We start from the raw sequence: 274,934 nt of genomic DNA on the forward strand, positions 1-274,934 counted from the left end.
ATGATCTTCCTGCCTCAGCCTCTGGAGACATTGGGATTAAAGGTGTGTGCTACTGTGCCTGGCTCTAAACCAATTTTGGAATTCCTGAAATAAACTCCATTTGTCTTGGTGGATAATCCTTATTATATGTTGCTGAATTTTGTTCTGGAGATCTTTGTTCATTCCTGTAGATTTGAGTGAATTCTGGTGTCATTTCCTTTTACCTTGAAGAACTTTCTTCAGAATTTCTACTGGGGTGGCTTTGCTATAGTATTTGTTGTATCTGGGAATGTCTTTATCTTACCTTCATCTTTTTTCACCTTCAATTTTTTATATTTTGCTGAGTATAGAATTTGTTCATTTCCATGGCTATTTATTTATGTATTTATTGATACTGGGGATCTAATCCAGGGGCACTTTACCACTGGGCTACATCCACATTCCTTTTTTTATACTTTATTTTGAGACAGGGTCTCACTAAGTTGCTGAGGCTGGCCTATACTTGTTATCGTCCTGTGTCTGTCTGCCAAGTTGCTGGGATTATAATAAGTACGTGCCACCATGCCCAGCTTGCCAGGGCTTTCAAATTATTTATTTATTTATTTTATTTTACTTTATTTTATTTTAAAATATTTCTTAGTTGTCAATGGATGTTTATTTTATTTATTTAAATGTGGTGCTGAGAATTGAACCCAGTGCCTCACACATGCCAGGCAAGCACTCTACCACTGAGCCACAACCTCAACCCTATTTATTTATTTATTTATTTATTTTGGGTGCTGGGGATTGAACCCAGGGCTTTGTGCTTGCAAGGCAAGCACTCTACCAACTGAGCTATATCCCCAGCCCCACTATTTATTTTTAATGTAGGACACTGGGACAAAAAATCACCAACTGCCCAAAATTATTAAAAAAAAAAAAAGAAAGAAAGAAAGAAAGAAAGAAAGAAAAGAAAGAAAGAGAAAACAGGACTAGTCCTGTTCTGATGGTGCTCTAGAGGCAGCATGGATTTTACATTGCAGCTTTGCTTTTTCCAATTATTGGTAAATAATTTGATATTTGACATTCTTAGTGATAGAGTTCATTTTCTTTGATCCTTTGGTGTCTGAAATATCTGGCTTTGTTCTAGCCATTCTCTGTATGCTGTAAGGTGGTTCAAGAACTATACATACCAACTATTCTTGTGACCAATTATAGAAATGAATAATGTATCAGGTTTGCACATGTTCCCATTCCTTGTTATATTATGTATCTACACATACTAATCACTTTTTCTCCTTTTCATTTAAAAAAAGTATGTATTAATCTAACTTCACTATTTAAGTGTTAACATAAGAGACTTTTCAGTGGGATAGCAACAGTACTTTAGGAATGATCAGAATAGCCAGTGCTAGATATGATGCCTGTTGTGAGTATGCAATCCCTCATATCGCGGAAAGAATGAGGGTTTTCTGCACTTGCAATAAAGACAAGCATCTTGTCAGATGAAGATACAGAGTTGCTTTGTTGCATGGAAGTACAATTGTGTATGAAAAGGTGCATATGGAGCTGACTAACCAGTTTTCCCTCTGCTGGCTCCAGCTCCATGAAGTGTTGCCAACAGAGGTCTGGAGAATCCCTGCGGCAGGAGCAGACTCTGTGGTGCCCGTGTGCATTCTTCCTGTCCAGGATCCTGTCGTGTGACTGCCAGAAGCACGTGGGCATATGCACTTGCACTTACCTGAATCGTCTTGGTGCCACCCTGTGGGTAACTTCTCACGAAGGTTCAGTGGCACCCCTGAATGGATTCCTAGTGAGTTGCAGGCATCTCAGTGGTAGGTTTTCAGCCTTGGTCCACCGTGCCTTGGAGGGTGTTTTCCTCCACCAAGCTCTGCATATAACTCTACCCCAGGGCAACGCAGGGAATGTAAGCTGGGCTACAGCCAAACTTCTCTAATAAGGACTGACCTCCCATTTGGGGGAGAGATCCTCTTCCAAGTTTTCTCCTTTCTTTAATATAGTTACCTTTATTCACTTACAATTAACCTCATTATTGATAATAATATTTATATCAAGCTTTATCTGTTGAAATTATTGTGTGGTTTATGTCCCCTTATGGATTCTGATACTGATAGCATTTGCAAAGAAGGAAAAAACAAGCAGGAAAGGGGGATTTGAAGAGTGTGTGTGGTGTAGACTTGAGGTCTGAAATAGGGTAGCCAGGGAAGTGAGGGGCAATGGATGTAAGTCAGGAAACATAGCATAGCAATAACCAGGGGAAGAGCATGCAAGGACACAGGGACAGTGAGAGCAGATGACCTGTGCAGGAGGTTATCATGATGAGCCAAATGAAAAGGGAACATGTAGGGGAGATCAGATCACACGAGGGCAACAGCGAGGGCTCTGGCTTTCATCTAGAGTGAGGCAGGAGCCCCTGGGGGGCAGAGGTGTGATCTGACCTATTTTAACTGGATCCCTTTGGGTGCCATGCTGTGCTGACTTGACTACAGCAAATGCTCCAGGATACAAGTAGGGGGCCTGTGGGAAGGCTGTTGTGAGTCAGGTGAGGAAAACTGGTCTTGTCCCAGTCCGTTGTTAGAAGATCGCTGGCTACATATTGTAGCCGAGGGAACAGGTTTGCTGATTAATCTAGTGTGGGTGTGAACGGACCAGAGGACTCCTGCCCACCCAGGGAGGCTGAGCACACGAAGAGTATCAAGGGCAGGCAGAGGGTTGCACGTGTTTATGGCTGCGAAAGGACCGGAGGGGACATCTGTCGCCCTGCCCAAAGATCGCATTCGGCAGCGGAGGGGCGGCGAGCGAGGGCAACTCACAGCAAGACAGCGCCAGACAACCGGGACGTCCTCTTCCAGGTCCACAGGCTGACACGTTTTAACCTCCATTTCTTGGAAGCTAACTCCAGGGAACTCCGCTGCTCGCTCCCGATCAGGCTGTGTCCAATCTCCCGTCCAAGGAGTTGCGGCCAAAGTGCCCCCAGGCCACTTGTGGGTTAGAGTGTTGTAGTGTTGCTCCTGTTGCATTAGAAAGTGCAGGGTCCCAAGCAAAAATTAATTAAGCTTGAATAAAAATACAGCCAACAAGTCGGGCGCGGTGGCGCACGCCTGTAATCCCAGTGGCTCGGGAGGCCGAGATAGGAGGATTGCGAGTTCAAAGTCAGCCTCAGCAATGGTGAGGTGCTAAGCAACTCGGTGAGACCCTGTCTCTAAATAAAATACTGAATAGGACTGGGGACGTGGCTCAGTGGTAAGTGCCCCTGAGTTCAATCCCCAGTACTAAAAAGAAAAAAAAAAAAAAAAATACAACCAACACCTTCAGAGAGAAAGGGAGAGACACGCCCTCAGCCGGCCCGCGACCACGCCCCGTCCCTCATCCGCCGCCAGGAACCACGCCCCGTTCGTAGAAACCACGCCCGACGTCTCCGCCCCGGGCCCCGCCCCCCGGCGCGGCCCCGCCCCAGTAGCGCGCGCGCCCGAGCGAGGCCCCGCCCCGGAGCGCGCTCGCCGCCGCCATCTTGGAGCGACCGCAGCGGCGCCCGCGGCCCGGAGGCGGTCCTGAGCCGCGGCGGCCGCGCCCGTGTCCGAAGGCGCCGCGCTCCGGGCCGGGCTCATGTGCGTGCGGCCCGCCCCAGGCCGCCCGGGCTTCGCCTCCGCCCGCGCCCCGCCCGGGCCTCCGAGGAGCCGCCGCCACCCCGGGCCCGCGGGGCAGGTGAGTGCGGCCGCGCGCGCTCAGGCCCGGCGCGGAGCGACCCGCCGGCAGCCCGCCCTCCCGCGTCACACCCTCGGCGCGGCCCGCAGGACCGCGTCCGCCCCTCCCCGCCGCTGGCGAGGCCCGGAGCCCCAGCCCCCGGTCGCCCGCCACCGCGCCGTGCCCTCCGCGGGCCCAGCTGGCAGGACCCTGCCGTCCGCGGGCCGCACCTGCCACGCCGCCGGGCCGCGGCGCCTCGGCGTCCCCTTCCTGCCCGCCCCGGTCCTTCCCTGTGCACTGTCCGGCCGGTCAGCGCCTGGAAGGCCTCCTCCCCGGCGTCGAGGCGGGGTGGACGCCGAGGTCAGAACGCCGCCCGGCCCCGGGCCCTGCCTGCGGCGACACGGCCCCCCGTCGGCGCCCCGCTGCTGCTCGCCTGCCCGGGTCCTTCGTCACTCCTCCTTCCCAGCATGCCTCCTAGGAGGCCCCAGATGTCACCAGTCGCCGTCCCCTCATCTTCCCTGGCCCGTCTCCCTGCCCGCGACTGCCCCGTTCCTTCTCCCATCCCTTCCGCTCTTCCTTCATACCTGTCACCTTCCTCTGTTCCCTTCTGCGCTTCCCCCGCCTTTTTTTAAGGCACTGGGGGTTGAACCCAGGTGTGCGCTACCGCTGAACCACATCCCAGTCCTTTTTATTTTGAGACAGGGTCTTGCTAAGTTGCCGAGGCTGGCCTCAAACTTGTAATCCTGCCTCAGCCCTCCAAGTGACTCAGATTACAGGCATGCACCATTGTGCCAGAGCTGGGCTCCCTTTGTGGTCCTCCGCCTGCTACTTTGTGTCTTTGCGATTTACCAGTCACTTGTTACTGACTGCTCCCAGTTGCCCCTGATTCCTTGCCCTGTCACCACCAGCTCCCCAAATCCATCATTTTCACTTGGTCCCCACCTCTCATTGCAATCCCCATTTTGTCGCTGTACCCTTCTCCTCTCTTGACTTGCTTCCGATCACCATCCCTGGTAGCTGCTTCTTGACACGGCCTTTCAGTACATCGCCAATGACTGACATTCAACCATCACCTTTTCTTGATACCCCTTCCTTTCTGTCTTCCCTTTTGACTTCCTAGTTCTCAGGTCAGGTAAGCCCTGGAGGTGAGAAGAGTCTAGCTATGACAGAAATGGAGGGACAGAGCCTTCCAGGATGAGAGGACAGCAGATGTGAGGTGGGAAAGGGCTGAATCTCCTCCAGGAATCTTGATGAGATCGATGTAGGTAGGGTAGGGGTGAGACAGGAGCCTGGGTTGAAGAGTTGGTCTTCCACTCAAGTTATTTTCAGGCATTAGTAAGGAGTTGGACTGAGTCTGAGTGTGGCGAAACCTAGGTTTAGAGTTTAGAGTTGAGTGCCATGATCATATGGATATGTCACATGGATAGGAGGGTGTAGTTGTGGTGTGGTGGTGACTTAGACCTCAGTAGTTATCTTGGGGAGATATTTTGGAGATTGAGTTGTTGGAACTTGATAAATTAGAAGAGAGGTGTAAGGCCAAATGCTGTGGCATATACCTGTATTGCCTGGCACAGTGATGCACACCTGTAATCCCAGTGATTCCAGAGGCTGAGATGATCATAAGTTCAAGGCCAGCCTTGGCAACCCTGTCTTGAAATAAAGAATAAAATGGTCTGGAGTTGTAGCCCAGTGGTACATTGCCCCTGGTCCAATCCTTAGTACAGAAAGGAAAAAAGAAAGAAAAATGTGAGGGAATGAGAACTCAGTATGATTTCTAGGGTTCCTGATGTAGCAGATGGGTAGATAGTGTAACTGTTTACTGAAAGGAGGAAGTTGGATTGGGTAGTGATAGGCGTGGGGGAGCTAATACATGTCTGAGTAGTGAGAGAAGTCTGAGTAGTCCAAGGACCACTAGGGAGAACGCATCTTGCAGAAGAATGTGGAACCCAAAGGAAGGGCCAGGCTGCGAGTATGCAGCTTGCAACAGGACGCTAATATTTAAAGCATTGAAAATGACTAGTTACTTAAAACCACACACACACACACACACACTGCAGAATTATTGAGCATTTGTTATGTGCCATTACATTAAATGCTATGTGTGAATTATTTATTCCTCATAGTGACCCTAGGACATAGGAAGTATAATTTCCCTCTTTCACAGATGAAGAGACTGAAATATACAACAAATTTTTTAGAGCTGGAATTTGTACCTCAAGCAGTTTGACTGTAAATCTCTGCTGCCTTTTTTTTTTTTTTTTAAGGTTAAAGAAAGGGCTTTTAGAATATTTAATTTTTAAGATGTTTGAATAAAAATAATGATGACTGATTATGTAGCAGGCACTCTGTGTGTTTGTATGTGAATATGTGTGGATGCCCTAGTAAACTTTATGTATTTTTTTTTTTTTTTTTTTTTTTTTTTTTTGGTACCGGGGATTGAACTCAGGGACACTCAACCATTGAACCACATCCCAAGCTGTATTTTGTATTTTATTTAGAGACAGGGTCTCACTGAGTTGTTCAGTACCTTGCTTTTGCTGAGGCTGGCTTTGAACTTGTGATGCTCATGCCTCAGCCTCCCAAGCCGCTGGGATTACAGGCATGGGCCACCATACCCAGTGGCCCAGGCACATTTTAAAGTGCATTATCCATAACGTCTCATTTATTTTTTTTTTAAATATATTTTTTAGTTGTAGATGGACACAATTTTATTTTTATAGAGTACTGAAGGTCCAACCTAATGCCTAACAGGCACAAGGCAAGTGCTCTGAGCTTTAACCCCAACCTCTCATTTACTCTTTAAAACAATTTAGCAATGTAGTGGCTCTTGATATTCATATTAATATTCACACAAGAACACTGAAGCGCAAATAAAATCTGTAACATACCTGAGGTCAAAATAAACCAGAGAGCCTTGGCTCAACTCAGGTGGTTGACTTCACAGCCTGAGCCCTTTCACTGTTGCCTCTGGGTACCTCAAGTACGTCTCATCTGAACTCATAATTTAAAAGGTACCAGAGTGTACACCTGACGGTGGGTCTCTCACCTGGACCCTCAGCTACACTCTTCTTTTTTCCAGGCATCTGATGTCAGTGTTTTCCTTTATATACTTCTAAAGATAGTTTATTAATAGGCAATCCTGTGTGAGAAAGAGGTACACATTTTATAGAAATGAGTAGCATGTCTTTCACCCACTACCAGCATGCCACTGTTGTCTCAGTAGTCAGTATCTTGGCTCATCTTGCTCTCTCCTGCCTGACATATGTTGACATCCACTCATGCTCCTGATCTGGCCTGGATGCCACCTGAAGCCTCTACTTCACCTCCAGGGCACAGGGTTTTTTATTTCTTCCATTGCTTTTGCTTAGTTCTCCCTTGTAGGCTTGTGAATTGTATCTATTTCTGTGTCCCATGATGCATTGTATGCCCATGAGAATTAGGCATTATGCCCCCTGAATATTCAAGACCAAATATTTTATACAGTAATCCATGCTCTCTTTATATGTGATACTTCTTACCCAGTTTTGTGTACATGCTGTGTTTGTGGTAGCTGCATGGACCTGTGATTACCAGTCTGAGGCCAACAAATCTGTTCGTGTAAGTTAAACAAAACTTTAAAATTATTTTTACACACATTATAAGGGTTTAACCAGGTCATCTCATGCTTGTTAGAAGCCTAGTTGGCAGCTTTATGTATTTTTTTTTAATTAAAAATCTAAATAAACTAAATATGGTTAGTCTTTTAATAATAAAGTTGTTTTTGATGAGAAGATTAAAAAGTGTTCTACTTGGTGCTTAGTGAAAATATTTTGCAGTAATGTATATATGTTATTGTCATTTATATTAATTTAGAAGTTATCTATTAACAATTTTTCAATATTGTCAAAAAATAATGAGTAGCATATTCTTTAGCTTCAGACGTTTTTGTGTGTATGGTTCTGGAGACCAAATTCAGGGTCTTACAAATGCTAGGAAAATGCTCTGCCACTGAGCTGTATTCCCAGTCCAGTAGCTTACCTTTTAAAAATTGTGTTGGAAATCCTGTTGTGTCCACACACAGCAAGCAACCCTCATTTGCTTGTTTGCTTTGCAGTCCTGGGAACTGAACCTAGGGCCTTGCACATGCTAGGCAAGTGCTTTACCACTGAGCTACATCCCCAGCCAGCTCTCATCTTTTTAACACAGAATATACGATATTTTTTGCAGGAATTGAACCCAAGGGTGCTTACCACTGAGCTACATTCCCAGCCCTGTGTGTGTCTGTGTCTGTGTGTTTTGGTATTGAGGATTGAACCTAGGGGTGCTTAACCACTGAACCACATCCTCAGCTCTTTTTTATATTTTTATTTAGACACAGGGTCTCACTAAGTTGCTGAAGCTGGTTTTGAACTAATGATCTTGCCTTAGTCTCCCTAGCCACTGGGATTACAGGTGTGCATAACCACAACCTGCTATTTTTTTATTTTGAGCAGTCTCACTCAGTTGCTTAGGGCCTTACTCTAAATTGCTAAAACTGGCTGTGAACCTGTGATCCTCCTGTCTCAGCCTTTTATTTTGTTTAAAATATTATTTGGCAGGCAATAAAAGAGCAGATCTTAAATGTATAAATTTGATGGGTTTTAATAAGCGTACACACACTTATGTGTCTATCCCTCATGTTGAGATATAGAATGTTTCCATCAACCCTGAAAGTTTCCTTGTGTCTCCATTAAAACCATCCCCCAATTCTGAAGGTAACCATTGTTATAATTTCTGTCACTATAGATTGATTTTGCTTGTTTTTGAACTTCAAGTAAATAAAATATGTCATAAAGTATTTCCTCTTTGGTGTCTGTCTTTTACTCAATTTAATGTTTTTGAGATTTCTTGATTTTGCGGCTGTCTTTAGTTTGTTTCTTTTTATTTGGGTAGCATATGAAATAGCATGAGTTGTTTATCTGTTTTTCCATTGATAGACATTTGTGTTATTTTTATTTTTTGCTATTATTATTAAAGTCACTATGAAGATTCTTATACAAGTCTTTTTTGTGGACATGTTATTTCTTTTGTGGGAATAGCTAGGAATAGAATTGTTATACCTGTTGATATAGTTATAACATATAGATGTATGTTTTAGTTTTTAGAAAACTGCCAAACAGACAGGTGTGGTGGCACACACCTATAATCCCAGCAGCTTGGGAGTCTGGGGCAGGAGGATGAGTTTAAACCCAGCCTCAGCAATGGCCAGGAGTTAAATAACTCAGTGAGACCCTGTCTCTAAATAAAATACAAAATAGAGGTGGAGATGTGGCTCAGTGGTTGGGTACCCTTGAGTTCAATCCCTGGTACCAAAAAGAACTTGCCAAACAATTTTCCAGCCTGATGCCATTTTACACTCCTACCGGTAATGAATGAGAGTTTGTTTTTCCACATCTGTTCTAGCACTTGGTATTTTCAGTTTTTTTTTTCCCCTGCTCCTGCAGATTAAACACATTCTCAAGCATGCTAGTAAGAACTGCACTACTGAGCTACACCTTCTCAACCTCAGTCCTGTCAGTTTTAGCCTCACAGGTGGTAGTTGTTTCTTACTGTGGTTTTAATTTGCATTTCTCTGATGAATGAGAGTGGTGAACAACTTTTCATGTGCTTAGTGGACGTCTGTGTATCTTTTGTGGAGTATCTATCCAATCTTTTACCCATCTCTATTGGTTTGTCTGTCTTTATTGTTCATTTTAAGGAGTTAAAATGTGTTGTGGTTACAAGTCCCTTGTTATGTGTACACATGTATGTATGGATGTACAAACATGGCAAGGGCATCACATTTTTTTAGATGTTGATAGACCTTTATTGTATTCATTTGTTTATATGTGGTGTCGAGAATCAAACTCAGTGCCTCTGAGTGTATGCCACGCAAGTGCTTTACCACTGGGCCACAATCCCAGGCCTCTCTCTTTGTTTTGTACTGAGGATTGAACCCAGGAGTACTTTCTACTGAGCTACATCCCCTGACCCCCCTCCCCCCGCCCCCCAGATAGGGTTTCGCTGATTTGCCTAGGGCCTCGCTAAAGTTGCTGAGGCAGACTTTAAATTTGTGATCCCTTCTGCCTCAGCCTCCGGAGCTGCTGATATTACAGGTGTGGGCCACTGTGCTAGCTCCTTTCTCTCAGGGGCACTTTATCACTGAGCTATGTCCCCAGGGCTTTTTATTTTATTCATTTGATCTATATTCAAAATATATTTATTGGAATGGGTTCTATCTTGATTCAGGTTACTTTTCACACTGCTTCCTCCCGAAGGAATATTCTGTAAGCCTTACTTTTCCTCCTGAAGGCTACAGAAGACAGTGGAGCAGCCAATACACAAAACCACTGTTAGTATATGGCTAAAGGTTGTGGTGATTTTATAGCATCTTGGGCACTTCATATCTTTGAAGTGCTGCTTCTTAAACATTCCTCTTCTCTTCTGGAGAAGGATGAAGGAGATCCTTTGAAAGAGGGGAGAACTTAACCACTGCTGCCCCTGGTCTGTGCAGCTGGGCTGCCATTTACCTTCTCTCTGCCCTTGTCTATGAGAGCAGTTATTGTCCTAAGCAGTGTGGAGGGTGAATGAGGACCCTCTATGACCCAAAATCAGTGTGAGAGAAGCAGGTAGAGAGAAGAGTGAGAGCTCTGCAGAAACCTGAATCAAAGCACTCCAAGGTATATTTTCATGGGGAGGTCATCACTGCTGGAAAACTTTATTTTTATTTAGAGACAGGGTCCCTTTTGTTAAGTTGCCAAGACTGACCTGGAACTTAGGATCCTCCTGCCTTAACCGCCTAAGTTACTGTGGTAATAGGTGTGTGCCACCATGCCCAGCACATGTCTAGTTCTTGGGTTTTTTTTTTTTTTTTTTTCCTAATACTGAGGATTGAACTCAGGGCCTCACACAAGCTAGGCAAGCAGTCTACCACTGAGCTATATCTTTAGCCCTGTCTAGTAATTTGTGTGTGTGTGTGTGTGTGTGTGCACGCGCACGCGCATATGTGCGTGCACACTGGGGATTGAACCCAGGGCCTTGTGCATGCAAGGCAAACACTCTACCAGCTGAACTATATTCCCAGCCCATGTCTAGTAATTTTTAATTGTATAATGGACATTGTGAATGGTACCTTCTATAGACTCAGGTTTATGTTATTTCCTCTTATAGAGTGTTGAGGTTTGCTGGGTGCAGTGGAATATTCCTGTAATACCAGATACTTGGGAGGTTGAGGTAGGAGGATCACAAGTTCCAGGCAGTCTGGGCAACTTAGTAAGACCCTGTCTCAAAATAAAAGTAATAAAAAAGGCAAGTAGGTATATAGCTCAGTGGTGGAGCGCATATGTGAGGCCCTCTAGTACTAAACGAAAAAATAAAAGTTGAGTTTTGCTGGACCGGTGGCACGTGCTCCCTAGGAGGCCTTGAGTCCAGGAGTCAAGACTAGCTTGGGTAACATAGCAAGACCCTGTCTCAACATGCATGAGCACACACACAAAAAAAGAGCTTTGAGTTTGTTGATTATCCATGGTGGGGGTTGAACCCAGGGCCTGTGTGTGTACTCTACCACTAAGCCACACCCCAGCAAGAGTGTTGAGTTTTGTTAGGGCGGGCTGTTAAATTGCTGGGTCATCTTGTGATTGTGCAGCCATTATTCCAGGGTTTGCTAGGGTAGGTGTGTTTTGGTTTTGCCCTAAGTTTTAGTTTTAGTTTTAGGTTCTTCTTCCTAAGATGTGGTCCTTCTGGGTTATAATGGAAAGCCTTTCTAATTTGGCAGAACTTGAACTCCAAATGTTGTCTTCCTATTTCGGGACAGCTGCTGAAATGTTTGTCAGCTCTTTTACCTCCTAATGGTTGCTTTCTGCTTCCTCCTTGGAGTCTCATCTACCACATGCAGTTTCTGCGTCAGCAAAGGATCAGAGAAGTTTAATGTAGATTTGGGGGCTCCCTTTTTTGTTGTAATTTTTCTCTCAATTTTCAGTCATTCTCCAGCCCTGAATTGAACATTTTCCTCATTTTAGTAAGGCTGCTGATTTTACTTAAGCACAATTCTCTTGTGTTCTGTGAGAACAGAGATGTCCCCACAGATCAAAGCTGTTCAGTACAGAGCCCTTCTGCTTCATTTTCCTTTCAGTAATTGTGCTTTTCTGGTTTCTACATGTTCCTTGCCTTCAGATAGCTGTGTTTTATATTTTGTGCAGTGTCCACACACACACATTTATAGTATTATTTTTTTAAGAGACGGGATCTTGCCATGTTTCTCAGGCTGACCCTGAACTCCTGGGCTCAAGTGATTCTGCTGCCTCAGCTCCTAAATTGCTGGAACTAGACGCTTGCCTTCTTAAACCCATTATACACATCAACATAGAAGAGAAGAGAGATTGGGATTGAGCAGAGTTAGAGCAGAAGATTAGAGACTGACAAAACTGGCTGTGGGGCTGGAGGAATATAGGGTATGGTGTCAAAGAAGGCACTGCTGGATGTGGTTGGCCACACTTGTGATCCCGGTGACTCAGGAGGTCGATGCAAGTTCAAGGCCACCCTGGGCACCTTAGTGAGACAATGTCTCAAAATAAAACTCAAAAGGGCTGGGGATGTAGCTCAGTGCTGGAAGAAAGAAGAAATAAAATAGCTGTGTTACATAACAAACCACCCTGACGATTAATGGCTTTAAACAAATCCTCTTTTGGTCATGAATCTGGATTGGCAGTTTGGGCTGGACACAGCAGGGGATACGCCTCTCTGTTCCCCAGGTTGTCCCTTGGTTTACATATAGGAAGGAGCTGGATGGTTAGGCCTCTCTCCGGGACTTTGCCACCCTCAGGGAGGTTAGACTAAGCTTGTTCACACATGGGTCATGGGATTCCAAGAGTGGAAGTCTTGAGGCCTCTTGAAGCTGAGACTCACTACTGGCGCCTTTTGTGGGTTATAGCAGGTCACAAGGCCGGCCTAGAGTCAAGAGACAAATAACTTCTTTTTTTCTCTTTTGCTCTCTTTTTCTCCATTTTTAGTGATGCATTGTAATTATATTATACATTCTTTGACTTCCTTCCTGAGATGAGGAGCTGTGTTAAATGTGTGTCCATTTTAAATTTGTCACAGTTGTCTTAGGAGAGGGAAACCAGCTTCCTAGTGAGATAAAGCAGGATTGCTAAGCTACATTAATGTTTCCTTGAGGTTTGTGGTCATTAATGCAAAATGAGTAAAACCCAAGCTAGGTTTACTTGTAGATGCCTTCTCTGACTAACACTCCCCACCTCCCTCCCATCCCCGGCACCTGACAGATGACAATAGTTGCTAACATTTACTAGGTACTTACTATTTGCCAGACATGAGTTGACTACTTAGATTATCTCGCTTAGTATTTGGACTACCCTCTGAGGCGTACACTGTCACCATCTATGTTGTGCAGTAGAGGAAACAGGCACAGAGAGTTGAGGACTTGAACTCAGGTGTGACTGATGGCACAATCCATATTCTCATTCTCCACATGATAACCAGCATCTGACTGCGTTAATACATGGGAAAAAGTTATCAAAGGAGTTATAAAGGAAATAACAAAGATTGAGGGTGACCTTGCTCTGGTTGTGTGATTATTTATTAAGGCCTCTGCTTTTTTTTTTTTTTTTTTTTTTTTTTTTGGTGGTACAGGGGTGTTTTACTACTGACCTACACCCCCAGCTCTTTTCATTTCTATTTTGAGACAGCATCTTGTCAAGTTGCTAAGGCTGGCCTTGAACTTACCTCCTTCCTTAGCTGGGATTACAGATGAGCACCACAATGTCTGGCTCAGCCTCCCTCTACTTTCTGCGAATTGTTGTTATAGTAGACAACCTGTGGCACTGAGTCATGCTGAGCTGTAGGAAGGTTTCTACAAAAACCAGTTGTGGTGATCACTTCTTTTTCTTGTGACTGATGTGCTCCTAAAACCGGAGCTCCTGGCTCTTTTGTTTCTCTTGTATAGACTTGAAATTTGCCTGTTGCCCATTTCCTCCCTGGTGTTTGCTGTTGTTGATGGACCTTTATTTTATTCATTTATTTGTATGTGGTGCTGAGAATTGAACCCAGTGCCTCACACATGCTAGATATGTGCTCTGCCACTAGGCCACAACCCCAGTCCACTCCCTGGTGCTTTTTTATGCTGCTTTCAGTCTGATTGGTAAGACTTTTTATCCAACTTGTCTCCAGCTGTTTTTTCTTAGAGTCTTAGCCCGGAGTCCGTCTTGCTCCTGCCATCCCTTGACAAAGGACTCCCACTCTGGTTCTGATGTTTTCAGGAGTGAAGTATTGAGAATGTGTGCAGTGTGAGCCCTCTGTTACATATGGGGTGGTATGATTTGTCTTTGATTCGTCATAGTTGATTTCTTTCTGGAGTTGTCTGTTGTTGGCCACTGTGCTAGGCCACTAGTGGCAGTCATGATAGCTATTTGTCATGGAATTGCACACTTACCTACATGACATGTACAGCAGGCACTTGCCCAAGTTTGCTTGGCAGTGATGGAACTGGCCTTTATGTTTGGGCCTTTGTGATGAGGGAACGCTGTACCATGGACAGGCCTGTCTGCCTCCAGGGCTTCTCTGGCAGCTTGACTCCATGACAAAAGAATAGGAGCGAGGACCTTAGCACCAGTGATGAGAGTGTGTCGTCACCATGCTTACCAACTCTGTTCTGAGAGCTGACATGGTTCTTAGGGATGAGCAGACGGTGGGTTTTCACTTTTCACTTGCATCTTCATTGAATGTAACAGCCAGGGGCATACTCTTATGAAAAACTAGGAGGTATGGAAGGCCTAACTCAGGCCTGACAGAGCCCTTGCTCAGATATCTAGTGGGGCTGTGTAGAAGTCACCTTTCTGAGAATTTGCTGGGGTGAAAATTGATACTGCAGGAGTTTGAAGATCCAGCAGTGTGTGGTCATGAAAGCAAGTGTGCTCAGCATAGCACTCAGGCCAGCTGCCAGTGCTGTGTCCTCACTGTATATCCATTGCAGGGCAGATGCTCTATGTACAGTCTTATAGCACCCTCACGGATCTTGATGGGGTGAGATGGGACCATGAAGCAGGCAGGTGCTATGGACTAAATTGTGTTCCCTCACGAAGTCATATGTTGGAATCCTAACTCCCAATCTAGTCACATTTGGAGGTGGGACTTGAGGTGATTAGGTCAGATAAAGTCACAAGGGTGGGGCTGTCAAGATGTGATTAGTGTGCTTTATGTGAAAAGTCACCAGAGAGCTTGTGTGCTCCCTCCCTGCCTTGAGGACACAGCGAGAAGGCAGCTGCCTGTCAGCTGTCTGCAAGCCAGGAAGACAGGCCCTGTCAGCAACAGCACTGGCCAGTACCTTGAACTTGGACTTCCAGGCTCCAAAACTATGAGAAATAAATGTCTGTTGTTTACACAACCTAGCCTATGGTATTTTGTTGTGGCATCCTGAGCTAAGACACCTTATGAAGGTTGCCTGGGAATGACGGGTGAGCAGGAAGGCAGGCTGGCTCCCAGCAGAGCAGTCATGCAGACTGGCCCCTGGCCACTGCTGGTCTGAGGGTGCATTTTTACTTATGTTGCATAGTGCTGGCCCACATAGTGTTAAAAAAATAAAAGTTATTGTCATCATTTGAAGATTTGGGGATTTAAAAAACCATGTCTGCATTTCTGGCAGACATATCTCCCTAGCCTGTGTTCTTGCATGCCTGCAGTGGCTGGGGAGGGCCTGTTCCTGCTCCTTAGGTGAGCATGTGATCTCTTGTGTTCAGTTTTTACATTGTGTGTGTCTTCTCCTTCCCTCCACTAGTGCCCTACCCTGTACTGGCCTTTAGATTTCATCGCGGAGAATCAGCAATCTGGTGGCTGGGCATGTCTCCATTGCCATCGTAGGAAAAGTTTTTATTGCCGAGTGTAGTGCTTTAGGGTGTTCACTTTTGAATGGAGCCAGAGTCCCCCTTTCCCCATCTTATCTTTCTGGTGTCTGGAGTTAGGCTAGTTTATGTTCTTCTGGCCCCTGACCCCAGCACACACACACAAGACTTGTTCACCAGACAGATTATCTCCTCCTCTACTGTGCTGCTTGTCCCTTCTTATGGGAATATGCCAGAGTCAGGAACTGACAATCTGTAGGAGGAGAAGCAGAACCAGCTGCCAGCCCCCACTGCTCATCAGCCTGCTCCCTGCTTTTGCCATGGGCCCTGGCTAGGGGAAGGAATCTAGCCTCACAGCATTCACCACCAGCACCTGTTCTGGGACCAGTCTTTACTGTTACTTCAGTTCCCTGTATTTGTTTTATTAGAAAATGTTATCGTCCAGAATTGCAGCTGTGATTTCATGTATTTATGTATATATTATTCTCTTACAGAGATTTTTAAAAGATGAATCTTTAACAAAGTAATAAATATAAGGCTTCCAATTTTAAAATCTGCCTTTACATGTAGCTGTCCCCTTCCCCTAGTCCTATTCCATACAAGCAACTACTTTTAAACTCTTCTAGCTACTTGATTCTGTTTATTTATTGGTACTAGGGATTGAACCAAGGGGTGCTCTACCACTGAGCCACATCCCTAGCCCTTTTTATTTCTTATTTTGAGACAGGGTCTCACTAAGTTGCTTAGGGCCTCAACCTCCTGAGTCGCTTGGATTATAGGCATGCGCCATAGTGTCTGGCCTGTGTATTCATTTATTAATTTATCAATATTGGGGATTGAAATCAGGGCCTCATGCATTCTAGGCAAGTGTTCTACTGCTGAGCTATATCTCCAGCTAAAATTTACCACTTTAAACCATTCACCGTGCTTTTGAACCTTCATTTCTATCACATCCATCACCATGATCTACCACCTCTCTCCTCCTGTGTATTCTGCTACTGAGCTTCAGCCCCAGTTCATCTTCTTAATGAAACCTACCCATTACATTATAGACTGCCTGTTCTCCCCCTCCCCCTAGCTCCTGGTGACTGCCATTCTACTTTCTGTCTGAGTTTGAGTACTCTAGTTTCCTAATATAGGTGGAAGTGTATAATCAGTGGCTTATTTCATTTAGTGTAATGTTCTCAAGGTTCATCCATATTGTATCATGTGTGGGAATTTCCTTCCTTTTTAAGCTTGAATATTCCATTGCACGTCCATACTATTCTGTCTGTACCCTTGTGCTGGGGATGGAACCCAGGGCCTTGAACATGCTAAGCATGTTGTGTATCACTTAGTCATACCCTGAACCCCTGTACGACATTTTGTGTATCCACTCATCTGTCATTGGACACATGAGTTGTTCCTGCTTTTTGGCTGTTGTCCCCACTGCTATGGTCTAAAGAAGACACTCTTGACCAGGCATAGAAGCACATGCCTGTAATCCCAGCAGCTTGGGAGGCTGACACAGGAGTATTGCAAGTTCATCGCCAGCTTCAGCAAGTTAGCAAGCCCCTAAGCAACTCAGCGAGACACTGTCTATAAATAAAATATTAAAAAGGACTGAGATGTGACTCAGTGGTTAAGTGCCCCTGGGTTCAATCCCTGGTACAAAAAATAAAATAAAATAAAATAAAAATAAAGAAGACACTCTTGGAGCCAGGCTCAGTGGCACATGCCTGTAATCCTAGTGGTTTGGGGGACTGAGGCAGGAGGATTGCAAGTTCGGAGCCAGCCTCAGCAACTTAGTAAGGCATTTAGCAACTTGGCGTCTAAATAAAATATTCAAAAAGGGCTGGGGATGTGGCTTAGTGGTTAAATGCCCCAAGGTTCAATCCCTGGTACAAAAAAAGACACTTTTGGAGACTGTTAAGTAAGAATCAAGGAAGAACTGCCAGGTGGCAAGGACTGAGACAACCCTGAGTAGATTTATATGAGTAATACTGTAAAACACCCTTGAAAGTCAAACTTTAATAGACATACAAAATTCTTAGGTAGAAAGACAATTATATAAAAATGTCAATTCTTCTAACATTACTTTTTTACATATATCTATATATATCTAAATTTGTATATATACACATAAATGTATAAAAATATATATATATATATATTTTTTTTTTTTTTTTTTTGAGATAAGGTCTTACTAATATGCTTGGTCTTGAACGCCTGAGCTTGGGTGATCCTCCTACCTTAGCCTCCTGCAGGCACACTGCACTGACTTTGAATAAGGCCTGCCTTTTCTCTTTTCTCTTCCTTCCTTCCTTTTCCATGTTGAGGATGAACCCAAGGTGCTAAGCAAGGCTCCCCCATTAAACCACACTGTCAAATCCTTTTTCCACGGCATTGATTTGTTGGGCAGTTGGGTTATTTGTCTTGTAAACTTTCCCACACTGTGGATTTGTCTAATTGCCTCCTTCTGTATCGTTTAACTTGTTTTTCTCCCGTATTTTCTGAAAAAGACATATTACATCTGACAGTGTGATTAGATTTAAGCACTTTTCTTTCTTTTTTTCTTTTGGTACAGGGAATTGAACCTAGGGGTGCTTTGCCACTAAGCCCCATCCCCAGCCATTTTAACTTTTTATTTTGAGACAGAGTCTCAAAATTGCTCAGACTGACCTTGAACTTGGAATCCTCCTGTCTCAACCTCCTGAGCTGCTGGAAGTACAGGTGTGTGCCACTGTGCCTGACTTTTCTTTTCTTCCCTTTTTTAAGGTAGGACAACTGAATAGATGGGGATCTGATGGATTTTGATTTCATATTCATAGGGATCTAGATTTTTTTTTTTTTAACATTCTCTCTCCATTTGATATAACTTTCATATCTTATGACTTTGTCTCTCAAGAAGTAGGTGTGAGGGCTGGAGAGATAGCTCAGCTGGTAGAGTGCTTGTCTCACATGCACAAGGTTGTGGGTTCAATCCCTAGCACCACACACACACACACACACACACACACACACAGAGGGCTGGGGTTGTGGCTCAGTGGCAGAGTGCTTGCCTAGCATGCTTGAGGCCCTGGGTTCGATCCTCAGTACCACATAAAAAAATAAATAAAGACATCATGCATCTACAACTAAAAATATTAAAAAAGAAAGAAAGAAAATAAACTCTGACCTACAGTGGGTTGGCCATCCTTATCTTATTAACCCCTGGGGATGTCTGTGTGGTAATGCTTTCTCCTTTCAGATTTTGGATTGGGTCTTTGTTTGTCTTATTAGTTTTTGGTATTTATTTGGACAGTAAAGCATTTTATTCTACCTATCCTGTGAAGGAGTTCATTTTCCTTATTGGGCTTCCAGTTGGGAGAACAGAAAAATCACTTTCCCATGGCTTCTTACCCCACAGATAGATATATTAAACAGAATAGGAAATGTTTAAGGAAAACAAAAACAATCTAGTAGCACTGAGTAGTAGCACCTGGGACAAATTTTTTGGGAAACATCATCTGTATTTTCTGGAGCTATGTGTTGTATATCTTGGCCATTTCTGTTTATCACAGACCTTAAGGTAGGTGCTTGAAATCATTCTTATTTTATCTCTTGTGTGGTGTTATCGAAGTCTGTTTTCACTCATTTGTGGAAATCCTTATTGCGGGGGAAGGGAGTAGAAGTGGGGGAGTGAAGGAAGTAGCTAGTTCTGCCAACTATTAAAATATATTTAAAGTCTTCATAATTAAAATTTAGTGTTGTTAGTACTTATCTAGTATAATGTTAAGCGTTACATTTGTGTTCTGCTGGATTTGGCACATCCAATCTGATAGACAATAAAGACACTCTCTTTATGCAAGATAGTGTTTATTTTAGAAATAATGCGAAAGCAAATGTGAAAGGAGAGAAAGAAAAGAAAGTACATCACCAGATGGGTGAAACACCAAACTCGAAGTTATATAGCTGGGGTGTCCCGAAGCAGCTTTTCAGGGTCCTGACTGGGAAGTCCTGGGCAGAGGGTTCTCTCTATGGGTAGGACCCCAGCTACATGACTTCAGATGTTGGTGTTTCCCCTGTCTGGTGATGTATTTCTTTTCTTTTTCTCTGTCCTTTCATGTGTGCTTTTGATTTTGCTTTCATCTTGTTACTAAAATAAACACTATCTTGCATAAAGAGTGTCTTTGTTGTCCATTGGATCTGACCTGCCAAATCCAGCAGCTGCACACAAATGTAATGCTTACACAGTACATCTAGGCAAACTGATGGGACAGATTGGAAAGGTCATTAGTATCCCTAAAATACATATGGAAATTTAGTATATGATAAAGATAAAATTTCAAATAGTGGAGGAAAGACAACTGTGGAGCTCTATGGTAGGAGATCACACTATGTGTCAGGATAAATTCCAAGTTAATCATGTTATTGTGAAGATAATGAAGTACTAAAGACAAGGGCAAATTTCTTTATAACTAATAGAGAAAACTTTTCTAACTATGACTTAGAATCCAGAAGCAGTGAGAGAAAACTGAGAAAATTGATTACAAAACAATAACAAAAAAACTGCATTGCGAAAATTACTATAAGCAAAGTCAAAAGACCATGACAAACAGAAAAATATGTGGAACTTATAGTAAAAGGGCTTTTATCTTTAACATAGGACATAGCTCCTTAAAAAGTAGCTGTTTTTAAAGAAAGAAACAAAATAAACTGAGGGCAAAAGAAAGGAATTGTTTATGGAAAAAAAAATGGAAATGACTCTTAGTTTATATGCTTGCATTTCTTGTAATAAAAAAACTAATTAAAACTATATTGAACTATTGTTTTTTACTTACTATGTTGGTGGGGTGACCAACTGCCCTGATTTTTCCAGGACTTTGCTAATTTTAGCACTGAAGTTCTTGTGTTTCAGGAAACCCCTCAGTGTTTGGCAAACTGGGATGGCTATCTGTTGGCCAAAATCCAAAAGTTTAACCATATTCTCTCTTCACAGGCTGTGGGGAAAGAGTAACTATCTTCTTGCCAGTAGGAATGCAAAATGGTGCAACTCCTATAGTGAAGGATTTGTTTGTCTTGCAAATATAGACATGCACCTGTCGTTTTTCTCAGAACCCTACATCTAAGTATCTGTCTCAAAGATTTGCTGGCAAAAATAGGAAACAGCTTTTATAAAAGGCTATTCACTACAGAATTATTAACCAGCAAAATACTTGTAAAAATCCATGCTTTATGTCTTCACAAGGGAAGTGGGTAAATAAAACCAAGGTGAATGCACACACTGGGTAATAGCAGTGCAAAAGTAATGTGAGCCTTTTTGATAGGGGACAGGAAATTGTTACCACATTAAAGGGAGAAGCACTTCTGGGTCCTAGTGAAATTCCCTGGGTTACTTTGTGGGTACTTTGTTTTATGTTTTTTTTTTGTTGTTTTTTTTTTTTTGTTTGTTTATGTTTTGTTTTTTTGCATGCTGGGGATTGAACCCAGGGCCTTGTGCTTGCAAGGCAAGCACTCTACCAACTGAGCTATCTCCCCAGCCCTAGTATATTTTTTAAAGTTATTTTTTAAAGTTATTTTTTAAAGTTAGTGAAAATGTTACTTCAAGAAGAGAAAAGGGGGATCTCTGAAAAACGCAAGGTACAGAATGCTGTTTGTGATATGCTGTCTTGTGAAACAAAGGTTGGAAACAATATGAAAATGCATGTTTACTTTGATTTTTTAAAAATTCCAGGCACTGTGGGGCCTGCCTGTAATCCCAGCTACTCAGGAGGCAGAATCACAAATATGAGGTCAGCCTTAGCAACTTAGCAAGACCCTCTCTCAAATAAAAAACAAAAAGAGCTGGGGATGTAACTCCATGGTAAAGCACCCTCTGAGTTCAATCCCCAGTGTGGTACGGGGAATGTAGTTACAGGAAGGCTCTGAAATGTGAAATTGCGTTTACACGTGCAAAACTATTGTATTTACAAAAATGGCATAAAAGTGAACTCAATTGATGCAGATGCATACCCCACTCACATCTTCAGCAATGGAAGATATTCTGCACTACAGAACTAAATAAGAATACTAGCTTCAACAGTCACTGTTAAGCACTGAGGACACCCAGGTTACACCAAAACTGGCAAATGTTGCCCAAGCAAAATCCTGTTGTTAAAGCTGAAGCAGGTTTAAGGCCATTCGAGTTCAAGAGCAATTATACAAGTCTTTTAGAGCTCCATCTATTGTGTTTGAATTATGTGACATTTTTTCCAGCTTATGATCTTAAACTTTTGGTTTACAAAATCCAAAAGGAAATTACAGAATAAATCAATACAACAGAGGTTTCATTAAATAAGAGTAATGTACAATTAAGATGAAGTGAGGAAGGCCAATACATTAAAGTTGTAAAATTGGATTGTTACCTATAGGAACCAGTCCCATACCAGGAGTTAGGGGGTATATGCAAATATTTTCAAATAGATTCCTTATGTGGCTCTGACATGTCCTTTTCATTAGTGCACTGCTAAATCAATCAGAACCTCTAGGTATATTCCCTTACAGTAGTAGTACACACTGTCACTTCCTGCAAAGCCATCAGCCTGAAATGACTTAGTGAATGAAAGGAAACAAAAAGTGGATAAGTGACATTAAGGAGAAATAATGGAAAATTCACGTGGGTCAGCTTGTTAGCAGCAAGGGATGGTTTCCTGTTGAGAAAGTTCCTGTGCCATGGGAACGTGGTCTCCAGTATCCTCTGTCTTACCTGGGGCTATAGTAGGAAGTTGCTTGTTCTTCATCTTTGCTTTAGCCATGTTGTGGCCCCCCAAGTCAAAATAGTTTTGCCCTTTATGCAATAATTTCCTTTGAAAATCTGAACTTTCAGACTTTTTTGTCCCACTGAGGATACCTTCCTTTTAATTTTTCCTCTTCAGCTTCTCTGGACTGGTCACTTTATCTTCCATTTCTTCTTGCTCTTCCCCCTGGGGGACTTCTCTGCAGACCTAAATAGCGTTTCCTCTAATCCCACTTCTCTGGCTTTGAGACCCTGAAACCTTTTTGAGTGCTGACATGAGGCTCAAAAAATTTCAGAATTTGGAGCATTTTGGATTTCAGATTTTCAGATTAGGGGTGTTTAACCAGTGAAGTCTATGCAGATGTTAAAAATCTGAAAAATTCTGGTACCAAGCCTATTTTGGATAAAGAGTACTTAATCTGAATCTGTGCTAAGAGGAAGAGGGAGCAGAGTCTACTGGGAGGGACAGCATAAGATTTTGGTGGTCAAGTTTCTTTTACAAAATGTGGCTGTGGTTTCTTTATGTTATAATCCATGTTCTCTTATGTCCTCCTGGTATTTCAGTCAGAGGTTTGGAAACTACTTCATATTGTCCCACAGGCACTGAGACTCTGCTAATTAATTTTTTTTTTTTTTTTAATTGGGTCTTGAGCCCAGGGACCCTTAACCACTGAGCCACATCCCCATCCCTTTTTAGTTTTCATTTTGAGGCAGGGTCTCACTAAGTGACTGAGGCTAGACTTGAATTTATGATACCCCTGCCTCAGCCTTCCAAGTGGCTGGGATTACAGGGGTGTACCACCTTGCCTGACTGCTCATTTTTTAAAAACCTCTGCCACTTAGACATACCCCTGGCCCTTTTTATTTCAAACCCTTTTTATATCTCAGCTCACTAAATTGCCTAGACCGATGTTGAGTTTGCAGTCTTCCTGCCTCAGCCTCCCAAGGCAACCATCATGTCTGGCTTAATATCCATATTTTGATTGAGTATATATAGTATATATATTTTTATTTCAGCTATTATACTTTTCAGTTCTAGCATAACCTTTTTTTTTCTTCAGTAGTTTCTATTTCTCTGATGAGATTATCTTTTCACTCATCCTGGCCATCTTTTTCTTTAAGTTCTTGATTTTATAGCTGCTTTAAAATCCATTTCTAAGTCGCATGGGGTGGCACAAATCTGTCATTCCAGTGAATTGGGAGGCTGAAGCAGGAGGATCACAAGACTAAAGCCAGCCTCAGCAATTTAGTGAGACCCTGCCTCAAAATTTAAAAAATAAAAATATAAAAAGGCTTGGAGTGGGCTGGGGATATAACTCAGTTGGTAGAGTGCTTGCCTTGCATGCACAAGGCCCTGGGTTCAATCCCCAGCACCACAAAAAAAAAAAAAAAAAAAAAGTCTTGGAGATGTAGCTCAGCAGTAAAGTGACCTTCCTGGTTCAATCCCCAGTACCCTGGGGTGCAGGGGGAGAATCCATTTCTAGGACTCGGGATATAACTTAGTGGTAGAGTACTTGCATAGCATGTGCAAGGCTCTGGGTTCGATCCCAGCACTGAAAAAACAAAACAAACAAAAAACCAAACCAACCAAAATACAAGGTCCATTTCTGTTAATTCTACCATCCTGAGACATCTTGAGCTCTGTTTCTTAGAGGCACTTTTTGCTGTTGTATTGGGGATAGAACCCGGGGGTGTTCTTCCACTTTATAACACCCCAGCCCTTTGTTTGTTTCTGTTTTTTATTTTGAATCCAAAACTTGCTAAGTTGCCGAGCCTTGACCTTTCAGTCTTCTGTCTCAGCCTCCCTTGTAACTGGAATTATAGTTTTGCAGCACTGCCCCAAGCAGTATCTGGATTTTTGTCTTGAGTTTTGTTCTGGTGAATAGATAAATTATTGGAAGATCTTTTTGGTCCTTTCAGCCTTGGTTTTATTTCTTGTTATGGTGAATCTGTGTTGGCCAACCATGTTTGTGTTTTTCCACAGTGTCAGAATTTATTGAATAACAACTCCCCAGGCTACACCACTTTTATCAGTAGCAATTAACTGAATACTTGTGGGTCACCTGGCAATCACAGCTTTTTTTATTCCAATCTTAATTTCCGTTATTTATAGCACTTAAGTCACATATCACCCTTCACACAATTATATATACAGGTTGAAAGTCTAGGAAAGGGTTAAGGTGGCCACAGGGGTTCAGAAGGCTGAACTGAGAGCAAGGGCAGAGAGCAGATATGGACACAGTCACCATAGGTGGTCAGATGAACTTAAGAACCAGCCAGAGGACAGCAGTTTTAATGTTTGTGGTCTCATGGTCAGGAGAAGCTGCATTCTGCTAAAACCTGAGGACAGAGATTTAGAAGTTTGTCCTTGTGATAATTTTCCTGGACAAGGCTTGTGATGAGTGACCAGGTGATGGGTTCAGGGTGCCACCATGACCAGTCTCAGGGTGCTCCTTCTTTTATACATCTTAGTGAAGGGAATGCATCATTTGGTGGTCTTTTGTGTTGAGTGGTGGTCTTCTGTGTTGAGTGACCTCGTGGGCTTGGTTTTCCTGTATTAGTTTGATATGCCCATGCATCCATGTGCTTCTGATTAGTTCAGTAAATTTATAGGTAATTGTTCTTATTAGCATGATTAACTTATCACTTTGTGCCTTATGCTTGTGCCCAACAGGTGGTGGTGGTTACTTGCACAAACAAGGCGTGGAGTCATTCCACCTCAGCCCTTAAACTCAAATGGAGTAACTTATGGCAAACTACTGCTTTACAAAATGAGGTAACAGCCTGAGAACTGCTGTCCTATACATCATGGAGAAATTTAGAGCAGAACATGGCCCAGGGGTCTCTACTGAATGCCTGAGAGTGTTCAGTTAGGTTAAAACCCTGTCATCTCCTAGAACTGCAGGATCTCTGGCATCATTTTTTTTTTTAATATTTTTTGTCAATGGACCTTTATTTTATTTATTTACTTACATATGGTGCTGAGAATCAAGCCCAGAGCCTCACACATGCCAAGCAAGCGTTCCACCATTGAGCCCCAGCCCAGCCCTCGCTGGCATCTTTGTTCCCCCTTAGCCCCACACTTCATACAGTGAAGGGTCTGCAGTGCTGGGATGCCTTTTTGTAATTTTGACTTTGAAACTGTGTAAATATTTTACATAAGTAAAAAATAAATAAATAAGAATGAAAAAAGCCAGGCACAGTGGCACATGCTTCCAGCTACTGGGGAGGCTGAGGCAGAAGCATCACAAGTTCAAGGCCAACTTGGGCAATTTAGCAAGATCCTGTCTCAAAATAAAATTTAAAAGGGCTGGGGAGCTGGGCACAGTGGCTCATGCCTATTATCTCAGCAACTCAGGAGGCTGAGAGAGGAGGGGAGGATCACAAGTTCAAGGCAAGCAAGATTTATACAAAGTTGTCTCCCTGCCCCAACCCTAGATTGCTACACAGAAAACCTAGAAGGCTTTATACTAAAGGGAGTTCAGCCAAGTGCTGATCACAAAAATGTGATTTAAAAAAGATCTAGTTTGTGCTGGGCACAGTGACACATGCCTATAATCTCAGCTACTCCTAGCTACCTGGAGGCTGTCAGAGGGATCACAAATTCAAGGCCAGCCTGGGCAGTTTAGTGACACTGTCTCAAACATAAAAGGTCTGATGATGTAGCTCAGTGTTGGAGGGCCCTTGGGTTCAGTGCCCAGTACTATCAGGTCGGGTGGGAGGAGGCCCAGTTTGTTATAGGAATATGTGTAACAAAGAAGGTGCAAGACCTTTATGGAGAAGGTTACAAAAGACACAAAGTAACACATGAGCAAAGAGCAGGAAAGGGGAGATAGAGCCAGGCAAACTGCTGGAAGACTTAACTCATTTCCCCAAGTTGAATCTCCAACTTCACCGCAGTTCCAATCATGATCCTAACAGTTCCTCCATGGAATTGGTGGGACAGAACCTAAAATTCACTTGTAAGAGTAAGGTATGAAGAATAACCAGGATAGTGTGAGAAAGAAAAACAATAAAGGAGGGCTGCCTCAACGGATGTTCAGTTTATTGTAAGGCCAGCCGAGTAGATAGCTAAGGAAAGGACCCACATGGATGAGATGCTGTGTGATCAGCATGTAGTATGGATCAGTGAGGAGCAAAATGGACTGCAGTGTTGACCTTCCTTTGGGGGAGAAAGTCAGATCTTCATCTCATTCACTAAAACAAGTTTCATTGAATTTAAGATGGAAATGGGTACTAAGCCAAACTCAGAAATGGTTGAATGTTTTCTCTCATATGTGGAAGCTAGAGTAAAATAAAGGAAAAGGGGAGGGAGGATAGGATAACATAAAGAACTCATAGCCCAACAAAAAGAAGTCTAGTAGAGTAGAGGAAGGAGAAGGGGAGAGGGGAGGGAAAGGGGGATCAGGAACCAAAATGGATTTCCATGCATGTCTGTGTTGTTGGAATGCACCCAACTACTATGTATAAATATAAAGCTGTATAAAAAAGAAAAATTAATGAAAATTAATTTTTAAATAGAAGTACAGAATACCTTTGTCATCTCAAAATAGGAGGAAGAATTTTGTGAAAATATGGCAATCTATAAAGGAAAAAGAAATGATAAGTGTATTACATTAAACACTTGTACATTAAAAGATGGATTAAAAGACAAGCCATAGCTAGAATGTAACTTAGTGGGCCCCCCAAAACAACCACCACCACCAGTGGTCTAGGGGTATGGGTCAGTGGTAGAGTCCACGCTTAGCATGCCCAGGGCACTGGGTTCATCTCCAACACAAACATGAGTGAAAAAAAAAAAACAAAAACAAAAACAAAAAACCAAAACAAAACGCATGAGCCACAGTGTGGGAGAAGATAATTACCATGCATGAAATCAACAGAGAACTGATAACTAGACTACATAAAGAACTATCAGGCAGGGAGAGTTTGCCCAGTAGAAAAATGGGCAAAGATACAAGGAATAATTCATAGAAGAAGCCAGAATGACTAGTAAAATCCTGGAAAATGCTTAGCCTCAATAATAAGGCAGATGCAAATTAAAACAAGAGTTCCACTTCATACTCATCAAAAGAACACAAATGAAAAAGGCTGACAACACCCAGGATAGGCAGGTTGGAGGAAGGTGAATACTTTATAAGCAGATGGGAGTATAAATTGATTTTATAAATCACTTAGAGAACAATTGAGTATTATAGATTGAGCATTCCTAATATGAAAACCTGAAGTACAAGATGCTCTAAAATCCAAAACTTTATTTTTAGATGGTGATAGAACTTTATTTTATTCATTTATTTATATGTGCTGAGAATCGAACCCATTGCCTCACATATGCTAGGCAAGCGCTTGACCACTGAGCCACAACCCCAGCCCCAGCTTTGCAAAATAAATAAATAAAAAAATAAGGGCTGGAGAGATAACTTAGTTGGTAGAGTGCTTGCCTTGCAAGCACACGGCCCTGGGTTCAATCCCCAGCACCGCAAAAAAAAAAAAAAAAAAAAAATGAAGTGGAGCTTTAAAAAATGGGAAAGCACAGGTATGTATGCTAAAAAGCACTTCAATGTATATTTAGAACAATATCATTTATAGATTCATAGAGTAAAAATAAAATTATGCAGATTAGTAATCAACTCTGAGGAAGAAGGTGGTAAAATGAATTGCTGGGTTCCTTGATATGTTAGAAATGTTTCATTTTTATGTCGGACACATATCACCAAATGTTAATATTAAATCTCAGTACAAGGATTTTTTTTTTTTCTTTTTGGTACATGGGTATTTGTTATACTTTTCTCAGGAACTTTATATACATTTTTTAAGCTTTCACAACTAAAATAAAAATATAAAAACTAGATTATTGCTGTGTGGTAATTCTCTAAAAGAAGCATGAACAGAATTTCATGAGAACTCAGAGGAATGACTAGCCACTGTAATCGCTGTTAAAATCTCTGTCTAAACCGGGCGCGGTGGCACACCCCTGTAATCCCAGCAATTTGGGAGGCCAAGACAGGGGGATCTTGAGTTCCCAGGTAAGCCCCAGCAATTTAGTGAAGCCCTAAGCAACTCAGTGAAACCCTGCCTCTAAATAAAATATTTTAAAAAGGGCTGAGGATGTGGCTCACTGGTTAAGTGCCCCTGGGTTCAATCCCCAGTCCAAAAAAATAAGTAAGTAAATCCCTGTCTACTCATGCATCTGTGTCATTGCTGAGTTGATTTTGTTTGACTTTCTCTTCACTATGCTTTGTGTTTTCCTGCTCCTGTGTACACCTGGTACATTTTGATTGGATGCCCAAACATCGTGAATTTTATCTTGGATGTTGGGCATTTTCATATTCCTATAAATGTGCTTGACCTTTGTTCTGAGATGAAGCTAAGTTACTTGAAACAATTTCATTCTGCTGGGTCTTACTATTAAACTTTGTTCATTGGAACAAAAGCAAGTGTTTTGTCTAGGGTCGGTTTTGCTCTACCACCAAGGCAAAAGTCTTCTGAGAACTATGTCCAACGTCCTTTGAGTTAGGAGACTGGCAGGAAGGGGAACTGTCCTTGACCTGTAATGGGCTTTGAGGATTTCTCCCTATAGGCTTTGAGTGATGCTTCCCTGCCTGGGAACCCTCTTTACCATGTGCACTGGTCAGTTCTCAGCGGAAGCTTGTGGGGTTGCTGCCTCTGCAGAGCTTCCGCTTCTCTGCATCTCTGCCCCTCCAGTGCTCTGCATGTGGACTCTAGTCACCTTGGGCCTCCTCTGCCCAGATCTGTTTTTCAACTCAGGTGACACAGGGCTGCTTCTCTAGGTATGGCTGAGACTCTTTCTGGCACAGAGCTGGGCAACGACAGGACTTTTCTTAATTGTTTACTTTCTTTGAGGGATCACTGTCCTTCATTGTCTGATGTCCAGTATCTTGAAAACCCTTTCTTCATTTATTCTATCCTTTTTCTGTTTTTCGGTTGTTGCAGATAGGAAGATGAATCTGTTTCCTGTTATTCCATTTTGACCAGAAGCAAAAACCAGAGGTTTTGAATGAAGTTACAGGTCTAGAAATATCCACTGGTGGTGGTAGGGAGCTGAGAGTATAGCTCAGTGGTAGAGCCCTTGCCTACCAGGCATAGGGTTGAGATTCCTTTCCTAGCACTACAAAACAAAAACAAATAAACAAACAAAAAAGAAAAAGAAAAATACTTGGGACCTAGGAAAGTGCTGACCCCCTTTCCAGGTGGCATGCCTCTGTGGGAGATCAGGGGTGACTGTCCCGAGTAGGCATCAAAGAAATAGTCATGTTGAGGGAAGGAGAGAGGGATAGGGCTTGGGGGAAAAGCTCCCTAGAATAATCCAGGGCTGCAGAATGAGATCTGGAGGTCATGACCAGAAGAAAGGGATGGTAGAGCTCCCAGTGAGGACAGTCTGGGTGGGGAGGAGGCTGCAGTGGGAGTCTGGAGAGGGCTGTGTGACCAGGGCACCACCAGTAGCCGCCAGCTGCTCTTCCCCAGGGCTGCTCATCTCTCAAGTTGTGCTGTTCAGGGACACAGGTACCCATTCTTCCTCCAGCTTGCACTGAGCAGAATTTATCAAGATGTATCTTATGTTCCTAGATGCTGAGGACATAAAAAATACCCCCAAAATTATATATATATGTTTGATATTTGAACCATTGGTTCAAAATCAAAATAAACAGACCTGAAGTCAATATTATAGAAACATTTCCTTGTTTTAAAAACTGTATATAGTGCTGAAAAGTTAACTGAGTTATTTAGCTTAGTAATTTCAATTATAAATGCTAGGTATAAAATATACCTGTTTCAGAAGGTGATAATACTAACACACCTGGGTTATTGGCACAACTTTGAGTATCTCTTGTTTGATTTTTTATATGAAATTTTAAAATACACAAAAATAGGGAAGCACTGTAATTAGTGCCCATGTACTCTTCCTCCAGTTTTAACAGTGCTTTTTCTTACTTTCTGCCCTCTTTCATATTTTTTTAGTTCTTGTTTTTAAAAACAAATTCCAGAAATAATGTTGTCTTACCATGAATACTTCTCTCTAGTAGATAAGGAAAATTTTATCTTTGAAAATAAAGCTACCATGTTTTTTATTTTTAAATTAGAGAACATAATAATTCCTTAATTTCATCTAGTATCTGTCCATATTCATATTTTCCCAATAACTTAAATAATTTTTCCAGATGACTTTTTTTTTTTTTTTATACCAGGGATTGAACCCAGTGGCATTTAATCACTGAGTCACAACCCCAGCCCTTTTCAAATTTCATTTAGAGACAGGATCTCTTTAAGTTGCTTAGGGCCTCACTAAGTTGCTGAGACTGGCTTTGAATTTGTGATCCTCAGCTTCAGCCTCAGCCTCAGCCTCCCGAACTACTGGGATTATAGGTGTGCCACCACCCCTGGCCCATCATGACATTTTCTGATAATTTGAATACTAACTAAAATATTGATTTTTGTTTTCCTTGTCTTTTTGCTTACTATTTTGGTAAGTTACTTTACAAAGGAAGAACTTAAAATAAGCATTTTTTCCTTCTTATGTTTCACATAAAGAGATTAAAAATCTTTCATTGAATGGAAAAAATTTTCTTAAAGTTGTATATACTCCAAGAAAAAAACCAAATGTTTTTCTGTTTTGCCTGAATACAAGATTTAAACAAAGAAGTTTTCATAGAAGGTAAAGCAATTTTACTTTTCAGTTGGACTCAGCTTTATTGTTTAATTTACACAAATATATTGCAGAGATGGAAGTTCAAAAAATGTGTGACAGCAGAACATTTAGTTTTGAAGGTGTGCTGTGGTCCTTGGGGTTTTTGTTTTGTTTTGTTTTGTTTTTCTCCTTTATCCTCTCGTGACTTTTTTGAGATGTTCTCTTTCTCTCTGGGCAAGTTACTGGGTTTCTCCAAGCCAAAACATAATCTGTAAAAAAAAAAAAAAAAAAAATGGGAACGGGGTTGGGCGCAGTGGCACATGCTTGTAGTCCCAGCTATTTGGGAGGCTAAGGCAGGAAGATCATGAGTTCAAAGCCAGACTCAGTAATTCAGTGATGCACTAAGCAACTTAGTCAGACCCTGGCTCCAAAGAAAATATGAAAAAGGAGTAGGGCTGGGGATGTGGCTCAGTGGTTAAGCTCCCCTGGGCTCAGTCCCCAGTTCCTAAATAAAACAAAACAAAACAAAACAGGGGCTGTCCAGTGTAGTAAGGTATATGCTCTGTCATTGTGGAGGACATGCTGGATAGGGAAGTACCCCGTCACCATTCCTTTTAGAGTGTATTCTCCACGAAGGGTGAAAGGCGTAAAGAGAGGGCAGGACTTCCGCTCCCAGCAGTGTTAGGTGCTCTTTTTCTTTGTCTCTTTGACTTTTCTCTGTGGTGCTGGGAATGGAGTCCAGGCCTCAAGTATGCTAATCAAGTGTTCTGCTACCAAGATGCATACCCTTATTAGATGCTCTTAAAAGGTTCTCCCATTACAACCCAATTAGATGCTGAATAGATTACAATATAACTTTTTGTGAGCATTTCAGTGCATTAAAAATTAAAATGAGACGACATGGTGGCTCATGCCCACAATCCCTGCAATTTGTGAGGCTGAGGCAGGAGGGTTTCAAGTTTGAGGCCAACCTCAGTAACTAAGCAAGGCCCTAAGCAACTCAGCCAGACCTCACCTCAGAATAAAAAGGGCTGGGGGAGCTGGAGAGATAGCTTAGTCAGTAGAGTGCTTGCCTTGTAAGCACAAGGCCCTGAGTTCGATCCCCAGCACCCAAAAAAAAAAAAAAAAGGGATGGGGATGTTGCTTAGTGGTTAAGCATTCCTAGGTTCAGTCCCCAGTACTAAATGAATGAATGAATGAATGAATGAATATTAAGACAAATCTTTAAAGGGCAAAAGAGAAGCAGAAACCATAAGCATTATGATAGTTTTCTTTTGTTCCTTGCTGAAGGAAGAAAGTATTCTCAGTGTAGTTCCTCAAAATTAGTACAGATTAAATTTAAGCAAACTTGAACTTACAGTCAACATACATGCACATTCTTTCTCTTTCTTTTTCCCTCTCTCTCTCTCTCTGCCTCCACTCACATCTTTATGAGGAAGAGAGCATAATTAGATGTTCCAAGGCCTACAGATATTGAATAATCAGATGCAGTATAAATAATAAATATGTATGAAATGTTTGAAGAGATACAAACTGGAATAAAAATCAGTAACAAAAAGCAAAGTATTGGGCTGAGGTTGTGGCTCTGTGGTAGAGCACTTATCTAGCATGTGTGAGGCACTGGGTTCAATCCTCAGCACCACATAAAAATAAATAAATAAAATAAAGGCATTGTCCATCTACAGCTAAAAATATGTATAGTTTTTTTTTTTAAAGCAAAGTATGGAATGACCCAACCAGAACTTCCAGAAGAGTAAAAATTAAAGACAAGATTGTAAATTAAACAGATTAAACACGGATGAAGATTGAATTAGTAAACGGAACATATACAGAAAAAATTATCCAGAGGGCAGCACTGAGAAATGGGAGGTGAAAAGTGATACTGAAAGGAAGTAGAAATTAGAATAAAAAGATGTAGCTGGTACACATCTGCAGTCCCAGTGACTTGAGAGGCTGAGGCAAGAGGATCATGAGTTCGAGGCCAGTCTTAGCAATTTAGCAAGCAACTTAGACCCTGTCTCAAAATAAAAAATAAAAAGGGCTGGGAATGTAGTTCAATCCCCAGTACAAAAAAAAAAAAAAAAAAAAAAAAGAAGAAGAAGAAGAAAGATAGATGTTGTAAAGTGAAGTTGGAATTCCAGAGTAAAAACATGGGGAAAATGGAGGAGAGGCATATTTAAGTGTTAATAACTTCAAACTTAAAAAAAAAAATGAATAGGGGCTGGTATTGTGGCTTAGTGGTAGAGTGCTTGCCCAGCATGTGTGAGGCACTGGATTCGATTCTCAGTACCACAAATAAATCAATAAATAAAATAAAGGTCTATCAACAACTAATAAAAATATTCTTTAAAAAAACTAATAAAAGATACACATTCATAGATTTAGGAAGCATGTGTTTCAAGTTATACAAAAAACCAAAACAGCAAACCTCATACCCATACATTGAAATTATATGACACCAAAGACAAAAAAGATTAAGCTAGAGGTAAAAGTTAGATGACCTAAAAAGGAACACCAACTAGGTTGACAACAATACCAGTATGAATGGAGGCTATGAGAGAGTAGTATAACTTCTGAAACTGATGAGGGAAGATCAGTTTCAATATAGAATTACATTATCAGGTAAATTTTGTAAGAAAAACATTTTTTTAATTAGGCTGCCTTCTGCTCACCTACCTCCCAGCCTATGGAAAACAATTTAAAATATTGGATTAAAAAATTCTAAGAATTGAAAATAGCAAGGAACTTCTAAATCACAGTCTATCAGAAAGTAGGACTGAGAAAGAATCTTTAGGTAGCATAGGATGGAATCTGCCTATGCTCTGAGGGCACTGGCTCATCTGGACAAAGTGGAACTTTTGATTTTTAGAGGGTTTGCGGGGCAAGAAGAATAGTTAGACTCTGTGGCCTCTTAAGGTGGAGCAGGCCTCCCCACACTGACTGGATTCTGGGCCATGTCCTCAGGGTTAGGTGCACAGAGACCTGTGCCCTCATTCCTGTCTCTGTCCCCAGGTGGCTACCTTTTATTGCATGTAGAAGGGAAAAAAAAAAAAAAAAAGGAATAAATCTGTCTATTATGGCTATGCATAGGGATTGGCTTTTGTTAGGATTTTGAGCCTTGATTTATTCTTTGTGGTAGCTCAGGAAAATCAAGCATGAATTTATGGTGTTTTTTGGTTTGGTAATGCCTTCAGGCATCCTGCAGGAGATGGAGAAAGTAATCTTCATCCTAAGGTATAAAAAAACCAACTGATAATTTTTTTCAGGACCATGATTAGTAGTACACAGCCCAAAACCACTAGGCACATGAGGAAATAAGGCATCATGGGTCAGAACCATGGGTAGAAACAGCCCCTTTGGGCGTCAGGTAGCAGAAGAGGTGGGCACAGCAGTGGCAGATGAAGGCAGGCGGCTTGTTTGAGGCCAGGAGCTTGAAGCCGTCCTGGGCAATATTAGAAACCATGTCGAAAAAAGGATTCAGTGTGTAGGGTTAGCAACAAATTACATGCAGTGAAGAGAAAAACAGTGAAATAGGAAACAGGTCAGAGGAACCGCACTAAATGAAGCACACTGAACACATCAGAAAATGAACAGAAGACTGTGGCTGTGGCTCAGTGGTAGAGCACTTGCCTGGCATGTGTGGGGCACTGGGTTCGATCCTCAGCATAAAAATAGATAAATAAAAGTATTGTGACCTTCTACACCTAAAAATAATTTTAAAAAATACAGAATAGAGGTTCAGCAGTATGAAGCATGGAGGGAGAATATCTAATGTACATTTTTTGGTGTTCTTTAAGGAGAAGAGAGAATAGTCAGATTTATTATTTGAAAAGATTTTCCAGAATTGGTGAAAAGAACATCTACAGATTTAAGAAAAAAAAAAAAAAAAAGAACCATGAATCATAAGGAGAATGAGAAAAAAGAAAATTGAAAGCTAGTCAAAAGGGAATAAAACAAAAATAAATAAATAAATAAAAGAATAAAACAGAAGAAAGGGATGGTAAACAAGAGAAATAAAACAAAGTAACTTCATTTGAACAATAGTTAGACTAATGGTTTGTGTTAGTCAGTTTTTATTTCTGTGATAAAATATCTGAGATAAAACAGCTTTAAAGGAGTAAAGGTTATTTTGGCTCATGGTTTCTGAGGTTTCAGTTCCTGGACGGTTGTCCCTATGGTTTTGGGGCCTTTTGGGGGACAGAATATTATGCCAGTGAGCATGTGGTGACTGATGCAAGCAGAGAGAGATGGGAAGGGGCTGGGGTCCCAGTGTCCCCTCCAAGGGCACCACTTCAGTGACCTGACTTCCTTCCATTGGGCATCACCTCCTAAAGATTCTGCCTCCTCCAAGTAGTGCAATAGGCTGGTGGCAGAGCCTTTGGGCTACACTTCAGACCCAAACCGTAGCATGGTCAGTGCCGCAGTGGAAAAGCCAGTGGGACGGCACCTCCATCATGCTGGGAGCAGCGGGTGTTGGCTTCTCACTTCATACCAGGCAGAACTGTCTCTCAGGAATAAGGGATTCCCCTGGCTCCTCGTGACCCTTCCCTGCAGCCTCAATAGCAGAAAAGTGAAGAGGACAGTGAAACTGAGCTTGTTACTAACAGCCTGCTGCAGTTACCTGTGTGTCCCTCCAAAGTCAGGTAGGCACTTCATCCCTGGTGCAGCTGTGTGCAGAGGCGGGTCCCGCGGAGGTGATGAAGTCATGAGGGCTTTACCCTCGTGGACAGAGCTGCAGCCCGATGGAAGGACTGCAGGGAGTCCGCTCATCCCTTCTGCCCTGTGGCCGGGGAGAGCCAGAGGAGGCAATGTCTGTGAGGAGTAGGCCTTACCAGACACCCTGCTGTGACACCTGGATCCCAGACTTCCAGCCTCCAGACGATGAGAAATAGATGTGTTGCTTATGAATTTCCCAGCCTGTGACATTTATCAGGAAAGGACTGAAACACAACACTTTACTAAATATAATTCCAAAGAATGGGTTTTAGGCAGAAAACAGGTGCCAGTGATAAGAATCAGGGCCGAGTTCCACTTCCCCAGATGTTCAGGATTGAACACTTGAGAAACACCTACAAGTGTAGGAAGCAAGTTTTATTTAAAGGATAGGACAGAGGTAGACTTCTGAAGAGAAGGGGTCCAGAGCTGGGCGTCAGAGGAAGTGGGGGTGTCCTGCCCCTTGCGCAGGTTTTAGATTTCCTTGTCTCACGCCCTCCTCCCCTCACTTGCCCAGTGACTAGTGACCAGAAGGTAGAGAAGAAGCCAAGGAGCCACTCAGGAGGGGCTTCCTGAGCAACTGCACTCCCGCAGGGGAGCAATTCTGTGGCAAGGCGGAGGAGGAGGGGAAGGACGGGATACTCGGTTTACTTTGCCTTCCTCTTGAGTAAGCCCCCATCTTTCTGTTTGGACCCAGTTCTTTATTACCCACACTGACTGTCCTTTTGCCCCCTCCCCCATCTCAAAACAATGACCCAGTTGAAGAACTGGTTCAAAGAAGATTAAAAGAAGAATGAACATGTACGTAAGTAAATAAAAATGAACATTAGGACTGGGGACATCACTCAGTGGACAAGTGCTTGCCTGCCTTCACTACGGAAGGCCTGGGTCTGGGCCCCTGCTGGATTGGAGAGAGGTCTTTACATTGGTAGGTTGTGCCCGGTGTCATGATGACTAGCATGCCCTTCCATCATGAGTCCCTTTGGAAGTCTCATTCTGCTGTTAATTATTGACTATATTTTAAATTTCATTTAATCAGTTCACTTTGTGAGTTGCCTACATTTCCCAAACATAAGAACTGAAGACCAAAGAATCACGTCCAGCCCTAGAAAAGGAGATGGCTTCTCTTCTGGTAACTAAGTTGTAGTCAAGAAGGACTGCCCGGGCCCCCAGGTGTGCTTTGTTTCCTAGCTTCTTGCTGTCTCTCAGTTCCTTGAGCCTCCCTCTTTGTGAAGGAGAATAAATAGTACACAACCTTCTAAGGCTTATCCTTTCTTACTGTGCTTAAGATAAGCAGCCCATACAAGGGTCTTGTTTCTTTGCCACTGGGAAGTGAGGGGTAAGTATTAATTTTGAAAGGGCAGGGAATTGAACACTGTTGAACTTACAGTAGGTGTTAGCGACATCATCTCTCTCCCCTTCATTCAGTAAGCTGAGTCATAGTTTGCTTGGAGACATGGATGTATTCTGATAAATGCATCACCTGGTGCAAACATTGTAGACTGTCTTTACACGATTAAGATGGCTGCAACACCATTAGGTGATATGATCTTATGGGACCAGTATCGTGTGTGCAGTCTGTCATTGAGATGCCATTATGTGGCACCTGACTGTATTTGTTGAGCACTTATGTGCCAGGTGCATTCCATAATTCTTAGGACTTTCTGAAAAATATCACCTCACAGGTAAAAAAGTTAGGAATGTTGTTCAAATTATATTAAGGTATAGACTGTGCTGCTGTAACAAAGAGGTCCTGAAGACCAGTGGCTTGGGTGAGGCAAGGCTGGTCTGGTAGTCGCCCTGCCTCAACCTGTGGATCTAGAGGGGCTGCTCTGCTTCTTGTCTCCTGGGGGCAGAAGGGTCACAAGAACCACAGGAGCTCACATGCCAAGTGAGCACTTGGGTTCTAGTCACTTCTCACATTTCATTGACTAGAGTTTGGTCGCATGACTACAGCTGGCTGCAGGAAGGGTGGAAAATATCAGCTCAAGGAGGATGTTGCTGTTGAAGGCAGGGAGAGTAGATTCTGGGGACTGTGGAGTTCCCACCCTACGGAAATCACCCATGATGGAGTGTGGACCCACTGTCTACTGCTTGCTCTTGCACTGCCGTCTTTAAGGAATAGTTGATTCATTTGTCAATTCAGCAGATCTATAAAGGATGCTGTGTGTCAGGCCTGGAGTTTTGACCCAGAGGAGGAAAAACTGTCTTAAAGGAACTGCCTGTTCTGGAGACAGGCACACACAATGCTTACCCAAGCAGACCCCTCTGAGCCGTGCAGCCTGAGGCAAGAGAGACCAGAACTGCGTGTGCGCAGGGCTCAGGTAGGAACACTTTTCACAGCCAAGATGACTCAGGGTTTCCTTGAATGCATTAACATAGACCTGGGTAAGTTAGGCTTTCATGATTGTTTTAATTTACCTGTGTATTTGTGGCTATTCTTTTTACTTCTGTCTTTAGGTTTTTGTTCACCTGTTCATCCCCTTTTAAAGTAAGGTTCTTTGTTTTCCCCAGTAGTCTGTGCCCAGAGTAGACATGTTGTTTGTCCTTTGAGCACAGATACTCCTGGTCCCCACAGCTCATACCACCTCTGCTTTTGGACCAGGTGGAATCCGCACGTTTGACCGTGTAGCATGTCAGTGTGTGCCTGGCTCTCTGGGGCAGAAAGCAGCTCTTGGGTTCTGTGGTGTTGGGGCTCTGGTTGATGCCCTGCGGGTGGGCCTGAGAGATGAGATGAGCCGTCAGCACTGAGGTGCCACCAAGCCTGACCTTGGTGTGTGCAGTGGCCTCTTTGCCCTCTCTTCTCCTTTGCACTGAGGGTCTTTGAGAGTAAAGCATGCAGGGAACTGTTCCAAACCCTTTGTATGAAGTTTTGTTCAGTCAGACCTCACCACAGCTCTGTGGTGGGGACTCTGAGCAAGCAGACAGGAGGGATTGTGAAACTGGTCTCGGGTCACATACAGAACCAGGACTTTGACCATAAGTCTTTTTTTTTTTTTGGGTGCTGGGGATCGAACCCAGGGCCTTGTGCTTACAAGGCAAGCACTCTACCGACTGAGCTATCACCCCAGCCCCCGACCATAAGTCTTTAAAAGAAAAAATAAGAGTCAGTTGGTGGCCTGACAGGTAAGAGGGTACAGTTTAGATTCCAATTTCCTCTTAGCAACTGTTTCCACCACAGAATGTTCTGTGTTGAGGGGCTCTTTCTTGGAACTAGAGGGTCATATGAGCAACATTTCTCTTTGAAACCTACCTTCTGTCTAATGGTTCTGCCACCCTGACAGAATAAATAAAGAAGTGGAACCTCAAGTTCCTTTCATTTGGCATAGGTAAGAGTGCAGAAGGTGCCTGCAGCCTGAGGGACTGTTGGGACAGATATGGGGAGGGGAGGGACCCCTCAGTCAGTAGTGCAGGAGCCAACTGCTGTTCCCAGGATGCATCCATGGCCTTTGGGTCATCCAGGGAGGGAGGGGCGATTTGCCTCCTGTGAGCCTCTCTGTGGAGGCAGGGTGCGACGGCTGGGTGTGAAGGCATTGGTGAGGTGGTGCTGTCTGAGAGAATGCTCCCGAGTCGTTCCTCAGTGCCCCTGACACAGTCCGCAGCTGCTGAATGCCTGCTGTCACAGGGAGCTCCGGAGGGTGCTCCCGCTGCTTCCATCGTTGGGTATTGCGTCTGAAAGTGCCTGGATGACAGACATCCATGCAAGGAGTTTTATTTAATGTGTAGCTATTTTAGTCAACCTTTTTGCAGCTGTGACTGAAGAACCCGACCAGCACAACTGTAGAGGAGGAAGAGTTTATTTGGGGCTCACGGTTTCAGAGGTCTCCATCCATAGACATCCATAGACAGCAGGCTCCATTCCTCGGGGCTCCAGGTGAGGCAGAGCATCATGGGGGAAGAGCAGGGTGGAGGGAAGCAGCTCACTGTGACCAGGAAGCAGAGAGAGACTCGACGCTCCAGATACCACGCCCTCCTCCTCCAGCCTCACCCCTCCTGCCTCCAGTCTCCACTCAGTTGATCACTCCCCGTTAGGTGAAGACGCCCACAGCCAGTTTCTCCTCCGAACCTTCCTGCACTGTCTCACACGGGAGCTTCTGGGGACACCTCACCTCCAAACCACAACAGTAGCAAAGGGCATTGATAAAGCTAGTGAGGCAAGTGGCCAATCTAGAATGACCCAGTCTCATTTCAAGGTCAGCGCTAGTGTAAGGAGCTCAAATGCTGGTCAGTATAATGGATGAGATGAGCAATGAGTATAATAAGGGTAGTGTTTCTTAAAAATCATATTTTTTCAAAGTAGAACATTACCCTCACCTAAGATTATGACCTGCCTTTTTTGATATTTAAAAAGTCATTCTTTTCTGACATCAAGATAACCATTGACAGTAGTTTATCTTGTTTCTTCCTTTTCTCCTGTGTCTCCTTTTCTTTTTCCTTGTCCTTCCTTTGCTTGGTAAAGTTAAAAAGTTGGTAGCCCTGTTAGGTTTCTGAGTTAAAAGAAGAAAGCTATGGTATGCCTTGACTCCATGTACAAATAGAGAAACAACATGTATCCCACTTGTTTACATTAAAAAAAAAACAAACACAAAAACAAAATACAGTTCAGTACATTGTTTAAAAAAAAAAAGAAGAAGAAGAAAGCTAATAGACCTGTAGACCTCGGTGTCTTACACCACTGAGCCCAGCTGACCCTGGACAGGCCCTGGCCCTGTAATTCTTCTTGTCACTAGATCTGGCTTGTCTTGTTCTTGTTTGGAGGTGGACTTCCTTACTGAACTTTGTTTTGTAATTTAGGATGCACAAGTAATGTCAGCTTCCTTATCGTCTCAAAATTTCAGAAGTTAGGATTGAGTGAGCAATAGGACGACTGTTTTCCTGCAGTTCTGGGGACTGGAGCAAGACCTCACGTGTGCTAGGGAAGCACTATACCTCTGAGCTGTACCTCTAGCACCTGGGTTTAATTTTGGTTTTCTTCGTTATATAAGATTTGTTCTGTCCAGGTACAATGGCACACACCTATAATCTCAGCTGCTTGGGAGCCCACATCAGGAGAATCTCACATTTGGGTCCAGCCTGGACAACTTAGGGAGACCTTTTCTTAAAATAAAAATTTTAAAAGGGTTGGGGATAAAACTCAGTGGTAGAGTGCCCCTGTGTTCAGTCCTCAATACCCAAAAACAAACAAACAAACAAACAAAACCCAAACAAATAAACTTTTTTTGTTCTGTATTTAAGTCCTTAGGAATCTTTGATTGAATACATAAAAAGTATTGACCTAAGCCTACCCTTGTCAGGGTCTCTCAACCATGTCCCGCGTAGATGAGAAAAGGGTTAACTGCCGGAGGATGATATTGGCTGTTTATCAGTCAGTTACCCATAAACTTATCTACTCAGTAAACACAGAAGAGCCAATACTCTTTTTGTCTGTTTGTTTGTTCATGTTTTTATTAACTCACACATTACTTGTCTTCTGGTTTGTTGAAGCAGTAAGTCAGACAACACTTGCCACAACATTGTCTGTCAAAGTGACTGGCCACAAAAACTCCAGCACCACATTCATCTGAAGGCGACTAATTCTGCCCCTTTCATCCACCTTATATTTCAGGACAGCCAACTTAACCTTCTTTCTCTTATGCTTGTTCTTTTTGGGAGTGGTGTAAAACTTGGTCCTTTTCTTAGCACCACCATGAAGCCTCAGCACAAGATGAAGAGTGGACTCCTTCTGAATATTGTAGTCAGACAAAGTACATTCATCTTCCAGTTGTTTACCAGCAAAGATCAGTCTGCTGATCAGGAGAATTCCTTCCTTATCCTGGATCTTGTCCTTTACATTTTCTGTAGTGTCTGAGGGTTCAACCTCGATCGTGATAGTCTTCCCCATAAGGGTCTTTACAAAAATCTGCATCTCGGTGGTGGTCCCACCGCAGATGGTGGATTGAAAAAAGGCCAATACTCTTTTTAAATGAGAGGGGATGAGATGAGTCTGGCCATACCAGCTCTGACATCTAACAACATGGAATAGCCCAACTCTATTTTATTTATAACATACAGGTAAAGGGGCAAGACCTGGAGGAGCTTCTTCTGTGATGGACAGGATAGGGTGGAGTTAGGGGAGCCATTCTCTTAGGGGAATATTTCAGAAGGAGACAGGGAACCACTCCCACGTAGTGGCACATGCTTCCCGGCAGCCTGATATCTGCGTCCCATGGCTCAACCTAGTCTGATTCTGCTAAATAAGGATGGTTTTCCACATATCCTGAAGGGAATTTTTTAAAAAAATTTTTTAGTTGTTGATAGACCTTTATTTTACTCGAACCCAGTGTCTCACACACATGCTAGGCAAGCACTCTACACTGAGCCACAGCCCAGCCCCACTGAAGGGAATTTGGGTCCAGAGATGGCACATGTTCCCAGGGCCTGTGCTTCTGTGTCAGCACTCCACAGCATCCAGTCCTTGGCTCGTGGAACAGCACGAAGGTGGACATGTCAGTGAGTCTGCAGCTGGCGATGCCAGTGAGACAGCCCCCTGCCAATGGGAAAAGCAAGCTGACCACTCACACGGTCGAAGCCTGACAGGTATTGGGACAACCTGGTGCACCAGTTCCTGGTCCTGGACAAGAGATTTCAAGATAAGTGTGGGCAGCAGGAAGGGCTGGTGTCTCAGCAACTGGGGAGGCCAGAGCCGTGAACATGGGCTCAGCACAGGCACTATTCTTGCTGGCTTGGGTTTGTGTGAAATTTCCCAAAGTAAGTTAGAAATGACAGAATATGTAAAGATCAAGAGAAAACCCCAGGCCACCGATGAGCATCGTCTCCTGTCAGTAGGGTAGGTCAGCTGGGGGGCACGGAGGCATGGCAGGTGGGGCCCGCATCACTGCCTCCCACCTGCCCTTTCTGAACCTCGGAGCAGGCAGTGTGGGGTGCTTGCAGGTGAGTCAGGGCAGCCTCTCTTGTGTGGCCAGGAGGGCCTCATGACATGACCTCTGCCCTGTCCCTCTGCAGCAGTGGTGTGGTGTGTGTTCCTCTCAGGGCACGTGTGCCCGTGTGCTCGACCACATGGAGGTGCTGTGTGGGCCTGAGGCTGTCCTCTGTGAGTCGTCCCTGCCTCTGTGATCTCTGAGCCTGTGTGGTTTTCACACATGTGCCGCTCGCTCTAGCCACCTCCCACTGCCTGTGTCCTCCAGCAGGCGTGGGCCAGAGCAGCCCTTCTGCTGCCTGCATGCGAGGGCCTCCCACACTTACCTGCCAACCCAGCAGGTGTGGAGTGAGAATGCATCGTTATTTACCCAGATAATTACCTTTTCATTTAGATTATTTTACTTTTTAAAATTTCATACTGATTCATGTTATTATGTTTATTCTTTTTCTTTTGGCTTGTTTTGGTGGTAGCTTCCAACTTAAGTGAATTGCTTGTTTTGTTTAGTTTAAACTTTATTTCCTGGTAAGTGTATTTGAAACATGGAATACCTTTTTTTTTTTTTTTTTTTTTAATAAAGTGCTACTTATAGCTATGTCTCACAAAATTTTTTTACACAAATTTTAACATGTAATATTTTTGTTATTTAATTGTAAATATTTCTTAATGAACTTTTTCCTGTTTTATTTACTATTTATTATTATTATTAATTTTGTTGTTGTTGTTGTACTGGAATTGAACCCAGGTGCACTCTTATCACTGAGCTATATCCCAGCCCTTTTTAGATTTTTAATTTTGAGACAGAGTTTCCCTAAGTTGCCCAAACTGGCCTCAAACTTAGGATCCTCCTGCCTCAACATCCCAGGTAGCTGGGCCTACAGGTGTGCACCACCTTACTTACTGGTTTTGTCTTTCATGGTTTTGCTTTCTGAGGTTTCAGCTACCTCAGCCACCCTGGTCAGCTGAACTCTAAAATACTAAATGGAAAATTCTAGAAATAAACAATCATTCGTTTTAAATTGCTTGCCATTTCAAGTAGCATGATAAAGTCTTGAACAGTTTGACTCCATTCTGCCCAGGACATGACTTTCCCCTTAGTCCAGTGTATCCACATTGTGTATATTACCTGCCAGTTTGTCATTTAGAGCCATCCCAGTTATCAGATTGACTGTTGTGATATCAGAGAGTGCTTGTGTTCAAGTAACACTTACTGTATTTACTAATGGCCTCAAAGTTCAATAACAGTGATGCTGGTGATTTGAATATTCCAAAGAGAGCCGTAAAATGCTTCCTTTAAGTACCATCTCACAGCACAAGAAACACCAGCATAAATACAGTAAGATATGTAAGTACAATAAGATATTTGGAGAGAGAGACCATATTCACATAACTTTTATGGCATATTATTATAGTTCTATTTTATTATTAGTTATTATTCATCTTTTACTCTAATTTTATAAATAAAGCTTTATCAAAAGTATGTATATATATATATATATATATATATATATAGGAAAGAACATAGTACATATAGTGCTTGGTGCATTTGCTGGGGATCTTAGGCCATATCCTCTACAAATAAGGGGGGATTACTGTCTTTAGTTTCAGGCACATAGAATTTTTAAAAGTATACATGAATGGGCATGGTGGTATGTGCCTGTAGTCCCAGCTACTTGGGAGGCTGAGGTGGGAGGATCATTTGAGTCCAGGAGTTTTGAGTCCAGCCTGGGTTTTTAAAAATAAGAATACAATTCCTTGGATTTTACTATATTCACAAAATTGTCCAACCATCACCACAGTCAATTTTAGAACAGTTTCCTTATCTCCAAAGAAGCCTCTTTCTCTTGTCAGTGATTTCCATTTCTCCCAGTTTTTTTTTTTTTTCCTTTACTGCTGGACAACCATTAGCCTACATGTTTGTCTCTAGGTGTGCCTGTATTAGACCTTTTGTGTAAAGAGCATCATACAACATATGGTCTCTTGTGTCTAACTTCTTAGTGTAATGCTTTCTAGCCCATCCAGCTGGGGTATGTATATGAACTTCATTTCTTTTTGTTACCAAATAATACCCCATTGAATGGATATACCAGATGTTATTTAGCCACTCATTCCTTAATGGACTTTTGGCTTGATTCTACTTTCTGGCTCTTATGAACAGTGCTACTGTGAACATTTGTGTACACATCACTGCGTGGACACGTTTTGTTTTCCCTTGAGTACAAAGTGAAACTGCGGGGTACTGTCCCACTTAGGTTGATCGTCCAAGGAACTGCAGACTTTTCCACACAGTTGTCCTGTTTTGCATTCCCACCAGCAGTGTGTACAGGTGTTTTGGTCAGCTTTTTCAATGCTGTGACTCAAAAGACCCAGAACAACTGTAGGGGAGGAAAAGTTTACTTGAGGGCTCTTAGTCCATAGAAGTCAGCTCCCCGAGGTGAGGCTGAACATCATGGCGGAGAGTGTGGCAGAGGGAAGCAGAGGCTCCGATCTCCAGTCACAAGTGTATATACCCACAGCCCCGCCCCAGTGAGCCACCTCCTCCAGCCACACCCCCCTGCCTCCAGTCACCAGCCAGTTAATCCCTTCAGGGAGTAGTCCACTGATTAGAGTAAGACTCTCACAACTCAGTCATTTCTCCTCTGAACCTTTATATATATATATAATTTGTAGATGGATACAATACCTTTATTTATTTAATTTTTTATGTGATGCTAGGTATTGAATCCAGTGCCGGACATGTACTAGGCAGTACTAGTATACTAGGTGAGCATTCTACCACTGAGCCCCAGCCCCAGCCCTCTCCTCCCTGCACTGTCTCACGTCTCACATGTGAGCTTTGGGGGACACCTCACATCCAAACCACAACAACAGGCTTCTGATTTCTCTACATCTTCAGCAATACTTGTTACTGTCTCTCTGTTTTAATCCTTAAATGTCGGCCTTGGATCTGCTGAGTAAATTTTTATACGTGGTGTAAAGTAAAGGTTCGCCTTCTTTCTTCTGCTTATGGATATCAAGTTTTCCCAGTACCATTTGTTGAAGACTCTATTTTTCCAACTGACCAGTCCTAGCACCCTTGCAAACCATCAGTTGACTATGTGTGTCTGGCTGTCTTTTTAACTCTCAGTTCTAGGCCTGTTGTCCCTGTGACTACCCTTATGCTAGTGCCACCTCGTCTTGATGACCACAGCTTTGGAGTAAGTTCTGAAATGGGGACGTGTGAGTCCTCCAGTTTTGCTCTTCATCTTCAAGACTGTTTTGTCTACTCTGGGTCCCTTGCATTTCCATCTGAATTTTAGGATTTTAAAATATATGAATTTCTATAGTTCATTATGTGTGGAGAAAACAGTCTGTAGGATAATAGACTTTTGGAGTGATTGAGGTATGTCTCTTAGATAGCTTGAGCTCACTAATAATATTCACATTTTTAACTCTGTAACTGTAAGAAATAATGCAGGGGAAGCCAGTGGAAACATTTTGCAGAATTAGAGTAGAGTATCCCAACCAGAAATTAGCCCTCAGACAGTCCACTGACTCTATTCGGACTTCCCCAGTTTTGTCTGTGTGCGTGTATGTAAGGTGTGTGTGGGGTGTGGGGGTGTGGTATGCGTGTGTTATGTGTGTGGTGTGTGCATGTTTGTATGTGGTATGTAGGTGCATGTGTGGTGTGTGGGGGGGGTGTGCACGGGTGTGCATATGGTGTGTGTGCGTGCGTGTGTTCAGTGCAGCATGCTCTGTCAGCTCTGTGGCCTAGGCCTCTGCCATCGTGGTCAGGACACAGACACAGGGTATCTGATGGCACCTTTTAGAGCCACGCGAGCCTCCCTTTTGCCACTCACCCTCCTCCTCTTCCACAGTCACTGACCTGTCTTCTGCTTCTGAACTTTTATTATTTCAAAAATGTATGAGTGGTCTGGGCATGGTGGTACATGCCTATAGTCCCAGGCACTCAGGAGGCTGAGGCAGGAGGATTGCTTGAACCCAGGAGTTTGAGATCAGCCTCAGCAACATAGTGAGTAAATGAATGCAGAGTTATGAATGCAGTCACGCAGTGTGCGACCTTGGGGGCTGGTGTATGCTGCTCCCTGGCAGTCCCCCGGGGCCTCACCAGGTTGTGCCATGGCGGCCATTCCTTTGTATTGCTGAGTAGTGTTCCATGGTATGAACATTTGTGTTTTGAAGGACTTCTAGACTGATTCCAGCTTTTTTTTTTTTTTTTTTTTTTTTTTTGGGTGCTGGGGATTGAACCCAGGGCCTTGTGTTTGCTGATTCCAGCTTTTGACTGTTACAAATAAAGCTGCTGTGAACATTCCTGTGCAGGTTTTTTGTGTGAACTTAAGCTTTTCTCTCTCTAGGACCAATGCCCAGGGCCAAGGCAGCTCTTCTTTATGGACTTCTGTCAGTCGCTGCTTCATAGAGGTTGAAGAGTACTGCAAGGTATGCACATGTCATGATGGTTACAGCTGGTCTTCCGTCCTGCCTGGGTGCAACATTCGCCGCCGCCTGTCATGTTTTGCTTTAAGTTGGATTTGTCAGGTATTAAGATTATCCTCAGTTTTCTTTTGGTTCATAATTTACAGGTATGTTTCTTCACTTGTTATATTTCTACAACTCTCAGTTTTTTAAAAATGTATCTTTTGACCAGAGTAATTAGGCAAGAGAAAGAAATAAAAAAGAGAAGAATATGGGGCTGGGGTTGTGGCTCAGTGGTAGAGCGCTCATGAGGCCCTGGGTTCGATCCTCAGCACCACATAAAAATAAAATAAAGGTATTGTGTCCACCTACAACTAAAATTGTGTGTGTGTGTGTGTGTGTGTGTGTGTGTGTAGGAAATATACATAGAAGAATAGGAAAAGAAGAAGTGAAATTATTACTGTTAGCAGATGATATGATCCTATACTTAGAAGATAAAAAAAGCTTTACCAGAAGACTGCCAGAAGGATACAGAATCAACATCCAAAGTCAGTTGTCTTCTGGGAGCCATAGAACACCCTGGTAATCCCAGCAACTCTGGAGATGGAAGCAGGAGGGTTGTAAGTTCAAGGCCACCCTCAGCAATATAGTGAGACCCTACCTCAAGATAGAAAAAGGAGGGAAGGCTGGCTGGGATGTAAAACTCAGCCATAGAATGCCCCTGTTCAATCCCCAGCACAAACAAAGTTCTAATTTAAATAAATAAATTTTAAAATAAAATTTGGGGCGAAAAAAAAAAAAGGCCAGTCGTAGTGGCGCACACCTGTAATCCCAGCAGCTTGGTGGAGCTGAGGCAGGAGGGTCATGAGTTCAGAGCCAGCCTCAGCAACTTGATGAAGCCCCGTGCAACTTAGCAAGACCCTGTTTCAAGAAATGAAAAGGGCTGATTCCAATACCTGGTACCGAAAACAAATAATCAGTAGTTTTCCTATACGCCAATTATGCTGCCAAAAAAAAATCAGGAAAGCAATTCCATTTCTAAAAAATAACATTAAAAAAACCCACCTTGGAACAAACCTAACCAGGGAAACGAACAATCGTTATAGTTAAAACATGAGTGGACGAATTTAATGAGAATTAAAATGAGTGGACGATGGAGAGCCATTCCACATTCATGGATCAACAGAATTGATATTGTTAAAATGGTCACACCACCAAAAGTGAGGTACAAATTCAGCGCAGTCCATCAAAATACCAGGGCTGGGGTTGTGGCTCAGTGGCAGAGCACTTGCCTGGCATGTGTGAAGCACTGGGTTTGATCCTCAGCACCACATATTAATAAATAAAATAAAGGCCTGTCAGTCAAAAACTCATTAAGAAAATATCAGTTGTATCCTGTGTGTGCGCACACACGCCCTGGGGATTGAATCCAGGCGCATTTACCAATACTACATCCCCAGCACTTTTTTTTTTACTTTGAGACAGAGTCTCACTGAGTTGCTTAGGGCCTCGTTAGGTTGATGAGGCTGACCTTGATGAGGCTGGTCATCCTCCCTCAACCTCCCAAGTGGCCAAGATTGCAAGGCATGTACACCATGCCTGGCACCAGTGACATTCTTTACAGAAATAGAAAACACTGTCCTAAAGTTAATGTAGAAGAATAAAAGAGCCAGAATAGCCAAAGCAATATAAGAAAAAGAAAAAAAAAAAGTAATACTGGAAGCATCATAATGTCTGACTTCAAATTATACTATAGAGCTGGGGCTGGAGGGGTCAGAGGTCGAGCGTGTGCCTGGCATGTGTGAGGCAGTGGATTCGATCCTCAGCGCCACATAAATAAAATAAAAGCTTGGTGTCCACTTATAACTAAAAATATTTATTTTTTAATTATGCTACAAAGCTATAGTAACAGAGATAGTGTGGTACTAGCATAAAAAATGACACACAGATCAACCCACACTGCAACAGTCATCTGATCCTTGGCAAAGGCACCAAAAGCATGTCAGGGAAAAGAGCCTTTTTAACAAATGGTGCTGAGGAAGCTGGTTATCCACATGTGGAAAAATGAGACCAGATCCCTCTCTCTGGCCCTGCACAACAGTTGAATCAGAGACCTTGGAATTCAATCAGAACCTTTGCAAGTTCTAGAGGAAATTAGGGTTAACACTCCAGCATATGGGCACAGGCAGTGACTTCCTCAGTAGAATCCCTGAAGCTCAAGAAATAATGCCAAGAATTAATAAGTGAGGTGGCATCAAATCAAAAAGCTTCTGCACAACACAAAAAGCAAGTGTGTAAAGAGAGATCCTAGAGAACATGAGAAGTTCTCTGCAGGCTGCTCTTCTGACAGGATCAATATCCAGAATATACAAAGAATTCAAAAAACACCAACGAAAACCCCCCACCAAATAACCTGATCAATAAATGAGCTAACCAGACCCTTCTCAAAAGAAGAAATACAAACAACCAACAAATACATGAAAAAATATTTAACATTTTTAGCAATTGGGAAATGCAAATCAAAACTGCAGTATTTTGCTGAACAGTCCTGTAATCCCAGTGACTCAGGAGGCTGAGGTAGGAGGATCACAAGTTCATGGCCAACCTCTGCAACTAAGCAAGGCTCTGAGCAACTTAGTGAGACTCTGTCTCAAAATAAAAAATAACGAGCTGGGGATGTGATTCAGTGGTGCAGCAACCGTGGGTTCAGTTCCTGTACAAAAGCAAGCAAAGCAACTCCACTACTCCATCTCGACCCAGGTAGAATGGCCACCATGAGAGTCCAAACAGTACGTGCTGGAGAGGTGGTGGGAGAGGAGCACTCCACACTGCTGGTGCAGTTGTGCGTCAGCGGAACTGCCATGGAAATCAGTACAGAGGTCCCCAAGACCCAGCCCTGCCACTCCTCGGTGATCCTAAAGAGTCAGAGTCAGCTTAGGCATGGGACATATGCACATCATTATTTATAGTGGCACATTTCACAGTAGCCAAACTATGGAACCAGTCCAGGTGCCCATCAGCAAACAGATAAAGATAGTATGGCATGTACACACAGTGGAGTTTTATTTAGCCAGAAAGAAAAATGAAATTATGTCATTTGCAAGAAAATGGATGGAACTTGAGAGCATTATGCTAAGCCAAATGCAAAGTCAGGAGTTGTATGTTTTCTCTCATGTGGAAGCTGGAAAAAAGAAAAAAAAAAAAAAAAAGTGAAGTGGGAATCTTCTGAAAACAGAAGGGAGACTAGAGGAGTAGAGGGAAAGGACCAGGGAGGAAAGGGGAAGTGCTGAAGAGCCTGTTGACCAAATGTCTCTGTAGGAGCGTGTAACAATGGTTCCTGCTGGTATGTATGATCATAATGCACTAATGAAAATATGGGAAAACCTATAAGATAACATTAAAAAATAAAATAAAATATAGAGTAAACATTGTTGGAATTTCCTCTTTTTGGAGTTGGGAGGTGTTGGGGATTGGACCCAGAGGCACTTTACCACTGAGCCACATCCCAGCCCCTTTTCTATTTTTTATCTGAAGACAGGGTCTTGCTAAGTTGCTAAGCTGGCTTTGGACTTGTGATCCTCCTGCCTAAGCCTCGAATGTTGCTGGAATCACAGGTGTGCATCACTATGCTGGCTGTTGAATTTTCTTACCCAATCTGAGAAACTTTTCTCACTGACTCTCCTGTGTGCAGTTGTTGGTACTATTCCATTAGTACCAATTCCTACCATTTTATTTTATATCTTCCATTTACTAGTGCTTCACTTTTGTTTGTATGTCTCTTTTTCTATTTTGCAGTGACTAGATTGGAGTAGGTTTCTTGCCCTTGCTTTGTTGCTCTTTCCCTGATTCTGTGTCACGCAGGCATCTGAGTCATCCTGTTGGGCATTAAGAGAAGGGACCACCTCTCTCTCTGCTTCCTGGCTGCCATGAGCTGGCAGTGTCCTCCCCCACACTCTGCCACACTCTGCTCCCCTCACTTCAGGCCCAGGGTATGGGGGCCTGCCCACCACAGGCTGAACCTCTGAACTTGCAGAGCCTCCAAATCCGTTCAGAGAATGGTTAGAAACTGCCTTTCAGAAATGGACTTGCTCAGAAGAAGCCAGCTAATCCTTTGGATGATGACCTTTGATGTCACAAGCTCAAAATCCCCATGTGGACGATGACAACTCATAGGGAAAAGAAGCACCAGCCTGTGAAGAGGCTCTCTATGCCCTGAAAGCTGCTCATCCGGTCCCAGCTCTCCCCACGGCCTTCCTATGAGTCTTCCTGCCACCAGCCGCGTTGAGAAGGCAGATTTGAGCTTTTGCCCCTGTTCTCTTTGCCAGTGACCTAGCAGTGAAGTGCCTCCTTTTTGGAAAAATGAAAATGAAAAGAGGGGGCATGCAGCCCATGCGTGTGCAGACAGCCATCTGCCCCTGGAGTCTGCTACATCCACTCTCCTCACAAGAGGTGTGAGAGAGGCCTTAGGACCCAGAAGGAAACCTAATGCCTGTCTTACGGAATCCCTTGTCCTGCAAGTCCAAGCAGCTCTGCTTTGGATTCTTTTTTTTTTTTTTTTTTTTTTTTTTTGATACCTGGGATTGAACCCGGGGGCACTGTACCATTGAACCACATCCCCAGCCCTTTTTATATTTTATTTAGAGACAGGGTCTCACTAAGTTGCTTAGGGCCTTGCTAAGTTGCTGAGGCTGGCTTTGAACTCAGGATCCTCAGCCTCCAACGCTGCTGAGATTATAGGGGTATGCCACGGTGCCTGGCTCCACTTTGGACTCCTGATGTCTGAGTGCAAGAGCAGCACCCACCTCAGCAGCATGCACGGGCACAGGACTGCAGGGGCCAGAGCCAAAGTGCAGTCTGCGTGTGAGAGAAGATGCTGCTGCAGCAGACCTGGGAAGTGCCTGAGGACCAGGAGCAGTGGGTGAGGGGCCACTGGGGTCAGTGCTGGTTTTGAAGCTGATATGAGAGGACATGAAGGCATTGGTGACAGAGACTCCGGTGTTGGGGTTCCTAGGGTAGCACCGGCTTCACACACAGATAGACCTTTATATCCTGCAATCAGTCCTCTAGTTTTGTGAGTAAAAATGTTAGATAAATAAATCCTGTCTGCTATTACCATAACTTTGTAAATAACTTGTAACATTGAAAAGATTCATAGTTTCCAAAATAAACTTTTAACTTTGTTAAAAGATGCAGGCTTCTGTTTCTTTTTGTATCAGAAGAGCGAAGCTGTCTTGCTAACCTGCCCAAGGCTACAGACTAGCAGTGAGACCCACTGGAGGATGGGCAGGATGACGGGAGCCAGGAGAAGTGCCGGGAGGCAGAGGAGGGCCAGGCCGTGGTGATCCTGAGGTCGCTGTGGCAGGCTCCCATGTCACCTCACCCCCTGTCGCTGTGCATGAGAGGCATGTGGCAGCTTCACAGGTGGCCCTGTGTGTTACTCAGCAAGATGGAGACAGTGTGGAGGGACAGGTGGTGGGTAGCAGCAGATGCAAGGTCAAGCAACACGAGCTGCTTGGACTGGCCAAGGTTGAGCTCCGTGAGGCTTGCAGGGCAAGTTCACTCTTCCCTCAGGAGGGGCCGAGTCCTTAGATTTCTCAGGATGGAGAGGAATCCCTGGCGCTGCCACACAGGAGGCTTCAGGAGGTGTTGGCCTCAAGGAGCTAAGGAGCCAGCAAGGGACATGTGGAGTGCCGTGGTGGGCCTGGTGGTGATGGGGGTGTGTGGAACAGGGACGGTGAATCGGTCTGCGGAGAGGTGGGTCCCGGAGCTGGGGGATGCCTGTGGTGACTGAGTGCAGCCTGCAGAGGTCCGATAAGAGCAGTGACTGCAGATTCCTGTCCCTTACCCTGAGTCCCAGGATTAGTGAGCTTATGTTGGGGATGGACTTACTGGACTTTTGCTTTCCAGCACTGGTAAATACCTGACAGAGATCAACTTAATGAAAGAAAAATATTATTTTGACTCATGGATTTGGAGGTTTCTGTTTGTGGTTGGCTGGCTCTGTTGATTTTAGGCCTGTGGTGAGGAAGAGCTTTGTTGGGGGGAATGTGTGGTGGAGCAAAGCTTCTCACCTCACGGCAGCCAGGAAGCAGAGAGGGAGAGAGAGAGAGGAAGGGGCCAGGGATAAGACACACCACCCTTCAAAGGTGCCTGCCCAGTGGTCTGCTTCCTTGTAGGCACCACTTCCTGGTAGCCCTGCAGGCTGGCCACCAAACCTTTAGCACAGGATCTTTGGGGGACTTTTCTGATCCAAACTGTGACAATGGCTCAGGGAAGATTCACAGAGTGGGGAGGAGTGAGTGACCCTCTTGTGCTTGCCTGCAGCTCTGTGGCCATCACAATGTTCTGGAAATTTGACTTGAATACTACGTCCCATGTTGACAAGCTGCTGGACAAGGAGCAGGTGACACTGCAGGAACTAATGGATGAAGACGACATCCTGCAGGAGTGTAAGGCTCAGAACAGGAAGCTGCTGGACTTCCTGTGCAGGCAGCAGTGTATGGAAGAGCTGGTGAGCCTCATCACGCAGGACCCACCTCTGGACATGGAAGAGAAGGTCCGCTTCAAGTATGTACTGAGGCTGTGATGGGCCTCCCACTGGGCAGCACTCAGGGAGGCCACGGGCAGTGTCTGAGGACAGTCAGAGCCAGGGTTTTTTTAATAGAGATGGAGACTGTAAACACTTAACCCCATCTGAGAAGTGAGGAGGCCTCTGCCAAGTTTGAGTTTGGAATCTCTAGTGTGTTCTCTCCTTCTCAATTTAAGTTGGTGTGTATTAAGTACGTTTATATTAAGTTGGTACCTGCTGGAACTCTTTGAGTGACAGCATGCTGCGGGGAGGGTAGACTGATTCTGTCGTAGAGAGGCAGTTGGGATTGCAGCCTAAGCCCATGCCATCAGCGGTGGGCCAAAGACCAGGCTGGAGCCATGTGCAATATCTGACTTCTGAACCCCAGGAAGTGCTCACTTTGGGATCTTCACGTGAAGGAAATACATTATTATCATTAGTGGTACTAACCATTCTCAAAGTTGGTTTTGTTTTATTTTGCTTTTTTAGTATGCCATTCAGGATGTTAGGAGATGACAGACAGGACAGAGGCTGTGTGGCAGGATGGTTAGGCTTTGAGTAGAGACATAGTGTGCACTGGGGGATGCTTCTGGCAGCAGGGGGCTTCCTCACACATGCGCAGACTGCAGGCTCTAAGCATGCAGCTCCAGGAAGCGCCCTGCAGGGTCCCCAGCACCTCCCAAGGGATGAGTGGCCACAGGCACCAGGTTGAGGCTTATGAGGAAGGGTAAAGTGCATGAGTGGTAGAACTTTAGAGCAGGACCAGCAAAACAGCCCTGCCTTTGTGTGGCCTGTGAACCAGCAAGGGTTTTACATTATTAAATGAGTGAAAAAATAACTAAAGGCGAATGCATAGTGGTCTTGTTGGCTGGCCATGCTCGTCCACGCACAACCAGAGTCCAGGTGCAACAGAGACTCAAACATGTTTGCTGTCTGGCCTTCACAAAAACTGGTGGCTGGTCTTTGGTCTCAGGAGGAGAGCAGGGTGGCTGGATGTCAGCACCATTCACCAGAGTGGGGGCTTGCTTGTGCAGGGCCGAGGCTCGGGGATGCGGTGACCATAGCCAGAGGCCACTGTGGCCGCAGCATCCTACTCACAGCTCTCTTGGCCCTCTCACCCCCACCTGTCACATGTCACATGAGTTTGTGACACATAGAGCAAAGTGACAGGTTCAGGAGACAGATGACGGGATCATGTGGGCAAGGGTGGGACCCAGGGTGGTGTCCATGAGGCAGGAGAGTTGCAGTCAGTTTGAGAGAAACCAGTAATGAATGCTAAACAGCAAAGAGAGAGCGCGAGGCTCTGGGGGCCTCAGGTAAGGCTCAGATAGAACCGGTGGAGAAGTCAGCTCAGCGGCCAGCAGCGTTCTGGATTCCTATGAAGTCTATGCCAGAGTTGTTTTCGTGTATTGTGTTAGGCACTCCATGGACCCTTTCAGTCTGTAAATTCATGAATCTCAGCTCAGAAAAAAATGTTCATATTCTTTCTTTTTCTTTCTTTCCTTCCTTTTTCTCTCTCTCTTTCTTTCTTTCTTTCTTTCTTCCTTTCTTTCATTTGTTCTTTCTTTTCTTTCTTCTTTCTTTCTTCTTTCTCCAGGGATTGAACCCCCAGGGGCTCTTAACCACTGAGCCACATCCTCAGCCCTTATTGTATTTTATTTAGACACAGGGTCTCACTGAATTGCTTAGGGCCTCGCTAAGTTGCTGAGGCTGACTTTGCACGTGTACTCTTCCTACCATCCTCCTGCCTCGACCGCCCAAGTCGCTAGGATTGTAGGTGTGCACCACTGCACCCAGCCATATTTTTAATTTCTAAGAACTTTTTCTTATTTTCAGATTTTTATGGAACAGTATCTCACTACATTGCGCATTCTGGTCTTGAACTCTTGGGGTACAGTGGTCCTCCTACCTCAGCCTGTGTCTCAGATATCTTATTGAAAACTCCCAGTGTACCCAGTCACTGACTGGTGTGTCTTATTATCATAGAATACTGTGATTTTTAAAGTTTTCTCTGGACTGGGACTCTCTCCTCTATGCCTTGTCTCCTGTCTGTCAGCAGTGTACCTTTTCAGACATGAGGCCCTAATGCTTGTGCAGAGTTTGGGCTCTGAGTGGGGCTTGCTCACTGTGAGCTTCACCACAGGTGAAGTGGGCCAGCTGTTTGGTTAGATGACAGCTAGTTGATTTTGTCTTTTTCTCTAGAAAAGAATCCTTCCAGCTCTTCCTGCTGGGATATAGATTTGTCAGCATCCTGGGTGTTGACCCAGAAGGAGGGCCTAGGGGCACTCATGCAGTTTTTACAAACCCCCTATTCCTGGACCGCATCTTGTCCCTGCTCTCAGCTGTGCCTGGATCTCTGAATCAGGAGCTAAGTGGTTGACTTTTCCCAGGAATGAATTTCCCCAAGTTTGTAGAGGGGCGTGTGTCTGCTCTGCGACAGTTCCCAGCCCACTGCCCTCACCAGCCACTCCTTCACGGTGAGGCCACAGGAGCCGAGTGGCTTGGGCCCTCACTCCGTTGGTGCCTCTCCTGGGCATTGAGATTCTGTTTTCCCTGGGCTTGGCTGGCTACTCTCTGTCCTCTAAGCTTAGTCCAGTGTTATTTCCACTTCTCTTTTCTTGTCTTTTTAATTATTGGCATTATTTGAGTAGGAGTTGAGGGGGAATATCAGCTAGCCTGTGTGATCCATCTGCCATGCTTATTTGGAGTTCCTATTCCTTATATAAATTTTTTCTTATTAGAGCTTTATGGTTACATAGTAGTAGGTTCATCCTGACAAACACAGATGTGCATGGAAATCTATTTCAGTTCCTGATCCCCCTTTCCCTCTCGTCCTCTGTCCTCTTCTCCCCTTCTCCCGCTACTCTACTAGACTTCCTTTTGTTCATCTACGAATTTGTATTTGATTGGTTCTTTATGTTATCCTATCCTCCCTCCATCTTTCCTTTATTTTTCTCTAACTTCCTCATAAGAGAGAAAACATTCGACCTTTGAGTTTCTGAGTTTGGCTTATTTCATTAGCATGATGTTCCCATTTCCATCCATTCACTGGCAAATGTGATGATTTCATTCTTCTTTATGACTGAGTAGAACTCCATTGTGTGTGTGTATCACAATTTCTTAATCCATTCATCCATTGATGGGCACTGAGCTGGTTCCATAATTTTGCTATTGTGAATTGTGGTGCTGTAAACACTGAGGTGACTGTGTCACTATAGTGTGCTGAGTCTAGATGTTTTGGATAAATACCCAGGAGTGGGAGAGCTGGGTCATGTGGTGGCTCCACACCGAGCTTCTTCAGGAGCCTCCACACTGCCTTCCAGAGTGGGTGACTCATCTGCAGCACCCCCAGTACACCCACAGCCCCCCACCTGCTTGCATTCGTGTGCTCGATCACTGCCTTTCTGCCTGGAGTGCGAGGAGACCTTAGTGTGGTGTTGATTCGCATCTTCCTGATTACTAGAGATGTTGAACATTTTTTTCATGTATTTATTGGCCTTTTGTGTTTCTTCTTTTAAAAATATTTTTAGCTTAGACAGACACAATACCTTTATTTATTTATTTATTTATTTATTTATTTATTTATTTATGTTAATGTGGTGCTGAGGATCGAACCCAGTGCCTCACACGTACAAAACAAGCACTCTACCACTGAGCTACAACCCCAGACCTTGTATTTCTTCTATTGAGAAGTTTCTGTTTAATTCTTTTGCCCATTTATTGATTGGGTTGTTTTCTTAGAGTTAAGTTTTTTGAGTTCTTTGTATATTCTGAATTTAATCCCCTTTCAGAGGAGTAGCTGACCAAGTAGTAGGCTCTCTTTTCATGCTCTTAATCATTTCCTTTGCTGTGAGGAAGCTTTTTAATTTAATGGCATCCCATTTATTGATTGTTGGTTTTATTTCTTGTGCTTTGGGGGTCTTGTTAAGGAAGTCTGTGCCAGCACCTATATGATGGAGTGTTGACACTGTGTTTTCTTCTAGCAATTATAAGGTTTCTGGTCTAATTCCTAAGTCTTTGATCCATTTTGATTTGAGTTTTATACACGGTGAAAGATAGGGGTCTAATTTCATTTTTCTACATAATTATCCAGTTTCCACAATACCTTTTGTCAAAAAGGCTGTCTTTTTTCTAAGATACATTTTTTTGCACCTTTGTCAAATATCAGATGGCTATAGCTCTGTCTTTGTGTCTTAAATTCTATTGGTCTTTGTCTATTTTGGTGCCAATGCCATGCTGTTTTTGCTGCTATAGCTCTGTAGTATAATTGGAAATTGGGTATTGTGATGCCTCCTGCCTCTCTCTTCTCGCTTAGGATTGCTTTGGCTATTCTGGGTCTGTTATTTATTCAAATGAATTTTAGGACTTTTTTCTAATTCTGTGAAGAATGTCATTGATATTTTGATGGGAATTGCATTGAATCTGTATATTGCTTTTGATAGTGTGACCATCTTGACAATATTCTACCTATCCAAGAACATGAATATCTTTCCATCTTCTAAGGTCTTCAATTTCTTTCTTCACGTTCTACAATTTTCAATGTAGAGTTCTTTTACCACCTTGGTTAGATTAATTCCCAAGGAGTTTCCCTGCCTTTAGGTTATTGTGAATGGGATGGTTTTCCTGATTTCTTCCTTGACTGAATAACTGTTGGATTGTAGGAAACCTATTGATTTATGAGTGTTGGTCTTGTATCCTGCAACTGTGCTAAATTCATTTATATGCTCTTGAAGTCTTCTAGTGGAGTTTTTTAGATCTTATAGATATAGGATCATATTGTCAGCAAACAGAGATAGTTTGATTTCTTCTTTTCCTATGTGTATCCCTTTGATTTCCTTTTCTTGCCTGATTGTTCTGGCTAATGTTTTAAGGACTGTATTGAATAAGAGTGGTGAGAGTGGACAGCCTTGTCTTATTTCTGAATTTGGTGAACATGCTTTTAGTTTTTCTCCAGTAGTACCATGGGTTTGTCATAAATGGCCTTTATGATGTTGAGGTGTGTTTTTTCAATTCCCAGCTTATGCAGTGTTTTTAATATAAATGGGTGTTGGATTTTATCAAATGGCTTTTCTGCCTCTATTGGGATGATCATGTGGATTTTTGTTCATAATTCTGTTTAAGTGATGAATCACATTTTTGATTTGCATGTGTTGAAACAACCTTGCATTCCTGAAATGAAACCTACTTGATCATGGTGTATTATCTTCTTGATACGTTTTTGAATGCAGTTTGCTAATATTTTAGATAGGATTTTTACATCTATGTTCATCAGGGATATTGGTCTGTAGTTTTCTTTCCTTGATGCATTTTTGTCTGGTTTTGGTATCAGGGTTATCCTGGCTTCATAAAAAGTATATGGGAGTGTTCCTTTTCTTCAGTTTCATGGAACAATATGAAAAAGACTGGTGTTGATTCTTCTGTAAAAGTCTGGTAGAACTCAGCTGAGAATCCATCAGGTCCAGGGCTTTTCTTTTTTGGAACACTTTTAATTGCTATTTTAGTTTTACTACTTGATATTGGTCTGTATAGGATTTCTGTATCTTCCTGGTTCAATTTAGGTAGGTCATATGTGTCTAGAAATTTGTCTGTATCTTCCAGATTTTCCAGTTTATTGCAGTATAAATTTTCAAAATAGGATCTGATGGTCCTTTGGATTTCAGAGGGGTCTGTGGTGTTATCTCCTTTTCCATCTCTGATCTTGTTGATTTGTTTCTTCTCACTTTTTCTTTTGGTTAGTGTGACTAAGGGTTTGTCAGTTTTATATCATTTCAGAGAATCAATTCTTCATTACATTGATCCTGTGTATTTCTTATTCTCAATTTCACTGATTTTTGTCTCTGATCTTAATTACTTCCTGTCTTCTACTGGTTTGGAGGTTAGTTTGTTCCTCTTTTTCTAAGGCCTTGAGGTAGAGCATAAGCTTATTTATTTGCGATCTAATTTTTTTAATGTAGGCACTCAGTGCTATAAATTTGTCTCTTAGAACTGCTTTCCTACTGTCTCAGAGATTTTGATATGTCGTGTCTTTGTTCTTGTTCATATCTAAGAATCTCTTAATTTCTGTTCTCATTTCTTCTTTGATCCATTCTTTATTTAAGAGTATTGTTCAACCTCCATGTGTTTATGTGGTTTCTATTATTTTTTGTTGCTCTGATAAGATATATGGGATCCTATCAGTTTTTTATATTTGCTAAGATTTGCTTTGTGGACTAGAATATGATCTGTTTTGCAAAAAGTTCCATGAACTGCTGAGAAGAAGGTAAATTCAGCTGTTTGGGGATGGAATGTTCTGTAGATGTCTGTTAGGCCCATGATTTATACTGTTATTTAGGTTGGTGATATCTTTCTTAGTTTTTTGTTTTGATGACCTATTGGTGTAAGGGTGTGTTTAAATCCTCCTGCACTGTTGTGTTGGGGTCTAAGTGGAATTTAATGTCATGCAGTATTTTTTCCATGTAATTATGATTGGGTATGTTGACATTTTATTGATGGATTGTTCTCTTTACTTGGATATAGTGACCTTTTTTATCTCTTTTGATTAATTTTTGCTTGAAATCTACTTTGTCAGATATGAGAATACCTACTCCTGCCTGTTTTCTTGACCATGTGCCTGGAATATTTTTCGCCATCCTTTTATATTCAGTCTGTGGGTGTCTTTGCTTATAAGATGGGTCTCTTATAAATAGCATACAGTTGGATTTTTTTTTTAATCACTCTGCTAATGTGTCTTTTCACTGGGGAGTTGAGACCATTAACATTTAGTGTTAGTGTGGCTATATGTTTGTGGTTTCCTGCCATTTTGTTTTTTTTGCTATGTTTCATCCTGTTTAGTGGATTATTCTGTTGACCTTCTTCTGTTCGTGAACTTTCTAAATTATTTTTTGTTCCTCTGTGTAAAGTTTATCTTTTTTTTTAATTTGTTCTAATTAGTTATACATGTCAATGGAATGCACTTTGAAGTTTATCTTTGATTATTGTTTGTAGTGCAGGTTTAGTACTCATGAATTCTTTTAGTTTATTCTTGCTGTGAAATGTTTTTATTTTCCCCTTGAATTTGAAACTGAGTTTTGCTGAGCATAGTAACCTTGACTGATAGTTGTTTCCTTTTAAGGCTTGGAATATCTCATTCCAGGCCCTCCTTGATTTTAGGGTCTGGGCAGAGAAATCAGAAGTGAGCTTTATTGGTTTGCCTCTAAATGTGACCTAATGTTTCTTCCTTGTAGCTTTTAATATTCTTTCCTCATTTTCTATGTTAGGCATTTTGATTATGATATGTCTTGGTGAACTTCTCATTTGGCTTGGTCTATTTGGGGTCCTGTACACCTCCTGTATGTGGATGTCTATCACATTTCTGATATGGAAGAAGTTTTCTCTAACTATCTCATTAAAAATCTTCTTTATACCTTTAGTTGTATTTCCATGTTCTCTTCTATCCCATGATTCTCAGATTTGGTCTTTTAAAGTTGTCCCAGAGCTCGTGCATCTTCTGGTCATGTTCTATGATTTCTTCCCTTTATTGCCTTCTTTGCACTTAAGATCATGTAGCCTGTCTTCAGTGCCTGAAGTTTTGTGTTCAAAGGTGAGATTCCATTTTCTACACGATCTGGTCTTTTAGTGATGCTTTCAAGTGAGTTTGTAATTTGATTGATTTTGTCTTTCATTTCTGGAGTTCAGCTTGATTTCTTTTCATTATTTCTATTTCTTTATCAAAATGGTCTTTCATGGCCTCTAATGGCTGTCTTAATTCCTTCTTTGGATATTCTTTTAGTTCATTGAACATTTTTTCATTCATAAGTTTTTTATCATCTTTCTCTGGATTTTCATCCACCTCCCTCTCAGTGGGTTCCTTTGTTGAGAGATTGTGTGTTTGCCTATTTTCTCATGTTTCCAGAGGTCTTGGTCTTGAGCATCATTTAGAGTAGATTCTCTGCCTCTTTTGTGTGTAGTTGTCTCTTTTGTTCTGGGACTTCCCTCTGTGTTAGACCTGTGAACAGATGCCAGGGAGTAGGGCCTGAGTTCCCTCTCTGGTTATCCTCTTTGGGTTCTCATTGATGGTTTGGGCCTTTGGTCTCCTGCCTTCTTTGATTTGGAGTGACATGAGGGAATGTTTAGTTCTGCAGCCAAAACTCTTGACCTGTGAACTTTCAGTGTCCCTGTAGGTTCCCAGTTCCTCGTAGAATGGGGGCAAAATAAACAATAGTCAACTGTCGAAAACAGCAGACAGTAAACAGTGTTAGAGCGTAATACCCAGGTCCTACTATGATGTCTTCAACATTAATTGCCACCAATAAACAAGAATGGTGGGTTCAGCAATTGTCAGCAGTGAAAACAGTAGCCATGAAGTAGCTCTGGCTCTGAAGCAAAGAGCAGGTGCCGACCTTATCGCCACAGTGGCAGGATTGTGTCAGCACCATGGTGGAGGCAGTGGGTATTTGGAAAGCAGCCTCCTCTACTCCATCTCCTCAGTCCCCTGGTCAATTTCAAAAAAACTAACAAAACTAACAGAAGCAGTACCTGTTCACTGATGATGAATTAGAAAACAAAGATAAAGGGAAAAAAGAGACAATCTTAAGTCTCTCCACCCAGATATGACCTTAGGGGGGCAACTTCTAGCTGCCTCTGCTGTGTGCAGATAAGATCAGATCATTCCCTGGGCTCTAGGACCGCTTCAGGGTGCTGCCTCTGCTCTTCTGATTCCTCAACCATGGAATCTGATTTGTCCCCACTGCCTGGGGTAAGTCATCATGCTTAGTTGTTCAAAGACCTGCAGACACAGTCTTCCCCGCTGTCCACCTTGCTTTCTAGTCCCCCTGCCCTCAGTGGCCCTGTGTTGTCCCCTGTCCAGTCTTACAACAATCCATGAGGTGGGCACTGGCTACTCTATTTCACAGACAAGAATGCCAAAGGCCATAGAGGTCAGTCAGTGAGGGGGAGGCCTCATCCTGACCTAGCCCTCAGGGTCCCTCTCCACCCACCCAGCCTGTGGTCTGAAGCACTGATCCCACCTCTGTGGTCCCTGGCAACTCGTCGAGCTCCCTGCTGCTGGGCCCCTCTGACTAGCAGGCCCCTCAAAGCTCTGAAGGCTGCTCACTCTTATGGGGGCCGAGGAGGAGCACCCACCTCATGGCCAGCCAAGACCCCCATATTTTTCCTCTTCTGCATGTGGACAGTTACCACACTTGCCAGCTATTTCCTCAAGATTCTCTCAAGCCCAGGTCTCCCTCCACTTGACCTGTGTAAGCTCCCCAACTTGGGCACTGACCACATTTGGCAAGGGAAGGTCATAGCAGCTGATCTCAACCAAGTGCTTCCTGGGCACGCGGTGTGGCTAGCTCCATTCACTTCAGCCCCTGTCATCTTTGCAGAAACCTTGTGGGACAGGTACCCTCACCTGCACATGCAGATGAGAAAACCCAGATGAGAGGATCAAGTAATAGCCCAGGATAGGAACCATCCTGTCAGCCCTAAGGGACACTCCCCTGGTCTCCGAGGGTAGGAACCATCCTGTCAGCCCTAAGGGACACTCCCCTGGTCTCCGAGGGTAGGGACAATCCTGTCAGCCCTAAGGGATACTCCCCTGGTCTCCGAGGGTAGGAACCATCCTGTCAGCCCTAAGGGACACTCCCCTGGTCTCCGAGGGTAGGGACAATCCTATCAGCCCTAAGGGACACTCCCCTGTCTCTGGCCTGCTGAACCCTTTTCCCACTCCCCAGTTTTCCCAGATGCATCAGAGGAGAGGCAAAGCCTCAGGCCTTGTTAGCAGTGCTGCTCCTGAGGCTCTGTTGGGCAGGTATGTGCATCCTGAGGTGACCCAGTGCTTGCCAGATGCAAACAAGGTAACATAGTGACGTCACTGTGAGATTACACATAACAGGCTAAGAATTATTTTTTATGTGGTCATTTTTATCAAATGAAAAGTACACTATTGGGGCTGGGCTGGGGCTCCATCGTAGAGCACTTGCCTAGCACATGTGAGGCACTGGGTTTGAGTCTCAGCACCACATAAAAATAAATAAAATAAAGGTATTGTGTCCACCTACAATTAAAACAAAATTTTTTTAAGTATAATATTCAGGCCGGGGATGTAAGTCAGTTGGTAGAGTGCTTGCCTCGCATGCACAAGGCCCTGGGTTCAGTCCTCAGCACCACACACACAAAGTACGTTATTTTCCAGGCACAGTGGTGCACACCTATAATTTCAGTGACTTGGGAGGCTGAAGCCGGGGGATCACAAGTTCAAAGTCAGTCTCAGCAATAGCAAGGTGCTAAGCAACTCAGACCCTGTCTCTAAATAAAATATAGAATAGGGCTGGGGATGTGGCTCAGTGGTTGAATGCCTCTGAATTCAATCCCCAGTACTCCCCCAAAAAAGTACATTATTCACAATTATTGGTATTTCTCAATAATAAAGCAATTATATAGTCCTTACAACTTATACTGTGTCATAAGCTACAGATGTGGTATTTCTCCAATCTGGGACAATTTGTGACATGAAGGGACAAGGACACAGGGAGAAGAAAGGCTTCTGATGGAGAGGGGTTGATGAACGTGCTTGGGACTGGGCACACTGAGTCAGTGTGGGTAGACAGGAGGCAGGAGACCTATGGGGAAGGAGAAGCCAGGAGAAGGGTCGTTGAGGCATGGAAGTAGTCAGAGGGTTGGAGCTGAGGGGCCTGAGAAAGAGAGTACAGACTCTGAACCCTTGGTAGGCAGAGTGGACCAGCTGGAGCCAGGTGCGCAGTGCACGCCTGTGATCCCAGCAACACAGGAGGCCGAGGGAGGAGGATTTTAAGTTCAAGCCAGCCTTGGCACCTTAGCAAGAACCTGTCTCAAAATAGAAAATAAAAAGGGCTGGGGATGTGGCCTGAGGTAGCATGTCCCTGGGTTCAATTCCCAGAACTGGGGGCTGGGGAGATAGCTCAGTCGGTAGAGTGCTTGCCTTACAAGCACAAGGCTCTGGGTTCGATCCCCAGCACCCAAAAAAAAAAAAATTCCCAGAACTGAAAAAAATATATATAACCAGTTGGTCACAGAAAAATGTGGTTTTCTTCTGTCCTGAGGTCTGCTTAGTGCTTTGTCCTCACCACCTGGGTCTGTCCCTAAGAAGCAGATTACATAAGGAGCTCCTGAGAGTTGGAGAAGTCGCGTTTCACCTCCAGTGCTTGCACTGTGCCCTTTTAGATACCCAAACACAGCCTGTGAGCTTCTGACTTGTGATGTGCCACAGATCAGCGACAGGCTAGGCGAGGATGAGAGTCTGCTGAGCCTTCTGTACGACTTCCTGGACCGGGAGCCGCCACTCAATCCTCTGCTGGCCAGTTTTTTCAGCAAGACCATTGGCAACCTCATTGCAAGGAAAACTGAACAGGTAATGATGTGTGGAGCACATGTATTTTGGACAGTGATAGCCATCACTGTGAACCGTCACCAGGCTTCGGGGACAGCATTTTGATGGCTTACTGGGACACAGGTGGAACAGTGTGAGTGGCTGGCACATGAGCTGGAGTTTGAGTAAGAAAGGGGCTTCCCAGATACGCTTCTGATGGTCAGCCCTGGAACATAGGCACGCCCTGCTGCGGAGAGCACCAGTGGGGGTCCTGGGCCCTGCCTTCACTGCGCAGGACTTTGGTTGGCCCTCTCAGGCCTGTGCTTTGAGTGGGTGGTGAGTCTGGGTGTCCAGGGCACTTACTGCTTCACAGGACAGTGGGAGAGGGCGTTCCTCTCCCTGTAGCAGGGCCTTCTCCTGCCTCGTGTCTGACCTGACGGGCTTCAGCCCCTTTGCTCTGTGGACTGCTGGAGGGGAGGCCTGAGGTGGACTGTGCCTGGTACCCACCCAGTCTTCCTGTCTGTCACCCCACTCACCCATCCTACTGTTCACCCAGAAGCACATCTCAAACATCTGACCCCTTCTTCTGTAAAAATCTCACTATGTCTCTCTAAGACCTTTTCTTCTTCTAAGTATTAGTGGATTAGGAGAGAGGGAGAGAGAGAGAGAGGGAAAGAGAGAGAGAGGGAGAGAGAGAAGGAGAGAGAGAGAGAGGGAAAGAGAGAGAGAGAGAGAGAGAGGGAAGAGAGAGAGGGAGAGAGAGGGAAGGAGAGAGAGAGAGGGAGGAGAGAGAGAGAGGGAAGGAGAGAGAGAGAGAGGAAGAGAGAGAGAGAGAGAGAGAGAGAGAGAGTGTGAGCGAGCCCCTCTCACCACTCCAGGGTCGCCCCCAGGGATTCGCACAGTCACCCCCAGTTGACCCACGTCGGGGGATGATTTACTGATGGGTTCAAGGCTCTCATAACCCCTCATTTCACCTCTGAGCTCAAACGCGGCCTCACCCCTGAGCTTCCGGGGACGCCTCACATCTAAACTATGACAAAAGTGGTTTGATTCCCTTGAGGAAATTCTCCCTGCATGTTTTGAATATTCAGGGGACTATCATCTTCATCAGTCATAATCCAAGGTTTGCGAGCGATCCCAGAGGACCGTTTCTAGAGCAGAGCAGAAGTGAAGGTTGGCAGCACAGGAGGTGTGTGTGTGCACACTTGTGTGTCAGAGGGAGGCTGTGGACCACAGTGCAGCACTCTGGTGTCGGCAAGCATGGGTCTGTGATTTACTGGAGCCTGGTCACAGTGCTCTGCCACTCTCAGATGTTTCTTTACAATTCTGCTGGTGAACGAGGGCACTCAGGCCAACACTGGCCGGCCCCTGGCCTGTTGGATGAAACACAGCCACTGGCTGTGGTCACACATCGGGCCCCTTTCTGAGGCAGTGGTGGAGCTGAGCGGTCGGCTTCTGACTGGTATGTCACGTCCTCTGCACAGCTTTTGTGAGATGTTTTCCTTAGGAAGTTGATCAGTGTGTACTGTGCTGTTTTTTAATTGGGATTTTATTGAGGAATTGCAGATTCACACGCAGTGAATTCACGAGCTGTGGTGAAGAAAACCCCGTGTGCTTTGACCAGCTCTCGCCCAGGGCTGGCGTTTGGAGAAGTGCGAGCACAGTCTCGCAGCCAGGACTGGCGCTGAGGGCCAGCCCATTCTTCTTCCCCAGGTTTCACTGCTCACTCGCCTTCCGTGCCACTTGTCCCCTGGGGGCATTTGTGCAGCACCAGCACAGTCAAGACGAGAGGTTCAGAAGCCACAGTCCCTTCATGGTGACTGTTTATAGCCACACCCTGTCCCCTGTCCCTTACCTTCTTAAATATTGTCATTTCAAAATGTCATTTAAATTAAGTCATGTAATATGTACTCTGTGGATTTTCACATTTTGCTCAGCATAATTTCCTGTACACTCATCCAAGTTGTTGTGTGTGTCAATGACTTGTCCACCCTCCTTTGTTTTCTGATAACAAGGATTTAACCCACGGCCTTGTGCATGGTGGACATGCTGCACCACCGAGCTGCACCCCAGCCCAGTCTGTCCCTTTCCATTGCTGTGTGGAGTTCCATGATGTGGCAGTATCAGCTTATTTAACCATCTGCATGTTGAAGGATACCTAAGCTGATTTCAGCTTTTGGTGATTATCAGTAAAACTACTATTAATTCTGATAATTTACCTCTGTATTCCTTTTTAGTTATATACAAGATCATGTAATTTATAGTGATTGCTTTATCCTTTACAAATTGTGTATTTTTTTACTTCTTTTCCTTGTCTTATTGTACTGAGTGGAACGTTGGTACGATGTAGAATAGAAGTGGGCCTCCTCGTTTCATCTAGCACCTACGAGGAAAAGCCTTCGGCGTTCTGCTCTTCGTTGGGATCTTTGTCGTGGAGCCCGTGTGGCTGTTTTCTGTCTTTCTTTTTGTAACAGGTTCTAGCTATATTGCCTGGCTGTCCTGAAGCTCGTGACCTCCTGCCTCCGCTTCCTGAGTAGCTGGGATCATAGGTGTGCTGCACCACCACACCTGGCTCTGCAGTTTTGTTTTGTTTTTTAATCAAGTTTAAGGGTCTGCAGGTTCAGCTCAGTAGTGGAGTGTGTACTAACCCGCACAAGGCCCTGGGTTCCTGTCCAGCACTAAAACCAAGCAAAATAAGAACAAAAACAACTTAAGGAGATTATTCCTAGCTTTTTTGAAAGTTTATAACATGAATGGTTGTTAAAATTTTTCAGATGTCCTTATCTACGGAGTCGACTTTATCTGTTGACTTTATGGTTTTCCTGCTCTATGAACCATTGAATTTTGGTGATTAGTTTTTCTATTGTTAAACCAACGTGGAATACACTTAGCTTGATTGTGATGCATGTTCTTTCTTTTGTGTTGCTCGTGAGATGGCCGGTAACTTCCCTTTCTTTCAGTGCCTGTGTCACACTTCAGGATCAAAGTTTTACACCTTCGTACAGTTCTATGGGACATAGTCCCTCATTGCATGTTCTCTCAAGAGTCTGTGTAGCTGTTTGGTAGAAGGCTCTGACCAGGCAGTTAGAGCCCAGAAACTCTGGTGGCTTTAGTCATGAATTCTGTTTCTTCTGGTATTCTGGAGTGACTCAGATTTTCTTCTTGTCAGTTTAGTTAAGTGTTTTTTCTTCATAAAGGAAATTCCTCATTTTTCTTGATTTATACAAATTGGCATAGAGCTGTTCATATTAACTCATGAGAGTTTTCATGTCCATAGGATCTGTAATGGTGTCCTGTTTCAGCCCTGATATTGTTACTTGAATCTTCTGTTTTGTTCTTAGTCTTTCTCTCTAGAAATTTAATCATCCTTTTCAGAATGCCTTCTCCTCTCCGGCTTCTCCTTTTACCTTTTCTCCTACCTCCTCTTCTTCCCCCTTTTCTGTTCTTCTCCTTCACTCTTCTTCCCATCTTCTTCCTCAACTGTTTGAGTTTTCTGTTGCTGTAACCGAATGTTGCACAGTGGGTAATTTATTTATTTTTTAAAAAATTTTCTTTTTTGTGCTGGGGATATAGCTTAGTTGGTAGAGTGCTTGCCCTGCAAGCACATGGCCCTGGGTTCAATCCCCAGTACCAGAAAAAAAAAATTATTCTTTTTTGATATACGTGACAGTAGAGTGTATTTTGGCATATTATTCACACACAGAGTATAACATTCTAATTAGGGTCCCATCCTTGTTGTTGACATGATGTGGAGTTTCACTGGTCATGTATTCACGTGTGAACACAGGAAAGTGATGTCCCATTCATTCCACTGTCTGTCCTGTTCCCGTCCCCCCACTTCCCTTCCTTCCCCCTTGTCAAATCCTCTGAACTTCTATCTCCACCCCCATTGTGTGTCAGCATCGCCATATCAGAGAGATCATTTGGTCTTTGATTTTGGGGGTCTAGCTTATTTCACTTAGCATGATAGCTCCAGTTCCATCCATTTACCAGCAAATGCCATAATTTCATTCTTTTTTATGGCTGAGTAATATTCATGGGTAATTTATAAAAAGACTTATTTCTCCTGGAGACTAGGAGGCCCAAGGTCCAGGGACTGCATCCAAGAAGGGCAGAGTCCAAAGGAGGCCCAGGGTACCACATAGCAAGATACAGCAGTCTCTTCCGCTCCTGATGAACCTGCTGGTGTAAGCATGGGCCCCTCATGACCTCATCTGATTCCAGTCCCCTCCCAAAGGCCCCACCTCCAAGTGATGCCAGTGGTGAGAGTCAGGACTCAGTCGTTCTCCTCGTTGTTGAAGATCAAACACTGCAGAAACGCTGAGGCAAGAGTGAAAAGTTTTAATTAAGACAGAGCAGAGGGACAGAGGCTCCTCCACAGAGGAGGGGGTCCAAGCTGGTGCTGGAGGGAGGGGTTGTCCTGCCCCTTTTATACATTTTAGATTTCCTTTGTTCTCATGCCCCCTCCTCCTCCCATCCTGCCAATGGGAGGTGATCCAAGGCAGAAGGAAGCCACCAGGGGTCCAGGCAGGAAGGAGCATCCCAGGGGATACTCATTAACAGCTCCTTGCTGGGAGGAAGGGTTCCCTGGAAGCAGGTGACCTTGGGCACAGGTTGGAGGAGGGGAGGTGCTCTGGAGGGGTTAGCTTTTTTTTTTTAATTCATATTTTTTTTTATTAGTTGTTGATGAGCCTTTATTTATTTTTATGTGGTGCTGAGGATGGAACCCAGGGCCTGGAGCATGCTAGGCAAGCTGCACCACTGAGCCACAGCCCCGCCCTGGAGGGTCAGCATTTTATTTCCTTTCCTTTCTGACCAGAACCAACCCCATCTTTCCAGTCCAACAGGATCACCGCCTGCACTGACTGACCTTTTGCCCCCAGCCTCACAACTACCCTAACATACATGATTTGGGGAATTAGGTTCATAGCGTGTGAAGTTGGGAACCACATCCAAACCACAGCATTGTCCCAGCAAAAGCCAGCTGCCTGAAATGCCCGCACGCCATTGTTGTGGGCCAGGTACTGGGTCTGCTGCAGCCCCCAGCCCATGCCCTCATCCGTGTCTGACTGGGCCGATTCGCGACTGACGGGAACTGAACCCAGGGCTCACTGTCGCCTCTCCTGCCCTGATCTGCTCCCTGAGCCGCCTGCCATGTCCATGGTAGGGTGATGTTCCCCTGCCCCGGGGTGCACATTTTGTTGTCCACGTCCACGTCTTGTTGGCCCTGGTCACCAGCCCCCTCTGTTTTCTAAAGCTTCAGCCTTCTCTCCCCTCGGCCACTTCTGGGCTCCTGCCAGCAGCTGTCTGTGCTGTGCGCGTGCTCCCTGGGGTTTGTTCCAGGCCCTCCTCCCCCGCTCAGCTCCTCTGCACCAGTGGCCTTCCTCCCATGGCCTTCCTCCCCGCTCAGCTCCTCTGCACCATTTGTTTCTAGGAAAACTCCAACATGCTGTGCATAGCAGCGCGAGCACAGCTCCTCACGCACACTGTGATTGAAGGTCAGTCTTTCTCACGGAAGTCCTTGGAGGAGAGCCCCTCCTGGCCAGGGCTGGCCCTGCCTGCTCACCAGGTGTGCTTGATTTCAGGTGATTACATTCTTGAAGAAGAAGGACAAGTTCATAAGCCTGGTGCTGAAGCACATGGGCACCTCAGCCCTCATGGACCTGCTGCTGCGCCTGGTCAGCTGTGTGGAGCCAGCGGGGCTCCGCCAGGAGGTCCTACATGTGAGTGCCTGCGTGATTGTCTCCCGTGTCCTGAGTGTCAAGCACCTGGCCCCCAGCTCTCCAACAGCATCCCCAGCACCATCAGGGCTCCTGTCTGTACTTTTGGTTTTGCCTCCGCCCATTCAGGAGCAGAGAGCACACAGGTTCCTCTCCCCCAGCACTCTCTGGCCCCTGCTATGTACAGAAACCCACGTGGACTGTCCTTACCTCTGGCCCTGTTCTCGCCTCTTGGCCTTCCCCTTGAGGCGCCCACCCAGACCTTGGTGTGCCCAAGGTGCGTGCTCTGATCCAGGGCAGTCCAGCGATGGAGGCAGGAGCTGGTAGTAGTTCCACAGAGGCCCATTTCCTCTGGTCCGTCCACAGGTGTGGACAGACAGTGAAAGGTGACAGTCCGTGGGCCATGGAAAGAGCAGGCTTCCCAGCCCTGAGGGGAACTTGAGCTGGCTCTTGTTCAGTATGCTGTTTCTACTGCGATTTGAAGTAACACAAAGTGAGCTTTTGCAGCTTTGCCCTTTCCTGTCTCAGGGATCAGTGTCATCGAGGTGGCCATCCTCACTTCAGGCAGCTAGTCCATCTCTGTGTGAGGCCGACGTGCACAGAGTGAGCATGCCATGCACGTGGGCACTGGTGCCGCGGCCTGGGAGCCTGTGTGACGCACGCCTCCCTCCTCCCGTCACTCCAGTTTGCAGGGCATCTCTGAGGGGCGGCACCCACCTTCAGATAAGAGTGAGGCACCGTGCACACATGCACGGGGGACGGTACCAGCTCCACTGTGCCCACACCATCACCTGGGCCCCCACGGCCCTTGACCTGGTAGTGACAGCTCAGCCCTCACTGCACCCCTACAGCCACACCACGGTCCTCTGCGTGTCCTGATCCCAGGAAGGCCCAGTGCTTGTCTGGCTGCACGTCCAGCTGGGCTCTGGGGCCCCAGCTCATTCTGGCCTATCTACACGCTGGCCTTAAGACAGACAGGTGGTAGTCCACCCCTTTAAACTGCGGGCCACTCCCAGAGTCCAGGCATGGTGTTCTCTGGGTTCTCCTGGGTCTCGGGGACAGCGTGTGAGTCAGTCTCTATCCCAGGTAACCTGGTGTTTGGGTCCTTTGCACCAAAGGACCTTCCTTCCATTTAGTTAGATATAAGCAGAGGTGTTCATGGGCCTTTTTCCCTTTCAGTGGCTTAACGAAGAGAAAATCATCCAGAGACTTGTAGAATTGATCCATCCGAATCAGGATGAAGACGTGAGTGATGCTCTGAGAACCCGGCTCTTCTCGGGGAAGCGCCTGTGCCTGGCTGTTGGAGCGCTCGCTGCCGCTCTCCGGAGTGAGCAAGTCACTCCTTTCCTCTGACGAGGACCATTTAGATGCCTCTCTTCCTGTAATCAGTGCTACTGTCTAGGCAGTGTTTTGTTTTCTAAAAATCAGCATATAGCAGGGTTAGAAGTATAATTCAGTGGCAGAGCACTTGCCTTGTATGCATGAGGCCCTGGGTTTGATTACCAGCACTGCAAAAAAATAAAACTGCATATAATTTCAGAGGAGACTAATGAGGTCTAACTGGCCCAGTCCTAAGTTCTCTTAAAAAAAAAAAAAAAAAAAAAAAAAAACTATTACATACATATTATAAAAAAGTTTTAACAGGTTTTTGTTATCTGTGGCTGAATAATAAATATGAAGCTGAATTGTCTGCAAAAGTACTTTTCATCTCTAGCAATGTCAGTTTCTGCAGCTAAGGATCTGGCCACAGCCTAGTGACTCAGGGTTTCACACAAGAAAGCAGCCATCTCAGGGCTGCAGGTGGGGATCCAGGTCCACAGTCACAAGTCAGCTCTCTGCTGCACGGGGCTCACACTGAGGGCTAGTTTCATGGAGTAGACTGGACATAACTTAGCTCAGAAGTGGCAGCCATCATCTGGCTGCATTCTCTTCTTTAGGCTTGAATGACTAGGTTCAGCCCACACTCAAGGAGACGGATTCACAAGGACATGAATTCCAGGAGGGGATGGTTTGGGGCCCATTAAACTTAAAATACAAAACCATGAACATCATCATATATTCAGCAGATTGCAGACCGTGGATCAGATGGCAGTGACATCTGTGTAGCATATTCACCCTTTAGGGACTTGTTCTTAATTCCTGGGGTGGTTCAGCATAGCTGAAAACCTGATCTAGGGCTGGGCTGTGGCTCAGTGGTGGGCACTTGCCTGGCATGCGTGGGCTCTGGGTTCAGATCTCAGCACCACATAGAAATAAATGAATAAAATAAAGGTCCATCAACAGCTAAAAAAAAATCAAAACAAAACAAAACAAAAAAACTCTAGTCTAACTGTTTCTACATCTTGACGATGCACACAGTGGACATAGTCTGAGTCTTTGCAGAAAACTGGCTCAGAGAAACCTCTCAGGGGCGAGTGTGGTGTGCCAGCAGCTGTCCCTGGCTGAGAGCTGTTTCCCTGTCTTTTCAGAGGCAGTCGAATGCTTCCCAGGCACTCTGTGACATTGTCAGGCTGGGCAGAGACCAGGGCAGTCAGCTACCAGAGGCTCTGGAGCCAGACCCCCTCCTCACAACACTGGAATCGTGAGTGCTGGTGGGCCTGGTGTGGTGGGCCTCCCTCTGAGCCACAGGGATATCTTGGGGCCCGTGCTGAACACCAGGAACACTGCCACCACCTTAGAGGCAGTCTGACAAGTACCCCAGGCTCGAAACCCAGGGAGGAGTCCCCGGGGAATGCTGGGGCCAGCAGGTACGGGCACTGTGTGAGCCCTGGGCCACTGGCCCACGTGGTCTGCTTATGTGTGCCTGCCCCCCTGGCCTCTGAGCAGTGCGAGTGTGAGGGCCTGCTGCTCAGGCTGCTGGGGCTCCCTGGGGAGGGAAGTGTCCTTGCAGACGTCTGTGTGCCTGCTCTGACAGGCAGTGACCTCCATATGTCCTACAGGCAGGACTGTGTGGAGCAGCTTCTGAAGAACATGTTTGATGGAGATCAGACTGAGAGCTGCCTGGTCAGCGGGACGCAGGTGCTGCTGGCCCTGCTAGAGCCCCGGCGGGCAGGGTGAGCCTCTCCCCGGGAGCCGTGTGTGCTGCTCCCATGCCGCCAGCCTTGGTGTCCAGAGCGGCAGACTGTGCTGTTCGTGTCTCCTTGACTGTGCCTACTCAGTGAAAGATCCCCAGTCAGAAAGGTCCGCTGTCCATCTGTGGCCAAGTCCTCTTTGACCCTGGCCATCAGGCATGGGGCCCTGCAACTGGAAGGCACCCACTGTCTCCAGTGTGCACTGCATTTGCAGAGGTGTATGGAATGTGGTGTGGTTCTCCCCAGGCCTGTCCGGCAAGTCCCCACAGCTTGTGTGCACGTGTGTGTGTAGGATGTGTGCACCTGCCACAGGGCCTCCACTCTGACACGTGGCTGTGTGTTTCCATGTCTATCTGCCAGGCCAGGGCAGGGAGCCTCTATTTGTCTTTGTTTCCTAAACCCCGTGAACAGAGTGGCTGCCGACTATTGAACCAGGCACTTGGTTTCAGGGACTGTCCTCCACCTTTCTCATTTACCAGGTACTTTCAGCACCTACCATGTTGCTCACACAGGGTCCTGGGAGGCAAAGGTACCTGAAGCCTGGCCTCTCCTCCCTCACTGCTCCCAGTTTGGCCCACGAGATCAGCTTGTGTACAGAAGTGATGTGTTATGACAAGGGCAGTAGACAGGCCAGCGTGTGCCCGGGGGCCTCAAGAAGCAGTCTGCATGGACTAGTGTGGAGCCTCGCTGGTCAGGGGCTTTCCCTGAGAGGTCCCTGTGCCAGCGACAGTCCCTGACAGAAGCGCCCTGGGTGAGTGGGGAAAGGTGCACGTGCATAGAGGCCCCCATGCCGTGGCCCTGGGGAGGGAGGCCACCACAGTCTTCAGGTGTGCCTGCTGGAGGCCTGTGGGTCAGAGGTAGGAGAACACCAGCTTGGATAGGAGGCAGCAGAGCAGTCTGGGTAAGGTTGACTACCCAGGTAGACATTTCAGGAGGTATCTGAAACTCATCTAGAACACATGGGACCTGCAGACCAGGTGCTGCCAGAGCTACCCAAGCAGATGAGGTATCTTTGGACACCCTGTGAGCCTCAGACAAGAGAGGCAGTGCCCAGGGAGGCTGCAGCAGGCTCGTCTGCCCCAGGAAGCTCTTGTGAGGCATGGTGTTCCTGGGCAGCAGCCCTTTTGGACACCCCCCGTCCCAGAGTCCATCAGTGGGATTTGGGTCTCAGGTAGCCTCTGCCTGCTCTGTTCCAGCACATGCTGGGGTAATGGTCTGACTCTCCCAAAGTGACTGCTGTGTGTGTGTGTGTGTGTGTGTTTCTGTGTGTCTGTGTGTTGTTGTTGTTGTTTTTAGAAGATGGACACAATACCTTTATTTTGTTTATTTATTTTTATATGGTGCTGGGGATTCAACCTAGTGCCTCACACGTGCCAGGCAAGCACTTCCACTGAGCCACAGCCCCACCCAACCGCTGTTCTCTTTTTCCCACATACTGGGAAGAGCTTCATCATCCCCTGGCACTGACAGCTTATGCTTTTTTAGAAAATAAAGAAAGAAAAAACAAAAAACAGGAAAATGATAAGAAATTAGCTTAATCTTTGTGGTGAGATTTTTTGCAATCTCTCCCTCAATACCTCATAACTATGTAGTTGTTAGTTTATTACCTAAAATCAGAATTGTGATATTATAAGGATTTTCTCGACTTAGACAATGGGAATAGCGATCTATCTTCATAAACCCAGGAACCCTGGGCCTCTTTGGGGAGTGAGCCCAACCCGACACGTGACAAGATGAATGGCATAGAAATTATAAAGAACAGGCAGCCTCTTCTCTCTGCTTTTTTATACTTTAACATATTTAGTTTTTTTTTTTTTTTCTGTAGTGATCAAGTATTTCTTTTATTACCAGAAAAGGTGTTTAGATAAATATCAGAAATTTTCTTGAAAAAGGACAGAGGTAGTGTGGCCAGTCGAGGGGCAGCAGCGCTGTCATCCTGTGCCGCCGCCGCCCGCCTCCTGGCTGTGCCCAGCCGTGTTTCCTGAGGGCTCGTGCCCTCTCTGTCTGCCAGCCACAGGTCTTGAGTGGAAGCCTTGATGGTGCCACTCTTGAGATTTCTTTCTGGGAGAATGACAGAGCTCTTGTGGGAAGCAGAGGGTGAGCCAAGCGTCGACAGGCCGGGTAGCTGTGCACAGGGCACAGGTGTCTGTGAGGCTCCATCTGCTGTCCTCACCCACAGGACAGAGGGCTTGGTGGACTCCTTTTCTCAGGGACTGGAAAGGCCGCACGCCGTCAGCAGTGGAGTCCTGCATGGCATCCAGCCCCGGCTGAAGGACTTTCACCAGCTCCTGCTCAACCCGCCAAAGGTACACGCTGCGCCCAGCTGCTGGGAGGCGCTCCAGGTGCCTTCCCAGACCCCTCCAGCCAGGTCCAGCACAATGCTCTCCAGACCTTGCCCGTCTGTGGACGCCCCACTGCCTGCACAGGCCAGCCTGGGCGTCGGAGCACTCACAACCTCCCCAGTAGGAGCTGGAGGTCGGGCCCTTGCTTGCTCAGACTCCCGCTGCTGAGGTGCAGAGGTTCCCACCACCTCAGCCTCAGCCAGCGCCCACTCCCTCCAGCCCGTCCCCTCCCCTGGCCTGCCGTGACTCGGCTTCCTCGCCTGCTGAAGTAAACGTGCAGAGGCGGTTTCATCTCCTCAGCTCACAAGGTGGACACGTGTGCTGGGGGCATCTGAAAGGCTGAAGCCCCCTCCCGAGTGTTCGCAGGCTCTGTGCTCAGCGCCCTGAAGCCGTGGCTGTGGGCGTTCGCAGCGAGGTGTCTCACAGGGCTGCGGCTGCGCCCTGTCCTGAACACCTCTGACACTGACACACACCACTTGGCCTGGCAGATGGGAGTCCCAGGCCCTTGGCTTACTCTCCTGGGCCCAGGGGACATGGTGAGCTCTTCCTTGCAGGGCCCTACATACACACCTCACTCCTCCTAGCCTGGGCCACGCCATGGAGCAGCGACCCTTGCCTTTGAGTGGTTGACATGTGAATCCAAGGAGGCCAGCAGGAGCCATGCTGGTGGCCAGCCATCACTGAACTAGGCATGGTGGCATGTTCCAGTAATCCCAGCTACTTCAGAGGCTGAGGCAGGAGGGTTGGAGACCAGCCTGAGCAACTTAGGCCTTGCTTGAAAAAAATTTTTTTTTAATTTTTAAAAAAGGCTGCAGTGTAGCTCAGTGGTAGACTGCTTACCTAGTGTGCATGAGAGGCCCTGGGTTCATCCCCAGCACAAAAACAGAAACAAGGCTCCAGCGGGGTGGTGCTACCTGTGTTTGCAGAAGAAAGCAATCCTGACCACCATTGGCATCCTGGAGGAGCCCCTGGGCAGTGCCCGTCTGCATGGTGCGCGCCTCGTGGCTGCTCTGCTGCACACAAACACACCCAGCATCAACCAGGAGCTCTGCCGGCTCAGCACCATGGACCTGCTGCTGGTGAGTGGGGGCCACAGCCAGCCTGCTGCCTGGGGGCAGCAGAGTGGGTCCATCAGTGCAAGAATCTGAGCAAAGTCCCGCTAAAGAGAGGTGCCAGTTCCCAGTCCCAGGTCTTGCCCACATCCTGGCACAGCACTCTGAGCGAGGAGAGGTATGCCTGAGCCTCATAGGAAGCTGGCATCCTCTAGGGACCTGCTGCGACAGCAGAGGCAAGTGTCCAGTCCTTTCATCTCCCTTCTTACATTTTGACTTGACCAGATGGGACTTACGTCGTCACTCTTAGAAGATGTCCTAGAAGAGACACTCTCCTCTTGTGAGGAGAAAGTGGCCTGCAGGATGCTGCGGGTGCCTGCGGAGCGGGAGGGACAGGCAGGAGCTGCTGCAGAGAGCTCCTAGAGGTGCTGGCCAGAAGGGCACTGCCCGACGAGGGGGCTGTGGGCCTTCAGGGCGCCCTCTTTTCTGCCTGGCCTGCCCTGGGGCCTGGAGTCTTGAGAGCTGAGATCTTCCACAGGCTCAGTCCCAGGACAAGGACTTCTCCCTTCCCACCTCAGATCTCCGTGGTGATAGAGATTCCAGTCGGGGTCAGAGGAGCTTGATTCCAGACCTACTTTCCTTTTCCTTTCTTCAAAATAATTTTCACGTTGTCTCTTTCTTTTATTTTCACTTGTGGTAAAGTACCATGACATGAAATTGTCCATTTTAACCATTTGTGTGCACGTGGTACTAGGGTTGAATCAGGAAAGTTCTGCCCCTAGCTACCTCCCCAGTCCTTTTATTTTATTTTTGAGATGGTCTTGCTGAGTTGCCCAGGCTGGTCTTGGACTTGTGATCCTCCTGCCTTAACCTCCTGAGTAGTGGGGTACCATACCTTTCTCCTTCACCCATTTTTTAATGGAGTGGTTTGCTTTTTCGTAGTTGAATTGTAGGAGTTCTTTATATATTCTGGATATTAATCCTTTATTAGGCATATGATTCTCAAATATTTTCTCCCTTTTATTTATTGGTTTATTTTTTGGGGTACCGGAGATTGAAGTTAGGGGCACTCAACCACTGAGCCACACCCCCAGCCCTATTTTGTATTTTATTTAGAGACAGGGTCTCACGGAGTTGCTTAGCACCTCGCTAAGTTGCTGCGACTGGCTTTGAACTCGCAATCCTCCTGCCTGGGCCTCCCGAGCTGCTGAGATTAGAAGTGTGTGCCACTGTGCCAGCCATTTTCTCCCTTTAAGGCTGGTCTTGACAAATTGTATGGGCTGGACTTCCATGGTCCTGTCTCGGCCTCCTGAGTGACTGGGACCACAGTTATGCGCCACCATACCCAACTCCTTTCTCTCTCTCTTTCTCTCTCTCTCTCTCTCTCTTTTTAAATATTTTTTAGTTGTAGATGGTTTTTCATTTTACTTATTTATTTTTATGTGGTGTTGAAGATCGAACCCAGTACCTCACACATGCTAGGCAAGTGCTCTACCACTGAGCCCCAGCCCCAGCCCCTCCTTTACTCTCTTGATGGTATCCTTTAACACAAGAAAGTTTTACATTTTGATGAAATTCAGCTTACCTTGTTTTTTTTTTTTTCTTTGTTACCTGTGCTTTTCATGTCATATCCAAATCCAAATGTCAAAGAAACTTTCCTCTATGTTTTCTTCAAAGAGTTAGATCTTTGACCTATTTTGAGTTAATTGTTGTATATGGTATGAGGTAGGTTCCAACTTCATTTTTTACCATGTGGACATTCAGTTTTCCTAGCATCATTTGTTGGAAAGCTGTCCTTATCCCTTATCCCTTGGAACCCTTGTTGAAAGTTGTTGGGAAGGCTTCTTTCTGGGCTCTGTATTCTATTAATTGGTCTGTATCTGTATCCTCATTCTAGTGCCACACTGTCTTGATGCTTGTAGCTTTGGAGTAAGTTTTGAAGTTAGAAAGTGAACATCCTATGGATTTGTTCTTTTTTCTGATTGTTTTGACTATTTCTAGGTACCTTGAGTTGTAATATTTTTCTGCAAATATTTCTGCAAAAATAATTTCTCTTGGTAGTTTTATAATGATTGCGTTGAATCTGTAGATCACTTTGGGTAGTGCTATCTTTTGAACAGTATTAGATCGTCTAAAATCCATGAACACAGATGCTCTTTCATTGATTTGAATAGGTCTTCTTTGGTGCTGTGGGGTGGAAGAGTGCTTGCCTTGCATGCACAAGGCACTGGATTCCATCCCCAGCCCCTCAAGTAACATTTTTTAATAAACATTTTTTAGTTGTAGATGGACACAATATCTTTATTTATTTTTTTATGTGGTACTGAGGATTGAATAGTGCCTCACATGTGCTAGGCAAGGGCTCTACCACTGAACTACAGCCCCAGCCCTTCAAGTAAATTTTTTAAATGTAAAAATAATAAATAGGTCTTCTTTAAATTCTTACAGCCAAGTGTTTTAAAGTTCTCAATGTGTTATAGTGCAGTCTTCAGCCTTTCCCTTCCTTGGGTTAGTTTATTCTTAAGGATCTTATTCTTTTTGATGCCGTCATACATGAAGTTATTTTCTCTGCTTCTTGGATTGCCTGTTGCTACTATACAGAAATGCAGTGATCTGTGTGATTCTGCGTGCTACAACTTTGCCGAATTTGTGTTCTAACAGTTTCTGTGGAATCCTTACAGAACTTTCTACATACAAGATCATGTCACTTGAGGAACTGGGGCTGCGGCTCAGTGGTAGAGCCTTGCCTGGCACATGTGGGCACCGAGCTTCATCCTCAGCATCATGTAAAAATAAATCAATAAATAAAGTTTTTAAAAAAGATTGTGTCACTCGGGAGCTGAGGTCATTTTACTTCTTTTCCAATTTGGATGCCTCTTTATTTCCTTTTCTTGCCAGATTGCTCTGGCCAGGACTTCAGTGCTGTGTTGGACAGGAGGTGAGAGTGGGCCTCCTGTCTCGTTCCTGATCTTGGGGGAGAGCTTTCCATCTGTCAGCACTTGGTATGATGTCAGCTGCATTTTTTGTAGATACTTCTGTAGATTCAGATTATGTTAAAGACATTTCCTTCTATCCCTATTGAGTTTTTTAAATTAAGAGAGTGTTTTGAACTTTTTTCAGAGACTCTTTTTTTATGCATTGAGATGTTCATTTTGTCTTTGTTCCTTATTCTGGAATATGCTGTATCTCACGGATTTCCACCTGTTGAAGCCTCCTTGCATCCAGGAAAGAGTCCTGCTCTGTTGGGTGTCTGATCCTTTTAATATAATGCTGATTCAGTTTGCTAGCATTTGCATCAGTATTCATAAGGAATTTTATCATTTTCTTTTAGTGACCTTGTCTGGTTTTGGTGTCAGGGTACTACTGACCTCACAGAACAAATTAGGACATGTCCCTCCTCTTCAGTGTTTGCAAGAGTTTGAGGGTCAGTGCTGATTCTTAAAAGTGTGATAGGACTCGCCCGTGAAGCCCTGTGCTCCAGCTCCCCTTCGTTGGGAGTTGGGTCTGAGTCCGTGTTGCAGTTGAGGGGACATGGTCAGGCACCTCTAAAGTGGCTCAAGGTCACACAAGCAGAGCAGGTGAAGCTGAGGCATGGGCTGTGCCTCTTTGAAGTGGAGGGTCTGCCTTTCTCAGCTGCCACATGGGGTGTGAAGAAGGGCTGCTCTTAGGCTGGAGTGGAACCTGCACCCACCTTCTCTCCCCAGTGCACCTTCTCCTCCGTGCTGAGGCTGGGCTGCTGTGGCCTGCATCAGGTGCAGTGGTGGCCAGAGAGGCATTTGGGCGTAGACTCAGCTCTATGCCTTCCTCCCCTCCCTGTCCTCATCTAAAAGAGGCTGTGTCGGAGATGGGACATGGGATGACCACTGCCCTCAGGGGCCTGTGTCTCCCAGGGACACCTCCTGTGGGAACACGTGCTCCAGTCCCGGGTTTGTGGAGGAAGATGCATGCAGCTGCTCGTGGGAATTCAGCTTGCTTCCAGAGACTCATGGGCCAAATACAGATCATAAAGGGAAATTTCATATTCTTAGATCTGAGAAATAATAAAAGTAATATGTATCAAAATATATAAAGTGTAGTTAAAGTAGATTTTGCAGGGAAATATATAACCTTTCAAAGATTCACACTGGGAAAGACTGGAATCAGGCTTCTAACTATGGACATAAATAATAAACTCACAATGGAAAGAAGACAATTATTTGGATAAGGGCAGAGGTCAGTGACACACAAGCCACAGGCAGGAGGGGCGAAGGGCAGGGGCAGCCCCTGGCAGAGGTATTGAGAGAATCAGGGATACCTGCAGTCAGGAGCTAAGTGTGGGAGCCCTTTCCCTTTGCGTCTGTAGTTCAGCTGTAAGAGAGGATCCATCTAAGAACTTTCCTTTGTCCTCTGTTTACTCAGGACTTGTTTTTTAAGTACACCTGGAATAACTTTTTGCACTTCCAAGTGGAGCTATGCATAGCCGCTATTCTCTCCCATGCTGCCCGGGAGGAGAGGGCAGAAGCCAATGGATCCGAGAGCAGGGTGGAACCTCCACAGGGGAGCGGCAACAGGGTCAGGAGCCCGGACACACCCCAGCCCGTTGCCAAGCTCCCTGAGAACATGATGGTGACACACGTAAGTCCAGCACAACGTCCTGCTCGTCAATGCAGGCTGACCTACCCAGACGATGGGTGTTGGGCGTGGGGTGTGCCATCTGCCAGTAGTGTCCAGCACTCAGGCGTTGTCTGCTGCCCTGACAAAGAAACTGATGCGTGAGGATATATATACGTTTCCCAGGTCACAGCTGGGGGACAGAGAAAGCGAGGGCATGCAGGGGAGGCCACAGAGCTGGGGACAGAGAAAGCGAGGGGCATGCAGGGGAGGTCACAGGCAGGGGAGGTCACAGAGCTGGGGACAGAGAAAGCGAGGGGCATGCAGGGGAGGTCACAGAGCTGGGAACAGAGAAAGCGAGGGGCATGCAGGGGAGGCCACAGAGCTGGGGACAGAGAAAGCGAGGGGCATGCAGGAGAGGTCACAGGCAGGGGAGGTCACAGAGCTAAGGACAGAGAAAGCGAGGGGCATGCAGGGGAGGTCACAGGCAGGGGAGGTCGAGAACTAAGGACAGAGAAAGCGAGGGGCATGCAGGGGAGGTCACAGAGCTAAGGACAGAGAAAGCGGGGGGCATGCAGGGGAGGTCACAGGCAAGGGAGGTCACAGAGCTAAGGACAGAGAAAGCGAGGGGCATGCAGGAGAGGTCACAGGCAGGGGAGGTCACAGAGCTAAGGACAGAGAAAGCGAGGGGCATGCAGGGGAGGTCACAGGCAGGGGAGGTCACAGAGCTAAGGACAGAGAAAGCGAGGGGCATGCAGTGGAGGTCACAGAGCTGGGGAAGAGAAAGCGGGGGGCATGCAGGGGAGGTCACAGGCAAGGGAGGTCACAGAGCTAAGGACAGAGAAAGCGAGGGGCATGCAGGGGAGGTCACAGGCAAGGGAGGTCACAGAGCTAAGGACAGAGAAAGCGGGGGGCATGCAGGGGAGGTCACAGGCAAGGGAGGTCACAGAGCTAAGGACAGAGAAAGCGGGGGGCATGTAGGGGAGGTCACAGAGCTAGGACAGAGAAAGCGAGGGGCATGCAGGGGAGGTCACAGGCAGGGGAGGTCACAGAGCTAAGGACAGAGAAAGCGAGGGGCATGCAGGGGAGGTCACAGAGCTGGGACAGAAAGCGGGGGGCATGCAGGGGAGGTCACAGGCAAGGGAGGTCACAGAGCTAAGGACAGAGAAAGCGAGGGGCATGCAGGGGAGGTCACAGGCAGGGGAGGTCACAGAGCTAAGGACAGAGAAAGCGAGGGGCATGCAGGGGAGGTCACAGGCAGGGGAGGTCACAGGCAGGAGAGGTCACAGAGCTAAGGACAGAGAAAACGAGGGACATGCAGGGGAGGTCACAGAGCTAAGGACAGAGAAAGTGAGGGGCATGCAGGGGAGGTCACAGAGCTGGGACAGAGAAAGCGGGGGGCATGCAGGGGAGGTCACAGGCAAGGGAGGTCACAGAGCTAAGGACAGAGAAAGCGAGGGGCATGCAGGGGAGGTCACAGAGCTAGGACAGAGAAAGCAGGGGGCATGCAGGGGAGGTCACAGGCAGGGGAGGCCACAGAGCTAAGGACAGAGAAAGCGAGGGGCATGCAGGGGAGGTCACAGAGCTGGGGAAGAGAAAGCGAGGGGCATGCAGGGGAGGTCACGGGCAAGGGAGGTCACAGAGCTAAGGACAGAGAAAGCGAGGGGCATGCAGGGGAGGTCACAGGCAGGGGAGGCCACAGAGCTAAGGACGGAGAAAGTGAGGGGCATGCAGGGGAGGTCACAGAGCTGGGGACAGAGAAAGCGGGGGGCATGCAGGGGAGGTCACAGGCAGGGGAGGTCACAGAGCTAAGGACAGAGAAAGCGAGGGGCATGCAGGGGAGGTCACAGAGCTAAGGACAGAGAAAGCGGGGGGCATGCAGGGGAGGTCACAGGCAGGGGAGGCCACAGAGCTAAGGACAGAGAAAGCGAGGGGCATGCAGGGGAGGTCACAGGCAGGGGAGGCCACAGAGCTAAGGACAGAGAAAGCGAGGGGCATGCAGGGGAGGTCACAGAGCTGGGGACAGAGAAAGCGGGGGGGGGGCATGCAGGGGAGGTCACAGAGCTGGGGACAGAGAAAGCGAGGGGCATGCAGGGGAGGTCACAGCTGTGGACAGAAAGTGGGGGACATGCTAGGGAGGTCACAGCTGTGGACAGAAAGTGGGGGACATGCTGGGGAGGTCACAGAGCTCGGGACAGAAAGCGGGGGGCATGCAAGGGAGGTCACAGAGCTGGGGACAGAAAGCGAGGGGCATGCAGGGGAGGTCACAGGCAGGGGAGGTCACAGAGCTAAGGACAGAGAAAGCGAGGGGCATGCAGGGGAGGTCACAGGCAGGGGAGGTCGAGAACTAAGGACAGAGAAAGCGAGGGGCATGCAGGGGAGGTCACAGAGCTAAGGACAGAGAAAGCGGGGGGCATGCAGGGGAGGTCACAGGCAAGGGAGGTCACAGAGCTAAGGACAGAGAAAGTGAGGGGCATGCAGGAGAGGTCACAGGCAGGGGAGGCCACAGAGCTAAGGACAGAGAAAGCGAGGGGCATGCAGGGGAGGTCACAGGCAGGGGAGGCCACAGAGCTAAGGACAGAGAAAGCGAGGGGCATGCAGTGGAGGTCACAGAGCTGGGGACAGAGAAAGCGGGGGGGCATGCAGGGGAGGTCACAGAGCTGGGGACAGAGAAAGCGAGGGGCATGCAGGGGAGGTCACAGCTGTGGACAGAAAGTGGGGGACATGCTGGGGAGGTCACAGAGCTCGGGACAGAAAGCGGGGGGCATGCAAGGGAGGTCACAGCTGGGGACATAGAAAGTGAGGGGCGTGCAGGGGAGGTCACAGAGCTGGGGACAGAGAGAGCGAGGGGCGTGCAGGGGAAGTCACAGCTGTGGACAGAAAGTAGTAGACATGCTGGGGAGGTCACAGCTGTGGACAGAAAGTGGGGGCCATGCCGGGGAGGTCACAGCTGTGGACAGAAAGTGGGGAACATGCCGGAGGAGGCAACATTTACATCTCTGCCCTTGCTGGCTGTGGACTGTGGCCCCGAGAGGAGGTTCCTGGGAAACAGCCCACCATGTCCTATGTCCAGAATGCTGAGGGAAATGCATGTGCCAACCTCTCCCGGGAAGGCATGCTCGGTTCCTCCCTTTCTTCCTGGGCTCCCAGCAACTGGGCTCACACACTACTTCCCTGGTGCTCAGGGCCTGGGGCAGGATCTGTGTCTTATTCTCTTTCTGTTCTCAGCACCCAGAAGCACCCCTGGCAAAGAGCCGCTTTAGCAAGTGCTTGCCAGGGAAGGAGGGAGGAAGCAGCTTTTTATTCAGAGCATGGAGGTCCCCACTGTCACCTCCCACACAGGAAGTGAGGGTGAGAGGGCCACCCCAGCTCACTGCAGAGGCCCCGGAAGGGGCCTGGAGTCTCACAGATGGTGGGGCTTGAGCAGAGCTGTCGGGGGCCGACCCTGGACCCAAGGGTTTAGTCTGGCCCACAGCTGATGGCCTGTTGGATCAACAGCTAGGGGGCAGGCAGTCTCAGTAGGAGAGCTGCATGGAGGGATGGGGCATCCAGGAGTCATGGAGGCCAGTAGAGGAGCCCCAGGTTCCGAGGGCGGAGGCATGACCTGATGGTGAGAGGTGGTGCTGACGCACCAGGTGTTCCTCCTGACACTGAGAAGTAGGAGGGAGGGTGACCAGAGGCAGAGTACAGGGACAGGAGCCGTAGGGGAGGCCGTGGGAGGGTCAGGCAGAGGACACCAGAGAAGCCTCCTTTACCCTGGTCATCTTTCCTGGGGCTCAAGACCCTGGGACAGCGCCTGCCTCTGGTCTTTTGTGGGGACAGTGGAGATTTGAGCTGTGAGGTGTCCAGCCACAGGTCCTTCCTGCTGCTGGACGGGGCGGGGCTGCCTGTGTGCAGCCTGCAGCCCCACTCACACTGCCCGCCCCGTCCCCAGCTGTTCCAGAAGTGCTGCCTGGTGCAGAGGATCCTGGAGGCCTGGGAGGCCAACGAGCACACACAGTAAGCTTGCGGGGCCGCCTGGCCCACCGGGTACGCAGAGCCGCGGCACACCGGGCTGCTGGGTGTGCGAGCTGGACCTATGTCCACTGCTGTCCTGAAGGGCAGTCAGTCATTAGGGCAGCCTGGAAAAGGAGGGTGCAGGGCAGTGACAGGAATGGGCAGGTGAAGTGGCGGCCAGGCCCCAGGAGCCCTGCAGCTTCTGCCCAGCCTGTCCTGCCCAGCCTGTCCTGCCCGGGCCCCGTGCAGTGGTGCGCTGGGCACACTCTTGGCACTTGCACCCAGGTACACATGCTTAATGGCCGGAGTCTCCGTGTGGCTGAGCCTTCCTTCAGTTCAGGAGGCGTGAGCTGCATGCCACCCAGGGCCCAGGGCTGTCCCCATACACTCACTGTCCTGCTGGTACCAGGAGGGCTCTGGGCAGTGTGGGATGGGGCTCATGGGAGCTGGGAGGGGTCTGCAGTTGGACCATCACTCTGGACTTGGCATGTGGGTTCAACAGGGGCTGTGTGGTCAGCACAGCAGTGGGCAGCACCCTCAGAGCCATGTACCCCAGTGAGCTCTGTAGCCACCAGTGCGCTCAGCTCCTTCTTGGCCACTGCCTCTGGGGCCTTCGACCCAGGCCGGGGCCTTTCCCCCTGTCTTCATCCATAAAATAGGCGGGGTCTGTCTCATCAGCTCTTTTGGTGGTGAGGTTGGCTGAGCCTGCGGGTGTGGCAGGCTCTCTACATACCAGTGTCCTGGAGGTGAGGATGAGGGTCGGGCACCAGGGGGGCCAGGCAGATGCCCTGGAGGTCAGCTTGGACTGACCCCAGGAGATGTGAGGACCTGGGTGGAGGTAACATTGGAGGTGAGCTCCAGAAGGTCCATGTCGCTTGACTCCCAGCGATGAGTCATGCAAGGCCAAGGCTTGGGGGCCACCCTGACTGTCCCTGTCACTTTCAGGGCAGCGGGTGGCATGAGGCGTGGGAACATGGGCCACCTCACGCGCATTGCCAATGCAGTGGTGCAGAACCTGGAGCGGGGACCCGTGCAGACCCACATTGGCGAGGTCATCCGAGGTGAGCCTGCCACCCACCACCCTCTGCCCTCTCTCACTGAGGTGGGACGGAGGAGCAGCCTCCTTCGCTGTCACAGCTTCTCAGTTGGTGCTCTCCCTGAGTGGGCCGCAGAGCCATTCTGTTCAGGCCCTGTGGAGACCTGGCAGCAGCTGGGCAGGGTCAGGACACTCGGCTCCTGGGTGCTGTGCTCAGGCTCCTGGCCTGATGCTGACAGCTGACATTTGGCCCGCTTTCCAGTCGTGCTCTGAATTCAGGCAGGCATGGGGAGCCTCCTACCAGGAGTCTCAGGGACCCCGAGGACCAGGGGCATCCTGTTCTCTAGAAGCTGGCAGTGGGGACCAAGCCCTCTGCAGCCTCAGCCCTGCTGGGGTGGCAGATCAGCAGAGCCCCCCTGCAGCCATGGTTTGCACCCCGGCTCCTTGGGTACGGCCTCCAAGGCTCCTCCCTGCCTTTCTGAGCACGGGTCAGGCTCTGGGGTGTTGTCATCAGTCTGAGTGCACAACTGGGTGGGGGATGCAGAGGGGGATGCCCAGCAAGACTGATTGGGGTGTGCCCAGTTTCCTCAAGGCATGCTCCGAGTGGGCAGGCAGGTGGCTCCAGAGATGCCCAGGGAGTTGCATGTGCATGGAGGCCTGTCCACCCAGTCAGCACCCTGAGTTGCTGGCAGTAGTCTGGGAGACCTGGCTCTCTTGGGGAGGAATATGGGGTCCATGGGGATCCCATCTTCCCCAGGGCTGGGCATGGCACGACAGGTGGATGAGTTGGGTGTGCCCAGCACAGCTCATGGCCTGGATTGCCTGACGGGCCCTCTGAGAAGGTGTGAGGCGCGACAGCTCAGGTGGTCCTTGATCCCCAGGGACAGAGGGAGGAGTCCTTCCAGTCATGCTGTAGTGACCTCTGGTGAGGCTGCGCCTGCTGGCCCCCAGAGCATGGGATGAGTACATGTGGTCCTAGGCAGGGGCCAGCAAGCCTGGGAGGTCCCCCTGAAACTGGAGGGCAGAACAAATGGAGCGTCAACAGACACGCCCGGGACGGGCCGCGTGGGGATGGGAGCAAACAGGAGACTGCCTGGTCATCCCTTGCTGTTTCAGATCCTGAATCCCTGGGGCTTTGGCCTCCCAAGAAAAGCAGGCCCTGACCCCTGGCCATGGTGCTGCTGTGTGAGCACCCAGACTGCTCCGCGGGCCGCTGCTGCGTTCCCCAGGAGCGCCCACGCGCCGGCTGCAGGGCTCACCGGGCAGCACTTTCCTTGCAGGACTCCCTGCAGATTGCCGTGGACGCTGGGAAAGCTTTGTGGAGGAGACGCTGACAGAGACAAACCGCAGGAACACCGTGGACCTGGTGAGGATGCTCAGGCGGCTCCTGCCACACAGCACAGCGGAGGACCGGGGTCCTGGACTCTCTGCCCTGCGGCAGCGGGTGCTAGGACAGCACTGAGACTGGGTCAGCACTCGTGGCTGCTTGTCTCACGTGCATGTGCCCGTGCGGCCCTGCGTCTGGCTGCTGTCCGTGACGCAGGCCTCTCCCCGCCACACCGGACTGGCTTCCCTGGGCCTCTGTGCAGAGCCTGTGTTGACCTCCGAGGCCTCCCTCCCACATCAGGAGCAGAGGCTCCTCGGGACCTGCCACGCACACGGGCACCAGGAGGCGGGGCAGCCCTGGGCCTCAGCCTCCTCTGGCCTCTTCTGGCCTCCCCTTACAGCACAGCCTCCTAGGCCCAGAGAGTGGACAAGTGCCAGGCTGGGCTCTGGCTGGGCTGGGCGGGGTCTGGGGCGTTGGCGGCTCACATGCCACCCCATCTGGCCTGTGTTCTAGGTGAGCGCTCACCACCTTCACTCCTCAAGTGAGGACGAGGACATTGAGGGGGCTTTCCCTAACGAGCTGTCCCTTCAGCAGGTGAGGGCATGGCCAGCACTCTGCACCCTGCCGGGCCCTTCCCAGAGCCCGTGCCCGTGGTAGCACTTAGTCCCTGACGGCACCTCACAGCGAAGGGTAGTGGCGGCTCATCCCCAAGCACGTGTGGGGGAGAGGTGGGTCTGGGGCACCCCAAAGGCCCTGCAGTTTGGCGAGGCCTCTGGGGGCGCTGAGGCTGAGGAGAGGCGAGGCGGCGAGGACTGTGACAGGCCGAGGGCGACTCCAGCCTGACAGCCAGGCGTGCGGCCTGCCTCGCCAGAGGCTCTTGTTCCCAAGGAGCAGCCTCCCAGGCCAGGCCCGCTGCTCAGGGCCGCTGTCCTCCCAGGCGTTCTCCGAGTACCAGATCCAGCAGATGACCGCCAGCTTCGTGGATCAGTTTGGCTTCAATGACGAGGAGTTTGCAGACCAGGACGACAACATCAAGTGAGTGGCCTTGAGTCTGGGTGGGTCCCTGTGACTTGAAGCCCCGCCCTCGAGGGCACCAGGCCCCTGGACCAGTGCCAGTGGCAGAGGGTGAGGGCCCCTGTCTTGCAGTGCCCCGTTCGACAGGATCGCAGAGATCAACTTCCACATCGATGCCGAGGAGGACAGTGTGAGTGCCCAGGGGCCGCTGGGCTTGGCGGGCACCTGTCGTCGCTTCATGCCACTTGCCCAGACGGCTCCGGCTGTGCTCGGTCCAGGTTGTCCGCGGAGAACAGGGCAGCGGGTGACTCTGGGTGAGGAGGGACCTCAGCGGAACCCAGAGCAGAGCTGCCGTCCTGTGAGCCGCGCCCCGGGAGCCAGGTGGGGCCGAGGCGCCAGGCCCTACAGAGCTCGGTCTCCCTGTTCCGTCCTGCAGCCCAGTGCGGCTCTGTTTGAAGCCTGCTGCGGTGACCGCATCCAGCCCTTCGACGACGATGAGGAGGAGGACATCTGGGAGGACGAGGAGACACGCTGCACTGCCCGGGGGGTGGCCAGAGCCAGGTGCAGGGCCTGCCCCACCTCCCAGGTCCCTCACAGGAGGGGACAGGCATGCGAGCAAGCACTGGACGCTGTCCATTCTCACAGAGCGTGGCGTCGGGTGGGCAGGGGGCTCTGAGCTGGAGCCACACAGGCCTCATGCTGGGCTTGCTGTCCTCCCTAGGCTTCCAGGTCCCTGACTATGCATGTCACTCCCACCAGGTTTGGTGCCCCCCACACCTCCGAACACTGCTCAGACGGTGACCTGGAGCGTGGAGGCCAGGACAGAAAGGCGGGTTCCGAGGCCGGCAGGAACGCACCTCGGGCAGGCACCCTCCTGGCCGCTGCACAGAACGGAGGTCCCCCCTCGGAGGGTGTCTCAGAAGGTAGTGCAGGGCCCACCAGGGCAGGCTGTTGGCAGCAGGAGGTGGCTCATGCCGTCTCGGGCTTCCTGTGCAGCAGCTGTGTCTCCCGCTGCCTGTGGCCTTCGCGTCCCCAGGTGCACAGGCATCGTTCTCCAGCGACCTTGGTGAGGGGTGTGCTGCACGCACCCAGCACGGGTGGCCTCCCAGCTTGCCCCTCTGTTGTGGTCATATAGCCGCACCTGCAGGCCTGGTGTCCACCCAGTCTGTTGGGAAAGGCCCTCTCCAACACAGGCTGGACAGTGTCTGGATGCAGCCTGGTCACCCCTCAGACACATCCAGTGACACAACCCCACATGCCTCTCAGGACGTCTTCTCACCTCTGCCCTGGGGACAGTGCCAAGGTGCTCAGACGTGGGGGGAGGCCAGGGCCTCTGTCAGGTGGTGCTGACACCGTAGCCGAGGTCAGGGATGGAGCAGTGGTGTCCTGCCCCTGTCCTGCCTTGCTCAGAGTCTGTTCTGGGTCGGGACAGGTGGATGGATCATGGGGGCAGCCACATCACCTCCATGTACACCATCCGGTCCCCTGGAGGGTCCCCCAGGTCCCCTGCTGAGTACGACCTTAACAGGCACACGGTGACCTGACGTGCACCACACGGATGTCCTGGGCCTGAGGCCAGCGCCTGCTGGTGGGGAGTCTCTCCCAGGGCCCTGGATCTGCCTGGAAGTCCTGTTTGCTCATAGGCCTCAGGCAGAGAGGGCTCAGCTGACGTCCCTGCAAGCACTGTGGAGGCCCTGGGTGCAGGCAGTGCCTGCCTTGGCCTCACCAGGTCTGCCTGTGCCTGACCACTGGGTCTCTCCTCAGCAGGCCCTGCATGGACAGCCGTGTTTGATGAGCCAGGGAACCTGGCAAACCCTGCCCCCGGAGCTGTGAAGGACGTGGGTTCCAGTGTGTGGGCAGCCAGCGCCTCTGCTCCAGAGGAGAAGGGCTGGGCCAAGTTCACGGACTTCCAGCCTTTCTGCTGGTAACAAGTGCACCCGAGTGTAGGGTCATGCCAAGAACTGCCCCTGGAGGTCGGGGTGTGGCTGACCCCCAGGGCTCAGCACGTCCTCATCCTCATTTGCAGCTCGGAGTCAGGGCCCAGGTGCAGCAGTCCTGTGGACGTGGAGCACAGCCGTGCAGAGGGCAGCCAGAGCCCAGGCCCAGGGACAGCCTGTGAGTAGGAGCCGCTGCGCCCCAGCTCCCATGGGGGCCTGGCCTCCTGCAGCTCTAGGCCTGAGCCTGGCCAGCCTCATCTTGGGGCAGTGGGAGGCAGTGGCCAAGACCCTGTCTCAGTGACGACACCCTTGTGGGGTCAGAGCTGCCATGTGCAGATGGAGGTGCCCCAGGGAACAGCAGTGAGGCCATTGGGCTGCCCCCAGACCAGATCTGACCAGGCTGCGTGGCCCCGATGTGCACCTTGGGCAGCAGTTTTGGGGTCTTGGTGTGGAGAAGCACGTGGATGGGCCAGGGCAGAAAGCCAACCTAGGGCCTGATCGAAGACCTTGACCCCCAACCCTGCTTCCCACTGGTCAGATGGGCTCAAAAGCTCCCCAAGAAGAGGCCTGAGAGCTTCGGGCAGAGTGGCAGTCACTGCCTGGCACTTCTGTCCTGGGTGCCAGACTTGACAGAGACGGTGGCAGGACCATCCGAGGCTGAGGGGGACCCGTCTCTGAGCCTGTTTCCTCGGCTGGGAAACATCCACCCTGAATTACAGGGTTGGGGGCGGTTCACGTGGAGGGAGGGACTTGTGCGCACACAAACACTTGCAGGACACGAGTGTGCGTGCAGAGCACTGGGCAGCGCAGGCCTTCCTGCCCCTCCTGTGCTGCTCCCTGTGGCTCCACCCTCACGTCCACAGCAGCTCCTTACTTTGCAGCTGGTCCCACCTCCCCTTGTGCCTGGAACGTGTGTGTCACCAGGAAGGCCCCCCTGGTGACCTCTGATGGTGAGGACGACAAGCAGAAGGCGGCTGGTACCACAGGAGCTGCGAGCACAGGCCCGGGCCGGCAGGGACCCCTGCCACCCAGAGCAGAGGAGACTGCTGTTGGCAGGTGTGCAGCGGGCGGTGGGCTTGCCTGGGCCCTGGTGCTCCCAGTGTGGCTCCTGGATTCGTCACAGAAGTCCAGGCTTCTTAGTTACCAGCTCTCAGCTCCCCTGGGAGCGAGCAGGGGACAGGCCGAGACCCCCAGTGCTGCCCCAGTGGCCTTGCAGCCTGCAGGGGCTGCCTCTAGGGGAGAACAGCACCCAGCATTAGCGTGGAGGCCGGAGAGAGGCTGTAGGACCTCTTTCTCCCTTTCACAGAGCCCATCTGCTGTGTCGTGAGTGGTTACGACACGGCAGGGCCTGGATGTCCCAGAACCCCCCAGGGACTTGCTGGAGAACTCCTGCTGCAGAGACTACTCGGGCTCTTGGGGGTCTGGGCCGGGCAGGGTTCTCAGATCATGGGGGAGGTGCTGTTTCAACTTGCTGCCGACAGGTGTGTGTGCAGGGCTTCCCAGACCTCTTTCTGCTGCCCTGTCCTGTGCCAACTCCCAGACACATGCCCACCTTGCTGGGGCACCTGGCAAGCTCAGGAGCATGGGTCGTCTCAGGACTGCACTCGGGGTGATGGAGGCCTGGCTGGGAGGTGTGGGCAGCTGGCAGGTGGACAGTCTGAGACTCCCTTAAGATGCCCCAGATTCCTCTTTGCTAGGGAGCCAGTGGGCTCCAGCAAGCCCAGTCCCATGCATCTGCCCTCACAAGAAGGTCCTTGGACAGCCCCTCCTAGACTTTGGGGCAGAGGGTTGAGGGGTGCATGAGCAGAAGGAGCTGTGTGGAGAGCTGGAAATGGACCACCTGTGTGCAAAGGCCAAGGCAGGAACTCCTAGTAGGTCCAGAGTATAAGTGGGGGATGCCCTTGGGGTTGGCTCCCACCAGGAAGGGACAAGATGCCAGACTCATGATGCCTGACAGCTGGGTGGAAACCGCTGCATTGGTGGCAGTGGCGCCTGTGGGTTCCTGAGTCTTGCTTGTCCCAGCCTGACTGCCCAGCTCCTCACCAGGTGCCTGGGACCCCTGTGATGGTGGGCTTCGGATGCCTCCCCTGGCACTATGGGTCTGGTGTGGGCTCACAGCTCACTCCCTAGCTGAGTTCCAGGGACCCTAGACAGGGTACGGCCCTCTGGGGACTTGCACCAAGGCACAGGAAAGCCTGGCTTGAATTCCTTCTTAAAAGTTTAGGATCACTGAAATTGCTAAGACTTTGTCTTTTCCTAAATGCTTTCCAAAAAAGCATGCCACTCTGCTGTGGAATGCAGATGTCCCTGGGCAGTTAGCTGCCTTTCCTGTGGCCATCTGCACAGAGCTGGCCATCCAGCTGAACCACTGAGTGGGGGAACTTCTGCCAGTCTGCAGGAACTTCCCCCACCCCATCAGTGTCCCTCCCTGGGTCAGATGCCCTCATGTCCTCACCCTGCAGGCGGCCAGAGGGCTAGACTTCTCCTGGAGTAGTCTCCTGATGCCCGGCATGACCTTTTCCCCTCCTGCCCTGGGGTGGTTCCCTTGCGTCCCAGCCCGTGGTGTAAGGTTTTAGTTATAATCATGGAGCAGAGGCATCCAGGGCTCTGGGGAAATGAGGCACTTAACAATTGGCAGGTCTGCGTGCTGCTTGGAGGAGGGTGGAGATCACAGTGGACAGGCACGGTGTCCCACTATTTGGAAACGGCATCAGAGCCAGTGGCTGTGCCATCCCACTGAGGACGGGAGAGGGAGGGGGCCGAGTGCCGTGATCCCAGGCCACTTTCTAAAGGGAATCACCCTGCTGGTCCTTGGGTGCGTGAAGCTGGGCAGCCCTGAGGCAGGGCACCCATAACCGGAGCCCACGTCTGCCACAGAGCCAAGTGTGCCGACAGCAAGCCGCCGGGGTCTGCCTGCCTCTCACCCTCAGAAGTGACCACCCCAGCTGTGGCTACGCCTCCCAAGGCCACTGTGGCTGCCACAGTACTGGACCAGGCAAGTCCTCCCACGGCTGCCCTAGCAGTCTCTCCCACAGCGGCTATGGCAGTCCCCACAGCAGCCCCAGCCACAGTGGCCACCCTGGGGACAGCAACAAAAGACAGGTGAGCAGGCTGGGCAGGCGACAGTGGAGCTGGACAGGCTCTGTAGCCCAAGTGCCTCCAACCCTGCCCCCGTCTCTGCAGGAAGACTGACGCCCCACCAGAAGGAGCTGCCTTAAATGGTCCTGTGTAACGCTGCTGCCGCTGGCCGTGGCTTGCCCTGGTCAGGCTGCATCCTTAATCAAGAAAACTACCTGGTGATGCAATTTGTTTTCCTTTTTTTAATTTAATTTAATTTAATTTTAAAATAAATGCTGCACTGGTAAAGCTGGCAGTTGGAACCAGTCGGATGACCCAGAGTCTCCCGGGCCCCGCTGGAGGGGAGGACGCGCTGGCTGCCCCCCAGGTCCTGGCCCTAGCACAGCAATAAGGTCTCAGACATGATCACTGCCTGCAGGAGCTGGGGTTGGGGGCAAGACCCTGAGGTGCCACAAGGACCTGATGGGCAGGAGGGTGTGGATGCCAAGGCTCTTTGCGATACTTTTTAACGCATGCAGAAAGAGTGGGTTTTTGTGTTTTTGTGTTTTTTTGTTTTTTTTTGTTTTTTTTTTTTTTTTTTGCACTTTGTATCCAGCTCCAATTCAGGGTCTCCCCTGGCTCTGGGCAGAGAGGGCCTGAGCTGGGGAGACCCGACCTCCACAAATGTGGGCCAGGCTCCAGGACTGCTGTTGCCTGCTGACCCTGGGAGCTGGAATCAGGCATTGAACCAGGCTGCAACTTTTGACTGCCTTAAAAAAAAAAAAAAAAAAAAAGACCCTCTGGGCCTGGTGGGTGTCCCCTGGGGCCAGGAGGGCAGGCCAGCATCCTGGGGTGGGTGGGCAGGATCCTGGCAAGAGCCGACCTCAGGCCTGTAGAGCAGGCACAGCAGGGTGCTGAGGGCTTGGAGACTGGGCTGCACTGTCCTGGAAGGGTCTGCAGGGCGATTCTACATTGAATTCTTTTTTAATGTTCTGATCATCTGACAGGGCACGCCAAGCCCCTGACCCCAATAAAAGTCACAGCATTCTTACTGACCCGCCCGCGTGTGCTTAAGCTGCAAGCCTGGAGAGGGGAGTGGGGAGGTCACCTCCAGCATCTTTGCTGCCCCAGGCCCTCGACAAAGGGTTGTGGTTAGGCCACGGCCAGCTGTGGAGTTCTGCCCCAGAGGCGATTGAGTTACCTAAGAATCAAGTCACACACTTCAACCCCCAACAGGCAGGCCGAGGGTGCCCCAGGCCCCACCCTGACTCAGCCAGAGGGACCCACCAGCTCTGGGCCCACAGCTCTCTCCCAGCAGTGCCTCAGCCCCTGGTCCTCTCGCGGCCCGGAGGTGCTGCCCTGGGCCTGGCCACACTCAGGTTTACTGGCAGGCCAGTGCATTCAGTCAGTTCCCTGCTCTGACTGCAGCTCCCCCACAACCCATGAGCTCCATGGGCTCGGCAGCCACAGGCTGGTCTCCTACCACCAGCCCCTGGGGCCAGGCCACCAGTGGCTACCACCCAAGACCACCACCCAACACAAGTGGTCACTCAGATGTTGCCTCAGCCTTTGCAACATCCACCTCCCTCTGCCCACCTTGGGGGGCCCCCACCCATCCTGTGGCAGGTAAACCTGGTCCTGGTGGGACTCTGTCAACAGGGGAGTGAGTAACAGGGCCAGCAGCAGAGATCCCCATGCCTGAGAGGGGACCTCGGGGAAGGGGCAGGGTGGATGTCAGCAGCAAGAGCCCCAAGAACGGAGACCCATTAGGTCCCTATGGGCACCAGCCTCACTCTGCCAGCGGCTCCCCTTCCCTACTGCCTAGGGACCCTCACCCCTGGGAGCCCACTCTCCTCCGCCCCTCCCGCAGACCACTCTCTGCATAGGACCCAGCCTCCCTTCTCTTCACTACACCCCTTTCCTGGAGCCTCCTGGTTGCTGGACTCTGCCCCAGAGCTGCTAAGATAGGGACAGGGGCCTTTTCTGTGGCACACCAGCCCCAAGACCATCCCTGAGGCCTGGGGGATAAGGGGGCCACACATGAAGCAAGATCCTCATTAGGTCACCCTCCCAGACCAAAGCTGCTCCCAGGGACATGAACTCTTGAGGTGAGTGGGCCCAGCACCAAAAAGGACCATGAGAAGCTGCCAACTTCCCACCCACGCCGCGGGGGACCGGTGGATCTGGGGATGGGACGGGGCAGGCCGAGGGCTGGCAGGGCATGGGACTGCTAGCTAGGGGCGTGGGCGAGCAGGACACGAGCAGCCGTTAGTTCTCTCTTTATATAGACTCTGGTTCTAGAAACAGTTCACCTGCGGCTGGCCGGCCGGGGTCAGCACGCCAACAGGGCTGGGCAGGGCTGGGCTATTTACAGGCCCATCACAGGGCCGTACCATGGCCGCGTCCCGGCACGGCACTCAGCCATGACACAACAATAAGTTAGAGCCGGCCGGGCGGAGCGGGGCGGGGCGGGGCGGGGGCTGTACACACAAGTGCTGGGGGCTCGGGGCTCGGGGCCTCAATACTGTCGAGGGCCGGGGCTGTAAACATGGCCGGGGCGGCCCTGCCCACCCCTAGTGGTCTGTAACGACTGGAAGCAGAGCAGCCCAGGCAGGGCCAGGAAGGTCAGGCGTCCGACAGGCAGCTCTGGATCCGGTCCACCCACTGCTGGGCCGAGGGTACATCCTGGGCACAGAAGTTGTAAACGCGACGCGTGGTCTTCACCTGGGAAAGGGCGGTGGCTGACTCCATGGCTGCTACAACCATGGACACCCCACCCCCGACCACCTCCCGAGCCTGGGCAGAGGCTCACGTCAAAGAAGGCCTTCTCGTCCACAGTCTTAGGGGCACCCATGGTGGGCGTGCCAGGCGCAACAGCCTCCACCTCCGCCAGGTCGATGACACCCTTGCACTCGGTGTCTACTCGGTGGTCGTAGTAACGCAGCTGTGGGGGGGGGACACAGTCAGTGCAGCCCGTCCCTGTCAGTCTCCTCCCGCCACTCATCACTCACCTGGTGCTTGGTCTTGTCCAGCACGAACCAGCGGGCTTTCCAGGGCTTCATGAAGGCCCCCTTCTTGTAGAGGGTGCCCTCATAGGACCTGCATTGGCAGCAGAACCAGGGCCAGGCTGGCCTTCAGGGCCCAGCTAAGCCTAGGCCCCGGCAGTTGCCCCCACCTGGGCAAGACCAGGGCCCCACCCCACAGAACTGGCCCAGAAGGGGAACTATCTTCAGGAAAGAGATGGAGAGTCTGGGTCCCACAACACCAGTCTTGGGGGTCTCAGGGAAGCAGGCCCCCACACAGGGCAGTAGCAAAGGGGCACCCCAGGCACAAGGGGTGGGATGGATCCTACAGGGCCCCAGCCGCCTCTGGTCCCTGCCCTCAGGTCTGCAGGTCTACATCTCACGCCCCTCAGTCTTGGGCCACCGTCATGGTTTCCCCCATCAGTCCTTCTAACTCCTCAAAGGCAGTTACACCCCTGCTAAGGCATCAGTGGGACCCGAGGCCCCGGCTCCAACTGCCTCTCGGACCTGTTTTCGCTCTCGGCCGTCTGGAACTGGCTGTACAGGGTGCTGGTGCTGCGGCGGGCAGCTTGGCGGGAGCTGGATGTGGTCGAGCCACTGCTCTGGTCACTGTCCAGGCTGAGGCTCAGGGTGGAGCCCACAGGCCCCTCCTGTAGGTACACACCCAGGGAGCGGCGGTGGTGGGGCACGCTGGACACGAGTAAAGAGCTGGGGGTGCCCTGGAGGCAGGAGGGGGTTTGCATCAGAACTGGGCAGCCTCTAGCACCTCCTGGCACATGCCCACCCTGGCCCCTCATGCCCACTTCTGCTCACACGTCCATCTGGCCGGCCTTCGAGGCGCTGTGCAGCCTTCACCCGGTCCCAGGTGTCCTTCCAGCGCTCTGGGGGTCGACCCAACTCTGTCTCCAGCCGCTGCAGCTCCTGGGCAGAATCAATACACAAAGTGTCATTCAGAAGAAAACACCCAGGTTGAAGCCTGAAAAGACAAAAGGAAAGGAAAATACAGAAAAGAAATACAGTAAGAAGTTCAAGGAGCACCTGGAGTAAGCAGCCAGAGTCGGGTAAGGAGGACGGGAGAGAACAGGCAAAAAGCAGTATTTGGAGATGATAGCTGAAGAAATTTTCAGAGTCAGGTGTGGTGGTGCACACCTGTAACCCCAGCAACTCAGGAGGCTGAGACAGGAGGATCGCCACTTCTAGGCCAGCCTCACCAATTTGCTGAGTCCCTAAAAAACTTAGTAAGATCCTCTTTCAAACTTTAAAAGTAAAAAGGGCTGAGGATGTAGCTCAGTGGTAAATTGCCTCTAGGTTCAATCCCCAGGACAAAAAAAAGAAAAGAATTTTCAAACCAGACATATCAAACAATATAATCAAGAAGCACTACAGGGCTGGGCTGTGGTTCTGTGGTAGAGCCCTTGGCCAGCATGTGTGAGGCACTGGGTTTGATCCTCAGCATCACATATAAATAAATGAATAAATAGATAAATAGTTAAAAAAAAAAAAAAAAAAAAAAAAAAAACGGTTGGAGGGATAACTCAGTTGGTAGAGTGCTTGCCTTGCAAACACAAGACCTGGGTTCACTCCCCAGCACCACCAAAAAAAATTAATTAATTAATTAAAAAAAAGCACCAGAGACCCCAGACAAGACAGGTTGAACACACACCAACCAGGGAGCTACAGAAAAGTTGAAAAACCAGGGCCGAGGATATAGCTCAGCAGTAAAGTGGTAGTCTAGCGTGAATGAGACCCTAGGCCCGATTCTCAACACTACAAAAAATTAAAAATAAATTTTTTTTTAAAAATGGAAATTTTAGAACTTAAAAGTACTGTATTTGAGATGAAAATTTCTGTAGATGGCTTTGAGTATACTAAACATAAGAGTAGTGAACTTGAAGATAGGGTAAGAGATATCACTCAAAATGAACTGCAGAGAGAAAAAAAGATGAAGGTAAAAAATGAAATGGCAAGAAAATGACCATCTCACAGATCAGAGAAGCTTAAGAAGCCCCCAAACGGGTAAAAAGGCAGGCTGAAGAGGGCGCTCAAGCCCCTGGTGAGGAGCCCGGCTACCTGGAACTCCACAGAACCAGGCACGGAGGCCACACCTCAGGAGTCTGAAAAGGATCTCAAGTTGAAGGCCAGCCTCAGAAACGCAGAGAGGCCCTGTCTCACACTAGAAATAAAAAGGGCTGGCATGTGGCTCAGGGGTGAAGCACCGGGTTCCATCCCCAGGAACACACACACAGGAACAGAGGGAGAGAAGCACCGCATGACATTTTCAGATAAACAAGCTGAGGGAATTTTATGACCAGCAGACCTTCAGCCAAGAAATAAAATTCTTCAGATTGAAAGGAAATAACCCAGGGTAAGATCTACACACAAAAAAAGAGTGAATATTGGAAATGGCAGAACTGGGAGCTTTTCCCTTACTTTCTTTAAAATAAAGTTGACTAAAACAAAAATTACAACTGTGCCATAGAACAGCTCAGTGGCTCCAACGACATCAGACCAAACTGACTCTAAGACACTGGGGACTGCCCGAGATGGAGGCGCGCTCTCCTGCTCCAGGCTGGCGCGTCCCATCCACCCCACACAGATCCACGTGCCCTGAGTGGAGGAGCCCGTGGACCAGGCTGCGCACAGCGTCAGCACGCTGGGCACTCGCACCTCCCCACCCGCCACCTGAGGAAACCAAGGCCACACAGCCACCACGGGGGGATGGGTACACGTCCCAGTGGTCAGGATCTGAGGCCACCCCCTGACTGACCAGCCACCGAGGGAGGGAGCACCACACAGGACATGCTGTCGCCGTGCTGCTCCAGCCAGCACTTACCACCCAGCTGCCTAGGTGGGTCTCTCGCCAGGGTCTCTGCCCTGTCGGATTCTGGGTCTGGTGGCTTAACAGACACCCATCAAAGATGGCAGAGTGAACGAAGGACAAAGACCTAAACGCCAACCCTCAGCTTGCAGGGCAGGAATCCAGGGGACTGCTCCTGGCTGTAGGGTGCCAAGGCAGTCTAGCAGAGGGAGGAACAGATCCTGGGGAGAGGAGTACTCCGAGTTGTAATGTGGACGGGTCTGCTCCCCAAAGGCACACGTGTGGAAGCTTTGGAGGTGATGGCATCGAAGAGGTGGGCCTGGAGGACGTCCGCAGGTCCCGGGAGGCTGAGTTTGTCTGAAGAGGGCTGTGACTGGAGCAGCAAGCCCGCCCAGCTCCCCGGTGAGCCTGGGTCTCCATGCACTCTGCCATCGCCGTCTGCCATGGTGTGACAAGGCTGAAGGACCCTCCAGAACTGGGTTGACTCAGCATCACACCCTTGAACCTCCTGAACTGAGCAAATGAATTCCTCCACTTTATAAGTGAGCCTATCTCTGATATTCTGTTATGGTGACAAAAGGCTGATACACCAGGTCAGGGAAGCACACATGCCTGAGCACAGGTCCTCAGATCTGGGGTTTGTGACAAGGACCTACCTTCCTTTCACTGCTGTGCAAACACCCACAAGGCAAGGAGCAGAGACATGGGAGCCACAGTGTCACCCCGGCCCCCAAGAGGCGCACGCGGCCAGGCCAGGCTCTGGTCTGGGACAGCACGCACCTCCAGCAGGCGTGAGATGGCATCGGGCTGGACCCGAGGGCGGCTGTCATAGCAGGGCCACACCACGCGGCGCCTGCTCTGAGGAGCACCTCCATCTGGCCGTTCCTCCTCTGGGGGCTCGGGGGGTCCCTGGGCCAGCTCCCAGTCGTAGGGGGGCCCCTCAGACAGCGTCTCCTCAGTGTAGAAGTCCCACACCTTCAGGTTGGACACGTTGCTGTAGGGCCGCAGGACCTGGGGGCGAGCCTCACGTCAGAAGCTGGGCCGGCCCAGCGGCCTGCCCTGGCGGGCCCCAGCTCACCTCTGTGTCCTCAGGGGCGTACATGTAGTTGTAGAACACGGGGGTCCTCTTGCTCAGTCGCTCCACGTACTCCCACACGGACCTGCACGCCAGCTGGCCCCTGCGCTCGCCCTTCTCCTCATACAGCAGCCCTGCACAGGGGCGAGGCTGAGTCTGGGCCCCTCCCACCATGCGGCTGCCCCAGGGCCCGCCCGACATACCCAGCTCGATGCGCTCATAGTCAGAGTCAAGCAGGAAGGTCCGGAAACGGCGAGACGCATGGTGGTAACCGAGGAACTTGAGGTAGAACTGGCTGAACTCAAACTCCATGGGGAACTGTAGGTGGACCTGTGTGGGGCAGGGCCAGAGGTCAGAGATCAGGGTGCACAGCCACGCCCACCCACAAGACCACTACCCACCTGGTACACACAGTCTAGGAACTGCAGGAAGACGGGAGTGAGGCCACTGCTCTGCCCTGCTAGGGTGTGAGCCCCGCGGTGGCTGAACCGATGACCAAAAGACAGCCACTCCTTCTCCACCAGCAGGCGGAAGCCCTCCAGCGTGCGGTAGAAGGGGTCTGAGAGCAGCTGCACCAGGGACACCACCTGCCAGCACCGCCAGGTGGTTAGGGAGGCACCCTAGGGACCACACCAGCCCCCATCACTATACCTGCTGCACACCTGGGTAGTGATGTCCCAGCCGTCCTCCAGGCTCACCAGGACAGAGGAGCCCGAGTCCAGGAGCTCCACCACCAGCACCGATATCTGCAGCAGCTTGTGAATCTGTAGGGACAGGCAGCCCTCAAACCCCATCCTGATCAGGCCCCAGAAACTGCCCAGAGCACCCACAAGAGGTCGGGTAAGACCCCTGCTCTGGTTATTCTGACCACAGTGTCCTCCTCCCAGGACCTCTAGGACCAAGGAGGCAGATTCAGCAAAGTCCCTGTCTTTGAGGTAGCTGAAGGACCTATCCCAAGTCCTCTAGCATTTGTAGGACACCAGTGAAGCCGTGCCCAACCCACCTCCAAAAGACCACCGAGAGGCAGACTGTCCCACAAGCCACGTTTTACATGGGCCATCAGCCCAGCTGAGCCTGGCAGGCTGCCCTGGACATTCTAATCTCACTGTAGGCCTCTCCCAGTCTCCCACCGGCCCAGATCCCAGATGCCTCCCAGGCACCACAATCCCATGTGGGAAGTGGCCACTTCCACTTCTCCTGGGGCCCACAACTGTTGGATAAGCAAACTCAGATGCCTGTCCACTTAGCTCAAGTGGAGTGGCAGGCCTCGAACCCAGGTGGGCAGAAGGGCAGGAACAGTGCAGAGACCTGGATCAGCCATTCCGAGTCCTCTAGCGAGCGCAGGAAGGAAGCTGGGCCAGGTTCGGTAGCAGGACAGCCCGGGACGCAGGCCTTAAGCAGCTTCTTGAAGCTAGCCTTCACCTGCCTTGCCTCAAACACCTCGATGGGCACCAGCTCCCACTGCTGGAGCGGGTCTGGCCGCACACCCTAGGAGGGGACCAGCACTGAGACGTGCCCAGTCCTGAGCCCCCACCTGGCCCCAAGTTCCCACCTCAGGTACCTTGAGCTGAGCTTTGTCCCCAATGATATAAAGAGCTGCACGCTGGGGCCGCAGGAAGCCTGGGTCAGGGGGGGCACCGTTGGCCTGTGGGGGGCTCAGGACATCTCTGCCAGCTAGCCGGGAGCCCACGTCGGCTCCGAGCCCACCACTGCGCCCACTAGCCCGGACGCTGCCCCGCTTACCTGTGGGAGAGAGGCACAGTGAGTGCCAGGGTGGGACCAGGGCACACTTACCTGGGCTAGCTGGGCCCAGCCTCCAGGGAGGGAGCTGGGCTCCCAGGGCAGGGTGGATGGCCAACAGGCCCCCAGGAGGACAGTGTGAGGGAGGAGGGCTGGAACACACAGACGCTGGCTGAGACATGTGGGGTGACCTGTGTTAGTGGCTGGGGTGGGACTTGGGTGTCAGGCAAGTAAGTACTGGGGCTGGAGGGAGGGCCGTTAGTGTCAGGCGTGGAAGGAGACATTAGTGTCCGAGACATCTCGGTTCACGCTGGGGGCTATCAGCGCCAGGTAAGGGAGAAGCCCCGGTACGGTACCTCGGGGCGCAGTCCATCTGGAGGCCGAGGCCGCCATGGGGTTGGACAGCGTGGTGACCCTGGCTCTGGGGCTGGGCACTGGGGGCACAGCAGAGAGAAGGCTCAGGTCTGGCCCCTGGCATGGGGTGTGCAGCTTCAAGGAGTCTACAGGTCAGAGGTTCCCACCAAGCCCTCCTCTGGGGAACCCTTGAGCCAGGAGAGGTCGGTAGCACCAAGTCCCTAGTCTCAGGAGAGCAAAGAGCCTCTGGTCCAGGCAAGGGGCCTTCCCCAGGAAGCAGAGTGCCCACAGCAACGACGTCAGGGCACGGGCTCTCTCTGGACATCTCTCTCCTCCCCTCCAGACAGTTCACAGGTGTCCTGCCCTCAGGTCCCCTCTCACACTGGGGTGGGATCTGTCTCACAGCTACTGCCCAGAAGTGCTCCAACACAACAGCCTTCCTCAAGACAGCAACAGGAGGGCTCGAGGGGCACAGCCTGGAGGAGGCCTGGAGCCTTCCAGAAGAGAGAGGGAGAATAAGCCCAAAGGAGCAGGAACACTTCAGTCCAGGACACAGGCAGATCTGAGCCCCAGGGCAGCGCCAGGCAGACACAGCAGGCACAATGTGGCCAGGAGCCCGGCCATGCTGCCCGAGCAATAGGGACTAGGAGGTGCTGAGGCCACATGGTGGGCCTCACGCTCGCCTGCCTCCACCAAGGCCTCACACAGACAGACAGGATGCAGGGCAACATCTCCAGCCACTCCAGTGGTCACCATGGCCAAGCACAAGGCAGGTGGTCACCCAAGCTTGCAGTGAGAGCATCATCCTGCTCAGGAAGCTGGCTCTCCCTGTAGCTGTCCCTATTCACTGCTGGACAATGAGGTGGGTAGTCTATTCCCCGAACTCAGGATACTGAAAGGCAGCACCAGTGGGCCTGGAGCTGGTCAGGGATGCCCAAGGGACACAAGGGAGGTGCAGGCCCTGTGGAAGCTGGCATGTCCTGAGGCAAGGATGCTACCTGCAGGTGATCTCAGGATCCCTGGCAGGGGTGGGCAGGCAGGAAGACACAGTGACTATCAGTCATACGTCATCAGAGAAAGCAGGTGTTTCTGAGGGAGGAGTGAGGGTGGGTCCACACTGTCCCTGGGATGTTGTCTCCTGTGACCATGAGGGCACTCACTGCCTGTCCTTGGCCCCAGTGCCCAGCAAATGGTAACAAGGCACAGATGGCCAAAAGAGCATTGCTTGAGCACGGGTGAGACCTAGAGGTGTAAGAGTGAGAAAGCCCAGGGCAGAGGAGAGGGCAGCAGGCTGCAGGCAAGGACTGCAGACCTGGGTGGTCAGCTCCAGCAGCAGGCTGGACAACACCAGGCTGCAGGACAGCTCTGCCCTGCAGAAGGTGCTACCAGCCCCGAAAACGAGCAGCATGCTACGCGAGGCTCCCAGGAGCTGAGGCCCAGCAGAGGAAACACAGCCCCGTGACTCCAGGGCAGGACTGGGTGTGGGGCAGATCCCTGTGGTGGCATCGACTATCCTGAGCACAACAGGACAGGTTTGTACAGGAACGGCTCACACCCAGTCACCAACATCCGCGCAGGGGACAGGCTGGCGTGATGAGGGTGAGCTCTCTGCAGGTTCAGTGCAGAAGCCTCCTAATCTCATGCCCCAGGTGCTGAGACAAAGACACCCAAGCACTGAGAACCCTGTGGGCAGAGGACACACACTGGCCTGGTGTGCCAGACGGTGGCCAGAGTCATAAACCTGAGAACCAAACCTCTAGGACCCCAGCACCTATCAGCCAGGTCAAGAGGATCAGTCAGACAGGGTGAGAGCACCAAGAAAACTGTGGAGAGATGAGGACAGGCTGGGTAGAAGTGGACATGGGGTCAGTGATGGGAGGGGTCAGTTGTGTATGTAGAGGGAAAGACAGGGGAAGCAGCTGCTATGGAGGCGAGTCCTGAAGAGAGTCACCTTCTGCTTCATCGAAAACCCTGCCCTACAGAACTGCCCAGGTGCCCTTCATGTCCCTCCAGGAGAAACATTTCATCCTCTGCCTGAAAGCTTCTCCCGGTACTCAGCACCCACAATTTACCGCCCAGCCCATATGGACAGTGGTTGTTGAGGGCAGAATACACAGCACCACACATTCTCCGCACTGTTGAGCCTGGGTCAGCCATAAGGAGACCCAGCCCACAACCAGTGCCCAGAGCAGCATGGGCAAGGGCTCCAGGCACCCACCTGACCTCCTGCCTGCTGTCTCCTTTGCAAAACAGGGACACCTCACAGGGACAGATGGCATCTCACACAGTTATGACAGTGGCTGCTCCCGGGCAGGGAGAACCATGGGTGTCTCACGAGAGGGCTCGGGGTGGGACACAGGCTGACCAGGTCCAGCTCGGTGTATGCAGGGAGGGAACAACAGGGACAGTGAGACCCATGTGCATAAGACACATAAGACAGGAGAGATGAGCCAGGACAGATGAAGGTGAATGCCCAGCAGTCAGCAGAGAGGCACTGGGAAGGGGCAGGGTAGAAGGGGGATGGGAGGACATGTCTCAGGCACTGCAGGGCGTGGGCTCTATCAGACAAGGCTGTGTGTGGACTCGGTGACTGGGCGGTCACTGTCCAGGAGGCTCTAGTAGAATTTGTGGTTTGGGGAAGGCAAGGAGGTAGACAGACTGTGGCCAAAGCAGGCAGGGCCTCAGGACTCACCTGGTTCAGGGGGGCTTCCCTCCTTGCCCCCAGTGCCTAGAAGGGCCCCCTCCTCATTCAGTACCCAAACATCCCTACCCACGGCCACTTCTGCCCGTCGCTGGCCTGCTCACCATAAGTGCTGCCACAGCCCCTAGTTGTCCTCCTCACCCCAGGCCCACTGCCCACCCTCAAGTGCCCTCACCGTGACTGCCCATATGGGCTGAGGAGAAGCCACTAAGTGTGTTTCGTCCTGATGCGTCAGCGTAGCGGGGCATGGAGCCGACCACGGCCTGCAGGTACTTCTCCTGCTCCAAGCTGCTGGAGTCTGCCTGGGACTGGCCTGGGAGAGGAGCAGGCATTGGAGGAGGTAGGGCAGGGGAGGTGGGCAGGCCTGAGGTGGAACGCAGGGAAGGTACCTGGAGAAGGTGCGTTCTGGGCCTTGAAGAGGCCAACCACACCCTTGCCGTGCAGGCCGCCGGAACGCAGCAGCACAGCCTTGGAGCGCCCGCTGCGCCAGCAGACCACAGGGAAGCGGTTTTGGCGGTAGCAGCGGGACACACGCTGTAGGGCATTGTCCTGGATGCTCTGGGGAACGATCAGCAGCCCTGGATAGCTGGGGGGGGGGGGGGGCATGTGAGGGCAGCGCCCCCCACAGTACCCGTCACAACAACCAGCAAGTTCCTGGCTCCCAGCACCGACAGGCCCAAGGTGCTTCCCAGACCCTGTGCTCAACTAGTTGCCCCCCACCAAGCCTGGCAGCCCATCCTTCTACCCTCCACCTCCACCTTCCTCGCTGGGTCAGAAACCATGGTGGGGCCCACAACAGGCCAAGAAGGTAGCCTAGCACTGCCCAGCACCCCAGTCAGCCCTGACAGCATCCTCCTGGAGCGTCCTTATCAACCCTCACCTGCGGCAGATGGCGTACATGCGGTTGACTGGGGAGATGCGGAAGGGCTCAGACTTGGCCCGGCTCAGACTGCTGCTCAGGGTGCCAAGGCCAAGGCGCTGGTAGTCACGGCAACATGCTCTCTCCACCAGACTGCTCATGGTCATGCGGTCGGAGGGCTTCAGGGCTGAAGATGGGGTCAGTGTGCTGGGCTCCAGCTCCTCTGACACTGTGCAGGCCGGCACATATGGGTCACGATACAGAAACCACCCGCCCCGCCGTGTGCCCTCCACAGGGGTCACCGCCAACAGAGACCACCCAGAACACCCCCATTCTGTTCCCACCCGAGATCTCATCCTCCTGGTCCTCAGGGGGTGGCTGGCCCCGATGCTCCCAGCCCGGGGGGTTGTACTTCTTCCGAGTGACATACTGCCGCCCCATGGTCTTCTTGGCATTCTTAACCAGGTTCCGGGAAAAGGTTCTGGGGTATAAACAGCCAGCAGAGGTGAGAGGAAGAGGCATAGAAGTTGAGTCACAGCTGGGAAGGCTAGGTGAAGCACACAGCTGGTGCCCAGTTCCCCTGGCCCTGGGACCTGAATCTGTACCTGAAAGAAGGACTCTTGTCCTTGGTAACCCTGGATGGCCGGCCAGATGTGTGGGAGGAGCCCAGGGTGAAAGCAAAGGTGTCCCTTATGTCTGACGGGTACCGCAGCTTATGCAGCTGCTTGCGGAAGAGCTCAGCGCTGTCAGACCCCACCTCCTCGTCAAAGGCCATCTTCAGCAGCTGTATCAGACAAAGAAGCCCTCAGGGGTCTGAGTGGACCCTCCCTAACTCTGATGCTGCTGGGAGCTGGGGCTCCCTTCTCACAGCAGTCATGCCACAGAAGTGAGTGATCCTGAAGGGAAGGCCTCACGCCCACGTGCTCAGAGTCTAGTACGTGTGTGAACTGTCAAGTTCAGGCTGCTGGGCAAGGTCTCAGCTTGCCCAGCACACCCAACACACAGAGCCAAGGGAAAGGCCAGCATGATGTGACACTGAGAGCCAAGGTGAGGGACCCTCACTGACAATACACTTGCCAGGCACAGGTGGAAACCAGCTCAGAGGACTGGCTGGCTAGGGGAGAGCTGCCCACCTGGAACGTGCAGGAGCGAAGCTGCAGGCCATCCTGCAGGAGCTGGTCCACAGGGGTTTGGACACTAATGCGCTTCTCCTTGGTCAGTGCAGCCACCGGGAAGGAGCGGACCACCACCTGTTCCCCGACTAAAACAGGCCAAGCAGAGTCAAAAGGAGAGGAGGGGTGAGAAGCAGGGTCCTAGATCTCATGGTGCTATAGCTATGGGGGTCGTGGGTGGGTGGGTGGGAAGTTAGAGGTGAGCACCCACCTCCCGCAGGCACCTTGTGTCCCTGAGAAAGGGGAAGGATATGCAGGGAAAGTGCTAGTCACCCCACAGAACTCGCAGGGAGGAGAGGGCACAGATAGAAAAGGGGTCTGAAGGCTCACCCAGTGGGTCAGTGGGCATCCCTGTGAAGATGACTCGGTATGTGGTGAGGAAGACAGCACCCTCAGCTGGGAGCAGTGCAGGGCCCCCTGCACTGCCACCTGCGCCCTCCTCACGCCCGTCGGGCAGCAGGTACACGCGAAGACCATCCAGGAGACACTCCTCACCAGGCAAGAGGCGTGGCCGCAGCAGCTTAGGCTACGCAGAGACAGGAGTAGCACCTCGGGACACAGCCCAGGCCCTGGCGCCCGCAGCCTGGCTGGCCCCTGCTCACCTTCTGGATGGGGGGCAGCCTCTTGCTCTCACGGTGCACGGCCTCCAGGGTCTCAATGTGCATCTGGACGATGTCTGGGAGAGAACAGTGCTCAGGCCTGGGCCCTGGCAACCCCCTAAGTAAGTGTTCCTGTGCCAAAACCCCATACCTGGCACCATGACATGCAGCCCTTTGAGATGGTCACTGGTGACGCCGCTCTCTGTGCAGACCTTGTCCACAAAGCGGTTGATAAAGCGGACCACGGCCCCAGCCACGTCGCAGGTCTCTGCATCCTCAAAGCCACTCTCTGTGTCATAGCTCTCAGCCACACTGCCGGCCATGCTGGGCGGGGAGGGGTGTGTGGGTACAAGCTCACCCGCCCACAAGCCCCACCCACAGCCCCGCCCACTCCACTCCTCCCCACTCCCACCTGTTGGTGACCAGGCTGTTGCTGGCACTCTCCAGGTCACCCAGCCCTGCCCGCTCCCGCAAAAGGCGGCTCTTGCTGCTGTCCAGAGGCAACAAGAGGTAGCTCATGCGGTTGGCGTAGTGGATAGCCTGGCTGAACACTGTGCTCTCCTCCTTCTGCACCAGCTCCTGCTGCTTCTCACGACTCAAGGTGGGCCACAAGCGCCGCTGTTCCGAAGCCACGTCCAGGGCAGAGCGCTGGTCCTCCTGGGATGGCGCCTCCCCAGCCTCCTGCCATAGCACCACAACGAATGAGTCAGGGCTGAGCGGCCCTCCTCCCCGTCCAGGAAGCCCTACACACCTGGGAGGGAGCCTGGTCCTCAGAAGGCTCCAGGTAGAGGGCACGGATGTGGGTCTGTACATCTCCATAGAACATGGCCTCCCAGAACTGCGGGGTGCTCCACACCACGTGCTCCTGCACGCAGCTGTAGGCAAACTGCGTCACACCTGGGCTCAGCTTCTGCAGGGGCAGGTTGGGGAGGTCACCAGGTGTGATCCAGAAGGAGCCAAGGAAGAAACCCAGGACTCTGCAGCACTCACCCGGCAGAAGGCTGTAACAAGGGGCAGCAGGGCAGCCGCGATGCCGTGTTCATCCAGGGAGGTGCAGTCCTGTGGGCAAAGCAGGGGTTCCATAGGGATCCGTCCCCCCAAAGACAGTGCCCACCTCTCATCACATATCAGTGCCCCACAGACCAGCACCTTTCAGCCCTGCCACCGAGAACATTGGCCCTGGCTCCCCAGGGTGGCCTCAGAGGTTCCAAAGTCAGCCCCACACCTCCTCCAACAAGGACCCTCCTGTTCCTGTCATCCCTACATACCAAGGATCCCATCCACACTCCCTCTTCATCCTCGTCTGAAGAGTCATAGGGGGACTCGGGAACCCCCTGCTCACATGCCACATTACTGGCAGAATAGGAGCCTGGCCTCACCTGCAGGCAGCAATTCATCATCCGGACGACAAAATCGAACTGCTGGTGGTCCAGGACCGCCCGGTTCTGCTGCACATGCAGGTGCAGTTCCTGGGCCAGGCAGCGGCGGGCAGCTCGCCCCTTCAGAGCCCTGAGTACGGCTGGAAGCAGCTGGGAGTGGGGGCAAGGGGAACATGGGGCTGAGGGCAAAGAGGGAAGCATGGGGGAAGTCCCACAGGGGGAGGAAGCAGCAGGCCTACAGGAGGCCAGAACCTCCATCATGGCATAGGAGATCCAAAAGCCACACAGACCAATAGAGATGAAAGCTTCCAGCAGACCCAGCAAGTCCACAGTGAGAGTTTAGGAAAAGAGGGGCACAGCTGAGTGCACATGTGCTCTCTGGAGAAGGCCTGAGGCCCAGAATGCTCAATCTGCTGGGGTTCAGGGTCTGAAAAAGGGGCCTGAGCAACGTAGGCATCACAGCACAGGCCAGGCCACAGGAAGGCTCAAGCTTGATCTATTGCTAGTTACCCATCATAAAACCACAAGAGACACCACACAACTGTGAAAAACACGAGACTTATCAAAAAGGATCCCAGGTGGGCACAGTGGCACACACCTATAATCCCAGCAGCTCAGAAGGTCGGCATAGGAGGAAAGCCAGCCCCAGCAACTTAGCGAGGCCCTAAGCAACTCAATGAGACCCTGTCTCTAAATAAAATACAAAAAAGAGCTGGGGATGTGGCTCAGTGGTTAAGTGCACCTGAGTTCAATCCTTGGTACCAAGGGAAAAAAAAGAAAAAAGGATGCAAGTGTTATGTGAACTTCACACAGGGCAAAACAGTATGCAAGTGGGTTTTGTTTTCTATAAGCTAAATGCAATACACATAGTTGTATAGTCTTTCAGAAAAATGCAGAAGAAAATTAATAGATATCTTTAACATCTTTTAACTTTAAAAATGTATACAACCCCACTTGCTGAACCTGCTTGGAAGACCAGTCCTGCTGCCCACTGAGATCAAGAAAAGGAGACCAGGTGCCCACCTACCCTCCTGCCAATCTATCCACCTCCAGCCATCTTGCATGTAAGCAGAGCCCCCAGGGCAGGCCCAGCATCCACTGTGCAAGAGGCAAGGCCTGGCCTCCTCTGAAGCTGCTGTCCTGAACCCAGGTGGGGGGGGGTCCCTCACTGCACACCTCACCTTCTTGGCCTCAAGCATCTTCCCTTCAAACACGTAGGAGATGCAGTTTCGCACCACTTCCAGCCGGCGGGCACTGTTGACGTGTGGCCCGCTGCACCGCTCTAGTATGGCAGCTGTGGAGACAGGACATGTTCGCCCTCTCAAGAGTCTACTCCCAGGCCCTTCTTTGGGGCATGCGCTCCCTCCCCTCCCCATTACACACTCATGGGGGGCCCTGAGGGCACAGTGGTCCTCCTCTCGGCCTTCACAGCTGGGGGTGCACCCTGCATCTTGGCTGCAGCCTGGTCCACAATCCACTGCACGGTGCCTTCGTTCAGCCGGGGAAGGGTCGGGGTACCCGCCGCAGGTGACTGGCCTCACCTGGCCGATGCACCTTGTGCATCGCCACAGCTGGATATGGGTTCTCCTGGGGTAGATAGGGAAACAATGGCCAGTGGGCGGGGGCCAGGGTGGTCCCGCACCCTCCCATCAGGCCGCACCCCGTACATTCTTATAGAGCTGCTCTGCCAATTCCTGAACGTGACGCAGAACCCGCTGGGGGTTGTTTTCATCTGCTCGCATCCGTGCCACCTCATGGGCCACCAGCTGGGTGGAACAGGAGGCAGGGTGAGGCTAGGGCAGGTGGGCAGGTGGGGGAAGGCAGGTGGGCAGGTGGGGGTGGGATGCACCTCATCAAATAGGTCCGTGGGGCGGTAGGGAACCCCACGCTCCGACACAAAGCCTGCAAAGGCCATGCCCTCCAGCACCTTCATCAGGAAATCATCTTCCACTAGCCCACGCTGGCCCAAGAAAGCTGCCTGGGGAATATCAGGAGGGCAACCACTCAGGGGAATACCGGCATTTACCTACCACCCCACTCCCCCATCCCCATACCACCTGCTAGCCCACCTTATGAAAGCGGATGACAGGCTCTGGGTGGATGCGCACAATGTGCAGGCACCATCGGTAGCCCTGCAGGAGCTGAGCAAAAAGCCGAAGAAAGACGGCTCGGAGCTCCTTGTCCTGGGAGCACAGGTGATGCAGGTGAGTGTCACGTGTCCTGGATGCTTCTCCCCACTCCCACCCAAAGCTAGGAGTGGGGCTTCCAGACACCTCTATGGTCCCCTTCTGCCCCTCCCACAGTATGCCACACAGCCAAGCAGTTCCTCCACACTTGCTAGGGACCCTCAGAGGCTCCATCCACTTCCTGTAGCCTTGCCCATACCCGTTGCATGACCAGCTGCCTGCGCTACTGGAGCCCAAGCTGGCCTGGAGGTAGGGCTGCAGTGTGCCTGCACCATCAGCCCTGACATCAGCCACAGCAGATCGGAGTGTGTGTTATGGGGGTGGGGCTGGGGGTTCACATTAAAGCAGCAATGACCCCTACCTGCATCTTCAGGGAGGACGAGGACGTTGTAGGTGGGGGGAAGGCAAGGTCGGCAAGTTCCAGCTCTGGATCCAGGACCTGTGGTAGAGGCAGAGAGTAAGGGCAGAAACATAGCAAGCCTTAGGCTCTGGGCTCCCCATGCTGCCACACAATGGTTCCCCACAGGCCCCAGGCTTCAGCTTCAGCCTGGCCCTTGCCCTCACCATGCTCAGAACATTGTGGGTCTGGCTCTGTAATGGCTCCGGCAGGGGTGGAATGTGCACACACTCAGGGACAGTCACTGTCCCTCCATCAAGATCAGCAACAATCACATCCAGCTGTGGACCAAAGGGAGCAAGTGGTCAGGGGCCTGAAGGCCTGAGCAGTAAGGCAGACACAAACCACAGCCCTTACCAGCTCCTGGGTCTCCGCCTGGAAGGCTGCGTTGACCCCAATGATGAAGGGTGTGGGTGTGCTAAGGACCTCCAGCAGCTGTGCCGGCAGGATGGGCACATAAGTGAAGCTGCAACAGGCCCCAGGGTACACAGTGAGTCCCAGAGGACTGCGTGGAGGGGCCAGGAGGGACTGGGTGGAGGCACTGAGCAAAGTGGCACCTGTATCGAAGAGGGAACAGCAGTGCCAGGAGGCCCCTGCAGGCATCTGCAAGCCGCTGGTAGCTCCGGGACAGGAAGAGGACCTTGTGCTCCGTGAGGGCAGCACAGAACAAAGACAGCACATTGGTGATGCCTGAAGGAAAAGGACAGGTTAGGTGTGGGGCGTGCCACCCCACAGAGTGAGAACCCATAACTGGCCACCAGTCCCAGCGACAGGAAGTTACAGCAGAGATGGTAGACAGGCTTACCCAGCTGGCGAAAAAGCAGGGCCACACTGCAACGGCTGACAGGTAGTGAGTCAGCCAGTGGGGTCTGAATGACCTGCCGGTCACCGGCCCCCAAAGAGATGGTTCTCTGTGGAAAGAAAAGGACCAGAGCTCAGCAGTTTGACCAGACCCAAGTCAGCCCAGAGCTCTGTGGTGCCAGGTGGGCCCTGGTAGACTGACAGACCCAGAGATGGAACTGGCTGGAATTGCTGGAGGGAAAGGTCACCCCTGACTGTCGGCTGAGCAGTGCTCCAGAGAAAACTCAAGGCAGGGGGTGGCGGCCTCTGACCTGGGGCGAGGGCAGGGCCTGGGTGGGCAGAAGAAACAAAGTATCCATACCGCTCCTTCCTCAACAGAGTCCAGCTGCACAGGACAGACAGGCAGAGAGACACAGTTAGACACCCCTGGCACACAGGGCACAGAGCAGGGAGCAGACAGATAAACTGACATCCAGAGACAAGCACACACCCAAGAATGAACAGAAAGACAACAGGCCCAAAGGAGCAGGTACACGAGCCAGGTGAGCAGGCAGGGGCCAAGAACGGATGACAAGTACTGGCACAAAGAGCAGAAAGAAGTGCCCAAAGCACTGGGCCATGCTCAGCCACTGGACTCTGAATGCCCACCAGGCCCCCACACCCCTGACTGCACTAGGAAGGCCTGTGCCATGGGAACACCAATTGTTTTCAATCCCCACCTGTGATCCACCAGCCAGAGGGACGGTGCACGTCAGTAGGTTCCCAATCACATTCTCCAGGCACACGTTCAGGCCCTCCACGTGGATGGCATAGATGAGACCAAGGCTATTCTGCAATGTACCAGACACGGAATGGTAGCACTGCTGATGGGAACATCTGGTATCCCGCCTCACTGCCCTGGTGATCCACCTCACCCTGAACACCTCCGTATGGTCCAGTCGTGATACCAGCACCAGGGTCTTTGGAGCGAAGAGCTGGCCAGCCTGGGCTGGTGCTGCAGTCAGCAGCCGCACCCGGCCTCCCTCATCTGCCTCCTCCTCCCTCTCCATGGCATCCTCCGTGGTGCACACCGCTTCCTGTAGACAGAAGCCCGTTCTCCCGGCTCTCGTCAGGTGCGTCCCACAAGCCCAGGTGGAGGACACAGGTGACTCAGAGAGACCCAGCCCACTGGGAACTTTGGCCTCCACACAGTGGGAGACACCCCCAGAGGCAGAGGGAGCTGGCCATGACCCGAAGGCTCATCCTCACACATGCTGTACCCCAGGGCCCCCTAGCTGACCTGTGTGGGCTCCACTGGCTCCCAGAAGGTCAAGCAAGCGCAATAGTGCCTCTCAGAGTTGATGTCAGTGAGGACGGCAACAAAGAAGGTCGGTGGGTTCCTCTCAGGGCACAACTGCCACCCACTGGGCTGACAAAACTACAGGGAGGGCTCAGTAGTCAGCTGCCTGCACCCATACTTGCAGCAGGAAACAGCCCACCTGCCCACCCCACCTACTCCCAAGCATCTGCACTGCCAGGACCTGGAACTTCCAGGGCCACAGGCAACACCTCATTCTGTGACTCTGGGGACACCTCACCCCCTGGGTCTCAGCCCCTGCTGGTGAAAGTAGTAAGTCTCTGGCCTTACCACCTAGGGTGAGGCCCAGGAAGGGCATGGTGCCCACTGTTGGGAGCACTTGACCACACAACACGGTGATGTGAGCACCAAACACCCTGACAGTCAAGTCGGCCACCCGCCTCTCCACAGCAGGTCTGCATCTCCTTGCAGGGATGGGCCTATTTCCCCGACTCACCAGCTCAATGCCCTGGGGGAAGGGGTTGTCCTCCCAGTCCTTCTCTGGGAAGCGTTGCAGGATCTGGCCCTGGCCTTCCCCACTCCCTGAGGATAGAAGCAGGTGGTCAGAGAACCCTCCCTCCCTTCCCTCCCCCACCTCCTTCCAGAACTGGCCCAGGTCTCAAGACCCAGTATGGAAAAGTCCTCTCCTCATCTGGCACCAGACCAGCCTCAGGTCTCAGACATATAGTTTCCCTACAAAAGTTCTGAGAAGCCAAGGTAACCACAAGCCCCAGGACCACCAGAGGGCAGAGAAGCCCCCAGATCCCTGTACATCCCCACTGCCCCCACCCCTATACCAGGCATTGCCCACCCTCGCAGTACCATGTGCCAGCGCTTTCCTCCCCACTGCCATAGACCAGCCAGGCCTCTCCCAGCATAGGCCTCCCTGGGGGCCAGTTACACCTGCCCCACAGCCCACTCAGCACCTGCCATCATGGCAACCCTGACTTAGGCATCAGCTCCAAAAACTCTCGAAGCTGGACAATGACCACCATGCAGACAGTGGGTATGTCTGGTATATCAGACATATTTGGACACCCCCAGAACTCTACGTCACCCACCTACCCTGGGCCCACACTGGGAGTGCATAGGATTCACACCTGTTTCCTATGTGGGTTTCAATAAGAAGCATCAACCCCCTTGTGGGGGGAGAGGACTATCCAAGCCCACAGTCCAACTGCTATCTATCCCAGCACCTCAGAGACAGACTCCAGGACAGATCCCAGGAGACAGGATTCAGCAAGGTCCTGCTCCTTGGAACCCATGTTCCCTAGGTCTTCTGGCCTGCACCCCCTCACTACCACGCCCAGGGCACTGCTTCCTGGTCCAATACAGGCCACTGAGGTAGAAGCCTTGCCTGTGGATAACCCCTACAAAGTTAAACCAGAAGGTATACCAAGGTCACATGAGTGCTCCACCTGCCTCACAGGTCTCAGAAGATGGAGCAGGATATGACAGGAAAGACATGCCTCTTTATTTTCACCTCTCACACTCACAACTTGAAGGCCCCCACAGCAGGAAGTTCCCTACCCTCTGCTTGGTCCAGTCTTAACACCGTTTCCCCTACCAGCCAAAGCAGCAGAGGTAGACAGCAAGGGAAGGATGCTCAACATAAAACCTCTCCCGGAACCCCACCTTCATCTTCATTTCCAGTAAAATACAGTGCACAGCCTCCAAGGGCCTGCAAGGATGCAGCCCCACATCCATCCAGGCTGATTCACCTGCATACAGGCAAGCTGACCCCTAGCAGCTAACAACACATTCCCCAGATCCTCTAAACACAGAAGAGTGGGTCTGAAACTTGGGCCCTCCAGGATCATGGAGTCAACACCAAGGATACGGGGTGCAACTGAGCTAAGGGTAAGTGGGGAACTAAGGGTAGTGAGGTGATGAGGGGCTGATTCTGACTCACAAAACCTCAGCTTCCTGCTCCACTCCCCCCACAATACTGACACCCTGCAGGCAGCAAAAAAGGAGGGGACAGGTGTCTGCTGGTGCCATGTCTACCTATATATATCCACAGACCTGCTCCACCAAGATAAAGCCCCTGTGAGGATCCCGATCCCACCCCCATGAGCCACCCAACAGGACCCAGCCAGCATACTCAAAAATGCAACACACACACACACACACACTCCCCCCCCCCCCCCCCCGCCCCGCAGCCGTGGCTCCGCCCCCCACCCACTCCACCAAGGGCTTCCTTGTGCTCAGCCTCAAACCACCATCTGGGGCCAGCCCTGGCTGGCACCCAGGGCTCACCCAGTTCTTGCCACGAGGCAGCAGGCAGAAGACGGAAGAGGGGGTGTAAGACAGGGACAGGAACCTCTGCTCTACAGTCTCCCTCCCAGGTCAGGCAGGGTGAGCAGTTTTCAGAGGGCTGCTCCCTATAGCTTCTCCCCCCACAAAGAAGTGGGCAAAAGGGGATTATCATCATCCACCATCACCTTCTCCTCATTCATTGTGTGAAATGCTAACTTCCTCTTACAACTCAGCCTTAAAGTCCTCTCAGGGGTCCACACTCTGAAGAGCTAACTCTGAGCTCCACTCTCATGAATGTCCTCACTGCCTCATGAGGGAAGATGGGGGACCAGCCAAGCAGACCTCTCTCCTGAGCTCCAGACTTGCCCTTAGAGACTCAGGTCACAATGTTCCTTCTCTATAAAGATCTGTGTCTGAGCCTGAAGCCTGCAGAGGAACCCCTTGGACCTCTCTCCTCCACAACCCCACCACCACCACCTCTTGACAACTGGTGCACCTGTCAGCAGGCTGGGCTAGATGGCAGGCTCCAAATCTGGCACAGACCACAGCCTAATTAGGGCTTGTTGCATGCATAGCATGACTATCCTCCCCACACCCCAGTCCTACTCACACCCCACAAGCAAACAGGTCTGTCAGTCAGAAGTACAGAACAGCTTCCGGAGCCCCAGGGAGCACCAGAACACAGCAGGCCCTCCCAACAAGAACACACCATGAGGAAGTCTACAATTTCACCTGTGAGCAACACTCCCTGGCCCCTTCTCTGAGACCTCAGCCCGGACCTCAGTTCTGTACTTTCAGGAGGTTGGCTGGACCTTGGCTGCAGCTTGGCTGCTCGCCTGCATAGGAGGAAGAGGTTCTGTCAAGTTTACCCAGTGTCCCCCAATCACTCAAACACTGTGACCCCAAGGTGACTTGAAACGGCTGAGCACCTTAACCCAACAGAGCACTGCCCCACTTCAGGGTAGTCAAGAGAGAGAGTGCCTTCCCCTTCCCACCCCGCTAATTCTGACAGTACAGTCATGCACCACTGGGCAGTACTCTTTGGGGGGCCTGAGGAGGAGGGGCACCAAGGTCTTCTGAGGCACAGATGGGAAACCCCCTGTCTCTCCTATTCCTGGACCATAGGCTTGGAGACGTCAACCTAGGGGTGACAGTGGGGCTCCTGCGCTCAAAGTTCCTCAGTAAAAGCTCCTCTGGCAGCCAGCCCCATGAAGGCTACAGGGCTGAATGGCAGGCTGGCCAGCAGAAGAACACAGACCATGCGTTCTGTCATCTGCTGGCAGCACCCCATCACCAGTGCCAGGCTCCGATGCCTGGAGGACTACCCTAGGCCAGTGTATACCATGGGGAGACAAAGAAAGTACAGCAGCCTCCTCTGCTCAGCCTGCTACACACCCTGTCATACACACTAGACAGCACTTTCCTGGTGCTACACACATCGGGACCTCAAAACGCAGGCATGCTGCCCCCAGTCAACCACTGCAGAGGACAGGGGTAGGAGGGTCTACAGCTTCTCCAGTCATCCTTCCTGACTTGCCCTCACCCACGAACCACGGCAGCTGTGGTCCAAGGCCTTAGACTCCTTTGAGCATCCAGAGTAGAGGCTGGGAGACAAGTGAGGCCACCCAAACAGCCCCAACCTGCTCTAGAGGAAGGGCATAAACATGGGTGGGGATAGTAGATGGGGCCCAAGAATGTGGCCAGTTCATTACCATCAGGGCTGAAACAGGTCAGGCCACAGGATGGAAGGTCTTTTTATCAGACACTTGGGATCCAGACCCTCCTTCCCAGTGGCAGCAAGAAGGCTGCCAGCCAGGTCTAGGCCAGGTTAAATGTCTCTCCTACTAAGGCACCTTAACACTGGCCATGCTGCATTAAATCAGCTAACCACTGCTGGGAGCTGGGCAGGGGCCATCCTCTGGTCCTCACACTGACCCCGGAGACAGGCCCAGGGCACACAAGATGCTCCCTGATTCACCAGGTAAGGAGACTGTGATGGGCCAGATGGCACCCTCTGAGAGTGAAAGGGACATACACAGCCCAGGCATTACCTTCTTCAGCTCCCTTTCCACCATCTCTGAGAGGTTACCATCTGGAAACCACTAGCAACCAGGATGCTGCCTTAGGCAGAACTCTGGACCCAACCTAGGCAACCAAGACACCTAGGTCCCACACCCAGCAGTTTCAGACAAAATGACCAAACCCAGGCCAAAGAAAAGAAATCTCCCCATCCATATCCTCAACCTAAAAGACCCTGCATCCCTGCCTTAATCTCCTAGCCCTGCCAGTACACAGGGGTTCCTTCACCTCCCTTGGAGGTGCCTTGGTCTCTTTGTGCCTATCTTCATACACCTGCTGGTTCATCATTAATAAGACAGTCATCATTTCCTAGGAACTCATATCTATACTCATCACATCTTCACAACCTAGGAGATTCGTGTGATTCGTATCAGCTCCTAATGAAGAAACTGAGGCACAGAGAGTCAAATGACGGGCCTGAGGTCACAAAGCTACAGTTGTAAAGCATGGACAACTGACCCCCACATCAGGTGCCTCTGGTTTCCTTACTCCCACCCCAACCCTATCACTTTTCTTATGGGTTTGTTCCTTACAGGGATAGATAAGTTCTTCTAAGGAATGTCCTGAGGCTGGGTGGCCAGTCAGTTCTAACCTCAGAAGGCAGTGTTCAGGGGCTCCATGGTCCTCTACCAGCACTCCAGTGGACAACTTGAAAATCACTCATTCCCACCATTCAGGGTGAGTGATCATCTTGGGCCCCAGACTTTTCATCTGTACTGTTCAGAGGTCACACACATCAGAGGTGCCTGTGTAGCTCTGGCAGTGAGTACACACATCACAGTCAGCTTCTCCCAGGCCCACACATGCCTCCTCATGCCTCTCTCATATTCACCCTCAACTCTCACCCCACTACTACCACCTCTATCTGGCCTCTACCTGCAGTACCTCCCTATCAGGCCCTCTCTTCTCACACCGTCCTCAACATCATCAACCTTCAAGCCTGAGGTTCCGGTAGCCCCTACACACAGCCTAAGGCCCCTCACAGAGCAACCATCACCCAGTCTTGTTTCCCAGGATCCCCATGCAACCCTGTCCCAGGTGGCATGGCTTTCTCACTGTCCTCTACATGTGCCTTGGGACAGGTGACTCTCCTCAGAAGAGACAGAGACAGGAAAATGTGGTCTTTGCCTTTGAGAACATTTTCTGGAGGAAAAGTCAGATGTTTATGACTGATGGTACCAGAAGACATATACTTGTACAGATGAGAGAAGAACAAGTGCTGAGTAAGAGGGTCATTTACACTGAGTAGGGTCTGGAAATGAGGAAGACTCTGAAGAAGCTTCAAAGAGTGTGCAAGCTCCAGCAGGTGGACCCTAGATAAAGAGGGAGTCCAGGTGGAGGCTCAGCTAAAAAAAGGCAAAGAAGAGAGTTCAGGTTGTGGATGGTGACAGTGGCAGAAAGGCCCAAGAATGATACAACACAGGAGAGGGTTGCAGATATAGCTCAGCAGTATAGCCCTTGCTTAGCATTCGAAAGGCCCTAGGTTTGATCCCTAGCACCATGAAAAAAGGAAGGAGATAATGATGACTACAAAGAAGCAGCAGCAGCAGCAGCACTGGGACTTGACAGACAAAGTGCAAGTCTGAGCTGGCTTAGACTGGACACTTATCCTTGCTGCACCTGATTCTGTTCTACAATTGGGGGCCACGGCAGGGCAACCCTGGTGGGCTGTTGAGAGAAAGAAGTGAGATCATGCACACAAAGGGCTGTGCAGGGCCTGGCACACTCAGAACCCTTGCCAATACCCCAACACCACTGTCTCCACGGCTGATGCTGATGTCATTGTCAGGCTCTGTTTCTCCTACCCCCCAGGCTGAAAGGATGCTCAGACACAGGTGCTGACCCCAGACCTGGGCCTCCTACACACTGCCACCAATAACCACAATGATCTCCCACCCAGGGCTTGGCTTGCAGGGCCTGTATCAACAGGCCCATTGCCAAGAATGCTCTTCTGTTCACGTTTCATCCTGAAATCCTCCAAGTTCCAGCTCAAATACGACTTCTCCATGAAGTAGTTCCTGAACCTCCATCCTCTCCTCTGCACCCCACCAAGCCTATCTGAGGCTTCAGAACCAGTACTACTCAGAGGAGGGGCTGGCCTCTGGGCATGGCCACCCAGCAGTCTGTGGAGGCCAGGAGTGTCCACCCCAGCTACTGGAGAGGAGGTGGCCTGGAGCCCTCCCATCTCCAGTCAGATGCCCCTGCCCACCACCGAAGCGAAAGGCAGGTGCTCGGGTGGCCCCGCTTCTCTTCGGCTATCCCAGAACCTGCATCCACCACAGCCATTGGGACGCTTCCTGGGCCCCGAGCGAGGCCCAGAACTGAACCCTCGGCCCCAGCCCCGTCTTTCTACCCGCCTAACCCCCGGGACCTTTGGCCAGTTCCTGGTCCAGGTCCCCTGGTCCCTAAGTCCATTTCTCAGCCCTGGGCTAGTTCCCAGCCCCGACCCCTCAGCCCACTGCCTGACCCTCCACCCCCGACCTGTCCCACGCCACATCCCTCAGCCCGGTCCCGCAGACCCCATATTCAGGACCGGCCCTCTGTCGCCAGACCTGCCCGCTACCCCGATACTCAGCCCAGGCCCGCAGGCCCCAGGCCCGCAGCCCCCAGCCCCGGCTTTCGGTCGCCACCCGCGGTCCGCCGCCCGGATACTCAGCCCCCGGTCCCCGCCCAGTCCCTCAGCGCTCTGCCGCGGCACTCACCGCGCGGGTGCGGCCCGAACGCCACCAGCACGAAGTAGTCCGCGAGCCGCGCCATGGCGAGAGGCGCGGGGCGGCCCGAGGGGCGCGGGCGGGCTCCGCGGCTCGGGGACTCGAGGGCGGCGCGCTCATGGCCCGGCGCCGGCCCTGGGCCGCGCACCCGGGACACCCGGGGCCCGCTCCGCCGCGGCCCTGGCCCGGGCTTCCGCCGCCATCTTCCCAGCCAGCGGCCCGCCCGGGCGCGCGGTGCGCCTGCGCGCCCTCACCCCGCCCACGTGGGCGGAGCCTGAAACGGCGCGCCCCATTGGTCCAGCCGGCAAGGGCAGGCCTCGAGAGCGCTGTCCCGCCCCCTCCCGGGCCCCGGGAGCCGCCCCTGGGGCAGATGACGCGGACGGCAGCGCGGGTGGGTCAGTCGGCCCGGCCCAGGAGGCGGTGAACTAGTGGTTCCGAGCCGGCCAGCTTAAGGGCGGACCTCGTGGTCTGGACCCTCGCACGTGGGCAGAGGCCGGGTCCGCACCCGGGAGCTTCCAATCGAGAGGTCGGGGTGAGGTCCCCAGGCTCCGCGCTGTCAGGCGGAGGCGAACTGGAGGAGCCGGGGCCCTGCCTACCAGGACTCCCGAACTGGAGGTCGTCGGACCCGGCCAGGCTGAGCGGTGTGGGAAGGGCAGTGCGGCAGGTTCCGCTGTGAAGACGGATGTTCTGATTATGTGGGACAGCTGTCCGAGGACCGCACCCCCGGGGAGAGGGACTGGCCGGGCCGCCCCGCCGTGCCACAGGGTTTGACAAAGAGGACGCACGAGTCGCGGGCGGGACGCTCTGGGAGACGGACAGGGCCCTCGACGTGGGAGGCCGAGGGACAGGGCTAGACTTTTTTTGGATGAGTTGGCTGTTGCAGAACCTGATGGAGGAGCAAACTACTGGCAACCTGGTCTCCTCCACCTGCTGGAGCCAGCCCAGGAGGATGAATGAAACCGCACCCACCCGCTAGAGCTGAGGGAGTGGCTCCAGCGTCCCGCCCTGCCCCAGCCCTTCTCTGCTTCTGTCTCAGACGTGGTCAGAGAAAGCGTTTCTGCCTGAGCTGGTTTGAGCTGTTTCAATCACTTAAGGTCCTCTCCGCACCGTTGACTGTGTAGAGGAGCAGAGTCCCTGAGCAAGTCTGGCCCTTGAGCCCAGAGCTAGTTCTCCTGGAGACTGAAGCCCTGCTCCCCACTCCCCCAGTGCCGTTCCACTAGACCTAATGGACTTGGCCAAGGAACCCTCATCCCTAGTAAGAGTCCCTTGCATTCTCCCCTCCCTCTCCAAGTTTCCTGCCACTGGTCTAGCTTTCTCTTCCCAAGGGTCCTGGTCCCCAGAGCCTCCTTTCCTTCCAGCAGGTTCAGGCCTCCTCCAGAAAGTCACTCTCCTCAATCCATAGCCCCTTGGCTTCCTCCATCGGACCTTTTACTCCCAACCAGCATACCTTCCATGGCCTGTCATCTTGCCAACATCTGAAGCCCCTGCCTGTTTTCTCATCATCCCCATCTCACAAAATCCACCCTGTGCTGGCTGTGATAGTGCACACCTGTAATCCCAGGACTCAGGAGGCTGAGACAGGAGGATCGGAAGTTCAAGACCAGCTTCAGCAACTTAGTGAGACCCTGTCTCAAAATAAAAAAATGAAAAGTGTTGGGAGATGTAGTTTAGTGGTAAAGTTTTCCTGGGTTAAATCCCTAGGACACCCCCCCCCAAAAAAAAATGCACAGCCCTGATCATCTGTACACTCAAGGACTATACCCACTATCCAGGGCAGTGACCCACAGATGACACATGGCCCCTATGCACTGCCCAGCCTGCTGCTGTCTGGTCAGCACTCACTTCAGTCCTCTGATTCCACCTCCCTTGTCTCAGGGATGATCAGCTGCTCTTCCTTCCTAGAGAAAAAAGACCAACAGAGAGAAGGGTTCTGGACTCCATCCCTGAGCCCAAGCCCACTGGCTCCCACTCTCCACCCATAGTTACCAATGCCCCTCCTGTCCTGCCCACCTCCCATAGCTTATTTCCAGTGTCCCACCACACTCAGTCCCATCTTTCTGTGGAATCCTTGCTCTCAGGATCAAACTCCTCTCCCACCTTAAAACACCAAACAACCCCCGCCCCATGCAGCTGCACCTTTGTGCTCCTGAACAAACTTCTCAAGAGTGTCCCTAGTGTCACCATCACCACGCAGCCCTCCTAAGCTCAGACCTGACTTCCCTACTAAACTCTTACCTGCTTTTCATGGTCAGTAGTGCTGGAGTGGAAAGCCACTCACTCCCAGAAGTAGCTCCCCCAACTAACAGTAAATGAAAGAGACATTTGGGTCTCACCTTAAAGGGCAGAGTTGTATTTGGCAGGTACCATAAGATGTGCCAGCAGGGGCTACAGGACCAGCAAGCTGTGCCACAGGACCAGCGGGGGCCTCTAATCTAGTTGCAGGGAGAAGGGGGCATAATAAACAGCCAGGCTGAGCCTGAGGACCAGAGGTCACCCCTCCCACACCAAGGGCTTTCAGGGAGATAGGACCATGGGTTCAAGGAGGTAACAACCATTCTGTTTTCCCAGGGTCTGAAAGAAAGGACACGGATATTGCTTTTGGTCTAAGACTCTTGAGAGGCTTACTTCCACCTGTCCCAGAGTAAAACCCAACGAAGATGGGACTTAATTTTTTCTTTATTGGTGGGGACGAATAACATGATGGCATCAGTGTTTCAAAGGTGGTGCTGGCAGCATTGTGGAGACTGACGGTGGAGTTGGGGACTGGCGAGAAGAGGCAGAGCTGCAGACTTGGTTCTGCCTCAGTGTCCTCTGCTTGCCCTTCCTGCTGTCCTTTCAGTACAGGCATACAATTTCTGTTCTCAACCACCCAGCCTGCCTCTGTGTTCTCTCTGGACAGTGCTTACTATAGTTCCCAGGACCTTGCCACCTCTGAACCCCAAAACTGTGTTCCAGTCTGCCCTCTTTGCAGGCCCACAAGGTTGGAGACTGAGAGGAGAAACACCTCTGCTGGGTGGCCCACAGGCAGTTCAGCCTCTGCATATCCAAAGCATGATCCCTTCCCACTCTCCAGCAGCACCCTGCACCAGCAAACCAAAGGACCTCTTCATCCACTGCCAACCCTGCCTATTCTCCCTCTGACCTGTCCATTCTGTTGCCACAGCTTCCTCTCCTGCCAGCCTCCCAGCACGTATTTCTCAGGCCCATATTCACCTGCCTTTTGGCCACCACTCCACGTTTCTAACATAAATGAGACCACTCCCAACCCCAACTGGTTAAATGCACAGGCAAATATGGGCCAGAACTTGCTGTGCTCCCCAGGAGGTAAGCCCAGCTCTCCTGCGTCGCCTGCATTCAACACTCCTGGACTATTCATCCAGCAAATGTTTGTGGAGCACCCAGGGTGTGCTCAGCAGAAGGGGCTCAGTGGTCCACCAGGTTTTGGGTGAGCCAACAGAGTGTGTGAGAGAAGAGGTAGGATGAGGCAGAAGAGATGGAGATGCTTAGGCTGAGAAACACCCACGGGGGCATGAGTATGGTCTCCTGTCAGCCTGGCACAGTGGAGAACTCAAGGATCCACAGGGAACTGGAGCAGACCCCGTGGAGAACAACACACTTGGCACAAGTGAGTTTGAGATGGCAGGGTTCTTGCTCGTGGAAGCACTGGAAGTCACCTAATTTCACATTAATAAGGACTCAGTAAATCAGAGAATTCCTACATGTTGGAGTAGAACCAACCGTAGGAAAAAATGGGGGTCTCTGCATTTACATGTCTCACATCATATTGGATGTGTACACAACAGTGTACACAGGGCCAGGAATGGGGTACTGCCTGGAGCTGGGGGAGGGACCCTGGGTAGGTGGGTGGATGGTGTCTCCCTCTTAATTTAAATTTCTTACAAAAACCATTCAATACTTTGGTGAAGAGGGCTGTAGGAATAGGCTTCACGGGGGTCTCCAAGAGGGTAGGAATGGCCTCCCCTGTAGACCCTGGACTGCCCGGCAATCCTTTTATCACACGTAGAGAGGGAGGTGACTGGCGGGTGAATGCCCTTGCAGGCTGACTGTACGCCCCACCTGAGCACCCACCCTACAGCCTGGGAGGTCTGGCCCCACCATGCTCTGGGGCTGCACTCCACACTAGAAGGTGCCAGGAGTGAGTTCGGTAGCCTCAGAGTTCCTGGCCACTTTCCCAGCAGGGACGGGCCCATGAGTGACCCTTGTCACGCGGCCACTTCCTGCGCCCATTCACTGCTCACCCGGCCGGCAGGCAAAGGGAGCAGGTGGGCTCCATTAGGTAGTACACCCTGCCCAGGAAGAGGTCTGGGAGGGAGCAAGTGAGGGCGCCCCGCCCCATCGGCGCGTCGGGTTCCGCCTCCTGCTGGAAAGCCTATTTAACGCCAGGGGTGCAGCGGATCCCCGAGGCTCTGTTCCAGGCAGTACTTTGGACGGGAACTGACCGAGGAGACCCCGGTGCAGCCCAGCCCAGTTCGCTCCACGCTCCGGGATCCGCCAACAAACCCCAGATCCGTCTGCCCGCTGGACACCCGGACGGACGCAGGTACCCAACTGGCGCACGTCAGGTGCCCCGGGCTTTCGAGGGATCCCAGTGTGCGCTGACGCGGGTGTCTGGAGGCCTAGCCTGCCCCCAGCTGTCGGGCTCACCATCCCTCCCTCCGCAGCCCGCCCGCCATGGCCCGGCTCCTGACGGTCACGGTCGCCCTCGGTTGCATCAGCCTCCTCTACCTGCAGCTCCCGGGAGCGCAGTCTGGCGGCCTGGGCGGGGGATCGCGGCCCTCCACACCCAGGTGAGTGCTCCAGCCCCTACGCGAGGCCCTGAAAACATATGTGCCCCCACATCTTCCGGTGGGGACCCCCTCACCAGGCTTACCTCCCAAATCAGGGCCCACCGCCCGACACCTTCAGCGTTTCCTGAGCAGGGCAAGAGGCCTCGCTTCCTTTGCCTATCCCCTCCTGGGGCAGTTGCCCCATCCCCACCCCCACACTGGCAGAGCAGCCCCTCAACCAGAGGGGTCTGCTGGGGGAAGCGAGGCTGGAGGCATCCCCAGGCCTGCTGGCCCCTGACCACCCTAAAAGGAAGGCTAAGAGGGGGTCAACAGGGTGCCTGGGTGCCCTTTGCCCAGGGAGGTGCTGTTAGTGGGACATGTGACCTGGGCTCCTGAGATGGTCAGCCTACCAGGGCTGAGCTCCAAGGGATGGTGGGCTTCCCCTGGCTGTGCCCCAGGCAGTGTTGGCAGGGGAGGGGACAGGGGCCTTGGGCTTTCCCTGGTCCTATGCCAGGCTGTTGGGGAAGCTGCAGGCTTCCCCTGCCAGTGGCTCTAAGCCTGCATTGAGAGGAAAGAAGCTGGGTTTGGGGGTCTCGGAAAGGCTGAGCCATTGGGTCTACGTGCTTCCTTCCCCTCTGCAGGGAGCCCTCAGCTCGGACTCGTTCCAGCAACCAGCAGCCCCAGCACCCTGCACCCCTGCCCATGGTCTGGAAGCCTCAGCAGGCCTCTCAGCCACAAGGGAGGGCCAGCCTGGCTCCCACTATGGGTCGGCTTCTCCAGGATGGTGGCCGACGACACGCAGGCCCCCGGCGACACTTGGGCCCCCGAAGGTCCCAAGCCCAGCTCCTGCGGGTCGGCTGTCTGCTGGGCACCTGCCAGGTGCAGAACCTCAGCCACCGCCTGTGGCAGCTTGTAGGGCCAGCTGGCCGGAGAGACTTAGTACCTGTGGACCCCAGCAGCCCCCACAGCTATGGTTGAAGTGAATCCTGGTCACACCCCTGCCCATCCCTCCCAGCTGGAATGCCATACTGACCCCAGAGCTGCAACTGAGCCCCTGCCCTGGTCCAGCCCCTTGGAGCCCTTTCAGTAGCTGGTCCTGCGGCAACTGCACCTGCAGGCTTTGGACACGGAAACCCACGTGGATGTGTCGTCGTCTGCATGCAGCATCTCTGTGCCCCAGGCTGTGCACCTCTGAACTGTGCCACTCAGGGGACCAGTTCTAGGCAGTGGTGGCTGACAGCATCAGTTGCCAAACGGGGCTTCAGAGAGAAGGGGTCTGCTCGTGGACCTGGAGCCTCTGCCCTGACCTGATGCACAGGGCCAGCCAGCTCTGAGGAAATGGAAGAGAGGGGCTGGCATGGTGTCCTAGCTCCTTCCCTACAGCCCCACTGGTGCCTGGGCTCTTGCTGCTCTGTGTCTCCCTGAAGGAGGTCCTCACCTTCCCAGCTGCTCCCTGAGGCAGGAGGGCAGCAGGGCAGGCTGTGACATCCTGGTCCCCAAAGTTGAGATGAGGGAAGAGGTCACAAAGGGACCTCCAGGGCTCCAGTTACCAGCTGTGGAGCCAGAGCTGAGGTGGTGATGGAGGCCCCACCTGGAACCCCTGTGGGCAGCTGGGGGAAAGGGGCCCAGGGGCTCAGGGACACTCCTGGATTATTCTGGAGAGGAGCAGAGATACCCTTTCCCACTCCCCAGGGCAATGTCCCCATCCCAATTAAGTCAACTAAGACCCACCCCAGGGGCTGGGGCTGTTGCTCAGTGGTGGAGCACTTGCCTCACACACAGGAGGCACTGGGTTCGATCCACGGCACCACACAATTATTAAAAAAAAATAGTAATTTTTTTTTTAAATCCACCCCAGCCCAGTAGGGGGGTGCTCACTTATAATCCCAGGGACTCTGGAGTCTGAGCAGAAGGATCACAAATTCAAGTCCAGACTGCCTAGCTTAGGGAGACCCTGTCTAAAAACAAAAATTAAAAAGGTTGGAGATGTAGCCCAGTGGTATAGTGCCCCTGGGTTCCATCCCTGGTACCAACCCCCCCCCCCCAATAAAATCAACCCTAAAGTTTATAAAAAGAAAGAGAAAGATCCAACCCTGGTTCAGGGAGGATGGGGCGGCCAAACCAGGCTGAATCTTGACAGGCAATTCTGGCTCCCCTCACAGCCCACCCCACGGAGTCACATCCAGGGCAGGAGCAGGACAGTGGAGACTGGACAGGCCAAGTACTCCTCCACACCCAGCCTGAGCCTGGGGAGGGAGAAGCAGCCTCAGTGACAAGAGGAGAACCACAGCCAAGGAGCAGAGCTCCTCATGCGTGTCCGCCCCACACAGGACCTTTGCAGGTGTCAACCAAGCCCCACAGTCGTCCTGCAGGTAGCCTGCAGAACCAGGTTTATCACTTAGCAAGCACTCACACAGCACTCAATGTGCAAATGCTGGCCCACATGGCCCTCAGCTCACAGCCACATGGTAGGGGCACTTCCTTACCCTAACTCTAGAGGTAGCCACACCAAGGTCAGGCATGTGCCTCTGGGCACTGCAGTGTCCACCACAGAGCCGGCTCTCAGGGTCGCTGACAGACCTATCCCTTGGGCTCTCTGTACCCCCAAGGTAGGTGGTCTTCCAGCTCAAGGGTCACTTAGAGCATGTAACTCACTGGGCTGCATGGGAACAGTTATAGCTGGTCCCTGCCCTGACAGCAGAGGCCAGACTAGAGAACTGTAGTAGGTGGCTAGTACACAGGGGTCACCAAAGTCAGATGGGCAGGCTGCCTGGAGGAAGCATGGTCTCAGCTTCCTCCGAGGCTCCCCAGAGAAAGGAGCAGAGGGTGTAAAGCCCCAGACCCATAGAAGGTGTGGGTGCAGTAGTCACCCCACACGAGGCCAGCAGCCTGGGCCCTGGGGTCATGTGCCCTGTGACCACAGAATGGTGTCAACAGAGGCAGATGGACAGTGAGGACACGGTGTGGAGTCCTGGCGTGAAGGCAAGTGTCCAGGGCAAGCTGGGAAGAGCGAGGCACTCTCTCCACCAAGGCCTTCCTCCCAGGCTCCCTGGGCACTGCCAGAGTCCAGCTCCACATCTTCCTGGGCCTGTGTGAGGGCTGTTCTTCAGTACAAGATGTTCCCTCTTCATGGACCCTTCCACCTCTTCCAGACCCTCTTCTGGTGGCATCTTGCATCCTCCAGGCCTGGACTTCTGCGTGGGCTGCGGGTCCCCAGGGTTTTCCCCGGAAGCGGGATGACTTGCCCTCCTGGCCTGCCATGCGGTGTCAGAAGGTAGCCCGTCGTGACCCACAGCCTGGCATCTGGTGAGACACTCAGCAACCCTGTCCTGACGCCTCCATGGAATTTCAGCAGCAGTGCTGCTTGCCCCACCTCCCACCCAGGGGCTTTCCCAGCTCCCTTCTAGCTGCTGGAAAAGTCCTAACCTTGTAGGCCCCTCTTCCTCAGAATCCTACCCAGATGCTGCTCCTCCCCACTCTGAGGCACCACCTGCTTTGGTGGAAATGACCCCAGCCTCCTGGAGGCGGTCACCCCATCCTGGCCAGTGTGAGCTGAGCTTGTAGAATGTCAGAGGGTCCAGGCAACCCTTCTGGGTGGGCGTTCCAGTGGGAGGAGACAGAGGGAACACATACCAAAGGCAAATCCTTGAAGAATGAACTGAGAGTTTGCCACGTTAAGTGGTGAGGGTGTTACTGGGGTCTCTCCAACCACGTCTTAGCGTAGCTGCAGAGGAGCTGATAGAATGGGTGACAACTCTACAGGCTTCTTGCCTAGACCTCTGACCTTTGAGGTCCCCACCCTTCAGTGTCTCCATTCTGTGCCCTTCCCTCTCTGATGGCTCCAAGAACATTGCTTCCCAGGCTGGCATTTTTGTCTGCTTGGTCCCTGCTGTGTCCTCAAAGCCAGTGGACTGTGAATTGTGTTGGAGCCCTGGTCAGTGCTGTGGGCTTATGGAACCATTTCCCCAGGAGCAGGACACTCCTTGACCAAACTTCAGAAGGTTACCCTAAGGCCTCTTCAGGACTAGGCCTAACCTTGGCCCTGTCCTTGCTGGGCCTGTCTAGCCAAGGGTTAGCAAGAATCCTAAATCAGTTTATGGAGAATCCTGCATCCTCAAAGCTGATCGCCTGCCTGCCTCCAGCAAGAATCCAGTTAGGCCTCAGCAAGACCTCCTACCCTTGGTATCTCAGGAGTCCCCACTCAGTGATTCCTCAGTGTTCACTGACTGTACGTCCCAGAGGTCTTGGTTGTAGTCTGTCTCACTACCCTGTTGCAACTGTCAATAAAGTTTCCCTTACCATAATAACAAGTGTCAGAATAATCCTTGCTTCCATCCTTCCTTTTCGTTCTTTCTTCCCTTTGCAGTGCTGGGGATGAACTCAGGGCTTTGTGCACACTGGGTAAGCGCTCTGCCACCGAGCTGCACCACTAGCCATAGAATCATTTTTTCTTTAATAAAACCCATAATCCATAGTTGTCCTGAGGAAAAGTTTTTGCTTCCGGAGATAAGGTGTGGGAGAGTGTGCACCTAGGGTGTGGCCTAGGGTCTGCACCTTGTGTTGGGAGGGGCGCACTGCAGGCATGGAGGTGTTGGGAGCAGTGCCCGGATGTCCAGGCAAGTCAGTTACTGAGAACAGGGGAGGGTGAGGTCAGGGCAAGGGGCCAGGCCCCTGGGGGTCTGCTCCCTTGCTGACACACTACTTTGCTGAGGCCAATGGGAAGGCAATGGTCACTCATTACCAAGGGCCAAGGCCAAGGGTCAGGTAGTATCCGGTCACTTATGTAACCTATGGTCATATATAGAGGCACCCGGTGGATCTCTTGTCCACCTGCACGGCTGCCACCACCCCTCTCAGGATGAAGGTGGTCATGGTGAGTACCCTACACCAGTGCAGTGGCTCTACCCTTCCAGCTGGCTCCTACTAGCCCTGTGCATTCAGGTTCAGCTGCAGCAGGGTTCAGCAGCCCCTGAACCCCAGGCTCCCCAAAGAACTCAGGCCTCCTAAAATCAGCTTCCATCCTGCAAGGATGTCAAGCAGAGCTAGTCCTCACCCAGCTTTTCCTGCAGCTGGAAGCAGACATCAGCTGACTCTGCTCAGCAGATGGGACCCAGGGAGTAAGAACTCTGAGGCACCAAGGCTAGCGCAGGGGCTGTGCCCTCAGCTCCACCACGCACCTCCGGCAGGTCCAAAGCTTAGTCTCAAGTCCTGTGGGGATGACTTGCCTCCTCATGGAGCTGGCATGACAAGAGAAATGGGTCAAATTCCCCATCCACCCAGGGACCGGATCCTTCCCTGGTCTACCGACCTGACATGGACACGGAGGCAGACAAAGACAAGAGCAGCTTCCGAAACTTCATCGTGAGGACTCCTCCCCGCCTGTCCCTTCTAGTCCAGCCCCTACGCCTGCCCCTTCCCACAGCCCCAGGGGTCTGGCTTGGGTAGCTCAAGCCTTCTGTGGGCTGGCCCTGGCAGGGAGGTTGCTCTGCCTGGTCTGACGGCTGGCCGGACACGCAGCCTCAGCTGACTGTCTGGCTTGCAGTCGGGCCCTCTTCTGGACCGTGTCTTTGCCACCTACAAGCTCATGCACACGCACCAGACAGTGGACTTCGTCAGGAACAAGGTGCTGGCACCCTGCTGCCTGCACAAGCCCCTCACCCTCAGCCTGGTGCCCAGAGTGGACAGAGAGGGCCTTGCAGATGGTCCTGTCCTGCATCCCCCTGGGCCTCTTCTGGTCCCTTGACTCTGTGAGGGACTGACTTCTCCCTTCCACCCAGCACACCCAGTTTGGGAGCTTCTCCTGCAAGAAAATGACTGTCATGGAGGCTGTGGACATGCTGGATAGCCTGGTGGATGAGTCAGACCCGGACGTGGACTTCCCCAACTCCTTCCACGCCTTCCAGACAGCAGAAGGCATTCGAAAGGCCCACCCAGACAAGGGTGCGCCCAGGGGGTATTGCCTCTATCCCAGAAAGCAAGGCAGGACACCCTGGAGGAGCAGGCCCTGGGCGCTGCACTCTCAGCCTGGAGCCTGCTCTTTCCACCGTGGCTCCGGCAGCCTCCTAGTTCACAATGCCTTCTCCCCCAGACTGGTTCCACCTTGTTGGGCTCCTGCATGACCTGGGAAAGGTCCTGGCTCTGTGGGGAGAGCCCCAGGTGAGAGCAGCCTCAGTTCTGGGGTCACTTGTGCGGAAGGCAGGCCAGTGTGCCCCCTGCCCACCACTGCCGTGCCTCCCCAGTGGGCAGTAGTTGGAGACACCTTCCCCGTCGGCTGCCGTCCCCAGGCCTCCGTGGTGTTCTGTGACTCTACCTTCCAGGAGAACCCCGACCTCCGGGACCCTCGATACAGGTGACCCTACCCCGGGACTGGTGCCCCCCCTTCCCAAGCCACCCTGCCCCTCTCTCTGCAGCTCAGAACTTGGCATGTACCAGCCCCATTGCGGGCTCGAGAACGTTCTCATGTCCTGGGGCCATGACGGTGAGTCGGGCTAAAGGCGGGCAGTGTGGGTGCGGCCAGGTGGCGAGGCTGTCCTGAGCTCCGTGCTCCGGCGACGCCCCCTCTCCTGCAGAGTACTTATACCAGATGATGCGGTTCAACAAGTGCTCCCTGCCGGCGGAGGTAGGTGGGGGCGGGACCGGCCGCGCCGCGCGCCGCCCGCTGCGGTCTGGGACCCAGCGCCCGCTTGCCCTCGGCAGGCCTTCTACGTGATCCGGTTCCACTCTTTCTACCCGTGGCACACGGGCGGCGACTACCGGCAGCTGTGCAGCCAGCGAGACCTGGACATGCTGCCCTGGGTGCAGGAGTTTAAGTACGGCCTTCCCTGTGGGAGGCGAAGGGGACTGGGGCCCGAGGGCTGCTGCAGGAGGCTCACTGTCCCTCTCCTGATGCAGCAAGTTTGACCTCTACACCAAGTGCCCAGACCTGCCGGAGGTGGGCAAGCTGCGGCCCTACTACCAGGGGCTCATCGACAAGTACTGCCCGGGTGTCCTGAGCTGGTGACTGACCTGCCAGTCCTGGCCCCTGCTGAACTGGCCCAGGGACGGGCCACTGTCAGGCACCATGAAGGCCCAATCCAGCCTCGCTGGAGCCCCCCAACACCCATCTACACTCACCACCCCTTCTGGCCCCCGGGCCTGGTCGCAATAAAGGTCTTGAAAAAACCCGCGAGTGTGACCTTTCACTGAGGTCTCGGCCTGTTTGGGCAGCTGGGATGGTCCCAGCAAAGGGAGCAGGCGCCTGAACACCCTGCTCATCCTCCTGGCTCCTGCGTCCAGCCCAGCCCCACATTCTAGAAATAGTCTCCACGTCCTCTGGGCGTGGCTCCTTTAATGAGAGAGGAAACCTGTTCGCTGAGGAAAAGCATGGGCAGTCAACAGCATGGGCAGTCAATAGCATGGGCAGTCCACAGCATGGGCAGTCAACAGCATGGGCAGTCAACAGCATGGGCAGCACAGCACAGGCAGACCGCTGTGAAGCCTCAGCTCCGTGGTCCCCAGCATCTCAGCGCAGTGCAGCCCCACCAGGCTTGTGTCCCCCTTGCCTCTCCACACGTGCAGCCCTCCCTGTGAGGCCTTAGCCCCGCCATCCTTTCTCTTGGTCCAACGACTTTGCCAGCATTTTCTGGAGGTCATCTTTGAAGACAAAGATCACTGGTCTGGGGACTTTGCCAATGGCATCCCATCAACATGACATTTTATCTATTCTTGCTGACTGGGGGGTGACTTTAGGGACTTAGCCAGATTCACGGAGGGCAAGAGGGCTGTCCGGTGGCAGCATTTCTTTCTCAGGAGGCACACAACATCGGTCTTGTGCTGGTGGGAAACTTCCTGGCTTATCCGTGGGAACACTTCAGCGGAGAAGCCTCCTCCCATGTGCCCAATGGTACTGTTTGCATAGGAGACAGGTAAATGCTTGGTCTTTCCCTTGATGCACCAGTGTGCAGAAGAGCTCTTTCCTCAGCGACTCTTGTGACATCCAGATGGCGTTTAAGGACCACCCAGACAATCCAGGACGCTCTCCTCGTCTTGAGATCCTTCACCTCTGCACAGATACTTTTTCCAGATAACACCACAACTCACAAATTACAGGGGCTTGATGTGGGTATCTGTAAAAAGTAGAAATTCTGGTGTTCCATTTCAGAATACAGTATTTAGCCTTAATTGGATCCCATTGTAGCCCTTCCCCTTTGCCCTCCCTAATTCTAAAATTAGCCAATCGCATAGATTGTAACCCTGAACTCCTCCAATCAGAGTGAACGGCAGCCCTGCAGTAGAAATGCCCCCCCCTTCCTTGCAGGCCAGGTTGGTACTGGCCCTTCTGCAGGCTCATTTGCCTTGCCCACCCACTTTTGAGTGTGTTTGAGTTCCTGCGGCACCTCCTTATTTCTAACACATCTCCAGGGCCTTTCTCAGCCTCCCCGGAGGGAGGCCACCACAGACCTGTTTGCTGCCAGCCTTGCTACCAGGGCCCCTGGCTGCTTTGCTTTCCTTCCCAGTGACAAACTTCATAGCTCAGCGTGGGAATTGCAGAATTCTAGGCTGGGACCACGAGGACCTCAGGGAGGCAGTGGTCCTTGCAACCTGGGGTGGTTGTGGTGCCGGTGCAGGAACAGTCCCCTGCCTCTGTATCTTGGCAAAGGAGCAAGTAGCTGCGTGGGGTGTGGAGCAGCTGCCTTCTGATAGGTGAGTGCACAGGAGGGAGGCTTAAATGAAACAATAGGTTCAGAGGGACCGGGCACCTAAAGCACCAGACCAGACTTCTCAGCCACCTAGGCTTGAGGGACACAGCCTGCACTTCCCTCTTGTCTCCTTCCTCCCTCTTGGAAGCCAAGAGAGGGACCAAGAAGCAGTTTGAAAGGGATGCTGGTACTCCAGCAGAGGGGCCCGGCTTCCAACCTGGCAGCCGGGCTCTGAGTGTGAAGCTGGTGGCAGCTGACTGTGTCCAAGGTTGCATGTCCTCGTTAGAGCATCTGGATGGGGTTCTGACTGGGTGGATGGGGTTGTGGTTCTCTCGCCTCAACCTTCCAAGTAGCTGGGTTTACAGGCATGACCATTGCACCTGGCAGTCAACTGATCTTCAACAAGGGTGACAGAACCATCGGATGGAGAAAGAACCATGTTTTCAATAAATGGGAAACCTGAATATTCATATGTGAAGAATGAGGCTGAGCCCTTACCTCACACCATACACAAAAACCAACTCAAAATGGATCAATGATCTGAACTTAAGAACTAAAATTCTTAGGAGAAATTTTAGGGGGAAAGTCCCATAACATTTGATTTGGCATTGACTTCTTGGATATGACACCAAAAGTGCAGGCAACACAGGAGAAAATAAGTTGGGTTTGATCAAAATTAAAAACCTTGGCAAGGGCTGGGGTTGTAACTCAGTGGTAGACTGCTTGCCTACCACGTGTGAGGCACTGGTTTTGATCCTCAGCACCATATAAAAATAAATAAAATAAAGGCATTGTGTCCATCTACAACTAAAAAAAGAAACAAAAAACAAAAAACAAAAAACCCACTTCTGCTTATGAAAAAGAAAGATAACCCATAAAACGGGAGAAAATATTTGCAAACTACGTCTGACAAAGGATTAATATCCAGAATATGTAAAGAATGCCTACCACTCAGCTACAGATGACGCCGTCCAGCGGAGTCAATTTGGCGGGGGACAAAAGAATAGCGAGGCTCTTGAATTCGGAACGGTTTATTGATGAATCAGGAAGCCCGGGAACTGGAACCTCTGGAACCCGGCGCTGGAGGAGAGCCGGCTTATATCCCCTCCAGGAGGTGAAGGGTAGGACTGACGCCAATGATGCAAAGATTAGGCGAGGAGCTAGCTGCCCAATCATGGTCAAGGTCAAAAAACGAGCAGGCACGATCAGGAGCACTCGGGACACTTGTGCACGTGTTGTGTGCATGGACTTAATTGGATACCGCCAATGACAAATCACCTGGGTGTGTTTATGTTAATCAACCTCCTCACCGCCCCTGTGATCAAAGCAACCTCTGGCTCAGGCGCCATCCCAGCGCAGTCCGCATGGCATAGCCCCCAACATACAGAAAAAGCAATGACCCAATTTAAAAACCCAACAAAGGGTTGGGTGTGGTGGTGCACATTTGTAATCCCAGCATTTTGGGAGGGCAAGGCAGGAGGATCAAAAGTTTGAGACCAGCCTCACAACTTAGTGAGACCCTGTCTCAAAATAAATAAAAAGGGCTAGGGATGTAGCTCAGTGGTAAAAAGTTCCTTTGGGTTCAATCCCCAGTACCAACGGAAAAAAGAAAAAAAGTTAAAAATTCTGTATTTTTACTACAAATACAAATTTAAAATAAATTGACAAAATTAAATTTTATAAAGCAGTTAATATAATTGTGGCATGAAACATCGATGAATGGAATAAAAGATATGTTGATTTCTTTGGAGATATCACATTTAAAACAGCATAGCAAAAGTAAAAACAGATATGCATCCAAAATTAGCGTACATGCAGGTTTACACCAACACTCTCCATGTCATCTAAGGTGGAAACAGCCTTGTGGCCACTGATGGGGGACTGGTCCATCCCGCAGTGCAGTCAGCCGTCCAAGAATGAAGTCCTGATACACGGCTCAGCCCGGCGGTGCAGCTCCACAGCACCACGCCAAGCAACAGCAGCTAGACACAAAGGGTCCATTGTGATCCGTTTGTCTCTGGGTGCGGGAGACTGAACCCAGGGACTGTTGCATGCTAGGCCAGCACTCTACCCCTGACTTACACCTCAAGCTGTACGTGGTTCCATTCTTAGGAAGTGTACACAGCTTAGAGTTTAGGAGGGGAGGGCTTGGAGGGTGACTGAAGAGGGATACAGGGTTTCTTCTTCAGGTGATAACAAGGTTCTGGATCGTGATGGATGAATACACCAAAAGCCACTGAACCATGCACTTTAAATGGGTGGACTGTACAGAGCAAGAGTGATCAAGAAAGCTATTACAGGGCTGGGGAGATAGCTCAGCTGATAGAGTGCTTGCCTGGCAAGCACAAGGCCCTGAGTTCGATCCCCAGTACCGCAAAAAAACTAAAAAAAAAAAAAAAAAAAAAAAAAGGAAAGCTGTTACAGAAAACTCAAGAGAGTTGTAAACTGAGCTTAAAAGTCTGAGAAAAGGACGGCTGGGGCTGTAGTTGGTGGTGGAGCTCTTGCCTGGCATGTGCAAGGTCCTCGGTTTGATCCCTACCACCATGAAAAATGAAACATCTTTGTGAGGGGTAAAGGAAAAAAAGCAGGCTTTAGAATTTTAAGTGACTGTTTTAAGTCAATCCTAGCTTTCATCTCGTCTACTCTGCATAAGAGCCCGCTTGAAGGCACTGGAGAGCTGGTGCAGCAGGCTCTACCAGAGCAGAGAGAGCTGCACGTCTGGGTTGGCAGTGGGGATCAGGGACATGGGAGCTGGCCAAGGCTGTGGGGAAGAGCACAAAGTGGGGTGTGGACAGAGGACCAAGTCAGGGGCAGGGGACACTGTGCTGCAAGTTCCCAGGGAGGTTCATGTCTTCCTGGCTGACCAGTGAGCCCCCCAACAGAAGCCAGGATAGTGCTGATTCCCACCTCCACTGGTGTCCTCCAGGAGAGGGGCCCAGATGCAGCTTCACTCCTCACCCCAGACCCAGGATCTGTGCCCACCTCACCACCTCCCTCTGCCCACTCTGACCCTTCTGTTCTTTCTCTAGACCAGGAAGCAGAGCAGGAGAAAGGAAGGCTCTGGGTTTTGGCTCCACAATCCAGCAACAGCCTCACAAGTCCAAGGCATGATGGCTGGGCCATGGCCCACAGGTCACAGAGGCTGAGACCCCTTTCAGCCAGTCCCTTGTGTCCATTTTATGAAGGAGAACACTAAGGAGGGCTGGGGAGAGTGTCCATTAAGCCAGGTTGGTGGTAGATGCTGGGGTCTTGCCCATTATCCACAGGGCTCCCCAGAAGGAAGGACGCTGGGCACACAGCAAGCATGAAGGACACCTTTATTGGTGGGAGCACTGAAGGACAGCAGCTGGTGTGGTGACATGGCAGACAGCCGCTCTCCCTGCTCTCCTCCTCTGAGTACCCCGTACCCCTCCACACCAGGACTGGGGCCTGGGGCTCGACTCAGACCCTCCAGCCCAGGGAAGGAGCAGGGCCTCCATGCCCTAACTTCAACGTCCCAGGAAGGATCCGGCACTGGACCTCTTGTCTACCTCCCGGGCCAATCACCGAGGCAGTAGGGTCGGGGTGACTGGGGAGGAAGGTGGTTGGCCCTGGGGGAGACCTGTGGGCCCTCAGTGGCAGCACCCCAGCCTGTGTCTGCCTGGCAGGAACAGCTAAGGCACGGTGGCTGGGCCGAGTCCTGCAGGTGCGAGCTCTGCAGGGCCCAGACCCTCTGAGGATGTGTAGATGAGAGAACATGAAGCTACTTTTTCTGCCGGTGAGGCCGGGAACTGCTGCTGCAGTTGTTGGTGGCTGGGCTGGCCTGTTCAGAGGCAGCTCCAGAGTTCTTCTTGAGGGCTGGCTTGGGCTTCTCCCCTCTGTCTGGTGGGGAGGACCTGAAGGACCAGGGGGCTAGCAAGGCCTGCATGACTCTGACAGCTCCCACGGCTGCCAGGAGCCCCCAGAGCAGGGTGGGAGGTTCCATGGGAGACAGCTGGGTCCGTACCCAGTGGAGGGCCTGGGCCAGGGCACTGCTGGGGTTGCGGGCCCGGGGTGGGCTCTTGTCCTGTGGGAAAAGGACTGAGGAAGACCTGGAGAATTGAGGTTACCTCTGCCACCTCCCTTAGCCTGGCAGACACCCTCCTACCTGAAGCCCAAACTGTCTGAGCAGCATCTCCAGCGTTGGGTCCCCCAGGGACACCGGTGGGAAGAACTCCTCCACCCACTGTCGGCGCCACCACCGGCTGCAACAGGGTGCATCTCAGCGCATGCTGCAGCCCAACCCCAGCACCCGCCTAGCACCAGCCTTACCTCTGCTCTCCAGGCTGTGAGAACCAGTACTTGTACCTCTGGGCTCGGACATAGGTGGGCGGCTGCTTATGAAAGGGGTACCTGGTGATATTGCTCTGGATCAGCTGGATCACTGTGTGGGGAGAGGGGGCTCAGCACAAGGGCCAACACCCCTCTCCAGCCTCTCCCCTGGCCTGTCCCCTCACCTGGCTCTTTGCCCTGCAGCAGGCGGAGAACCAGGCTGGTGAACCAGGGGCTGTGTGTGTGGGGGCCCAGGGCTGCGAACCACATCTGCCAATCCAGGCGCGGTTGGTGGGGTACCACCACAGGGGGCGGCCGGCTCACATTCCCAGGCTTGTACATGAACTCGATCTCCTGCCAGGTGAGCCCATGGTCAGCTGAGCCAGTGAGACTGGTCCCCTAAGTCCCCCAACCTGTGGGAGGCTCACCGTCCAGTGGTGTCCATCATAACTGCCCTCCAGCACCACCTCAGGGCGCCCACCCAGGCCAGTCATCCGTCGGAAGAGGCCGTAGGAGTTGGCGAGCTGCAGGTGTCCCACAGCACCAGAGAGGCGGTGAGCCCCAGTCCAGAGGCGCCCGTGGGTCTCAGGCTCCACGTAGGAGTACGGCACCTGTGGACAAGTGGCCAAAACGCTCAGGGCTGCCTCCAGACCCCTCCAACCCCACTCTCCCAAGATGCTACCCACCAGGCTGATCAAGAACAAGGCCACCGTGGCAGCACCCAAGATTGAAAGCTGGACAGCAGCACAGAGCTTCGGCAGCCACCCTCGCACCTGGGTCCACCTGGGGACAGGGAGACCAAGTGTAGTCAGGCCCATCCTGGAAGTTCCCTGACTTCCCTACTCGTAGGAACCTACCTCCAGAGGGCAGTCAGCAGCTCCCAGGCCAGGGAGGCCACCCCCAGCCACACAGTGGGCAGGGTGACTGTCTTCAGCCATTGGGAGAACTGGTGGAAGGTGAAGGCTGCCGAAGGAGGGGGTGTGAGGAGGGTAGGTCCAGGCCCTGCCCTGGCCCCCCATCAGCACTCACTGGTTTTGGAGTGAGGGGCGTGAGGAGGGTAGGTCTAGGCCCTGCCCCAGCCCCCCGTCAGCACTCACTGGTTTTGGAGTGTACGGTACGCTGCTGCCAGTCAACCTCCAGACCAAAGCAGTGCACGGTGCCGTAGGCTAGCAGCCCATAGATGGCCAGCTCCAGCAGCAAGGACAGTGTGGCCAGCAGGGCCTTGGGCCAGGCTGTGGGAAGGACAGTTACAGGTTGGCAGAGGGTCCACAGTCAGAGGATTAGGGTGGAGCTAGAGTAGGGATGCTGTAGGGGATGTGGGAGGGAAGGAAACAGCTGGGGAGGACAGTGGGGGTGAGGATGGTGGGCTCCTGGACAGGCTGACACTCACAGGTGGACGCCTTCTTGCGGCGGCCAAGGCCAGGCTCAGCAGCCAGGTGCTGGTCGTCTAGGAGGGCAGTGGTGAGCACCAGGGTCAGCAGGTTAAAGAAGTTATAGTTGCCAGTGATGATGATGAGAATTTGCAACAGCACCTGCAGAGGGTCTGCACTCAGAGTGGCAGCCCTGCCTGACCCCACCAGACCTGCTGCAAGGCTGCCTGTCTCCTAGCACTGTCCTGTCCCTAGAGGGACCCACTGGTCAGTGCTAAAGAAGGCCATGCTTTGTCTCCTACCCACCTGAGTGTAGAAGGCGGCCAAGCGCAGTCGGCGAATGGGAGCAAAAAACAGAGGGGGCACGGCGATCTCGATGAGGAAGGTGGCTACAACGCTGAGCTTGTGCAGCCACACAGGCAGGTGGTGGGCAAGCCAGGCCGCAGGCGTGGGCAGGCACTGGGTCTCGTAGTGGTAGGTGAGGGCTGCAGGGGATAGGCAGGTGGTCAGGACTGGGAAGAATCCCAGACCACCCCAGGTTCAGGCTGGGACCCTCACCAGTAAGTCCCCACCACGTGGGGCAGCGGCTGGTCAGCTTGACCACACCCGAAGCAAACATGAGGCGAAACAGCAGCCAGCGTACGAGCCAGAAGGGGAGTTCTTCGTGGGGCAAGGCCCCTGTCAGCCCACCCTGGTGGGCCTGCTTGCGGTTGGGGACCTGTCTCAGTGGAGCCACCAGCACAATCAGAAAGCCTGTTTCCAGTAGCAGGGAATCCCTATGGGGAGATGAAATGGCACTGAGGGTCCCTTCCCTCAAAGGTCCTGGGGAAAGGCAAACAGCTCCCACCCAGCCTCCAGCAGCCCTGCCCAGAAGTCACTCACCACTGGAAATAAAGGAACACCTGGCCCACCTGCAGGGAGAGGGCTGTCAGGGAGCAGATGTGTCTGTCCCCCGGTGAGGTAGAGGTGGGAGTGGGATGAGGACAAAGAGATAAGGGTCCCACTTGCCTGGCAGGCTGACAGGTAGGCAGCCCAGAGCAGCAGGTAGACGAGGGGGTGGCGCAGTGGACGCAGAAGCAGGGCACCCAGGGCCAGCACTGTGCCCAACAGGCTCAGCAATTCCAGGCCCTGGGCTGTATCCAGCCCCAGCCTTGGTGCCTCCCACAGCAGTGTCGGTGTCTCCCACAGCTGCTGCCAGTGTCCCTTGCCCTGTGGCCGCAGCATCCTTCGAGCAGGCAGAATGCCCTCAGGGCCATAGAGGCCTGTGGGAAGGCAGGTCAGGGCCAAGCCTGCGAGTGCCCTCCTACACTAAATTTACCTGAAAAAGGGCCTGCAGGTGTCCCCACCCCAGGTAGAGCCTGTAGATGCCCCCACCCCCAGCATAGGGCCTGCAGATGCCTCCCAACCCAGATAGGGTCTGCAGATGCCCCCCAGAGTCTACAGATTTTCCCCACTCCAGAAAGGGCCTACAGTCCCTCAAGACACTCCCCCCAGGACACAACCTGTGGGTACCCACCCTGGGTCCAGAAGGACTGCCCGACTCTCTGGGTCAGCATCTTCTGCCCAACAGCTCACGTTTCTCTACCTGCCCCACCAGGTCTGGGCGGACATCAGTTTCCCACCCTCCTTGGGGTTCTGCCCCCACCCCAGGTGAGAACTCGAACCCTGAGGGAAACGGACCATCGCACATCTTCCTACCGCCACGTCCCCGCGGCCCGCAGGACACGAACCGCGGTCACACACCACGACATCAAGGCCTAGACTCACTCTCGCCCCAGACCGCGGGGTGGGGGTTATGAGACCACACAGGGCCCCGCGCACGGGTTGTGGGGTGGTGTCCTATCCGCGGCGCCCTCACCCGGGATCTGCGTGTAGAGGGAAGCGAAGGCGAACATGAAGACACCGGCCACGCCCTGGAGGAAGAGCTGCCGCGGGAGCCGCGAGCCCGCCATGTCCGCTACGCGGCCGGCTGGAGAGGAGCCCGCGGTTCCTGAGGCACCGCCCCGCCCTCCTAGTGGTCCCGCCCCAGGCCCCGCCCCCAGGCCACGCCCCATCCCTAGGTCCAGCCCCACCTCGTGGTCCCGCCTTGGGCCCCGCCCCCTAGGTCTGCCCCCCCCCGTGGTCCCGCCCCTAATGCCCCGTCCTGCTTCGTAGTCCTGTCCTTAAGGCTCCGCCCCACACAGGCCCCACCTCATTCTTGTGGCCCCGCCCGAGGCCCCGCCCCAACCTGCTAGTCAACTTCTGCTCCGCATCCCGCTTCCGACAGCTGCAAGCCCCGCCCCGAATGCTCCCCGGACCTCCCCGCAGCCTTTCCAGGGCCCTTTGGCCTGGGATTGGTTCCGAAGTCTGGGACCGGTGTACGTCATACATATGCGCGAGGCATAGGGCTTACGTACTTCCTGGGCGGGAACAGCAAAATGGCGCCAGAATCAGTGGCGGGCTGAGGCCGAGAACGCTGTCGGAAGCCAGCCCTCTGCTCCCTGGCCGCTCGGCCCCTCCCGGACATGGAGGACGTGGAGGCGCGCTTCGCCCACCTCTTGCAGCCCATCCGCGACCTCACCAAGAACTGGGAGGTGGACGTGGCGGCACAGCTGGGCGAGTATCTAGAGGAGGTGAGGCGGCGGGGTGGGCGCGGGCAAGGGCGCGGGCGGGTCGGCGCGCGGGCCTGTGGCGGCCTGGCTGTCTCCAGGGCTGCGGCTGTCGGTGCCTACCGCACTGGTCCTCAGGCCTCCCTTGCCCCAGCTCCAGCTCTGCCTCTTGAAGCCATCTCTTATTAGGTGAGCCTGGAGCTGACGTTGCCGTGAAATGGGCTGGTGGCCAGCATTTTCAACACTGCAATGTACAGACCAGGAAGCATCGTCGTCTTCGTTTTAGTTATTGTGCGCACGTTTGTGTGTTGAGAGATATGGATCGCTCCGTGAGAGGGATTTTTTTTTCTCTTTTTTTGCGGTACTGGGGTTCGAACCTAGGGCCTCACATGCAGGCAAGCACTCCTGCCACTGAGGTACATGCTGCAAGAGGGATCCTCTTACAGCTAGCACCCTGTTTGATCCTATCAGCAATTAATTCCTTCCCTATTTGACAACCGTGTCAACCTCTCTTACGGAGCTATTATAACCGTGTCAACCTCTCTTACGTAGTCTATTATTGCATTTTACTTTCACTCAGCATCCACTACAGTAGTACTTACACGTTTCTTGTTTTAATCAGTAGTGCCCTCCTTTCTACCAAATTCAAAGGATGCTAGATGTGTCATCTTATTCAGCTTGCCAGCATTTGTTGGGTTGACCACGCCTGCCTGCCTTCTTGAAATAGCGATGCCATGATTTTCTTCCTATTTTCCCTATTTTTTTCTCCTGTTTTTTTGCTCAGGGTGGAGCTCTCTTTCCCTTAAATGGTCTCTTTCACTGTTATCTGTGATTTTTTTTTTTTTTTTAACCTGTGATGTATGAGGACATCTCCCAGATTTTTGGCTTGGTCCCAGATCTTTCTTCCAATTTTTTTTTTTTTTTGGTAAAGGGGGAATTGAACCCATGATTGCTTAACTACTGAGCCATATCCCCAGCCCTTTTTTGAGCCCCTATTTTGAGACAGGGTCTTGCTAAGTCCTTAGGGCTTTCCTAAATTGCTAAGGCTGGCCTTGAACTTGCAAACCTCTTACCTCAGCCCAGTGGCTGGGATATAGATGTGGGTGGGCCACCATTCCTGGCCAACTCTCTCTCTTTTGTATCTAGCTGCTCTCTTGATACTAGAGGTTATGTGAGCATCTCAGTTTTAATTAAAGTGGAGCTTTTCATTTTTTTTTTTGTCAAACCCCAGTCTTCCTTATTCTGTGAATGGCTCCACTATTCAACTAAAGGTAAAAGTTAAGGAAATTCATGTCTACCCATGAGTTGTGTCAGTTATACCACTAGATTACTTGAATTAATCTGCTTTCCATTCTCTTTGGTTCAAGCCTGAATCTGTTTAGAACTTTCAGTCTGAATTCCCTGTCTCCGTATTTGGCACCATCCAATCCATGCTCCACCCAGAAGCAGGCGTGACTCAAAAATTAAAATCACACCCCAGCACTGCTCAACCTAAGACCCCTCAGTGTCTTTCCATTGCACTAGAGTAAATCCAAACTTCCTCTTCTGAGTCTGGCTGTGTGCACTGTTTTAGACTCATCTCAGTCAGTTTGCTGCCTGTTCATTTGAACCATGTCAGTCTGTTTCCCTGTGCTCATTCTTGACTGGGGTCTATATACTTTCTGTTCGTATTGGGGAATGTTCTTTTATAACTAAGTCCTTTTCATCCTTTAGGTCTTACCTTAAATATCAGCTACACTGTATACATGTCTAAAGTAGTTCCAACTGTCATAGTACTTTTTGTACTTTAGAATGTTTATTATGTGTTTCCCACTTGTTTACTAGTCTGACCTCTCCATCCTAGTTTGTAAATTCTGCAAGGGCAGGGATTATGTATGTTCTCTTCTGCTTCATAGAGTGTCTGGTACATAGTGGGTGTGGAATAAATGTTTATTAAGTGAACTTGTGGTCTGATGATTGACCATCTCTGCTTCAGTGCAGTCTGCTAAGAAAATTCAGAGAACTGTACCTGGAGGATTTAGGTTTCCACCATAAGCAGGGTCCTTAGGGATACTTGATAAGAATACTTCCTTCCTGGCTTGTCCATCTTCCCTCCTGCCTCTAGACTGCTGTGCCACACCCTCTGTGCCCCTGAAGGCCTTATTTCCTGGCCTCTGGTTTTCTTGGTGTACTTCTTTTGTTTTCCAGACAATTATCAGATTTTTTTCCCCTAACACAATGTGTTATGATGTTATAACTTCTTTTATCCACTTATTTATTCATTGTTGATAAGTGTCCATTGTGTGACAAGAACCAAAACTCTACAAAAATAATGGTGAGCAAAGCACACAATTTGTGCTTTGAAAGGACTTGCACTTTGACAGATGACTGGGTCCTAAGGCAGTAGCAACACAGTCATAAATATCATACACTTGGTGCATACTTGGGTCAAGTACTTGTCGTTGTTTTACACACATAAATTCACATAATCCTTATGAAAACTATTCATGCAGGTACTAGAGAGATTAACTTGTGTATCCAAAGTCGCAGCAGATTCACTCCCCACTATCACCTGGGTAGTCCTAAAGTGATGCCAGCTTTGAAAGAAAGGTTTAGGGTTCTGTGAAGGGTGTGATGGAGACCTAATTTGGTCTGGGCTAAAAGGAGTTGCTATCTCATAGTGAACTGAAGAGTGTTCCATGCCGAGGGACACAGTGTTTGAAGGTTGAGGTGGGAAGGTACTTGTTTGGTGGAGGGCCTGAAAGTGGGCCTGCGTGCCTGGAGAGGGAGGAGGTCGAGCATGGGGTCTTCCTTAGGGACTCTGTTTAGGATTTTGGGCTTTTTTCTAAGAGTGGCACAAAGCCATTAGGGTTCTGTGGTGGAGTGATGAGAGTAGATGCAGGGAAGTGAGAGGTGGGAGGAGGAAAGAGTCCTGTCAATGCAGAGGTGGAGGCTGGGCCAGGGTGACAGCTGACTGAAGGGCAGTCTGGATTTGGCAGGGTCCCGAGCTGAAATTGAATGGGCAGGGGAAGAAAGGAACTGAGACCCTGAGTTTCTGGGCAGTGAGCTGGGGGCTGCCTAGAATTCGGTGTGGATATTGTGGATCTTTTTTTTTTTTTTTTTTTTTTCAGTTGTGGGTGGACACAATACCTTTTTTATTTATTTTTATGTGGTGCTGAGGATCAAACCCAGTGCTAGGCCAGTGTTCTACCGCTGAGCCACAGCTCCAGCCCCAGTATGGATCTCGGTTAAAACATCGGAACGACTGAAGAAGGCAACTGGACATAGGGGTTGAGATGAGAAATCCAACCTGGAGTCCTGAGAAGGTTGATGGAGTGTAATATCCCCCAGCAAGTGAGCTGAATGGACTGGGGGTCCTCAAAGGGAAGAGCCTCTGCTTGGGTCTCCTGAATATCCTTTCTTCAGGGCAGGCCATTCTGCAGCTCTCATACTCCTGTAGACTGTGATGCTCCTGCACCCCACCTCCCAAATTTCTTTTATCCCCCAGGAATTAGTGGAAACAACTCCCCTTGGTGACACCCTTGCAGACCATTCTCCTTCTTTGTTTGGCATGGTGCCCAGCATCTTAGCTTTTTTGCCAGCACAACCTACCCTTTGGCCAGGTTTATATGATGTGCATTTTCCTGAATAGTTGTATCCTGTCTGTGCTAACTGCCTTCGCATGGCTGGGTGATTGCTCTTCCAAAAATACCATGCTTTTCACCTGTCTGGTGAGTTTATCCATTTTTCAGGCTTAGCTCTGATACTGCCACATCTTTAGTTCATCAAATATTTACTTGGCACCAGCATCAGGCACTGAACAAAAGGCTGGAATTACCTTGATGCTGTTCATTGTCCAGTAAGGAAGAAGAGACTCAAAAATAGTGCAACAAGATAGCGCTGACAGGGCCAGGCACAGCGACTCATCTGTGATCCCATCTACTCCGGAGCTGAGGCTGGAGGATTGCAAGTTCAAGGCCAGCCTGAGCAACTTAGTGAGACTGTCTCAAAATAAAAAATAAGGACAAGCGGGTGCCGTGGCACGTGCCTGTAATCCCAGCAGCTCATGAGGCTGAGGCAGGAGAATCGTGAGTTCAAAACCAGCCTTAGCAACTTAGTGAGCTCTTAAGCAACTCAGAGAGACCCTGTCTCTAAATTACAAAAAGGGCTGGGGATGCGACTCAGTGGTTAAGCACCCCTGGGTTCAATCCCCAGTACCAAAAAAAAAAAAAATAGAAAAAAATAAAAAGGGCTCAGTGGTAGAGAGCCTCTAGGTTCAATCCCCAGTACTACAAAAAGAAAGAAAAATGACACTAGCGGGTGGCAAGGAGTCCCCAGAGAGGGAGGGAGACCCCATAGGGAGCTTACACTGGGGGACAGGAGCCAGGCATTCTCGGCAGACAGAAAAGCAAAATCAGAGGGCAGAGACATGAAGGGGCTTCCAGGGTTGACTGGGAGCAGTGCAGGCAAGGGGCCTGCTTTGTGGGGAGGCTCCTGAGTTATGTGTGGAGGTGAAATGTGGGGGGCGCTGAGTGGTAGTGCCTGACCTGCGTGAGGCCCCAGTCTAATCCCTAATACCTCAGAAAAAGCTGGGGGTGCCTGGTACCTCGGTAAATGAGGTCTGAGTTCTTGGAAAATGCTTGTCTAGAGATGGGTTTGGGAACTGTTGGCATATGGTTGGTAGCTCAGTATGGGGTGGACAAATGGTGTATTTGCAGGTGTGCTGTGGGAGGAGAGCCCCAGGACTGTGGTGTTAAGGGGAATGCAGGAGCCAAGTCTCAGGGGACCCAGCAAACTGAACCTGTTTGCTGAGTTCTCTGCTCAGAGGATGGAGACCCCAGCATTTGTCACTGTTGCGTATACCCTGAGGTTCTTTTCCTTCTCTCGGGGTGAGGGATTGTCCTGCTGAGGTCCATTTGAATTGTCCCTAATGCAAGTGGGCCCATTGTCCAGTGCCTTCTGAGGCAGCTGCTGTGGACAGGGGGGCTCTGGGGACCTCCCTCTCCCAAAATACCAGGTCTTAGAGGGTGCAGGAAGTAGGGAATCACAAGACCTGTCTCTCCTTTCAGGGAACACCCAGAGACAGCTGATGGGATTAGAGCCAAGCTGGAGCTACTGGGCTATGGGTACTTGGTGGGCAAGGCTTCCCTTTGCAGAATGGGCATAGATTGGGCCCTGGCTTCCTCTGCACTGGTGTCGTTTCTTACAGCTGGACCAGATCTGCATTTCTTTTGACGAAGGCAAAACCACAATGAACTTCATCGAGGCAGCACTGCTGATCCAGGGCTCAGCCTGCGTCTACAGTAAGAAGGTGGGCCCCGCTGGGCTACCAGTTGGGTTCTTTGGTGGCAAGTGTGCCTGTGATCAGTTTTCTCGCTGGGGCAGCCGACAGTGCTTATCCTGTCTATGACCTGTCCTGGCAGCACCGTAGGCCTCACCTTTTAATACCAAAGGATAAACTCAGGTTTAAAATGGTACTTGTGGGTGTAGCTTGGGTAGAGTGCTGCTAAGCATGCCTGAAGCCCTGGGTTCAATCTCCAGCATTGCAAAAAATAGAGATAGTCACTGCCAGGAAGAGAGGGTCATGTATGCAGTGGGTTCTATTGTCCCTTGTGCACATTTGGCAGCAGCCCAGAGGTGGCGTGGGTATGCACTCTGCATCCCCTACCCCTCACCTGTAAGTGCTTCATCATCAGCATCTCAAGAAACTCTAGCCCTCAGCTGAGTGGTAAGAGCTGCTCTGTGGAGGAGACAGACAAGAAGCAAAGGGAATGACCTCAGGTCACTGATGGGCTGTCAGAGACTCAGAGGCTCCCAGAATGGAGAAGCTGGTGGGAGCCTGTGGGCAGAAGAGGAGCAGATGTGTGTGTGAGGGGCCTGGTTTGTGGGGCCTGCCACCCAGGGCTGTGTGAGGCATCCATTGAGATGTGGCTGTCCCCATGTTGAGGAGGCCATGCTTGCTGCTTTGTGGAGAACAGAGACAGGACAGAAATACGCAGCCTTGGCTGTTGGAGTAATGCTGGTGAGACTAGTAGTTTGACTTGGAGGTGATGGCCGGGCCTTTTAGTGGGTGGCTGTGGGCTTTTGTGGGTGGCGCCTCCTTAACTTGCCCTCACTGCTGGCCTCTGGCTGCCAGGTGGAGTACCTCTACTCGCTGGTCTACCAGGCTCTCGATTTCATCTCTGGCAAGAGGTGAGTGCTGGAGGCGGAGCTGGGAGGCAGCGGCCTTCACTTTACACTGTGCCTGCGTGCAGCTTGGGAGGCCCGCAGCCCCCAGGACACCCACGGGGTGCTCTTCTCTCGCAGGCGAGCCAAGCAGCTCTCCTCAGTGCAGGAAGATGGGGCCAATGGGACCACCAGCTTGGGGGCGCCCCAGCAGGTAGAGGATGAGGTGAGTGGCGTTGGTGACCCCTGCCCTGTGGCATCTGTGCTGCACACCACATGCTCTTGCTGTTTCCACAGTTCCTGTCGCTGGACGACTTCCCTGACTGTCGGGCTAATGTGGATCTGAAGAATGACCAGGTGCCCAGTGTGAGTGCCCAGCTGTCTGGATGGGTGTGTCTGGCGTTGCTCCATGTGGGTCCCTGCCTGGAGCTTGAGGCATTCAGGGCCCACCCACATGCTGGCCTTCATGCAGGAGCTGCTCATTGTCCCTCTCTTGCCGATGGCCTTGGTGGCTCCTGATGAAGTGGAGAAGAACAGCAGCCCTCTGTACAGGTATGGGCCTGAGCCCAGCTTGGAGGAGGAGAGAGGCCTGCCTGAGAAGGACCTCTTCAGTGCATGTGTTTTTGCCAAAACAGCCATCAGGGTGAGGTCCTGGCCAGCCGGAAGGATTTCAGGATGAACACATGCACCCCCCATCCCAGAGGGGCCTTCATGCTGGAGCCGGTGGGCATGTGCCCCATAGAGCCGGTGGGCACGTGCACCATACCAAGGAACCAGAAGGGTAAGAGCTTGGGTTTGGGCACTTGGCAGGAAGGAAGGAGTAGGAGGTCTTTCAGGGACTCCTGTTGGGTCCCCAGTGCCCACTGGTTCTGTGCTTGGGAGCTGCCTCCTCCCAGGCTCCTGCTCCACTGGGGTGGCCTGGCTGGAGTTCATCTCTCTGCCACCTTTGCTGTGCCTCAGTGGCCAGCCAGTGAGGGACCAGCTGGTTTCAGTAGTGGAATATGACACTGGCTCCCCTCCCCAGCCTGAGGCCTGGGACCTCCTGGACTCTGCCTGCTTCTACCCCTGTAGAAGGGCTCAGTGGGCTTCAGGTAGGAACCTTCTTGGATGGGGTGGGGGCTGACCCTGTCTAACCCCTGCCTCCCAGATACCGGGAGGGCTGAGGAGCAGCCAATGGAAGTCTCTGGGTGCCGGAATCCTGTCACTGTGCTTGACTTCTCCCAGCAGCCAGGTGAGAGAGACCTCCCTGGTGGGCTGGCAGGGCTGAGGAAGAGACCAGGGAGGCAAAGCTGGTGACAGAACTCTAAACAGGCTGCTCTCAGCTTCCTCAGCCTGCCATGCCTGCCCCTGGCTAAGCAGCTTGTGGTGGGTGAGGTGTACAGGTAGCAGGCACAGCCCCATGGATCCTCAGCAACTGCCCTCTGACTGCCTTCCTGGCCTTCCCTGGACAGATCCAGGTGGCAGCAAATAAAGAGGAAGGTTTGCCAAGATGAACTGAGGCTGGGGGGTTGCAAGTTCAAGGTCAGCCTGGGCAATTTAGCAAGACCCTGTCTTGAAATTGAAACTAAGAAGGGGTGGGGACGTAGCTCAATGTTAGACTCTGGGTTTAATCTTCAGTCACACACACACACAGAAATGAACTAAATAAAGCACATGAGTGTGACAGAGTGTAAGGTTCTGCTGGATCCTCTACGTGCAGTGAGCGAAGCTGAGCAGAGGGAATGACCTGTCAGGTTCCTAAGGAACAACCCTGCCTGCTCTCTGGGCTCTGGGCTCCTTGGGGCTGATGGATCTCTTGCTGCCTGCCTAGGCACCTCTCCAGAAGGCCTAGCGCCCAGCAGTGGGGGTGAAGATGAGGTGGAGGAGGAGGAGGCAGTACAACTCCCAGAGGCCACAGCCCCCAAGGCCACGCTGGAGCCTGATGAGCCCAGGAGCCCGCAGCAGGTGTGGTCCCTGATGTGATGGAGTTGAGCTGCCCACTGGCGAGCCCTGGCTGTGGGGCAGCGACCCTCACAGGGCGCACAGCACAGCACAGTACAGTGGTTCCTAAGCCTTTTGATCTTTGCCCCGTCTGCTTGTTGTACATCTGGCCAGTTGGGGACCCTGCCTAGGAGCTTGCATGTCCTAGACTACTCTGCAACTAGTCTTTTTTTTTTTTTTTAATTTAATTTATTTATATTAAATATTAAAATTTATATTATTTATTTTATTTATTTGTATGCAGTGCTGAGAATTGAACCCAGGGCCTCAGGCATGCGCTTTACCACTGAGTCACAGCCCCAGCCCTGCAGCTAGCCTGTTGATGGCAGCTTCTATGTCTTTCCCCTCTGAGTGGGGCAGCTGCTGCTCCTCGGGGGTGGGCTGCTATTCAGTGGTCTGAGCCCCATGGAGCTCCCAGTACCGGGAATGCCATGCCAACCCCTGAGGTCAGGCTGGCCTGAGGGAATGGTTCCAGAGGCCTCTGCTGCCTCCCTCAGCTCCCGTGGGGTAAATCTGTCCTTCATAGAGCTCAGAAATCCTTTTATCTCTAACATTTTTTTTAAAAACTCGGGTGTGATGTGGCTCCAGTAAAGCAATTGCTTAGCATGCACAAGGCCCTGGTTCAGGCCCCAGTACCACAAATCAGTCAAACAATCAGTCCAACACACGGGAGGGAAGGCTGACATTAATTCTGGGTGAATGTTTGTCATAGTCCATGTTTTGTTTTTTATTTTGAAAGAAAAAAAGGTCTTCTCGTGGCTAGTTGGTATGTCCTAGAGTATTCCCTGAGGTTTTTGTTTTTAGTCCTTGAACTATGTGGACTTGCCACAAAGAGGGTCCCTGCAGGGTTCCTGTCATGGACCCCAGGGCAGAGCTGCTGGGGCACCCAGCGTCTTGTGTGGACAAGGGCAGGACAGGGACCCTGTGGGCGCTTTTTTTGCAGAGTACCCTGTCCAGGAGGTACATGCTGCGGGAGCGGGAGCGCGTCCCGGAGCCCGTGTCCCAGCTGAAGGTGAGGGGCAGGGAGGGTGTGCTCCAGGACGCCCATCGTGTCTCTGCTCCTGCGGCCCTCAGTGCCCTTCTGGCCACACTCTTCTGAGGAACTGGCTTGCTCCCAGAAATCGAAGTCCCCCATAGCTCTGGGCCCTTCCTCCCTCCCTTGCGTGGCACCCTCTGACCCTGGGTCGAGTGGACAGCCTCTCCCTGGGCTATCACTGCACTTGGTTTTGGGCTTGGGAAGAAGAGTGTGCGGTCTACCCACCCTCAGCGTTTGCTTGCACTGTGCTCAGGAGACCCCAGACCCCTGGCAGAGCCTGGACCCCTTTGACTCGTTGGACTCTAAGCCCTTTAAGAAAGGTAACTGGGCCAGGGACCTCCACTCAGGCTCCCCTGGCCAGTTTGCTGGAGTATGGGGTCGTGGGGTGGGGGTGTACCCTGATCCCATGACTGCTTTTGAGACAGCCCCAGCCTGCCCCCAGGTAGGCCATACTCTGTGCCTCCCTGTGTGGAGGAGGCTCCAGGACAGAAGCGCAAGAGGAAAGGTGCTGCCAAGCTGCAGGACTTCCACCAGTGGTACCTGGCCACCTGTGAGTGGCACGGTGGGCTGGGATACCTCACCCCCTAGGTGCTGGGGCCAAGCCAGGGCTGGTGGAGGAGGGAGGGCCAGCCCCCTTTCCTAATGCCATTAATAGTCCCCACCCCACCTGGTGTGGAGGTCCAGGCCTTGGCCTGGTTCTTGCTGACCAAGTTTCCTCACAGATGCTGACCATGCTGACAGCAGGAGGCCCCGGAGAAAAGGCCCAACTTTTGCAGGTGAGGCAGGCCCCACGTGCAACCTGCCTAGGGAAGACAGCCCTACTCTACCTTCTTCCACCCCGACCAGGGTTACCGCAGGCCCTGGGTGAACCAGAATGAGCCTGGACAGGATGGGGAGCCCCTCACAAGGCTTTTGTCTGCAGACATGGAGGTCCTGTACTGGAAGCATGTGAAGGAGCAGCTTGAGACCCTTCGGAAGCTGCAGAGGCGGGAGGTGAGTACCCCTTTGGCTGAGGTCTGGGACACCATGGGACCCCTGATGGGAGATGACAGTGCCCTTACAGATGCTCTCTCCAGATAACTGAGCGGTGGCTGCCTAGGGCTGAGGAGGGCTTGTGGCCTGCAGAGGATGACCGCCTGGAGGAGTCCCTGGAAGACCTGGGAGCAGCAGGTGGGTGCTTGCTGGCACTGGGGTGGGGCTCAGCAACGGCACCGGCTGAGTTCCTGCCTGTGGTTGCCAATCCCACGTCTCAGCAGATGACTTTCTGGAGCCCGAGGAGTATGTGGAGCCCGAGGGGGCAAAGCCGGGGGAGGCTGCTGACCTGGGTAGGTCTGAGGGAACTGGAACTGTGGGAGGGAGGGTGTGGTGGCACTGCAGCTGCAGCAGCTCACAGGCGGCCCTCCTCAGATGCAGAGGCCATGCCAGAATCCCTGAGCTACGAGGAGCTGGTTCGAAGGAATGTGGTAGGCCTGGGTCAGAGGCAGGGAGTGGGCGAGGGAGCCTCAGGCGCAAGACGAAGTCCCTGCGTTCTCTTCCAGGAGCTCTTCATTGCCACCTCCCAGAAGTTTGTCCAGGAGACAGAGCTGAGTCAGCGCGTCCGGGATTGGGAAGACACCATCCAGCCCTTGCTCCTGGAGCAGGTGAGGCAGGCAGGGCACTTCTTGAGGACTGGAGCTTCCTGCCTGAGCGTTGTCCGGGTCTTACCCCTCCTTGTCACCAACATGCCCCTCCCCCACACAGGAGCAGCACGTGCCCTTTGATATCCACACCTACGGGGACCAGGTGGTCTCCCGATTTCCCCAGCTCAACGAATGGTGTCCCTTTGCAGAGCTGGTGGCTGGCCAGCCTGCCTTTGAGGTGTGTCGTGCCATGCTGGCCTCCTTGCAGCTGGTGAGTGGCTTGGGTCACATGGGTGGGGAAAATGGTCCCCACACCCTGCTGATGGCTTGCCTCTGCAGGCCAATGACTACACAGTGGAGATCAGCCAACAGCCAGGGCTGGAAGCGGCTGTGGACACCATGTCTCTGAGACTGCTCACCCACCAGCGAGCCCACAAGCGCTTCCAGACCTACACGGCTCCCTCCATGGCCCAACCCTGAGTAGGAGCTCAAGGGGAAGGTGGGCCTGTTCTCCCTGTGTGCTGAGAGGTTGCTCTCTGCCTCCTGCCTGGGCCAACCTAATAAAAGTGGTGTTGCCATCTCACTCACCCTTAAAACAGGACCCACTGAAATTGCCTACTCTATGCAGAGAAGTGAGCTGCCTGGCCCCTGTGGGGTGCTGGCACAGATCACACACACACAGAGCTCAGATGCATGGTTTAGTGATGGGCCCAGGCTGCAGTGGTTCAGAGGACACTGCGGAAGGCAGCCATGTGCCGCTGCACACTGTCTGCAATCTGCTCAGCAGACTTGCTCCGGCCATAGTAGTCTGTGAAGAGGCCATCAGGGTTGAGCAAGTAGATCGCAATGGAGTGGTCGACAATGTAGTCCTGGTCTGCATCCTTGGGGCCAGCACTGTAGTATACACGGTAGCTGCGGCCAGCCTGGGCCACCTGCTCAGCAGAGCCTGTTAGACCCAGCAGTCTTGGGTGGAAGTCCTGCACGTATCTGGCCATGGCTGCCACGTCATCCCGCTCAGGGTCCACAGTGATGAAGATGGGCTGCACGGGGGGCAGGCCAGGCTTGGCTTCCAGCTGCTGTACCACCTGTACCAGCTTCTCTAGCTCGTCTGGGCAGATGTCTGGGCAGTGTGTGAAGCCAAAGTACATCAGCACCCACTGGCCCCGGAAGTCAGCCTTGCAGCGAGCCTGGCCTTGGTGGTCCAATAGGCTGAAGTCGCCCTGTCCCACAGCAGCCTGGCGCAGGGCTTCTGTCCGCCGTTGCTGCCGCCACTGTTCCTTCTCAGCCCTGGCGGCCAGCCAGGCCCCACCTAGCCCAGCCCCAAACAGGGCAGTGATGAGCAGCCTGATTCGAAGCCCAGGGCCTTGGGATGGGCCTTGACTGCCCCTCTCTGCAGGGCCCTGCCCCGACAAATGCCGGGGCCTCATGTGCAGGGCTTCATTTCCCAGGGCTCTAGGGGGTACTGGTGGCTTGAGATGACAGAGCCAAAGCCAAACCTTGGCTTTGGGCCCCCGAGCCAGCAACAGCATGGACCTGATCCTCCTAGAAGAAAGCAAAGATGTCAGGAGCCAGAAGAGAAGGAACAAAGATGCCTGGGGCCCCCGATCCCTGGAGCTCTGCCTCCACTCTTCCTGTACCTGCTCCCCTAAGCTCCAAATCTGTCCACCTCTGAAACCTCAAGCTCCAGCTTACGTGGTACCAAAGTTCACGTATGGCCAGTTTCACAAATGTCCCTCCTGTCCCTTCAGCCTGTTAGCCTTGGTCCTATCACCCCACCCTGCGTCTGCGTCTGCGTCTGCATCCGCAAAGCCCAGTCCAGCATTCACTTCTGTGAGCCTCCCGTCTCGCTTGATGGAAGCACTGCAAGCAAGCATATCTACGATAAGTCCATTTCTCTCCAGCCGGTCGCCCCGAGGGCTACTTCAAAGGTGGCTCTCCAGCCCTCCTCGCACGCTCAGCAGAAAACCTGCACCACCGGACTTAACCTTCCCCAGCAGACACGACATCTGCTCTCGCTTGGAGGCCCCATCCCGCACCTCCCGGCTCCCCGACAGCCCCTGCCTGGCGGAGGTCGGGGCCCCACCCCCGCCGGGTCGCTGCAGGGCTTGGGCTCCGCCAACCGGCGGGGGCACGGCTTTTTCCCTCCTAGCGTCCTGAGGTTCGGTCCCGCGGGAGGGCGGCCGAAGAGCCCTGGAGAAACCCAGCGCAGGTCCGGCGCCCGCACCTCGCCCAGGGCGCCCGGCCCGGAAGCAGCGCCGTCCCGCTCGCGACCACTGCGCAAGCTTGGGGGTCACGTGCAGCGCGCCGCCCCGCCCCGCCCCTGCACGCACTTGCCTCGGAGGCCGTGGGGCTTCAAGGCTGCGCGGCGGTGGGCGGCAGGACCAGTTCGGCGAAGGGCGAGGGGGTCGGGAAGGGCGCGCGGTCGGACAGCACGAGCGCCCCCTGCAAGGCTCGGCGCTGCGAGTCGGTCAGCGCGGGGCCGTCCAGGTGCACGCGGAGCCAGGGCGTCCCTGCCAGGCGAGGGCGGTCAGGGCTTCCGGGGTTGGAGGGCGCACCCGGAAGGGGCGGGCAAGAGGGCGTGGCCTGGGGTCCTGGGCGGTACTCACCGCGGCTCAGACTCTGGCCCACGTGCACCAGTAGCTCCGCGCCCACTCCCAGGCGGATTGGCTCTCCAGTGCGGCTGCGTCCGGCCCCGAGCTCGTGCAGCACGAGCGCTAGTGGCAGCGCCTGGACCCTCTCCACGGTGCCTGCGGGGAGAGTGAAGGCGCCGGGCAGCCGCGGGGAGGCCCGGGGTTGGGAGCGGGGTGGGGGCCCGGATCCCTGGTGCTCACCGGCCGCAGGCGCGAGTAATTCCTCTTGCTCCCGGGCGTGGGGCAGCAGCTGACGGCGCTGCGCCGGGGTCCCGAAGCACAGTGATCGGGCCAGGTTCGAGTCCACACCCTGTGCCACAAGCATCTGCTCGAAGCGGCGCCTCGCGGATCCGTCGTCCAGCGCCGCGGCTACCCGGGCGGTGCCCTGGGCCTGGTTACCCACGTGTCCGCTGAGCCACAGCAGCACGCCTCCTGCGGACCGGCCGGGCGAGTTTTAGGTGTCGTAAGGGCTGGGCGCCTGGTAGGGCGACTTTGCACCCCAGCCCCAACCTCTTCTCTTACCGAGTCTAGTGACCAGGTCCCGCAGGTCCGGTGGCCCTGTGCCATCCAGGCAGAGCAGCGCTTCCTCTACCTCTAGGGTGTGGCCCACGTTGCGGCCCAGGGGGTTATCCATGGCTGTCAGGGCTGCGGCCACCCGGAGCCCCAGGCCTGCCCCCACGTTAACCTGCAGAACGTTGGCTCAGTGTGGACTCTGCTTGGCACCTCGCGGGGCCTCCACCACAATCTTGCATTGTCTAATTCCAGCTCTGGAAGTACCCTGGGCGGCCAGACCCGCAGGACGAGGTCGGAGAAGGGTTGGGGTGGGGAGGAAGCACTATGCCAAACCTCAGCCATGGGAGTCGGGAGGACCTTGACCCTGAGCACCCTGAAGATTTTCCTCAGGCACAAGACTAGTTCAGCCTTGAACTGGGAAGACTGGTGGGAGGTGAAGGAAGGAAGGGTAGCCAACTGGGGTCCAGCTGGACTGCTGAGTCAGCAGAGGTTAGTGAGGATGTAAGGAGGTGGGGCCCGCTTCTCTCAGTTGACACAGACCCACCATGTGCAGAGGCTCACCAGTGCTCTTGCCAACTCTCTGGCCTGCTCCTGGTCTGGGAAGACTGCAGCCCCACCAAATTTAACGTCTATCACCAGGGCAGACAGCCCTTCCACGGCCTTCTTACTGAGAATGGAGGCTGTTGGGGGAGGCAGAGGTATCACTCCATGTGATGCTAACTCTGGGATCAGGAGGGGCTGGCCCCTATGACAGCAGTGCCTAGTGGGTTAAGATTCAGGTCACCCTCATGAGTCTGTGGCCAGGTATTCTCACTAGGGTCAGATCACCTATGATTGTGGTGAGTCACATGTCACCCCTAATAAGAAGACCTTGACTGTGAGTTGGAGATCAGGGGTCTGTGACCCTGACAGGCAGAGGGCTGAGGCAGAGGGCTGTGCCTGGAGTTGGGTCAGGTCACCTGTGATGAGTGGCAGGCTATCCACTGTGGCTGTCACATCTCGCGCAGCATACAGGATTCCATCTGCAGGGACCAGCTCCTTGCTTTGGCCCACAATGCAGCAGCCCACTTGCTCCAACAGCACTTGCATCTGGTCAAGACATGCACCCCCCCGCCCAGCCTCTGATGAGGGACCCCACTGGCCCTGTTCAGGCACAGTGACCTATGGGCAGTGGCTCTGCCCTCTGATCTGATGAAGATGATCAGAGTATGACTGTTAATTTTTTTTTTTTTTTTTTTTTTTTTTTTTTTTTGCAGTGCTGGGGATGGAACCCAGGGATTTGTGCTTGCAATGCAAGCACTCTACCGACTGAGCTATCTCCCCAGCCCATGGCTGTTAATTAGTAACCCAGTGAGTGTGACCAAGTCCCCAGTAATGATCCTGATCAAAGTTCCCTCCACCTGACCCAAGTCCAGTGACTATCAATGAATCTCATTAATGACCCTGATAAATAACCCATCAGGGATTATGACTAAGGTCCCCATCAATCCAGATAAAATAAAATCAGTCAGTGGCCTTCCTGTACCTGTTGTGGGCTCTGGATGACATTGAACCCAGGAATAGACTCCAGCTTGTCCAGGGTGCCCCCTGTGTGCCCCAGGCCACGTCCGCTGATCATTGGCACCTGGTGGGCAGGGATGGTGGCTGAGTGCTCCTGCACAGCTCCCTCACCTACTCCAGCATGTTCCCTCACCGTCCCTAGCTAGCACTTCAGGTGGAATGAATCCAGCTGAGAATGGAGAGCAAATTGTCCTGGCTGGGACGGGGCGTATGGATGTCTGTTGGGGAGAAGGTGCTGATCATCCACGGGGAAAAGTCTAGGGCACAAAGGGAGAGGAATGCCCAGCTCTTCCTTTCAGGGTCCTCTCCTGACGGAAGAGGGGCTGCTTTCTGTTGGTGAGGCTTAAGGAGGACCCAAGTTCTATTCTGGGGGCTAGGTGGGAGGGACAAGCCTGGGTTCTGTCTGCAGAGTTGAGGTTGGGAGCTGAGTGTGGCCAGGTTGCTGACTCGAGTCAAGGTTTTGTGGAGGAAGTAGTCTCTAACCTTGCAGCCACATGCAGCCAGGGCAGGTGCCAGGATCAGGCTGACCTTGTCACCCACTCCCCCTGTGGAATGTTTGTCCACAAGCTGCTGGTGCCAGGCCTCTGGCCACTCCAGTTGTTGCCCAGACCTGGCCAGTGCCAGGGTCAGCGCAGAGGTCTCTTCCAGATCCATACCTTGCAGCCGGATGGCCATCAGCATGGCCCCTGGGTGTGAGCACATGAGTGGGTGTCCCCACAGCATGGTATCTTGGGGCCAGTGATGGTGGGGGCTGTGGCATCCTTGGGGACAGGCAGTCTAGGGGGCAGTGGGGGCCAGGGTTTAAGTGGGAATCAGGGTTTTTGGCCCTCCCAGCATACCGATCTGTGCCCCCTGGGCGCTCCCCTCCACCACAGCACGCACAAAGCCCCAGATCTCCTCCTCACTGAGGCGGCCTCCATCTCTCTTCCTGCGAATCAGTTCTGGGAGCTGCTTGGCCCTGGGCATTGGGTCAGGAGGTTCCCTGCTCCCTCCCCCAGAGCCATCTCCTGGCGCTATAGGAGCTGGTGGAGTTCCTGGGTCTGCCATTGCTCTGGGCCTGCAGGGAAGGAGACACACCTATCGCCCAGTCCAGCCCCCTCCCCCGTCCTTGTCCCTGCGACACCCTGCACTTGTTCCCACTCGGCTCCTGTCTGTGCCTTTGGTGCCCACCCTTCTCTTCCATGTGTGCCGCTCCTTCGGTGTCTGGTTTCCACTTCTCGGTCTCACAGAGTGACCCTGACCCATACCTATTCAGTACTGCGGCCCTCTTGTTCCTGAGTCCGATCGGGTTCCACCCCACGTCACCTGCGGCCACAGGGTGGAGACTGCAGGTTCCGCGCATACCTGGCCACTGGCCACCAGCAGGGGCAGTTCAGCAATAAACAGAGCGGCCCAAGGATGGCAGGCACCCTTAGAAGGGTCTGGACAGTCGCTGCACCAGGGAAGCCTTGCTCGCTGCCTGCGTCCAGTCCGCGAATTGCCCGACGAATGCAAGGCTTCCGGGACCTTGAGTTCCAGGTGGATCCCGTCGGGCCCCGCCCGGTTCCCGGCAGCTGTGCGGCGGGGACACCCCTCTCCAGCTCTTCTGTAGGTGTGGACGCTCCCGCCCTGACCCCGCCCGCGGTAGAGAGAGAGGCGGACACGCGGCTGACTCCGGAAGCTTTAAGCGCACTACAGGGGGCCCGAGCCCCCACCCCGCCCGCGGGTCAGTCGTCCACGTCCGTCACCATCGGGGCCAGGTAGTCTGAATGCCGGATCCCGAAGGTCCAGCCGCGAGGCTTCCGGTGCTGCGGGCCAGAAGACGTGGCTGACCTCACGGAGCCGGCGGCTGTCCGGCTTCGCGCGGGGAAGGCCGTCCTATTCTCCCTGGACCCTGACCGATACCCACGACAGAGGAACCCGGGCCCTCATCCCCTGACCCTGACTCTGGACCCTGAACTCCAGACCACCTGGTCCACGTGGTAGGCCGCGGGTCCCGGCTTCAGAGTGCTGTCTTGGGGGAGCGACGTTCGCGCCAGCATCGTGAACTGGGGCGCGCGGGTCTTGTAGACCCCGGGGTTCACCACATGGTAGGCGCAGGGGCCGGGGGTCTGTGGGAGAGCAAGGCGAGTGCTGGGTGGGGCCTCTCTTCCCGCGGACCCGACCCTCTCGACTGGCAGCGGCCCTCCCGCACCTTGCTAAGGTCCTGGAAGCAGCTGCCCACTGTGCTGCGGCCGTAGATGGAGTAGGTTGGGGCCGAGACTTTGCCGACGACGCGTGGGCCCAAGAGCGCGGGCACAGAGTAGGCTCCCGGACCTGCGAACCCGCGGGGCGGTCGGTCACCGCGGTCCGCGCCCGCGCGGGCAGTCCCGGCGCGGGGTCGGGAAGCCTCGCAGGGCCGGGGCGGGTCTTTCTGGCCTCACCTGGGCTCTGCTGCTCCGCGCGGACACCCCAGTTTCGCGGGGCAATGGTATGACGCGGCGCACTGGGGTACGTGGCGTTGCCGGCTCGTTCTGGGAAATACCGGCCTGCGGGACAGACCGAGGGTGTGGGCCAGGACCGGATGGGGGCGTGGTGGACCCGGGTCCGGGTCTTGGAGCTGGGGAATCAGAACCACGGCCAAAGCCTGTGGGGCTCGGGGATCTGGACTCGAGGTCCGGAATACGAGGTGTTAGGGAACAGAGGGAGATTCGGGGTTCAGTTGCGCGGGGTTCCCAGATGGGCCTCCCCGGAGGGAGCTTGGCGTTGGGGAGGCCAGGGTCCCAGGGGTCCTGACCCGGTCCGGGAGTGCGGAAGGGCGCCGAGTGCCGCAGGCGGCCGCAGATGGAGTAGGCGGGCGCGCTGTCCGGGCCGCGCGCGGTCATGCGGGCGGGCACCAGGTGGCTGGGCCCCGGGCCGCAGGTGGACTGCTGCGTAGGGAGGCGCGCACCGAAGGTGTAGGCGGGGGCGCGGGGCCGCGAGGGGTCGTGCAGGATGTAGCCTGCGGCAGACGCCAGCGTCAAGCCGGGCCGGCCCCACCTCCCTCTCCCCGCGCTGCCCTCCGTCCCCTGCGCTGACCGCCCGGCCGTCTTCCGCCCTCCCGACCCCCTCACCCTCCCCGGCGCCGCCCCGCTACCGGTGTTCGGCGGCAGCTTGTATTTGGGCCCCGGTCCTCTATAGAGCGCCGCGATGGGGCCACGGGGCCGGTGCGGCCGCCAAGGGCCGACCCAGTAGTCCGAGCCCATGACGCGGGCGGGGGCGCTCAGAGCCTGCAGCACCTGTGGACAGATGGTGGCGGCCGCGGCCCCTCCGCCTCGCACCGCCGGGCAGCAGGCCTGGGGCGGGGCCCGTCCGTATCCCGGGCGCCGGGAAAACAAACAGCCGCTTCCCGGCCCCGTGCGGGGTGGGTGGCCGGGGGCAGGGAGCCAGCTTCAGGGCCATCTCCGCTTTCCACCCGCAGACGGGGTTCAGCAGGGGCGGGTACACGCGCGGGCCGGGCGCAGACCAGGCCTGGGAAGGGAAGTCCCGGAGTTCCCGTGTGGGCGGGGGCAGATTTCAGGGCTTTGGAAAGGGTCCTGGGGGTGCCTCGAGAGGAACTGGCGCTCCAAGGGAAGGCCCCAGATGCACTGACCTGCGGTGGTGGCTCCTGGCTTGGGAGGGCGAAGCGGTAGCGGGGCACCTTACTCCCACCCCGCCCAACTCCAGGCCCCATTGTGTCCCCATCTCGCTTCCTGGCAACCAGACTGCCTGCCCCTCGCCCCCGCACCCCTCTCCACTGGCCCTGGCAGTACTCCTCAGGCCTCAGCTTGGGTCTGCCCACTGGCAGGGTCGGTAACCCAGCCCGGAAGCTGCCTCACCCTTCCCCAAGTTTTAGTCATTCCGCAATCTGGCAACTCTGCAGACAAAAGTCAAGTGTGGGAATAAAGAATGAAGTCACCCGGCAAGCCCCGTTTATGTGTAGAGAGAGGAGTCGGCACCTGTTTAAGCCTGTGGAATAATCATGCAGTGGACCCGAAAATAATTGTACAAATTGAATAAAGATACAATAGAGGGGCTGGGGAGAGAGCTCCGTCGGTAGAGTGCTTGTCTTGCAAGCACAGGCCCTGGGTTCGATCCCCAGCACCACAGGGAAAAAAAAAAACATACAATAGGACACACGACTTGATCACAATCCAACACAGTTCTCAGCAAACAATAAAATGTGAAAATAAAATAAAATAAGAAAACAACAAACCGGTGGGGTAGGGAGAACAAATGTAAGCACTTTGAAATGAATAGGTCCTCACTTTAAAACCTCTGGATCAAAAAGATACTCCAGTCTGAAGTAACAAACTATATGCCTGTAATCCCAGCAACTCAGGAGGCTAAGCCCAAGCAAGTTCCAGGTCAGCCTCTGGGGATTGAACCCAGGGCCTTGTGCTTGCGAGGCAACCACTCTACCAGCCCGCCCTATTTCAAAATTTTAAAAAAAGGGTTGGGGATGTAACTCAGTGGTAAAGCACCCCTGGGTTCAATCCCCAATACAATAGTAATAAATTAACAAACTATATAAAAAACACTGCAAAGATGGACTTTCTTTGTACCCTACTCCTCTTGGATACAGCTAAAGCTGCCTTCACCTTTATTTATCTTTATGTGGTGCTGAGGATCCAACCCAGTGCCTCATGTGTGCTAGGAAACCCCAGCCCATAGCTAAAGCTGTAATAGAGGAAAATTTATAGCTTCCAGATAACCTTGCTCTTGGCAGGGTCCATCCAGGTCAGGGTAAAGCCATGGGTGCCTCCATATATTTTGGAAGGGAGATTTCTTCAGGATCACGGCTGTACTAAGGTAAATTCTGTCCGGCTACTGATCCCAGTACCCACATTGACACAGAATTGACTTGTAGAGGAAGCCTCCTTGAGTGGCATGGCTATCATGACAGTTCTGTTTTCCTCTGTGGTTCTCTGCTGGGAGAGCCCAACCCCCCTCTTCTTGAACTTCACTTTTCTTTGACTTACAATAAAAGTTTTCTTGCAGTATTTCTAGTATCTGAAGTTTTTTTCATCTGGACACAGGAACTGAGGTTTGGAGCTTTAGCTGCCCACTCTCCTGTGACAAAAGAGGGAAAGTGAATGCATACAAAATCAAGAAGAAAATGAGATTTCAATACAGAAAAGAGTAAAGTAATTTTAGTTTTTTTGGGCAACTCTGTGACGATGAGTTTAAAAACCTAGAAGAAATGGGTGACTTTTCAACAAAATAGAAATTACATGATGAACCTTGGAAGTAGAACAATTTAATGGACAATGTTCTCTATGTATCACTTAGAAATTACATGTGGCCATGAATGACAACCTCCCTCTAAATAAAACAGAAAAACTCCCCATTGATGTATTAAATTCCTGTGAGCATTTCTCCCATAAAGTGTAGGGACGAGGTTGTGTTTCTATCCTTAGTCCTCAGGAAAGGAGGTGGATGCTCCATCCAAGCCTAGGAGAAGAGGAGGAGAGAAGGACAAAGGTGTAGGTCAGCTCGAGGGTGCCCCCCGGGAGACTTTCTAGGAAATGGTTTCACATTTCTTTGCCTAGAACTATGTCATATGAATTGCATATGCTGAAAACTGGGAAATATTGCTTAGCTTGGATCATTGCTTACTCAGCAAAATTGGGGGCCAGGAAAGGGGACTCAAATTTTACTATAACAAATTTCCCCGGGGACTGGAGGTGTAGCTCGCTCCAGGGGCTGGGTTCAATCTCTAGCACTGAAACAAAAACAAAGTAAACAAAAGCCTCGCCAGGCCCAAAGAGCACGCCTGCGACTTCCAGGACAGATGACTTCATGCCATAAATACAGCCGTGAAAACAGGGAGCTCCTTAGGGTGCTGGGAGGCTGGTGCCTGGAGAGGGCCTCTCCTCTGCACCGGCCCTGTGCCTCTTCTGTCGGACTCTTCCCGCACAGTACCTTTGCTAAGAAACCGGTGAACTCAAGTAAAGTGATTCCTGCGTTCTGTGAGCCACTCTAGCAAATGACTGAACCCAAGGAGGGGGTTCCATGGGAACCCCAATTCATAGGTATTTCCCCAGAAGTCCTGGAGGCCTGGGTTTGTGCCTGGCCTCTGAATCAGGGTCTCTTGTGGGACGGAGCCCTTAGCCTGTGGGGTCTGTACTGAGTCCAGGTAGGTGGTGCCAGAACTGGATCAGTGCCCACGCAGCTGGTGTGTGTGGAATTGAAAAGCACACACGTTTGGTGTCAGAAGTGTTGTATGAGCACAGATGAGAGTCCTGTCAGGGAGTGGCAGTGTCAGCTTCCGTGACTTGAATGAGGTGCCGGCTGCTTCGCTGCAAACCAAGGTTCTAGCAAATGCAATGATAAAAGAAAAATAGGGGCTGAGGATATAACCCAGCTTGTGCCCAGCCCTGGGTCTGATCCCCAGCACCACTGGTAAGATGCACTTTTCCATCACTCTGCAGCCGCAGTCCCGCAAGGTTATGGTGGAGCTGGAAAGCTCCTGCAGCCTAGCACCATGGCAGCTGCCACAGTACTGTCGGTGTGATGCAGGCACACACAGGCTGGCACCCCAGTCCTGCAAGAGCTTGGCACACAGGGTGCTGCACGGTGCCCAGTGCGGCTGTTGCTGCTCACGTGCTTATCACACTGTGCTTTTATCAGGATTTTGGTCTGCGTGCCCACCATTAAAACTGCCATGAAACTGTGCCACCTTGCACTCCTGCATCTCCAGGGTCACTGCCTCTTGAAGGCGGGCTTTTCTCTTGTGCTTGCCTGAGCCTAGTATTGAAGTGTTCATCACGGCTTCAGGAGCCATAGGCTGCACATACCTACACACGTGTGCATGTGCACAGGTGTGTGGCAGGCTGTGCCAGCCAGGCTCCTGTGAGTGCCCGGATGCTTGCTCAGTGGTGAAATTGCCTAATGAGGGCGGGGCTGTGGCTCAGTGGTGGGTGCTTGCCTGGCACGTGTGAGGCACTGGGTTCCATCCTCAGCACCACATAAAATCATACAAATAAAATAAAGGCATTTTGTCCATCTGCAACTACAAAAAAAAGAAATTATCTAATGACACATTTCTCAGAATGCATCCTCATCATTAATTGATGCAAGATTATATTGTAAAATAAGAGAAAACACTACTGTAACCTAAAATCTTAAGACACACAAAAAAAGACTGTAATTAACAAGGGAATCTGGTGTTTTCTTTTTGCCATCTTAAAATTCCTGTTTCATTGAAGTCTACTGTTTTCTTCTTCTTTTATGGTGCTGGGGATTGAACCCAGAGCTGTGCTTCCAAGGTAAGCACTCTACCAACTGAGCTATATCCCCAGCCTCTTCTCCTTCTCCTTCTCCTCCTCCTCCTCCTCCTCCTCCTCCTCCTCCTCCTCCTCCTCCTCCTCCTCCTCCTCCTCCTCTCCTTCCTTCTCCTTCTCCTTCTCCTTCTCCTTCTCCTTCTCCTTCTCCTTCTCCTCCTCCTCCTCCTCCTCCTCCTCCTCCTCCTCCTCCTCCTCCTCCTCCTCCTCCTCCTCCTCCTTCTCCTTCTCCTTCTCCTTCTTTTTAATAACTGCAAAGCCAGGCATGGTAGTGCATTCCTGTAGTACCAACTTTTTTTTTTTTTTTGTACCAGGAATTGAACCCAGGGGTGCTTTTGTAGCCACATCCCCAGCCCTTTTAATTTTTTGTTTTGAGGCAGGGTCTCATTAAGTTTCTCAGGGTCTCACTAAATTGCTGAAGCTGGCTTTGAATTTATGATTCTCCTGCCTCAGCCTCCTGAGCTGCTGCAATCCTAGCAATTTAGGAAGCTGAGGCAGGAAGATCACAGGTTCGAGGCCACACTGGGCAACTTAGATCTTGTATCAAAGTAAGAAACAAAAAGCTCTGGGGGTGTAACTCTGTGGTACAGTGCTGCTGAGTTTAATTCCTAGCACAAAAACAAAACAAAACAAAACACCCTCAAAATAAGGCCATGTCCTTAAGGTGCCCAAATTGTAAACTCAGTTGATTATAGATTTCAAATATATTTTAAATTCAAATTAATACTTTATTAAAAAGGTTCGTTTTCAAAATAAGAGCCCAACAAGTCTCTACAGAAGCTGCTTCCCACCTGCTGACAATGCTGTGCAGACCTGGCAGCTGGGAAATAAGGAGGCGTTTCTCCTCAAAGCTCTGATTTCAGAGTGCATTGTTTTGTTGATTTCTGGGTTTTGGTTTGCAGTTTTATTGTTTAAAAAAAAAAAAAAAAAAAAGGCAGCAAGGTGGCAGACTTGGCCCACAGTACAGGATACCAGAGGGAGGAGGCGTTCTCTGTGGAATCCTCAGGTGCTCTCGTGAGGACTCCGGTGGACTTAAGGAAGAGCTTGCTGCGCCCGAGGACACAGGCTCCTCTACTCTAGAATAAGCGATAATTGTGATGGTCTTATTTTGGCACCGTATGATCAGTCTTTTTTCCTTTCTTTTTACTGGTGCGGGATCACAGGTGTGCTGCACGGCCCCTGCCTGCTCCTTGGTCTTCACGCAGGTGTCACACAGGCAAAATGGGCTGCACAGATGGTTCTCCTAGTTGGTAAAATTCCTTTTAGATTTTTGATCCAACATTACATCAGACCCAGATTTCTGCCTTCATTTTTAACACTGGAAGGAAGTAGAAAGAGGCGGCACAGCCCTCAGAAGCTTCTTTGTGGCACAACAGTCTCCACAACCCAGTGTGTGCTTCGCCCTCCATACCTGCAGGGCCACCGGGCTCTGCAGGCCCTGAAGCCTGCTGAGTGCTGAGACCAGGAGAGGCTCAGACCTGGCGGTAGAGAGTCTTGACAGGGCACTGGCCAGTGGAGGGTGTCCTGAGCATGCTGTCCTGGGTCTCGAGAGCCTGTGTTCCCCAGGCTGACAGCCCTCGTGGACTCCTCTCTGGGCCGGAGGGCCTGGGGGTTACTCCAGCAACAAACCCAAAGACTGCCTTATGCATCACACCCAGAGTTCTTTCTCAGACAAATTTCTGGCTGGTTTCTCTTTTCGCCTCCCTTCCCGGGTTACTCATCTGCCTTGGCTGGTCTGTGCACAGGGCTGCAGCAGCTCTTCTACACTCCTGGCTCCTCCCTTGCTTCCCTTTAAGCTCTCCATGCAGTGCAACTTTCTGCAATCGCTGCATCTGTCTTCCTTAGTGTCCCCTTTACCTACTTCAGCAGGTAACCTTGTAGTCACTAGTTAACAATTCTTTACGTTAGCTGTCCCCTCCATTCGCAGCTGAAGTTTTGACCTCTGGTCAAAAACAACTCTGAGTTATGAATAGAGATGCCCTAGAGATCCACGTACTGCTGGGCGTAATGGCCCTCCCAGTGACTTGGAAGGCTGAGGCAGCAGGTTGCTAGCACAAGGCCAGCCTCAGCAACGCAGTGAGACCCTGTCTCAAAACAAAAAAACGGAAATGACTAGGATGTAGTGTAGCTCAGTGGAAGACTGCCCCTGGGCTTGATCCCTGGTGCTGAGAGGAGGGAAGGGCGTGGGCAGAGGACCTTTACTGAGGTGGGAGCAGGAGGCTTGGTAGCTAGGTCAGTGAGGGGTCAGTGCAGAAAACAGAAACCACTCCAAGGGTCTAAAGCAGAGTGGGTTAGCACAGGGAATATCACAAGACTTTTGGGTGGGCTGTGGTTTAGGAGGCGAGTTGGGCCCATGGGACCGTTGTGAAGAAGCGGCTTGGCGTCCGTGACTGACAGGAGCCGGAGATGGAAGCTGCCGCCTTGCTGCCCTCGCTCCCTCCCACTCCTTGTTGGTACAGGAGGAGCGTCAGTCATTTCTGCCTTCCCATCTCACACAGAGAACAGTAACAACCTCACCCGACTCCAAGGGAATCTGCATACTGTGATTTTGAAATAAGCAGAATGGAAGCTAAATGCCACTGATCCTATCCAGAACAGGTGGAGCCCTTCACCTGCGCAAGCAGAAGCATGAAGCTGGGACACACAGGAGAGCATCTGACATCCAACACGGCAAAATACTCAGGGAAGACTGAGAGCAGACCTCAGCACAGGAAGAGGACAGCGTGGAGATCTCGGAAGGGCTGAACTGTTGCAGCCAAACTCCTCCAGATTCCTCCTGGTGCTGAGGAGAAAGGAGCGGAGAGATGTGTTCCAGAGGAGGGTTTCGAATCAAAAAGCGAGAAAACCCAGGGAACTTCAAAACAAGCAGAAAAGCCCAAATCCTCCAGAAAGTCAGGACTAGGGGTAAGAAAAAGCAGGGTAAATTAGAAGCAGGGAGTTTCCAGAAACAGAGGAACAAGTCCTTACACTAAATGTGAATGGCCACAGATGCTGAGGTGGGCCTTGGGCAGGCGCGTGAAGCAGTCACAAGCCACGATCATGAGTGCACTCGTGGTTTTGGACACCATCTTTCTGGGACTGGGTGTGGTCAGGCGAGAGCACTTGCCCAGCATGCACAGGGCCCTGGGTCCCATCCCCAGCACAGGGAGGCACACACATTTCTGTGGGGATGTTTTCTGTTTTTGAAATCTATGTAAAGATAACATGTGTGTCCCTATGTGGTATGTTTTTCAACTGACATATTTAAAGGGTTGCATGTTATTCATGCAAACTCTGGAAAAAGGGGTGAATGCCCTAATTGTTTATTTTCTTTTTTTTTTTTCCAATACTGGGAACTGAACCCAGGTACACTCTGTCTCTGAGCCATATCCCAGCATTTTTGTTGTGTTGTTTTTTGGAGACAGGGTCTTGCTTCGTTGCTGAGGCTGGCCTTGAACTTGTGATCCTCCTGTCTCAGTCACTGGGATTACAGGTGTGCACCACTGCACCTGGCTGATTTCTTATTTTCAATGATTTAACTGTACCTTTGAAATTCAAAATCATATATTTTTTCTTTTCTATTCATTTTCTGCTTTAAACCATTTTCTTTTCTTTTTGCTAGCTAAAAAATCCTTTGTGTCAGACACTCTTCTGCCCATTTTAGATCTTCCCAGCTTCAGGACCACTGGTGGCTTCTTCTGGGAGGGGCCTCTGCCTCACCCTGCTCCGGCTTCCAGGAGAGAACCTTTGACTGCATGGTTTATTCTCTCTCTTTTTTCTAGACGGACTGTGTTGAGAAACAACCAGGGTGACAATACCTATCCTGTGGCATTGGCCCTCCTCCCCCCTCACTTCCGCCTCCCTAGGATCATGATTCCGAATAAGGCCATGTACAGGTGTCTCTGCCCGTTTAGTATTCCTAGGGACCCAGGCTTAATTAACCTATTTATCAGTCATTGATTATAGGAGCATTGAAAGTTATGGGAATGGTTTTTCTCTAAATGTGGTTTTAGTTATTGGTGGTAGTTTTTGATATGCCGATCATTCTTATTGTCATTAATTTAAAAATAGCTTGGCTATTAAAAATAAAAGTGATGTAGACGTTTGTGCTCAGGTTCTGTGTGGATGCACGTTTCCACTTCTCTCTGAAAGTGCCCAGGAGAGCTGCTGGCTGGAGTATGTACGTGCGTTTGCGCTTTGACAAAGCGCCCAGATGCCTTGCAGAAAGTTTGAACCGATTTTCACTCTCGCCTGGCACCGTAGCAGATTCATCCCTTCGAGGATAAAGATAGTCAGTTCATTTTCGGTTTATAGCAGACAATGCCGGCTAGTGAGGGGAGGCACAGTGCGTGTCACAAATTAATTTAAAGCGGGCCTCGAGTATGCTTTTCACGGAGGAGAAATTTAATGCTGTTTTAAAACAACCACTTAAACGTCTGCAACCGTGGAGACTCACGAACCCTCCTGGGGGAACTCCACGCCGCGCACCACCGCCAGAGGGCGCGCTCGCGCGCTGCGGCCCAGGGTGTTTACCATCAGTGGCATTTTTTTGGTTAAATTTGTCCAAGAAGAGATTTTGGATTTTTTTGTTCTTTTGCATAGATTTTAAAGCAAACACGCAAGGGGCGTGTGATACTTTTGACTTCATCAACTTTACCAACCAATATCCTTGGAAGCACCTTCTCCCTTAGATGTTTCTAAGTAGAACACAATGGGTTTGATTTTCTCAATTGACTTTTTTATTTTTCAGAATTTGATCGCTGGTGTTAACAGTCAAGTGATTCCTCCTGGAGGTCCCAAGTGTAGGGGTTTGTGCACATCTCCTTTGGCTGTGGTGCCTAGCTGAGAACAGGCCCCTCTGGGCCGAGCTGATCTGTGGATGCACAGCAAGGGTACCTGCTGCCAGGACCCTCCTGTGCACACCTGTGCTTGCTGCACACACGCTCAGGAAGGTGGCTCCTGGGCCTGGGAACTCTGATGAATTTCTCTCAGGTTGGAGGAACTCCACCCCTTTTGGAGGAACTGCAGTTGTCCAACATGGTCAACTCACTGTTGAGCCCTTACATGGTGGCTTCCGCGTATCCGTGTCCAGCCAATGCAGGAGAGTGAGGACGGTTTGGGATGGTGTGACCATACTCATCACTCTGACCTTCTCAAGGAAACAGTGGGTGGCACGAGATGATTCAGGGCGACACACACTCCTCACTGCTCCTTCCAAAGCTTCTGGTCCCCTCAACATGAACTCCGCACCCACAAGTGAAGCCTCCCTGGTGCCCTGCGTCCAGCCCCAGGCCCTCTACTTTCTCCTGATGTGGATCCACCATCCGGGTACCTCTGAGTGGAATCTCGCCTTGTCCTTTGGTGCCTGGGGAGTCTCATCTCAGCAGGTGTCTGGAGGAGTCTGGCAGCATCAGACTGCCCTCCTTTTGGGACACCTGCTGTGTGTACCACAGTTTGTCTGGCCCAGGAGAAATTTGGACTGTCTCCTCCTCCCTCACAGTGATGCTGTGGACATGTGCAACATGGCTGGTCAAATTTCTGCTTTTGCTTCTTTCACAGAGACACCCATGGGTCAAACTGCAGGGTCAGGTCTGCATTTCGTGTCTGGCTTTTTGAGGAACCACCCAACTGTTTTCCACAGCAGTAGAACCATCTTACATCCCCATCAGTAATGTAGAAGTGTTCTATATCTTGCCAAAACTTTCATTTTCATCTTCTTAACATCCACATCCAAGTGGATGTGAAGTGGTTCTTCATTATGGTTTTTGATCGGCGTTTCCCTCATGACTAAGGAAATTGAGCCTCTTCCTTTGCACGCTGGACATCTGCAGGTCTTCTCTGAAGAAATGTCTACTCAAGTCCTTTACCCATTTAAAATGTTTCCCTTGAATTATAAGAGTTCTTTGTGTAGTCTGGATATTAGACACTCATCAGAGACATGGCTTGAAGGTATCTTCTCCCATTCTATAGGTTGTATTGATGATGTCTTTTGATGCACAAAAGACACAAAAGATTGAGGTGTAAGTGATTTCTTTTTTCTTTTCTTTTTAAATTTTATTTATGTCCTATCTAAAAGAAATTGCCAAATTCAAGCTCATGAAGATTTAACCCACTGGTTTAAAGTTTAGCTGTAATGTATAGGTTGCTGATCCATTTTGAGTTAAACTTTGTGTGTACTGTGAGGTAGGGGTCCAGCCTTGTTCTTTGACCTGTGGATATCCAATTGTCCCATCTATCGAAGAAGCTATTCTTTTACCATTGGACAGTCTTTGCACCCTTGTTAAAAATCCATTGGCTATGGTTTCATGGGTTTATTTCCATTTATTTCTTGATTATATTTATATATGTCTATCCTTATGCTAGCACTTATTGGTGTCTTTTTTTTCAGTTCTGGGGATCAAATCATGCTAAGGTGCATGCTCAATCACTAAGTTATATCTCCCACCATACTGTATTTATTTATTTTGCAGTACTGTGTGTTATGATCTAGATATGAGGTGTCCCCCAAAAGCTCATGTGTGAGACAATGCAAAAAGCTTAGAGGTGAAATGCTTTGGTATGAATGCCTTAACCTATTTAGTGCATTAATTCCCTGATAGGGATGAACTGGTGGTAACTATAGGTAGGTAGGGTGTGGCTTGAGGGAGTAGGTCATTGGAGCGTGACTTTGGGGTATATATTTTGTTCTTGGTGAGAGAAACCTCTCTCTCTCTGCTACCTGGTGTGATGTCCTGAGCTGCTTTCCTCTGCCACACCCTTCTACCATAATGCCTCACTTTGGGCTATAAGGAATGGAGCTGGCTGTAGGTAGACTAAGATCTCTTAAACTGTGAGCCTCCAATAAACTGTTTCTCCTTAAAGTTGTTCTTGCCAGGTCTTTTGGTCATGGCATCAAAAAAGCTAACTAAAACACTGGGGACTGAACCCAGAGCACATTACCACTGAGCTACGTCCCTAGTTCTTTTTACTTTTTATTTTGAGAAAAGGTCTGGCTAAATTGCTGCCTCAGCCTCCTAAGTGGCTGGGTTTAAAAGTTTGTGCCACTGAACCCCAACCCTCTACTGTTATATTTACATAATGGGAATTGAACTCAGGGTCTCATGCATGCTAAGCAAGCTCTGTATCACTGAGCTATGTCTCCAGCCTCCATACTGTTTTAAATGAAAACTTTGTAATAAGTTTTGAAATTTTGAACTGCAAATCCTTCAGCTTTGTTCCTTTTCAAGACTTTTTTGAATATTCTGAGTCTCTTGAAATTCCATATGAATTTGAGAACTTTTTCATTACTGCAGAAAAGTTCATCAGAATTTTGTGGGGTATTTTTTTTTTGCATACTTTTTGTTGTGTTATGATTGTACATGATGGTGGGATTCATTCCTATGTGTTCCTACATCCATGCAACACAACAGTACAATGTGGCCAGTATCCTTCCTCATTATTTCCCCTTCCCCTCCCCTTAGCCATCAGAGTTGTGACAGTGTTTGCCTTATTTCTGTAGATCACCATAAGTAGTGAGCCTTCTGATCCAGGGACCTACATGTATCTAGGTTTTCTTTTTTTCTCCTTTTTTGTGGTGCTGAGGTTGGAACCCAGACCTCACACATGATAGACAAGTGCTTTACCTCTAAGTCACATTGCAGACCTTGAGACGGGGTGTGCTTACACTGGCCACGCTGGCCTTAGCTTACATCCTGCCTCAGCTTCCAAGTAGCTGGATTTCAGGCACGCACCACCACATGGCCTTATTCCTAAGTATTTTATTTTTTAGGATGCTGTTGAATATGGAATTACTTTCTTAATTTCTTTTTCAGATTGTTCAGTGCTTGTGTTTAGAGACACTATTTATGTATGTTGATCTTACACTTTGTAATTTGGATGTCTTTTATTTTTTCTTTTCTGTCTTAAAAAATTTGGCCATTACAATTGTTTCATTCTAAAATTTCTGTTTATTTTCAAGTCTGCTATGTTGAGCATGGCTTTTATTTCTTTAAATATAGCTAACTGATGATCTTCATTTGATAGCTGCACTACCCCAAATCTTTGCAGGACTTTTCTTTTGTCTATTATCTTGTTAGTTCTGGTTATTGTGTCATTTTTCCTTGTGTGTCTGCAACCTGGATATTTAGTGTGAACAATACATGTAGAAATTATTTGAGGTCTAGGATGATGGTGTGTATATATATATATATATATATATATATATATATTTTTTTTTTTTTTTTTTTTTTTTTTTTTTTTTTTTTTGTACCCGGGATTTAACCCAAGGATAGTTGACCACTGAGTCATATCCTCAGCCCTTTTTATTATTTTCAGACAGGGTCTTGCTAAGTAGCTGAGGCTGACCTCAAACTTGCAATCCTCCTGCTTCAGTCTCTGGAGTAGCTGAGATCATAGGCATGGCCTATGCCTGAGGATGAGTACCTTTCTTAAGGAAGGATTTCAGCTGGAAGCCTGATGTCAGGAACAGTTTGAACCACTCTAATTCAAGTTCAAGGACTGAAATTCCCTGATCCCCTGTCACACGAACCTAGACCTCAAATTCACGTGGGCATGATTTATGTTTTATTTACTCTTATCCAGAGGGCATGATACTTTATGGTTATAGCTCAAAAAAAGGATGGCTTGCCAGAGCCCTAGCTGTGTGGGCTCTGGTCCTGGTCCTGTTTGCCCTGTGAGCTCGCAGACCATAGCCACATCCAAGCTGCTTATGCTGCATCTGCATGTGTCTCAGACAAAACAACTCGGAGGGCAGGCTTCCTTCCTGGGTTCTCAGACCTTGTCTTATGTTGTAGCTGTGTGGAACTCTTTGATGCTTTTATGAACATGTGTATGTTTTTAAATAGTTTCGTTCAGCCTTTATGGTCTTCTTTAGAGTTAATTACCACCCCTGGAATCCCTCAAGTCTCGGTGTCTGCCTCTGTTTCTGATTCTACCCGCCCCCCCACAGACCCCTTACCTGATGGAATTTTGATTGAAATCATTATTGACTCTGTAGGTGAATTTCGGGACAATTGATGTCTTTATGACGTTAAGTTCTCTGATTCACTGGACTAGAGATGCAGCTCAGTGGCACAGAAACGGCCTAGCGCACACGAGGCCCAGGGTTCCAGCCCACTGCTCCCACTTCCCTCATCAATGGTTCTCCAACTCTAGGATTTTTGTTGAATTTTAGGCAAGTGATCTACAACTGAGTTACACCCCAGTCCAATTTTTAAAAATTAATTTTAAACATGCAGTGATCTGAATTTAGCAACTGACCTCAAGAACAAAATTATAGCTGGGTCTGGCGGTGCACCCCTGTAATCCCAGTGGCTCAGGAGGCTGAGGGAGAAGGATCTCAAGTTCAAAGCCAGCCTCAGCAACTTAGTGGGCCCCTAAGCAACTTAGCAAGACCCTGTCTCAAAATAAAAAATAAAAAAGGGCTGGGGATGTAGCTTGTGGTTAAGTATCCTGGGTTCAATCCCCAGTATCCACCCCTCCAGATTATGTATTCTCTCTCTTGTACAAAGAGGAGACATTTAATATATTTTATCTCTTCCTTCTTTTTTCCTTCCCATACTTTGTTCTTATTTAAAAATTTTATTTTTATGCCCCTTTTATTCCAAGACTCCCCATGAATATTTGTGTTGAACTTCACAGTCACATTATGAAGAATTATTTAAATAAGTTTTTCAATACCACATTTTAAAGTCATATGCATGTTTTCTCCTTCATTTCCATACTGTTTAAATTTTTTCTATTATAAATCATATTTTATTGTTTCTCCTAAAAATAACTTTTTTCTTTTTTTTTATGTTACTGGAGATTGAGCCAGGGCCCTGCTCCTGCTAAGCATACTCTTTACTACTGACTGCAGAGCTACACCCCAGCCCTGGCACAGGGAGGAGCCCTGCTGCTCAGGGCACCGGCGGCAGGTATGCTGGTGCTCTGAGGAGGCAAGCTTCTTTGCCTCTGTGGAGGCTGAGGGTAACCCTTCCTCCAGGGCTGAGCTGCCTCTGCAGACACCAGCAAGGGGCTCTCAGGAAGCTGCTGGTGGTCAGATCTTCCATTGCAATCCTTTTGGTATGTATGGTATTTATACTATCATAGCACACATTGACCAACTGCATGTGGGTCGTGTGGGTGCTTTAAGGTCCTGTCACCTCCCCAGCATGCCACATTTGAACTCCCTCTGGGAAGTGAAGAGGGCAAAACAGTCACCCTTTGGGGAGGTAACATGCCTTCAGTCACCCTACCCACACAGAATTTCTCCATTCAAAGTTTTGCCTGTAGTCTGGTTTTGGCACAGGGTGATGCTTCCTTTCCAAAGGGAAAGAGCAGGTCCCTGCTCACCTGTGTCTGCAGCACCTTCTGTGGTTCTCACACCCTGTGGTGTTGGTTGGGGTGATCCCTGTGTTTGTTCCTCCTAGCACATTGTCCTCCATCACTTGTTCTGATAGTGAGTGGCCTGGGGCTCTGACTGATGAGTCTTCAGAAGCTAGGGGGAGCTGTATGGCCTATAGGAGGTTCAGGGGGTGTCATCTCTACACTCTGAATGTCTCTGGATTCCCAACTAAACCAAGAGTCAGAGCCTCGGGCTGGGATAGAGAGTAAAGGCAAGAAAATCCTCCCCAACTTGAAGTCCACCTTAAGGTGTGGGACGCACCCCGCCCTCTCATGTCATCTAATAGTCCTGGGGGAACTCGAAGAGGTGGGGGGCAGGCCAGGAGAGACACTTGAAGCTCAGCACAGCCCAGGCTGGGTGCCAGGGACACTTTTGGCACCTCCTTGCTGCCTCACTCAGGGAGAAGTCCCTGGGTCCACTATGTCCCAGAGGAAGGAGAAAGTCACATTTTTGTCCCAGGGACTTCAGACTGTTTCATGTGTGAGCTCCAACTGGCACCTGTCCCAAGGAGACTCATTCCTGAGATGGGTTTAAGTGAGAAGCAGATGATTCCTCCCTAGGGAACCAAGCTCGGGTTCCATGTATGCAGGTCGGCCCTTGCGTGTGGTCTTGAGGTGTGACTTCAGACCAGACAGGAAAGGCTGGGGACTGAGAGGCCATTCAGGTGCAGGGCTGGCAGAGGCCTGGGGCCAGAAGGGCTTCTGAAAGATCTGGGTGTTGGCTGATTGATGTAACTGGAGCCGGGCAGGCAAGGCTCAGGGCTCTCCAGGGACCTGGAGCCACACCTGGGTAGTCTGGAGGAGTAAAGTGGGGCCCAGGAGGTCCTAGGTCTTGATGGGTTGGAATAGGCCTGGCTGCAAAGAGGGAAACATAATTTTTGGATTTTCTTTTTTTTTTCCTTCTTGACTTCAAAACTGTCCCATCTACCTCTGGGGACCTCAGGACAAGGAAAGTCCCAGGGCTGCTGAAGGAGGTGGTATGGGAGTCTCAGTCTTCACACCCAGATGCAAACCTCCACTCACACCTGCTATGATAGTCTTACTGATGGGACCCATGTCCCAGGGTCCCCTCCCCAGTCTGAGACACCAGGAGATCTGTCCCCTGCAACTCCTCCCTGTTGCCATAGTGGCATCAGCCTCTCCAGTTTCTGGTAATTTCATCAGGCTGCATCATGTTGCTAAGGCCAGAGATAACATCTCCCCATGGGTCACCTTCCCTGCCGGGCCCCTGCGGCAGGACTCAGGGTCAGAGGAGGGACCCAGGGGTGTGGGAAGAACTGGGGATGTGAGGATCTGTCAGGCAGAAGCAGGTTGGCTGGACTGCTGGCATAGTGTCTGGGAACACTACCATTTGATCCTGGGATGCCAGGAAAAGAAGAGGGCAGGAGCTAGAGTGCAGTCTGGCAAGGCTGTTGAAGACTGCAGGTCTCCTGATACCTCCAACTGAGCCTACTGATAAACCTCCGGGCCTGTGTGCAGGGAGAGATCCCCAAGGTCCTAGAGGACAGGTCCACCTTAACAGGACAGCCCTGGACAGGGCACTCAGGATGCCAACTGCCCAGACCGCAGGCCAGGACCTTGAGCAAGGCACACACAGCAGACAGCCAGTACTGGATTCCTCATACCTTGTCTTCACCCAGCACCATGATCCAAGGTGCCCTGGAAGCTGGTGGACCCCTCTGGGGCTGGGACGGGGATGGTGATGATGATGGGGACAGTGCAGTGCTTGCTCTGCTGGCTGTAGCTGTGGTGGCTGCCACAGCACTGGCTTTGCACTGGTTTGGTTCAGGACAGGATCAGGAGGTGGCAGGACCGAAGTACACAGCCCCAGAGATCCAGTCTACTCAAGAAGCCAGGCTGGCTCTGCATCCAGAGTACAAGGTCAGTGGTGGTAGCGAGGGAGACAGACGAAGGCAGGGGAAGTCACATCCTCCAAGACTCAGCCAGGAGAGCCCTGCTACATCTACAGCCCAGGACCGGGAGCCCCTTGTTGGCAGAGTTCTGGCTGCCACAGCTGAACTTCCACTCAGGACTCTTGGAGATGCCACCAGCAGAGGAGCCTTGGGACAGCAGCATGGTAACACCACCCCAGGAGCCCTGCGAGGTAAAGGAAGGGAGCCCCCCAGGTCAGACACTGTTCTCCTGGGTAGGAGCAAAGCTGCGGGGACACCTGCTCCCCTCCTGATCCACTTCACCCTTCGGAGTCCTGGTGGCGAAGCAGAATTGCAGGCGGGGGCAGGTGGTGCCAGTGCTAACGGGCCAGCTTGCCAGGTCCCCATCCACACGCAGCAACAGGACAGCAGTCGCTGGCACCTGCCTGGCTCTCTGGGGACAGTCCGCCGCAGCCGGCGACCTGGGACCCAAGCTGTCTTAGGAGACAGAACCTGCCGCCCCTCAAAGCCCGACCCCCTCCGCCTGGGCGCCGCGGTGAGTGTGTGGAACGCTGTGGACGCTGTGGACTCGGCTTCCGCCGCCGCGATGGACGCCCACGCCCGCAGCCCAGGCGCAGGCTCCGGGCTGTCCGCCTCAGCCCAGGGTCCCTCCCCGCAGACGCTGCCCCAGACCCGCGCCACGGAAACGGGTCCCGGGACGAACGGCTCTGAGCGCGGGCGCGAGAAGAGCAGCCCCCCGCCAGCCCCAGTCCACGCTCTGGGCTCCGGGGCCCAGGCCGGCGAGAGCGGCGAGACCCGCGCCCCCGCCCCCAGGGAGGCTCTGGGGGGCCGGGCCCCCGCGGAGGGCTGGTCCTGGGCGCGGAGGGCGGTCGTCGGCACCCGTGGCTTCGGCCTCGCCCTGGACTCGGCGGGCGGGTCGCTGGGGGGGCCGCCGTGGGGCCTCTCGCCGGCGGGGGTGCAGGCCGAGTCCTGCGGCGCACGTCTGGACCGCGCTGCGGGCCCGGCCGACGGCGGCCCCTCGCTCGACTCCGGGGTGGGCGGAGCGGAGAGGCCCGGGGACCGTCGCACCGGAGGAGGGAGGGAGTCTCAGCCCAGCCGGGGCAGGGAGCAGGCGGCCGGCGGCCCGGCTGCGGAGCTGGAGTCCCCGCGGACCCTGCACAGAGGGAGGCCAACTGCAGACGGCCACAGCCGCGCCCCCTCCACCAGTCGTCCAGCCACGAACCCGCCTCGCGGCCGGGGTCCGGGTCGGCCGTCCCCGGAGGCAGCTGGTTCTGCAGCCCCCGGCCCCTCTCCTTCAAACTCTCTGCCCCACGGAGTCAGCCGGGAGCCTTCTGAGGGCGAAAATGGCAGCGCGGCGCCAGCCTCCTCGACAGCCCCAGTCCAGGTTTCCACTCCAGCTCCAACAGGGATCCTCGCCCCTTCCCCACTCACAGCCCCCTCGCCTGCCACACTCCCAGCCTCAGCTTTGTCTCCAACCTTAGTCCCGCCCACAGCCTCAGCCTCCGCCTCAGCCCCAGCCTCAACCTTATCCCCATCTCCAACTTCGCCCCCAGCCCCAGCTTCAGTGAGTGGGTCAAGGCCTGCGTCTGGGGAGTCTAAAGTGGGTCTCTCCAGGAGCTACCAGGAAGGGCAAATTTCAACTAGCTGGGGAAACCTTATTACCATGGTTCTTAGAAGCCACCCCTTTCCCAGGCAGGAGGAGCCCAGAGGAAGTGCCCCAAGGGCAGTGCCTGTGAGCCCTGCAGGCCCCAGCTCTTCCATACATTCTGCAGACAGACCTTCGGCTTCCCACTCGGAAGGGGCAATCCCCCATCTCCAGGGTAGGCACACATCTTCTTTGGGGATTGTCACACAGTCAGAGGGACTGGCTAAGGTTCTGTGTCAGGCACAGTCAATGAGCTTTGAGACCAATGGGGCTCCCACCCATGACCCACCTTTAGGCCCCAAAGGAGATGGAACCGAGGAGAAAAGTTTAGACTCACTGCCCTCAGCTGCAGTGCCCGGGGGTCCCTCACAGCCCTGTGTGCACATGCAGCCTGGACCTGCACCATCCTCTGCTATGAAGTGGGATCCTCAGCATGTCCCCAGACCACGGAAACACAGCATGTGTGAAATAGCCAGGAGCTCTGAGCGCTTGGTTAGCCAGGTGGTCCCAGAGCAGCACCAGGGTGAAGTGCTCAGGGAGGGGGCCAGCCCTGCAGGCAGTAGGGAAGTCCTCACAGAGAAGCAGAAAGAGGCCCAAAAACTCATGGTTTTTCTGCAGAGGCCTGGGCGTTGGAGGATGGTTGAGGGGCCCCAGAAGCCCCACTCATTGCCCTTGGAGCCTGCCGCAGCTGTTCCACGTCCCTTGCGGCTAGACCTGGGCAGCTGCCTGGAGGTGCTGGCCTTTGCCCAGCAGCGTGGGGAGCCTGGCCTAGCCCAGGAGACCTACACCTTGATGAGCAACAACCTGCTGCACGTGCTGGGCGACCCAAACCTCTACCGGCAGTTGAGTGGGGCCGACCGGGAGCACATCCTAAGCCTGCGGACGGGCCAGGGCCAGGCGGTGCTGGGAGTCCTCGTGCTGCCCAGACTCTACCAGGTGTGCCACTCAGGGCTCAAGAAGAGTTCTTATGGCGAGGAGGTGCCTGCAGCTCAGCCTGCACCTCTGCCTCATCCACCATATCTCCATGTGTTCAACCCTCAAGAGAACATTTGGCGGCCCCTGACCCAGGTGCCGGAGGAGGCCCCCCTCCGGGGCTGTGGTCTCTGCACCATGCACAACTACCTGTTCCTGGCAGGTGGCATCCGTGGCTCTGGTGCCAAGGCTGTCTGCTCCAAAGAGGTCTTCTGCTACAACCCTCTGACCAACATTTGGAGTCAGGTTCGGCCCATGCAGCAAGCCAGAGCCCAGCTCAAGCTGGTGGCCCTGGACGGGCTGCTGTATGCCATTGGGGGTGAGTGCCTGTACAGCATGGAGCGCTACGACCCACGCACAGATGCCTGGACCTTGCGTGCCCCCCTCCCAGCAGGCACCTTCCCTGTGGCCCATGAGGCTGTGGCCTGCCGTGGGGACATCTACGTCACAGGAGGTCACCTCTTCTACCGTCTGCTTAGATACAGTCCTGTGAAGGACTCATGGGATGAATGCCCTTATAGTGCCAGCCACCGGCGCTCCAGTGACATGGTGGCACTGGGGGGATTTCTGTACCGCTTTGACCTGCTGCGGGGTGTGGGCGCTGCAGTGATGCGCTACAACACGGTGACAGGTTCCTGGAGCCGTGCTGCCTCCCTGCCACTGCCTGACGCCGTCCCACTCCGCTGCACTGTGCTGGGCAACACCATTTACTGCCTCAACCACCAGGTCACTGCCACCTTTGTAGTCTCCGAGGGGACTGCCCAGTTTCAGGCCAAGGAACTGCAGCCCTTTCCCCTGGGGAATAAGGGGATCCTCTGTCCATTCATCCTGACTCTGCCCCCTGAAGCCCAGCTGCAGACCTCACTCTGAATGCCAGTAAAGAACTACACTCCAGGGATACCCTTCATCTGGGGTTCCATGTGGGGCATGGAGAGGGGCTGGGGTGAGAACTTCTGCTCCTGTTTCTGGGACACCTTTCCCTCTATGTTTATCTCCTGCTGTAAAGATTGTCACTTATTTCTGGAGTGAGATCCCTTCCACCTCCCTCCTCTTGACTCAGGCCCCACACCCTGCTGGTTCCTGCCCCTGGTCCTTACCTGCTTTGGATGCCTCAGCTTGCTCCCAGTCTCCCGTCTGCCTGGGGGACTCCTGGGCCCAGAGCCAAGGAAGGAGATGGATGGAAGCTTGTTTGTGCTCCCTGTGTTTGTCAAGGTAGAAGTGGAAGCAAAGAGGTCCCTGGGAGATGCCCTTGCCTCTGGGACTTTGCCATTCTGAGGCTTCTGAGGAGCCTTTTGACTCTTTCCTCCTGAGTCTGATTGGGTGTGGAAACCTTGCCTGTGCAGCTGGGTCTGAGGCCCTGCACAGGGCCCTGCCTAGACCTGACAGGACTGCTTGGTTCCCTCTACAACCTGCAGGTCTCTCTGCCCGCAAGACTCTCATCCCCCTTACCCAGATCTCCCTCTAAATAAGCCCCCTTTTAGCTGTGTGGACTCAAAACAAGATGCCCCCCCCCATTAACCTTGTCTATAAAAGAGGCCTACTGGACACCTGTCTCTCAGGAGAGCTGTGAGAATGTGATCAACAATGGGCCACCTAGCAGAGTGAATGACATGTTTTCTCTCCCTACCCACTTTGAAACCCACGTTAGCAGGTAAATAAATTTGATCGAGTGCTGCTGCCTGTTCCAGCACCTGCCCTGATTTGCCCCTGTCTGGCTCTTTTTTCTTTTTTTCCTATGCTCAACACCACTGCACCAAATACACATTCCACCCACTGAAAGACTCTGCATCTTACCCTTGTCTTGCCTGTTCACAAAATACGGCAGGCAGCTGGGTGGATCACAGCACAGGATAGAAAGGGTCCTTGGGTTGTGCTTGAAAATAAGTTTATTGAGAAACAAGTACTGTGCACACAGCTATATATCTGGGTCACTGGCCCGTCTCTGTGGCTCCTGTGCATGATGGATGGCAGCGTGGATGAGCAGCAGGGCCTACTGCTTGCGCTTGGTCTCACTGAGCAGCTCTTGCCAGTTCTTCTCCATCTCCTCCTTGCAGTTGAGGAAGGCGTCCTCCAGCCGGCGCATGGACTCCGCCAGAGTGGGGTTGGTGCGCATGACCACCATGTCATAGGCCATCCAGGTCGCCTGCACTGCAACAACCAGACAGGCCCAGTCAGGCCCCAGGTGGTGCTGCAGCTCTGGGGGACCTCGCTCGTACTGCCAGGGGGCTGGACCCCGCTGGGACACCCCATGTCCCAAGGAGAGAACGCTGTTGGCCTGCAAGCTACGACAGGGCTCATAAAACACCCTGTGAAACCTCCTTCCTGCAAACAGCAATAATGACACGTCCTAATTTCCAGTCTTAACTTCTGGATTCATCAGCCCATGACAGTAAAAGGCTGGAGGCCAGTCTGATGTGAACTGGGAGGAACACTGGAGCGAACCACAGGTCCTTGCCTACACAGTTCACAGCTGGCGGCTGCAGGGCAACCTCCCCAGGAGTCACATGCTCAGGTAGGCCGGCCATTCCCAGGCCTACAAGTCCTTACTCTCATGTTTCTTCATGCTCAGTGGCTTGGGGTCCCTGTCCACCTGAGCTTGCACCTCCGCACTTTCATTAAGACTCGGGCCAGGGCTTCTCCTGGGGAGGTTCTGCTGCTCCCCTGTAAGAGCCTTGAGTATTCACACTGCTCTTTCCCTCTGAGAGTAACTTGAGGGCAGGTTCCCTGGACCTCCAGGTGAACACATGCTTCTTGTGCAGACTCAGGGGAAGTATGCAGAAACCCCATTTGTACCATCCACCACCACTGTGGCTCTGCATTCTAGAATTGCACAGAACAAAGGTCACCTCTTCTGTGTGACAACCCAGCACAGTAGATCTATCTCCTTAACACTCCTCTTTGTTGAGTTGAAAAATGCTGGACACTCTGAGAAGATAAGTTTTCAAGGAAATTAACCAAAGAGGATACAGGAAGCATGATTAGTAATAAAAGTACATGTGTATCTCACACAAACAAGGTCAGCCATGTGGCACACTTGAAGTTTCACAAAGTAACATCTGTTTGGTTAGGGAAAATTGTTAGAAAACATATGTGTAGTGTTTCAACAGAGTTCATGAGTCTAGCAAGTATAGGGATTCTTGGACTTTTGGAAGCCTGAGTGGCCCTTGGGACACTTCTTATAATGTAGGCTGCTATTCCCCGACCCCCCGCAGCCCATGGTGAATCTTGTCTAGCTGGTTGGGAATGGTACCCAGGAGCCTGGATGCTGTACACATCCCGGATAGATCTGGTGCAGGAAGTCTGCAGACCACCCTTTCACACCAGGGACAACAGGTGACACGTGGACCAGGTCTGCCACCCTTTCACACCAGGGACAACAGGTGACACGTGGACCAGGTCTGCCACCCTTTCACACCAGGGACAACAGGTGACACGTGGACCAGGTCTGCAGATCAGAGCCAGCTTCCCAGCTCTCCACTTACTGGCCCCGTGGCCTTGGATATGGAGTCAGACTTGCAACATCAGTTTCTACTTCTGCAAAATAGAGTCCACTTCCTGATCATGGCTTGCTGTGAAGATTAAATGGGTGACATACATGAACAGCCAAGCACATGTGTCATAGACCAAGTGTTTGTCCCCTCCAAATTCACATGTTGAAATCTAACCCCAAGGTGAAAGTGTTAGGAGGCAGAGGCTTTAAGGAGGTGAGTGCTCATGGGTAGGGAGTCCTCATGAATGGGATTGGTGTCCTTACAAAACAGACAGAGAGCTTGCTCTCTGCCATTGAAGACACATTGAGAAGACGGCGGTCTGCAAACTAGGAAAAGGCTTCTCACCAGCACCAGACTGACTTCGCCTCCAGGACTCTGAGAAATAAATGTCCATTGTGTCGTTTAAGCCACCCTGTCTATGGCAATCTGTCACAGCAGCACAAAACAATGAAGACAGAAATTGGGCTGGGCACAGTGGCACATACCTGTAATTCCAGAGGCTCAGGAGGCTGAGGCAGGAGGATCGCAAGTTCAAGACCAGCCCCAGCAACTTCGCAAGGCCCTAAGCAACTTAATGAGACCCCCTCTCAAAATAAAAAATAAAAGAACTGGGGATGTAGCTCAGTGTAAAGAGTCCCTAGATTCAACTCCCAGTACAAAAAACAAAAAAAACAAAAACCAGAACACAAAAACCAAAAAGCTTCACCAAACCCCGCCCCCCCAAAAAAAACCAACCAACCAACCAAACAAACAAACAAAACCAACCAACCAAATTAAAAGCAAAAAAGCAAATAGGCCAATTGTGGTGGTGTATACCTGTAGTTCCAGCAACTTCGGAGGCCCAGGCAGGAGGATTGCAAGTTTGAGGCCAGCCTGGGCAACTTAGCCAGACCCTGTCTCAAAAATAGAAAGGGCTATGGTCAGTGATAAAGGGCTATAATCAGGTACTGTGGGTTTAACCCCCAGTACCACAGGGGGGAAAAATACAAATGACATCTGGAAGTGTGGAAGTAACTCTGGAATTGGGCAGTGAGTAGAGGCTGCAAGAGCTCTGAAGTGCATGCTAGGAACTGACACAGCATTACCATGCACAGAGCTTTAAAAGTAATTCTGGTAAGTGCTCAGAAGAAAAGAGGAATTTAGAGAGAAAGCCTCCTTCTTAGAGAACTCATAAATGATCAAGAATAGCCGGTGGAAATACAAATGGTAAAGCCATTTTAATGGGGTACAGATGGAAATAAGGAACAAGTTATCAGAGACCAGAGAAAAGGTGATCCTTGTCATGAAGTGACAAAAAACTTGGCTGAATCGTGTTTGTTTTCTAGTGTTTTGCAGAAGGCAGAACTTCTGAGCAATGAGATCGGATATATATTTAAGGAGAGTTGCTCAAAGAAAGAAGAAAATCTTATTATAAAATAAGTAATTGAGGCACCCAGGGTAAAGAGGATGGATAAGAAATTAAGATTGATGTAGGTGATTTTCCATAGGAGCTAGAATTTTTATGTGAGAGGTCATTGCTGAGGTAGCCCCCATCCAGGACTCTTGAGGCTTTTGGTGCAGAGCAAGAGTCATATATTCAGCTTCTCTACCTCTCTGATGTTTCAAGATTCAGTATTTGATATAGGGTGGATTGTTTCCTCCCTAAATTCATCTGTTGAAATCCTAATTCCTAGTACTTCAGAAAGTGACTGTATTCAGAGATCATATTTTTAAGAGGTGGTTAAGTTAAAATGAGGTCTTTGGGATGGGCCCTCATCCAGTATGAGTAATCCTGGTAAGGAGAGGAGATTAGGACACAAACAGGAAGAGAGAGGCCATCATGTAAGGACACAAGAAAGAGATGGACATCTACAAGCCAAGGAGAGAGACCTCAGAAGAAACCAACGTTGCCCACACTGCTAGCCCCCAGCACTGTGAGAAAACAAATTTCTGTTGTTGAAGCTGCCCAGCCTGCAGTCCTTTGTAGGGAAGACCTACCAACACACTGGATCTCACTACAGAGCAAGGTCTGCTTCCTGCTGCTCTGGCTCCTGCTCTCCTGGTAGCTTTGCTCTGGGTTTTGCCTTCAGCATTAGGACACTCATTCCCAGTCTCTCACCATTGGAGTCCCAGCTCCTGCATGACCTGGTTGAGCCAAGCTCATATCACTAGGTTGATGGTACCATGCACAATTTGGGCCTTGTATGAAGGCTCTCAGTCAAAGAGGGTAAGTGGGGACTGGAATCCAAATTAAGGTCCTCTCTTCAAAATATGAGGAGATTGTATTTGGCCAGGGGCCGGGGAGTGTGCCTTTTTCTAATTCATTACAAAGAATTTTTTCAATCATCTACCCAGAAAAAGCAGCACCTTTTTTTCTATTCATATGGAGGTGTAGTATCGTCTAGCAGAGGACTTATTAGCTGTATTTAAGTTTCCGGGGTGTGGGCATGTGGGAATATCTCGGGAACGCTTACCTCTTGTGGGACCAGTGATGCCTTGAAGATGTGTTCTATCTGGGTTCTGTTGGTGAGGGATGGAAGGATCCTGCAGCATCCCCCTGCCCCAGCTCCCTGAGCAGCTTGGGGTCACAGGCATGGCCCACCCTGGCTAGAGCTCCTTCACAGTCACAGCAGTGCAAGGCTGCCGCTCCTCAGCGTGTGCCTTTTGTCCTCACTAAAACAGCTCTCTCCAAATCACCAAATGACCTCAGTATTTCCAAAACCAAAGGGATGTATTGATTCTTGTCTCCTGAAACGGTCTCCTGTCTTGGCCAGCATGGCGCTAGTCTTCCAGTTCTCTCTGTGCCTATGACCATCTTTCTTCTCCCTTATGGCGAAACACCTCTGTCTACTTTCCCAATCGATGGAGCTTCTAGGGTTGTGTCCTCAGGCCACCACTCTTCACTATGAACCTACTGCATGGTCAGTATCACCCACACACTGGGAAAAGGAAAGTGGTCAGACCTTTTGAGGGTTATTAGCCTCAACTTACACTATCCTGGAGATCCAAAGCATCACTGTGGTCCACCAGTCAGATAGAGGCTATGGAGGCCAGGTGATCAACGGTGTGTCAGCTCAGGTCTGTCTCATAGGGGTCATGGGTCTCTGAACCCACCCTGTGGTTATTTTCAGTTTCAGGATGCAGAATTGAAATAGACATACTCAGTAACTGGGAGAATCCCTACATTGGTTCACTGACCCATGAGGGCTATCATGGTAAGAAAGGTAAAATGGAAGCCAAGCAGGACTGCCTCTAGCTACAAGAGCAGTAGACCAAAGCAACTGCATTCCTGCACACCGCAGGCTTTGACCACCATTAAAAACCTGAAGAGTGGGAGACATTCCCACCACATCCCTATTCAACTCGCCTGTTCAGCCTATGCAGAAGATGATCTTAGAGAATGACAGCAGATTATCAAACTCAATCAGGAGGTGACTCCAGATGTGGTTTTGTTGCTGGAAAAAATGAAGAAATGAACACATTCCCTTATACCTGGTATGCAGCTGTTGATCTGGCAAATTTTTTTTTCTTCTCTACACAAAAACAATCAGAAGCAATTTGCCTTCAGATGATCAGGCCAATAACACATCTTCACTACCCTTGATCAGGTCTATTAACTCCCCAGTGGTTAGGGTTTAGATCTGTATGAAAGGCTCTGCCACCAGCCTATGGTACTATCAAGAGGTGGCAGAATCTTTAGGAGGTGATGCCCAATGGAAGGAAGTCAGGTCACTGAAGTGGTGCCCTTGGAGGGGACACTGGGACCCCAGCCCCTTCCTATCTTTCTCTCCTTGTATCTGGTTACCATGAAGTGAGCAGCTTTGTCCTACCACAAGCTCCCTGCCTGATATTCTGTCCCCCGACAGGCCCCCAAACAATGGGGACAATGGTCCAGGAACTGAAACCTCAGAAACCATGAGCCAAAATAACCTTTCCTCCTTTTAAGTTGATTTTATCAGATATTTTGTCACAGTGGTGAGAAGCTGACTAACACACCAGTTATACAGTATATACCAGTACATTATACTGGTGATATTCTGCTGATTAGACTGAGAAGCCAAAGAAACCAGACACCAGAGTGTGTACCACGTGGCTTCATCTGGATGAAACTTGGCCATGCATGTCAATTGTTAAATGGTGCTGGGGATGGAGGGTGGAGATGAGCTGCGCAAGGCAAAAAGAAGTGCTGGAGTGGCAAACTTGTTCTGCATCTGCGTGCTGGTGTGGTTTACCCTCCCACATGCATTTGGCAAAGCTCAGTGTGCTCTATACTTAAGTGTACTTATTGTATTACACATAGATTATAGCTTAAGGTAGGTGACTTCAGGAACCATAAAAGCAAGAACATTATATATCAATATTTATGAATTGTGGTAAAGGCTATGCCAGAAGTAAATCCACATCTCCAAGTAATTTAAAAAGAATAAAATAAATGAACATAGCATTCAACTCAAAGTTTTAATAAAATGACAATAAAAAATTAGGGAAAGCAGAGGAATTCCCCCCTCCCAATAAATCCAGATAAGTCAGAATATGGAATAATAGAAACACACTGTGATGCTTTCCTGGCCATGGACCCTCTTTGAGAATTACCATCACCCACAGATTCTAAGATGGAATGAGCCTGAACATCAGTCTCATTACCCATGTGGCCTAGCCCACCCTGGCCAGGGATGATGTACACCATAGCATAATTTGCAGCATTGAAAAGTAATATATTATACACATCTTGGAAGGAACTGACACATGTAGTTCTGGATGAAAAAAAAAAAGAAATAGTACGATACATATAACAATCCTATTTATATAAATTAAAAACATATGTACATAAAACAACATACATTTTACAAGAACATACACACAGAAATATATACATTAAGCACATTAGAATTGTTTCCTGCGGGTAGAGAGAAGGAAAGGAATGGACGATGGGGACTAGAGGGGACAAATAAAAAATTAAGCTGTACGATCATGATATACCATGAACTATGGGCCATGAAAAAAATCAATCCTCTATATCTGAGATAAAAGTAAATGAAAAATTTGCCATGCGACAGTGTAATTTGAGAATAGGGGGATAGTCTTGAGGAAACCGCACAAAACGACATGGAAAAAAACAAAGAAATAAAACTGATTACAGAAATGATATAAAAGATACGGCAAAACAGAGATGCACAACATGGACAACTGGAATTCCTAAAGAAGGAAACCAAAGAACCAGAGCAACTACTATCCAACGAAATGACAAATGAAAAAGTGTTTATAAATGCTCTTAAGTTCACCGTTCCAGAGGTTCGCCAGGTCCCAGGACGAGTGTTACATGATATCAACACCAGTCTTATCTTAATGGAATCACAGATTTTCAATGATAAAGAATCTTAAAGGCAGAAGAAGAAAGTTGCTCAAGAGGAAGCAAAGGTCTCCCACTTCTTCACAGTGCCACCAATGCTCCTCCAAGTCATAGAGAAAGTGATCATACATCCAACCAAGCTGCCATGCAGGCTGTGCACAGACAGATATTCTCAGGCGTTTATGGAATCAAGGAATATAGTTACTAGGTTTAAATACTACATTTATTTAAATATACAATGTTGTCCCAACAACTGTAGGGATCATAATTACAGAACTTAAATGTTGTGGATCTTCTGTGTGTGCATGTGTTTGTGTATATGGTACCAGGGATGGAACTCAGGAGCACCCTACCACTGAGCTACATTCCCAGCCCTTTTTATTTTTTATTTTGAGACAGAGTCTCACTAAGTTCCTGAAGCAGGCCTTGAATTTGGATCAACCTCCCAAGTAGCTGGGATCACAGATGTGCCCCACCTTGGTCAACTGATCTTATAAATCTTGATAACATACAAATAGTAGTATAGTTAATAGCTAACTATGACTCAGTTTCTCCATCTATAAAACAGGTATAAGAGTTTTGTACCTCACAATGTTGTAGTATTTAGTAGTAAGTTCTGAGTGTTTCTGATGGAAGTTATTAGATACTGAAGAATGAGATATAATTAAAGAAATAACACTAATGTTATTGTTAACGTTTCCCACAAACCACCTACTTTCTTTTTCTTCTGCACTTTGGTGTTCTATTATTTCCAAATCTCAGGCTTATGTACAGGAGGTAAGAGCACTGATAAAATAAAAAACAGACCTAAAATGACCTGGCTGGTGTGTCCAGCAGGTCACATTGGGGCAGTGGCCCTTACCCCACCCCTGCCCTCGGGGAGTCCCCAGCTTGGGGGTCATTTCTGGTGGGCATCTGCTGGCAGCTCCAGCCTGGCTCTGTGGGGCACACCTCCTGACACCAGGTACCTCTGCAGCCTGCTACTCGTTCCCTGTCCAGTGGGTTTTGTCACTGCCCTGGCACAGTTCAAGTCAAAGCCCGCCATCTTGTCTCCAGGGGGCTAGAGTTGCCAGGGGTTCCACAAACTCTTGATTTTGTTTCTCCCTTTGCTTTTGGGTCACCATGAGATAAACAACTTTGTTTTAATTGAATTTTACTTTGAATTTTAAAATGGAACATGCAACATTTTCTTAAAAAATTATTTGGTTAGCAATTATAAACTTAATAACCATTTATTTTGAAATGCTAATGCTTACACCAGAAAACTTCCATTGTATATAGTAGAATTTTAATAAGTTAAAAAATGTTGCTAAAAGGGATGATTTGGAAGGAAATATCCAGACTGACATGATCTTAACAAAGCAATTACCAAAGAGAAAACTGAAAAAGTTACACCAAAAAACTCTCTAGGGCTGGGGTTGTAGCTCAGTGGTAGAAAACTTGCCTAGCATGTGTGAGGTACTGGGTTTGAGTCTCAGCACCATGTATAAATAAATAAAATAAAGGTCCATCAACAACCAAAAAAAAAAAAAAAACAAAAAAAACTATTTCCAATGGTTGAGTCATTGAGGTCTTTGAAATATTAAAGCCAACTGTTTCCAAATACTATAATAGTACACCTATGATTTTCAGAATGTGGAAATAGATGACTCTAGAGATTGTGCAGGTCCAAGTATCTTTGAAGAGCTATTTAAATTCTCTAAGCCCCAATTCCCTCATCTATAAAATGGGGATAATAGTAGTGTCTTTTCCCCAGATTTTTGCTCTAAAAATAAATAAGACAATGTGTGTAAGACAATGTGGTATGGTCAACATAAGCTGTTATCATTATCACTGATAACACTGGAATAGCCCTAACTACCTAAGAATCTACAGCCTACCTGCATGTTGGTATTAATGTAGCAAAAAAATGTAAAAGATCTTACATATGAAAGTTTAGCCCTGAAGTAAATGTATTGAAAATTCTGCAGAAAAATTTTGCAAAACTCTTTTGAGACATCTTAATGCATATTAATGAATAATTTAGAGAGACATACCCTATCTGAATGAGAATGCTTAGTGTTAAAAATATACCATTCTTTACTGGACCCAATGGCATATACCTGTAATCCCAGCAACTTGGAATGCTAAAGTAGGAGGATTGCAATTTGAGGCCCACCTCAGCAACTCAGTGAGGCCCTTAGCAACTTAACAAGACTTTGTATCAAAATAAAAAATTAAAAGGGCTGGGAAGGTAGCACAGTGGTAAAGCACCCCTGGGTTCTATCCTCATGACCCTCCCTAAAAAAATTCCTTCTTCCCAAATTAATGTAGAGGTATATAACACAATCTAAATAAAATGTTGAATAAATGAATCTATATTGTTCCTCCGAAAGAATAAACATGAGAAAAGTTAAAAATCATAAACTAAGAAAAAGAATGATGAGGGGGAACTTACAGATTATAATTAAAATAGTTTGATACTATACTCTTTAAAACCTAACATTGTGAAAGGGAGTAGCTACCTCTGCCCTGCTGTGTATAAGACTTTCATGAATCATGCATCACTTGCAAACTGATTGGGTAGGATGGAGTGGACTGGTGGGGTAAATAAGTTAGCCCCCACCTTGCTACTCTCAAATGGGGCAAATATCAGCTAAACCTGTGCTAGGAAAACTGTCCTAGCCATGCTTTGACTTAAGTTTGAGAGAAGAGAAAGACAACTTTAAGCCTTGGAGTTAAGATTTTGCCTTTTAATATTGCTTGTAGTGTGTGCATTTTTACATTTATTAGGGGTTGCTTCTTTGGTATGATCAAGGATCGAAGGACAAGACAAATGTCTTTGCAGGGATATCAGAGGTCACGGGTTACATGCTGAGCCTCACTTTGGATCTAACCTACTAGGTCAGGATGAGAGGTGATATAATCCTGGTCCAAAATTATCTTACTTCCGCCAGTAATAACTGTCTTAACTTGTTCCAGGGACACTATGAGGAAATTATTCTACTGCTTACACTTCAGTTACAAAAAAATATTTTAATGCTTGGAGTATTGGATTTGAGTCTCTGGGTTCTAGGACTTATATTGCTTAAGAAATTTGCTGGGTGCATGCCTATAATCCCAGTGGCTCGAGAGGCTGAGCCTGGAGGATTGCGAGTTCAAAGACAGCCTCAGCAGAAATGAGATGCTAAGCAACTCAGTGAGACCCTGTCTCTAAATAAAATACAATATAGGGTTAGGATGTGACTCAGTGGTCAAGTACCCCTGAGTTCAATCCCCTGTACCAAAAAAAAAAAAAAATCACCAAAGGTATGACGTGTGTGTGTGTGTGTGTGTGTGTGTGTGTGTGTGTGTGGTACTGGAGAGTGAACCCAAGGATAGTCTATCACTGAGCTACATCCCCAGTTCTTTTATTTTTTAATTTTGAGACAGGGTCTCATTAAGTTGCCTAGGCTGGGCTTGAATTTGCAATCTTCCTGTCTCAGCCTCCAGAATAGCTGAGATTACTGGTATGAGCTACTACACCCAGCACAAAAGGTAAGTTATACAGTTTCAAAATATCATTTAATCTGCAGCTGCTTATATGTTGATAAGATACTTTCAGCAGCTGGTACATTGCTAGGGAAATTGTGAAAAAGACTATATTATCCCCCAAATTTGACAATGTGTAGAACATTTATATATAAATAAGATTACAAAAGAGGAAAATATATGAAACTAAAAATCAGAAAAGAATTCAATAAAGGGAAATAATCGCCCTAACATGAATTCAGAGAATGTAACTAGTCATCCTAATGTCTGTGTCTGCCCCCACCTACTTCTAAGGAAGGAAGGAACATCTCTATTAGACATTGTATTCCTAGAATGGCACATGGTAGATACCCAGTGAGTGCTGTTAAATAAGAGAACATTTCACTAGATTGAAAGAGTTACGTAGTTTATAGTGGAAAATGAAAAAGGTAGTTTAAAATATATTTAAAAGTTTCTAGTATCTAGGTAGAAAATTGGAAACATTTTTAAGTAGAAATTTTCTAGAGCTTCCTGTAATGAATAATTTTTATTTATAAATGAATAATATCTTTAAAAGTAGTTTGTTTTAGCACATGCCTCTAATCTGAGTTACTTAGGAGGCTGAGGCAGGAGGATCACAAGTTCAAGCTCAGCCTAAGCAATTTAGCGAAACAGTGTCTCAAAATAAAATTTTAAAAAAGGGCTGGGGAGGTGCTGGGATTGTGGCTCAGTGGGAGAGCGCGTACCTAGCATGTGTGAGGCACTGGGTTCAATTCTCAGCACTGCATATAAACAGATAAATAAATAAATAAAAATAAATGTCCATTGACAACTAAAAAAAAGTTTGTTTTTTTTTTTTTTTAAAGGGCTGGGGATGTGACTTAGCTCTTGCCAAGCATGTGTGAGGCACTGGGTTCAATATCTGGTACTACAAACAAACAAAAAAAAAGGTTGTGAGTTAAAGTATGCGTGTCTTTTGTTTTGTTTAGTTTTTGTGGTACTAGGAATCAAAATCAAAGCTTTGTACACACTTAGGGACGTGCTCTACCACTGAGCTACACGCCCAACCCTAAAGTATACATGATTTCTAAAGTTTGGCTTCCATTATTATTCTCTCTAGCAAAACTCAGGCTCACAAATTATAAGAATTAAATTTATTCTGAGTTAATAAAGAACAAATGAAATTATAGTGGTGTTACTACAACTGCCAAGTGGAAATAGGTTGAATAAGAGAAAAAACTAACATTTCTTCCCCCAAATTTAGAAATTTGCTCAACCCTATTGCTGCTCTCGTCCACTGGATTGTGCCGCCCATTCTTACCACTATTGTGCTGAGCCCTTTCTATTTACATGATTCACGGAGAGCAAGCCTGGTCTGTTCACAGGCATCACAGTCGCCTGTGGTCGTCTGAGGTGAGCTATCACTGCACGTGAGTTGCATCTGGTGTGGCCGACTGCAAGTCACTCTTTCTGCCCTCAAGAAGATGATAGTCCCACTGCAGAATCATGATGCAAAACCCACAGAAAACAATTCAAGGTCATTCAGTGTTAAGGTCAAATTTTGTGGTGTAGTTACTGCTATGAAAATGGAAAGGTAGCCAAGGAAAGCCTTGCTAGGAGAAGGAACCCTTGATGTGTGCTCAGAAGTTTAGGGAGTATTCAAGCTACTGGGAAGAAGAAACGCTGTTTGGAAAACATCCTACCTGAGATTTTTTCCATCTCTTCCAAAAGCTTTTCCAAGTCCTTATTCAGGTCTGACAGCATCCGCAGCATGTTGTCGTAGTTTCTTTCCCCAGGATCAGAATCAGCCATCTAGGTGGTGCAGAGCAAGAAGCTGCCATGAGATGGACTGGCATTCCAGCTCCACACCATACTGCACAGCCAGTGATCCTTTAGAGAATCTTTCCCAGCACTTAGATCTGGACAATATCACTTACTCCACAGGCATTAGCAGCAGGTGCCTCAGAGACTGAGTCCTAGCTTGAGGAGAAGTGCTTGGGTTCAAATCCTGACTGCCCCATGTATTAGCTGGTCATCTTGGATAACTCACTCACCTTTTCAAATATATTTCTGTACCCTGTAAAAGGGAATTGCTAATAGTACCTATATCTTATGGGTAGGGTTTCTATAAGGATTAAATGATATAAATTATGTACTCTTCTGCAAGTAGCTACAATGATAAACATTTAATAAATCATACCTATTGCTATTTAAAATATTAAATGCTATCCAAATCACCCCAGATCCTCTTCTGATCTTTACTAATCACATCAATTCATTCCATTAATATTTGATGCTTATCTAACTACAAAGCTTTGGGCTAGATAAGATGGGAGAAAAATAGATTAATAATAGATTAATCTATTATTATTAATAGATTAATAAGCTCTAGATGCTGTCAGGGAATTTATACTCTTGAGAAGATGAAGGAAGAAACTAGGCAACGATTAAACAGACAGGGGATGGGCCCCACATGTAGTATTGTTCTCAGGGTTCATGTGAATGTGTGGGGTGCAGCTTCTTGGCTCTTGCTACAGAGTTAGAGGCCTCCACTCTGTGGCAGGTCTCGACCAGTGTTGGGCTTGTGCCGATCTGCCTGTGCAATCCTTCTTATTAAAGGTGAACATTCCGAGGAGCATGGCACCCTCTAGTAGACCTGAGGCAGATCTGAGAACCAAAGGTGTAGGGGCAGGGTGTATAGTCTTTGGGATCTGTAAATGTGCTACTTCTATGGGCGTGGAGCCATTCCTCATGGAGGGAGTCCTGGGGACTCCATCCTTCTGGCTGGCCTTAAATATGTATGTTTTTGTAAGTAGAGAAGAGATAGTTTGCTAAGAGCAAGTCGGGAGGTGCAGGAGGCAGGGCAGGGACCTGAGACCCTCTGTTCTATGGCCATTTCTCCCTTTCCTTTCCCAGCCAGGCCTCACACACGTGCTTGCCCTGTGATTCCTACTTCCTCTGGCATCTCACAGAAACTGCTCTTACCAAAATCAGAACGGACAACTGCAGAAGGCTGAAAGGAGGCAAGAGCAGGAAGCCTAGTCAGGAGAGCACTGCCCGCTCTGATGTTCTCACTTAAGATGACGGTGCTTGGACTATGGTCACCATATGATGAATCTCATAAGTATCATGGTACTTTGTGAATTAATAGAAGGGTCCAGAACCTTGTGGAAGATGAGTCCACAGAACTTGGTATAGGAGTTGTGGGTCTAGGTTTGCAGAGGCCAGTGATGGAAAGAGATGGCTCCTAATTCTGGTGAGAACACCTTGGTGGATTGCGGTGATATTAATTGCAATGGAGAAGAGCAGGGGGAGGAGCAGGAGGAAAGTCAAGAGCCTTGTTCTGAACATGCTAGCAAGAGGTCTACAGGGGGGAACTCAGAGGCAGCTCTTCAGCTCTACGTGGGCTTGGAATTGAAGGGAGATTGGGCTGAAGATACGAAGTTTGGAATCGAGTTGCGGGTTCTCTTCACCTTCTGCTGGACTGTTATCAGAAGCATACAGAGGTGTTTCTATGAACTGAAGGACAGGGAGATTGGAAGGACAGAGTGTCAAACAGCCATAAGGATAGAAGCTGTGGCCATTTGAGTTTGGATCTGGAAAGTAGGTCCATGAAGATGGTACAAGACTTGAGGTGAAAGAAGGTGGCTTTGAGTCTAAGCCCACTGTGTCTCTTCCTGATGAAGAGGCCAGGAAGAGTAGGACTGTGCTGGGTGAAGCCCAGACCAGTGCCAAAGCCCAAGGGCGTGGGGTAATGGCAGGTTATGGGGGTGAAGGTGAGCAGAGCGCATGTGCAGGTGGGTGCGAGGGGTCTGAATTGAGGGTGAAGGGCTTGAAACGGTTGCTAGGGAGTGAGAACCAGGAATATTCAGAAGCAAGGGGGGGTCCCATTTCTGGTCTGAAGATCTTGCCTAGTACAAAGAATTGAATAGTATCTGGGACACCCCCTTAAATAAGAACTGTGAGGGGCCTGGGGGGTCTTGAATCAAGGGCAAGGGTGGGGCTGTGAAGTGTGAGTGAAAGGACAGAACGTGTGGGTCACCTGGGAAGGGGGACCTAAGTTACTGGAGTAGGAAAGGCTGGGCCCACCCGGGGCGCAGGCCTGGGGGACACAGGCAGGAGGCCGTGTGGAGGACAGCTGTCCCACCTGAAAGGTGGGTGGGTGCGGTGAGAGCTGCAGGTGAGTGGCTTGAGAGTTACGGACTGTAGAGTGAGACCTATGCACATGGTGGGAGAGACAGGGGGCCTGTGGGTGAGGACACGGAGGAGAGGAGTTTGGGGGGTGAGGTGAGGGGTGAGGTGAGGTGAGGGGTGAGGTGAGGAGTGAGGGGTGAGGTGAGGTGAGGTGAGGAGTGAGGGGTGAAGTGAGGAGTGAGGGGTGAGGTGAGGTGAGGAGTGAGGGGTGAAGTGAGGAGTGAGGGGTGAGGTGAGGTGAGGAGTGAGGGGTGAGGTGAGGTGAGGAGTGAGGTGAGGGGTGAGGTGAGGAGAGGGGTGAGGTGAGGGGTGAGATGAGGAGTGAGGGGTGAGGTGAGGAGCTGAGGTGAGGAGTGAGGGGTGAGGTGAGTGAGGAGTGAGGGGTGAGGTGAGGTGAGGTGAGGGGTGAGATGAGGAGTGAGGGGTGAGGTGAGGGGTGAGGGGTGAGGTGAGGTGAGGTGAGGGGTGAGATGAGGAGTGAGGGGTGAGGTGAGGGGTGAGGGGTGAGGTGAGGAGTGAGGGGTGAGGTGAGGAGCTGAGGTGAGGGGTGAGGTGAGGGGTGAGGTGAGGTGAGGCGTGAGGTGAGGGGTGAGGTGAGGTGAGGAGTGAGGTGAGGGGTGAGGTGAGGGGTGAGGTGAGGTGAGGAGTGAGGTGAGGGGTGAGGTGAGGTGAGGAGCTGAGGTGAGGAGCTGAGGTGAGGGGTGAGGTAGGTGAGGTGAGGGGTGAGGTGAGGAGTGAGGTGAGGTGTGAGGTGAGGGGTGAGGTGAGGTGAGGAGTGAGGTGAGGGGTGAGGTGAGGTGAGGAGTGAGGTGAGGGGTGAGGTGAGGTGAGGAGTGAGGTGAGGGGTGAGGTGAGGGGTGAGGTGAGGTGAGGAGTGAGGTGAGGGGTGAGGTGAGGTGAGGAGCTGAGGTGAGGAGCTGAGGTGAGGGGTGAGGTAGGTGAGGTGAGGGGTGAGGTGAGGTGAGGAGTGAGGTGAGGTGTGAGGTGAGGGGTGAGGTGAGGTGAGGAGCTGAGGTGAGGAGCTGAGGTGAGGGGTGAGGGGTGAGGTGAGGTGAGGAGCTGAGGTGAGGGGTGAGGTGAAGATGAAGGGTGAGGTGAGGAGCCGAGGTGAGGGTTGAGCGGGGCCCAAGCCCAGGTGAAAGGTGGGTATCAGGGACTGCTCGCGGAGGCAGCCAGCGAATGACTGGTGCCAGGCCGAAGACTGGGCGGCCTGTGCCTGGCGGGCCTGCTCACCTGGGCGGGTGGCGCTGGCAGGCACTGTCCCCGGCCGCGGGAGGCAGAAGGCGGCTCCTGGCAACCACGCCCCGCCCCTGTCCGTTGGGAGCCCCGCCCCCAGAGCGCCCCTCTCGCCCCATTGGCTGCTCCGGGCAGAAGGCGGGGCGCTCCTCGGCCCAGGCCGCCCCGTGCAACCCTGCCTAGCCAGGTGTAGGAGGGCGAGCCAGGCCCTGGGCAGCACCAGTCAGAGCAGGTGGACACAGGCACACCAGAGGGAGATGAGGAGCCCAGGTCTAGGAGGGCGAGCCAGGCCCGGCGGGCAGCACCAGTCAGAGCAGGTGGACACAGGCGCACCAGAGGGAGATGAGGAGCCCAGGTGTAGGAGGGCGAGCCAGGCCCTGGGCAGCACCAGTCAGAGCAGGTGGACACAGGCGCACCAGAGGGAGATGAGGAGCCCAGGTCTAGGAGGGCGAGCCAGGCCCGGCGGGCAGCACCAGTCAGAGCAGGTGGACACAGGCACACCAGAGGGAGATGAGGAGCCCAGGTCTAGGAGGGCGAGCCAGGCCCGGCGGGCAGCACCAGTCAGAGCAGGTGGACACAGGCGCACCAGAGGGAGATGAGGAGCCCAGGTCTAGGAGGGCGAGCCAGGCCCCGGGGGCAGCACCAGTGGAGTACAGGTGGACACAGGTGCACCACAGGGTGATATAGAACCCAGGTCTGTCCCTGCCTCTGGCCTCTGGGCAATAGAGGCAGAAATCGCCCAGCAACGGTAGCTTTAGAGCTGCTCAACCCCACGGCCAGCAGGCTCTGGTTAGGATCTGTGGGCAGAAGGTAATGGCACCCTTGAGGGGTGGACAGCAGAGGAGTGACCCTCCTGTCTGCCTGCAGGAGGCAGGGTGGAGATGGTGTAGGCTCTTGCTGTTGTTGGGTGAGTGATGTTGGAGGTGTGGACGAGGGCAGGCATGGTCAAGGTTGGGGGAAGTACACAGGGTCAATAGGTGTTTAGAAGGTCAACTGGACAGAGCTTTGTCCTGAGGGAGGTGAGGGAGGAAGAAGGAATAGAAGGCCGGAAAGTGATACCATAGGCTGAGATGGGAAAAGAGTAGGAGAGGCCAGTTTGAAGGGTAGTTTATTTTGGTTTTGAACACCTTGTGTCGAAATATTGACAAACCTAGACCCTGCTGAATTTTCTTTCTGTTAATCTGATCCTTAGCAGACCAAATGATGAGGAGGAAGGCAAGATGCAGTTGAGCCAGATGGTTCTGGACACTAAGTGAGCATTTCCTGTTTATTGAGGAGATGCTGCCCAGACCACACCCTCTCCCTATGCTGCCAGCCTTCTGTCCCTTCTGAACCTGGTTTTCTGACTGTCCTTTCCCACGTATGACCTACCCTTCATGTTTCCAATCATTTTTCCATTTACTTAAATAGCGAAGACGGATTTCTATTATAACACTCCAGAAAAACATGGATCAGGATTAACTGATTGTAAATACAGTCCCAGCAGATTTGAGAAGAAGTGAGTTTACCAGGCTGAGAAGGGCCCAGGATTCTAGGCAGAAGGTCCACCAAGGGCAAAGGCAAGGATGTGGGTGAGCCTGCCTTCCTTGGGGAATGGAGAGGAGACTCAGGAAAGATCAGTTTGGCTCAAGTGTGAGCAGATAGAGGTATGCCATCTGAAATGTCCTCCAGAGCCGTGCCATGAAGGTTCGGGCTTAGGAAGCTCCTAAGATGTCAGTCTGTTCTGTGTCCTTGTGCATCTGAGACCAGCTGTCACCAAGTATTTCCATTACAGGCTGGGCGCTCAGCTGGACTGCACTTCCTGGATTCCCTTGTAATGGGTCTTAGCCTGTGGGATGTAGATGGAAGTGCCCCTCATTACTTCCAGGCTAGTTCTGTCAAAGACTTCCACAAATGGTCCTTGCTTTTTCTTCCTCCTATGTACTTGTTCAATGTTGATGCTGAAGGTAGGGATTCTGTTAGTCTAGGTCCTCAAAAAATGGTGGAACGAAGCCCCTACCTCAGGCAACTGGATTTGATGAGCAAGAATTTAACTTTTATTCTATTGGGTTAAGCCATTGAGATTTTAGGATTTTTCTGTTATGGCTACGAGTCTTAACTAATGCAGATTTGCAAACCCATGGGACATAAAGGAACATATGTGGGTCTGGTGGGTTTTCACTAGAGGCCTTATATCCTGGTTTAGCACTACTATTTCTCCTTTCACTTTTATTTCCTTTGGTCCTGGTAACTGAACCCAGGGTACTTTACCACTGAGATGCATCCTCAATCCTTGTTATTTTTTGTTTTGACACAGGGTCTCACTAAGTTGCTGAGACTGGCCTTGAACTTGTGATTCTCTGGACTTAGCCTCCTGAGTCCCTGGGATTACAGGTGTGTGCTACTATGCTTGGCTTTCTTCTTACTTATTTGAGCCAAGAACAAACCTGATAAAAAACTTTAATGACTGAATTTCAACATTAATTTAAATTGCTCCCCAGGGATCCGTGAGCTGATGTCTTCAGAAAGCTACTGAAACCCAGACTCTTTCCCAGAGGACGTTACATAGACACTGTGAGAGGCTGAAGTCTGTGAAGATATTTTGGAAGCCCAAAAAAGCTCTGATATGGAACGTTACATTTTACGAGCATAGATGTGTTTTTATAAGCTCATGGAGACTCAAGAGGTCAGAAGCCTCTGCCCTGGGAATCCTCTCATTGCTCTCAAGGTTTTAACTATCTTCAAAACTGTTGTAAGGGGGCTGGGGTTGAAGCTCAGTGATACAACCCCACTAGCATGTGTGAGGCACTGGGTTTGATCCTCAGCACCACATAAAATAAATAAGTAAATAAAGGTATTGTGTCCATCGACAATTAAAAAAAATGACTATTATTAGGCCAGGAGTGGTGGCACATGCCTATAATCTTGGCGGCTTGGGAGGCTGAGGCAGGAGGATCATGAGTTCAAAGCCAGCCTCAGCAATATAGTGATGCCCTAAGCAACTCAGCAAGATCCTGTCTCTAAAAAAAATATTAAAAAGGGCTGGGGATGTTGCTCAATGGTTAGAGTCCAGTGCCAAAACCCAAAACCGAAACAAAACAAAAAACTGTTATAAGGAATTTGGATCTCTCCTTAGCTTTTATGTTTTCAAGAGTCTTTGGGACATTTGTATGAATATACCTTATAGACAAGTCAAATTTCACATTCAAAAATCTCAGTCACCCAAAATTCTAAAAAACTGAGTTCTCTTTGATGCCTCTGCATCAGGGTCATCAGCCCCACCTCCGAGCTTCTCAGTCGTATGGCACCACCTTCGTGTGGCCCTGTGGGTCCTCCCACCGCTGCCACCACAGCACTGCTTCCTGACAGGCCACCTCTGTCTCCCTTACTGCATCCACTGTGTATATCACCCTGGTTGGCCAGAGAGGTCCCCTTCACATCAGCACAGTTCGTGTCGCCCTGTGCTCGGCCCCAGCAGCCTCCTCATCTTTCCCGGATCCAGAGCCAGGTCTGAGTCCTGCCTCCTGGCTGCCTGCCCCTACTCTTCTCCCTGACACCATATCAGCCACAGGCCCTCTGGTGCTGGCACCTTGCAGCAGGCACCTTCTCAGAGCTTTGGCTCTTGCTGACCGTTAGGTCAGGAATGCTCTGCCTCAAGGATGGGATCTGAGGGATGTGGCTCTTCTCCCTCCCCTCATTCAAGCCTGCCACCAGTGGCCCCATCCGGGAAGGCCTCCCTTTGCCACCGTTTGGAATTACCACCCACCCTTTCATTTGTCCCATCTCTTAGCACTTATCTCCATCTGACTTACTGTGTGATGTTCACCTTCTTCTCAGCTATCGTCTGTATCCTTTATTAGACTCTCATCCCACAGGAAGCGTTGGCCAGTTTTGTCCACTTCTACAGCCCAGTGCCTGGCATGCTGCAGGCACTCAGTAAGTACTTGCTAAGTAGGTTATTCTCAAAGTCTCCTAGTTTCCACTAGCTGCTCTGTTCCTATGGTGCCTGCAGAAATAATGCCCTATCCAGCACAGGACCATGTCTGTGGTGGGTGCTCAGCAAACACTGGTTCCTAAGTGAAGGTCCAAAACCTAACCTGATTCACTTCTGTGTTCTGAGCCCCGAGGGAGCACTGAGATTTGGATCAACTCAAGCATGCAGCAATACTAATTGGGCACCCACTTACACTTTTCATAAGAATTATTTTTGGTTTACTCAGTGTTATCTTAACAGGAAGACCAATCTGAGTGAAGGGACATGTTGCTCCAGGTTATGCAGCGTGCCTTCTCCCAGACACCATCACCTGGCACCCTGGCTTCAGGCCTGCAATTGCAGCCCCTGCCTATCCTGGGAGGATGCCAGGGGCCTTTGCAGAGTTGTGCCCCAGCCCAGAGAGGAAGGGTGGGTATGTATGAGTTGGAGGAGACAGATGGACCCCTGCCCTCTGGCAAACAAACAGAAGTGGCTTTGGGGAACAGCGAAGGTTCTGAAGCAATGATTTATTCCAAGTGCACACGAGGGTATGAACAGCAGTCTCAGAGCCTGCTTCACTTGCAGACACACACTTGAAAGCAGGCCTCAAGCCCCTCAGGAAAAGTCCCCCAGACCAGGTCTTCTTTTCTACCTTTTTTGACCTGAGCTGGGGCAGGGGAAGGGCCTTCTAGTTCCCAAACAAAACACAGGTACCTAAGGGCTGAGAGAGAATTACACAGCCTTATTTTTATTAGTATCTACCAAGAAAAAAAATCAAATCAAAATTCCCTCCCTGTTGCACCCCCACCTCTGCCACCTGGGCCCTCAGGGAGCAGCGTCCACCTGGGGATCGCCTTCTGCCAGAGCCATCCTCAGAGCTGGGCACCTGTGCACGGCCACCCCTTGTGCCTGCAAGCCGATCACAGGCCCCTTCTTCCACAACGGGGGGTGAAAGGGCAACTGGCATTTCTCCAGTCCTCAGCTTTCAACCTTGGGAACTTGGAAAAGGTCAGCGATGTCCAGCAGGGCTTGGCGGATGTGGTTCCCAAAGCGCTGGGCATTCTGTGGGAACTGAGGACTCAGACACACCCTCTGGAAAGCTCCCACCCCTGGTCCCACAAACAGGGACTCATCCCCACCCAGAGATGGAGCATGCTCCTGGGCTAAGCCAGAGCAGGGGAGACTCACCGTCTCTGAACTTGAGAACTTGCTGGAGACGTGGAAGAAGATAGTGTTTTCACCTGCGATCATGTAGGAAACCCCATAGCCATCATCTGCTACCTGAGGAGGTGAGGTGAAGGAGAAGATGTAAACTGACCTTGAAGACCTGAAAGCCAAGCTGATGTTGCCCTGTCCACAAGTCTCTCAGAAGGAGGCCCACCTCTAGATGCTGCATTCTTCTGGAGGGCAGGACTCTCTCCCCATCCAGAAAACAGTGTGAAGATCAAACAGTGCTGCCCCTGTAGTTCTGGACCCCTCCAAGGTATCTAAGACCACTGTTTCCACAGGGGCCTCCTACGCTAGACCATCCTTTCTCCAGGGGAGTCTAGCTACTGACAAACCAGCTGGGCATCTGGGTGAACGTCTCAGCAGGACAGAGCTGGATTCCTTGAGTAAACATATTTCAGAAGGACCCAGCGTGTTGACCCATTTCCTGGAAACCTGCTCTGGTGTGGTCATGCTCCAGTGGGGAGGTACTTAGAACCAGTGGGTCCTGGTCCTGCATGCTGGGTTGACGGTTGCCATTCTGCTGCCAGGCAGGTCTGGGACTTTCCTCTAAACAAGGTACTCCTACCCTGGTCTGCCCTGGTCAAGGCTCTGTGTCCCCTAATGAAACCCTGGGCCTTGGTGGTGCCCACCCCTCCTCAGGGATACTCACAGGGCCAAAGCCACCTCCAGCACCCAGATGATTGGGGTACTGGTCTGGGTCAAACATGCGGATCTGGGACTGAGGGATCTGGCTGGTGGAGAGGCGCCAGGGTTCTGAGAGAACCTGTAAGAGGAAGACACTTGGCGCACCTGTCAGACCCAGGTGTTGAGACTCCAGGTAGGCCACCTCTAACAGGTGCAGGAGTGTGATGTGCAGGAGCTCCCTGGCTGCTGCCCCTGGTCCCTATAACCCGTCTGCATCACCTTGGCCTCTGCTTGTCCCTCCCCGGCCTCAGCTTCTTTTCTCAATAGTACAGTCATCACCTGACGAGTTACACATGTGTCTCCCTCACAAGTACACTGACTCCATGGGGAGGACCCTGCTCCTGCTCCAGTTCTGCTGCCTGGGTTGGGCATGGTGTGGGAAGGATGGCCCCCACCCTCCAAGGCAACATCAGGGGAGTTGGCCATGCAGAAAAGAGCAGAGCCCCATCCCAGGGCCAAGTCCCTGGGCTGAATGCAGGGGATGGAGGACACACCCACCATCAACACCAACCTTAGCTAGGAACGGGGATTTGACCCCCAGGTACTTGGAGACTACGTAAAGGCAGAAGAGGTGCCTGTCAATCCCAGCCCCTGTCATGGCCAGGCGGTACATATTCTGGTGCTTCTTAGAAGCTTTCCGGAAGAGATCTTGGAGGTCTGCTTTCTGGGGGGGCAGAATTAGAGGGTGAAGATTGGCCCTGACCCTTAGAGTAGAAAGGGGGCTGGGGAATGAGAAGCAAGGGTGGGGGCTCACCATGTGGGACCCCTCCATCATGGCCTGCACAAAGGCTGTGGACTCGCTGGTGCAGGAACGCACAGTCTCAGTTCGTCCCTCCCGGAACATTCTGGTCATGGAGGCCTCATAGGTCAGGCAGAACTTGCCCTTGTCCTGGGGTACACAGAAAGGTGAATCCAGCAGGTGAACCCTGGTGCTGCCCTGCCCACTCCGCAGTCCCAGGGGCTCCTACCCGGAAGTGAGCCAGCTGCAGGGCGATCTGCACAAAGGCATCGGGGCTGGTCCGACACTTCTTGATGAGGCCTTTGCCAAAGGGCAAGAACTGGAAGCAGTACAACTCCACGTCATCTGCCAGCGCCTTGGCCACCTGGTAGGAACTCTCGATGACCGCTTGACACTGCCAAGACATGGAGAGTCAGCTGGGGCAGAGCTCTCCAGGCAGGACTCCAGGTCACGTCTAGGGGGTGTGATGTTTAGGTGACAGGTGAAGAACAAAGCCAGCCTAAGTGGCAGGGGGCACAAAGGACAGCCTGAGGGGACTGTGTGAGGCCAACTGAGCCTGAGGGGGAGGGGGAGTCACTAACAGGAGCCTGACGCCTCCACCTGTCACCAACCACAACTGGCCCAGGGTCTCTGCTTTCCCTATGGCAGGCTCCTGTTCCTTTTCCCTGAGGCCAGACCAAGTGGTAGAGACTGGAGGGGAGGAGAAGGCAGAGCAACTCGGGACCCATTGCTCACGTGCCAGCCTGCCCCTTCTCGACTTGCACACCTGCTCAGGAATGTCCCACTGCAGCCGCTGAGGAGGTATCAGCATTGGGTTTGGTTTGCCCAGACAGTGCCCAGTGTCCGTGTAGCCCAGGTGGAAGGTGTCTGTGCCCAGGACAAACTGCAAAGAAATGTCAAGCTGAGGACTAAGCCCCACGGCCAGTGCTGCCCTGCAGGTCCCCCTTCAGTCCTGCTACCTCCCAAAGGTGCCCAATGATGGGGGCGTCTGCCCACGCGTGTTCTGTGTTGAGGCCCAACAAGCCATTCTTGAAGGAGACAAGAGTGAAAGACTTGTCAAACCACCTGAAGGAGAAGTAGACACAGGGGTGACTCAGAGCTGGGGGCACACACAGGACCCCACACTACAACCCTAACTGATCAACACTAACCCTTCCATTCTAACCACTAACCCAAAGCCCAAACCTGAAGTTAATCTCTGCTCCTAGTCTTTGACTCTAACCCTAACCCTAACCCTCTATCTCCACCCCACCTGACCAGTGACCATGACCCTGACCTCCATCTTAATTCTTTAGCCCCAGTCTCTCGACACAGAAGCTGAGGCACACACCTGTTGTGGCAGTTGCCGTGCAGCAGGGCCTTGCCGTAGAGGCTGAGGCTGGCCTCATCATCAGGGTTGTAGCAGTGGGACTCTTCATCCAGGGCCACGAAGAACGCAGCACGCTCGATGGCATCCAGAGCAGCTTTGTTCTTGCCAGAGCTGAAGAAGGCCTGGCGTGCCTGTGCCCACTCCACCCTAGAAGCGAAGGGCAGGGGACTCTGGATTTGGGTGCCACCCAGGACCTGGCTGGGCTGGGCTGGGGTGAGGTAGGAGAATCTGGATGTCCAGGAACAGGTCCTGCCCACCATGCACTACTGGCCAGCCACCAACTGTTAGAGGTGACTTGTGCCCACTGCCGCCATCTCCAGTGCCCTTGCTGTGTGGTTCTACACGCCCCCAGTGCCAGCGTGCCAACAGGTCCAAGCTCCTTTCATTACAGGGCCTCAAACCTAGGCAAGGCAAACCCTCCCCACAGGCCCGGATACCTTCCCCCCGCGGTGAGGGCCGCCAGTCTCTCCTCCCCAGGCTGGGGTGGGGAGGGGTCATCCAGGATCCTCTGGAACTGCATTTCCAAGTCCCGAGGCCTGAGCAGACGGGAGCCCTCGTAGAGCCAGACCTTGAAGAAGCGGCCCTTGTGGTAGACAGCCACGTGCCTGCTGTCGGAGAGGTGCTGCAGCACATCTGTGACAGAGGCCGGTGGGCAGGCTGAGGCAGGTCCTCGGGGAGGCTTCTCCCTATGTGGACTCTGGAAAGGGCTCCCCTCCCACGTTCTCGGTGACCCTTGCAGACCCTGCTTTGCCCAGCCTCCTGGGCCTTCCTTCCATGAGGGGTGGACCTCCATATGCTAAGCCAGGCCCTGTGCTACTTCTCACAACTATCCTATGAGATATTTCATAGAAGAGGAAGCCGACAGGCTGGGAATTACAAATGGCCCCAGGAGGCAGTGTCAGAAGCAGGGAAGGCTGCTGCCTCTGCCAAACCCCAGGGCAGGCTCCTCTGCTATGGACTCTGTGGAGGGCATCTTGCCTCTAACTGCCACAGCTATTTACTCACACAACCACCTTCCCATGCACAGGGAGGCCCTGGGTGGGAGAAGCTCTGTTCTGGGCCCCTTGGGGTCCCAGCACCAGCATCATGCCTGCAAATGATAGATGTCTAGTATCTGTCACAAACTGACTACTTTTCACATGTTCATGACCCCAGACACTGGAGATGCCGGGTGGCGAGCAGGCAGTAGGGTACTAGCCATGGTGGGCCCACAGCTGGGAGGATGGGGGCTTTGTCCCAGTGGGTGCTTGGCTGTGGCCTGGTACCTGTTTCCTTGCCCGGGATGCGAGTGGTGTTGAACATCCTTTCCATCTGGTAGGAGCACATGGGCACGATGCCCAGTGCCATCACCTGGGAGGAAGGCCCAGGATGGTTCAGACTCAGGCCTCCCCTTCCCACCCCATCCTCAATCCTGATGTAACTCACAGGCTTGATCTCTTCACGGTCCAGTTTGCGGCGGTACATGATCATGGCATGGACGGCATTTCCCAGGCGGGCTGCCTGCACCTCTGTGTTCCTGACGAGCACAAGGTCCTACAGACAGAGCAGAGCCTGCAAGGTGGGGGCCTCTGTCTGGGATCACCTGGGTCTCAGCAGCCTGAGGACCAACTTATCCAGGGGCCTGAGGTGCTCTCAGTCCATCTTGAATGCTATCAAGGTGAACTTCCAGAAATGTGTAACTGATACCCCACCCTGCTTCACACTACCCAGCTTCAAAGAGAGCTGCATTTTTGCCCCTGTGGTGCTGGGGATTGAACCCAGGGCCTTGTGCATGCTAGGCAAGCACTCTACCAACTGAGCTGTATCCCCAGTCCCAGAGCTGCATTTTTCAATTTCCAATTTTATTTGTTCATGTTTGCTTTGAAGAAGGTTCTACCACTAAAGAGTAGCTTAAAACCTCTGGGTTGAACAGATTGGGTATAAGTTTCTGGGGGGACTGTTTGTGGAGGAGGGGAGTTCCATTAGGCTGCGCTGTCCTGTGCACTCCAGATAGTGGGAGAGGAGAGAGCCTGGCTGCGGGCAGCAGGGAGACCAGCTGACTGTGCACAGGTGTGCTGGCGACAGGAGAAGGGCCAGTCATGTGGACTGGGACAGACAGTGAGTTCCTGAGTCCTAAGAAAACAAGCCTGGCTCTCATCTCGTCACATGACTCCACAGAGGGACAAAGCAAGGCGGGTTTAGGAAGTCCTCTAGAAATAGTGTCAGGACAGCTGGGAAACTGTGGCTGGGAGGCTAGTGAGGGACTCAAGAAAGGCAATGATGGAGTCTGAGTGGGGCAGGCACAGTGAGCCCAAGAGATCCTGAGAGGCAGCGACAGGCTGTGGGATCTGGGGACCCTCCTTGTCCCAGGAGTGCCACTGCCCCTATGTTGCCTCAAGACTCTTCTTCCAGGATCTCACTCTCTTCCCTCTCTCAGAGCTCATTCTACAACCCCCACTCACCCATGGGCACTTCCGTCAAGTCTTTGGGCTGTCCCAAAGCCTTGCTCCAGAACTGGGTGGCACGAGTTCTTACCATGACATAGTAGTTACTGTTCACCATGAGGGGGCTCCGGCCTCGCAGGTAGATGTACTCTTCCCACCAGTCGCTCACCTGTGGGTGGATGGAGGTTAGAGCGGGGGAAGAGGTGGTCAGACCTACAGGTAAGGACCAGCCCAGGACAGCAAACTTACATAGTTCGTTGCCCACCATGACTTGAGTACCAGGTATTTCTGCAGCCTGGGGGCAGTCTTGTCCTGGAATTCCTTGGCCAGTGTCTCCATGCGGTAATATTCCTCATCATCCAACAAGGGCCGCACAGACTCCAGGTACTGTCCAGCCAAGTTATCATTACCATGGGAGCCAGACAGTGATGGCTGCCTCTGCCTTAACCCTCTTCCCACCTTCCTCCTCACCCCGGCCCCACTATTTACAGGGGAAAGTTCTTTATGTTTAGAGAAGTTCTCTGAATCCAGCCTCCTGTGCCCACTGGGACCCAGGCCCTCACCCGCTGAATTGTGGCTGGTACACTGGGCACAGGAAGTTTGGGCAGAGATGTCTGGAAGCTGTAGAGCATGGGCCTCCGGCTGGACAGAAGGCGGACACAGATCTGGGGGCACAGAGCACAGTGTTGGTGTGGGAGACAGGGGAAGAACACAAATCAGCAGATAACTGAGACCCTCAGAATCATCCTGGCCCTTCAGTACAAACCATGCACCAGACACCAGTGCCCAGTCTGCCTCTCCCCTCCTGCTCAGACTCCAAATGAGCCCCCCAGGATCTCAAACCAGGTGACTGAACCCGCCCCTGCTTCTGCTCACAGCCCAGATCTTGGTGATGTGGCTGGTCTTGCCGTGCATCTCAAACATCCACCCATGGTAAGAAAGAAGCAGCTTCAGGGTTTGGCGGAATAGGAAGATGCCTGTCACCCAGACCCCAGTGGAGAAGATGACCATGCTGAGAAGTGCCCGGGTCTGCGGGGTCTGGTAGGGGCCACACCTATGGGAGAAGGGAGGAGGTCTGCCAGGGAGGGCTCCCTGGAGGCCAGCCTTGGGGAATTCTGACCTGCAGTGGATGCCTTTGAACTGTCTCAGGGGAGGAGCAGTGGGGCAAGAACCTCTCTGGGCACACTCAGGTAAGTACCTCAATACAAACTGATGTGAGACAGACGATGGTGGCCTAGGGGGAGGGGTGACCCTGTGGCCAGCCATGGCTGTTGTCCTGTATCTGCCCAGCTCAGGAACCCTGGCCTTGGGAGCTGGCGTGGTTTGCTCTTGCCACTTTTGCCTTCTGGGCTTCTTACCTTTCAGGGAGGCATCTCTGGATACAGCAGACCAGCCCCATGGAGATGTCCACCTTGCAGTAGGAGGAACCCACTGTTGCCATGACGACAACCAGCCAGCTGGTGGGGCTGCCCGGGTACACACCCCTAAGGATGCCATTCTGTGGGGGCAGAAATAGGTATCCTTGTGGAGAAGGAAGAGGAGGTGATCAGGCACCTGTGAGTCCTGGGACCTGGCTCTCTTGCCTCAGCCACCTGTACTCTCCTTCCCCAAACACTCTCACCTGCAGCACCCCTTACTCACTGCCCCCACCTCTGGTCACCACTGTGGTTTCTGCACTGCTAGGGCTTGTACCCAGCACACCGCCAAAGCCAAAGCGGTGAGAGACCCTGGCAGCGGGGCAACAGGGGACCCCTTGCCTCTGCCCTGCACCTCTGGGAGAAAGGCCAGAACCACCTGCGCCCACCTTGATGCGAATCAGGCGTTTCTTCCAGGAGTTGATCCCGGACAGGTAGATGTGTTTGAGGGCCTCCCGACTGAGCCGGAAGTCGACCCCGTCTGGGGTCACAGTGAACTGGAAGGCTACGGCCTGGTGCGCTTCCGCCATGCTGGGGGTTGGTCGGCACCTGGGAGCCGGGCAGGAGGGTGCGCGGCGCGCTCAGTCCAGCCCCGTCCCGGGCCGCCCCTTCTCCAGGCTGACGCCCCGCCCTGCCGGGCCCGCGCCCTCCCGCCCTGCCCCCACCCCACCAGCGGCCTCCTCGGCCCGCGACCCCGGCCAGACCCTCCCAGGCCGGCCAACTGCCGCGGAACCCTCGCGCCCACGTTCCGGACCGGCCCAGCAGTACGGGGAAGGCAGCGGGTCGGGACGTGAAAGCTCCGGGAACCCCAAGGACAGCGAAGGGCGGCCTCGGGCGTGGGAGAAGCGTCCTGGGAAGCGGAGTCGTCCTGGACAGAGCCAGGTTCCAGGCGCCCCCAACTCTGAACTTCAGCGCCATCCTGGCTCCCGAGCTGGGTTAGGTGTGGGTAGGGGCTGAATGGGGGGCTTGGCGGTCCTTTGCTGGTCCCTACTTACAGCTCAGGTTCGCTCCTGTCAGTGTACGGGGCTGGCCACTCTGGCCCACGTCCCCACGTCCTTCAGGCCTGGCCATCCACACCCCGCCCTTACAGGAAACCTGACACCCACTCCCAAATTGGGGTCGAGAAAATAGATGCGGGGCGGGAACCAGAAACTCTCCTTCCACGGTGGGAATCAGGTGGGTAGGCAAGGTTCCTGCAGACTGAAGGGTGCTTTGAAGGTCGGGGAGCCCCGGGGGTGGGGGGCGGTCAAAGGTGGGGTGCAAAGATTCTCACGTGAGGACGGTGGCATTAGAGCTAAAAATAGTAGAATGTAGGGGAAAGGTCAGCAGCTGTGTCAGCTGTGCAGCCTATTCCCTAATCCCTGCGCAGGCTGGCTGCTCATCCCAGAGACCTCTGTTACTTCTTCACTCCCCAGTCCTGCCTGCATTTGTTATTCTAGGGTTCAGCGAGGGGAGGGTTGAGGGATAGGGGACCCCAATGGGCAGAATTAACCCTCAACCATTTTAAGCTCAGAGCACAGAACAGAAAGCAGTGGTCATTTGGTCAGTCTGTGTGCATTCCTTGGCTTGGTATTTCTGCTGCAGCTAGTGAGGACCAAGACATCTTGTGAAGGAAGAAGCTCATTTATTAAAATACACAGCCCAAGGGCTCCTGCCTGCCCGCCTTGGACCTACTCAAATTGGAGGAGAGGTTAGCCTCCTCATACAGTTGCACTGTGGGGCACATGCCTGTTCCCTCCTGCCCTCTGGCCCTCCCTCCAAGGTCCTGCCCTGGAGGCTCCAGGAGAAATTTGAGGAATGGGGGCTGAACAGTCAGGATGATGGGTGGAAGCTGGTCAGCTGTCCCTTCTGCTGGAAGTAGAACTGGAACCGAGACTGGGCATACTCCTAGGAAAGGAAACCACCCAACAGTGAAAAAACTTGAGACCAACACCCTATACCAACCTTGATCTGCCTATGACCACCTGGGACAAACCAGATTTCTTAGAGGACATATGGTGCCTGGTGCACTCTGGCTCACACCTAACATGCTCAACCCCTCTGGATTACTTACCAAGTAACCAAATTCTATTGTAGACATGGATGCCTGAAGGATGGACCACAGCCCCCAGAAGAAATGGGATGCCAGAGCATACCTGGAAGTGGGGGCAGGATAAGAAGGGGCATTTAACAGCACCTTTGGCATTGTTTGGATCCCCTTCCCCAGGCTGGTCAGCCCCTAAACTCTAGCTTCTCCATTATTCTAATTCCTACCTCATCCTGACTCTTCCAGTTCTCAAACCATTCCCCCTTGTCAGCATCGTTGTGCATTCGCACCTTACCTGCACTCCCCCGGCCTACTCTACAATCAGGGTGCCCCTCCCTTCCTCACCGACTGACTTCTACCAGCAAATCTTCCTCCAGTTTTTTCTGTTCTTCTCGGGACAAGGTCTCGCCTTTCTTCACTTCTGCCAGGTAATGGCGAATAAAATGGAGCTGAAATCAATGGACAAAAGCCAGGAACTGTGACATATTTAGCACCCTTTCTGGCCATACCCTTCCAGGAATGACTTTCCTCCTCACTCACAGGATGAGTCCTGTTTCCCTGCCTCCAACCCACATACCTGCTGTCCCCGGGTAGGGTAGTCTGTAGGCCGAGCTTTGTAGAAAGGCCATTCCTCATGAGTATAATCATAAACCCACTCACAAAAATGGTTCCCAATGTCAAAGCCTCTGGGGAAACAAGATAGACATTCAGTTCCCAAATGCCCTGGGCAGCTGCAATGCAGCAATGAACACTTGGTCTGTCTTTCCTCCTACGGGACCAAGTATGCAGACTACTACCCTCCCACCCTCACCTGTAGTTATAACTGCTGTACTCGAAATCAACCAGCATGAGACTGTCAGCATTTTCAGGCTCTGAGAGCAACAAGATGTTCCCTGGGGGAAAGGGATGGGGTTCTGGTCACTTCAGGCTCTTTGGCCCCTACACCTTGGATTGGAAGACTTCTCCTACCTTCTTGGATGTCATTGTGGCAGAAGACCACTGGCGATGGCGTAGAGTCTAGTAATTTCCTACAAGAGTAGAGAGGCATGGGACCCGACTAGGAATGACTATAGAGTCACCCTCATAGGCCAGGTCCTGACCCCAACCCTTAGCAAATCCTGGGAACACTGCTAGTTCTTGATGCTACCTTCCTCACACATCTTGCCTGCCCTCACCTGAGGTTGCCCATCTCATCCTTCAGGCTGTACATCTCCAGCAAGTTCATCTGGAGGAGACCAGTGGAAGGCAAGTCCTGGATCTGTTTTAGGTACCTGAAGCCCAAAGAATAGGATACACTCATTCTGCTTTCCCTACCCCCTCTCCCAACTACCCTTCAGACCCGATTATTTCATTGTGTTACTTGGCTATGAAGCATGAGAGCCCATACTAGACAACTGGACTACCTAATCCACTTGACTGGAGGGCTGGACAGAACTTGGTTCAGTTCAGGTGTGTGGGTCCCAAGCCTGACTTACCGTTCCATGGTCCCAAATAGCCAGTAGGGCTCCTTGGTGAAAGGCATCTCCATGCCATGGAATCGGGCCATCTTGGTGGCAATGGCTGCTGATAACACTGGCTCTCGAAGCTCTCGAGTTTTCAATGGTCGGCTCTGCACCCAGGAACCTATCAGGGTGGTGAGGGGGCTGGGGCAGGAGGGGGAAGGGGTAGGGGAATGGGAGGAAGCCAAAGCCTTGGGGAAAATTCCCTTCCTGGGATTGAACACAGATACTGGGGAAGGGGTAGGGACTGAGGGGAGAAGGCAACTAGGGGAAGAGGGCTGGGCTCATACTGGGAGGTACTGTTCCAGCCGGCCCTCTGGAAAGACTCCATAGAGCTGGGGACCCAGTGACCGCTCTGCAAGAATGGCAAACATCACGCTTTCTAGGACCAAGGAGTCCACACCCTGAAGGAAGATGGATAGCAAAGGGACATGTCAGGAGGACCCAAGGCAATCTGGCACATACAGGAGGGTCTGCTCTCTATGCGCACCATAGCTGGGACTTCTGGTCTATTGCCAGGAGGCTCTGGAGCACGTTTTAGTATGATAAGGTTCAAATCACTGAGTCCCTGGCCTCAACGGCACAAGGAAGACAACACTACCTGCAAAGTAAGCCAGAGAACCTGAAGTCATTGTTTCCTGAGGCCCTCACTCCCCGTTACCTGCAGGATGGCCCCATACAGCCGTAGCAGCACCTCCCGGGGCTCCTCGCCAACGCTGGGCAGGTGGTCCGGGAGCGAGCAGCGGAAGAGCAAGTTGCTGAGACCTCCGCTGCAGACCCACAACCAAGCACGCTCAGAAGGAGAAAGTCCCTTTCAGCGGGCCCCGCCCCCGGCCCGCCCCCTCAGGCCCCGCCCCTTGCCCGCCCCGGCCCACCCCCTCAGGCCCCGCCCCCGCGGGCCCAGACACCGGCCCGGCCCACCGCGGGCCCCGCCCCACCCGAGGCGCGCGCCCTCGGAAGTTGCTGAAGCAGGGAGTGTCCCGAGGACCCCGGGCTGACCCCTGACCCTGGCCCCGGCCGGCGCACAGGAGGGGCTAACCCCTGACCTCCCACCTCACAGGGCAAACCCTCAGCTCCTCCGGCCGCACTTGGCGCCAGGCCCCGCCTAGGTACTCCCGGCACCATTGGTAGGCTCGGCGCTCGGCGTCACGCGATAACGAGGAGGCGCGCCGCCGGGTCGGAGCCGCGTCCGGGGACTTAGACTGCCACAAGCCATCCTTGGCCAGGCGACCGCCGACAACCCCGCCTTCGGCCACAGTTGTCCCCTCTGCCGCCATGGCGCGGGCTCCGCCGGGCCCAACGCCCAGGCGCGCTCAGCTCCTTTCGGACTGGCTCGGCTCCTTCCGGCCGCGCTCGGCTCCGCTTCCGGCCGGTCTGCGCTTCTCCAGTCATACTCGGGCTTCTCCGGCTCTACTCGGCTCTCTCCGTGACCCCAGTTTTCCGAAGGCCAAATGCCTAATGTCTCCGCCGTGCCCCGCCCCTGTGAGAGGCAACGACCAATGGTCTCTTTCCCTGGGTGGGGCGCACGTCGACACGCCCCCTGGGCGGGATCGTTTGAAAGACAGCTGTGTGGATAGTGGCCCGGAACTCGAAAGTGGCTAGGCCAGTCAGAAGAGTGAATGAGGCTTACGACATGTGGGCGGGGCGCGTCCCCTGCAGGGTCCGAGGTTAGATGCGGTTAGGCGGAGGACAGCTTTTGTAGGCGCAAGCGTTGCTGTTCGGAGCAGTGTGGCAGAGACTTGGGATGTGTGAGACGCACGTCTAGGGTGCGGAAAGTGCGGGTACGTGGTTTACTGTGCGAATGAAAGAGTGGGGCCCTTGGAACGATTCCGGTGACTCCTGGCGCCCTTGTCAGTGGAAGCAACTCAGTAATGAAGCCTTTGCTGCCCGCTTAAGTCGTTGTCTTTGAGCCCCCTCCACTGACCAATTCTGTAGTTGGTTCTAGACCTAAAACGAATTTCAGAATCAAGCTCTGGAGCAGACACCTGGGGCTTTGTCAGTTCTCCATGACCCACCTGGGCTGTTTGGAGTGCTCAGACTCACTTCCCAGGAGGGCATTTCATGGTAAGTGCCTGTGGGAGTGGCAATCAGGAGGTTTGTCCCACTGAGATGTGTGGCACCTTGTGTTGAGCCTCGGTGTTGTTTGGGATAAAGCAAACGGGCAGCTAACTGACTGATTGGAATGACCAACAAGAAATCAAGAATTGGTGATGGGAAGGCAAATGTCAGTTGCTGCAACAGAAAATCATGATCCCTCACTCCATTTAAATCTGAGCCAGTTCTGGACCCCAGAGCCCATTGATTGAAAGGGAGGCTTGGTTCTTTTGGGGACAAATTCTACAGTGTCACCATAAGTATATACAAAAAAATATTTCTCCGTTCCTTACCTAAAGGTGTCGGGAGCCACTTAAATAACTAGTTTGCTATTGAAAAGGGACTATCCAGACCTCTGAAGGTTAGATACAGGACTTGAGCTGAGCCGGGGCACCCGAAGCATCCTGGTCCTCTGGTTAGAGTGGGGGCTTATGGAAGTTTGATGAAAAATGGAATCCTGTCCCAACTCCTTGTGGTTGCTTCCCTGGTCCTAATGTGTGCTTGGATGGTTATACCTAACAGCAAACAGAGCTCATACACTGATCCTTGACTTGTGGAGTAAGAACCATGTGGTAGGAGGAGCAAAGTAGGAACTCCCCATTCCAGCGGTCCCCCCAAGATAGTAAACATAAGCAACACTGCCTTCCAGGCTAAATTGTATTAGTTGTGTCACCTTGAGGACTTAAAGTGATGGTTCCCATTTCACTCCTTCATTTCACCCAAATGGTCCCTGAAAATTCAAATGGATTCATGTAAACAAAGGTGGACTACCATCGACTTAGCCAAGTAGTATTCTCAATCACAGCATCCATGCTTGGTGTGGTGTCTTTACTGGAACCAGTTAATGCACCTCTGGCATTGATAATTAAATGATTGGTGTAGTGAACATTTTTTTCAATTCCCAGTGGTAAAGAGGATCAAAAGCAGATAACATTTATATGGGAAGGGCAGCCATATGCATTATGTGGCTCCAAGGCTGTTTTAACTCTCCTGTTTTCTGTTACAACATAGTCCATAAGGACCTTATCATCTAGACACTCCACATGACATTAATGACCTCATACTAATTTGACACGGTGAAGAAGGAAGTAACACATGCTCTGGTGTTGGTAAAACAATAAATGTTAGAGGATAAGCCCTCTGAAGTTATGGAATCTGTTGCATCAGTTAAGTTCTTAGTGGTGCAATGTTCTAGGGCAAGCTAGGGCATTGCCTCTGAGGTAAGGAGTTATTCCATCATGCATTCCAATCAAGAATAAAGAGGCATGCACTTTGATGTACCTCTCAACTTGGAGCCAGCATTTACTATACTTGGGAATACATTCTGACCCATTTTTTGATAGCATGGAAAACTGCTAGTTTTGAGTGGGCACAGAGAAAAAGAGTTCTCTCTCAAAGATCCAGATTGGGGGATGGGCTCCCCTGCCACTCTGCAGAACCAGTGGGTGCCGGGGTCCAGCCCTAGCAGGAGTCCATGGGTTCCACACCGGTAAACGGGGCACGGGGAGACAGCGTCGGCGATGGATGGAGAATGAAAGACACAGACTCTAGTTCTGGTGCAGTCAATCCCACTTTATTCTGGGGAAGGCTGGGTTTATATACATTTTTCTTCAGGCTATAATGACAATCTTGTGGTTAATATTAAAGAAGTTTTCAAAGCATAGGCAGAAATTGTTTTTAACAAGGAACAGAAAATTATGAGAAAACAGTAACCTTACAGATTATCCTTACCTATTCACAATTGTTTTAAGAATATCAAACTATTATTATCTAAACTCTATGTGACCTAAAACTATTCTTAATATTCTCGTGGTTAAAACAATAGACAAGTAATCTCATGTGACTATCTCTACTAGGTCCATCTGGTTAATATCTGAATTGCTGAGTTAAGGGGTACAGGAGGGCAGCGGTCTCAATTGTAATTGTGTACCAACGTTTATTATAGGGGTGACATATTCTTTGTAGGAAGGAAGGAATGTTATGAAACCTTATTCTCTTACCTCACCACCACACATGAACAAAACCATCGTTAACATTTAACCAGCCTGTTGGAGACAAAGGCAGATCTACAACTATTTTCTCCAGAGGCTTTCAGGGACTCATTGTATGGTTGCAAAATTATTTTTAATTTTGTTAGTGGTAAAGACCCATTGTTTTTCAGATTGTAGGTAATATTTTCTGGAATTTTTGTTGTATTCCCTTCGTCCCCTTAAGCAATCCATTCAGACTGAAATGAGTAATATATTATCAGAGAAAACACCATGCTTCGGAGCAAAACATCCGGCAATTCCTTTTAGGATGAGCCTTTGCAATCATCCTCCAGAAGATCTTTGTCAAGCACTGGATGGAATTCCAGATGCCCCCGCAAGTGGGCTAGGATTGGGCTCATCTGTGGAAGAAAAGGCCCCTAAGTGGTACCTCTTGCAAATCCCAGCAGGTGGTATGTAGTGCACTTCTGCAGCAAGACCACTCGCCAGATAAAAACAGCCCCTGCCATGCTACCACGCCCAAATAGAGGCTAAGCACCTGACTGGGACATCAAAAGACCTATAATCCAATCTGCCTGTTCTGGGATAGACATTGTCATATCTACCAAGTCAATGGATAAGTAGTGATTCATTGTACAATGAAAACATTATCCTTGGAAATGGAGCCAACCTTGTCCACGGGAGTAGCAGTCATCTACAGGACAAGGTGACAGTAGTCCCACACCTCCTACCTTTTGCACCTATGCCTAGTAACAAAAAAAAAATCAGGTCTGGTTTACAGTGGGTCATTTTGATGTGTTATGAGCTGAAAATGAATTGCTGCTTGCTCTACAGCAGTCCATTCAAGGTGGTAATAAGGGAAAGCCTCCATGAGCAGAACTTTGAGTAGTACCTTGGCTGTCACTTTGTGTAGAGTGAGTGGATGGAGCCATGGCTTATGGAAGAAGTACAGGTGACATTCTGGGTGTGACAGTGCCTTGCTGGTTGGTCAGAAAAGGGCAAGAGGGGAAGACTGGAGACTAGAGGTCTGGGGAAGCAGCTGGACCCAGGGAGTGGTCACAGCACGTGTGCATCTTTGTACCTTGTGCTAGTACTCATGGCAGGGGTGCCACTGAACAAGACAGATGTCACCACCCTCTGCTTTCCTGTACCAGTACAGTGGGCTCATTGTTGGAGGTGCCATGGTAACAGGAGTGCAGTTTATGCCTACTAACATGGGCTCTTTCTTATCAAGTCGTAGCTTGATAATAACTTCTCTAGTTATTACTGCTGTTGACTGACCTGTTAGCAGCTGAGATCAAGCTGAACTTCTGCTGTGCTACCATCTGTAAGCAACACCAGCTAGTCACTCTGCAGCAAGTTGGTGGCAGCCTTCCCTTTCTACCCCATCGTTTCATCCTTATTGGAATTGAAATCTGCTCTGGGTGTGGGTTAGCCTTCCCATCCACAGTGTCTCAGTCAGCATCACTATCCAGGAGTTAGAGAATGCTCAGTTCACCAGCATGGGATTATGTATAACATTACCTCAGGCCAAAGAGCTCTTTCACAGTGCAAGGGATGTGGCAATATGTAGAATGCTTCTCTGGTGTCCTGAATTATCTACAAGCAACCAGTCTAATGGAAAGATACAATGACCTCTTAAAGACTGAGCTAAGGTCCTGACTCTGGGACAGTATCCTGAGAAGTTGTAGTACATGCACAGAATCAAAGCCCCACATGTGATGCTGATCTCCTAAGAGACATCAGCAGAAGACTGGTGCCAGGGTTCAGCCCTAGCAGGGGTCATCGTGGTCACAGGTGATGGAGTAGGTGTCGGTGAGGTGGAGAAAAAGCAACACAAACTCAAGGAATGATGCTATGTTCTAAATTTTATTTTTCCCAGCCAGCTTTTTATACATTAAAATGTAGACAGTTACACATGTTTTTTCAGAACAGGAAAAGATCTCAAGGAGAAAAACAAAAATATTTTGTATGATCATTACTAGACAACGATATATTCTAATCAGTTTTAGTAACTGTTTACTTGTGATAACCTTTAACTAAGCAATAAGACATATTAATATTTTACTAATCATAAAGGTTAAAGCAAGTTCAGTAGTCAGTCATATGACTATTGCTGTAGTTAATAAATGCTAGACATTTTAAGCTAACAAATATATAATATCATCTTATACTGTGTGAACTTAACATTGAGGAACCTTTATTTCTTCTGTTCCTGTTATTCCTTCCTGATGGGGTTGGAATTATTTGCCTATGTGTTTCAGGTCATCTGAGAGTAGTCAACAGGGGATCGGCAGCTAGAATCTGTTTTTGTATTTTCTCATAGCAATCTTGGTTACTCAGAGTTTCATAGCAAATGACTAAATCTGAAATTACTGTTCCATTAGAAGTCTGGTTTTTATGTTCTAACCCTGGTTCTATTAAGACCCCCTATTTTCAGGGAAAACACATAAAATATTAATAGTAAACCTACACATATTAAGCAAGCAAAGAAGGAAAGCCCGCGACCCAAATTCCCAATGAGATGAGACTTTGCAAACATCTTTATTACTCAGCGGAATCCTTATCAAGCACTGAGGGGAATTGCAGGTGGCGTAACAGACTGGGGATCAAAAACACAGTTCTAGGAACCCAGGAGCTGGAATTAACTGCTTCTCACCATCATCCAGCAACTCACAAGTAAAACATGCTCTGTTTCCACAGGCTTAGGATCCACTGAAGTCGGGCTCTTTCCAGGAGGGGATCCCACTGGTGGGCAGGGAAGGATACTGCCCTTGGACCCAAACCTGCAGACACCCCTCTCATTCTGAGCTCATGCTGGTGGACTTGCAGGCAAAAAAGGAGGGGTAATGGAATCTGGGTTGGGAGGCTGTAGGGCTGCCACCACACAAGTGGCACTTAGAGGACTCGTGTGTCAGAGTGCTTCCCTGCCAGGCACTAGAAGCAGCACTGTCAACAATGGGCTCAGACCCCTCAGGGGTAAAGGTCTGGGTACCTCACTAGGCAAGCCAGGCTGCCCAGCTGGTAAGGCAGGGGAGGGACGTGATGAATGTTGTTTATAGCCCTGGGGCCCTCAGCAGTGGCGACTTGGTCTACTTCTTGCACCAAAACTCTCGTAGAGGTGGTGACCAGCCTTCCCTTTGAGGGACCTTATCCCACCTTTAATTGCTCTGGACCTGGGGGGCTACGTCTCAGATGCATTGTGTGTCTGTGTGTCTTCACACTTCCTGCCCCAGGCCTTCTCTGGTACAGCAGGAGCTCACTGGGTCTGTGGATACTTCAGGAACTGGAGACAGTAGTCCATGGATAAGTAGTTGGCAGTGCTGGGAGGCATTCTGCAGCTTTCTCAGAGACCCTGGTGAAACCAGTGTGCTGTTACCCGGAGCAGTAGCTCAATAGCGTGCTCTTGTGTGGTGAACCCTCTGTTCCCCCATGCTCCACTTCTGTTTTGAGGAATCAACTTCTGAACAAACCACTTGTACCCAAGCCTTGTCTCAGGCTGTACTTTCAGAGGAACCTAAATGAAGACACATACTGAAAGAACAGAAATATTTTTGCAAATTATATCAGCAAAAATATGTTGGGGAAACCACTTGCACAGTCCTGTAATCCACCTGCTTAGGAGACTGAGGCAAGAAAACCACAAGATCCAGACAGCCTTGGAAACATAGCAAGACCCTATCAAAACAATAAGGGGGGTGGCTTGCAGGCTGGGGCTATATGAGGCCCCAAGTTCAGTCCCCAGCACTGAAAAATAAGTTGCACAGGAATGAATTACAAGGACACAAAGCCAGGACTAGTAGTAGGTTAGTTGGATAGTTCAGATTTATCAGCCTGGGTGCACTTCAGAGAATCTGGGTTCCACAATTTTTGACACACACTGTGGTAGGCAGGACTATACCTGGTTGGCTCATTGCCTGCTTAGACCAATGAGTAGATAAGAACGCACAGGAACAGACTTGTGGTGCATGTGGCCTGGCCATCAGGCTCCTCTGTTTCTCTTCATTAGACTGTTAAGTTGATTTACAAAAAATAGATAGGTTATGTCATCAGTTTCTTTTCAACAGAGTGAAGGGGTGCAGTCAACAAAATGAGAAGGCAACCTACAGGACAGGAATATTTGCAAATCATGTGTTGATAAGGAGCTAATACCCAAAGTGTATAAGGAGCCCACACAATCCAATTTAAAAAATGGGCCAAAGGATTTGAGTAGACATTTCTCCAAAAAGACATTGAAATGGACAACAAGTATATGAAATGGTGCTTAGCATCCCTAATCATCAAGGAAATGCAAGTCGAAACCACAATGAGCTACCTCCTAAGACCTGTTAGGATGGCAATTCTCAGAGAGACAAGTGGTAGCAAGTGTTGGTTTGGGTGTGGAGAAAAGGGAGCCTTTGCAGACTGTTGCTGAGAATGTAAATTGGTACAGCCATTATGGGAAACAGTACAGAGATTCCTTGAAAGATTAAAAACGGAACTATCATATCCAGCAATCCTGCTTTGGGGTCAACATCCAAAATAAAATGAAATCAGGAGACATCTGCACCTCCACGTTCACTGTAGCACTGTTCACAACAGCCAAGACAAGAAACCAACCCCAGTGTCCATCCAGGAACAAATGGACAAAGGCAGTGTGATAAATGATGGGATTTTACTCAGCCACAAAAGAATGGATGTTTAACAATGTGGATGAACCTGAAAAACATGTTAAATGAAGTAAGCCAGACACAGAAAGACAAATGCTATGTGATCTCGCTTACATAAGGAATAGAAGCATCAAAGAGAGCAGTGGTAACCAGGCTTGGATGTAGAAGTGGAGAGATGTTGGTCAAAGGGTGCAAACTGAGTTATAAGATGAAAAGGTTCTAGGCACCCGGAGTACAGTGTAGATGGTCCTGGGTGTGATTATTAACCCTATTGTGGTGATGGTTTTGTAGTGTATACATGTATCAAATTATAAAGAGAAGGTATGTTAAATGTATTGGGTCTGTTGGAATTGTGAACCCTAATTGATCTAATTTATGTCCATGACTTCATTAGTATTCATATGCTGGTGACTGAAAAATAAATTGACTAGGTATAATATTCTTGGGTAACTCTTAATTTCCAATTGCTGCTGTAGCAAGTTACCACAAACTTAGTGACTTAAAATGACAAGTTTATTCTTTCACAACTCAGGAGGCCAGAAATCAAGGTGAGGGTAGGGTTGCACTTCCTCCAGAGGCTTCAGGGAGAATCTGCTCTTGTGCCTCTCAGGTTTGGTGGCCACAGCATTATTTAGCTGTGGCTGCATCCCTCTGATTTCTGCCACCATAATTAAGCTGCCTCTTTTTCATTCATCTTCTCATTCTCCCTCTGTCTCTCTTTTATGAGGAATTTGTGATTGCATTTAGGGTCCACCTGGATAACCCCAAACAATCTCCTTATCTCAAAATCCTCAATCACCTCAGCAAAGATTCTATTTTCTTTTAAGAGTGAAAGGAGTAGGATTTATTCAAGAATAGAAAAAAACTGTTGAAGGATAACAGATTTCCAAAGATTCCATTTTCAAACAAGGTAACACACTTACTGGGATTAAGGTGCAGATTTCATTCATAGCTTTCAGCTCATCGCTCTGCCTGTGCTGGTCCTTGAATATTGCAGTTAGAAAGTTCTGAGTTCAGCCTGATTTTTCTTCCTTGGATATTGATACTGCAAGCTTGATCCTTGTCTCCATTGCAGACCTAATAATGAGGACAGTTTTGAGAAAAAGAAAAAAGTCTTACTGATTTGCAAAGACAAAACACAGGAGGCTTCTGTCCCAGAGTATCTGATTCTCCCTCCCAGGGGAAATGTAGGACTTTTAAAAGAGGAACACAAGTGCTGGAACCCAGATATCATCAGCAGATAGAATTAATTTGTGTCCATTGGGTGTCCCTGAGGGAGCCATTGTCCCAGTCCCAGGTCTGGAATTTCTTTAGTCTTTTAGTGGGCAGTGATATCCTTCCAGGCATGAAGGACGTGGTAGCTTAGCCAGGGGTAGAAAAATGGTAGCCTTGTTTCCCCTGCTGTTAGGGAAGGGAAGCAGGAAGAAGAGGAGGAAACAATGTCAGTTTTAAAATAGGCCACTTGCTTACAGGACCCCAAATGTATAACCAAAGACCCACACCAAAGCACATTATAATGAAAATGCCTAGCATACGGAGTAAGGATAGAATTTTAAAGACTGCAAGAGAAAAGTATCAGATTACATATAGGGGGAAACCATTTCAGATCTCAGTTAATTTCTCAATCCAGACCCTCAATGCCAGGAGGTCCTGAAATAACATATATCAAGCTCTGAAAAAAAATGGATGCCAACTAAGAATTTTATGTCCAGCAAAATTAAGCTTCAGATTTGAAGATGAAATGAAAACCTTCCATTGGACTGGGGTTGTGGCTCAGTGGTAGAACACTTGCCTCACATGTGTGAGGCACTGGGTTCAAGTCTTGGCACCACATATAAATAAATGAGTAAAATAAAGGTCCAATCAACAACTAAAAAAATATTTAAAAAAAGACCTTCCATGATAAACAAAAGTTAAAAGAGTTCACAACTAGAAAGCCTGCACTACAGGACATTCTTAGCAAAATATTCCATGAGGAGGAAATGAAGGAAGAAAAAGTGAAAACCAGCAAAGGGAGGAACTACACTAAAGGAAAAGACAAAGGAGAAACTAAGTCAAATTAAAAGCCAGAAATAAACCAAAATGAATAGGAATACAAATCATATCTCAGTAATAACCCTGAATGTTAATGGCCTAAAATCATCAATCAAAGGATACAGACTGGCAGATTGAATTAAAAAACAAGACCCAACAATATGCTGTCTCCAAGAGCCTCACCTTATAGGCAAAGATGTCCACAGACTGAAGGGAAAGAATGGGAAAAAACATATCACCCATGGACCATGTAAACCAGCAGTGTTTCAGATAAAGTAAACTCTAAGCCAAAGTTAGTCAGAAGGGACAAAGAAGGACATTTCTTTGGGAATGATACATCAACAAGACATAACAATTGTAAATATATATGCCCCAAAGAATGGAGCATCTATGTGCATCAAAAAAAACCTTTCTTAATTTCAAGAATCAAATAGACCACAATATGATAATACTGGATGACTTTAACACACCTGTCTCACCACTGGATAGATCTTCCAAACAAAAACTAAACAAAGAAACTACAGAACTAAATAATACAATTAATAATTTGGACTTAATGGACATATGTAGAATGTTTCATCCATCAATGAACAAATACACTGTCTTCTCAGCAGCATATGGATCCTTCTGTAAAACAGACCACATTTTATGCCACAAAGCACCTTTTAGAAAATACAAAAAAATAGAGATACTACCCTGCATTCTATCAGATCATAATGGAATGAAATTAAAAATCAATGATAAACTAAAAAGTAGAAGCTACTCCAATACCTGGAGACTAAATAATCTCTATTGAATGACTAATAGATAGTAGAAGACATCAGAGAGGAAATAAATTACTTAGAGGTAAATGAGAACACTGATAGAACATATCAAAATCTCTGGGACACTATGAAGGCAGTGCTAAGAGGAAAGGTCTCTCCACTGAACTCATACATTAAAAGAAAGTCAACAAATAAGTGATCTAACAATACATCTCAAAGCCCTAGAAAAAGAAGAACAAATCAACACCCAAAGCAGTAGAAGACAGGAAATAATTAAAATCAGAGCTGAAATCAGTGAAACTGAAACAAAACAATTCAAAAAAGTTGACAAAACAAACAATTGGTTCTTAAAAAAATAATAAACCCTTAGCCATACTAATGAAGAGAAAAGGAAAACTCAGATTATTAAAATTTGTGATGAAAAAGGAGATACCACAATGGACACTACTGAAATACAGAAGATAATTAGAAACAATTTTGAAAATTTATATTCCAATAAAATAGAAAATCTCAAAGGCATTAACAAATTTCTAGAAACATATGACCTACCCAAACTAAATAAAAAGGACATACACAATTTAAACAAATTAGTTTCAAGCAATGAAATAGAAGATGTCATCAAAAGCCTACCAACCAGGGGCTGGGATTGTGGCTCAGCAGTAGAATGCTTGCCTATCATGTGAAAGGCACTGGGTTTGATCCTCAGCACCACATAAATATAAATAAATAAAGATATTGTGTCCAACTACAACTAAAAGGAAAAAGAAAAAACTTGCCAACAAAGAAAAGCCCAGGACCAGACTGATTCTCAACCAAGTTCTATAAGACCTTCAAAGAAGAATTAACACCAATACTCCTCAAATTATTGCATGAAATAGAAGAGGAGGGAACCTTTACAAATTCATTCTATGAGGCTAGTATCACCCTGATACCAAAGCCAGACAAAGATGCATCACAGAAGGAAAACTTCTGACCAATATTCCTGATGAATATAGATGAAAAAATTCTCAATGAAATTCTGGCAGTTTGCATACAAAACGTTTTAAAAAGATAGTGCACCATGATAAAGTGGGATTCTTCCCAGGGTTGCAAGGTTGGTTCAACATATGGAAATCAATAAACAACACATCACATCAATAGGATTAAAGACAAGAATCATATTAGTATCTCAATAGATGCAGAGAAAGCATTAGACAAAATACAGCACTCCTTCATGTTCAAAACACTAGAAAAAATAGGGATAGTTGGAACATACCTCAGCATTGTAAAGGCTATCTATGCTAAGCCCACAGCCAGCATCATTCTAAATGGAGAAAATTGAAAGCATTCCCTCTAAAAACTGGAATGAGACAGGGATTCCCTTTCACCACTTTTTTTTTTTGGGTGCCGGGGATCAAACCCAGGGCCTTGTGCTTACAAAGCAAGCACTCTACTGACTGAGCTATCTCCCCAGCCTCTCACCACTTCTATTCGACATCATTCTTGAAACTCTAGCCAGAGCAATCAGACAGATGAAAGAAATTAAAGGGATACGGATAGGAAAAGAAGAACTCAAACTATCACTATTTGCCAACAACATGATTCTTTATTTAGAAGATCCAAAAAATTCCACCAAAAAACTTCTAGAACTAATGAATTCAGCAATGTAGCAGGATATAAAATCCACATCCATAAATCAAATACATTTCTATATGTACGTGATGAATCCATTGCAAGAGAAGTTAGGTAAATTACCCCATTCACAACAGTCTCAACAACAACAACAACAAAACTTCCCTTTACTGGTCCCCCGCCCCCTTTTTTTTCATTTCCTCCTCATGGAATATTTTGCTGAGAATGTCCCATAGTGCAGGCTTGTCCTATAGTGCAGGCTTTCTAGTTGTGAATTCTTTTAACTTTTGTTTATCCTGACAGGTTTTTATTTCATCTTCAAATCTGAAGCTTAATTTTGCTGGATATAAAATTCTTAGTTGGCATCCATTTTCTTTCAGAGCTTGATATATATTATTCCAGGACCTCCTGTCATGGAGGGTCTGGGTTGAGAAATCAGCTGAGATCTGAATTGATTTCTCCATGTATGTATTCTGATAATTTTCTCTTGTGGCCTTTAAAATTCTATCTTTATTCTGTATGTTATAACGTACCTTGGTATGAGTCTGTAATTTTGTACATTTTGGGGTCCTGCAAGCCTCTTGTAGTTGATTTTCCATTTTGTTCTTTAGATGTGGGAAGTTTTCTGATATTATGTCATTGAAAAGATTATGCATTCCTTTGGTTTGTATCTCCTTGCCTTTGTCTATTCTGATAAATCTTAAATTTGGTCTTTTATGTTATCCCATGTTTCTTGGCAGTTCTGTTCATGGTTTCTTACCATCTTCTCTGAGTGGTCAACTTTATTTTCAAGAGTATATATTTTGTCTTCATTGTCTGAGGTTCTGTCTTCCAAGTGGTTTAGTCTGTTGGTGATACTTTCCATTGAATTTTAAATTTGGTTTATTTTTTCCTTCATTTTTGAGGATTTCTGCTAGATTCCTTTTTATAATCTTTGCGTGTGTATGTGTGTGCGCGCGTGCACGCGCGCTGGGGATGGAACCCAGGGCCTTATGCATGCAAGGCAAGCACTCTACCAACTGAGCTATATCCCCAGCCCTAATCTTTGCCTCTTTATTGAAGTGTATTTTCTCTCCAATACCATCTGTATTTTCTCTCCAATACCTCTGTATCTTCTCTCCAATACCATCCTTTATTTTGAAGATCAATCTAACTATGTATTTTCTAAACTTCTTCTCTGACATTTATTCTACTGTGCTGTCTATAGATTCTATTGTTGCAACATCTTGGTTTGTTTGAGGTGCTTTGTTCCCTTGTTTTTTCATGTTGTTTGTGTGTCTTCTCATCTAGCGGTATGGAGTTGAGGCAGCACAGATTCTACCCTGTAGTCTTATAGTATCTCTGAAGACTTCTAGTACCTCACCTTTAATGGGGAGACCAATATTAACAGTACCCAAATCAAATGATATACCACCTTAAACCAAATGGCTCCTATTAAGGCATTTACAATTTTGTTACAGTAGAAATGAAGCATTCAATTATTGTCTACAGTATAAACATTAAGTTTGCTAAAAGGGTTTACCATTTCAAATGATGGACAAGGAAGGGAACAGAAGTAGTGTAAGATGTGATGTTTATGAGGAAGAGAGAGAGACGATAGAGGTAAAAATTTATAGTAAGAGCGAGGGAAGAATTAATAGAGGATGGCTGTTAGTATGAGCTTAGTGAGAAAGAGAATCTAGGGAGACAGGTGAGAGAAAATATGTACAGATTTTTTAAAAAATAAAAATATAAGAATACACAGCAAGGGACTGGGAAGATAGCTCAGTTGATAGAGTGCTTGCCTTGCAAGCACAAGGCCCTGGGTTCGATCCCCAGCACCCAAAAAAAAAAAAAAAAAATACACAGCAAAACTGTCATATACTATTCAGACATCCCATTCCTCAATAAATTGATGCGTGAAAAATATTTGGATTCAAAGATGGTAGAGGTGTGAGAGAGGGCAAAAAATTTAAAAAAGGAGGAAAGTCTCAATGGAAAATTGAATGATTGCTTCCATTGGCTTTTGAAAATTTTCTCAGCTTCCCTTCTCCACTGATAGGTGGGGTTGTCTGAAGTTTAATGTTAGCTCCAGTCCAGTGAGTGACGGACTGGTTGGGTGGGTGAGCCGATAGCAAGATGCCCTCACACTCTCTTCCAGTCTTTCCACCCATCGTAGCCCATCCCCTTCTGTCCCTGCACATCTCAGGATTCACTGAGCTGCAGAGATCCCGGTTTTCTCCAGTTTCTTCAACCTGTGCTTCCCCCAGGGATCTGGCCCTAGTCTCCGGCTTTCCATGGGCTTGCCAGACCCAGACTGGCCCACGCAATCTGATGGACCTGGGCATCAGCTTCCCCAGGCCCTGTGTTGCTGCAGTCCCAAGATCTCAGTCCCCTTTCAACTTGCAGAGAGACCACCAGTCATTCGCTCACACAAAGGAGTGACCCCACAAAGAGGCAGCAAGATGGCAGCTACTGCCACACTGAGCAAAAGGCCTCAGGTGCAACCAGACCTGCAGGTGCCCCGGTATATCCCCAGGACCTGACCTGAGTCCCCAGACTGAGGTGGCCATGGAAATCCTGCAGGCCCTGGCTGTTGTCCAAAAATGACACCAACTGTGTGTAACCAAACCTGTGGGTACTGTGACAATGAACTTCCAGGTAATAGGGGGCAGCAGGTGAACCGCTGGCAGTCTGCAGGTGGTCTGCAGGCTAATGGCAGACGATTGGTGGGTAGACATTGGGGGTGTGTGATGGGTAGGTGAAAGGTGATGGGCAGGCAAGAGGTGGGCAAATGGGGAAATTGTGGAACATAGGTGGCAGTCAATGAGCTATCCACACTCAAAAGGTAGGTGATATGCTAGTTGATGGCAGATGATCGTGGTGGACAAATGGTGTAAACAGCAGGGGATTGGTGGGCAGCAATGACTGCCTTGCAGAGAAACAGTGTTCCTCTACTTGAATCACAAGTTACAGAATGACAAGGAATGCTGCCTCCCTCTGGTCTGCCATCTTGGATCCCCACTTCATCAAAGAATTCTTAAGTGAAACTGCCTATTTTCATCCAGAAATGACAGTGCCTAGCAAAATATTGGTATAACTTGTGCTAAGGTACTAGTAGTTTACCAGTTATTGCTTTTGCACCATTAGTGCAAATGTTAATACAGCAGAAAGACAAATAATATCCTAGTATTAGTGTATAAATAGTTTTGCCCTTTCCAACTCCCTTACAGTATCTTAGGACTCCAGAAATCCAGGAACCATATTTTGAGAACTCTAGGATACCAAAGGGACGATGGAGTATATGCATTTTCCATCTTACTAAATAGTACTAAATTTCTCCTCAAAGTAGAAATTTATACTCTAGCAATTATGGTAATATCTGGCTGTGAATCATAGGGACCTAGAATAACAGTGACTTAAGTAAGAGAAATTTTAGCAATGTCATGTGTGTTTGAACATATAGCCCACAACACCACACACACAAAGAAGTGTAATCAATAACATGCTCATTATCACTATTTTAAAAACATCAACAACAGGGATTCTTGGGCTGGGGATGTTGATCAATGGTAGGGCACTAGCCTAGCATGCATGAGACCCTGGGATCCATCCCTAGCACCACCCCCAACTCCAGGGATTCTCAAACCAGGTATCATGGTATGTGCCTGTCATCCCAGCCACTCAGGAGACTGAGGCAAGAGTCACTTGAGCCCAGGAGTTTGAGGCTAGCCTGGGTGACATAGCAAGACCTCATCTCAACAAACAAAAAATTGTGGGGGAGCAGGAGAGTAAAATTGGGGAACAATCAGTTGTTTCTGCTGCAGTCCAGCCCTTTGGCCCTTTGTGTGTCTCTGTGCTCTGTTCCCACTTGGAACACACTCCCTGATCCCTGAGGGAGGCCCGTGTAACAGCCCAGCAGTTGCAGCATCCTGCTTGAAGCACAGGCCTCTGCATTCTGTGCAGTTCACCCCAGCAGGCTCTGCCTGGTCCAGTGTACTAGTCAGCTTTCTGTTACTGTAAGAAATGCCTGAGATAATCAACTTTTTTTTTTGTATTGGCGATTGAACCCAAGGGCACTTAACCACTGAGACACATACCCAGCCCTTTTTATTTTTTGAGACAGGGACTTGATTAAGTCACTTAGGACCTTGCTAAGTTGCTGAGGCTGGCTTTGAACTTGCCAGCCTCCTGAGTCGCTGGGATTACAGGCTTATGACACCACTCCTGGCAAGATGATCAACTTAAGAGTGGAGCCTACAGTTGTAGTTGGTTGGCCCCATTGCCTGTGGGCCTGGGGTGAGGCCGCACACCATGGCAAGTGTGCATTGTGGAGGAAAATGATCACCTCATTGGGACACAGAAGAGATAGGGACCCTGCAATTCCCTTGGAGGGTACACCCCAGTGACCTGAACCCTCCGAAGGGCCCTACCTCTCAAAGTTCCCATTGCCTTCCAGTATCACCAACCTGGGGACTAAGCCTTTAATACATGGCCCAGGGGGACACTCCGGGTCCAAACCACAGCATCCAGGGACTTATAAATGAGAAGATGTGCCATTTGTCTCCAACATTCCCAATGTACACTAGTTCGTAAATCCAGTGACGTATAAACTAAAAAATATTTCATGTGTTCCAAATGTACAGTGAAATAGAAGAGGATGAATACAATAAGAACTCATGTTTAGAGGAGACTAAGGCAGGAGGACCACAAGTCCAAGCCCAGCCTCAGCAACTTAGTGAGAATCTGCCTCAAAATAAATTGTAAAAATGGGGATGTAGCTCAGTGGTAGAGCACTCCTTGGTTCAACCCCTGGTACCAAAAGTAAAAAATAAATAAAATAATAACGTCTTTATTTCATCCTCAATTTTGAAGAATATTTTCACTGCATGTTGAATACCAATCTGATTATCATGTGCTTTGGTGTGCTTTGTGTTTATCCTGGGTTTTGTTGAGTGTTTTGGATCTGTGAGTGCATAGTATTTTTAAAAAAATTGGGGACTTGTTTAACCATTATTTATTTATTTAAAAATAATTTTTTAGCTGTAGGTGGACACAATACCTTTATTTAATTTATTTATTTAGATGTGATGCTGAGGATCGAACCCAGTGCCTTGCACATGCTAGGCAAGTGCTCTACCACTGAGCCACAACCTCAGCCCCCATTATTTCTTCAAATACTTCTTGTTTTTGGCTTGATGTAACGGTTGACTTGTCAACCTGATTGGATTAAGAAATGCCAATGATTAAGAGGCCTCTGGGTGTGTCTGTGAGAGTGTGTCTAGGAATGATTGGCATGTGGGATAGTGAACTGAAGTGGAGACCCTCCCTAAGCGTGGGCAGCACCACCCAGTAGGATGGTGGCTTGGATGGAATAACAGCTGGAAGAATAAGGAAGCAGATGCAGATGCAGCTCAGCTCTTCTTGAACGGGTTCTTGATGGCTGCTTTGATCATCTGATGATATCGGGCTCTCACTTCTTCACTCTTCCAAAGTGGACTCTGCCAGTGATTCTCCAGGTAGTTTCCAGAAGGCTTGGTCTCAGGTGCTACCCTTGGACTAGGGGAGCACTGTTGATCTCTTGTTCTGGGGCTTCTGAGTCTTGGGCTGAGCAGCTGCTAATTCTTCCAGCTCTCCAGCTGCAGACAGCCATTGTGGACTATCCAGCTTCTGGTCGCAAAAGCCAATCTAATAAATTCCATTTTTATAATCATATGTCCTGTTGATTCTGTTCCTCTAGAGAATCCTGACTAATATACTTGACATAGTTCCAAAGGTCAATAAGGCTTTATTGTTTTTTCAGTCATTTTTTTTTCTGCTTCAGTGTGACAAGTTCTTATTTCAGTTTTCAAGTTCACTGATCTTTTCTTTCTCTGCTTCTATTGATCCCATCCAATAAAATTTTAATTTCATCTACTGCATTTTTATCTCTCAAAATTCCACTTGTTGTTGGGCTGGGGAGATAGCTCAGTTGGTAGAGTGCTTGCCTTGCAAGCACAAGGCCCTGAGTTTGATCCCCAGCACTGCAAAAAAAAAAAAAAAAAAAAAAAAAAAAAAATCCACTTGTTGGGCTGTGGCTATAGCTCAGTGACAGAGCACATGCCTGGCATGTGAGAGGCATTGGGTTTTATCCTTAGCACCACATAAAAATAAATAAAACAAAGGTATGATGTCCATCTACAGGTACAAAATTTTTTTTAAATTTCACTTGTTTCTTCTTTAAATCCTGCATTTATTTGTTCATTATGTTCATGTTTCCTTTAAATTCATGAATACATTTATAATAATAGCTGTTCTAAAGTCCACCTCTGTTTGTTTCATCATTTCTGTCTTTTCTAAGTCTTTTTCACTGAATTTTTTCTGAGTCCTGACTGCTTCATTGCAGGTCTAGGAATTTTTTTACTGGAGGCAGGACATTGTGGATGTTACATTATGAAATGCCTGGATTTTGTTTTTCTTCTTTAAAGAGTTGTTGGAATTCATTTTGAAATCCTAACCTCCAATGTGGTGGTATTGGGAGTGGGAGGTGGGCCCATGGGAGGTGATTAGACCATGAGGAAGAACCCTTATGGGAATTGAGGACTTTGTTATAACAGCCCTGAGAAACCAATGTACAGACTTCAAGGTGTGGAGCACAGAGACCAGCCACCGACCTGCCAGGAGGAAATGGGTAGAGACTGATTCTCCACAAATACTGGGCTTTGAAGGGTTGGACCCTCAATGAAGGGTGAACTAAGACAAACTGTCCTTCAGGGACTGAAAGGATATCAACTGAAATTTGGGGCAAAGTGAAGTATGTGGGGGACAGATGCTGAGAACTGATTAGAAGCTGTCCCTTATCTGGGAGACCGCTCGCATGAACAGTCAGTGGCCCAGACCTTTCAGCAGAGCATTTAACAGAGTGGTCTCTGGTCAGCAATGCCTGAAGGTGCCCAGTGGAAGCAACTCATGTGCTAGAACCTAACTCCCAATGCAGTACTATTAAGAGGAGGTGCTTGTAGGAGGTGGCCCTGCCCTCACAGGGGAGCCCTAATAAAGGGGATAAAGCTGTCATGATAGAGGCTGAGGGCGCCTGTCCACCCTTCCTCCATGTGAGAAGACAAGAAGATCCGTCTCTGAGGAAGGGGCCCTCACCAGGACACTGAATCTGGTGGCACCTTGATTTTGAACTTATCAGTCTCTAGAATTGTGAGCAATACATTTCTATTGTTTATAAATCACCCAGTTTAAGGGTATTTCGTTAAAGCAGCCTGAACTCCCATCTTCTTTCTATGGGCCCTATCTTCTTCCTAGCCTTAGATTTTCCTATAAACCACTCTCAGTTTAAAAGACATCTGAGAAACAGGGTACTAAGGTGTCTTGACAGCAAGCCAGCAGTGACTGTGGGCAGTACATTCCAGATAATGAAATCATCAAGTAGGATCATGAAATGCCTGTTGAATATAGTTAAAATACTAAAAGGCAAGGTTGAAGATAGGTGAAGAAACTAAAAAACTGAAGAAGAATCAAGTAGTATGCAAAAAAAAGAGTGAAAACTATAGACGGAAGGTCTTAATTTAGTTGAAATTTTAGTTGAAGTTTAAATTCAGTGAAATTAAAAACTCAGTATACAGGGCTGGGGTTGTAGCTCAGTGGTACAGCGCTTGCCTAGGACATGTGAGATACATAAAAAGTAGATAAAGGTATTATCCATCTACAACTAAGAATATTTTTTAAAAAACAGTATACAGCTTTATAAGATTATAAATAACAGAAGAGAGAATTAGTGAACTAAAAGATAAATGTGAATAGAGTATCTGGAATACTGTCTGAAAAGACATAGATGTGGAAAGCATGAGCAAGAGGTTAGCAGACATGGAGGCAAGTGTAAGAAACTTCAACCCGAGTCTAGTGCCAGGGGAGAAGGAATGGGTAGAGGCAATATCGAAAGGGATGAGGACTTGAAATCTGCACACGATGAAAAGGGAATTCATACAGGTAAGTTTAGTGAAACTTAGGTAGAACGAAGTACGAAAATAAATCCACACTGAGACACACCTGACTGCAGCTTGTGAACACTAAAGACTGAGAAGTTCTGCAAACAGCTCGAGATAGAGAGAAGTGCTCATCAAGGGTGACTGAGCTGAGGGCAGCAAGTAAGGCTTGGAGGAATGGTGGACGCTGACTACCTGACCCAGAGTCCTCCCTTCCCCTCCCCTCCCCTCCCCTCCCTCCCTGAAGGGCAGAGGAAGAAATCTGGACATAGACACACTTGAGGGATGACCACATGAAGACAGGAAGAGAGACCTGACCACAAGCAAAGGAGAGAGTGAGAAGGGAACATCCTGTTCTGTGCAAGGAGTGAGAAGGAAGTGGTCATGCAGCGGGGTCAGAGAGTGCAAACCCACCTAGAATTCTACATCCAGTAAACATTTTTCAGAAACCAGAACAAAATAAAGACATTCTCAGACAAACTAAAAGAATTTACCACCCAGATATTTGCATTACAGGAAATTCTAGCAGGTGTACTCTAGGCAAGAAAAAAAAATCACAGAAAGGGCTGACTTGCAAAGAGGAAAGAAAAATAGAGGAGGTGAACATTTGATAAATTTAAGTAAACACTGTATAAAGCAACAATAACAATTCATTTAGGTTTGAAAAAATTAAAATATGACAATAGAATTTAAGTTGAGATTGAAATGAACAGAGTTAAAGTCTCTTAGACCCTGTTCAGGATGAACCAGCCCAATTCACTTCAGGCTCTGATAATGACCAACAGAGGGGCCACCTCTGCTGGGGCTTTTGAGGGGCAGTGTCAGGGGAGGGAATGTGGCACAAGTGCAGGCTTACATGGAGTGCAGCTGCGTGTGGGGGACAGAAGAGCCCCCTCCCAGCTGCCTGCTCACTGTTAACCTGTGGTCTCCACAAGGTCCTGCCTAGAACATGGACATTGATCCAGGAGATAATGCTTGATAAAAGCTGCTTTTGTTAACCAAAGGAGGTAATTATGCTAGAGTCCCAGGATGACAAGATTGTGAGTAGAAAATTGTGATAAACCTCCACTCAGGGCCTCCTGTTCCTATCAGCACACTGTTACCACCACCTTCAGGACATCTCTGGGAGGACCTCAGGAAATTTAAGGGGCCATGCTCAGCAAATGTTCTCTAGCTTATAAGTCCTGCAGTGCTTTGCATTTATCATAATAAACGGGAGATCCTTTGGACTCTCAGAGACGACTTCGCCAGTGCAGTCCTCTTTGAAGCTGTGACATGGAGCAGTGTGAAGACTGTGTTGATGTGCACACGCCTGTTTTGTGTGCAGTGAACTGACTTAGGGCATGTAATCTGTGTGAAGGAATCTATTAAAACAGGGAGGTTTCAGACATTTTCCCCTGATAGCAGCAATCACTATAAAAACTTCAACTCTGCCAGGTGCTGTGGTGTATATTTATAATTCCAGCAACTTGGGAGGCCAAGGCAGGAGAATTGCAAGTTCAAGGCCAGCCTCAGCAACTTAGCAAGACCCTAAGCAACTTAGTGAGACCCTGTTTCAAAATAGAAAAATACAAAGGACCATTGATGTGGCTCAATGGTAAAGCGCTTCAGAGTTCAGTCCCTGGTACGGAAAACAACAACAACAAACCCTTCAACTCTGATTTATTGTCAGAGTAGTCTTCTGCATTGGTGGAAATCCGTTTTCTGAAATGTATAATTATTTGTAAGATTTCTTTCCTAAACCATATAAATGGTTTAAGTACCATTTCCTTTAAGGCATAACAGTATTGTAACCCATAACTTTGGATTTCTTATGCAAACAGAAATGAGAATATGCCATGATGGAAATCCAGAAAAGAAGTTGATGCAAGAGAAAGGAACAGTTTCAACGAGGGTTAGCAATGAGAGCTGTGCGCAGATCAATGGAATGGAGATTTGTGGTCATCTCAGCACAATCGCCAATACTCTGACTCCCTCCCATGAAAGGTGGTTCTAGGACTCCTCTAACTGCATAGGCTGGGGCTGCTTTGACCAACAGGTATGGCAGAAGAATGCCACATGACTTTCAAGCTAGGTCAGAAAGGCCATCAGCTTCCACTTGGTCCTCAACTACCCTGGGAACACCCTGCTGGAGAGGCAACTAGAATCCCAGGGAATGCCCTCACTGAGCACCCTGTGGACACTCAGCATCATCGGTCAGCCAAGTCATCTTGGACACCCAACCCAGCTCACCTCTGACTGTACCCAGACCTCAGAAGAGGCCCAGGTAAGAACTCCCAGCAGAATTCTTCCAGAACCATTGATTACAGAATAAATCAATGCTTTTAATCCATTAAATTTGATGATAACTTGTTACACAGCGATAGTAACTGACACACATTTCTTACATAGTCAAAGAATTGCTATATTGAAATACAGCAAGAGGGTAAGAAAAACAAGAGGTCATGGTCAGAGAATTGAACATTTAAAATCAGGATTCAGGAGGTGGTGAAGTTGTTGGTCATGACAGCATTCCCATCAAATTGACTCTTAGCATTTTTATTAAATATTTCTGTTTGCAGTTGCAGCCATTTATTTTGTGTTTGTGATTTCTGTGCAACATGAGAATAAAAAACTGATAGTTCTGCATTTATTACTTTTTAGTCTATAAAAAATTGTCAGAAAATGCCTCTGACTTCTGTAGGATTGCTGTAGTCAGTACTGTTGAGACATGTTACCATTCCAACTCTCCCTTGTAAGTCCAACAGTTTTGTGCTTTGCTCTACTTTCCATGCCATTAATGGGCCATAAAGGGGCAGGGGAGTGTTAAAATTGAACATCCTTGCAATCCCCAGCACTACAGAACAAAACAAACAACACCTCCTTGGTTTGTCATTTGAGGGAAGGGAGTCTGGAAGGGCACTGCTGGTGCAAGCTCAGGAAGACAGCAGGAAAGCTGGCAGGGCCTGAGGCCCCCACGAGAGGGAAGAAGACTTCTCCATGGGGCCCCAGCCACCTGTGCAGGGAAGCTCTGAGGGTCACATGACATAAGCATGCAAATCTGATAAGATGTGCACAATATAAGGGAATATAATTCCTCAGGAAAGCACTTTTACCCTTCATTCCTATATTCCTGGGCTGGAAAGAGTGGTTTTGGGGGGTCAGCAGGAGCAGCAGGGTGAACATTGAATGAATAAACCCTGGGGGCTTTACACTTGCCCTACATCTTCAGCACAACCATTGTGTACATAAAGAAACTGAGGTCCTCATGGTTAAGCAATTTGCTCGTGTCCATAAAGCTTGTGGCCAAAGATTGGTGCCACAGTCTCTCAACTCCATGGCAGGTAACCCTCCATCTACACTCTGGGGACAAGATGGGAGGCTGTACAGATAAGATGGTGCTTATACTCCTGGAATCTGGAGGTGGTTGTCTGAGAAGGCTTATAGGGAGGCAAAAGTTGTGATCTGAGATGACTTCAAGATGGATGCAATTCCAGGTGAAGGCGACTCCTTGGGAAGTCATCAGAGTTGGGAGAGTCACAGATCACTGACCAATCAGAAGTCAAGCAGTGGCTGGCTAGGGTGTTGGATGGGTCATTTTCGTGAATGTTCAAGTTAATCAGTTTGATGACAAGACTCAGGGTCAAAAGGAATCTGGGAAGTTAGGGTTCAAACCCTTTGTCCATTCTGAGAAATTCTGGGGTTTTACAGGGAGAATCAGGGCAGGTGATTTGTGAATGCATCCAGATTCCCTGAACCTCAGAAATAAGGAATGTTGGGGAAAAGTTATGATGGCTAAGACCCAGTGCCCCAGACGGTGGTGTAGCCCATAACTGCCTCATTCATGCATTCCATGCTGCCTTGTGTAGGCACTGTACTCGGACCTTGAAAGTTCACAGAGAAGAGCTTTCAGTCAAGAAAGGGAAACATGAACTAATAGATGCCATTTCTAGAAAGTGCTTTAAGAAAATGTAAGTTGATGTTAGAGCACAGTAGACAGCAAGGCCAATCACCCCCTCCCCCAGCCATGGGCTGCTGCTGTGCTGGAAATATGGCCACCCAAAGAATGGTCTTGTCCCTCCTGACGATTGTGAGCTCCCTCTTCCCTGCCATTAATCACTCACCATCCCTTAGAAATGATTTTCCACAGGACATTTAGATATAAAGAAATATTAGCACAAAATTTCCATCATAGAGAAAAGGGAAAATTTCATCTCTTGCTGCTGAAACTCAGGCAGATCTCCACAGGGCTCCCGAGTCCTCCCCCCTGCCTTGGCCACAGCAGCCCTGCCCTCCCGCACTTTGACCGCTGAGTCCTCCAGCTCTCTCGACCATGGCTGTCCCCACCGAGCTCCTTACCATGCCAGAGCACAAGTGTCTCCGTAGAATGGACATAACCTCAGGGTTTTCACTTTCCCCAGGGCCTCTGTCCAGACTGCAGCCTGCACGCAAAGTTGAGCTTAGCCTCTGGTCGGCCGCTTTCAGCACGGTCGGGGAATGGCTGCTCCGGCCCAGTCAACGTGTTTAGGGAGAAATCTCCGTCGGCCCGATCAGCACCCCTCTGGGGGACAGCTCCGACCGGCCCTGATCAGCACACGGCGGCGGACAGCTCCTGCGGCCCCAGGCGGGCGCGCCAGCCCGGTACCACCAGCTCCGACCCGACTGCGGCCCCAGCTCTGCCTTCCGGGCTCCTGGGGGTCGCGCAGCTCCTGCGGCCGCACCCCCCTCTCCGCGAGCCTCCCCTTCCCTCGGGCAGCGCACCGCCACTGAGCCGAGCTGTGCAGACCTGGCCGCCGCCTCCGGGTTCCTCGGTTAAGGCCCGGGCCTCACGCCTGGCCCGCCCCGTCCCACCGACCCCTTCTCCCCTGCCGCCTGGCCTCGAAACCGCCCAAGCCACACTCCGCCCTCCCGGTCGGAGCGTCCTTCCCACCTGGGCCTCAGCGAGCCCTCCCTCAGCCCCGGGCCAACTACCCTGGGCGGGTTCCACCCCTCCAGCCCCGCGCCTCAAGCTCACCTCCCCGCCGCCTCCGTCCCACCCCGCAGCCTCCGTGCTCTCCCCCGCCCGCAGCCTCGGCTCGATCCCGGCCTCCGCCCGCGCGCCCCGCCCCGCGCAGGCCCCGCCCCGCCGCGCCCGGCTCCCTCCCCTGCGGCGCGGCGCTGGCTGCCGCGGTGTCCTGGCAGGGCGGCGAGGTGTGCCGCGGGCGGGTGTCGCAGGGCGTGTCACGCGGCGAGCGGGAGCGCGAGCCCCGCGGAGCGCAAGGGCGCGCGGCGGCCTCCCCCCTCCCCCGCGCAGCCGGACGGCCTTTCCCGGGAAGATGGCGGATCGCGCGGAGATGTTTTCTCTCTCCACCTTCCACTCGCTGTCGCCGCCGGGCTGCAGGTACGCACCCGGCGCCCCGGGCCCTCGCGGGCCGGCGCCCTCCGTCGCCCTCGGCTCGGGCGCCCCGGCGCCCCGGCCGGCCCCCCACCGCCGCGGGCCCGGCCCTCCGGGTCCCAGGCCTCGCGGGCCGCCCATCCCCCACCCGCCGAGCCCCTCGGCTCGCGCCTGTGCCCCCGGTTCCCGCGGATGCTGCGGCAGCCGGCCCAGCCGATCGGTCAAGGCTGGGTCTCTGGACTGACCCTCGGAGAGGACAGCCCACCAGGCGGGATGCTGGCGCAGGGTCTGTGCCTAGCAGTGTCCTTGTGGCCTTGCTGGGCTGCCGCCTTGGAGGCCCAGGCCCAGCCCAGAGGTCCCAGACAGGGAAAGAGTTGAAATCAAACCTGGACCCTGGAGGAAGGTTGGGGTGACGGGGGAGTGGACCTGCAGGTGCAGACCTGCCTGCAGAGCACGCTGGACCCCTCCCTCTCCCACTGCTGCGCTTTCAGCTTCCCCTCCCCCTCCTCCTGGCTCAGGCCGACTCCCCCGAGGCTGAGGCTGTGACCCACTGGGCCCTGGAGCCGAGTGAGGAGCGGAGAGGGGGAGGGGTGGCTTGGCTCCCACGTCCCCTGGAGAGCAGAGCTTGGGGTCAAGATGACAGCAGGGTGTGGACCTGGGAGTTGGGGCCTAGGAGCTGGAGGTCTCCCTCATCCTTCTTCAGTATCACCTTCCAGCTGGGGCGTCCAGGGTTGGTGGCTTCCTGACCTGGGCCTCCTCCCCAGGCCTCCCCAGGACATAAGCCTGGAAGAATTTGACGACGAAGACCTGTCTGAGATCACCGATGACTGTGGACTGGGCCTCAGCTACGATTCGGACCACTGCGAGAAGGTGGGGGAAAGGGCTGGGAGCAAAGAACCTGAACGGAACCGTAGGGCCTTGCTTGGGCTCTGCCTTGCCTTTGCTTGGGGTGGGGGTGACTCTGAGTTCAGCCTTGGCACAGGACATCCTCTGATGACCCCTGCCTTTTAGCCACTTTGACCTTAGGGCTTCCTCAGCATCAATATTGTCTTCCTAGCATACCGGAGACCCAGTGCTATGCAGGGCCAACAGAGGGGAGGTTGCCTTCACTCAGGTGCCCTCTGTCCCCATATTACTTCCCACAAAGATCCACCCTTATAACTCCTTCCCCTCCTGGTTCTGTCCCACCTCTGCTGCCTCCATCTGTCTTTCTCAAGATCTACCCTTGAATTCTTTTTTTTTTTTTTTTTTTTTCCTTCTCCTGGTCCTCCTGTCTCCATGTTTCTGTTTTCATTCACTCTGAGCAACAGCTGAGCTTCCAGGTCCTGGGAGTGGAATAGGACAACTGCCCTTGGGGGGCTTGCACCCTAGCAGTGGAGAAGGACATGTAGGAAACAACAGCTACCCAAGTGTCACCAGCCAGATTCCCACTGGGACTCAAGGTTTGATGACAGGGAAGGATACCTGATACAGACTGAGGAATCAGGGAGAATTTTCAGAAGAAATGTCAATCATACCCTGAGGTTCGCCATAGCCAGGCAGATGGGGTAGGTAGGAGGGATGGAGAAGAGGAATTGCTGGCAGAAGGATTGACTGCCAGAGACGCTGGTGTTGGTGCAAACTTGGTGAATACTCTAGTGCAGGCTGTCTCTTCATTTATGCATTCTTTTGCTACTTAACTGAACATCCACTGAGCCCAAGGTGCTATTCCCTGGCTGGGTGTACCAGTGCACAATGTGGGTGTATCCTGCCCTGGCGGGGCTTGTAGTTTGGTGGAGGAGACAGACCAAAAACCATGTACAGTGATTGTGAACTTGTTAAAATGCTACGAAGCAAGTGGGGTGGGGATGCTATGAAGGAAACAGAGTGCCAGCGTTAAATGTGACAGGGTTTTGGCTGAGATGAGGTTTTAGAGGGTGGGTTGGGGGCACTCTGAAAATATGTCACTCTGTCTCAGGAATTAGAAACTTTCTCAAGAAATAGAGCAATCCCTGTGCATCTTTAGCAGATCTTTAAAAACATCACTGTGTTGGTGGGGGCCAGAGTGAGCTGGAAGGAGCTCTCCAGTGACTTCTCCCCGCTCTCCCCTCTCTCGGCACTTGGGACCCAGGTCACTGTCGCACTCTGACCGAGCCTTGCCCATCTGCCTCCTTCTACAGGACAGTCTCTCCCTGGGACGCTCAGAGCAGCCGCACCCCATCTGCTCCTTCCAGGATGACTTCCAGGAGTTTGAGATGATTGATGACAATGAAGAAGAGGAGGAAGAGGAGGAAGAGGAAGAAGAAGAAGAGGAGGAGGAAGAGGGAGATGGGGAATGCAAGGAGGGAGGAGGACCTGAATCAGAGGCACCTGCCCAGAAACCCCTTATCCCTTCCCCTTCCCTGGAGGAGCCCCACAAGCACCGGCCCACCACACTTCACCTAACTTCTCTGGGAGCCCAGGTGAGGTCCTGACTCATAGCATCCCAGAGCTGAGCCTGGTTCATAGCACCTGAGTTTCTGCACTCCATGGCAGCAAGTCCCTCCCACCCCTGGAAACTAGAGCTTCTTCTCAGCTGCTTTCTTGTCCCCAGGACTCCCTGAATAACAATGGAGGCTTTGCCCCAGCGCCCCCAGCCTCCTGGCAGGAGACAATGCTGTGCTCTCAGACCCAGGAACCCCTTGGAGGTGAGGGGTGGCAGGTGCTGCAGGGGTGGGTGGAGGGAGGGAGGAGCAGCTGCCTGCTGGAAGGAGGACTGGTCCACACATACCCTTGCCCCACAGAGCGCCCTGGCTCCCTCCCACCCACTGAAGAGGGGCTCTGTGAAGAGCAGCCCCTGGTGTGTCCTGGTTGTGACCATGAAGGGAACCGGCCCCCGGAGCCCCCAGCACCAGGTGGAGCCTCACCCTCCTCGGATCCTGGCATAGAGGCTGACCTGAGAAGCCGTTCCAGCGGGGACCACGGGGGACGTCGCAGCAGCCAGGAGCTGTCCTCCCCTGGTTCTGACTTGGAGGAAGCCAGTGGCCCGCGCCTGGGGCGTATGATCTCGTCCATCTCTGAGACCGAGCTAGAGCTGAGCAGTGACGGTGGCAGTAGCAGCAGTGGCCGCTCCTCACACCTCACCAACTCCATCGAGGAGGCCTCCTCACCCGCCTCAGAGCCCGAGCCCGAGCCCGAGCCCGAGCCCCCCCGCCGCCCGGCCTTCCTGCCCGTCGGCCCTGATGACACCAACAGCGAATACGAGTCGGGGTCCGAATCTGAGCCAGACCTCAGCGAGGATGCCGACTCGCCCTGGCTGCTCAGCAATCTGGTGAGCCGCATGATCTCCGAGGGCTCCTCTCCCATCCGCTGTCCTGGCCAGTGCCTGTCTCCCGCGCAGCGCCTGCCTGGGGAGCCTCTGTCGCCAGCCGGGAGGGCCATTGAGGACTCCCAGGACCCCGAGGTGGCGGTGGGGCCAGGCGTGGAATTGGTGGACATGGAGACCCTGTGCGGGCCACCACCGCCCGCCCCCGCAGCACCTCGACCTGGCACCGCGCAGCCTGGGCCCTGCCTCTTCCTCAGCAACCCCACGCGGGACACCATCACACCGCTGTGGGCCACACCTGGCCGTACCTCACGCCCTGGCCGTGCCTGCTCAGCCGCCTGCTCGGAGGAGGAGGACGAGGAGGACGAGGACGACGAGGATGCTGAGGACAGCATGGGGCCCCCAGGGGCCAGGGGCACCAGCTCCACAGCACCACTGGACGCCTCGCTGGTCTACGATGCAGTCAAGTACACGCTGGTGGTGGACGAGCACACACAGCTGGAGCTGGTGAGCCTGCGTCGCTGCGCTGGCCTGGGCGGTGACAGCGCAGAGGACAGCAGCGGCGAGGCCAGCGAGGAGGAGGCGGGGGCTGCACTGCTAGGCCGTGATCAGGTCCCTGGGGATGCCTCTCCAGACAGCCCTGACCTCACCTTCTCCAAGAAGTTCCTCAATGTCTTTGTCAACAGCACATCCAGATCCTCCAGTGAGTGGAAGGCGGGGGAAGGGGCAGCCCAGAGGAGAAGTCACGTCTTCTTGGCCCAGGTCCCATCTGGTGCCCAAACACCCAATTGTTCCTGGGGCAAGGGCTGCCCGCTATCCCAGGATGTGGGGCTGGTCCTTCCCAGCCCTGTCTTTGGGCAGGGAGTTGGGGAGGGTCTGCTCTGCCTCAGCCCCTGGTGGGCTGGTTTTCTCTTCCTCTCTGACTCAGGACATCCACAGTGGCCTGTTGGAAGAGGGGACTTGGCTGCAGCCCAAGGCCAGGCCCACCGGTGCTCCCCTTTCCCTGAGTCTGCCTCTGCATCTCTGCCTCCTCTGTCTCTCAGGCACTGAGTCCTTTGGCCTTTTTTCCTGTCTGATCAATGGAGAGGAGAGAGAGCAGACCCACCGGGCTGTCTTCAGGTATAGTTTCCCCTTGCTGTTGGTGATCCGTAGCCTCAGTCTGCAGACTGGACACATGAAGCATAACCCAGCAGGCCTGCCCTGCCTCAGTGCCTCTCCCCTGACTTTAGGTTCATCCCTCGCCACCCTGATGAGCTGGAGCTGGATGTGGATGACCCAGTGTTGGTGGAGGCTGAGGAGGATGACTTCTGGTGCCGGGGCCTCAACATGCGCACTGGGGAGCGCGGTGTGTTCCCTGCCTTCTACGCCCACGCGGTGCCCGGCCCTGCCAAGGACCTGCTGGGTGAGGCCCCCTTCCACCAGCAGCAGCTTGTCTCCACAGACTCTCTGTCACCCCCTGACCTTGCCTGTGTGACCCCCAGGGAGCAAGCGGAGCCCCTGCTGGGTGGATCGCTTTGATGTGCAGTTCCTCGGCTCTGTGGAGGTGCCGTGTCACCAGGGCAACGGCATCCTGTGTGCAGCCATGCAGAAGGTCAGTCTGGAGGTGAGGGTGGGCACAGGCCCATGCAGTGGCCCACACCAGCTCCCTCTGCTCCAAGCCTCCAGCATCATCCAGGGAGGGGTGGGGACAGCTCAGAGCTGGCTTCCCTGGCTCTGATTCAGAGGCTGAGCAGACAGACCTACCTGAACCTCCATGGGCTCGCTGGGCGTTCACCGCTCCATTGGCCCCTCCTCTTCAACCTGTGCTCCTCCCATCTGAACACAGGCCAGCTTGCACAGCTCCTTCCCCAGGCGTCATTCATTTGCTCAGTGGACATTTGCTCGGTGTCTGCCCATCTTCCAGGCCTGGAACTGATGTTGGAGGGCGGCAAGAAACAGGACAGACCAACCCTGTATTCAGGGGTCACCAGCATTGAGGAACCAGAAGTCAGGGTCTCTGGCACTGGAGCCAAGAGGAGCAGCCTGGCTAGAGGGACAGAGGGAGATAACATGCACGGAGCAGTGACGGGCTTGTCCTGAGACAAGACCACCCTGTCATCCTCCAGAATCCTGTTTCATGGGTCTTTGGGAAGAGTCTTCTGACAATCTAAGAAGAACAGAACCATAGTTCACCAATGGGAGAGAGAGAGAGGCCCTGATAGGCCCTTAAGACCTTCTTTTTCCCCAACGTTTTTCCTCAGATTGCTACTGCCCGGAAACTGACTGTCCACCTACGCCCTCCTGCCTCCTGTGACCTTGAGATCTCTCTGCGGGGGGTCAAGCTGAGTCTGAGTGGAGGAGGACCTGAGGTGGGGATGTGGGAGCCTGGGGATCAGAGAGAGACTGGGGTCAGGGGAGTAAGAGGGTGTGGCCTAGGGGCAGACCGACAGGGATGTCCAGCAGGTGGGGGCTAGCAGTGGCCACCGGCTTCTTTTGCCTAACTTAGGACACGTCTGCTCTAGTTCCAGCGCTGCAGCCACTTCTTCCAGATGAAGAACATCTCATTCTGTGGCTGTCACCCCCGCAACAGCTGGTGAGAGCCTCACCTTCCCCCGGGACCCCCAAAACCCTGAAGGTTACCTGTGCTCCAGTCCCCACCTGTGCCCATGCGGCACCTACTCTGAGATGGACTCAGGAGACCTGGCTCCTGTCTGGTCTGGGTGGGGAGACAGACACGCAGATGGGGAATTGCCAGAGCATCTTTGGGTGGTCTGGTGGACATCTGAATGGACAGCAATGGGAAGAACTGCAGAGATGGGTGAGTCCTTATAAGACTCAGGAAAGCAAAGCTCAGATGATGAGCAGGTAAGGGTGGCGAAGAGGATCAACCTGTTATGGAGCCAGCTGAGGCAAGGCTGTGGGATGCCCTAGGAGGGACACCAGGGCTCTGGGGCCTGGTGTAAGAAGAGCAGGTGGGACATGGAGGAGTAGCTGGACGTCTCAGTGGAGACCTAGGCCCTTTTGACTATGCTGGGGAGCTCACGCTTCATCCTACTGCCAATGAGGCCACAGAACGATCCTGTGGGAGGATGTGCCCCGGGCAGGTTGACCAGCTAACTGTACTGCTGTACAGAGGCGGTTGACCAGGTACTGTCAGCAGGATACTGCCAAAGTGACCCAGGTGCCGTGTCGTGATGGGAAGTGTGCAGATACCATAGACACTTAGGGTGGGACAGGCACTGACTGACTGTAGGCTAAGCTGGAGGGGATCGAGGGTGATGTTCACTTGGGTGATGGGCATAGTGACCCATACACAGAGGAGATGTGGGACCAGCCTCAGTGTGTCTAGACTTCAGGAGGGAGACCTGGGGAAAGGTCTCATTTTGAAACAGATGGGTGACTGAGACCGTGAGGTGGACAGAATGGCCAGGCAAAGTGAGAAGAGCAGAGAAAGGGGAGGAGGAGTTGCCATGGCGGGGGCAGTGGGCAGTTGGGGCCTGCTGGCTCCCTCCCCAGCCACAGACCCCTGCCCCAGTGTCCTAGAGGGAGAAGAGGAGGACTCAGAGACAGCCAACCACAGGCTCAGAAGGACTAGAGGGAGACGGAGGAAGGGTCTTCATGGCAGACTCTGTGCTGCCAGGCTGGGGCTCACCTGTGTCAGGGTGTCTCCGGTGTCACTGGACTCTAGTGTGAAGAGAATGAGGGGGGCTGTCTGCTGGCTAGAAGATGGCCAAGCAGCCATGTCCTGTGAGAGACAGGACATAGTGCCAGGACCAGACCAGACTGCAGGACAGCCCTGGGACCACAAGGATGGGAGGCACTGTTAGGAGATGAAAAAGAGCAGCCGTATTTCTCTTCAGTGGGACTTTGTAGGAGCCACAAGCTTAGGTCATAGGCGGGACACTGGCCCAGCTGCAGTTCCATGAGAGATGGTCAGGCCAGGGGTTTGGGGTCAGTGTGAGGAGGTGGCCAGTGGAGGAGGCATGAGAGCTGCTGTCTTGACCAGACCTGTCTCGTGTTTGTTGTTTCAGATCCCAGCCTGGTCCCTCACAGAGGGGAGCACTGAGGACATGGTGTTAGGTAGACAGCTAACTCACTTCATTGTGAAGCAAGAGGAAGATCAGGAGTGTTGGCCATGCTGTGTGTGGGTGAGGCAGGGATGTTAAGATCACAGACTGCCTTGTCTACCTGCAGCATGTCCACATGTGTCCTAGATCAAGACACTGATCTCTCTGCTTGCCTCTCTATCAGGACACTACCTCATGAGGCTTTTTTTTTTTTTTTTTTGGTGCTGGGGATCGAACCCGGGGCCTTGTGCTTACAAGGGAAGCACTCTACCAACTGAGCTATCTCCCCAGCCCCCCTCATGAGGCTTTTGTGAGGTTTGTGTGAGTTTAGAATGTAAGGTGCTTAATATGGTCCTTCATAACATTAGTAAGCAACATTTAAGTGTTAGCAACATGATTATTGAGACAGGTCTTATCTGGATAACAGGCACATCGTCCTTGGAAATGATACTGTTGTGTGACTTCCCTTCTGGTAGAGCCACAGATCCATGGGAGAGTGGATCGGGCTGGCCCAAGGTCAGGTGGGTGGGGGTCTGGATTCTCATACTGCAGGTCTGACCTCCACTCCCTCTGAACAGTGGTCACTCGTGTTCTGGAAGAAGAGACAGATGGTGCAGGAAGGGCATGAGTGACCCAGGTGGCTAGAGGACAGTGCTTTCTCCAGTCAGAGCAAAAGATGGACTCCAGGAGGTTTAGAGTCAGAGCTTGGAAAGGAGCTGTGTCTGCAGGGCCAGAGGTGGGACTGGACAGCCCACAGAAGAGGCCCGAGTGAGGCAGAGCCAGCTCATCTGTCCTGGCCAGATTCCGGGCAGGGTGCAGGGAGGCCGCCTTGCTCCTCTGCACGTTGGAAGTCCTGGTCAAGGTGCTGATTCAGCACTGGCTCCTTCGGGTGCCCAGTGCTGTGCTGTGCTGGGACCCAGACAGCTACCTTCAGATCCTGACGTCCTGTGACCCCCACTCTCCTGTCCTCTGCTCTCCCCTCGAGCCCGTAGTTCCTGCCTCTTCTTTTCAGATCTTTTGAGGCACCTGAAGCTGGGTCAGTGCTCTGACAGCTCCTCCCCAACTTCCCCACAGCTATTTTGGCTTCATCACTAAGCACCCCCTGCTGAGCCGCTTCGCCTGCCATGTCTTTGTGTCCCAGGAGTCCATGAGGCCGGTGGCGCAGAGCGTGGGGTGAGTGGGGCCCAGGTGGGCCGGTGAGCCTTGATACCCACAGTGAGAACGGGTGCCTTGCCCTGAGAGGCAGCGCAGCGTGGCTGGAGGGCTGGGGAAGGCGCGGTGGCGTGGCTGTGGCTGGGGAGGGGCTGAGGACCCGTGCTTCTCCTGCAGCCGCGCCTTCCTGGAGTACTACCAGGAGCACCTGGCGTACGCCTGCCCCACAGAGGACATCTACCTGGAGTAGCTGCCCACCGCCCTTGGCTCCTGCCCCGCCGCTCCAGGGCAGCCACCACTGGAGTGTCTGGAGGCCACTGTGGCTTTGGCAAGGACAGGACTGGGGGCACATGGGACCTTAAATTCGTGGGAGTTTCTGGGCTGGGAATTCTTGTCCTCAACCCCAGGGAACAGCTGTGGGGGCTGCGAGGCAGTGGAGCCTGGCGCCCCCCACTTTTCCTCTGATGCATCCTTTCTGACGCCCTCTTCTGTCCTGTCCCTCAGCCTCCCTTTCCTTCCTCCGTCTTGTGCCCTTTTTGTGCCTGCAGACCTTGCCCTTTGCCCTCTACTCTGGGGTCAGAACTCGGGGGTGAAGGAAGGCGAGGCTGGAGGTGGCAGATGATGCCAGGCTCCCCAGGGATCCCCTCCTGCCCCTCCCCTGTGATTTATAAAGGAATTTTAATTTTTATAGTGAATCTCAAGGGATCATTCCATCCTTGACCACAGAGAGAGAGGGATCTCCACCCCACCCCCAGGAAGCTCGGGGGATGTGGGGAAGGGTCCCCGAGAGAGCCGCGGGGCAACCAGGAGTGGTTCTTGATGCTCACCCCAAAGTCCCCATGCTGCTAGGAGGAGGTGCCTGCCAGGTGCCCCATCTCATCTGCTTTGCCGCTAACACCCCCTCAGTTCAGCGTGTATCTGCCCTGTGTGCGATGCACCCTGTGTACGTGGGCCCTGTGATGGCCTCAATAAACTCTGCTTGGTGTGACCCTGGCTGTTTCTAAGAGGTGCTGAGATGCGGGACACCCAGACACTGCCCGAGGTGGTAGAGATGGAGACTTCAGGCCAGGGGCTCCTGGGGTTGAGAGAACCCTTCAGTGCTTTCTGAGGTCAGGCTGGGAAGGGTCCTGGGATGGATCTGGAGGCCTCCAAACACTTATGGGCCCCAGAAGGTGCTGAGGCCAGAGAGGGAAGACACTGGCACAGCGCCCTGCACCCTTCCCACGTGAGGGTTGAGAAGTGGCACGGAATCCTCGGATCTGAACACTGTTATTTAAGAAGCCCCTTAAGAAAGCCAGAAGAAAATAGGCGACTCTTTTTCTCTATCCCCAGTGCCCCAGCAGGCGTCCACAAGGCCGTGTGCGCAGGGGTGGGCCAGTATTCCACAGGTGGTGTGGGGGACGAGGACCACAGATGAAGACTGGGAGGACGGAGTGGGAAGGGGAGTGCTGAAAGTTACTACAGGAAACTAAAGTTCGGGGCCGGTTGTGGCGCAGAGTAGAGTGTTTGCCAGGTGTGTGTGAGGCCTGGGTTCCATACCCAATACTGCAAAAAATAAAATAAAAAAAAATAAAAGTAAGAAGTTCTGCCTGTAAAAATGACACATCTCTACACAAATAGCCTCGGTGAGCCACAAACAGGAAGCAGTCAGGGTGTGCGAGACTTCAGAGTGTGCAGGCAGGTGGACCTGAGTGAGTCGGGTGCACATGACTTCAGTGAGTGACAGCACAGGTGGATCTGAGTCAGGTGAATGCGACGAGTGACAGCACAGGTGGATCCACGTGAGTTGCGACGCGTGTGACTTCAGTTAGTGGCAGCACAGCAGCTCTGAGTGAAGGCATCTTGACCCAAACATGGGTTGGGAACAGATAATTGTTCCATGGCATTGCAGATTCCCGATCCTGTGAGTGGTCATCCCCACGTCCAGAAGACAGAGCACATAAGTCATGCTCCTGGCCAGCAGTGTCCGCTGGGTGTGTGTGCATTGGAAAGCCTGGCCAGAGTCCTGCCAGGGTACGCCCCACCTTCTCAGGGGGACGGAATTCCTGCACCAGTCTGCCTGCATCCTCCCAAGGTCCATTCCCTGCGCCCGGCCACCCGGAAGTCTCGGGCTTCTGCTGGTCACCCCTCGTAGCTGTCGTGGGTCGGCCCTTGGACATGCTCTCCCTCCTTCACTTGCACCCTCCTTGCAGCTTCGCTTCCTGAACCCCACAGCTTGTGTCTGGCCCTGCCCTGCCCCATGGCTCCCAGGACCTAGTGTGGAGCTGCTTGTGTGGTGCACTGACTTCCACCTCCAGTCAGCCTCTGAGGCTGCTCGGCAGCGGGTCTTGGGGTTGGTACTCAGCGGAATTTCCTGTGAGGGTCGCTGTGGTTCTCGGGATGCCACGGTCACGGGAACTCACCAGAGACCTTTTCCCACCCTCCCGATTGACTCGTGTTCTATGTTTTACATTTTCCCCAGTCATCTGAGCTGCAGGTCTCCTCCCTCCTGTCGCCTTTGAGTCTGTCCCTTGCCTGGACCAATTCCCTCTCCACTTGAGTCAGACCACCTTGACTTTCCTCTCAACCCTGTGGAAAACAGCCTCCTCCATGGCACCTGTGAATCCACCTTTACTTGTGCCCACTTGCACGGATCACGTCCCACCTAAACTCTGCTTCTGCTCCTGTGGAACCCATCCTGACCCCCTCCCCATGCTTCCTCCCTCCGCCCCATTTCTGCCTGAGTTTTCTGGGCACTCACCTGCCTGAGTCACACACCCCTGCTGCCCTTCCTCGTCCTCCTGGGCACAGGGGCTCTGGGGCCTCCAGCTGAAATGAGGATGGCATTGCTTGCTCCTGCTGCTGTAAAGCCTGGCTTCATGCAGGAGGTCTTGGGGCACCGTGGGACACCTCCAACTCCAGAACACTGGCGTTTGAAAATCCAGCCCAAGGAAAGCATCCTACATACAAAGTTTTCTACACAAAAGTGTTTGTTAAGCTGGGTGAGGTGGCGCACTCCTGTAATCCCTGGCGTTTGGGAAGCTGAGGTAGGAGGATCACAAGTTCAAATAGAGCCTCAGCAACGTAGCAAGACCCTGTCTCTAAATAAAATATAAAAAGGGCTGGGAATGGGTTTAGTGGTTAAGTGCCTCTGGGTTCAATCCCTGGTACCACATTAAAAAAAAAAAGTGTGCATTTTTTAAAAACTATTTTTAGTTACAGATGGACATAATACCTTATTTTGTTGATTTGTTTTTATGCAGTGCTGAGGATCAAACCCAGTGCCTCACATGCACTAGGCAAGCGCTCTACACTGAGCCACAACCCCTGTCCTTGCATTCTTGTTTAAAGCAGTGAAAGCGGGCCAGGCATTGTGGCACACACCTATAATCCCAGTGACTCTGGAGGCTGAGGCAAGAGGATCACAAGTTTGAGGCGAGCCTTAGCAACTTAGCGAGATCCTAAGCAAAATAAAAAGGGCTGGGGATGTAGCTCAGCATTGTAAAATGTCCCTGTATTCAATCCCCAGCACCAAAACAAAAAACAAAAATTGATTATAGAGTTCACTAAATTGAAGTGTTTTTACCTAATTGAAATATTGGACAGACATGAAAAAGTATGCTTAGTAACTTTGTAATGGTACAGAGAACTTTTGTTAACAGCACTAGAGAAAGTCCATATGCAGATGCAGAATCATACCTCTGCCCGACTGTGGAGACCTGAAAGCTGAAGCTGAGGGAAACTGGACAACCCCCGACCTCACTTGCCCTCGGTGACTTGCGGTTTTCACCCAGCTCCAAGGTCACTTAGCCAAGCCTCACGCTCCGGCAGCAGCAGCAGTGCTACTCAGGAACTTGGAGAAGCTCAGAACAGTTGAAAGCTCGCCCTTCGCTTGGACTGGGAAGGGGTGCGATGGCAAGCTCTTGACACCAGAGGGCCGGCACCCCTCGGCCTGCTGACGCCACCGCCCTCCGCACAGGAGCTCAGCCATTAGCTCGCCCTCACCTCCCGCCACCTCCTCACAACCCGCGTCTTCATCCCAGACCGACCCGCAGCCCCATCCTTGGGGAGGCAGGTTTGAATCACCCACCCCTGGGTCACACTGGGCCCCTCCTAAGTAAACTCCTGTCTTCTGCAAGGCTTGCCTTCAGTGGTTGGTGCCCTGCATGGCGCTGGGTGGCCATTGTGACGAGGTGTGGGGCTGGGTGATTTTTCTTTTTTCTGCAATGAAATTGTCTTATTTTTAGCATTATGTGCTGAGACAGGAGGACCACAAGTTTGAGGTCAGCCTCTTCAATGTGTCTCAAGAAATAAAAAGTACTGGGAATGAAGCTCAGTGGTAGAGTGCCCTTGGGTTCAATTCCCAATACTAAAAACAAACAAGCAAACAAAAACAGATCTGAAAATATAACCTGTAACGTAAAACAAATATGTGTTTACAACCAATGGATCATGTGATAGGTGTAACTGTGAAGTACTCAGTTGCCTGTGTCTTCAGTGAGGGACCTTTGTCCTCATGATTGCATGAAGGCTGCTGTACCACCAAACCTTGTGCTCAACTTCCAGGCAGAGGGAAATATAAGAGCAAAGAAAGAGGTAGACAGCTGGCTTCACAGAAACCTCACCCAAAGCTGGAGTGAGGGTTGGGCAAGAACGAGGCACTTCCTCCAGGCTGGTGCCTTTCTGAGACCTTCACCTGAAGGTCTGGCTCCAGCCCACAGGGTGAGGGCTGCCTGCAGGGTGTGCACCCTCTGCCCCTGAGCAGCTCACACACGAGCGGAGGAGAGAAGGAAGAAGTAGGTGCTGGGGCTGCCCACCCACAGCTGAAGTCAGAGGACCTCCACCCAGGCTTCTGACCCATCAAAGCTGAGCCACAGTCCCCACGTCCTTGGGAAACCTGATGCAGACCATCCGCCCACCAGGCAGGCACTGAAAGAGCCCTGGTGCGAGTGAGGGTGGTGGGGAAGTAGACAGCTCCCCTGAAGAGGGGACCTGAGGGGATGTTGCCTCCGTGTTCAGCAAAATGCACTGCACCCCTGAAGTAGCAGTCTTGAGCTGGTCTCACCTGGAGTGCAGGTGCAGACATAGGTTTTGTGTGGACATATGCAGGTGCCAGGTGAGCATGGGTCAGGAGTTGATGTGCTGGGCCAGAACCCCCGTGATGTTTTATGGAATCAGCATAAAACCCAGCATTCAGCACCTCAGTTGGCTCACATCCTGGCCCCTATCCTGCAGCACCTGGGCCATGAGCTGGTCTCAGAGCCCAGAATCAGCCTGTACTGACTCCAATGCACCCTCATACCTGCGAATGGAGAAATGGTCTCACACGAATCGCCTTGCAGAATGGACATGAAATAATGCCTCCCCAAACAGCTGGGCTGTTGTTTGAGCTGAAGACAACAGGATGAATTTGCTTTTTATTCTCCTCCTTTTCCTTCTTTTTGGACTGGGGATTGATCCCATGGGTGCTTCATCATTAAGCTATGCCCCTAACACTCCCCCTTTTTTTGAGACAAGCTCTCCCTAAGTTGCCCAGTCTGGTCTTGAACTTATGATCCTCCTGCCTCGGTCTCCTGAGTCACTGGGGTTACAGGCGTGCGTTGCCGTGCCATGTGGCTTTACTTTTTCTTGTTTCCTTTGTGCACCTTTGGGGCAAGTGGGAGAGGTGGACCTGTGTCTACCTGGTGTGTTTTCCCATGCCACCTCTGCAGACCCACCTCTGTGGAATCCCCAACCTCCATCCAGACAGAATCTGCTACACGGAGTGTGTGACCTACAGTCCAGGCCTTCAGGGTCTGGAGGTTTTATGTGGAGTGGGCATGACTGTCCCTCGGGCTGTCTGGCAGCCTTGTGCTTACCGGGTCAGCTGAAGGCATAGAAGGAACTCTGGAGAAGCCCCAGGTCCGCAGCCCATGTCCTCCCACTGCTGCCTCAGGACTGGACTGCCTGGCTCACACTGGGTTCAAGCACTCATCCATTCAGGGTGGCAGAGAAGAGAAAGCGCTGCTCAGACAAGCTTCCTCAGGAGGGCACACCCCGGGAGCGGCGACAGGAGTGGCACAGGCAGATCCTCACAACTAATGCATGTTTCTATGCTGAACCCCCATCAGCTCAGTTCCTCGACAGAAGGGGCCATGTCCAGTTTGTCCAGCTCCTTCTGCAGGAGGCTGCAGTGTTAGTATCTAACTGCTTCCTGTGCCAATTAGCAATAAAAACCGCCTCTGGGTAACTTAAAAGGAAATTTACTGGGAGGATGTTAGGAGTCAAAAGCAGATGGAACAGGGACCACTCGAGAGGGGATATGATCCCCTGGGGCAGGTATCCAGCTCTGCTGTGCACAGATGCACCTGCCCACCCCTGACTCCAGGCCAGGGCTGGGAGGTGGAGACCCACTTCTTGGCTGAGTTGAAGTCTCCACCCACATAGGTGCTTCCTGAGGCCGGTAGGCTCTGGATACTGCAGGCCTACGAAGTGCACTAGCCTGCAGAGAGATGAGGAGTGTCTCCATTCTTGCCGTGGACTCCTGGATCAGTCACTACCAAATTGCTCCCTCCTCCAAGATCTGAGAATGTGGCATTGTGGATGACCCTGGGGTCTCTCTCCTGTGAGTCCCTTCCTCCTGCAGCTGCCTTAGTGGGAAGTGGGTTACAAGGCTGCTGAGGGGAAACAGTCTGTGGGTGACCAGTGGGTGGTGCCTTGGGCCTGCATGCTGCATCCACCTGAGAAGGGCCACAGAAGTTGGAAGGGGTTAAGTAAATGCACTCTCCCTGCACCAGGCCAGGGTTATAAAGATGGAAGACATCCAACAGGAGCATCCAGGCACGAGGGGTTAAGGTCAGGGCTGGACACAGTACCCAGGGTCACGACAGTATTGGCATGAGCACAAGCTCCGAGTAGGTGTGGACACCCACCAACAGTCCTGCCGCCTGGACTGAGGTCAGCAGGACTGTCTGGGTTGCTTCAGTAAGTACACATTACTTTTGTAATTAAGAATAAAGAGATTAATATAAACATTGCTTCTAATGGTCCCTTTTGCTTCTCCTTCTGGTCACTTGCATGACAGCAGAGCCCGTGAGAAAGGGGGGGTGGAGTGCAGGGGAGTGGGTGGACTCCCTGCTCCGGATATCTCCTCTTCCTTCCTAACACACCTGGGGGGAAATCAGAGCCAAGGTGCTTTTGTTCTAGCACTCTTAGCTTCTTTCAGAGGACACTGGGCTCCCTGAGGACAGCTGCCAGCTGGTGGATGGATTATCTTAGGCTTGCAGGAAAAGGTGTTTTTTTTTTTTTTTTTTTTTTTTTTTTTTTTTTTTTTTTTTTAAATCAACGATAGCAGAAGAGGAAGTGTGGGGACACTGTGGACTTTTTTGGAGGCCATACGTGTTTATGAATGTGTATGTTTGTGTGAGCATGAAAGTGTGCAATGTTTTGTGTGCACTTGTGCATGCATGTGCACATGCCTGTATGAGGGGGGTGCATTCGGTTCAGGCAGTTCAAGGATGGAAACAAGCGGGCAGTGGGGTGGGGAGGATCTGCTTCTCAGATCTTGGGTGCAGAGGGTGGGTCTGAACACCGGACTCTCAGTCCAGCATCCCTGACTGGCTCAACTGTTTGCCCAGCCCTACTTCATGATCATGCTTACATAACCAGATTCTCTTTGGAGCATTTATCACAGAATGTTTTTATTGATGTACTGAATATATAACACTGTAGTAAGTCTGTGAATCTTAGTGTAGTTTGATTACTTTATTCATATGTATGCCTCACGTCTCCTTCCCCACACAGGGAACATCTGTAACATCCCTATGTTCCTGCCCAGGCAATACCCACACACCCCACCCTACAAGAGGTGGAGACGGTGAAAGCACTGACACCCGGGAGTCAGTGCCAGACTGCCAGCTCTGGGAGTAGGTGGGCCTCCTCTGACAGTGCCTGTCCGGCACATAGGGTGACGATTAACAGCAGAGGTAGGACCACGCTCTTCCAGAGATGTGGAGCTGGAGTGGGGTCTGCGGTTGTGCCTGGGTGTTGGCATCTGGAGGGTCAGCCTTGTGACACGGTATACAGTTGCTGTCCCCTCCAGCTGCTCTGTCCTCGGTGTGAGCTTAGGCACCTCTGCGGCCAGCTCCCACCACTGCATGCTGGCCCTCTGGAGTCACCCAAGCCAGCAGGATGTGAGGTGTGATCAGCACAGCCTCTCACACAGACGGTAAGTGAAGGGACGCCATAGGGACGTATGGAAGGGCTCTGACACCACAGACCCACACAGGTACTTGTGCCCACAACACCCTGTTCAGGGCTCATTTCACTAAAGCTATTCCTCACTGCAAGTAGCTGACAGTTCACTGGCAATGGCTGCCCTCTGCACCAGGCCAGGGTTATAAAGAGGGTAAGACATCCAGCATGAGAAAATAAAAGACAGGTTTTATCTTCTTACGCTTGGTGTGCTGCAGGTAGGCAGCTGGAGACATTGGTTTAGCAGCTATGCCTTGTCTATCCAGGGCCAGTGACTGCCATAGCCAGGTCCTTACCTGGAGGCCCACCCCAACATTCACTATCAGGACTCTTGACAAATTTCTGGGCTGTGACTGGTTCAGAGTGGTCACTACCCTCCTGGATCAGACAGAGCCTGTTTCCTTGAGGTCAAGGGGTCTTTGACCACCATTGAAAAAAAGTGAGGATTCATGAGTAAGGCAACAGAGAGCATTTGCCTTGCAAAGGCACTGGCACACCCAGGTAGTATTGTTCTCATGTGACCAACACCAAGGAGCACCTGGCATGTGACATACCATCTGGTCATGCAGGCAGGTGGTAAAAAATCACAGCCAAGTGTAGAAGCACATGTCTGTAATCCCCTGTAATTCCAGCAACTCAGGAGGTGGGAGGTGGAGGCAGGAAGATTGCAAATTTGAGGCCAGCCTCAGCAATTTAGTGAGGCCCTATATAACTTAGTGAGGCTCTGTCTCACGATAAAAAATAAAACGGAAGCAGTTCGGTGGTAAAGTGACCTTGAGTTCAACCCCTGAGTACCAAAAAAAAAAAAAAAAAAAAGGTACCTTTCCACAGAGGAAGCCAGTGGTAGAGGCAGAGCACAGCTGGATTACCAGTCTGCCAATACCTTGGGGGCAAGGGAGTGCAATGGAGCTGTGGGGCAGGGTGGACCAGTGAAAGAGTGAGGATTTCATGCTGATCTGATGAAACAAGACCTGATAGATGATCATACGCAATCACTTCACTCTGTGGAAACAGCTAACACAAGATATCAAAGTTGAAGCCAGGACACAAAAAGTATGCATGCAGGAGAAATGCAGAGCTTGAGAGGTGAACGTGCCCCATGGGGCCGGCTCAGGAGCTGCTATGTGCCTTCCCGGGACCTGGCAGGCCCCTAAGCACCTTGTCCTCACCTGGAATGTGCAGTTACCTGACTCCAGCAGGTTTCTGATACAAATAAGGCACCAGCTCCTGCACCTCTAAGAACATTTCTCCACGAGAAAACTTGTCTCTCTCAGGCATTCTGCATCTTTGGGGCGCTTCTGGCCACTGTCCCTCAAGCTTGCCCACCTGTTCCTGCCACCTAAAAGCACTTACTGATCTGTGAGTGGATGTATCCATGTTTGGGGCTGATGTGTACACGTATGTATTGACACGTACAGATCACTGGGAGAAGCTTCCGGAGCCAGGATACCTGGATTCAAATCCCAGCCCAACCTCTTTCTGGCTGAGTGATCTTGAACCAGACCCTGAACTTCCCTGTGCCTCAGTTTCTTCATTAGTAACAGGGGATTAGTACCAGAGTTACCACAAGGAGTAGCTCAATCATCACACCTGCAAGTCTTAGTTGGTGTTATTACATTATTAGGCACAAACTCCTCCACATGCCCTCATGGTGATAAACCACCACATGCCAAGGGCAGGGTGAGGGGCTCTAGGTTGGCCTTGGGGGTCTTCCCTGTGCACTTGGTCAGTGCCCTCAGGGCTGGAGTTCTGGGCATTGGCAACAGACTGGATAGGGGATACATCTGGGCTTGCAGCAGATTTGCAGGGAAGGGTCCTGACCCCGGGCCATCTGGCTAGGACCAAAGGTCATGGCTGCATCAAACTGGGCCTTGAGCAGCTGTAGCCGCTTCATCGCCCGCAACGCCTCTGGTGTGACATCAGTCATACCCTCCAGAAGGTTGTAGTTCTCACCAGGGTCCTTAGACAGGTCATAGAGCAGTGGGGGCTCGTGAGCAGTCAGCGGGTTGGTGGCATGGCAGGCAGGGTCCGCCGTGGTGTCACTATGGGCAGAACCTGGGGAGGTGGTCAGCTTTGTACACAGGGCAAGAGGAGGGGCCAGGGCTCCGGGACACTGGGTCAGCAGGGCCAGGAGTCAAGGAGAGGGGGTTACCTTGAGTGAAGAAGTGAGCTTTGTACTTCCCACTTCGCACAGCAAAGACCCCATGGATCTCGTCTGGGTAGGCAGGATAGAAGAAGTGAGACTGCCGCGGGCTCTGGGGGCAAGAATCAGGGTTGCTGGGTAGGACGGGTCCCTCAGAGTGTCAGCCCGTGTGCTAGGCCTTGCTGTACAATCCCTTCTAGCCCCCCTAGGAATCTGACAGGTGGTACCACTCAGATGCCACTCATCAAGAGACCTGGGACAGGCTCTAAGTGAGAACACACACATGGGACCAAGAGCTCACTAACCCTACCTTGCCTGTGCCCAGCAGCAGGGGGCTGAGGTCAAAGCCATCCAAAGTAATGTTGGGCAGTGAGGTCCCACTCAAGGCTGCCAGGGTGGGAAGCAGGTCCAGAGAGCTGGCTAGCTCATGGGTCACACCTGGGACAGACAGCTGTTCAGTTACTCAGTTATCCATCAAGTTTGGGGAAATAAGGCCAAGAAGAGGGCCTGAGGACTGACCAGGAGCGATGTGGCCTGGCCAGAAGGCCAAAGCAGGCACTCGGACACCACCCTCGAAGGTTGTCCCCTTTCCACATCTCAGGAGACCAGAGCAGCCACCACGGGACATGCGCATGGTTTCAGGCCTGGGACACACAAAGGTCATCAACAACAAGTGGCCCATGGCTTTTGACCCATTCCTGGTGACCACCAGTCCCATACTTATTATTTGCACATCTTGCACAGAAATGGCCACTACATTCCTGTCCCCGCCCGGGCCTACCAAGATCAGCATCTCTGTGCATCTGTGGCCCCCAGTCTATAATTTGAGAGTTACTGTAACATGCTCAGCATCTCCTGAGACCCCTCATCCCATGATGTCTTCAACCAACAGTGAGGTAGAAGGCGCCCCAGGCCCTGGTGCATGACTGAGCAATGAGTGTTCCCTGCCCTGGCTGGCATACCCATTGTCTGCAGTAAAGATGACCAGCGTCTCTCCGAGCAGCCCCAGGTCCCCCACGGCGGTCATCAGGGCCCCCACAGCGGCATCCAGCTCCATTAGGGAGTCCCCAAATGGCCCACGACCTGAGCGCCCTGTAAAGCTCTTCCCACTGAACTGAGGATAGTGGGTGTGCTGGGGGTGAAGACTGGAGTCAGCATTTGACAGGGGCTGCTGTCAGCTGGGAGGGGAAGGCCACAGTCACTCACATGGGAGGCATAGTAGAGGAAGAACGGACGGTCTTGGCGCTGGGCATCAGACATGAGGTCTCGGGCAAAAGCCACATAGTGGGCCTCTAGTCCAGGCAGCCAGGGGGGCTGTGCCTCCACAGACAGGTTGGCCAGCAGTGGGATAGGAACTAGGCCCTGATTACAGCCACCGTGACATGGGGTGGCTGGTGGGAAGCAGGTCAGGTTCTGGCAGGGGCCCTGAGAACACAACTCCAGTCAGGGGTCTGGGTTATGCGGTGGGGCTGGGAGAAGGTCAAGTGTTTGAGGTTTAGGGGAGGGTGGGGGGAGGCTGAGGGCCCTGGGGTTTGTACCTGGTCATGGGAGTACGGGATGCCCAGGAATCGACGGAAGCCCTGATTAGTAGGCAGGAAGGCCCCTTCTGGTCCCACCCCAAGGTGCCACTTGCCGGCCATCCCTGTAAGGTAGCCACTGGAGGTCAGGATCTCAGCCAGGGTCACCTCTTCCAGGGGCAGGCCTCCCCGGGAGCCGGGTTCCAGGACTCCAGGGTACATGCCCATCCGAACAGGGTGCCGGCCAGTGAGGAGGGCAGCCCTGTAAGACAGGTCGGAGAGTCCATGACCTGAAGAGAGCTGAACAGAAGTGGGAGTGGAGAAAGGGAGGGGAACCATGGGCAATCCACCGTGGGCCCGGAGGAGAGGACGGGCGGGGTGGGGGCCGACGCACCTGGAGGGTGTGCAGAGAGGCGCCGGCACGTAGAAGTCTGTGAACCGCAGTCCCCCTGCCGCCAGCTGGTCCAGGTTGGGGGTGGTGGAACTAGGGTGCCCGTAGGCGCCCAGATCCCCATAGCCCAGGTCATCAGCAAAGATGAGCACAATGTTAGGTGGGTTGTCGGCGGCCAGGCCTGCAGCCAAGGCCAGCCAGAGGGCCCACACTGCTTCCATAGCACAGGGGCAGCTAGGCCTGGGTCCACAGAGCCTTGGGGAGGAAGGCACACTGGTCCCAGCGGGCTCTTCCCAGCGACCCCAGGCCCGGACTCGCCACCACCCTCAGGGACCCTGACCCATTTCCCGACTCGACTTCAGCGAACCTGACAACGCAGCAGACGCGGCCTGCAGAGCTAACCCGCAGAGCCAGGAACCTTCGGACTGACGCTTGGGTATCGGGCCCTGTTCGCCCAGAGGCCCCAGCCCAGGCTCGGGTCGCGGCAGGAGTCACATGACGCTGCGGACCCGCTGCCTCAGGCGCGGCGGGGCGAAGGCGGTTCCGAGCCCAGGAGGGGCGGGGCGGGGCCCTCGCGGGCGCTTCGGCCTCAAGCCTCCCGGTGGTCCCGTGACCCTCGGCCACGCGAGATCGGCCGGTGGGCGGAGCTGGGAGTTGGTGGGCAGGGCTTGGAGGTGGGCGGAGCCAAGGCGGAATTTCTTGGCGGGGGTGGGGCCCGGCCCGGCGCGGGGCGGGTGTGGGGAGCCACCGAGGGCAGAGGAGGGCGAGGTTGGGGAGAGGGGAACGGGGCGGAGGCGGGGCCGGGGAGGGGCCGCGTCCCGTGGGCCGGAGGGCTCGGGAAAGGGGCGGAGCCTGGGCGGGGGCGGAGGCAGGGCCGGGGAGGGGCCGCGTCCCGGGTGCCGGAGGGCTCGGGAAAGGGGCGGAGCCTGGGCGGGGGCGGGGCGGGGCAGTCGGGGGGTGGTCTGGGGAAGGGCCGGGGCGGGGCCGGGGCGGGGCCGGGGCGGGCCGGGTGGTGAGGAGGGGTCGGGTTGCCGCTGGTTCTCCCGCGGGCTCCCGCGGGCGGGGTGCGGCTCGCTCCCGGGTCCAGCCCTGCGCTGACCTGGGTCCTTCCCGGAAGTCGGGGCGAGCAGTGCTGCGGCTGGCGGAGGAGGACCTTGGGTTTGCCTTCTCGGACGCCCAGAGCAGGTTCCCTCAGGGCCTTTCTGCCCCCACCTGTGTGCCGCAGTGGTGTGTGTGTGTGTGTGTGTGTGTGTGTGTGGCGCTCGTGTGAGCGTGAGGTGCTCGTGTGTGACGCGCTCGTGTGTGTGTGAGGCGCTCGTGTGTGTGTGAGTTGCTCGTGTGAGGCGCTCGTGTGTGTGTGAGGCGCTCATGTGTGTGAGTTGCTCGTGTGTGAGGCGCTAGTGTGAGCGTGAGGTGCTCGTGTGTGTGAGTTGCTCGTGTGTGACACGCTCGTGTGTGTGACGCGCTCGTGTGTGTGTGAGGCGCTCGTGTGTGTGAGGCGCTCGTGTGAGCGAGGCGCTAGCGTGAGCGTGAGGTGCTCGTGTGTGTGAGTTGCTTGTGTGTGAGGCGCTCGTGTGTTTGAGGTGCTCGTGTGCGAGGTGCTCGTGTGAGTGTGAGGTGCTTGTGAATGTGAGGCGCTCATGTGTGATGTGTGTGTGGTGTTTGAGATGTGCAGTGCTTGAATGTGTGTGTGGTGTTCCAGGTGTGTAGTGTTCAATGTGTGTGTGGTGCTTGAGGTATGTGCATATGTAGTGCTCAAGATGTTTGTGTGGTGCTTGAGGTATGTGTATGGTGTTGGAGGTGTGTGTGTTGTATTCGAGGTGTGTTTGTGTTGTTCGAGGTGGTGTGTGTGGTGTTCCAGGTGTGTACATGGTGTTGAGGTGTGTATGTGGTGTTTGAGGTGTGTGTGTGATGTTGCAGGTGGGTACGTGGTGTTTAAGAGGTGTGTGTGATGATACAAGTGTGTGTGGTGTTCTAGAGGTGTGTGGCATTCTAGGCGTGTGTGTGGTCCAGGTGTGTTGTGTGACCCAGGTGTGCTGGTGGTCCAGGTGTGTTGTGCTGCTCTGGTGTGTGGTGTTCCGGGTGTGTGTGGTGTTAGAGGTGGGAGCGCTGTGTGAGGTCCTGTCCTCCTCTGACTCAGGGTTTGGTGGGGAGGAGCCATCTGAAGGTGTCCCGCCCTGATTGCCCTGGGCGTAACTTTTTCAGCCTCCTGTTTAACTGTCCAGTGGGATTAACAGACCTGCTTCTCAGAGGTGGAAAGACGGGTGATTTACTCAGTGTACCTGAAAACCTGGAGGGAGTGTAGAACCTGCCCCTCGAGGGCTGTGTGTGCTGAGGGCTTGGTCTGCAATTCAGGAGCGTTCCCAGGTGGGCTTTGGGGAAGTGAGCCACCAGGAAGACCTCAGCCTGGTAGGAAGGTGCCACTTCACGCTGTTCTCCCACTGGTGGCATGTTTTTAAAACTGGTGTGTTTTTTCCTTCCTCTTCTCCCTTAACCACTGGGAAGGCAGAGCTAACCTTCCCACCCTGGGCTGAGTTACCTATTCTTCAGCTCACTGACCACAGGAGTGAAGGAATCCAGACTTAGGACTGGCACCAGAGGATCTGAGGACCCGTCCACGGGCACACCTGGAGCTTACCTTCCCATCCCCTCTTCAGTAGCTGTCTTCCTGAGCAGTGAGAACCGCAGCCTCTGGGACAGGAGTCCCTGTGTTTGCCAAGTGATGAAACTTCTTTTTCCTTTTCCTCAAAACTATGTCCTTGCTACTGAACCAGCATTGCAGACAAGGACTGAGTTTTTGGTGTCAACGTCATCATCAGATTAATTCACTGATAGCTGGGACCACGGGGAAGGTGGTGTCTGTGGGAGGTGGGACCTGGTTGAAGATCCTTGGGGACTGTTCCCCCACCTTGAGGGGAGCAATTTTGCTTCACCATGTGCTCTTCCACCATAAGGGTTCTGCCTTCCACCTAACCATGGACTGAAACTGTGGGCCAAAATAAATCTTTCCTCCTCGAAGTCGGTCTGTCAGGTATTTGGGTCACAGCAATGAAAGGCTGATTAACACAGGCAGTGTCAGGGAAAGTCTGAAGGGCAGAGGCTCCCTGGGTGTCATGGGAAAGGGCCGGACCAGAGGCAGGTGGTCCCCCTGGTGTCCCACTGCAGCATGGCTTCTGGGCTTGTGCAGGATGTGGGGTGGGCACTGCTTCTCTGTGACCCAGAAATCTTTGAACCTGTAATTGGAGCTCTCAGTTTAGTTGATGCTGTGAATTGGAGTTTAAAAGAAATCAACCAAAAGTACTTTGTTCTCTTTGAACTGCAAGCTGGGCACTACCCCAGGATCTGCCCATTATTCCTGGGAGGACCTGTGTGGGGCTGTGATGTTATGCAAATCGCAGTACTTACCCTGGGTCCTGGAGGCCTGCGCAGGTGCGTGCCACCTGTGCCACGTGACGGCTGCCTCGCCCAGCCCTGACCTCAGGCCTGCTGTTGGGGGTGGGGGAGGCTGTGCCTGTGCTGCAGACTCGGGTGTGTTCAAAGCCAAGCTCTGCAGGCTGTCCTGTATTTTGGGGATGTGAGTTCTTTTTCTGCATTGACAAAGCCCCAATTGGAGGCAGCCTGCTGGGGTTTGGGAAGTAGCTCCGGACACCTGGGGCATTGCTAATTTGGGACAAACGCCCACAGTTAGGAAAGAGGCATTGCAATGAGCAGCAGGTCTCTTCTTTCTGCACCTTGGACAAGTGGCAGGAGAGGCCTCTGCATGGGAGGGTGGCATGGAGGAGCTGCCTAAGTGGAAGCACTTGACCTGAGTGGACTTCTGCAGCAGTTGGACCAGTTGACACCCCAGCAGGCCTCCACTTCTCCCACCCCTTGGGCCTGCTCCCTAATGCTGCTGACGTTACTTAGGTGTGCTGTGCAGCGCTGTGAGAATCTCAAGCCAGAGCAGGGAGCAATCCGGCTGAGCACTGAGTCCTCCTGGAGATTATATTGGTGATGGTGATGGTGGGGGGAGGTGGGGACTCTGCCTGGAACCTGTGAAACCACCTTCTGAGTTTTGAGGAGCAGGGGCCAGGTTTTGTTATAATCCCCAGGCAAGAGAAAAGCCCTGAGAGACCCCTTCAAAGACTCACTCAAGAACAAGAATCAGAGGTAGGCACAGAAATGACCTCTGGTTGCAGGCAGGTGATTACTTCCCAAGAACTAGTCTTACCATCATTCTAAGTTCACAGAATTACAGAAAAATTTGTTAGCATTTTATCAAGAATGCTTGTCCTGTCCAAACCACGTTATTTTCTGATTCTTTGAAGAAACTAGACAGAGCTCATGAGGAGGACCTCTCCAGCAGATCCAAGCCTCAAAGTAGTTCCAGACAGGGACAGTAGAGCTGGCACCTACAGCAGCCAGGAACCCCTGGTGCAGAGCCCAGAGCAGGTCTGGCTGGGGTGGGCTGAGAAGCAGCTGCTGTGGCACCCTGCACAGGTCCAAGGACTGATGTGAACCATGAACTGGCCACATTCCAGTCCTCCAAGACAGGGCAGGGCTATTTAAAGGAAGTCTGGGAAGAGAAGACTTGGACACAGAAACAATCGCATCATTTCACGAGTCTTGTTCAGCAAAGTCCTGGGGAATGGATACTGAAGAAGATGGCCCTAAATAAGGCCAGACTGAGGCAGTGACCACAGATCTGGAAGGGTACTGTCTGTGTTCTAGTAGTTAAAACTGGGGTTCACAAAACCTGTGGGAATGGAGGTGAAATATTAGACACTCCTGGGTTTAATAGAGAAAAAAAGCACCAAAGATTGAAGGAGGCAGGCATGCACTGTGCTTTGCCTGCCCAGCTGTTCCCTAAGGCCTTAAGGGGTATACTGTGGAAAGAGAGTAACACCCTTGAGAAGCTCTGTGGGGCAGAGACAAAGAGGCACTGCTGCCAAGAAGCAGGGTAGAGACTGGGGTGGTAGAGGCCATGCAGTCAGACAGGCGGGTGGGGTTGCTGTGATGGGCAAGCTGAGTGTTGCGGCATCAGAAACCTCTAACTCGCTGGCCCTCAGGTTTTCTCTAGAACAAAAGCTGAAGGCAGCACAGGGTGGAGTGGTGGTGGGTGGGTGGAAACCCCTGGATTTCAGGAATGTGTCCTGACTTGGTCACAACGCAGGGGACTGAAGTTCCTTTTGCAATTCCTGGATGTGAGTCATTCCCGGACCAGGAGCCCTCTGCCTAGCGACGGACCTGGTGGAAACACTCAAGGCCACACAGTCTTCCACCAGCCTTGCTCGAAGGGAGGAGCAGTCTTGGCCAGGATGGCTGTGCCCTGGGGGAGGGGATAGTCTGTTGGTCAGAGGGGTTTTGGAGGGCAGATGAAACACGTTTTGATTCCACAATGGACATGGTGGGTATGGGAATCTATCCTGTGTTAATTTCCTGGTTACCTCATATATTGTTTTTTTTGTTTTTTGTTTTTAACTTTTTTTTAGTTGTTGATGGACCGTTATTTATTTATATGTGGTGCTGAGAATCGAACCCAGTGCCTCACACATGCTAGGCAAGTGCTCTACCACTGAGCCACATCCCCAGCCCACATATGCATTTTAAAACCTTTATTATGCACAAACTCTGGACAGCTGCTCAAAACAATGTATCAAACAATATATGAGGACTGAGGTTGTGGCTCAGTGGTAGAGCACTTGCCTAGCATGTGTGAGGCACTGGGTTCGATCCCCTGCGTAAACAGATAAATAAAGCAGAGTGTACTGTTCACTTATGAATTCATTTATCTGTTCAGCAAAAAATGTTAAACATTTACATGTGCTGAGGCTAAGAAAAGAAAATTTTCAATAATGTAATCTAAAATGCTTCTATTGAAAAACACCTGGAAATGCTGATTTGAAATCTAATAAACATTCCTTTATATGCAAAGGTGAGCTTGAAAGAAAACAAGGGATATATCCCTGGAGACACAAAACAAAAAGAAAATTGAAACCAATAGGGTAAATGAGTATGAAATCTTGAACATTCTTACCACCTGGAACTCAAAGCCTTGGGTTTTAAGGCTGCATAGTAAGGAAGAAACATGGACTTGGGCACGTGCAATATAACAGTTGGAAATAAGATTCTCACATAAAATCAGGACTTTTGAAGGCCAGAAAGACTACAGAAAAAAATCTGCTTTCCAGGAAGGAGAAATCAATGATTTTGTAATGATCTCATCACCAAAAGTAAATCAAATCTCTGAGACTGCATAAGTATAAACTTACCTTCAAATGGGTGTAGAGTTTAAATATAAACTCCCTCGCTGGTTTGGAATCGAGTTGAGGTTGCTGTAGATTCACAGCACAGGGGCACTTAACAGGAGCAACAATACCAATCATCTCTGAAGGCGTGCACCCTCAACTTGACTCCTCCACGTTCCCACAGATGATGATCAGCCTGACATGAGATCACAATCTAAAATCACAAAACACAAGCAACTATAGGTGTTGGCGAGGATGTGGGGGAAAAGGTACACTCATACATTGCTAGTGGGGTTGCAAATTAGTGCAGCCACTCTGGAAAGCAGTGTGGAGATTCCTTAGGAAACTTGGAATGGACCCACCAGCTATCTCACTCCTTGACCTATACCCAAAGAACTTAAAATCAGCCTACTACAGTGATGCAGCCACATCAATGTTCATAGCTGCTCAATTCACAATAGCTGAATTATAGAACCAACTTAGATGCCCTTCAATATATGGATGGATAAAGAAACTGTGGCATATATACACCATGGAATAAAGAAGAATAAAATGATGGCATTTGCTGGTAAATGGATGAAGTTGGAGAATATCATGCTGAGATAAGCCAATCCCAAAAAACCAAAGGCCAAATGATCTCTCTGATAAGTGGATGATGATACATAATGGGGGGTGGGAGGGAAGCAAGAATGGAGGAAGGATGGATTGTATAGAGGAAAAAGAGGGGTGGGAGGGGTGGGGGGAAGGAAAAATAACAGAATGAGACAAACATTGTTACCTATGTACATGTACGATTACACAAATGGTATGACTCCATGTACAACCAGAGAAACAAGTTGTACCCCATTAGTTTAAAATGAATCAAAATAAATTAAAAAAATCACAACGCGTAAGTATGCTTAAAATGCTAATTAAATACAGGATGCAATTAGAAAACATGAGCAGGGAATGAGAAACAATATGAAAGGATAAAAAAAATTCAAGAGACTTGAAAATGAACAAAATATAGCTCCAGAAGTGAAAAGACACAACTGATGATTAGAATTTCCTTTTTTTTTTCTTCCTGGAAAATATTTTTTATTTTTATCTATTTATTTTTGTGCTACTGGGGATTAAACCCAGGAATACTTTCTACTGAGCTATATTCCAGTTCTTTTCATCTTTTTTTTGAAACAGGGTCTTGCTAAGTTGCCCAGGCGGGTCTTGAATTTAAATCCTCCTGCCTCAGCCTCCTGAGTCTCTAGGATTATGCATGTGCAGCACCATGCCAGACCGATTTTCTTCTTTTAAAAGACCGAATATTATTCTATTGTGTATATATGCCACATTTTATTTATTCATTCATATGTTGATGGATTCCATATTTTGGCTATTGTGAATAATGAATAAAATTTCAAGGGGGCAGGTTAAATAGCAGATCAGCCACAGCTAAAGAATTATTAAATTAGAAAATGGTTCTGAAAAAATTATCCAGAATACAGAAGAGTCAGACCAGAAGATGAGAACATTTTACGTAAGTTAGAAGAAGGTTCAATGTATTTAAGAGTTTTAAATCATTTTTTAATTCTGCATTTTAAAATTTCATTAAGTATATTCTCAGTGGCATCGCTGTCCATTCCCAGAACTTTTAATCATCAGAGTCTCTGTGCCTACTCCGCCTGCTCCAGCCCCTCTCACCTCTGTCCTGCTGTCTCTGTGACCGTATCTATATTAGACACTCGGTATAAACGCAATCTTACAACATTTGCCCCTTTATATCTGGCTTATTTTACTTCAGGTAATGTTTTTGAGACTCATTCATCCATGTGCTCTAACAATTTGTGTTTAGATGGGTTCTCACTATGTCACCCAGGCTGGTCTTGCTTTTATCACTTCCACGCAACACCATGAGACAAGAAAAAACAAGAAGCATAAAAATTCAAAGGGAGGAAGTAAAACTATCTCTGTTTGCTGAATACCTGATTATGAGGAAAATTCCAAGGAATTTACACACACACACACACACACACATACACACACACTGTACTAGAACTCAGCACATTTTATTTGTTTACTTGTTTGTTTGTATTGTGTGGTGCTGGGAATTGAACCCAGGGCCTCAGGCATGCCAGGCAAGTGCTCTATCGCTAAACCACACCCCCAGACCCTTGGCAAATTCTGAAAGGTCACAGGCTACAATGTGTGTGTGCACGCGTGCGCAAACTAGTTATTTCTATGCTAGCAACAATTGGAAAAATAAAAATTAAATGAAATTTCATTTACAATAACGTGAAATTAAAAAATCTTAGGACTAAATTCTTTTAAAAATATTTTTTAGATGTTGATAGATCTTTATTATTATTTTTTTAAATTTCTATGTGGTACTGAGAATTGAACCCAGTGCCTCACAGATGCTAGGCAGGTGCTCCACCACCGAGCCACAACCCTAGTCCCATAGGACTAAATTTAACAAAAATGTGTTGGAACTCTACACTGAAAGCTATTAAGCTTTGCTGAGATAAATTGGACCAAAATAAACGAGGCAATATACCACGCTCAATTGGGTTATATAGTGTGGCCAAGATGTCCACATTCTAAATATTTTTATAGATTTAATACAATATCAAATTCCCCAAAAGTTTTTATTTTGGTAAAAATTGACAAGTTTATTCTAAGATTTTTTTTAAGAAATGAAAATGATATAGAGTGGCCAGTAAACTTTAAAAAGAACAGAGTGGTTGGACTTACACTATCTGATTGCAAAACTTACTATAAAGTTTCAGAAATTAAACAGGGTGATATTAAAGGAAGTATATATAGATCAACAGAAAAGAGTAGGGAGTCCAGAAATAGACCACACGTATGTGGTCAACTGACTTTCAACAAAGGTGCAAAGGCCATTCAGTGAGAAAGACAAGTCCTTTCAAGAATGGTGCTGAGAGGGACCTAGAATAGTCAGATCCGTGCAGACAGAAAGTGGGACAGGGCAAGAAGGCTGGGAGAGGGTGTGGGCAGCCGCTGCTGCGGGAGGTCTGTGTGGAGCAGGAGGAGACAGTACTGGGCAGAACTGTATGCGAACACAGCAAAACCACAATGCGGTGGTCCTGGGGACCAAACCCAGGGGCGCTCCAACACTCAGCTACACCCCAGCCCGTTTTATTTTTTACTTTAAGGCAGAGCCTTGCTAAATTGCCCAGGCTGCCCTTGAATTTGCAATTCTCCTGCCTTAACCTCTTGAGTCTCTGGGAGTAGAGATGCCCAGCTAATGGGGGAAATTTTATGATGTGCATATTTTGACACAATAAATGTAAAATGGTTCTGGAACAAATGAACATCTCATAAGAAAAATACAAACATCACCTTTTCTTGACACCAAAAACAGAATTAAACTTTAATCAAAGACTTAAATGAAAAACTAAAACTGCCGGGGTACAGTTTAGTGGTAGAGGTCTTGCCTAGAGTGTGTGAGGCCCTGGATTTGTTCCTCAGCACCACACAAAAAAAAAAAAGGAAAAAAAAAAAAAAAAAAAAAAAAAAAAAAAAACAACCCAAAGCTAAAACTATAAAACACAGGAAAAATTTCATGATAACGTTACAGGAAAAGATTTATTAAATTAGACTAAAAAATATTTATAGTGAAAGAAAAACAGATAAATTAGGTTCTATGAAAACATTGGCTTTTTAAAAAAAGAGATTATAATGAAAATGAAAAACCATGAAATACATAACTCTTGTAACACCTACATCTTGTATAAAAACGTGTGTCCAGAATATATAAAGAGTTCCTAAATTTCAGTCAAACTACCTATTTAAAAAAAAATGAGCAATAGACTAGGATAGACATTCCACAAAGAAGATGCTTGAATGGGCCAATAAGAACATGAAAAAAGGCTCAATATTATTAATAATCAAGGAATGCAAATTTAAACCTTCAAAGAGATAGCACTATACATCCATTAAAATGGCTTAAGTCTGAGAGGCTGACAATACCACGTGTGGACAGGGACAAGGATATGCAGAAAATGGAAGAAGGTGGAATGTAAAATGCACTACCATGCTAGAAATATGCCTGCCAATTTTAGTTAGCATATATCTCCCTAAGACATGGCTATTCTACCTTTAAGTATTTATCAAAGAGAAATCAAAGTTTAGGTCTTCACAAAAACAGGCAGTGCTCACACCTGTAATCTCACAGACTCGGGAGGCTGAGGCAGGAGTTTCCCAAGTTCAAGGCCAACCTGGGCACCTTAGTGAGACCCTCTCAAAATAAAAATAAAAAGGCCTGGGGATGTAGCTCAGTGGCACAGCATCTCTGGTTTCAGGCCCCAGTACTGTAAGAAACAAAACAACTTATGCACAAATGTTTATAGCAGTTTTATTAATAATTGTTTCAAACAGGAGACAATGCAAATATACATATCACAGATGATTGACAAGGAAAATGTGGTATTTTCATAAAATGGAGTACTAAGAAAGAGAAGAAAGAACCAAATGGCACTAATCCTTAGGGGGGCTTCCTTTTGGGGTGGAGGGCACTCTGGCAGAAAGTAGGCCAGGGGGTCTCCTGTCACTAAGGGGCTGGGACACTCCCCCACTGGGGATGGAACACAGGGCCCCCCAGTGCTAAGCAAGTGCTCTGCATGGAGCAACACCACAGCCCCTTTTGTTATTTTTAGATAGGATCTCACTAAGTTGCCCAAGCTACCCTTGAACTTGAGGTCCTCCTGCCTCAGTCTCCCAAGTGGGCTTACAGCATGTGCCACTGCCTGGCTCCAAAAGGGACTGAGTCCCTAGTTAGCATTTCTGAAATCCAACAACAGTTCCGCTTCTGCTTTTCTCGCAGCTTGGCCTCAGGAGCCAACATACTTCCCTACTTCTAGGCTGAAAGTGCACACCACAGGGTGCAGGGCTGGCTCGGGCAGGTGCATTGGTTGGCATCCCACCTTGGCATGCAGGACTCAGGTGGCCAGTGAGACATCCTGGCCCTTCTCTTTCTCATGTCTGCTCAGTTAAAGTGGGGACAGTAGTAGGACTGTCCTCATTCATTCTGACAACACGGAGGTCCTGCTTGGACATTGTCTCTGAAGCAAAAAGCCAGTCCTCAGAGACTCACTTCCGCTCCCAGCCTCCTGGGCCATGGTGTGGGCTAGTGAGTGGGTGGATGGGAGTGCCTGGCTTGTGCCTGGTGCTCAGTGGACTCTCAGCTTTATTGGTAGGAAGCTAGCTCAGATGTACTTCCTGTCTTCTCCACCAGGGAAAGGGGCTCTGACCCATGCCCTGCACATGTGATGGCTGGTTTTTGTTGTATATTCTTAGACAGAGCTTTAGATTTAAAGCATTATTCTCGCATGGAATGTGAAATTAAAATTGAGATGTACATCTAGTTAAGTTCACACTTAAATTGTCAATGGCTTTGACAGGGAGTTGAGGTAAACACATGGGCAAAACAGCCTTGAACTAAAGTTGGAATTCTATGTGCAAATTTTTATGATTGTGTTAAAAAAACCAAAAATTGCCATTTAAACCATTATTAAGTGCACAGTATTGATAAAAAGGAACTGCACATATTTAAAAATGATAAATGTATCCCATTGTTGGAAGACAGGGATATGGGTTGTGAATGGACTGGAAACTTACAGGATTTCTGGAAGACTGATGCAGACGGAATGAGAGAGAGAGAGAGAGAGAGAAGCTAACGCAGCCACAGTTGCCTGTTTATCCTAGATGTCAGTCTGACTGCTGGTGAGATGGTCTCAGAATAGTGGCCCTACTGGGATGGAGTGGGATCAGCTAACTCCAGCTGCAGGGAACATAAAGGGTTACAGAGGTTTTGGGCCAGAGAAATGGAGCTGTCACTGCAGACAGGGCTTACCTTTAAAATAAAGTATAAAATAAGATAAAATTAATAAAAGTTGTGCTTGGTGACTTGGAAATACTCAAGAACCTCAGTAACCACCTGTTTTCATAATTGATATTGCTTATTTCTCTCAATGTAAGCCATTTTCATAAAGCTTTGTCATGATCTTTTAGTGAAAAAGTCTGTGACAATGTAGCCACTGTCCCCCACACCATCTTTGGAACTTGGTCTGCATCACTCAGACCTCAGGGTTAGTAAGTGAACAGAAGAAAAGTCCTGGGCTAGCAGTACCCTCCGAAGGGACATGTCAAGGTGACTTAGGATTCCCACAAGTCCAGGTCTACTGTGAATTCCTGGCCCCCAAATCACAAAACTCTCAGAAAACCATTTACCCCAAGAAAGTCTGTAGACGTCACAAAAAGCTTAGTTAGACCACCAGAAAGTTCACATAACTAAACAACAGACTAGAAATTTTTATATATTTGAAAAGATAAAAATAGGAGAAGCTAGGCACAGTGGTGCATACCTGTAGCTCTAACAACTCCAGAGGCTAAGGCAGGAAAATTGCAAGTTCTGGGCAACTTAGCGAAACTCTGCCTTAAAATAAAAAATAAAGAGGGCTGGGATGTAGCTCAGTGGTAGGGTGCCTCTGGGTTCAATCACCAGTACCACTAATTACATTCATACATAAACAAAAGAATACATTTAAAATTTGCTTTAATTAAAAAACAGAAACGTCAACAAGAGAGCAAGAGCAAAAGAGCAAGCAGATTTAAGAATATACCAAATGGAGCTTCTTGAAATAAAATGTATAGCCAGGTGTGGTTGTGCACGCCTGTAATCCCAACAGCTCGGGAGGCTGAGGCAGGATGATTGCAAGTTCAAAGGCAGCCTCAGCAACTTAGCAAGGCCCTAAGCAACTCAGGGAGACCCTAAATTAAAAAAAATACAAAAAAGGGCTGGGGATATAGCTTGGTGGTTAAGTGCCCCTGCCCCTGAGTTCAATCCCTGGTACAAAAAAAACAAAAACAAAAACAAACAAACAACAACAACAACAAAAAACTATGGTCATTGAAACTGAAAACTTTTTTTTTTTTTTTTTTTTTTTTGCGGTACTGGGGATCAAACCCAGGGCCTTGTGCTTGTAAGGCAAGCACTCTACCATCTGAGCTATCTCCCCAGCCCTGAAACTGAAAACTTTATGGACAGGATTAATAGCATACTAAACAGTCAAGGAAGTCAGGATTGTGAAAGTTCTCAGAATATAACACACACAGGAAAACAGCTTCACAGGACTGAGAGGAAAGTAACTACCGACACAGATCACCAATCAAGAATAACAGTGAAGTTAGACATTTCAAGATGGAAGGGATTTGCCACAATAGACACTGAGATTTCTAAAGGGTGTACTTTCAGAAGGAAAGAATGAGGTGAAAGAAAGAATACTGAGTAAGGAAATTGGTTAACGTGAGAAATCTGAGTATTCACTGTGAGTGAGAATAATAACAAGAATGATTTAGAGTAAAAGCAACATGGTCACAAACCTACAGAATGAGAGGACTGGCTGGAGTTTAGTGTTCTAAATTCTTTATATTATCTGGAAAAAGGAAATGATACTAATTAACTTTAGGCCTTGTCAATGATGCCTGCTGAAAATTTAATTGTACTTATGAAAATGATAGAAAATGCCTAACTTCTAAACCAATGGGAGATGAGGGAAAGGGCAGAAAGGAGAAAATAGCAACATAGAGAAAAAAGGAGGAACAACGTAAAATGGATAATGAAAATCAGCTAAGACGGATCGCCCACAGGAACAC

General features: G+C 50.8%; 16 protein-coding genes, 2 long non-coding RNA genes, 1 other non-coding gene and 2 pseudogenes across 54 annotated transcripts; 7 read left to right on the plus strand and 14 right to left on the minus strand.

Moving 5' to 3' along the window:
• Positions 1-3,345: 3,345 nt before the first annotated feature.
• On the minus strand, positions 3,346-4,725 carry LOC124982993 (myosin heavy chain IB-like). The gene is made up of 2 exons (XM_047549831.1): positions 4,638-4,725; positions 3,346-3,953 (listed from the first exon to the last, which is right to left on the minus strand). The coding sequence occupies exons 1-2, from the start codon at positions 4,723-4,725 to the stop codon at positions 3,346-3,348; spliced, it is 696 nt and encodes a 231-aa protein (XP_047405787.1).
• Ppp6r2 (protein phosphatase 6 regulatory subunit 2) lies at positions 3,467-95,028 on the plus strand. Of its 13 annotated transcripts, none has more exons than XM_047547980.1 (24): positions 3,467-3,684; positions 46,880-46,961; positions 53,262-53,504; positions 64,687-64,873; positions 70,417-70,554; positions 71,731-71,796; positions 73,020-73,132; positions 73,491-73,604; positions 75,802-75,928; positions 76,891-77,043; positions 81,415-81,630; positions 85,541-85,605; positions 86,548-86,663; positions 87,919-88,004; positions 88,479-88,559; positions 88,837-89,000; positions 89,112-89,169; positions 89,416-89,540; positions 89,739-89,902; positions 90,744-90,903; positions 91,006-91,094; positions 91,798-91,972; positions 93,794-94,018; positions 94,100-95,028. In XM_047547980.1, exons 3-24 carry the CDS (start codon positions 53,278-53,280, stop codon positions 94,146-94,148), a joined length of 2,898 nt encoding a protein of 965 aa, XP_047403936.1. In that variant the 5' UTR covers positions 3,467-3,684; positions 46,880-46,961; positions 53,262-53,277; the 3' UTR covers positions 94,149-95,028. The 13 variants fall into 13 exon arrangements, with proteins under 13 accessions (XP_047403936.1, XP_047403939.1, XP_047403940.1 ...); XM_047547983.1 differs by having other exon boundaries at positions 90,747-90,903; XM_047547984.1 differs by having other exon boundaries at positions 88,903-89,000.
• LOC124982994 (40S ribosomal protein S27-like) lies at positions 9,911-10,186 on the minus strand (annotated as a pseudogene).
• LOC124984109 (small nucleolar RNA SNORD62) lies at positions 35,404-35,487 on the plus strand. Its single transcript, XR_007108570.1, has one exon. It is a non-coding gene; the product is annotated as a small nucleolar RNA SNORD62 (small nucleolar RNA).
• On the minus strand, positions 41,068-41,513 carry LOC124981937 (ubiquitin-40S ribosomal protein S27a-like; annotated as a pseudogene).
• Sbf1 (SET binding factor 1) lies at positions 94,773-121,696 on the minus strand. The gene is given in 42 exon segments (XM_047547978.1): positions 94,773-96,697; positions 96,786-96,917; positions 96,985-97,072; positions 97,504-97,715; positions 97,810-97,917; positions 100,595-100,825; positions 100,893-101,023; positions 101,093-101,219; positions 101,291-101,476; positions 101,552-101,653; positions 102,198-102,377; positions 102,451-102,632; positions 102,986-103,063; positions 105,860-105,997; positions 106,074-106,270; positions 106,565-106,772; positions 106,888-107,024; positions 107,149-107,327; positions 107,677-107,804; positions 108,046-108,241; positions 108,318-108,391; positions 108,466-108,638; positions 108,727-108,995; positions 109,066-109,224; positions 109,305-109,373; positions 109,694-109,843; positions 110,875-110,987; positions 111,077-111,193; positions 111,196-111,280; positions 111,361-111,459; positions 111,543-111,671; positions 111,763-111,876; positions 112,241-112,318; positions 112,444-112,557; positions 112,634-112,742; positions 112,834-112,966; positions 113,082-113,187; positions 113,797-113,907; positions 113,992-114,153; positions 114,357-114,494; positions 114,871-114,956; positions 121,454-121,696. Coding segments are annotated over 42 exon segments (5,682 nt in total). The 5' UTR covers positions 121,509-121,696; the 3' UTR covers positions 94,773-96,598.
• Positions 121,697-123,113: 1,417 nt separating this feature from the next.
• On the minus strand, positions 123,114-126,538 carry LOC124983105 (uncharacterized). The gene is made up of 3 exons (XR_007108349.1): positions 126,354-126,538; positions 123,796-123,894; positions 123,114-123,360 (listed from the first exon to the last, which is right to left on the minus strand). It is a non-coding gene; the product is annotated as an uncharacterized LOC124983105 (long non-coding RNA).
• On the plus strand, positions 125,807-130,550 carry Adm2 (adrenomedullin 2). Its single transcript, XM_047550025.1, has 3 exons — positions 125,807-126,023; positions 126,145-126,270; positions 126,891-130,550. The coding sequence occupies exons 2-3, from the start codon at positions 126,155-126,157 to the stop codon at positions 127,225-127,227; spliced, it is 453 nt and encodes a 150-aa protein (XP_047405981.1). The 5' UTR covers positions 125,807-126,023; positions 126,145-126,154; the 3' UTR covers positions 127,228-130,550.
• Positions 130,551-131,107: 557 nt separating this feature from the next.
• Miox (myo-inositol oxygenase) lies at positions 131,108-133,346 on the plus strand. The gene is made up of 10 exons (XM_047549832.1): positions 131,108-131,122; positions 131,500-131,610; positions 131,792-131,872; positions 132,027-132,189; positions 132,338-132,405; positions 132,489-132,598; positions 132,660-132,727; positions 132,819-132,868; positions 132,946-133,058; positions 133,141-133,346. Exons 1-10 carry the CDS (start codon positions 131,108-131,110, stop codon positions 133,247-133,249), a joined length of 888 nt encoding a protein of 295 aa, XP_047405788.1. The 3' UTR covers positions 133,250-133,346.
• Positions 133,347-138,225: 4,879 nt separating this feature from the next.
• On the minus strand, positions 138,226-142,566 carry Lmf2 (lipase maturation factor 2). 5 transcript variants are annotated; one of them, XM_047549889.1, is made up of 14 exons: positions 142,446-142,566; positions 141,596-141,849; positions 141,470-141,498; positions 141,146-141,363; positions 140,894-141,072; positions 140,608-140,749; positions 140,315-140,449; positions 140,075-140,180; positions 139,904-140,000; positions 139,646-139,828; positions 139,403-139,571; positions 139,218-139,329; positions 139,054-139,150; positions 138,226-138,972 (listed from the first exon to the last, which is right to left on the minus strand). In XM_047549889.1, the coding sequence occupies exons 1-14, from the start codon at positions 142,537-142,539 to the stop codon at positions 138,670-138,672; spliced, it is 2,118 nt and encodes a 705-aa protein (XP_047405845.1). In that variant the 5' UTR covers positions 142,540-142,566; the 3' UTR covers positions 138,226-138,669. The 5 variants fall into 5 exon arrangements, with proteins under 5 accessions (XP_047405845.1, XP_047405848.1, XP_047405846.1 ...); XM_047549892.1 differs by having other exon boundaries at positions 142,355-142,555; XM_047549890.1 differs by lacking the exon at positions 142,446-142,566 and adding an exon at positions 142,268-142,401.
• Positions 142,567-142,978: 412 nt separating this feature from the next.
• Positions 142,979-154,558, plus strand: Ncaph2 (non-SMC condensin II complex subunit H2). 4 transcript variants are annotated; one of them, XM_047548661.1, is made up of 20 exons: positions 142,979-143,199; positions 148,364-148,465; positions 149,291-149,346; positions 149,461-149,545; positions 149,617-149,685; positions 149,792-149,871; positions 149,955-150,100; positions 150,467-150,550; positions 151,130-151,263; positions 152,243-152,311; positions 152,589-152,655; positions 152,778-152,885; positions 153,058-153,111; positions 153,258-153,328; positions 153,412-153,505; positions 153,589-153,660; positions 153,743-153,798; positions 153,874-153,975; positions 154,076-154,225; positions 154,294-154,558. In XM_047548661.1, exons 1-20 carry the CDS (start codon positions 143,092-143,094, stop codon positions 154,432-154,434), a joined length of 1,848 nt encoding a protein of 615 aa, XP_047404617.1. In that variant the 5' UTR covers positions 142,979-143,091; the 3' UTR covers positions 154,435-154,558. The 4 variants fall into 4 exon arrangements, 2 of the variants coding, with proteins under 2 accessions (XP_047404617.1, XP_047404618.1); XM_047548662.1 differs by having other exon boundaries at positions 153,592-153,660; XR_007108232.1 differs by lacking the exon at positions 153,743-153,798 and having other exon boundaries at positions 154,294-154,435.
• Positions 151,956-156,402, minus strand: LOC124982288 (protein SCO2 homolog, mitochondrial). Of its 6 annotated transcripts, none has more exons than XM_047548666.1 (2): positions 156,285-156,402; positions 151,956-155,496 (listed from the first exon to the last, which is right to left on the minus strand). In XM_047548666.1, exon 2 carries the CDS (start codon positions 155,481-155,483, stop codon positions 154,680-154,682), a length of 804 nt encoding a protein of 267 aa, XP_047404622.1. In that variant the 5' UTR covers positions 155,484-155,496; positions 156,285-156,402; the 3' UTR covers positions 151,956-154,679. The 6 variants fall into 6 exon arrangements, with proteins under 6 accessions (XP_047404622.1, XP_047404624.1, XP_047404625.1 ...); XM_047548668.1 differs by lacking the exon at positions 156,285-156,402 and adding an exon at positions 156,179-156,200; XM_047548669.1 differs by lacking the exon at positions 156,285-156,402 and adding an exon at positions 156,038-156,059.
• On the minus strand, positions 156,307-160,043 carry Tymp (thymidine phosphorylase). Its single transcript, XM_047548663.1, has 10 exons — positions 159,905-160,043; positions 159,497-159,714; positions 159,141-159,343; positions 158,623-158,721; positions 158,057-158,186; positions 157,659-157,777; positions 157,107-157,269; positions 156,786-157,016; positions 156,561-156,701; positions 156,307-156,464 (listed from the first exon to the last, which is right to left on the minus strand). Exons 1-10 carry the CDS (start codon positions 159,997-159,999, stop codon positions 156,307-156,309), a joined length of 1,557 nt encoding a protein of 518 aa, XP_047404619.1. The 5' UTR covers positions 160,000-160,043.
• Positions 160,044-160,303: 260 nt separating this feature from the next.
• Positions 160,304-162,375, minus strand: Odf3b (outer dense fiber of sperm tails 3B). 4 transcript variants are annotated; one of them, XR_007108235.1, is made up of 6 exons: positions 162,247-162,375; positions 161,752-162,125; positions 161,060-161,616; positions 160,831-160,952; positions 160,607-160,747; positions 160,304-160,444 (listed from the first exon to the last, which is right to left on the minus strand). XR_007108235.1 is itself a non-coding variant. In XM_047548672.1 (6 exons), the coding sequence occupies exons 1-6, from the start codon at positions 161,858-161,860 to the stop codon at positions 160,364-160,366; spliced, it is 762 nt and encodes a 253-aa protein (XP_047404628.1). In that variant the 5' UTR covers positions 161,861-162,315; the 3' UTR covers positions 160,304-160,363. The 4 variants fall into 4 exon arrangements, 2 of the variants coding, with proteins under 2 accessions (XP_047404628.1, XP_047404627.1); XM_047548672.1 differs by having other exon boundaries at positions 161,060-161,164; positions 161,413-161,616; positions 161,752-162,315; XR_007108234.1 differs by having other exon boundaries at positions 161,752-162,321.
• An 11,923-nt stretch (positions 162,376-174,298) lies between these two features.
• On the plus strand, positions 174,299-182,483 carry Klhdc7b (kelch domain containing 7B). Its single transcript, XM_047548092.1, has 2 exons — positions 174,299-175,960; positions 177,225-182,483. The coding sequence occupies exon 2, from the start codon at positions 177,926-177,928 to the stop codon at positions 181,658-181,660; it is 3,735 nt and encodes a 1,244-aa protein (XP_047404048.1). The 5' UTR covers positions 174,299-175,960; positions 177,225-177,925; the 3' UTR covers positions 181,661-182,483.
• A 258-nt stretch (positions 182,484-182,741) lies between these two features.
• Positions 182,742-194,911, minus strand: Syce3 (synaptonemal complex central element protein 3). Its single transcript, XM_047551789.1, has 2 exons — positions 194,803-194,911; positions 182,742-182,938 (listed from the first exon to the last, which is right to left on the minus strand). The coding sequence occupies exons 1-2, from the start codon at positions 194,909-194,911 to the stop codon at positions 182,781-182,783; spliced, it is 267 nt and encodes an 88-aa protein (XP_047407745.1). The 3' UTR covers positions 182,742-182,780.
• An 8,066-nt stretch (positions 194,912-202,977) lies between these two features.
• On the minus strand, positions 202,978-211,490 carry Cpt1b (carnitine palmitoyltransferase 1B). 2 transcript variants are annotated; one of them, XM_047550292.1, is made up of 19 exons: positions 211,337-211,490; positions 210,731-210,890; positions 210,285-210,424; positions 209,803-209,980; positions 209,490-209,591; positions 209,176-209,313; positions 209,018-209,095; positions 207,929-208,036; positions 207,769-207,853; positions 206,941-207,136; positions 206,465-206,650; positions 206,094-206,199; positions 205,901-206,017; positions 205,364-205,528; positions 205,150-205,284; positions 204,907-205,059; positions 204,361-204,474; positions 203,670-203,762; positions 202,978-203,202 (listed from the first exon to the last, which is right to left on the minus strand). In XM_047550292.1, exons 2-19 carry the CDS (start codon positions 210,869-210,871, stop codon positions 203,170-203,172), a joined length of 2,268 nt encoding a protein of 755 aa, XP_047406248.1. In that variant the 5' UTR covers positions 210,872-210,890; positions 211,337-211,490; the 3' UTR covers positions 202,978-203,169. The 2 variants fall into 2 exon arrangements, with proteins under 2 accessions (XP_047406248.1, XP_047406247.1); XM_047550291.1 differs by lacking the exon at positions 202,978-203,202 and adding an exon at positions 203,209-203,543 and having other exon boundaries at positions 211,337-211,489.
• Positions 211,491-211,924: 434 nt separating this feature from the next.
• Chkb (choline kinase beta) lies at positions 211,925-215,295 on the minus strand. Of its 5 annotated transcripts, none has more exons than XM_047550293.1 (11): positions 214,913-215,293; positions 214,528-214,636; positions 214,157-214,270; positions 213,843-213,990; positions 213,543-213,638; positions 213,337-213,395; positions 213,179-213,260; positions 212,945-213,053; positions 212,713-212,816; positions 212,395-212,476; positions 211,926-212,228 (listed from the first exon to the last, which is right to left on the minus strand). In XM_047550293.1, exons 1-11 carry the CDS (start codon positions 215,141-215,143, stop codon positions 212,154-212,156), a joined length of 1,209 nt encoding a protein of 402 aa, XP_047406249.1. In that variant the 5' UTR covers positions 215,144-215,293; the 3' UTR covers positions 211,926-212,153. The 5 variants fall into 5 exon arrangements, with proteins under 5 accessions (XP_047406251.1, XP_047406249.1, XP_047406250.1 ...); XM_047550294.1 differs by having other exon boundaries at positions 213,843-213,976; positions 214,920-215,291; XM_047550297.1 differs by having other exon boundaries at positions 214,920-215,131.
• A 5,126-nt stretch (positions 215,296-220,421) lies between these two features.
• On the minus strand, positions 220,422-239,941 carry LOC124983650 (uncharacterized). Of its 2 annotated transcripts, none has more exons than XR_007108475.1 (3): positions 239,297-239,941; positions 223,521-223,674; positions 220,422-221,465 (listed from the first exon to the last, which is right to left on the minus strand). It is a non-coding gene; the product is annotated as an uncharacterized LOC124983650 (long non-coding RNA). The 2 variants fall into 2 exon arrangements; XR_007108474.1 differs by having other exon boundaries at positions 220,422-221,482.
• Positions 239,942-240,056: 115 nt separating this feature from the next.
• On the plus strand, positions 240,057-249,780 carry Mapk8ip2 (mitogen-activated protein kinase 8 interacting protein 2). 2 transcript variants are annotated; one of them, XM_047551092.1, is made up of 12 exons: positions 240,057-240,317; positions 241,076-241,181; positions 242,471-242,752; positions 242,884-242,977; positions 243,074-244,297; positions 244,638-244,713; positions 244,824-244,996; positions 245,076-245,197; positions 245,835-245,942; positions 246,096-246,166; positions 248,715-248,813; positions 248,970-249,780. In XM_047551092.1, the coding sequence occupies exons 1-12, from the start codon at positions 240,253-240,255 to the stop codon at positions 249,040-249,042; spliced, it is 2,493 nt and encodes an 830-aa protein (XP_047407048.1). In that variant the 5' UTR covers positions 240,057-240,252; the 3' UTR covers positions 249,043-249,780. The 2 variants fall into 2 exon arrangements, with proteins under 2 accessions (XP_047407048.1, XP_047407049.1); XM_047551093.1 differs by having other exon boundaries at positions 240,058-240,317; positions 245,076-245,185.
• A 6,649-nt stretch (positions 249,781-256,429) lies between these two features.
• Arsa (arylsulfatase A) lies at positions 256,430-261,715 on the minus strand. Of its 2 annotated transcripts, XM_047551564.1 has the most exons (9): positions 261,422-261,715; positions 261,058-261,309; positions 260,685-260,925; positions 260,353-260,571; positions 260,109-260,278; positions 259,666-259,790; positions 259,457-259,584; positions 259,156-259,258; positions 256,430-259,058 (listed from the first exon to the last, which is right to left on the minus strand). In XM_047551564.1, the coding sequence occupies exons 2-9, from the start codon at positions 261,273-261,275 to the stop codon at positions 258,739-258,741; spliced, it is 1,524 nt and encodes a 507-aa protein (XP_047407520.1). In that variant the 5' UTR covers positions 261,276-261,309; positions 261,422-261,715; the 3' UTR covers positions 256,430-258,738. The 2 variants fall into 2 exon arrangements, with proteins under 2 accessions (XP_047407520.1, XP_047407521.1); XM_047551565.1 differs by lacking the exon at positions 261,422-261,715 and having other exon boundaries at positions 260,685-260,788; positions 261,058-261,194.
• Positions 261,716-274,934: the final 13,219 nt, after the last annotated feature.

The sequence above is a fragment of the Sciurus carolinensis genome, chromosome 4, assembly GCF_902686445.1.
Source record: "Sciurus carolinensis chromosome 4, mSciCar1.2, whole genome shotgun sequence".
NCBI lineage: Eukaryota > Metazoa > Chordata > Mammalia > Rodentia > Sciuridae > Sciurus > Sciurus carolinensis.

Excerpts from the sequence above, each read along its gene's own strand:
- LOC124982993 (XM_047549831.1), bottom strand. The coding sequence starts at position 4,725 with ATGTCAGTCATTGGCGATGTACTGAAAGGCCGTGTCAAGAAGCAGCTA. Across the intron at positions 3,954-4,637 it reads CAAGTCAAGAGAGGAGAAGG|GGAAGGACCGGGGCGGGCAG; the intron begins GTACAGCGACAA and ends GACAGTGCACAG.
- Ppp6r2 (XM_047547980.1), top strand. The coding sequence starts at position 53,278 with ATGTTCTGGAAATTTGACTTGAATACTACGTCCCATGTTGACAAGCTG. Across the intron at positions 70,555-71,730 it reads TCCGCCAGGAGGTCCTACAT|TGGCTTAACGAAGAGAAAAT; the intron begins GTGAGTGCCTGC and ends TTTCCCTTTCAG. Across the intron at positions 73,133-73,490 it reads CTCCTCACAACACTGGAATC|GCAGGACTGTGTGGAGCAGC; the intron begins GTGAGTGCTGGT and ends TATGTCCTACAG.
- Adm2 (XM_047550025.1), top strand. The coding sequence starts at position 126,155 with ATGGCCCGGCTCCTGACGGTCACGGTCGCCCTCGGTTGCATCAGCCTC. Across the intron at positions 126,271-126,890 it reads TCGCGGCCCTCCACACCCAG|GGAGCCCTCAGCTCGGACTC; the intron begins GTGAGTGCTCCA and ends TCCCCTCTGCAG.
- Miox (XM_047549832.1), top strand. Across the intron at positions 131,611-131,791 it reads GCAGCTTCCGAAACTTCATC|TCGGGCCCTCTTCTGGACCG; the intron begins GTGAGGACTCCT and ends TCTGGCTTGCAG. Across the intron at positions 131,873-132,026 it reads TGGACTTCGTCAGGAACAAG|CACACCCAGTTTGGGAGCTT; the intron begins GTGCTGGCACCC and ends CCTTCCACCCAG.
- Lmf2 (XM_047549889.1), bottom strand. The coding sequence starts at position 142,539 with ATGGCGGGCTCGCGGCTCCCGCGGCAGCTCTTCCTCCAGGGCGTGGCC. Across the intron at positions 140,450-140,607 it reads CCGCAAGAAGGCGTCCACCT|CCTGGCCCAAGGCCCTGCTG; the intron begins GTGAGTGTCAGC and ends TCCTTCCCACAG. Across the intron at positions 139,572-139,645 it reads ATGATGGACACCACTGGACG|GAGATCGAGTTCATGTACAA; the intron begins GTGAGCCTCCCA and ends CTCACCTGGCAG.
- Ncaph2 (XM_047548661.1), top strand. The coding sequence starts at position 143,092 with ATGGAGGACGTGGAGGCGCGCTTCGCCCACCTCTTGCAGCCCATCCGC. Across the intron at positions 149,546-149,616 it reads CCCAGCAGGTAGAGGATGAG|TTCCTGTCGCTGGACGACTT; the intron begins GTGAGTGGCGTT and ends CTGTTTCCACAG. Across the intron at positions 154,226-154,293 it reads TGCTGGCCTCCTTGCAGCTG|GCCAATGACTACACAGTGGA; the intron begins GTGAGTGGCTTG and ends TTGCCTCTGCAG.
- LOC124982288 (XM_047548664.1), bottom strand. The coding sequence starts at position 155,828 with ATGCTTGCTTGCAGTGCTTCCATCAAGCGAGACGGGAGGCTCACAGAA. Across the intron at positions 155,497-155,730 it reads GACGCAGACGCAGACGCAGG|GAGGATCAGGTCCATGCTGT; the intron begins GTGGGGTGATAG and ends GCTTTCTTCTAG.
- Tymp (XM_047548663.1), bottom strand. The coding sequence starts at position 159,999 with ATGCGCGGAACCTGCAGTCTCCACCCTGTGGCCGCAGGTGACGTGGGG. Across the intron at positions 157,270-157,658 it reads GAGAGTTGGCAAGAGCACTG|GTTAACGTGGGGGCAGGCCT; the intron begins GTGAGCCTCTGC and ends AACGTTCTGCAG. Across the intron at positions 156,465-156,560 it reads GGGCCAGAGTCTGAGCCGCG|GGACGCCCTGGCTCCGCGTG; the intron begins GTGAGTACCGCC and ends CTCGCCTGGCAG.
- Odf3b (XM_047548671.1), bottom strand. The coding sequence starts at position 161,860 with ATGGGCTCGGACTACTGGGTCGGCCCTTGGCGGCCGCACCGGCCCCGT. Across the intron at positions 161,617-161,751 it reads CAAGCTGCCGCCGAACACCG|GCTACATCCTGCACGACCCC; the intron begins GTAGCGGGGCGG and ends CGTCTGCCGCAG. Across the intron at positions 160,953-161,059 it reads CGCGGAGCAGCAGAGCCCAG|GTCCGGGAGCCTACTCTGTG; the intron begins GTGAGGCCAGAA and ends GCGGGTTCGCAG.
- Klhdc7b (XM_047548092.1), top strand. The coding sequence starts at position 177,926 with ATGATCCAAGGTGCCCTGGAAGCTGGTGGACCCCTCTGGGGCTGGGAC.
- Syce3 (XM_047551789.1), bottom strand. The coding sequence starts at position 194,911 with ATGGCTGATTCTGATCCTGGGGAAAGAAACTACGACAACATGCTGCGG. Across the intron at positions 182,939-194,802 it reads AGAGATGGAAAAAATCTCAG|TGCAGGCGACCTGGATGGCC; the intron begins GTAGGATGTTTT and ends TGGTTGTTGCAG.
- Cpt1b (XM_047550291.1), bottom strand. The coding sequence starts at position 210,871 with ATGGCGGAAGCGCACCAGGCCGTAGCCTTCCAGTTCACTGTGACCCCA. Across the intron at positions 208,037-209,017 it reads ACAGTAACTACTATGTCATG|GACCTTGTGCTCGTCAGGAA; the intron begins GTAAGAACTCGT and ends CTCTGTCTGTAG. Across the intron at positions 206,651-206,940 it reads GCCCTCACCGCGGGGGGAAG|GGTGGAGTGGGCACAGGCAC; the intron begins GTATCCGGGCCT and ends CTTCGCTTCTAG.
- Chkb (XM_047550293.1), bottom strand. The coding sequence starts at position 215,143 with ATGGCGGCAGAGGGGACAACTGTGGCCGAAGGCGGGGTTGTCGGCGGT. Across the intron at positions 212,817-212,944 it reads ACCCTACCCGGGGACAGCAG|CTCCATTTTATTCGCCATTA; the intron begins GTATGTGGGTTG and ends CATTGATTTCAG. Across the intron at positions 212,229-212,394 it reads CAATAGAATTTGGTTACTTG|GAGTATGCCCAGTCTCGGTT; the intron begins GTAAGTAATCCA and ends TTCCTTTCCTAG.
- Mapk8ip2 (XM_047551092.1), top strand. The coding sequence starts at position 240,253 with ATGGCGGATCGCGCGGAGATGTTTTCTCTCTCCACCTTCCACTCGCTG. Across the intron at positions 240,318-241,075 it reads CTGTCGCCGCCGGGCTGCAG|GCCTCCCCAGGACATAAGCC; the intron begins GTACGCACCCGG and ends CCTCCTCCCCAG. Across the intron at positions 244,714-244,823 it reads ACCCACCGGGCTGTCTTCAG|GTTCATCCCTCGCCACCCTG; the intron begins GTATAGTTTCCC and ends CCCTGACTTTAG.
- Arsa (XM_047551564.1), bottom strand. The coding sequence starts at position 261,275 with ATGGAAGCAGTGTGGGCCCTCTGGCTGGCCTTGGCTGCAGGCCTGGCC. Across the intron at positions 259,791-260,108 it reads ATCTTTACTGCAGACAATGG|GCCTGAAACCATGCGCATGT; the intron begins GTATGCCAGCCA and ends TGTGTGTCCCAG. Across the intron at positions 259,059-259,155 it reads AGCTCACTTCTTCACTCAAG|GTTCTGCCCATAGTGACACC; the intron begins GTAACCCCCTCT and ends CCACCTCCCCAG.